At 45.6% G+C, this 288,358-nt stretch overlaps 4 protein-coding genes across 5 annotated transcripts; 2 read left to right on the top strand and 2 right to left on the bottom strand.

Moving 5' to 3' along the window:
• Window positions 1–26,799: 26,799 nt before the first annotated feature.
• On the bottom strand, window positions 26,800–55,395 carry LOC138671391 (gastrula zinc finger protein XlCGF57.1-like). The gene is made up of 7 exons (XM_069759530.1): window positions 55,271–55,395; window positions 30,172–30,301; window positions 29,897–30,064; window positions 29,692–29,815; window positions 29,476–29,573; window positions 29,156–29,231; window positions 26,800–28,659 (listed from the first exon to the last, which is right to left on the bottom strand). The coding sequence occupies exons 2-7, from the start codon at window positions 30,277–30,279 to the stop codon at window positions 27,608–27,610; spliced, it is 1,626 nt and encodes a 541-aa protein (XP_069615631.1). The 5' UTR covers window positions 30,280–30,301; window positions 55,271–55,395; the 3' UTR covers window positions 26,800–27,607.
• A 14,892-nt stretch (window positions 55,396–70,287) lies between these two features.
• On the bottom strand, window positions 70,288–100,267 carry LOC138671393 (zinc finger protein 1 homolog). Of its 2 annotated transcripts, none has more exons than XM_069759533.1 (7): window positions 100,160–100,267; window positions 74,105–74,237; window positions 73,830–73,997; window positions 73,624–73,747; window positions 73,408–73,505; window positions 72,852–72,909; window positions 70,288–71,620 (listed from the first exon to the last, which is right to left on the bottom strand). In XM_069759533.1, the coding sequence occupies exons 2-7, from the start codon at window positions 74,210–74,212 to the stop codon at window positions 70,692–70,694; spliced, it is 1,485 nt and encodes a 494-aa protein (XP_069615634.1). In that variant the 5' UTR covers window positions 74,213–74,237; window positions 100,160–100,267; the 3' UTR covers window positions 70,288–70,691. The 2 variants fall into 2 exon arrangements, with proteins under 2 accessions (XP_069615634.1, XP_069615633.1); XM_069759532.1 differs by lacking the exon at window positions 100,160–100,267 and adding an exon at window positions 82,276–82,586.
• A 122-nt stretch (window positions 100,268–100,389) lies between these two features.
• Window positions 100,390–206,203, top strand: LOC138671839 (zinc finger protein 84-like). Its single transcript, XM_069759970.1, has 18 exons — window positions 100,390–100,514; window positions 106,667–106,813; window positions 106,921–107,088; window positions 107,172–107,295; window positions 107,413–107,510; window positions 108,318–108,399; window positions 116,097–116,194; window positions 118,151–118,232; window positions 128,980–129,739; window positions 161,353–161,641; window positions 161,747–162,285; window positions 174,934–175,057; window positions 175,165–175,332; window positions 175,416–175,539; window positions 175,657–175,751; window positions 178,039–178,120; window positions 178,229–178,291; window positions 204,317–206,203. Exons 2-18 carry the CDS (start codon window positions 106,706–106,708, stop codon window positions 205,339–205,341), a joined length of 4,029 nt encoding a protein of 1,342 aa, XP_069616071.1. The 5' UTR covers window positions 100,390–100,514; window positions 106,667–106,705; the 3' UTR covers window positions 205,342–206,203.
• Window positions 206,204–223,730: 17,527 nt separating this feature from the next.
• Window positions 223,731–224,677, top strand: LOC138671837 (gastrula zinc finger protein XlCGF57.1-like). The gene is made up of 2 exons (XM_069759969.1): window positions 223,731–223,754; window positions 223,802–224,677. The coding sequence occupies exons 1-2, from the start codon at window positions 223,731–223,733 to the stop codon at window positions 224,675–224,677; spliced, it is 900 nt and encodes a 299-aa protein (XP_069616070.1).
• Window positions 224,678–288,358: the final 63,681 nt, after the last annotated feature.

Raw genomic sequence — 288,358 nt, 5'->3', positions numbered from 1 at the left:
TATTAATTTTTTTGCTTGATTTGGGTTCTAAATTCTACCTGAAAAAATCAATAAATCAATCAGTGGGAGATTAATATTGGCCTTTGGGCTTGTGTGCCAGTCCTAAGCGTGCCATCTCTCTCTCTCTCAGATAGTGGGCCATAGAAAGCCTATTTTTTTATTATTTTATTGGGTTTATAAATTTTCCCTGGAAAAAAAAAAAAGTGGGAGATTAATATTGGCCTCTGGGCTTGTGTGCCAGTCCTGAGTGTGCCATCTCTCTCACAAATAGTGGGCCATAGAAAGCCTATTTATTTTTTTGGTTGATTTGGGTTCATAATTCTACCTGAAAAAATCAATCAATCAATCAGTGGGAGATTAATATTGGCCTTTGGGCTTGTGTGCCAGTCCTGAGCGTGCCATCTCTCTCACAAATAGTGGGCCATAGAAAGCCTATTTATTTTTTGGGTTGATTTGGGTTCCTAATTCTACCTGAAAAAATCAATCAATCAATTGGGAGAAAAATATTGGCCTCAGGGCTTGTGTGCCACTCCTTACTCCTGTGTGTGCCATCTCTCACTCAGTGGGCCATAGAAAGCCTATTAATTTTTTTGCTTGATTTGGGTTCCAAAATCTACCTGAAAAAAATCACTAAATCAATCAGTGGGAGATTAATATTGGCCTCTGGGCTTGTGTGCCACTCCTGACTCCTGTGTGCGTCATCTGTCACTCAGTGGGCCCTAGAAAGCCTATTTTTTGTTTTATTTGTTTTCTAAATTCTCCCTGAAACAATCATTTTATTTTCTTTGGTTTCTAAATTATTCCTGAAAAAAATCATTTTTTTTGTATTTTTTTTCTCTCAAGTCTCCCTGAAAAAAAAAAAAAAAAAAAATCTGTGGGAGATTCATATTGCCCCTTCTGCTTGTGTGCCAGTCTTGACTCCTGGGTGTGCCATCTCTCTCTCTCTCCCCAATTGTGGGCCATAGAAAGCCTATTAATTTTTTTGCTTGATTTGGGTTCCAAAATCTACCTGAAAAAAATCACTAAATCAATCAGTGGGAGATTAATATTGGCCTCTGGGCTTGTGTGCCACTCCTGACTCCTGTGTGCGTCATCTGTCACTCAGTGGGCCCTAGAAAGCCTATTTTTTGTTTTATTTGTTTTCTAAATTCTCCCTGAAACAATCATTTTATTTTCTTTGGTTTCTAAATTATTCCTGAAAAAAATCATTTTTTTGGTATTTTTTTTTCTCTCAAGTCTCCCTGAAAAAAAAAAAAAAAAAAAAAAATCTGTGGGAGATTCATATTGCCCCTTCTGCTTGTGTGCCAGTCTTGACTCCTGGGTGTGCCATCTCTCTCTCTCTCCCCAATTGTGGGCCATAGAAAGCCTATTAATTTTTTTGCTTGATTTGGGTTCCAAAATCTACCTGAAAAAATAACTAAATCAATCGGTGGGAGATTAATATTGGCCTCTGGGCTTGTGTGCCACTCCTGACTCCTGTGTGCGTCCTCTCTCACTCAGTGGGCCCTACAAAGCCTTTTTTTTTTTTTTTTTTTCCTAAATTCTCCCTGAAACAATCATTTCATTTTATTTGTTTTATAAATTCTTCTGTAAAAAATAATTTTTTTTTAATTTTTTTTTTTCTGAAGTCTCCCTTTTAAAAAAAACAAACACAAATCAGTGGGAGATAAATATTTACATTTGCGCTTCAGTGACAGTCCTGCGTGTGTGCCATCTCATTTGTTGCCAACAACAACAGAGTGTGTAACATTGTGGCTGATTTTCGTTGTGGTCTCACCCACCTGTAAAGGGGTAGCTAAATCATACTGAAGTTATAGCTCACCGTGTAAGTTGTGTGACAGCAACAAATACCGTTCGTTTGTTAACGTTTTTAAAACAATGAGGAAGTCTGGTGGAAGAGGTCGTGGCCGGGGGCGTTCATTGTCAGCTGGTAATGAGGGTAGTGGTAGTGGTGGAGCATCAGCTGGTCGTGGGAAAAAAAATATTGCACCTAAGTCTGGAGCTGTGGAGCCAGGTTCGTCGTCTGGCTACACAAGGCCTCGAACGCTCCCTTTTCTGGGAGTAGGAAAACCGCTTTTAAAGCCGGAGCAGCAAGAGCAAGTTTTGGCTTATCTTGCTGACTCAGCCTCTAGCTCTTTTGCCTCCTCTCGTGAAACTGGTAAATGTCAAAGCAGCGCGTCGTTAGTGGATGTTCACGGTCAGGGACAAGTCGCTTCCTTGTCCTCTTCAGCAAAAACAACAACAGAGAAGAATGCAGCAGGCGACAACGGGTTACTCCATGGAGCTCTTTACACATACCGTCCCTGGCTTAGAAAGTGAAGCAGTTAACAGTCCATGCCCATTACAAGTTGAATCTGACATGGAGTGCACTGATGCACAGCCACAGCCAGACTACTATCCTGGTCCTTTGACTCAGACCACAACATTGCCATCGCAGGGTGCTGATCAAGAATCAGACCCTGATGAGACTATGTTGCCCCATCACGAACGCTATACCACCGACCGACACGGTGACACAGACGAAGTTGCACACGAGCTACAAGAAGAGGTAATAGATGACCCAGTTCTTGACCCCGATTGGCAGCCATTGGGGGAACAGGGTGCAGGCGGCAGCAGTTCTGAAGCGGAGGAGGAGGGGCCGCAGCAGGCATCAACATCGCAACAGGTTCCATCTGCCGGGCCCGTATCTTGCCCAAAACACGTGGCAAAGCTAAAACCTGTTGGAGGACAGCGTGGCCATCCGGATAAAGCTCAGTCTGCAATGCCTGAAAAGGTATCCAATGCTAGAAAGAGTGCAGTCTGGCATTTTTTTAAACAACATCCAATTGATCAGCGCAAAGTCATCTGTCAAAAATGTTCAACTACCTTAAGCAGAGGACAGAATCTGAAAAGTCTCAATACAAGTTGCATGCATAGACATTTAACCACCATGCATTTGCAAGCCTGGACTAACTACCAAACGTCCCTTAAGGTTGTAGCACCCTCGGCCAATGAAGCTAGTCAGCAACGCAACATCCCTTCCGGCAGTGTAGGGCCACCATTTTCCGCACCACCTGCAGTATCTGTGCAGGTTTCTTTGCCAGGCCAAAGCAGTCAGGGTCAGGGAATCACCAGTTTCGTAGTAGGAAACACTGCATCTAGGGCACCGGTGGCAACAATACCATCTCCCACCGTCTCTCAGTCTGCCATGTCCACCGGCACCCCCGCTAGTTCCACGATCTCCAGCTCTCCAGTCCAGCTCACCCTACATGAGACTATGGTTAGAAAAAGGAAGTACTTAGCCTTGCATCCGCGTACACAGGGTTTGAACGCACACATAGCTAGACTAATCTCGTTAGAGATGATGCCCTACCGGTTAGTTGAAAGCGAAGCTTTCAAAGCCCTGATGGACTACGCTGTACCACGCTACGAGCTACCCAGTCGACACTTTTTTTCCAGAAAAGCCATCCCAGCCCTCCACCAGCATGTTAAAGAGCGCATCGTCCATGCACTCAGGCAATCTGTGAGCACAAAGGTGCACCTGACAACAGATGCATGGACCAGTAGGCATGGCCAGGGACGTTACGTGTCCATCACGGCACACTGGTTAAATGTGGTGGATGCAGGGTCCACAGGGGACAGCAAGTTTGGGACAGTTCTGCCTAGCCCACGGTCTAGGAAACAATTGGCTGTAGCCGTTCGCACCCCCTCCTCCTCCTCTTCGTCCTCCTGCAGAAGCGAGAGCTCGTCCACAGACGGCAGTCGCACTACCACTCCATCCGCAGCTGCCACTGTTGCACACCAGGTCTCCCATTATGGGGCAGCTACTGGCAAACGTCAGCAGGCTGTATTGGCTATGAAGTGTTTGGGCGACAACAGACACACCGCGGAAGTTCTGTCCGAGTTCTTGCAGAAAGAAACGCAGTCGTGGCTGGGCACTGTAGATCTTGAGGCAGGCAAGGTAGTGAGTGATAACGGAAGGAATTTCATGGCTGCCATCTCCCTTTCCCAACTGAAACACATTCCTTGCCTGGCTCACACCTTAAACCTGGTGGTGCAGTGCTTCCTGAAAAGTTATCCGGGGTTATCCGACCTGCTCCTCAAAGTGCGTGGACTTTGCTCACATATCCGCCGTTCGCCCGTACACTCCAGCCGTATGCAGACCTATCAGCGTTCTTTGAACCTTCCCCAGCATCGCCTAATCATAGACGTTGCAACAAGGTGGAACTCAACACTGCACATGCTTCAGAGACTGTGTGAACAGAGGCGGGCTGTTATGTTTTTGTGGGAGGATACACATACACGGGCAGGCAGTAGGATGGCAGACATGGAGTTGTCAGGTGTGCAGTGGTCGAAGATTCAAGTCATGTGTCAAGTCCTTCAGTGTTTTGAGGAATGCACACGGCTGGTTAGTGCAGACAACGCCATAATAAGCATGAGCATCCCCCTAATGCGTCTGCTGATGCAAAGTTTGACGCACATAAAGGATCAGGCGTCTGCAGCTGAGGAAGAGGAAAGCCTTGATGACAGTCAGCCATTGTCTGGCCAGGGCAGTGTACAGGATGAGGTAGCGGGCGAAGAGGAGGACGAGGAGGATGATGGGGATGATTATATTTTTAATGAGGAAGCTTTTCCGGGGCCACTGGAAATTGGTGGCGCGGCAAGGCCGGGTTCTGGTTTTTTGAGGGACACAAGTGACGTGGATTTGCCTGAAACTGCCCCTCAACCAAGCACAACCGCAGATTTGAGAACTGGAACTTTGGCCCACATGGCGGATTATGCCTTACGTATCCTCAAAAGGGACACACGCATAACTAAAATGATGAATGATGACGATTACTGGTTGGCCTGCCTCCTTGATCCTCGCTATAAAGGCAAATTGCAAAATATAATGCCACATGAGAACTTGGAACTAATATTAGCAACCAAACAATCAACTCTTGTTGACCGTTTGCTTCTGGCATTCCCTGCACACAGCGCCCGTGATCGTTTTCACACGAGCTGCAGGGGCCAGCAGACCAGAGGAGTTAGAGGGGCAGAAATCAGAAGTGGCGTTGGCCAGAGGGGTTTTCTGACCAGGTTGTGGAGTGATTTTGCTATGACCGCAGACAGGACAGGTACTGCAGCATCAATTCAAAGTGACAGGAGACAACATTTGTCCAGTATGGTTACAAACTATTTTTCATCCCTTATCGATGTTCTCCCTCAACCGTCATTCCCATTTGATTACTGGGCATCAAAATTAGACACCTGGCCAGAATTGGCAGAATATGCATTGCAGGAGCTTGCTTGCCCGGCAGCTAGTGTCCTATCAGAAAGAGTATTCAGTGCTGCAGGTTCAATACTAACAGAAAAAAGGACTCGTCTGGCTACCCAAAATGTAGATGATCTAACCTTCATTAAAATGAACCACAACTGGATTTCGAAATCTTTTGCCCCACCTTGCCCGGCTGACACCTAGCTTTCCTATGAAAAGGTCTTGCCTGTGGACTATTCTGAATGCCTTTTCCAATCTCGTAATTTTCAGCACCTGATTGTCCAGCATACGACATGTTTACACCTCACTAAATGGCCAAACTCCCCACACGGGGCCGTGGTATCGACACTTGGCGACAGCACCCGTGAGAGTGCAGTTTGTCTGAAGAGGTGGGTGAGCCCGCTTTTGGTCGACGGCACTGCCACTGGGTCCCTCCTAGTACAATAAAGTGTCTCTGGCGGTGGTGGTGCGCACCCAACGTCAGACACACCGTTGTAATATGAGGGGCCCTGGGCCTGTACCGCCGGCCACAAGACAGTTTCCCCCCACCCCAGCTCAAACAGTGCTCTACCACTTGCAAAATTATCTCACAGCTCCACCAATGTTTAGTCTATGCGCTGACATCCTTCAATGCCTGCCACTGACAATACCATTGTATTGACATTTTTGTTATGTTAGGCCTTCGATGCCTGTCTGTGGTCACTCCTTCCACTAGGCCTCCACTGACCACACCACTGCTGTCCGTGTACCCCTGGAACCAATTTAAAATTGCCTACAGCCATGTGTTATTATTTTAGGCCTTCGATGCCTGTCTGCGGTCACTCCTTCCACTAGGCCTCCACTGACCACACCACTGCTGTCCGTGTACCCCTGGAACCAATTTAAAATTGCCTACAGCCATGTGTTATTATTTTAGGCCTTCGATGCCTGTCTGCGGTCCATTCTTTCAACTACTACTACACTGACCAGGTCACTGCTGCCCGTGTACCCCTGGAACCAATTTAAAATTGCCTACAGCCAGCCCAATTTTTTTATTTTAGGCCTTCGATTCCTGTCTGCGGTCCATTCTTTCAACTACTACTACACTGACCAGGTCACTGCTGCCCGTGTACCCCTGGAACCAATTTAAAATTGCCTACAGCCATGTGTTATTATTTTAGGCCTTCGATGCCTGTCTGCGGTCACTCCTTCCACTAGGCCTCCACTGACCACACCACTGCTGCCCGTGTACCCCTGGAACCAATTTAAAATTGCCTACAGCCATGTGTTATTATTTTAGGCCTTCGATGCCTGTCTGCGGTCACTCCTTCCACTAGGCCTCCACTGACCACACCACTGCTGCCCGTGTACCCCTGGAACCAATTTAAAATTGCCTACAGCCAGCCCAATTTTTTTATTTTAGGCCTTCGATGCCTGTCTGCGGTCCATTCTTTCAACTACTACTACACTGACCAGGGCACTGCTGCCCGTGTACCCCTGGAACCAATTTAAAATTGCCTACAGCCATGTGTTATTATTTTAGGCCTTCGATGCCTGTCTGCGGTCACTCCTTCCACTAGGCCTCCACTGACCACACCACTGCTGCCCGTGTACCCCTGGAACCAATTTAAAATTGCCTACAGCCATGTGTTATTATTTTAGGCCTTCGATGCCTGTCTGCGGTCACTCCTTCCACTAGGCCTCCACTGACCACACCACTGCTGTCCGTGTACCCCTGGAACCAATTTAAAATTGCCTACAGCCATGTGTTATTATTTTAGGCCTTCGATGCCTGTCTGCGGTCCATTCTTTCAACTACTACTACACTGACCAGGTCACTGCTGCCCGTGTACCCCTGGAACCATTTTAAAATTGCCTACAGCCATGTGTTATTATTTTAGGCCTTCGATGCCTGTCTGCGGTCACTCCTTCCACTAGGCCTCCACTGACCACACCACTGCTGTCCGTGTACCCCTGGAACCAATTTAAAATTGCCTACAGCCATGTGTTATTATTTTAGGCCTTCGATGCCTGTCTGCGGTCCATTCTTTCAACTACTACTACACTGACCAGGTCACTGCTGCCCGTGTACCCCTGGAACCAATTTAAAATTGCCTACAGCCATGTGTTATTATTTTAGGCCTTCGATGCCTGTCTGCGGTCACTCCTTCCACTAGGCCTCCACTGACCACACCACTGCTGCCCGTGTACCCCTGGAACCAATTTAAAATTGCCTACAGCCAGCCCAATTTTTTTATTTTAGGCCTTCGATGCCTGTCTGCGGTCCATTCTTTCAACTACTACTACACTGACCAGGTCACTGCTGCCCGTGTACCCCTGGAACCAATTTAAAATTGCCTACAGCCATGTGTTATTATTTTAGGCCTTCGATGCCTGTCTGCGGTCACTCCTTCCACTAGGCCTCCACTGACCACACCACTGCTGCCCGTGTACCCCTGGAACCAATTTAAAATTGCCTACAGCCAGCCCAATTTTTTTATTTTAGGCCTTCGATGCCTGTCTGCGGTCCATTCTTTCAACTACTACTACACTGACCAGGGCACTGCTGCCCGTGTACCCCTGGAACCAACATCAGAAAATATAAAAATAAGTATTTTGCTTACAAAAAAGAAAATACTGGAGAGATATCAAATGCAGACATTTTAACATTAAAAACAAACACACAACTAAAATCTGGTACAGTACTAAAAATGGCCACCAGCTACAATTACTTTCTCCTGCAAGTAGTTAACTGAAAGGTTTTTTAAAATGAAAACACACATATGGCATCCACCGAGTGTTGTCCTGTCGCGTCTTCTTTATATTATTGCCGAGAAGATGCAAAACAATGAAAATAATAAAATCATTAATTATATATAATCACCCTCGGACGCGCAATGCTTATTTCCAACAGCCTTCCTTCCTAAGAATCAGCCCTTCCGTGGTGTAGAGAGACGTTGTGTTACACTCCAAGGTGTTCCCCAGGTTGCCTTTCCTGAGCTTCGATCTTCCGGCTCTCGTTTAGTAGTTGTTGGAAACTACGCTGCATTAGGCCTTCAAATTGGGTATGGGGTGTAGAGAGATGGTGTGTTCCACTCCAAGGTGTTCCCCAGGTTGCCTTTCCTGAGCTTCGATCTTCCGGCTCTCGTTTAGTAGTTCTTGGAAACTACACTGCATTAGGCCTTCAAATTGGGTATGGGGTGTAGAGAGAGGGTGTGTTACACTCCAAGGTGTTCCCCAGGTTGCCTTTCCTGAGCTTCGATCTTCATGCTCTCGTTTAGTAGTTGTCGGAAACTACGCTGCATTAGGCCTACAAATTGGGTATGGGGTGTAGAGAGAGGGTTTGTTACACTCCAAGGTGTTCCCCAGGTTGCCTTTCCTGAGCTTCGATCTTCCGGCTCTCGGTTAGTAGTTGTTGGAAACTACGCTGCATTAGGCCTTCAAATTGGGTATGGGGTGTAGAGAGAGGGTGTGTTACACTCCAAGGTGTTCCCCAGGTTGCCTTTCCTGAGCTTCGATCTTCCGGCTCTCGTTTAGTAGTTCTTGGAAACTACACTGCATTAGGCCTTCAAATTGGGTATGGGGTGTAGAGAGAGGGTGTGTTACACTCCAAGGTGTTCCCCAGGTTGCCTTTCCTGAGCTTCGATCTTCATGCTCTCGTTTAGTAGTTGTCGGAAACTACGCTGCATTAGGCCTACAAATTGGGTATGGGGTGTAGAGAGAGGGTTTGTTACACTCCAAGGTGTTCCCCAGGTTGCCTTTCCTGAGCTTCGATCTTCCGGCTCTCGTTTAGTAGTTGTTGGAAACTACGCTGCATTAGGCCTTCAAATTGGGTATGGGGTGTAGCGAGAGGGTGTGTTACACTCCAAGGTGTTCCCCAGGTTGCCTTTCCTGAGCTTCGATCTTCCGGCTCTCGTTTAGTAGTTCTTGGAAACTAGACTGCATTAGGCCTTCAAATTGGGTATGGGGTGTAGAGAGAGGGTGTGTTACACTCCAAGGTGTTCCCCAGGTTGCCTTTCCTGAGCTTCGATCTTCCGGCTCTCGTTTAGTAGTTCTTGGAAACTACACTGCATTAGGCCTACAAATTGGGTATGGGGTGGAGAGAGATGGTGTGTTACACTCCAAGGTGTTCCCCAGGTTTCCTTGCCATTGCTTCGGTCTTCCGACTCTCGTTTAGTAGTTGTCGGAAACTACGCTGCATTAGGCCTACAAATTGGGTATGGGGTGTAGAGAGAGGGTTTGTTACACTCCAAGGTGTTCCCCAGGTTGCCTTTCCTGAGCTTCGATCTTCCGGCTCTCGGTTAGTAGTTGTTGGAAACTACGCTGCATTAGGCCTTCAAATTGGGTATGGGGTGTAGAGAGAGGGTGTGTTACACTCCAAGGTGTTCCCCAGGTTGCCTTTCCTGAGCTTCGATCTTCCGGCTCTCGTTTAGTAGTTCTTGGAAACTACACTGCATTAGGCCTTCAAATTGGGTATGGGGTGTAGAGAGAGGGTGTGTTACACTCCAAGGTGTTCCCCAGGTTGCCTTTCCTGAGCTTCGATCTTCATGCTCTCGTTTAGTAGTTGTCGGAAACTACGCTGCATTAGGCCTACAAATTGGGTATGGGGTGTAGAGAGAGGGTTTGTTACACTCCAAGGTGTTCCCCAGGTTGCCTTTCCTGAGCTTCGATCTTCCGGCTCTCGTTTAGTAGTTGTTGGAAACTACGCTGCATTAGGCCTTCAAATTGGGTATGGGGTGTAGCGAGAGGGTGTGTTACACTCCAAGGTGTTCCCCAGGTTGCCTTTCCTGAGCTTCGATCTTCCGGCTCTCGTTTAGTAGTTCTTGGAAACTAGACTGCATTAGGCCTTCAAATTGGGTATGGGGTGTAGAGAGAGGGTGTGTTACACTCCAAGGTGTTCCCCAGGTTGCCTTTCCTGAGCTTCGATCTTCCGGCTCTCGTTTAGTAGTTCTTGGAAACTACACTGCATTAGGCCTACAAATTGGGTATGGGGTGGAGAGAGATGGTGTGTTACACTCCAAGGTGTTCCCCAGGTTTCCTTGCCATTGCTTCGGTCTTCCGACTCTCGTTTAGTAGTTGTAGAAAAGTACACTGCATTAGGCCTACAAAATGGGTATGGGGTGGAGAGAGAGTGTGTTACACTCCAAGGTGATCCCCAGGTTGCCTTTCCTGAGCTTCGATCTTCCGGCTCTCGTTTAGTAGTTCTTGGAAACTACACTGCATTAGGCCTTCAAATTGGGTATGGGGTGTAGAGAGAGGGTGTGTTACACTCCAAGGTGTTCCCCAGGTTGCCTTTCCTGAGCTTCGATCTTCATGCTCTCGTTTAGTAGTTGTCGGAAACTACGCTGCATTAGGCCTACAAATTGGGTATGGGGTGTAGAGAGAGGGTTTGTTACACTCCAAGGTGTTCCCCAGGTTGCCTTTCCTGAGCTTCGATCTTCCGGCTCTCGTTTAGTAGTTGTTGGAAACTACGCTGCATTAGGCCTTCAAATTGGGTATGGGGTGTAGCGAGAGGGTGTGTTACACTCCAAGGTGTTCCCCAGGTTGCCTTTCCTGAGCTTCGATCTTCCGGCTCTCGTTTAGTAGTTCTTGGAAACTACACTGCATTAGGCCTTCAAATTGGGTATGGGGTGTAGAGAGATGGTGTGTTACACTCCAAGGTGTTCCCCAGGTTTCCTTGCCATTGCTTCGGTCTTCCGACTTTCGTTTAGTAGTTGTAGAAAAGTACACTGCATTAGGCCTACAAAATGGGTATGGGGTGGAGAGAGAGGGTGTGTTACACTCCAAGGTGTTCCCCAGGTTGCCTTTCCTGAGCTTCGATCTTCCAGCTCTCGTTTAGTAGTTGTTGGAAACTACGCTGCATTAGGCCTTCAAATTGGGTATGGGGTGTAGAGAGAGGGTGTGTTACACTCCAAGGTGTTCCCCAGGTTGCCTTTCCTGAGCTTCGATCTTCCGGCTCTCGTTTAGTAGTTGTTGGAAACTACGCTGCATTAGGCCTTCAAATTGGGTATGGGGTGTAGAGAGATGGTGTGTTCCACTCCAAGGTGTTCCCCAGGTTGCCTTTCCTGAGCTTCGATCTTCCGGCTCTCGTTTAGTAGTTCTTGGAAACTACACTGCATTAGGCCTTCAAATTGGGTATGGGGTGTAGAGAGAGGGTGTGTTACACTCCAAGGTGTTCCCCAGGTTGCCTTTCCTGAGCTTCGATCTTCCGGCTCTCGTTTAGTAGTTCTTGGAAACTACACTGCATTAGGCCTACAAATTGGGTATGGGGTGGAGAGAGATGGTGTGTTACACTCCAAGGTGTTCCCCAGGTTTCCTTGCCATTGCTTCGGTCTTCCGACTCTCGTTTAGTAGTTGTAGAAAAGTACACTGCATTAGGCCTACAAAATGGGTATGGGGTGGAGAGAGATGGTGTGTTACACTCCAAGATGTTCCCCAGGTTGCCTTTCCTGAGCTTCTATCTTCAGGCTCTCATTAAATTGTGGTTAAATGGAACAACTGCATTTGGCGTACTAGTTGGTTTGGGGCCTACTATCGGTGTCTGCCACTCCTTGCTGTTCTCCTGGTTTCCTGTCCTGAAATTCCATTTTCAGGCTCTCGTTAAGTAGTTGTTAATGTTAGACTGCATTTGGCCTACTAGTTGGGTTGGGGCCTACTATCGGTGTCTGCCACTCCTTGCTGTTCTCCTCCACTGAACAAAGCTGTGCCGCCTGTTTACTACGGTTGCCAATTTTGAACTGCATTTCGACTACTTACTGATTTGGCCCTACTCTCTGTGTCAGCGTCTCATTCCAGTTGTCCTCCACTGCAATGCCCCCTGGTTATTCCTGTGTTACCAATTTTGAACTGCATTTAGCCCACTTTATTCTTTGGGCCTATATCTGTGTTTCCACTTCATCATGCCCATTGCCCAGCCAGTGATAGATGAGTCTGCTGGTACATTGACCCATAACGCAACATTCCCCGTGCATGCTACACAACAACATTGTGACCCTGCTGAAAGTCAGGTTGCTCTTCCCGCATACCATACCACCTTACACGGGGACAAAGAGGAAGGTGCAGATGAAAGTGCAGGTTCCTTCATCAGGTGGGGGGAGGAATACTAGTTGGCGACGTCACTGGCACAGGGCCTCTCATAGTACGCAAAAGTGTTGCTGCCGGTGGGAGGCGCCCCCGCCGTGCAAACACACCGCTGTACTTTGAGGGGCCCTGTGCCAGTGCCAATGCCAACAAGTGGGCCCCCCTGCTTGCTCAGGATCACAGCACTTGCAAAGTTGAAATACTTACCTCTCCCTGCTCCACTGCCGTGACGTGGTCCAGATTTCCTGGGCCCACTAATTACTTGAACCAGCCCTACCCCACACAACTTTAGCCAAATGACCCCCAATTTCAAATGCCTTCCAATTATTATAAGGTAAATTACGCTTGACAAGCTTCATTAAGAAGAATGGATGGTTTTGACATTAAAATGGGCACTCTAGGTGTTTTCCTGGCCCCCACTCACTGCCGACTATGCTGCCCCATTGACTTGCATTGGGTTTCGTGTTTCGGTCGATCCCGACTTTACGTCATAATCGGCCGATTTCACTCGACCCGACTTTTGAGATAGTCGGGTTTCGCGAAACCCGGCTCGACTCTAAAAAGGTCAAGGTCGCTCAACTCTACTCAAAATGGCCCTCAGGCGTATTAAATGCGGTTTTCCACTCATCACCCTGCTTTATCCGCACAAGATTATACGCACCCCGAAGATCAATCTTAGTGAACCATTTAGCCCTCTTAATGCGAGCGAACAAATCAGTCAACAATGGCAAAGGATACTGATATTTGACTGTAAACTTATTCAAAAGACGATAATCTATACAAGGCCTCAAGGAACCATCTTTTTTGGCCACGAAAAAAAACCTGCTCCCAAAGGGGACGAAGATGGACGGATATGTCCCTTTTCCAAGTACTCCTTAACATAATCCTGCATAGCAGTATGCTCTGGCACTGACAGATTGAACAAACGTCCTTTAGGAAATTTACTGCCAGGAATCAAATCTATAGCACAATCGCAATCCCTGTGAGGAGGAAGCGAATTGAGCTTAGGCTCCTCAAAAACATCCCGATAATCAGACAAAAATACAGGAACCTCAGAAGGAGTAGATGAAGCGATAGAAATCGGAGGTGCATCATCATGAACCCCCTGACATCCCCAGCTTAACACAGACATCGTTTTCCAGTCCAAGACTGGGTTATGAGTTTGTAACCATGGCAGACCAAGCACTAAGACATCATGTAAATTATACAGTACCAGGAAGCGAATCACCTCCTGATGAACGGGAGTCATACGCATGGTCACTTGTGTCCAGTACTGAGGTTTGTTCATAGCCAAAGGTGTAGAGTCAATTCCTTTCAAAGGAATAGGGACTTCCAGAGGCTCCAGACTAAACCCACAGCGGTTGGCAAATGACCAATCCATAAGACTCAGGGCAGCGCCTGAATCCACATAGGCATCGACGGAAATGGCTGATAATGAACAAATCAGAGTCACAGACAGAATGAACTTAGACTGTAAAGTACTAATAGCAACAGACTTATCAACCTTTTTTGTGCGTTTAGAGCATGCTGATATAACATGAGCTGAATCACCACAATAAAAACACAACCCATTTTTCCGCCTATAGTTTTGCCGTTCACTTCTGGACTGAATTCTATCACATTGCATTGTCTCAGGTGCCTGTTCAGAAGACACCGCCAAATGGTGCACAGGTTTGCGCTCCCGTAAACGCCGATCAATCTGAATAGCCATAGTCATAGACTCATTCAGACCTGTAGGCGCAGGGAACCCCACCATAACATCTTTAATGGCCTCAGAAAGGCCATCTCTGAATCTTGCAGCCAGGGCGCACTCATTCCATTGAGTAAGCACCGACCATTTCTGAAATTTCTGACAATATATTTCTGCTTCATCTTGCCCTGAGAGAGAGCCAATAAAGCTTTTTCAGCCTGAAACTCTAGGTTAGGTTCCTCATAGAGCAAACCCAATGCCAGAAAAAACGCATCCACATTGAGCAACGCAGGATCCCCTGGTGCCAATGCAAATGCCCAATTCTGAGGGTCACCCCGCAGAAAAGATATAACAATTTTGACTTGCTGAGCAGGGTCTCCAGAGGAGCGAGATTTTAAAGAAAGAAACAACTTGCAATTGTTCCTAAAATTCAGAAAACTAGATCTATCTCCAGAAAAAAACTCTGGGATAGGAATTCTAGGTTCAGACATAGGAGCATGTACAACAAAATCTTGTATATTTTGAACCTTAGCAGCAAGATTATTCAGGCTGGAAGCCAAACTCTGGACGTCCATGATAAACAGCTGAGGTCAGAGCCATTCAGGGATTAAGAGGAGGTAAGACGCAGCCAGGCTGCAATTAAGGCTAGGCAGCAAACTCTGAGGGAAGGAAAAAAAAAAAAAAAAAACTTCCTCAGACTACTTTTCCTCCTACTTCAGCCAATACGATTACCACTTCTTGGCCGGCTATACTGTCATGATCCCTATGGCAGGGGATCACAAAAGGACAAGCACAAAAAACAAAACAAGCTCTAGGGTGATGGAAACTGAGCTGACCGCGATCCTGAACCTAACACACAACTAGCTGTAGCCGGGGAACGTGCCTACGATGATTCCTAGACGTCTCGCGCCAGCCGAAGGACTAACTTCCCCTATTAGAAGAAACACAGACCTCTCTTGCCTCCAGAGAAACACCCCACAGAAATAGCAGCCCCCCACATGTAATGACGGTGAAATGAGAGGAAAGCACATACGTAGTTATGAAAACAGATTCAGCAAAATGAGTCCCGCTAAAGCTAGATAGCAGAGGATACAAAAGTGAACTGCGCGGTCAGCGAAAAACCCTACAAAAAACCATCCTGAAATTACTTGAACTCATGTGCCAACTCATGGAACATGAGGAGTAATATCAGCCCACTAGAGCAACCAGCAAAAAGGAATCACATATCTGCAAGCTGGACTAAGACAAAAATCAAGCAAAACGTGGAAAAGGAAAATCAAAAACTTAGCTTGTCCTGAAGATTACAGAAGCGGGAAGCAGAGGTAACAAGACACACTGATTACATTGATAGCCGGCGAGGAAATGACAAGAAAGCCAGGTTAAATAGGAAACTCCCATATCCTGATAGAACAGGTGGACACCAGAGACCGCAGAAAACACAAGTCACCCAGTACCATCTGTAACCACCAGAGGGAGCCCAAAAACAGAATCCACAACAGCAAAGGCATCAACATAGAGATTACAGGAGAAAAAAAGAGGCATTCAAAGAAAAGAACACGGTGTCTTACCGAGTCACAAATGAAGAGGCGTTACGCCTTACTTACGGAGCGCTCACTAATATACTAATTAGGCATAGACAAGAGTCTTTTTCGGTAAAACAAGATTATAAAATGTATTAATTATGATTAAAAAGATTTATATTGACCTTTGGCACAAGATTAGTTCAAAAGTTCTGACATGCAATGATCAACATCTTTATTATACAACTATATATATATAGAGATAGTAAGCATCAATACATTACCGGATATTGTAGCATCACTTCTCCTGACAGGGGACCTCGGCAGGGGGAGGAAAAATTCCGGCGTGCATCACAGACCAAAGTGCGTCCACTTGAAGAGTCTGGAAAAGTCCCTACCCCCACCGAGGTGCGGTCCTGTTTTATACACTTAAAACTGGATCTAGTTTGATCATGCATACTCGCATTTTTCTTATATAACTTATTATTGCACAGATCACGAGTTGTTATTGTGCAAATTCCATGCTTATCTTGTTATTCGCTCTGAGAATATTTTTTCTCATACTGCAAGCATGCTGCGCGTGCGTACATAGTTGTTTATGCCACATCTCCTCATGCAATACGAATAGGTCACTCGGAGGGCACTTCCCCGCTTCCATTTTGTCTTTGTTTTACTCAGTTTATGGCAATAGATACATGAAATCACTATCTACACATACATTCAGACATTCTTGTTTCATTTGTATCACACACGGTCCCTACAGTCAAACATGGCGGAGGTTCCCTGATGTTTTGGGGTTGCTTTGCTGCCTCTGGCACTGGACTCCTTGACCGTGTGCATGGCATTATGAAGTCTGAAGACTACCAACAAATTTTGCAGCATAATGTAGGGCCCAGTGTGAGAAAGCTGGGTCTCCCTCAGAGGTCATGGGTCTTCCAGCAGGACAATGACCCAAAACACACTTCGAAAAGCACTAGAAAATGGTTTGAGAGAAAGCACTGGAGACTTCTAAGGTGGCCAGCAATGAGTCCAGACCTGAATCCCATAGAACACCTGTGGAGAGATCTAAAAATGGCAGTTTGGAGAAGGCGCCCTTCAAATATCAGGGACCTGGAGCAGTTTGCCAAAGAAGAATGGTCTAAAATTCCAGCAGAGCATTGTAAGAAACTCATTGATGGTTACCGGAAGCGGTTGGGCGCAGTTATTTTGGCTAAAGGTTGTGCAGCCAAGTATTAGGCTGAGGGTGCCAATACTTTTGTCTGGCCCATTTTTGGAGTTTTGTGTGAAATGATCAATGTTTTGCTTTTTGCTTCATTCTCTTTTGTGCTTTTTCATTTAAGACAAATTAAATGAAGATAATAATAACAAAGAATTTGTGTTTGCAATCATTTTCAGGAGGAAACTGAGTATTATCTGACAGAATTGCAGGGGTCAATACTTTTGGCCATGACTGTATATGGCACAGCTTTATATGGAGCATCTATGGGGCAATAATGAACGGTGCAGAGCATCTATTTTTATTTTTGAAATTCACCAGTAGCTGCTGCATTTTCCACCCTAGGCTTATACTCGAGTCAATAAGTTTTCCCAGTTTTTTGTGGCAAAATTAGGGGGGTCGGCTTATACGCAGGTCGGCTTATACTCGAGTATATACGGTATATACACTTTATGCTCTCAAGTTCTATCCACAATAATTAATATAATATCTCCACCAAGTGGTACCAGAAGGTATTGCTCATCAGGAAAGAAAAGAGCATATTTAATTATGTGTATATAATTATAAATAGCATATTATATAAGAAAGTAGCACACTATACAAGCAATGTAAAAAACATAACCTTGAGGTGAACAAGATATATATCACCAAGCTTGATAAGGGGTAACTATAAGAATGGCAGACCATTCGGCAAAACTGGAGCAAAAAAGAAACGGACAAACCGAACAAAAAAAGTCCAAAAGCAAAAAGATAAACACACAATAATCTATGGAAGCATCAAAATGTAAATTTTATTAATGGTACATGGGGACAAAAGAAGAAAGAAAAACCTGGTAATGCGGTACCAAAGCACAATGTGTATCAGTCCACACGGAACACACCTAATAGATATATCACAAATATAAATGGACAAAAATGTAAGAAAACATCTGTCACTAATATAGCCCATAGAGACTATGAAAACAAACATGTATACAGAGTACAAAGGGCATATACATGTATATACAAATGTCCATGTAATATGAAAATAAATGAACAGGCAACCAATCAACAGCAAATAAAGGGCAGGATAGTATCTGCTAATTCACATACGTGCATATGTACTAACGATAGAATACATATAAAAATAAATATAGAAATGTCTACAAGCGGTACCAAATGCACAATGTGCGTGCCAAAAATAAGATAATCAGTAGACATTAAGGAGTATGAGAAAAAGTACCCACTGCACTATGTGAGACACAGTAGCAGCATGACCCACAGCTAAAAGGTAACAATCGCAGCCCGTGGGTTGTATGCAAAAAAGTGCCCACTGCACTATGTGAGACTCAATAGCAGCATGACCCACAGCTGAAAAATAACATAACAGTCACAGCATGTAGATCGTAGAGGAATGGTTTACCTGAAAGGTGTGGTGAGTGTGGACAGACGCGCCCCGACGCGCGTTTCGGATCAGAAGACATAGTACAGTTTTATTAATATATCTGAGGACTGAGTCTCCCTGTCCTGCTGCGGTCCTCAGCCCTCTGGTCCTGTGCACAGTGTGTGGGTCTTCCGGTGGCGTGCCTAGTACACGCACGCTTGCTGTCTCTTAAAGAGGCAGTGCACACACTCTGAATATGTCCCCAGCCAATAGCTGGGAGGCATGTAGAACTTACGGCACACTCCCCTGTAAGGAGGTGCCTGTACAACGTCCTCCTTATTGTTAGTTGAGTAGCCAATGCCAGATGCCTTGATTCTGTAGTTATCCTGTTAGAACTCAAACGTCCTGGTCCTTGTGTGGCCAGGCCCAGAACCTGAATCCACTGGTCCTTGTATGGCCAGCGTCTGAACCTGAAGCCGCACCTGGCGGTCCCTGAACCTGAAGCAGCACCTGACAGTCCCTAAACCTGAAGCCGCATCTGCGGTACCTGGACCCGAAACTGTTGCATCTGGCCCAGGCTTTCTTGAAACCGCACCTGGCGATCACTGAACCTGAACCTAGCGGTCCCTGAACCTTCAGCTGCACCTGGCGGTCCCTGACCCTGAAGCCGCACCTGGCGGTCCCGGACCCTGGCGGCCCCTGAATCTGACGAAACAACTGTGGTTCGTGAGCCCTGACATTGCTTCCTGTATTACCTGTGCTTGAAGCTGCACCTGCAGTATCTGAAGCCTGACACTGCTCCCTGTGGTATCTGAGCCTTAAGCCACACTTGTGGCACCTGAACCCACACTGGCGGTGCCTAAACCCTGAAGCCGCACCAGCTGTACCTGAACTCTGAAGCCGCACCAGCTGTACCTGAACCTGTCGCATCTGGCTCTGGCTTTCCAGAGGCCACTAGTTCCCCAACCTCCTGAGAAAGCGGTTTTCTCTGAATATACAGTAAGGGCCAGAAATATTTGGACAGTGACACAATTTTCGCGAGTTGGGCTCTGCATGCCACCACATTGGATTTGAAATGAAACCTCTACAACAGAATTCAAGTGCAGATTGTAACGTTTAATTTGAAGGGTTGAACAAAAATATCTGATAGAAAATGTAGGAATTGTACACATTTCTTTACAAACACTCCACATTTTAGGAGGTCAAAAGTAATTGGACAAATAAACATAACCCAAACAAAATCTTTTTATTTTCAATATTTTGTTGCAAATCCTTTGGAGGCAATCACTGCCTTAAGTCTGGAACCCATGGACATCACCAAACGCTGGGTTTCCTCCTTCTTAATGCTTTGCCAGGCCTTTACAGCTGCAGCCTTCAGGTCTTGCTTGTTTGTGGGTCTTTCCGTCTTAAGTCTGGATTTGAGCAAGTGAAATGCATGCTCAATTGGGTTTAGATCTGGAGATTGACTTGGCCATTGCAGAATGTTCCACTTTTTGGCACTCATGAACTCCTGGGTAGCTTTGGCTGTATGCTTGGGGTCATTGTCCATCTGTACTATGAAGCGCCGTCCAATCAACTTTGCAGCATTTGGCTGAATCTGGGCTGAAAGTATATCCCGGTACACTTCAGAATTCATCCGGCTACTCTTGTCTGCTCTTATGTCATCAATAAACACAAGTGACCCAGTGCCATTGAAAGCCATGCATGCCCATGCCATCACGTTGCCTCCACCATGTTTTACAGAGGATGTGGTGTGCCTTGGATCATGTGCCGTTCCCTTTCTTCTCCAAACTTTTTTCTTCCCATCATTCTGGTACAGGTTGATCTTTGTCTCATCTGTCCATAGAATACTTTTCCAGAACTGAGCTGGCTTCTTGAGGTGTTTTTCTGTCTATTTTTGGTATTGATGAATGGTTTGCATCTAGATGTGAACCCTTTGTATTTACTGTCATGGAGTCTTCTCTTTACTGTTGACTCAGAGACAGATACACCTACTTCACTGAGAGTGTTCTGGACTTCAGTTGATGTTGTGAACGGGTTCTTCTTCACCAAATTAAGTATGCGGCGATCATCCACCACTGTTGTCATCCGTGGACGCCCAGGCCTTTTTGAGTTCCCAAGCTCACCAGTCAATTCCTTTTTTCTCAGAATGTACCCAACTGTTGATTTTGCTACTCCAAGCATGTCTGCTATCTCTCTGATGGATTTTTTCTTTTTTTTCAGCCTCAAGATGTTCTGCTTCACCTCAATTGAGAGTTCCTTTGACCGCATGTTGTCTGCTCACAGCAACAGCTTCCAAATGCAAAACCACACACCTGGAATCCACCCCTGACCTTTTAACTACTTCATTGATTACAGGTTAACAAGGGAGACGCCTTCAGAGTTAATTGCAGCCCTTAGAGTCCATTGTCCAATTACTTTTGGTCCCTTGAAAAAGAGGACGCTATGCATTACAGAGATATGATTCCTAAACCCTTTCTCCAATTTGGATGTGGAAACTATCATATTGCAGCTGGGAGTGTGCACTTTCAGCCCATATTATATATATAATTGTATTTCTGAACATGTTTTTGTAAACAGCTAAAATAACAAAACTTGTGTCACTGTCCAAATATTTCTGGCCCTAACTGTATGCAAGTTGACTGTATCAGGCTGGCTGAGCAGTATCCGGTACAGTATCATGCCAATGGATTGGACTACTACTGAAGTTGTGCAGAACACTTAATTCATAGTAATCCTGAGAAACTCCAAAGCCTAGCATCTGTGGGAGAGGCTACCCTAGGTGACAGTAACACCTATCAACCATTGACTAACTGTTCCCATGTCACGTGGAGGCTCCCGGTTTGTAAAGGCGGCCTACGTCGACTCCAGTTAGGCGGGAGGTTTCTTGCAGCAAACCGTGGTGGATCAGTGTCAGACCTCCATCCTTCACCTCCAGAACCCTTTGATGGTGTCATCAGTCGAAGGAAGGGTCTTATCCAAAGCCATTCAAGTAGTTAATGAGTAGCTGAAGCTTTAAATAGGAATATAACATTGTCCATGAGCCACATGCTCCACACGCGTGTGACAATTGTAAAAGGTCAACCAGAGTGTTATCTGAGAGATTGCGGATTAGATGAGGGTAAATCAAGTGTTCTAGAAGTTAGGAGATGAAGGGAAGACTAGAGACAGGTCTGTAGGTAGATAGCAGCCCAGTTCTGGCGGGAACTGTTTTTTTATGCTATGGGTGTATGCTGGTGTGCTTCAAGGAAGAGGGAAATATGAGAGAGATTAAATATTGTAGTTAGGTGAATGGTGACATCTAGGGAAATGAGCTAAGGAGATGTCAGGTAATAGGGTCACTGGTGCAGGTAGTAAGGTGAAATAAAGAAAGGAGCTGGGTAACTTCTTTTTCGGTGACTGGCTCACACAGAAAGTGAGCTAGATTAAGTGCAGGATGGAAGAGAATGCAGGATATTAGGGGATTGGGAGAAAATTTACTGTCGGATATGGACAATTTTTTCTTTGAAATAACTGGCTAGATTGTCGATTTGTTTGGGCCTGAACTCTTGGATTGAGAAGAGAATGAAAAGTGTACAAGTGTCGTTTAGGATTGTTGGATAGAGCGGTAATGAGGGTGTTGAAGTAGGTTTGTTTGGAGAGGTGATGGACGGAGTTGTATATTTTAAGCATAAACATATAACGGATTAAATCTTCAGCCAAATTAGAGATTTTCTCCGCAGACATTTGGCGCACCTGGAGCAACTCTGGCGAAAACGTGTATGCAGCGTGTGATAAGGTTGCCACCATCCGCGCCAAGTTGTTCTATGTGTAGTCAGTGTAGATTAATTCAGGGCACATTGCAGTGTTTCATCATAATGTTTCAGTGCAGAATCAGGACATGAGAGGAAGGAGGTTGGGGCCTATGAAGACTGTAAATTCTTCATAAAGGAGATAAACACACACGTACAACAGCAAACCACAGAACACTTCTATAACAACTCTAATCCAATCACTTACTGTAGATTTTGCACACGGCACAGGAAGATAAATCTTTCACCTGGAGGGACAAGAAAGTCTGACCAGTTTATATAGGAAGTGGTAAGGACCAGATCTGAAGCAGCTGAAATGGAGCTGCATGTTTCTGTCCAGCATAGAAAGGGTCATTAACCTCTTCAGCACCAGAGGAAACTAAATCCATTCAATATGAGACACAAATCACACTGTTATGATCTGGTGGTTTGGTGGTTTGATCTGTACTGACCGCAAACCCTGAACCTAGCAGCGCAACTAAAAATAGCCGTGGGGGGTACCTGACCCTCCCTAGACCCCCTCGGCACAGACTAAGATCTAACTTCCCCTAAAGATGGAAACAGGAAACCTATCTTGCCTCAGAGAAAATCCCCAAAGGAAAGATAGCCCCCCACAAATATTGACGGTGAGAGGAGGGGAAAATAACATACGCAGAAATGAAATCAGATTTTAGCATAGGAGGCCAGTCTAGCTTGATAGATAGGACAGGAAAGGATACTGTGCGGTCAGTATAAAAACTACAAAACAATCCACACAGAGTTTACAAAAATCTCCACACCTGACTAAAGGTGTGGAAGGTAAATCTGCTTCCCAGAGCTTCCAGCTAACAGAAATAATCCATACTGACAAGCTGGACAAATATAGAATGCACAGAACAATAAGTCCACAACATGTGGACTGAAATGAGCAAAACCAGAACTTATCTTTGCAGAACTGGTCAGGAAACCAGGAGAATCCAAGCAGAGATGTGAATCCAGCCAGGAAACATTGACAAGTGGCACAGGCTGAAGAAAGAGCCAGACTTAAATAGCCGAGCAGAAGAGACGATAAGTGGAGTCAGCTGATGACAGCTAACTCCAAGGAGCAGCCATACCACTAGAAACCACAAGAGGGAGCCCAAGAGCAGGACTCACAAAAGTGCCACTTACAACCACCGGAGGGAGCCCAAGAGCGGAATTCACAACATCACACCATCTCTAAAGAAGACCTGCAATTCATTACCCGACGTGACCGTCTAACTCGAGGTCTTACAGGGGATCGAATGTAAACATGAAAATTGAACTGCATTACTGCATTAGAAATATGAAAAAATGAGAGTGTTTAGCACATAAATTGGCCAATTCATGTGTACCTGGTAGCCACATTAAGGCATCTCTCATATACCAGGACCTAGACATTCCTTTCCTCACTGAGAATAAATGTCTTCATCTGACTGGGAGCCTACTGTGAATCCTCTTCTTAGACTATAATCTCTCTCCCTCTGTGTGGACGGGTAATGGTCCTGCTGTGAGTAAAACATCTGTGGCTAAAAGGTGGAGGGCTCAGTCAGTAGGTTCCCCTTCAGATGAAGATGTTTATTATTAGTGAGGAAAGGAATGTCTAGGTCCTGGTATACAAAAGATGCCTTAATGTAGCTACCAGGTACACATGAATTGGCCAATTTATGCGCTAAACACACTTATTTTTTCATATTTCTAATGCAGTAATGCAGTTCAATTTTCATGTTTGCATGTTTTAGCGCCACTGTGGCTGCCTTATTTATTTGACTGTATACAAGTTGGTGACTCTAGGTTCAGCACCTTTTCACACTTATTTTATGTTAGGATGTGACAGTTTTTTTAAATTTAGAGGGGAACGTGACACCCATGATGAGAGTGGGGATCTCAAAGGATAGAAAATGTGGAAGTCAGGTGGCAAAGTGATTCAAGAACCGACGGGAGGGGCCCAGAGGGCGATACACATCTGCCACTCAATGGGAGAGGGGCTGGTAAAGTCTGACAGTGTGGACCTCAAAAGAAGTGAAGTTAAGTGGGGTACTGGGGGATAATCTGAAAAGTACATTTTGTTGAAAGGACCAAACCAATGCCTCCACCTTGTCTGCGGCATGAGGAGACAGCAGCAGCAGAGGCAGTGTCAGACTGCTGAATCCAGGTTTCAGTAAAAGCTAGAAGGTTAAGAGAATTTGAAAGGAAAACATCATGGATGTAAGAGAGTTTGTTACATTCTGACAATGGGTTCCAGAGATCACAGTTAAAGGAAACAGAAGGCATGCAAGGATTAGTGAGATTTGTAGGGTTTGTCAGTGCAGCAGTTAAACTTGCTATTGGAAGAATGGCATGGGTTAGGAAAGATATCTCCTGCGACTTGGAGGAGGAGAATAGGGAGCGAAAGTAGATGGCTAAGTGACTTGTGAGAGCGCCTGTTGTGTTGTATTGTGGGAGTGAAGGGACATGTGTGGTTTTAGAATGTGAAAAGCATGTGAAAGCTGTACATAGCAGAGGGTAGGAGAGAGGGACTGATATGGATGGAGTGCATAGAGGGTGGGAAAGGGCAGTAGATATGAGTGACTGCAGCAATCAGAACATGTATTGTACAAATATATAGGATGAATACATTTTGCTGGACAGCCTAGATCTTTAATACATTTGTCCTCTCACCACCAATGACCAGATTTGGATCCACCTGTCGATGATCAAGCTTGTCTACCAACGTTTCTTCCTAAAACCAAACACCACACATGATGGGTTGGCAACCTGTTCTGGGCCATAGTAATAGATTCCGATCTGTCATCTGTTTTAATATTATTACAATGCAACCACATTACAATAATTTTTAATATGTTCTTTAATGAACCATGACAACGGTTGGCGTTACTGTTGTCATGACGACACGTGCGTCACATCCGGCTGGGGCCGCCACTTCTGGCCGCATGACACCGCTTCCGGAATACAATCGAATACTGCGGCATTATAAATACAATACACGCCTTTGAATGTGCAGGCCTTCTCCTGATGAAGGCAGGACCGAAACACGCTTCGGGGCTATAGACTGCGTCCTAATCAGGTAATGACTGCTCCAATATTGTTTTCTATTAAGCCGACACATGTTGATAATATTGCTTGGATGTATAGCTATGCAATTGTGGTCACGACGCAGGGTTTCTAATTTTCTAGTCATTTATTATATTTTTAATATATTTTCTATATTATTTATTGATATTTTTTGTCAATTGTGACATATACTGTACAACCCTCTCCCCCTCACCAGTTGTTAACTGACTTTTTTAACAATAAAGTTGACATTTTGATCATTACTTCTGACTAGTTTATGGTACCTTCCTTTCTTTTTTTTGCTCATTTATTTATAAACAGTAGCAAAAACTTTCCCAAAGATCAGCAGTGAACAATCCATAAAGTAATAACAATAGTAGTTGTATTGGCTTCTGGGATGAGTTCATTTCTCGGTTGCAGCTTTTATCCCTGTATATGGAGCTTCAGGGTGGGATGACTTATTTTAGCAGCGATATTGCAACCAAACACTTGATAAAAATTTTCTCATCTTCTCTGTAGAAGTGTTAAATATGCAACTTGTCTCTTCAGAGAGGAAGAAGACTATAATTCTGGCGCCACCTACTTATTGCAAGGCTCGTTAAAGAGTCAATACTGACTTTTAGGATCACTGATTGTAATAGCTGGCACCAGAGTTGTAGTCCTCTTCCTCTCTGAAGAAACAATTTGCATAATTAACTTCCCAGAGGAGCATGCATGGCATAGAAGTCTCCTCACTCTGACATGCCAGGCCTGGCTTGTCACTCTCCACAAAAAGAAACCTTACCCCTTAGACACCAGTCCAGGGCCTCTCGCCTAGCAAAATCAGATTTCATACTTTGCACTGATGAGTGGCAACTCCATGTCTGCAAATTGAGCTTCTGGTTTGGCTTTTATCCTAAGTCATATTACAAGGATCATTAAAAAGTCGATATTGACCTTTAGGATCGCTGCTTCCAATAAGTGGTGCTATAGAGTTCGAGTCCTCTTGCTGTCTGAAGAGACAATTTGCATATATAATTTCTCAAAGTAGCAGGTGTAACGGACTGGGCGGTGCAGCGGCCAGTAATGGTAGATTTGGCAAGTATTGGCTGGCATGTCTGGTATAGTGACTGGCACGATGGCACAGGCAGGCAGATACTGACTGGCACGACTGGTATCCTAGCTGACGGGTGCATGCAGGAACGGCTGGTATACAGCCAGGCAGGCGGGTACAGCTGATAGGCAGGCAAGAGAGCTGATGTACAGGACAGGTATACTGGGATATGAGCACTGGGACATGAGAACTAGCAAGCGTGTTAGAAACAAATTACAATGTTGCACAGGCACCTGCATGCAGGTGGAGGTGCCTTAAATAGTACTTGTCTCTCAGCCATTGGCTGGGGACACTTTAGGACGGTGCACGTGCGGCCCCTTTAAAAAAGAATGGAGTGTGCGCACATCCTACGCACAGTGACCCGGGATCTGTGTGCATACCCCTGGACATCAGCAGGAGGAGAGGAGGGAGGAAGTGCGGGACCGCAGCAGTGAGTGAGTCGGCATCTCTGCCGGGGAATGGAGGAAGAGAGCAGAGACGCCAGCGCTACAGCATGCATTCTGGTTTGGCTTTTATCCTAAGTCATATGACAAGACTCGTTAAAGAGTCAATATAGACTTTTAGAATCGTTGCTTCCAATAGGTGGTGCTAGAATTCTAGTCTTCTTCCTCTCTGAAGAGACAACTTGCATATTTAATTTCCCAGTGTAGCATGCATGGCTTAGAAGTCTCCTCACTCTGACATGCCAGGCTTGGCTTGTCACTCTCCCTACAAGGAAAAACATAACCCCTTAGACCACAGTAGAAGGGTTAAAATTCACACACACTGGAAAACTTTAGATTCAAAATATCAAGTGTTGGTTCAAGTTTTTAATAAAAGGTAACAAGGTCTATTTCATTCTGTGGAATCACACTCCATGACTTTACAATATGAATTTTCTAGGGAATATTTCTACCCCATCACTATTGGCAGGTCAGGGAAATACATCATTACATCTTCACACGTCAAGGTGTAACAGAGCCACGATAAAACGGCGGTGGGAAAGTTTTAAGATTTCTGTTTCTAATCTCTCAGAACTTAGTCAAACAGATCATGCAAAAAAAATTACTAAAACTTCTTCTAAGGAAAGGGATCTAAAATTGCAGAAAGGAAAAAAGTGCTAAAGTATTTCCTGTTAAACATGTGTCAGGGAAGCTGGGAATATTTTATTTCTCAAACTATTGATACGAATTAGTAGATCTAAGAACACCAAATAATATATGTTTTGCAGTAATCCGATGTGCCAGTGCTGAGAAATCAAGCTTTGTAAATGTATGTTAGCCTGGAAGAGCACTCCCTGCACATACACGCCTCCGATGCACTTCAAGGTTAATTTGCATGTGTCTTCAGAGGTCAAAATACTGAACAAATAGTGAACGTGTGAACGTGGCCTAATGTAGAAATGCTGGGGAAAATTCTTCTCATTGATCCTAAATATATTCTTGATATTTTCCATATTAGAGTTATTTGTTCCAGCGACAGTTATCGCTGATCAGACCAAATATCTCTCTTTGTGAAACAGTAATATTTTCTGAATTGAAATTTTGCGTTTATGTAATACAAAACAAAGCAACTGATCTTAAATCTGAGCTCTACCCGGCCACGATTCTTACAATGTGAACACTAAAATGTCATCATGCATTTTTTGATGTTCCACAAAATCCGATTTCTGCAAAAAAGATTCCCCACATTCTGAGCATGAAAACGGCTTCTCTCCTGTGTGAATTTTCTGATGCGTAACGAGATGTGATTTCTGAGTAAAACTTTGCCCACATTCTGAACATGAATATGGCTTCTCCCCTGTGTGACTTCTCTGATGTTCAAGGAGAGCTGATTTTCGGGTAAAAAATTTCCCACATTCTGAGCATGAAAATGGCTTCTCTCCTGTGTGAGTTCTCAAGTGTTCTACAAGAACCGAGTTATACGCAAAACATTTTCCACATTCTGAACACGAAAATGGCTTATTTCCTGTATGAGTTCTATGATGTCGATCAAGAGAATTCTTACGCAGAAACGTCTTTCCACATTCTGAACATGAAAACTTCTTCTCCCCCGTGTGAATATTTAGATGTTCCACAAGACTTGATTTCTGGGTAAAACACTTCCCACATTCTAAACATGAGAATGGCTTCTTTCCCGAGTGACTTTTTAAATGTGCCTCGAGATGATGCTTAAGCTTAAACCACTTTCCACATTCTGAGCAGGAATACGGCTTCTCCCCTGTGTGAGTCTTTAGATGCTCCATAAGGTTTGATTTATGACTAAAGCACTTTCCACATTCTGAGCACGTAAATGGCTTCTCCCCTGTGTGAATTCTTAGATGTTCAATTAGAACCGATCTATAGCCAAAGCATTTGCCACATTCTGAACAAGCGAATGGCTTCACCCCTGTGTGTCTTTTTAAATGTTCAACAAGACCAGATTTTCTACAAAAATATTTCCCACATTTTGAACATGAAAATTTACTTTTTTCATCTTTGTTAAGTCCTTCATGAAAAAGATTAGACTTCTTTTTCAAATGTTTCCCCTTTTCAGAACGTGAAGATTTTTTATCCGGTCCAGGTCCAGTGCCTTCTTTACCAGAATGTGATTGATTATCTTCTACTTCACAAGAGGGAGACAAACTGAGATTTTCTTGTGAGCCGCTCACACTTTCTTCATCTAAGAAACAACATTTTTTTCCAGAAAAAAAAAATTATATTTTAAAATTTCTCTGATAAAAATTCATACAATGAGCAAGACATGAATCAGAACACATTTGACAAATCTCAAAACAAAGTTTTAATTTTCCAAAGGTCTACTTGTACTTCAAGGTTATTGTGAAGGAGCGTTCCTAAAAATGCTTATTTCACAAAAGTCAAGCAGTCTGAACAGGCTGCTGATGGGTGGTCGAACAAGCAGACCACTTGTTCCTTGGGTGAAATCTTTTGGTTTGCGCAAAATATCAATGTTGTCTTTTACAGAACGTTCATCTGAAGCACAGTCTTAATGAAAAAACAGCTAATCTGCAGTCATTTAGTGCATCAATATACTGTATGTGCACACGGTGTCTTTAAGATGCCTGAAAAACCACTGAGATTGTGACCAGTGCAATATAGAATCAGCGTACGCATAAGAACCGGCAGAGTAAAACACGAGATTTATGAAAAACGTTTACCTTTCACCGACACAGATATGGATTTCTCGAGTCCACTCGTTGAGCCACTTTCATATCTTTCTTGCAAGGATCCAACCTAAAAAAAGGAAAACAAAAAGAAAAAAATTAATTAATCTCCTGTCCAGGTAAGGGTTAAAAAGACCTTAGAAAGCATTTCTTCAAGGAGTGATCAGACAAGATCAGCACACAACAAAACAAGAAGTGATCGGAACCCATCATGGAATATACGGCGGTGTCCATTTACACCAGTTCTTTAAGCTGATGAAGGAAAGTTTGAAATAAATATATAGAGGCTTTCCGGAAATCTCAGCTCCATTTACCTGATGATCTAGGAGGACATTCTGGTTCTCCTCTGGACAATCCTGGGAATACAGAGGACTGGGACTTCTCTCTGGTGGATTTCTCGGACTGGATCCATCTATAGGAAATATACACAGTGACTGAATACATCGTCTACATGTGATGATCAGATGATGGGAAGTCTAGGTGACCTCAGACCCGGCCTCTCCTCTATAATCAGTAAGGTCTCCTCTTACCCGGAGATGTGAGGGGCTGGTGATCCTCCATCATGACGTCCTTGTACAGATCCTTGTGTCCTTCTATATACTCCCACTCCTCCATGGAGAAATAGACGGTGACGTCCTGACATCTTAAAGGAGCCTGACACACAATGACCCGTCATTAGCAGACCCCTCCCCCGGCGTTATTATATAATGTCCCAGCATTCCCGGCAGCGCTCACCTCTCCGCTCAACAGTTCAGTGATCCTATTGGTCAGTTCTAGGATCTTCTGCTCATGTATCAGTGAATGAGGTGGAGGCTCAGTGATGTCACTCGGGGTCCTGCTCCGCCCTCCTGACACACGGGGGGTCACACACTCCCCAGATGACGTCTTCACTACTGTGTGATCCTGTGTATGAGGAGACGCCGATCACTACATCTATTCTAAGGATCCTCCACCTTTCCCGTCATTTCCCTGGTTTATTCCTAGAGATCAGAGTGATGTGAAGATCTCACCTCTCCAGTGATCCAGTAGATTATCTCCAGGGTGAGATCTAATACCCGAGCAGCCATGTGGCTTCTGTCCTGCTCCATCTTCGGAGAGTCATTCATGGAACTGACCATTGTTTTTCAAAGAAAACTTTAGCTGAATGAATAAGAAGGATGAATGAGCCCAAAATGGAAAATGAAATGCTAGGTGAAATCCCAAGAAACAATGAAAACCCTATATTAAGGGTCACCAATCTAACCCAAGAAGAGGTGCGAAACCGGCTAAATAAGATTAAAATAGATAAATCTCCGGGTCCGGATGGCATACACCCACGAGTACTAAGAGAACTAAGTAATGTAATAGATAAACCATTATTTCTTATTTTTAGTGACTCTATAGCGACAGGGTCTGTTCCGCAGGACTGGCGCATAGCAAATGTGGTGCCAATATTCAAAAAGGGCTCTAAAAGTGAACCTGGAAATTATAGGCCAGTAAGTCTAACCTCTATTGTTGGTAAAATATTTGAAGGGTTTCTGAGGGATGTTATTCTGGATTATCTCAATGAGAATAACTGTTTAACTCCATATCAGCATGGGTTTATGAGAAATCGCTCCTGTCAAACCAATCTAATCAGTTTTTATGAAGAGGTAAGCTATAGGCTGGACCACGGTGAGTCATTGGACGTGGTATATCTCGATTTTTCCAAAGCGTTTGATACCGTGCCGCACAAGAGGTTGGTACACAAAATGAGAATGCTTGGTCTGGGGGAAAATGTGTGTAAATGGGTTAGTAACTGGATTAGTGATAGAAAGCAGAGGGTGGTTATAAATGGTATAGTCTCTAACTGGGTCGCTGTGACCAGTGGGGTACCGCAGGGGTCAGTATTGGGACCTGTTCTCTTCAACATATTCATTAATGATCTGGTAGAAGGTTTACACAGTAAAATATCGATATTTGCAGATGATACAAAACTATGTAAAGCAGTTAATACAAGAGAAGATAGTATTCTGCTACAGATGGATCTGGATAAGTTGGAAACTTGGGCTGAAAGGTGGCAGATGAGGTTTAACAATGATAAATGTAAGGTTATACACATGGGAAGAAGGAATCAATATCACCATTACACACTGAACGGGAAACCACTGGGTAAATCTGACAGGGAGAAGGACTTGGGGATCCTAGTTAATGATAAACTTACCTGGAGCAGCCAGTGCCAGGCAGCAGCTGCCAAGGCAAACAGGATCATGGGGTGCATTAAAAGAGGTCTGGATACACATGATGAGAGCATTATACTGCCTCTGTACAAATCCCTAGTTAGACCGCACATGGAGTACTGTGTCCAGTTTTGGGCACCGGTGCTCAGGAAGGATATAATGGAACTAGAGAGAGTACAAAGGAGGGCAACAAAATTAATAAAGGAGATGGGAGAACTACAATACCCAGATAGATTAGCGAAATTAGGATTATTTAGTCTAGAAAAAAGACGACTGAGGGGCGATCTAATAACCATGTATAAGTATATAAGGGGACAATACAAATATCTCGCTGAGGATCTGTTTATACCAAGGAAGGTGACGGGCACAAGGGGGCATTCTTTGCGTCTGGAGGAGAGAAGGTTTTTCCACCAACATAGAAGAGGATTCTTTACTGTTAGGGCAGTGATAATCTGGAATTGCTTGCCTGAGGAGGTGGTGATGGCGAACTCAGTCGAGGGGTTCAAGAGAGGCCTGGATGTCTTCCTGCAGCAGAACAATATTGTATCATACAATTATTAGGTTCTGTAGAAGGACGTAGATCTGGGTATTTATTATAATGGAATATAGGCTGAACTGGATGGACAAATGTCTTTTTTCGGCCTTACTAACTATGTTACTATGTTATGTTAAAATCCCTCATGGAAGAAGATCCTACATGACATAAATTGTCTCATTAATTTTAAGGATTACTCAGCGTACAATGAGGTGGGACGTATTTACCAGATTGCTGACCTTAGTCCAGTGGAGGTCCAACATCTGGCACCCCTTCCGATTAATCATTTGCAGCCCGACCGACAGCTGGATTTAAACAGGTAATGGAGCCGGAGCACAGCTCCACACCCCGAGTAGTGTCCGTTTTTAGTAATGCAGCTCAGCTCCTAGTGAATAGGAGTGAATGAGATCTAAGCTGTAGTACCAAAGAACGGCCACTACGTATATAGCTTTGCCCACTTTTTCTGGATCATAAATAAAGTATATATATGTATATATATATATATACAAAGTATATATGTATATATATATATATATATATATAAATTTGGTATCTCCGTGTGCGTAACTGTACTATTAAATATTATAATATTTATCTGATACCTTAAACTCTAAAATTAAAAATAAATAATTTCTTTTTTTTTTTTTTTTATCACTTTGCTTCCCCAAAAAAGAACATAAAGTCAAAATGGTATTAAAAAAAAAAAAAAAAAGAATATACAGCTTATACCAACCAAAAATAAAAATAAATCAGTCTTGGAAGATAAAAGCAAATAGGGGCTCTCTTTCAGCTTTGTAATAGAATCGGATGCTTCCTGATAGCGGCAACACTCAAACGAATTTTCTGAGCCATTTCACCCCTTAGGCCAGTCTCACACGTCCAGATAATTCCGGTACCGGAAAAATCGGTACCGGAATTATCCGTGTCCGTGTGCCGGTGCGTTTCTGTGGCACATCAGTGTGGCACACGTGTGCTGCCCGTGTGCCCACTGGGTACCACACTCACCGTGCCGGAGACAACGCTAAAGTTTAGCGATGTCCTCTGCATCGTGCTGAAGCCCCATTCATATCTTCCCTGCAGCAGCGTTTGCTGTAGAGAAGATATGAATAATAGTGTGTAAAATCCAGATCCAGGTCCCCACCCCCTTCCCACCCCTTGTGCGCCCCCCCCCCTCGCTGTGATTATAATACTCACCCAGCTCCCGGCTCCCTCGCTGCTTCCTGTTCTGGCTGCACCTTGTACTGTATGAGCGGTCACGTGGGGCCGCCGATTACAGTAATGAATATGTGGCCCCACCCCTATGGGAGGTGGAGCTGCATATTCACTACTGTAAATGAGCGGCCCCACGTGACCGCTCATACAGTACAAGGTGCGGCCAGGACAGGAAGCAGCGAGGGAGCCGGGAGCTGGGTGAGTATTTATCAACTCCCTGCTCCAGCTAATTGCAGAGCACCGCACCCTACTAAACCCTAAGTCACACTAAACGACTTACCAACGATCACGACCAGCGATACGACCTGGCCGTGATCGTTGGTAAGTCGTTGTGTGGTCGCTGGGGAGCTGTCACACAGACAGCTCTCTCCAGAGACCAACGATCAGGGGAAAGACTTCGGCATCGTTGAAACTGTTTTCAAAGTAACCCGATGTTTACCCTGGTTACCCGGGTGCTGCAGGGGGACTTCGGCATCGTAGTGCAGGGCCGCGCTTAGTAACCCGATATTTACCCTGGTTACCATACCATTGTCACCGCTGTGCTCTGCTTTACAGCCGGCGCTGAAACAGTCAGTGCAGGGAAGCTCTCGGCAGCAGCGCGTGCATTAGCAGCGCTCCTGCCGACAGCAGTTTTAACCCTGTGGACGCCGGGGGACGTGACAGACATCAGAATGTGAGTATGTACTGTTTTTTTTTTTAACTTTTACAATGGTAACCAGGGTAAATATCGGGTTACTAAGCGCGGCCCTGCGCTTAGTAACCCGATATTTACCCTGGTTACAAGTGAACACATCGCTGGATCGGCGTCACACACGCCGATCCAGCGATGACAGCGGGTGATCAGCGACCAAAAAATGGTCCTGATCATTCCCCAACGACCAACGATCTCCCAGCAGGGGCCTGATCGTTGGTCGCTGTCACACATAACGAGATCGTTAGCGGGATTGTTGCTACGTCACCAAAAGCATGACGTTGCAACGATATCGTTAACGATATCGTTATGTGTGACTCAGCCTTAAGGCTTCCAGTTTGCTGGTACAAGTTGCCAGATATAGATTAGTGCTTCCTGGCTATGTGTGCATCTTCTGCTCCTGTTTAGGCTACAGTTTTCCTGTTTTGACCCCGGCTTGTTTCTATTTCTACAGATCCTGATTTTGTCTTTGACTTGACCTCCCAGCTCTGACCCTGCTTGGCGACCATTCCTACCTCTGGATGGCAGCCCTTCCATGGGAGCTTCCCACTGGGTCCAATTGTAAAACCAGATCCCTGTACGGGGGTAGAAGGTATTAGATTTCTCTGGAGTCGGCCAGACGGAGTGGCTTATGCCAAGTCTGTCCGAAGCAGCCTTTTGAGCCTGTGGCCTCAGGCAGATGTGACATATCTGGCCCAAAACAAGTCATGGACCCCTAAAACCGGTGTTGGATCAAATGCAAGACTTGGCCACGTAGTCCAAAGTCTTGAAGAGCGGATTCAGTAGCACAAAATTCACTCAGTCCCAAGCCCTTGCAGCACCTCCTCTGATTTTTCAAGAGCCCAAGGTAACCCTACCTGACAGATTTTCAGACGGCCATAAAGGTTTTTTTCCCTTAAAGGAAAGCTGTTGCTTGTATTTTAGGTTCCACTCACTTTTGTCTGATTCGGAGACCCAGCGTGTGGGACTCATCATAGCCCTACTGCAGGGAGACCCCCGGGCTTGGGCCTTATCCCCACTCCCTGACGTTCCAGAACTCTCCATTTTAAACTCGTTTTTTGATGCCTTAGGGCTCCTTGTATGACAACCTGGACTGAGTAGCTTTTGCTGAAAGTAAATGAATTGCACTCTGTCATGGGCGATGTCCTGCTAAGGATTGTTGTATAGAGTTTTGGCATTGGGCGTCAGGCTCACAGTGGAATGACCAGGTCCTTCGATGTTGATTTTTTTTTTTTTTTTTTGTAAATCTGTTTATTAAATTTTCAATATGTCCAACAAACAAGTGGTAATAACAAAATGGATTAGAAGTCATAAACTCAACCCATTCCCTCCCCCACCCGAAAACCCCATTCTCTGCATGCGCATAGCCGTCAAAGCATGTTATGGAATTGGTGAGTTGCCGCCTATCCGCTGTATTAAGTACCATTGTGTGTTTTCGAATTGTGCTCTAAGCTTCTCCCTACGATGTTGATTTCTTTACGGACTCTCTGACCAAGTTAAGGACTTGTTGGTTCTGTCCCCTTCTTCTGACTCTCTTGATACCGCCATGTCCCTGGCTATTTGTCTTGATAGACATTTGTGTGAAATAAAAAAGGAACGTAATGCAGACTCTGCACCTTCTAAGATTTGTGCACCTATTAACCTCACTGAGGAACCCATGAAGATTTGGGTGACCCACTCCCATCAACTTCAAGGGATCTAGCAACACAAGCCGGTTTTTGATAACCAGTGTTGAGAGTTTTGACGTCAGAGGTCTTCCTGCCCAAAGCAACTGTCACCAGAAAAATATCATCATCTGAGTGGGCCGAGGATGACCACTTTGGCGCACAGGTATTTCCTTAGTATTCTGCAAAATTATTGTTACTTGTTTGCTTATCATACCTAGAAAAATCTGTGTGGCTCCAGGCCTTTATTGATTGTGATTCTGCAACAAATTTTGTTGATGCCAAGATGGCAAAGGATCTAGGTTTACCCTTGCTAAAATTATGTTTTCCTATGAAAATCATCGCTATTGATGATACACCTCTCACGCAGGGCATGGTGAAGTGTATCACTAAGGAGGCTTCCCTGCTTGTTGGTACATTACATTTCAACCTGTGTCATTTCTTATACTTAAGAACATGTTCATAGCCGTGGTCTTTGGCATGCCTTGGTTATGTAACCATAACCCGATCATTGACTGGCACCAGGGTGGTGTTGTGCACTGGAGCCCTGAATGTCAGCAGAAATGTATGTCCTTTTCTGTGAATTTATCTAAATGCTTACCCAGTGGTTTAGCCCATATATCGAGAAATGTTGCTGATGTATTTTCTGTGTCTGAATCTGAAAACCTATTCCCACACAGAGTTTATGCTTGTCCCATAGACCTGGTACCAAACTCCTGTCTACCCAAAGGTAAAATATATACCGTATATACTCGAGTATATGCCGACTCGATTATAAGCCGAGGCACCTAATTTTGCCACTGAAAACTGGGTAAGCTTATTGACTCGAGTATAAGCCGGGTATGTATTGTCCCCTCATCCCTGTCCTGCTATGTGTGGCTCCCCCTGTTGTATGCATGGCTCCCCCAGTCCCCTCGTTGTATGCATGGCTCGGCTCAGCTCCCCCCCATCATACTCACCCTCCTCGTGCTGTCGCTGCACGTACCTGCATCTCCGTTGTCCCGATGGCAGCGCTTCCTGTGGTGAGTGGTCACGTGGTGCCGCTCATTAAGGTAATGAATATGCGCTCCACACCTATAGGAGTGGAGATGAGTGCATATTAATTACCATAATGAGCGGTACCAGGTGACCACTCAGCACAGGAAGCGCTGCCGCACCGAGACAACGGAGATACAGGTACATTCAGCGATGGCGTGAGGAGGGTGAATATGATGTCACAGCCGCCGCCTCCTGCCGCTGCTCTGCCGCTCCCCTCCCCCTGCAGCTTTCTGGACCTTGACTCGTCTAGAAGCCGAGGGGGGGGGGGCCTTTTCAGCACACAAAAAAATGTGCTGAAAATCTCGGCTTATACACAAGTATATTCTCTAATCTTTCTGGTCCAGAACATCAGACCATGAAAGATTATATAGCAGACAGCTTGCAAAAATTGTTCATGAGACCGTTCACATCACCAGTAGGCACCGATTTCTTTTTTGCTGATAAAAAAGATGGTAGTCTCAGACCTTGTATTGACTATTGCAAACTTAACTCAATTACTGTAAGGAATCAGTATCCTCTGCCACTCACGCCTGATCTCTATATCCAGCTGCTTGGAGCCCGGTGTTTCACCAAACTTGATTTCAAGAGTGCGTATAACCTGATCCGTATCAGAGAAGGAGATAAGTGGAAGACAGCATTTAATACACCAGAGGGTCACTATGAATATCTTGTCAAACCTTTTGGGCTGAGTAATGCGACAGCTGTTTTACAAAATTTGATAATGCCTTATTCAGAGATATCAGTGGTCACAATATGTGGTTGTCAATTAGGATGACATCTTGGTTTAGTCACCTGAGATTAATTCACATATCCCAATTGTACGTACGGTAATCCAAGGACTCAGAGACAATTTTGTATTTACTAAACTTGAGGATCCTCACTGAGGAAATTGGGAGACTGAGGCAATCAATGCCTTCTCTGAATTAAATGTTTTTTTGTCTGACCCGATTTTGGTTCAGCCCGATCTTGAGCGCGCTTTTATTGTGGAGGTCGATGCCTCTGAGGTTGGAGTTGTACCCCATCTCTCACCCAACTTCGTTCATGCGACTCCTTTTCATAAAAATTTTCATCTGTCGAGAGGAATTATGACATCGGTAACTGTGAATTGTTGGCAATTAAGTGGGCCCTCGAGGAATGGAACATAAAGTCACTTATCCCGGACAACTAAAATCTGATTTATTTTGAATCAGCTAAGAGACACAATCCTGGGCAAGAGAGATGGGATTAGTTATTTCCTAGATTTGATTTTGTAGTGATGTTCAGAGTTGGTACTGAGAACATAATGTACTCTCCCTAATGCACGCTCACAGAGTTTCTGTCCTTTTCAGTCCAAGGACTCTGAACCAGTTCCTTTTCTAGCTGAGGGTATAGTTGTGTAGCGTGCTTATTTAGGTCTTGTAGAACAGATCCGTAGATTCCAAGAGCAAGCCACTGACACTACTCCTACCCAAAACTATTTATTCTTCCCCAGTTTTGCCTACATATTTTTCAGGAGTCTCATGATTATACAGTATACTTGCAGGTCATTCTGTTATAAACAATATCATTCGACTGGTAACCAGGAATTTTTGGTGGCCAACCATATTTAACCCCTTACTGCCATCGGACATACTATTATGCTGATGGCAGTATCCCCCGCTTTGATGTGGGCTCCAGTGGTGAGCCCGCATCAAAGCTGACATGTGTCCGCAATAGGCGCGGGTGGAATCGCGATCCACCCGTGCCTATTAACTAGTTAAATGCTGCTGTCAAACTCTGACAGTGGCATTTAACAAGCCCTTCCAGCCATCTGGCCAGAATTGCACGCTCCAGTGACCCCCCGTCACATGATCGGGGTTCGTTGACATGACAACCAGAGGTCTTCTTGAGACCTCTATGGTTGTTTGTGAAGGATTACCCCTTCCTCCCACGTCACCAATCCGTGACGTCACTACACAGGCCCAGCTCTCCAGCGCCCCCTTTGTCTCTCAGGTCAGTAAAGGAACTGCACCTAGAGCAAATGGCCGCCGGGGAGACTGCCCTGTTACCCACACTGGGTATTCTAAGATTCGCAATCAGAGTAAAAGGATCAGCCCAAAATTAATTTATGATTTAATTGCCTTAAGGGCGCACTAGATAATTACAAGTAATATACAATCACAATATATCAAGAGTTACAGTCAGAGTACAATATAACAATAATGCTCATGTTTAATGTATTTGTCTATATTTGCCCCGTATTCACATGTAAAGCGCCATGGAATAAATGGCGCTATAAAAATGTATAATAATAATAATAATAATAATAATAATAATACAAGGCTTAAAGGTATAAAGCTGGAGGTCAATTTACCAGGTTGAAGGTCGCTTGTGGAAGCCGGGGGCGCGCAGCATTCCGCAGGTCCAAATAACTTAGTTGCCGGGCAGCCCCCGGAAAGCTTGCTCCCCTCTGGCTGGCATACCCTGTTCCTTAAGATATCAGCATGATCTTCTTCTGTGGAGTGAGTGCCTCCCAGAGACCTTACCTCTTCTTAAACCTGTCTGAGCCCCCCTGCCTGCAGCTGGGTGGGCTTAGCAATCTCCACCCCCTCTGCCTCCCTGCAAGATTTATTCCAATTTCTAATAAATGGGATAACTTCCCTCAGGATGATCGGATCAGCACACGGGCAGTACCAGCGCCTGTGGTTTGTTCTGCCGGTCGTACTGGGATCAAACCTGGACCCATTCGGTCCCTGTGGGAGGCTGATCTCTATATCTCGGGTTTCAGGCCTCCCACCGCCACGGGAGTCGCACTGTTGGATGCATAATTTCTTTAGGGCAAGGAGAATATTTTTTATGAGCCGGTACCTCGGACGATGCGTCCATAATTCACAATTCCATGTTGGAGACGATTCGACTGGGCTGCCATAATAGATGTGTATCCAGTGGCCACTTGGCATGCGTGTTTTAATTAAGCCCCCAAGCATCTCCAAGCCCACTGCTGGCGTGGTTTCCTCATTGAGCTTTGAAATACCGTCTACAGTTTACACTGAGCTCAGCCCATTAGCATACTAATAGGAACTTTATTCATTAGAAAAGGTGGGGGCCAGGAGCGCTCCTCTCTGCAGACCTGACCAGGAGACAAAATGGAGTCACGCCAATCTGTGTTAGTTTGCCCGTCCAAAGATGGCGGAGAATTGCACGCTCCAGTGACCCCCCGTCACATGATCGGGGTTCGTCGACATGACAACCAGAGGTCTTCTTGAGACCTCTATGGTTGTTGATGCCGGATTGCTGTGAGCGCTACCCTGTGGTCGGCGCTCATAGCAACTCAGTAATTCAACTACATAGAAGTGATCTGAACATTGTCTCTATGTAGCAGAGCCGATCAAGTTGTGGCAGCATCTAGTCTCCCAGGGAAGCTATTGAAGCATGCCAAAAGTAAAAAAAAATGTTTTTTAAAATATGAAAAAAATAAAAAAAACAAACATAAAAGTCCAAATCACCCTCCTTTTGCCCCATTCAAAATAAAACAAAAATAAAATAAAACCTACACGTATTTGGTATCGCCGAGTTCAGAATGACCCGATCAATGAAAAAAAAGGATTAACCTGATCACTAAACAGCGTAGCGCGAAAAAGAGTCAAAACGCCAGAATTATGTTTTTTTGGTCACCGCGACATTATATTAAAATGCAATCAAGGGCGATCAAAAGAACGTATCTGCACCAAGATGGTATCATTAAAAATGTCAGCTTGGCATGCAAAAAATAAGCCCTCACCCGACCCCAGATCCTGAAAAATGGAGATGCCATGGTTATTATTTATTTATTTATTTTCTTAGCAAAGTTTGGATTTTTTTTCACCATTTAGATAAAAAAGAACCCAGACATGTTGTGGGACCGCATTTTGTTTTGCGATTTCACCACACTTGGAATTTTTTCCCATTTTCTAGTACCTGACATGGTAAAACCAATGATGTCGTTCAAAAGTACAACTTGACCCGCAAAAAATAAGCCCTCACATGGCCATGGAGCGAAAAACAAAAATCGCTCCGGGGATTAAGGGATTAAAGACTGTAGAGAATATATGTGCTCACTTGTGCCTGAGCCAAGATGCCCCGATCTTGTCCTGCTGATTTCTCTAGCTCCTACCAACCCCTAGGATTTCTTGGACTCATGTCTCCATGGACTTCATTACTGACCTCCCACCCTCAGAAGGGATAACTTATCTGGGTGGTCATTGACAGCTTTAGTAAAGAGTGTCATTTTGTCCCTGTCTGGATTGCCTAACTCTGCAACTCATTAATCACATTGTGGGATTTCATGGTGTTCAGGAAAATAATAGTTTTGGACCGGGGGACTCGGTTCATTTCTGTAAAAAGATCAATATTGAGTTGTCTTTTTCTTCTGCCCATCACCCAGAAATCAATGGTCAGACAGAATGTACTAATCGAATAGTCGAGAAATATAGTCGTGTTATGTGTCTGATCATCAGTCTGACTGGGTGGAACATCTCCCGTTAGCTGAATTTGCTATTAATAATCAACATCAAGAATCCATTAAAACTACTCCATTTTTCTGTAATCTTGGCTTGCATCCTCGTTTCGGATACTTTTCAACTACTGTGATTGATACTGCAGAAATTTCAAAATCGCAGGATGGTCAGACCTCAGCTCCTAATATGAAAATTTATATAGGCCCAAGCTTTGGAGTTCGGGACGAGGTAAAGTTGTCCACAAAAAATATCAACCTTTAGATTCCTTCTGCCAAGCTAGGTCCCAGATTTGCTGGTCCTTATGGGATAATCAAGGCCATTAACCCTGCAGCCTTCCACCTGAAACTTCCTCCATTTTTTAAGATACCTAATGTATTTCATAATTCCCTCCTCAAGCCATATCGTTCCCCGGTTCACCCAGTCAGAAATCCTCCTCCTGTTCTAGTTAAATGAAATTTAGAGTATGAAGTGCAGAGAATCCTGGATTCTTGTGTGATAAAATGGTTTGTACATTACCTAGTGCATTGGAGTGGTTATGGCCCAGAAGAGAGATCCTGGGTCGTGATGAGCGAGTATACTTGTTATTCGAGATTTCCCGATCATGCTCAGGTGGTCTCTGAGGATTTCGGCGTGCTCGGAGATTTACAGTTATATGAAAAAGTTTGGGCACCCCTATTAATCTTAATCTTAATGTTTTATAAAAATTGTTTTTTTTTTTTGCAACAGCTATTTCAGTTTCATATATCTAATTACTGTTGGACACAGTAATGTTTCTGCCTTGAAATGAGGTTTATTGTACTAACAGAAAATGTGCAATCTGCATTCAAACAAAATTTGACAGGTGCATAAGTATGGGCACCCCACCAGAAAAGTGACATTAATATTTAGTAGATCCTCCTTTTGCAAAAATAACAGCCTCTAGTCGCTTCCTGTAGCTTTTAACCTCTTTCTGACCTCGGACGGGATAGTACGTCCGAGGTCAGATCCCCTGCTTTGATGCAGGGCTCCGCGGTGAGCCCGCATCAAAGCCGGGAAATGTCAGCTGTTTTGAACAGCTGACATGTGCCCGTAATATAAAGGCACAGATGATTGGCCTCGGGGAGACCAAAACATCCAACACCGCGGAGACACCATCACGTGTTTCTCAACGCAGTGATTCCAGAACACTGCCCCCATCCCTTATGGGAAATATGCAGATGCATGTAAAGAAGCTGCGGAGACACCATCACGTGTTTCTCGACGCAAGCAGTGAATAGCCAGGCCTTTCCCCGGGAAGGAACAACCAAGGGAAGGGCAGCATCCTATGAAGGAAAGCCACCTATGCCAAGCATGGTATCCATCCACAGACAGCTGTTTCGGGGTTTTTGCCCCTCATCAGTGTGGAGTAGGAATCTGGCTATTAGGAGCAGTGCCTAGTAAAAAGGCTATAAAGGCACAGATGATTGGCCTCGGGGAGACCAAAACATCCAACACCGCGGAGACACCCGTAATAGGCGCAGGCAGAATCGCGATCTGCCCGCACCTATTAACTAGTTAAATGCCGCTGTCAAACGCAGACAGCGGCATTTAACTACCGCTTCCGGCCAGGCGGCCGGAAATGACGTCATCGCCGACCCCCGTCACATGATCGGGGGTCGGCGATGCGTCTCCATTGTAACCATAGAGGTCCTTGAGACCTCTATGGTTACTGATCGCCGGTGGCTGTGGGCGCCACCCTGTGGTCGGCGCTCACAGCACACCTCCATTTCTGCTACATAGCAGCGATCAGCAGATCGCTGCTATGTAGCAGAGGCGATCGAGTTCTGCCTGCTTCTAGCCTCCCATGGAGGCTATTGAAGCATGGCAAAAGTAAAAAAAAAAAAGTTGAAAAAAATGTTGAAAAAAATAAAAAAAATATAAAAGTTTAAATCACCCCCCTTTCGCCCCAATCAAAATAAATCAATAAAAAAATATAAAATCTACGCATATTTGGTATCGCCGCGCTCAGAATCACCCGATCTATCAACTAAAAAAAAGCATTAACCTGATCGCTAAACAGCGTTTAAAAAATTCGAAACACCAGAATTACGTTTTTTTGGTCGCCGCGACATTGCATTAAAATGCAATAACGGGCGATCAAAAGAACGTATCTGCACTGAAATGCTATCATTAAAAACGTCATCTCGGCACGCAAAACATAAGCCCTCAACCGACCCCAGATCACGAAAAATGGAGACGCTACGGGTATCGGAATATGGCGCTTTTTTTTTTTTTTTTTTTTTTAAGAAAAGTTTGGAATTTTTTTTCACCACTTAGGTAAAAAATAACCTAGTCATGTTAGGTGTCTATGAACTCGTACTGACCTGGAGAATCATAATGGCAAGTCAGTTTTAGCATTTAGTGAACCTAGCAAAAAAGCCAAACAAAAAACAAGTGTGGGACTGCACTTTTTTTGCAATGTCACCGCACTTGGAATTTTTTTCCTGTTTTCTAGTACACGACATGCTAAAACCAATGATGTCGTTCAAAAGTACAACTCGTCCCGCAAAAAATAAGCCCTCACGTGGCCAAATTGACGGAAAAATAAATAAGTTATGGCTCTGGGAAGGAGGGGAGCGAAAAACGAACACGGAAAAACGAAAAATCCCAAGGTCATGAAAGGGTTAATGAGTCCCTGGATCCTGGATGAAAGTATTTTTGACCATTACTCTTTACAAAACAATTCCAGTTCAGTTAAGTTTGATAGTCGCCGAGCATGGACAGCCCTCTTCAAATGATCCCACAGATGTTCAATGATATTCAGGTCTGGGGACTGGGATGGCCATTCCAAAACAGTGTAATTGTTCCTCTGCATGAATGCCTGAGTAGATTTGGAGCGATGTTTTGGATCATTGTCTTGCTGAAAGATCCATCCCCTGCGTAACTTCAACTTTGTCACTGATTCATCATGAACATTATTGTCAAGAATCTGCTGATACTGAGAGGAATCCATGCGTCCCTCAACTTTAACAAGATTCCCGGTGCCGGCATTGGCCACACAGCCCCAAAGCATGATGGAACCTCCACCAAATTTTACTGTGGGTAGCAAGTGTTTTTCTTGGAATGCTGTGTTTTTTGGCCACCATGCATAACGCCTTTTTGTATGACCAAACAACTCAATCTTGGTTTCATCAGTCCACAGGACCTTCTTCCAAAAAGAAATTGGCTTCTCCAAATGTGCTTTTGCATCCCTCAGCCGACTCTGTTTGTGGCGTGCTCGCAGAAACGGCTTCTTTCGCATCACTCTCCCATACAGCTTCTCCTTGTGCAAAGTGCGTTGTATAGTTGACCGAGGCACAGTGACACCATCTGCAGCAAGTTGATGCTGCAGCTCTCTGGAGGTGGTCTGAGGATTGTCCTTGACTGATCTCACCATTCTTCTTCTCTGCCTTTCTGATGTTTTTCTTGGCCTGCCACTTCTGGCCTTAACAAGAACTGTACCTGTGTTCTTCTATTTCCTTACTATGTTCCTCACAGTGGAAATTGACAGGTTAAATCTCTGAGACAGCTTTTTGTATCCTTCCCCTGAACAACTATGTTGAATAATCTTTGTTTTCAGAACATTAGACAGTTGTTTTGAGGAGCCCATGATGCCACTCTTCAGAGGAGATTCAAACAGGAGAACAACTTGCAAGTGGCCACTTTAACCCCTTCCCGACCTTTGACGCCACGTAGGCATCATGAAAGTCGGTGCCAATCCGACCCATGACGCCTATGCGGCGTCATGGAAAGATCGCGTCCCTGCAGACCGGGTGAAAGGGTTAACTCCCATTTCACCCGATCTGCAGGGACAGGGGGAGTGGTAGTTTAGCCCAGGGGGGGTGGCTTCACCCCCTCGTGGCTACGATCGCTCTGATTGGCTGTTGAAAGTGAAACTGCCAATCAGAGCGATTTGTAATATTTCACCCATTATAACGGGTGAAATATTACAATCCAGCCATGGCCGATGCTGCAATATCATCGGCCATGGCTGGAAATACTAGTGTGCCCCCACCCCACCCCTCCGATCGCCCCCCCACCCGCCGATCTGGCCGGTACACTGCTCCGGCTCCCCTCCGTCCAGTGCTCCGCTCCCCCCCGTGCTCGTGTCCGCTCCCCCCGTGCTCCAATCACCCCCCCGTGCTCCAATCACCCCCCCTGCACTCCGATCCACCCCCCCCGTGCTCCGTTCCACCCCCCCGTGCTCCGTTCCAGCCCCCCCGTGCTCCGTTCCACGCCCCCCGCGCTCCGTTCCACCCCTCCCGCGCTCCGATTCCCCCCCCGTGCTCCGATCCCCCCCCCCCCCGTGGTCCCCCCCCCCCGTGGTCCCCCCCCACCCTATCATACTTACCGATCCAGCCGTGGTCCCATCCGTCTTCTCCCGGGCGCCGCCATCTTCCAAAATGGCGGGCGCATGCGCAGTGCGCCCGCCGAATCTGCCGGCCAGCAGATTCGTTCCAAAGTGCATTTTGATCACTGAGATATAATCTATCTCAGTGATCAAAATAAAAAAAATAATAAATGACCCCCCCCCTTTGTCACCCCCATAGGTAGGGACAATAAAAAAATAAAGAAATTTTTTTTTTCCACTAATGTTAGAATAGGGTTAGGGTTAGGGGTAGGGTTAGGGTTAGGGGTAGGGTTAGGGGTAGGGCTAGGGTTAGGGTTAGGGGTAGGGTTAGGGGTAGGGTTAGGGTTAGGGGTAGGGTTAGGGCTAGGGTTAGGGCTAGGGTTAGGGTTAGGGTTAGGAATGTGCACACGTATTCTGGTCCTCTGCGGATTTTTCCGCTGCGGATTTGATAAATCCGCAGTGCTAAACCGCTGCGGATTTATGGCGGATTTACCGCGTATTTTTCTGCGCATTTCACTGCGGTTTTACAATTGCGATTTTCTATTGGAGCAGTTGTAAAACCGCTGCGGAATCCGCACAAAGAAGTGACATGCTGTGGAATGTAAACCGCTGCGTTTCCGTGCAGTTTTTCCGCAGCATGTGTACAGCGATTTTTGTTTCCCATAGGTTTACATTGAACTGTACACTCATGGGAAACTGCTGCGGATCCGCAGCGTTTTCCGCAGCGTGTGCACATACCTTTAGAATTAGGCTATGTGCACACGGTGCTGATTTGGCTGCGGATTCGCAGCAGTGTTCCATCAGGTTTACAGTACCATGTAAACATATGAAAAACCAAATCCGCTGTGCCCATGGTGCGGAAAATACCGCGCGGGAACGCTGCGTTGTATTTTCCGCAGCATGTCAATTCTTTGTGCGGATTCCGCAGCGTTTTACACCTGTTCCTCAATAGGAATCCGCAGGTGAAATCCGCACAAAAAACACTGGAAATCCGCGGAAAATCCGCAGGTAAAACACAGTGCCTTTTACCCGCAGATTTTTCAAAAATGGTGCGGAAATATCTCACACGAATCCGCAACGTGGGCACATAGCCTTAGGGTTAGGGTTGGAATTAGGGTTGTGGTTAGGGTTAGGGGTGTGTTGGGGTTAGTGTTGTGGTTAGGGGTGTGTTGGGGTTAGGGTTGTGATTAGGATTATGGCTACAGTTGGGATTAGGGTTAGGGGTGTGTTGGGGTTAGTGTTGGAGTTAGAATTGAGGGGTTACCACTGTTTAGGCACATCAGGGGTCTCCAAACGCAACATGGCGCCACCATTGATTCCAGCCAATCTCGTATTCAAAAAGTCAAATGGTGCTCCCTCACTTCCGAGCCCTGACATGTGCCCAAACAGTGGTTTACCCCCACATATGGGGTACCAGCATACTCAGGACAAACTGCGCAACAATTACTGGGGTCCAATTTCTCCTGTTACCCTTGTGAATCTAAAAAAATGCTTGCTAAAACATAATTTTTGAGGAAAGAAAAATGATTTTTTATTTTCACGGCTCTGCGTTGTAAACGTCTGTGAAGCACTTGGGGGTTCAAAGTGCTCACCACATATCTAGATAAGTTCCTTGGGGGGTCTAGTTTCTAAAATGGGGTCACTTGTGGGGGGTTTCTACTGTTTAGGCACACCAGGGGCTCTGCAAACGCAACGTGACACCCGCAGACCATTCCATCAAAGTCTGCATTTCAAGTCACTACTTCCCTTCTGAACCCCGACGTGTGCCCAAACAGTGGTTTACCCCCACATATGGGGTATCAGCGTACTCAGGAGAAACTGGACAACAACTTTTGGGGTCCAATTTCTCCTGTAACCCTTGGGAAAATAAAAAATTCTGGGCTAAATAATTATTTTTGAGGAAAGAAAACGTATTTATTATTTTCACGGCTCTGCATTATAAACTTCTATGAAGCACTTGGGGGTTCAAAGTGCTCACCACACATCTAGATAAGTTCCTTTCAGGGTCTAGTTTCCAAAATGGGGTCACTTGTGGGGGGTTTCTACTGTTTAGGCACATCAGGGGCTCTGCAAACGCAACGTGACGCCCGCAGAGCATTCCATCAAAGTCTGCATTTCAAAACATCACTACTTCAATTCCAAGCCCCGGCATGTGCCCAAACAGTAGTTTACCCCCACATATGGGGTATCACCGTACTCAGGAGAAACTGGACAACAAATATTGGGGTCAAAATTCTCCTGTTACCCTTGGGAAAATAAAAAATTCTGGGCTAAATAATTATTTTTGAGGAAAGAAAACGTATTTATTATTTTCACGGCTCTGCATTATAAACTTCTATGAAGCACTTGGGGGTTCAAAGTGCTCACCACACATCTAGATAAGTTCCTTTGGGGGTCTAGTTTCCAAAATGGGGTCACTTGTGGGGGGTTTCTACTGTTAAGCCACATCAGGGGCTCTGCAAACGCAACGTGACGCCCACAGAGCATTCCATCAAAGTCTGCATTTCAAAACGTCACTACTTCACTTCCGAGCCCCGGCATGTGCCCAAACAGTGATTTACCCCCACATATGGGGTATCAGCGTACTCAGGAGAAACTGGACAACAACTTTTGGGGTCAAATTTCTCCTGTTACCCTTGGGAAAATAAAAAATTGCAGGCTAAAAGATCATTTTTGAGAAAATAATTTTTTTTTTTATTTTCATGGCTCTGCGTTATAAACTTCTGTGAAGCACTTGGGGGTTCAAAGTCCTCACCACACATCTAGATTAGTTCCTTTGGGGGTCTAGTTTCTAAAATGGTGTCATTTCTGGGGGATCTCCAATGTTTAGGCACACAGGGGCTCTCCAAACGTGACATGGTGTCCGCTAATGATTGGAGCTAATTTTCCATTTAAAAAGCCAAATGGCGTGCCATCCCTTCCGAGCCCTGCCGTGCGCCCAAACAGTGGTTTACCCCCACATATGGGGTATCAGCGTACTCAGGACAAACTGGACAACAATATTTGGGGTCCAATTTCTCCTATTATCCTTGGCAAAATAGGAAATTCCAGGCTAAAAAATCATTTTTGAGGAAAGAAAAATTATTTTTTATTTTCATGGCTCTGCGTTATAAACTTCTGTGAAGCACCTGGGGGTTTAAAGTGCTCAATATGCATCTAGATAAGTTCCCTGGGGGGTCTAGTTTCCAAAATGGGGTCACTTGTGCGGGAGCTCCAATGTTTAGGCACACAGGGGCTCTCCAAACGCGACATGGTGTCCGCTAACAATTGGAGCTAATTTTCCATTCAAAAAGTCAAATGGCGCGCCTTCTCTTCCGAGCCCTGCCGAGTGCCCAAACAGTGGTTTACCCCCACATATGAGGTATCGGCGTACTCGGGAGAAATTGCCCAACAAATTTTATGATCCATTTTATCCTACTGCCCATGTGAAAATGAAAAAATTGAGGCGAAAAGAATTTTTTTGTGAAAAAAAATTACTTTTTCATTTTTACAGATCAATTTGTGAAGCACCTGAGGGTTTAAAGTGCTCACTAGGCATCTAAATTAGTTCCTTGGGGGGTCTAGTTTCCAAAATGGGGTCACTTGTGGGGGAGCGCCAATGTTTAGGCACACAGGAGCTATCCAAACGCGACATGGTGTCCGCTAACGATGGAAATAATTTTTCATTCAAAAAGTCAAATGGCGCTCCTTCCCTTCCGAGCCTTACCATGTGCCCAAACAGTGGTTTACCTCCACATGTGAGGTATTGGTGTACTCAGGAGAAATTGCCCAACACATTTTAGGATCCATTTTATCCTGTTGCCCATGTGAAAATGAAAAAATTGAGGCTAAAAGAATTTTTTTGTGAAAAAAAAGTACTTTTTCATTTTTACGGATCAATTTGTGAAGCACCTGGGGGTTCAAAGTGCTCACTATGCATCTAGATAAGTTCCTTGGGGCGTCTAGTTTCCAAAATGGGGTCACTTGTGGGGGAGCTCCAATTTTTAGGCACACGGGGGCTCTCCAAACGTGACATGGTGTCCGCTAAAGAGTGGAGCCAATTTTTGATTCAAAAAGTCAAATGGCGCTCCTTCCCTTCCAAGCCCTGCCGTGCGCCAAAACAGTGGTTTACCCCCACATATGAGGTATCAGCGTACTCAGAACAAATTGGACAACAACTTTCGTGGTTCAGTTTCTCCTTTTACCATTGGGAAAATAAAAAAATTGTTGCTAAAAGATAATTTTTGTGACTAAAAAGTTAAATGTTCATTTTTTCCTTCCATGTTGCTTCTGCTGCTGTGAAGCACCTGAAGGGTTAATAAACTTCTTGAATGTGGTTTTGAGTACCTTGAGGGGTGCAGTTTTTAGAATGGTGTCACTTTTGGGTATTTTCAGCCAAATAGACCCCTCAAACTGACTTCAAATGTGAGGTGGTCCCTAAAAAAAATGGTTTTGTAAATTTCGTTGTAAAAATGACAAATCGCTGGTCGAATTTTAACCCTTATAACTTCCTAACAAAAAAAAATTTTGTTTCCAAAATTGTGCTGATGTAAAGTAAACATGTGGGAAATGTTATTTATTAACTATTTTGTGTCACATATCTCTCTGGTTTAACAGAATAAAAATTCAAAATGTGAAAATTGCGAAATTTTCAAAATTTTCGCCAAATTTCCGTGTTTATCACAAATAAATGCAGAATTTATTGACCTAAATTTACCACTAACATGAAGCCCAATATGTCACGAAAAAACAATCTCAGAACCGCTAGGATCCGTTGAAGCGTTCCTGAGTTATTACCTCATAAAGGGACACTGGTCAGAATTGCAAAAAACGGCAAGGTCTTTAAGGTCAAAATAGGCTGGGTCTTGAAGGGGTTAAGTAGCTTTTCTCATGATTGCATACACCTGGCTATGAAGTTCAAAGCTCGGTGAGGTTAGAAAACCAAAAAAAGTGCTTTAGTAAGTCAGTAAAAAGTAGGTAGGAGTATTTAAAACAAGAAAATGATAAGGGTGCCCATACTTATGCACCTGTCAAATTTTGTTTGAATGCAGATTGCACATTTTCTGTTAGTACAATAAACCTAATTTCAAGGCAGAAACATTACTGTGTCCAACAGTTATTAGATCTATGAAACTGAAATAGCTGTTGCAAAAAACCCAATTTTTATAAAACATTAAGCTTAAGATTAATAGGGGTGCCCAAACTTTTTTATATAACTGTAGTTTATGTCGACGCAGCTGCATGATTTGCGGCTACTAGCCAGCTTGATTACGGGTTGCGGGTGCTTAACAAGCAGGCAATCCTCACATGTATTCAATCTGTCTAGCAGTCATAAATCACGCAGCTGCATCAACAATCTAAATCTCAGAGCACGCCAAAATACTCGGAGACCACCCGAGCATACTCAGGAAATCTCAAGTAACGAGTATACTCACTCATCACTAATCCTGGGTCCTGGAGAGTAATTTCAACACCAAAAATCTGATCAGGAGGTTTCATGCTGGGTTTCTAAATAAACCTGGTTCTAAGGGTCCAGAGGCCCCCTCATAAAAGGAGGTGTACTGTCACATTTCCACCAGAACCTGCCCCTGCGACTTCTGTCGCCAGGTGTCACCATATTAACTCTGTGGGTGGTGCTGGTGATAGAAATGTCAGAACCAGAAGCTCTGGACGGCAGGCTCTGTCCAGCCACAAAGGTTATAGTGGCTGGGACTTGTAGTGCCATCAAGTCTGGCAGTATGGGTGTGTGTGCTTCCAGCTGAAGTTATCAGGTCTCTGCTCCAGCTAATTGGAGAGTACCACACCCTACTTAAGCTTCCTGCTGGCAGGTGCCAGCTATAGCTTAGTGTTTTCCTGGCTTGGTGTGTGGCTCCTCCTGCTGGATTCTTTAGAGCAGGGGTCCCCAACTCCAGTCCTCAAGGCCCACCAACAGGTCATGTTTTCAGGATTTCCTTTGCATTGCACAGGTGATGCAATTATTACCTGGGCAAGACTAAGGAAATCCTGAAAACATCACATGTTGGTGGGCCTTGAGGACTGGAGTTGGGGACCCCTGCTTTAGAGTATTCCTGTTTTGACCATGGTTTCTATCTGACTATTCTTGCGGATCCTGATTTTGTCCATGACGTGACATCTCAGCTCTGACCCTGCTTGGCGACCATTCCTACCTCAGGACAGCAGCCCTTCCTTGGGAGCTTTCCACTGGGTCCTATTGCAAAACCAGATCCCTGTGCAGGGGTGAGAGGGTATTGGGATTTCTCTGGAGTCTGCCAGACGGAGTGGCTGGTGCCGAATCTGTCTGATGTGGCCTCTGGCCGAAGTTACAGACTGTTATGTCAGCGGGGAACCTAATAATGGTCTTCAGTGCTACCATCTTAGTGGCCCTAAAAGTGGACACAAGCGGTAACTTGTCTTGTGCAAAAGAAAGAAAAAAGAAACTTTCCAGCCCCAGACAAAAGCAGGATCCAGAAAATATTGGGATTTTACGGGACGTCCGCACTGTAGGTGGCAAAAGCCACACACTGATGCACCCCGTCCTGCATCGCTCATCACCTTCAGGGTCGCACTATCGGTCCACCATACCTGCTCCTTGATGTCCCACACACAAACGTCAAGATTTAAGAATAATGCAATGAATACACAGGATTTTCCGGGTAAAATATATACATTATCAGTGAATGGATGTTTAAATCCCGCACCAATATCACTGATTGGTCGTGGCCGGCTGGCCACGACCAATCAACAAAGCGTGGTTCAAATCCCGCACCAATTCGCGACCGGACTGCGACGGTCGCTGATTGGTCGCGGGCAGCTGGCGAGACCAATCAGCAACGCGGGATTTCCGTTACTGACAAACAGACAGAATTAGACGATTATATAGTAGATACCCGATGCGTTAGAATCGGGCCACCACCTAGTATTCATATAAACATTGGTGCTTACATTTATGTTTTAACCCATTGGACACAATGCCATTGTTTTTCTCCTGTTTTAAGAGTCAAAACTTTTAGTCATCTATCACTGTATGACAGCTTGTTTTCTACAGGATGACTTATAGTTTTCAAAGACACCATTTATTTTACCAAACTTAAAAACGGGGAAAAATTTTATTCTCTCCCTTACACACTGTCCTCCATGTTGTTCTCTCCCTCACAGACTGTCCTCCATGTTATTCTCTCCCTCACACACTGTCCTCCATGTTATTTTCTCCCTCACACACTGTCCTCCATGTTATTCTCTCCCTCACAGACTGTCCTTCATGTTATTCTCTTCCTCACACACTGTCCTCCATGTTATTCTCTCCCTCACAGGCTGTCCTCCATGTTATTCTCTCCCTCACACACTGTCCTCCATGTTATTCTCTCCCTCACACACTGTCCTCCATGTTATTCTCTCCCTCACAGACTGTCCTTCATGTTATTCTCTCCCTCACAGACTGTCTTCCATGTTATTCTCTCCCTCACAGACTGTCCTTCATGTTATTCTCTCCCTCACAGACTGTCCTCCATGTTATTCCCTCCCTCACAGACTGTCCTTCATGTTATTCTCTCCCTCACAGACTGTCCTTCATGTTATTCTCGCCCTCACAGACTGTCCTCAATGTTATTCTCTCCCTCACACACTGTCCTTCATGTTATTCTCTCCCTCACAGATTGTCCTCCATGTTATTCTCTCCCTCACAGACTGTCCTTCATGTTATTCTCTCCCTCACAGACTGTCCTTCATGTTATTCTCTCCCTCACAGACTGTACTTCATGCTATTCTCTCCCTCACAGACTGTCCTTCATGTTATTCTCTCCCTCACAGATTGTCCTTCATGTTATTCTCTCCCTCACAGACTGTCCTTCATGTTATTCTCTCCCTCACAGACTGTCCTCCATGTTATTCTCTCCCTCACACACTGTCCTCCATGTTATTCTCTCCCTCACAGGCTGTCCTCCATGTTATTCTCTCCCTCACACACTGTCCTCCATGTTATTCTCTCCCTCACAGACTGTCCTTCATGTTATTCTCGCCCTCACAGACTGTCCTCAATGTTAGTCTCTCCCTCACACACTGTCCTTCATGTTATTCTCTCCCTCACAGATTGTCCTCCATGTTATTCTCTCCCTCACAGACTGACTTCCATGTCATTCTCTCCCTCACAGACTGTCCTCCATGTTATTCTCTCTCTCACACACTGTCCTCCATGTTATTCTCTCCCTCACAGACTGTCCTCCATGTTATTCTCACCCTCACAGACTGTCCTTCATGTTATTCTCTCCCTCAGAGTCTGTCCTCCATGTTATTCTCTCCCTCAGAGACTGTCCTCCATGTTATTCTCTCCCTCACAGACTGTCCTCCATGTTATTCTCTCCCTCACAGACTGTCTTCCATGTTATTCTCTCCCTCACAGACTGTCCTCCATGTTATTCTCTCCCACACAGACTATCCTCCATGTTATTCTCTCCCTCACAGACTGTCCTCCATGTTATTCTCTCCCACACAGACTGTCTTCCGTTATTCTATCCCTCACAGACTGTCCTCCCTGTTATTCTCTCCCTCACAGACTGTCCTCCATGTTATTCTCTCCCTCACAGACTGTCCTCCATGTTATTCTCTCCCTCACAGACTGTCCTCCATGTTATTCTCTCCCTCACAGACTGTCTTCCATGTTATTCTCTCCCTCACAGACTGTCCTCCATGTTATTCTCTCCCTCACAGACTGTCTTCCATGTTATTCTCTCCCTCACAGACTGTCCTCCCTGTTATTCTCTCCCTCACAGACTGTCCTTCATGTTATTCTCTCCCTCACAGACTGTCCTCCCTGTTATTCTCTCCCTCACAGACTGTCCTTCATGTTATTCTCTCCCTCACAGACTGTCCTCCCTGTTATTCTCTCCCTCACAGACTGTCCTTCATGTTATTCTCTCCCTCACAGACTGTCCTTCATGTTATTCTCGCCCTCACAGACTGTCCTCCATGTTATTCTCTCCCTCACAGACTGTTCTCCATGTTATTCTCTCCCTCACACACTGTCCTTCATGTTATTCTCTCCCTCACAGACTGTCCTCCCTGTTATTCTCGCCCTCACAGACTGTCCTTCATGTTATTCTCTCCCTCACAGACTGTCCTTCATGTTATTCTCTCCTTCACAGACTGTCCTCCCTGTTATTCTCTCCCTCACAGACTGTCCTCCATGTTATACTCTCCCTCACAGACTGTCCTTCATGTTATACTCTCCCTCACAGACTGTCCTCCATGTTATTCTCTCCCTCACAGACTGTCCTCCATGTTATTCTCTCCCTCACAGACTGTTCTCCATGTTATTCTCTCCCTCACAGACTGTCCTCCCTGTTATTCTCTCCCTCACAGACTGTCCTCCATGTTATTCTCTCCCTCACAGACTGTCCTCCATGTTATTCTCTCCCTCACAGACTGTTCTCCATGTTATTCTCTCCCTCACAGACTGTCCTCCATGTTATTCTCTCCCTCACAGACTGTCCTCCATGTTATTCTCTCCCTCACAGACTGTCCTCCATGTTATTCTCTCCCTCACAGACTGCCCTTCATGTTATTCTTGTTCTAGTATATGTATGTAGTTTATTTATGAACACTGATTGGTCGAGGCTGGCCGGGCGCGACCAATCAGTGATGCGGGATTTCAGTTACAGACAAACAGACCCGTAGATAATTATATATATAGATAGATACAGTTACAGCATGAGGGCACAATCAGGGTGAGGACTGTCCTCATCCTTAGGCTGCCGTCACACTATCAGTATTTGGTCAGTATTTTACATCAGTATTTGTAGCCAAAACCAGGAGTGGGTGATAAACGTAGAAGTGGTGCAGATGTTTCTATTATACTTTTCCTCTAATTGTTCCACTCCTGGTTTTGGCTTACAAATACTGATGTAAATACTGAACAAATACTGATAGTGTGACCGCAGCCTAAAACAGAGAACAGTCTAATCTAATTACCTCCAAACAGGGAGGCACCACACTCACCTGCAAATAGAGGGCTCTGCTACCTCTGAGAAATGATTTCCAGTCAAAGTATCCCAGGACGATCACCTGATGTGCTTCTAACAAGAAGCTGCCATGTGTTCCACTGACAGGAAGTGCCATGCATTCCAAATACAGGAAGTTTGTGTTCCACAGACAGGAAGTGCCATGCATTCCAAATACAGGAAGTTTGTGTTCCACTGACAGGAAGTGCCATGCATTCCAAATACAGGAAGTTTGTGTTCCACAGACAGGAAGTGCCATGCATTCCAAATACAGGAAGTTTGTGTTCCACTGACAGGAAGTGCCATGCATTCCAAATACAGGAAGTTTGTGTTCCACACACAGGAAGTGCCATGCATTCCAAATGCAGGAAGTTTGTGTTCCACTGATAGGAAGTGCCATGCATTCCAAATACAGAAAATTTTTGTTCCACTGACAGGAAGTGCCATGCATTCCAAATACAGGAAGTTTGTGTTCCACAGACAGGAAGTGCCATGCATTCCAAATACAGGAAGTTTGTATTCCACAGACAGGAAGTGCCATGCATTCCAAATACAGAAAGTTTTTGTTCCACTGACAGGAAGTGCCATGCATTCCAAATACAGGAAGTTTGTATTCCACAGACAGGAAGTGCCATGCATTCCAAATACAGGAAGTTTGAGCTCCACAGATAGGCAGCTCTTTTCCTTCTTGTTTACCTCTCTATGTAGTTGACCTAAAATAAGGGCAGGGCCGACTTCAGCACTCAACGCACCCGGGCAAGTGCCGGGGCCCTGAGCAGGCGGGGGTTGAGGGGCTGACTTGCCGTTGGGGACACTGGCACACTATGGGGGCCCGGTGTCTGTGCCAGTGCCGGTGCCCATGAATTGCACCCCTGCTTACTCAGGACCCCAGCACTTATGCGGCATCTTCCGCATCTTCTGAATGTGACGTTCAGGCAGAGAGTGCGATGTTGTCACATCTAGAGTTGAGCGAATTTGATAGGGTCCCTGCTTATTCGGCAAGCTACAGCTCTTACTGAATAACCTACAGAGGGAACCCTGATACATAGAGCGACCCGGCTGATGAGCTGTCCAGTGCCGCAGCTGCCTGTGTCACTGTTACAGCACATGCATGGATGGTATGTGTGTTGAGCTCTCCATGCATGTGCTGTGACCGTGACACAGCCGTGATACATGCAGCTGCAGCACTGGACAGCTGATCAGCCGGCGCTCCATGTATCAGGGTTCTCTCTGCAGCTTTTTTTGGCAAGAGCTCTAGCTTGCCGAATAAGCAGGGACCCGATCAAATTTGCTCAATTCCAGTCACGTCTGTGTGCCATTTCCCTGAACAGTCAGTGCAGAGAGCCGGAAGATATCAACGGTGAGGAGTCTGGAGCACAGCAGCGGCCAGCGACGAGAGTTCAGTATTTCATGTATTTTGCTTTTGATGTTTGCAGCATCTTATGAGGCCCATCATACACTGGACAATCATATTTGGGGCCCATGATACCCTGGAGAATCATATATAGGACCCATTATACAGTGGAGCATCATATATGGGGCCCATCATACATTGGTGCATCAAATATGGGGCCCATTATACATGGAGCATTATATATGTTCTTTATTATATATTCTCACCCACAAAGCTCTCCACAGTGCGGCCCCCCTTACATCTCCTCCCTCATTTCTGTCTATCGGCCTAACCGACCGCTGCGCTCTGCAAATGACTTTGGACTAACCTCTGCACTAATCCGTACCTCCAACTCCCGACTCCAAGACTTCTCCCGTGCTGCACCAATCCTCTGGAATGCTCTACCCCAAGAAATTAGGACCATCCACAATTTGCATAGTTTTAGGCGCTCGCTCAAAACACATTTGTTCAGAGCGGCCTATCACGTTCACTAATCAAAGTCATTTTATGTTTGTGTGTGTGTCGCCCATTCACTATCTCCATCTACCCCCACCCCCTGAAGATGGCCGGACCATCATTATATGGTGACTATTCTGTATGAAGCATTATATGGGGCCCATTATTCTGTATGGGTCTCATTTTACTGTATGGGTCTCATTTTACTGTATGGAGCAATATATGGGGTTCATTATACTGTATGAATCATTAGATGTGGCCAATTATATATAGAGCAATATATGTGGCCCATCATATACTGGAGCATGATATGGAGCCCATCATGTACTGTATGGAGATTATATGGGACCCATTATGTATGGAGCAATATATGGGGCTCATTGGTCTTTATGGAGAAATACATGTGGTTCATACTGTATGGAGCATTATATGGGGCCCATTATTCTGTATGAGGCATTATATAGGGCCCATTATTCTGTATGAGGCATTATATAGGGCCCATTATTCTGTATGGAGCAATGTATGGTGCCCATAATACTGTATGAGCAACATATGTGGTTCATTATATGGGGCTCATTCTGTATGGAGGACTATGTGGTGCCCATAATAATGTATGGAACACTATGTGGTGCCTATTATATTGTAGGGAGGACTATGTGGTGCCCATAATAATGTATGGAGGACTATGTGGTTGCCCATAATACTGTATGGAGGACTATGTGGTTGCCCATAATACTGTATGGAGGACTATGTGGTTGCCCATAATACTGTATGGAGGACTATGTGGTTGCCCATAATACTGTATGGAGAACTATGTGGTGCCCAGAATACTGTATGGAGGACTATGTTGCGCCCATAATACTGTATGGAGGACTATGTGGTGCACATAATACTGTATGGAGGACTATGTGGGGCCCTTAATACTGTATGGAGGACTATATGGTACCCATAATACTGTATGGAGGACTATGTGGTTGCCCCTAATACTGTATGGAGGACTATGTGGTGCCTATAATACTGTATGGAGGACTATGTGGTTGCCCATAATACTGTATGGAGGACTATGTGGTGCCCATAATACTGTATGGAGGACTATGTGGTGCCCATAATACTGTATGGAGGACTATATGGTGCCCATAATACTGTATGAAGGACTATGTTGCGCCCATAATACTGTATGGAGGACTATGTGGTGCACATAATACTGTATGGAGGACTATGTGGTGCACATAATACTGTATGGAGGACTATACTGTCTGGTTTATGACCTATTGTAGAATTTACAATAGATATCACTAATGGAATGTCAGGAGTGAATTGGCATTGTACTGTATCTATATTTCTCTGCCATATCTGCGCATCATTAATTGTGGTATGTAATCATACTGATGTGTATCCGCTAAATACTATAAACCTAAAGATATGATACACACTCCATATATTTAGAAAAGTATATAATTTATTGTTTCCCCTTTGTGCTTATTAATGTTGTAATTACCTTGTTAACAATTATATACTTTTCTAAATATATGGAGTATTAATTGTGATATGTGTTAAAGGGGCCCACTGAGACTCTTTCGCCTGGGGCCCACGAAAACCTGGAGCCGGCCCTGGATAAGGGATATAATAGATATCTAGAGAATAGACAGATAATATATAGATACATGATTGTGAAGACACGAGGTGTCGGTGGGCGCCCCTGTCCACTAGTCAAAATCGCATTGACCAGGGATCATCCCAACGAATGCCCGCTCTCCTCTCACCGTGGGTGTAATGCTACTCAGAGAGCACAGGGTGAGGATAAAACATGTGGCAATGCTTTATTGAATGACAAAACAGGCAAATATCATGTAGAGCAGTCCCAGCACAGTACACAAGATTGTGCACATTACAGAATCTTACACTTTTGCGGACTCGACGGGATAAGAGCAGCTGTGATTTCAGAGCTTCCAGGGCCGATTACCCCACCTGTGGCACGCTCACAGAGTAGGTAACGACAAGCTTAGGAAGATGACAGTCCATTGAGGTACAAGGCCAGTTGACTAGAGGGTCACAACCTGGTTTCTCCGAACATCTCCATGGACCCAGGCCACTGGCGGGTCCCAATCCTGGCTTTCTCCAAACATATCCATGGTTCAGCAATGGTCAATGGAGCAGATCTGTATTCTTCCAGCCGGGGTTGAGGTCCCCTAAGCTGGCATCTTACAGAATGACAAATCTGTGTCCCTTGTGACGGAGCCATGATGTCCTGTCTCTGATTCTTTGACTGTTTTGTATGTCTTGGCTGAATCTCTGTCTCTCTCATACAGGGGCATATAACCTCTTTTTATGACTTTATGACTTTTTATGTCCTTTATTCAGTATTCACAGGTAAAGGGGAAGAATGGTGATGAGACCTACTCACATTGATTGATTATACAATCTACTTGTATAGTTTTTCCTCCTCCGTTTTACAAGTCAAACTGGTTGGCCTGGACAATATGTAATCAACATGTCAAGCAAACACTAGTAACATAGTAACATAGTAACATAGTTAGTAAGGCCGAAAAAAGACATTTGTCCATCCAGTTCAGCCTATATTCCATCATAATAAATCCCCAGATCTACGTCCTTCTACAGAACCTAATAATTGTATGATACAATATTGTTCTGCTCCAGGAAGACATCCAGGCCTCTCTTGAACCCCTCGACTGAGTTCGCCATCACCACCTCCTCAGGCAAGCAATTCCAGATTCTCACTGCCCTAACAGTAAAGAATCCTCTTCTATGTTGGTGGAAAAACCTTCTCTCCTCCAGACGCAAAGAATGCCCCCTTGTGCCCGTCACCTTCCTTGGTATAAACAGATCCTCAGCGAGATATTTGTATTGTCCCCTTATATACTTATACATGGTTATTAGATCGCCCCTCAGGCGTCTTTTTTCTAGACTAAATAATCCTAATTTCGCTAATCTATCTGTGTATTGTAGTTCTCCCATCCCCTTTATTAATTTTGTTGCCCTCCTTTGTACTCTCTCTAGTTCCATTATATCCTTCCTGAGCACCGGTGCCCAAAACTGGACACAGTACTCCATGTGCGGTCTAACTAGGGATTTGTACAGAGGCAGTATAATGCTCTCATCATGTGTATCCAGACCTCTTTTAATGCACCCCATGATCCTGTTTGCCTTGGCAGCTGCTGCCTGGCACTGGCTGCTCCAGGTAAGTTTATCATTAACTAGGATCCCCAAGTCCTTCTCCCTGTCAGATTTACCCAGTGGTTTCCCGTTCAGTGTGTAATGGTGATATTGATTCCTTCTTCCCATGTGTATAACCTTACATTTATCATTGTTAAACCTCATCTGCCACCTTTCAGCCCAAGTTTCCAACTTATCCAGATCCATCTGTAGCAGAATACTATCTTCTCTTGTATTAACTGCTTTACATAGTTTTGTATCATCTGCAAATATCGATATTTTTCAATACTAAAAAACAAAACCTGTAGCGCTCACAACAAACCTTGTTTCGGATAGAAACAAAAGGATTCTTACCATTCAAAAGTTTTTTAATCAAACCCAGGTGGATCCAATAAATAATTCTAATAATGAAGACGCCACATTGGCAATAGAAACTTTAAAAGATCTTGAACACTATTTAATTAAAGAAATGAGGGATCTCTGGGAGATTGCTACATTAGAACGATATTTGTCTTTTAACTGTATACCTAAAGGTCTCACAGTATATAAACCTATTTCAGGAGATATAGGGGATCCGGATACGGTTAAAGAATGGGAGGCCATGTTTAAGGAATTTTCGGTTAAAACTGTCTCTTTTATAATTGCTAAAAGAAAACAACATATGGCAGGATTAAAAAAGAATATCTCTAAATTATTTGAGGAGATTAAACCGTTCGAAACACACCCAGACATTATAAGACTATCAAAAAATATTAGGATAAGAATTCTTGCAAAAGAAAAAGAAATATTGGACAAAAAACAATCCAAATTTGGGAGAGATAGGGTACCAGACTGGGCAGTACCACCTCCACGTGGATCATCCCCCCATGACGTGAATACTGATTACCCAAATGAAATGGGAGGAAATGGCACACACAACCACATGAATACAAATCAATTTATAACCATAGATGAAACAACTAATAGTATGGCAATAGAGGAACAGTTCTCTATACACCCTATAGATGAGGACTGCTTGGATCATCTAAGTATTTCAAAGGAACTGGAAGCGAGTGTAATTTCAGAAAAATCGTGGCCCTCTGCTCATGAGGTTTCAGTGTATACCCCCATATCTTCGCATGCTTTCCAAAGTAGATTCCAGGTTCTCGATAAGGGTCTAGATCCTCCATCAACCAGTAGAGGGGCTTCGCATGATATGATGAGTGACGATAACTCTCCTACTCTGCAAAGTTCCAATAAACTCCCTAAAAAACCTTCAAAGAAAACGGTTAGATCCAGTGGTTCAAATAATCTTAGTTCCCAACTAGTACAAAAGAACAAATATAAACATCATCCTTTTTTTCAGGTAGGCCCAAAAAAACCAGAAAAAGGGGCTGCAGGGGCGGGAAACTTGCCCAAAAAAAGAGGAAACAAAATGACAACAAAAAGGAACTAGATAAGGAGGAAGAACATCAACAGAAAATATTTAATCTAAGCAGCCATAAACTAGACACAAAGGAAGTTTCTATACTTAATAAAGGTCTTAGATATGCTCCAAGTGTCAAATTTGATAAGTTTCAGGCCTTTATTGGCATAAAATTATTCATGAAACAACTGGCTGTTAAAAAATATTTTATAAAAAATAAGGTCGCTACAACGAATGACCCCCACTCACAAACGGATCCCTTTATACATACTACTCTTAGGGTTAAATCCAATTTTAATCCCATTCAAGAGTACTCAGAATCCTTTGAGGCCTTCCAAAAAAATGTTATACGGGATATTAGAAAAATTCCCGATAAACGGTGTACAAGATTTAGGAACAACCTAACACATGCGGACCAACAGGCTATAAAACAAATTCAAGCCAACAAATCTATAACTATTAGACCAGCCGATAAAGGGGGAGGTATTGTTATACTGAATACGGAGGATTACACAAAAGAGTGTCTAAGACTATTAGGGGACCAACAAACCTATAGTCTTCTATCTGAAGATCCATCTGACATATATATCCAGGAAATGAAGGGTCTAATCAAGAAAGGTTATGATCAAGGGATCATTACAAAGAAAGAGTTTGATTTTATAAATATCCGTCACCCTAAGATAGCCCAGTTTTATTACCTCCCAAAAATTCATAAAGACCCAGTCAATCCCCCCGGTAGACCCATTATTTCCGGTGTAGATTGTCTAACAACAAACCTATCAAAATATATAGATTGTCATCTCCAAAAACTGGTCCCTGAACTTCCTTCACATCTAAAAGACAGTACACATATTCTAAAAAAATTAGAGAATATAGAATGGAAGGATCATTTCATTATGGGTACGTTGGATATTACTTCCCTATATACTATTATACAGCATGACAAAGGCTGTGAAGCGGCAGAATTCTTTTTAAACAAACAAGGCCTATTACCCAAGAGTCAAATTCAATTTATTTTAGACTGTATGCGCTTCATTTTATCTCACAATTATTTTAAATACAATGCGCACTACTACACCCAGCAGTGGGGTACTGCGATGGGTACCAGATTCGCACCTAGTTATGCAAATCTCTATGTGGGTAAATGGGAGTCTGATACTATCTATGGGGACTCCCATTGGGGTGCGAATCTGGTACTTTGGCAAAGATTTATTGACGACATTGTTTTTATTTGGTCTGGTGGTCCCGAATCCTTGTTTGATTTTATTAATAATTTAAATAAAAATTCATATTTTTTAAACTTTACGGGAACCACCAGTTCCACTTCTATTAACTTTTTAGATCTCAACATTTTTATCGCGGAGGGTATTATTCATACCAGGACATTCCACAAACCGACAGATGGCAATAACTATATTGCTTTGGATAGCTGCCATCTTCCGAACTGGCTATTGAACGTGCCCAAAAGTCAGATGATCAGGGCACGTAGAAACTGTTCTCGTGAGCAGGACTTCATGCAGGAATCCCAAACTTTGATTGAGAAATTCAGTAAGAAAGGTTATTCCCACAATTCTTTGTCCCTTGCTATTAATCAGGTAGAAAAACTACCAAGATCAAACCTCTTGCTAACAAAAGAAAAAAACAACAAGAAAGAATGGTTAGATCAAGTGCCTATTATAACTAGATATAATGCAAACACCCATTTGTTCAAGAAAATTGTAAATAGACACTGGGACATCCTGAGAGAGGACAAGATTATTGGAGAGAAACTCCCAGAACGTCCATGGTTCATATATAAAAAAGCCCTTAATCTAGGTAGTAAGATAGCTCCCACAGTCCCCCGTAACCTTCTCCCAACAAAACATCTATTTGGAAAGACACCGCAAGGTTTTTATCCTTGCCTAAAATGTAAACCATGTAAATTATTGGGAAGCAGGAAACAACATTTATTTGAGAAGGGGACCATCAGTTGGAAAATTAATAACTTCATTTCTTGTCACACTAAGGGGGTTATATACGCAATCACATGCCCTTGTGATAAAGTATATATAGGTAGGACCAAAAGAGCTCTCCATACAAGGATCAACGAACATGTTAGAAATATAAAGAATAAATTTGTGGGGCATCCTCTCTCCAAACACTTCCTGACACAACATAAAGGGTTAACATGTGGAACCACCTTTACTGGTCTTAAAGTGGTACAAAGATGTTGGAGAGGGGGGGATTTTATCAAGAAAATGTCCAGGGAAGAGACGGAGATGATCTTTAAACTGGATACTCTAATCCCGAGAGGTCTGAATAGCGAAATTGAGTTATTTGCTTTTAACTCATAAATGGGGGTGTGTGTCCACGGTCTGCTATATAAGAGCGTAATACCTGGAGAGGACCATCCCTGAAGAAGGAGAACGTTTTTCTCCGAAACGCGTTGGAATTGGTCCTAAGCTCTTTCCATAGCCGGTCACGTGATTACTCACGTGACTGTGACGTCACACTAGGTCCTGCTAGAGCAGTATGACCTAACGGCTCTGTCCAGCAACGTGGACACACTTCTCTGCACGCAGACGTGCGCTGCCACCGGCCGGGGCAGTGCCTGCGATCCGGATCGCTACAGGACTACTTGCGGACTATATTTTATTTCATCCGTTCCCGGTTAAAGGATTGGAAGAAATCAAGACCTCAAAATAAGTGCTGCTGACCGGATAATCCGGCATTTCATCTTTTTCGCGTTATTTGGATGTTCCGAGAGGGCTACTCTGCAGGATTCCTGTCCCTTCTGACTGTTCCCTCAGGTAGCTATATATATTCTTTTACTTTACTTGCGGTATGAGGTAGTTTGAGCACCTTGGTCCTCTGACGGGTTTTTCAGCGCAGACAGTCTGTTTTTTAAATATCGATATTTTACTGTGTAAACCTTCTACCAGATCATTAATGAATATGTTGAAGAGAACAGGTCCCAATACCGACCCCTGCGGTACCCCACTGGTCACAGCGACCCAGTTAGAGACTATACCATTTATAACCACCCTCTGCTTTCTATCACTAAGCCAGTTACTAACCCATTTACACACATTTTCCCCCAGACCAAGCATTCTCATTTTGTGTACCAACCTCTTGTGCGGCACGGTATCAAACGCTTTGGAAAAATCGAGATATACCACGTCCAATGACTCACCGTGGTCCAGTCTATAGGTTACCTCTTCATAAAAACTGATTAGATTGGTTTGACAGGAGCGATTTCTCATAAACCCATGCTGATATGGAGTTAAACAGTTATTCTCATTGAGATAATCCAGAATAACATCCCTCAGAAACCCTTCAAATATTTTACCAACAATAGAGGTTAGACTTACTGGCCTATAATTTCCAGGTTCACTTTGAGCCCTTTTTGAATATTGGCACCACATTTGCTATGCGCCAGTCCTGCGGAACAGATCCTGTCGCTATAGAGTCCCTAAAAATAAGAAATAATGGTTTATCTATTACATTACTTAGTTCTCTTAGTACTCGTGGGTGTATGCCATCCGGACCCGGAGATTTATCTATTTTAATCTTATTTAGCCGGTTTCGCACCTCTTCTTGGGTTAGATTGGTGACCCTTAATATAGGGTTTTCATTGTTTCTTGGGATTTCACCTAGCATTTCATTTTCCACCGTGAATACCGTGGAGAAGAAGGTGTTTAATATGTTAGCTTTTTCCTCGTCATCTACAACCATTCTTTCCTCACTATTTTTTAAGGGGCCTACATTTTCAGTTTTTATTCTTTTACTATTGATATAGTTGAAGAACAGTTTGGGATTAGTTTTACTCTCCTTAGCAATGTGCTTCTCTGTTTCCTTTTTGGCAGCTTTAATTAGTTTTTTAGATAAAGTATTTTTCTCCCTATAGTTTTTTAGAGCTTCAATGGTGCCATCCTGCTTTAGTAGTGCAAATGCTTTCTTTTTACTGTTAATTGCCTGTCTTACTTCTTTGTTTAGCCACATTGGGTTTTTCCTATTTCTAGTCCTTTTATTCCCACAAGGTATAAACCGCTTACACTGCCTATTTAGGATGTCCTTAAACATTTTCCATTTATTATCTGTATTCTTATTTCTGAGGATATTGTCCCAGTCTACCAGATTAAGGGCATCTCTAAGCTGGTCAAACTTTGCCTTCCTAAAGTTCAATGTTTTTGTGACTCCCTGACAAGTCCCCCTAGTGAAAGACAGGTGAAACTGCACAATATTGTGGTCGCTATTTCCTAGATGCCCGACCACCTGCAGATTTGTTATTCTGTCAGGTCTATTAGATAGTATTAGGTCTAAAAGTGCTGCTCCTCTGGTTGGATTCTGCACCAATTGTGAAAGATAATTTTTCTTGGTTATTAGCAGAAACCTGTTGCCTTTATGGGTTTCACAGGTTTCTGTTTCCCAGTTAATATCCGGGTAGTTAAAGTCCCCCATAACCAGGACCTCATTATGGGTTGCAGCTTCATCTATCTGCTTTAGAAGTAGACTTTCCATGGTTTCTGTTATATTTGGGGGCTTGTAACAGACCCCAATGAGAATTTTGTTACCATTTTTCCCTCCATGAATTTCGACCCATATGGACTCGACATCCTCATTTCCTTCGCTAATATCCTCCCTTAAAGTGGACTTTAGACAAGACTTTACATAGAGACAAACCCCTCCTCCTCTCCGATTTTTACGATCCTTTCTAAACAGACTGTAACCCTGTAAGTTAACTGCCCAGTCATAGCTTTCATCTAACCATGTCTCGGTTATTCCCACTATGTCAAAGTTACCTGTAGATATTTCTGCTTCTAGTTCTTCCATCTTGTTTGTCAGGCTTCTGGCGTTTGCGAGCATGCAGTTTAGAGGATTTTGTTTTGTTACAATCTCCTCGCTGTGGATTGTTTTAGAAATGTTCTTACCTCCCTTCTGAGTATGTTTTCCTGGGTCGTCTTTGTTCAAGTCTAATGTTTTTCTTCCCGTCCCCTCTTCTTCTAGTTTAACGCCCTCCTGATGAGTGTAGCGAGTCTTCTGGCGAATGTGTGTTTCCCAGGTTTGTTGAGGTGTAGTCCGTCTCTGGCGAGGAGTCCATCGTACAAGTAATTCACACCGTGGTCCAGGAATCCAAATCCTTGTTGTCTGCACCATCGTCTTAGCCAGTTGTTTGCATCAAGGATCCTGTTCCATCTCCTGGTGCCATGCCCGTCTACTGGAAGGATAGAAGAAAAAACTGCCTGTGCATCCAGTTCCTTTACTTTCTTCCCCAACTCTTCAAAGTCTTTGCAGATTGTCGGTAGGTCCTTCCTTGCCGTGTCATTGGTGCCAACATGTATCAGAAGAAATGGGTGGACGTCCTTGGAGCTGAAGAGCTTTGGTATCCTATCGGTCACATCCTTGATCATCGCACCTGGAAGGCAGCATACTTCTCTTGCAGTTATGTCCGGTCTGCAGATGGCTGCTTCTGTGCCTCTCAGTAGTGAGTCTCCCACCACCACCACTCTTCGTTGCTTCTTGGCTGTACTTTTTGCTGTCACTTGTTGCTTTGTGCCCTTTTCTTTTTTGCTTGCTGGTATTGCTTCATCCTTAGTAGTAATTCAGGATGAGAGCACAATGTGTCACAACAAATTGTCAACAAGTCAATATTCCAGGCTTACACAAGCAAAAAGTCTGTTTTCTTGATGAACCAGAAATAAACAGGTGCATTCAAAAGTCAACACATAGATAACAGTCTATTGTTCTTGGCTTGCTGAAAATAGACGTCTGGTTAATTAAGATACAATGCTGTGTCTCCACAATGATAGATAATAAGTAATAGATAGATAATAAATGGATAATACATACAGTGGGGAAATAAGTATTTGATCCCTTGCTGATTTTGTACGTTTTCCCACTGACAAAGACATGCACAGTCTATAATTCTAAGGGTCGGTTAATTTTAACATTGAGAGCTAGAATATCAAAAATAAAATCCAGAAAATCACATTTTATAAATTTTGTTTGCATTTTGCAGTGAGAAATAAGTATTTGATCCCTCTGGCAAACAAGACTTAATACTTGGTGGTAAAACCCTTGTTGGCAAGCACAGCAGTCAGATGTTGTTTGTAGTTGATGATGAGGTTTGCGCACATGACAGGAGGAATTTTGGTTCACTCCTCTTTGCAGATCATCTCTAAATCATTACGCTTTTGAGGCTGTCGCTTGGCAACTCGGAGCTTCAACTCCCTTCATAAGTTTTCTATGGGATTAAGGTCTGGAGACTGACTAGGCCACTCCATGACCTTAATGTGCTTCTTTTTGAGCCACTCCTTTGTTGCCTTGGCTGTATGTTTTGGGTTTATTTCCCCCACAGTAGATAGGTAAATAAAATAGATAGAAAATAGATGGATGATACATACAGTAGATAATAGATAAATATATAATAAACTAGATGGTGGCCCAATTCTAACGCATCGGGTATACTAGAATATGTATGTAGTTTATTTATGAAGCTTTCAGAATAATGCAATTAATACAAAGGATTCGGCCGGCTGGGCGCGACCAATTAGCGAAGCGTGGTTCAAATCCCGCGCCAATTCGCGGCCGGACTGCGTCTGTCACAGATTGATCGCGGCCGGGCGCGACCAATCAGTGAAGCCAGGGTCAGCTCCAGGTTTTTGAGGGCCCCGGGCGAAAGAGTCTCACAGCCCACGTAGCATCTAACACAGCCCACGTAGCATATAACACAGCCCACGTAGCATATAGCACAGCCCATGTAGTATATAACACAGCCCACGGAGTATATAGCACAGCCCACGTAGTATATAGCACAGCCCACGTAGTATATAGCAATGTGGGCACCATATCCCTGTTAAAAAAAAGAATTAAAATTAAAAAATAGTTATATACTCACCTTCCGGCGGCCCCCAGATCCAGCCCAGGCCTTTAGCGATGCTCCTCGCGACGCTCCATTCCCAGTAATGCCTTGCGGCAATAACCCGTGAACATGTAGTCTCGTGAGAACACTACGTCATCTGTGGTCATTCTTGGGACCGGAGCGTCGCGAGGAGTGGGAAAGGCTGCCGCGGACGCCGGAAGGTGAGAATATAATGACTTTTTTTTATTATTATTATTTAACATTATATGTTTTTACTATTGATGCTGCATAGGCAGCATCAATAGTAAAAAGTTGGTCACACTTATAGGGTTAATAGCAGTGTTAACGGGCTGAATTACACCGTGGTGTAATGCGGTCCGTTTAAAGGACTGCAAAAACACTATGTGGGCGCTGACTGGAGGGGAGTAGGGAGCGGCCAATTCACGGCCAGACTGTGCCTGTTGCTGATTGGTCGTGCCCAACCAGCCGCGACCAATCAGCGACGCGGGATTTCCGTTACAAACAGACGGAAGTGGACCTTAGACAATTGTATATAGAGATAATATGATGAGATTTACAGACAAGATATCCGTCGGTGAACGGGATTCGTCCCCTCCAGGGTCTCATAGCACGGGGAAGTAGCTGATGGATAAATCAATTGTCTGTAAATAATAAAAAGGGAGGAATTGTTATGATATTTATACTTTGCTTTATCATTCAGATTATTTATATGTCTTTGATAAATTAATATTTTTAATATTAGCTTTATAAGTGTTATTCATAAAAGCAATATCACAGCGCAGGGTCTCTGATATAGAGGTGCTAAGTTTTAATTGTTACAGAAGTCAAAAGGAAACTGGACAGAAGTTCCAAGGAGGTCAGACTGGAGAATCCATAATTTATGACTTGGTTATTCCCAATTAAAATACTTTCTTTCCTAGGTAATGTACATAGACATTCCCCTTTATTCCTGGGCTGTAATAAAATACTTGTTGCTTGGGATCTGAGGGCAGACAAGAATTGTGCACGGACAGACACTGGCTGGGTGTATTTTCTTGCCTCCGATGCATCCACGCATTTATTTTATTTCATTTTAATTTGAACCAATAATGGCAGATTGGAGATTGTTAGTTTGTATCTCAACCCAAATTAGCTCTCCTTGGAAGGGCCTACCATCCTCCTCCTGCTTGGGGTTTCCTGATGTCCCACATGCCCTTCCTTGCTGCACCGATGCCTGTGTACCCACCTGGACCTTGTGGGATTCACTCCCCCACCCCCTAGCGAGCCTAACAACATGTATATACCCCCAACTGTATACATACAGATATAAGGGAGAGCCGAGTCTGCAGGGATCGCTGTGTCTGCAGCAGCATGCACAGGAGCAGTATGAGCTTTGTTGTATAAAGCCCCGCCCACCCACAGCAAGCCCCACCCATGAGGTTCTAGAGCTCGGAACTCAGGGGGATTTTGAAGAGACATTACAGGAAGTCAGCGGATTCTCAGCCAGTGATCATGTGAGCAGCGCAGTTTATAGAAGGATTTGGGAAAGCAATAAAGATAGATAAAGTGTTTATCTAGGACAGTTCATTCATATGAAACTTGGACTTATAAAGTAATGACCAACCCCTGTAAGCTATTATGTGGTCATTTACTGTACGTTTTAAATACCATGTAAATTGTGAGATTACAACAAGACCATTTTTATTTTTACATTTTCGCAAAAGACAAAAAAAAAAAAAAACCCACTTAATACAAAAACTTTTTTATTTGCTGCAAACTCGACGAGTTGATTTATTTTCCTACCATTAAGAGACAGCACGATGTGATCATTTGATTGTTTTTAAAAGACCTTTCTTATACTTAGCAGATCATAAATCCAGTAGTGTGTGCCTTTGCCATAGCTTAATATACAATGGAAGGCCTGTGAGCCCCTAGCTGCTATTGCACCCTATGAGCCCCCGATACAAAAAGTTGTGTTCAGTGCGACCGCTGCATTAAATAGCAATATTTATGAGGTACAACAGTGCCATTGGACACAAAGTGCAGCTTCTGTGTATAAATGGCACTGCAGAATTGAGATTCTAAGTATGCAGTATAACTTGTTTTTCACATTGAGAACATGAGTATGGCTCCCCCCAATGTGAGCAGTCTTAGCTGACCATTAGATTTTGATTTCTGGGTATAACCTTTCCCACAATCTGACCAGAAAATGGCATCTCCTCTATGTGAATCCTCTGATGTTTGACAAAACCTGATTTGTGGGTAAAACATTTCCTACATTGTAAACAAGAAAAAGGTTTCTTTCCTGTGTGAATTCTTAGATGTTCTGCAAGACTTGATCTCTGAGTAAAACATTTTCCACATTCTGAGCATGAAAATGGCCTTTCACCTGTATGAGTTCTTAGATGTTCAATAAGAATTGAGTTTTGGTTAAAACCTTTCCCACATTCTGAACATAAATATGGCTTCTCTCCTGTGTGAATTCTCCGATGTCTCCCAAGAGAATCCTTATGCATAAAGAATTTCCCACATTCAGAACATGAATATGGCTTCTCTCCTGTGTGAATTCTATGATGTTTCAAAAGAGAATCCTTATGCATAAAGGATTTCTCACATTCAGGACATGAAAATGGCTTCTCCCCTGTGTGGCTTCTCTGATGTTTCTCAAGAGAATTTTTATGCTTAAAGCATTTCCCACATTCAGGACATGAAAATGGCTTATCTGCCGTGTGATATCGTTGATGTAGAAGAAGAGCTGATTTCTGACAAAAACATTTTCCACATTTCAAGCACGAGAACGGCTTCTCCCCAGTGTGAATTCTTAAGTGGTCCACAAAATTTGATTTACGGGTAAAACTTTTTCCACATTCTGAGCATAAAAATGACCTTTTATCCTTACGAGTGTTCTCATGAATTGAAAGATTCGATTTCTTACTAAAATGTTTTATATGATCAAATGCAAAGAGGTTTCCAGGTCTGTGTCCAGTTATATTTTTGCCACTCAATGATTGATTGTCTTCTACTTTGTAAATAGGAGACATAAGGACATTTCCATAGGAGCTCCTCATCCATTCTTCATCTGGAAAAAGAAACAACATTGTTACTACTTTACAAAATTGTTATCAAAGACAATCATTTTCAAACTGAAGTCTGATCTATGAAAATCTAAACATTTTTAAGAATAAAAACACATTTAAAGGGGGGAAAAACCAAGACAATAGATAAGCAGAATTGCTCCTTTTTCCAGCAGAAAAATGCATCAAAAGTGATTGAAATCCAATATGTATCTCAGAACTGCATCAATAAGACTATAGTTCAGCATGCAAACAAAAAAAAACTCACACGTCCTACAACAGAAAAATGAGGAAAGTTATGACTCTTGGAAGAAGGGGAGAAAAAATAAAGTCCCAAAAATTTAAAATTGGCCATAGCGAGAAAGGGTAATTCCTGCACATGGAGTCACATTACACACTGAACGGGAAACCACTGGGTAAATCTGACAGGGAGAAGGACTTGGGGATCCTAGTTAATGATAAACTTACCTGGAGCAGCCAGTGCCAGGCAGCAGCTGCCAAGGCAAACAGGATCATGGGGTGCATTAAAAGAGGTCTGGATACACATGATGAGAGCATTATACTGCCTCTGTACAAATCCCTAGTTAGACCGCACATGGAGTACTGTGTCCAGTTTTGGGCACCGGTGCTCAGGAAGGATATAATGGAACTAGAGAGAGTACAAAGGAGGGCAACAAAATTAATAAAGGGGATGGGAGAACTACAATACCCAGATAGATTAGCGAAATTAGGATTATTTAGTCTAGAAAAAAGACGACTGAGGGGCGATCTAATAACCATGTATAAGTATATAAGGGGACAATACAAATATCTCGCTGAGGATCTGTTTATACCAAGGAAGGTGACGGGCACAAGGGGGCATTCTTTGCGTCTGGAGGAGAGAAGGTTTTTCCACCAACATAGAAGAGGATTCTTTACTGTTAGGGCAGTGAGAATCTGGAATTGCTTGCCTGAGGAGGTGGTGATGGCGAACTCAGTCGAGGGGTTCAAGAGAGGCCTGGATGTCTTCCTGGAGCAGAACAATATTGTATCATACAATTATTAGGTTCTGTAGAAGGACGTAGATCTGGGTATTTATTATAATGGAATATAGGCTGAACTGGATGGACAAATGTCTTTTTTCGGCCTTACTAACTATGTTACTATGTTACATCCTCTAACCAGAGCTTTACTTGTGGATGTTTTGAGTAAACTCACTCTGCAAGAAATCCATGAAGATTTAAGAAAGGCTCTTACCATTCAATGCTGTGAATACAGGTTCTTCAAGTTCGCTCTTCATTCCACCTGGGTTTTCCTGTAAAGATCCCACGTTAAGAAAAGCAGAAAAAGTTTCTTACATCACTCTGGATAATAATTGAAAAGCATGAGCCAAGTTGAGATAAATATAAAAAGGATTTTCTCAAGGGGCGATTAGAAAGGATCAACATCCAACCAAATGTTTTATACATCATTGGTATTTTGCTACATGAAATGATCTCGGAGTCTGAATTCGCCGTACACGCCAGATTGAAATATGACAACCAACGATCATGCGTTTATCGATGGCCCCATACACACTTAAGATTACATTGGCCAGTGATCTGCACTGATGGCATCAAACAGCACTCATTCCTAATCAATGGCCAAATTGATGTCCAAATTGGGGAAAATGTGATTTTTATGAAACCATAAAATAACTGTAGCCGTAACCTCCCACAGCCAACACGGCGTCTACACTCCACTGCTGAAGGTTAGTAGTAAGCTTCATTACATCGGTCTATAGATGATTTCCTGAAAGCTCAGCTCCATCTACCTGAGGATCCAGGAGGACATTCGGCTTCTCCTCTGGACATTCCTGGGAATAAAGAGGACTGGGACTTCTCTCTTGTAGATTTCTTGGACTGGACTCATCTATAAGAAATATACACAGCGACTGAATACATCGTCTACATGTGATGAGCAGATGATGGGGAGTCTAGGGGACCTCAGACCCGGCCTCTCCTCTATATTCAGGAAGGTCTCCTCTTACCCGGAGATGTGAGGAGCTGGTGATCCTCCATCATGACGTCCTTGTACAGATCCTTGTGTCCTTCTATATACTCCCACTCCTCCATGGAGAAATAGACGGTGACGTCCTGACATCTTATAGGAACCTGACACACACAATGACCCGTCATTAGCAGACTCCTCCCCGGCGTTATTATATAATGTCCCAGCATTCCCGGCAGCGCTCACCTCTCCGCTCAGCAGCTCAGTGATCCTGTGGGTCAGTTCTAGGATCTCCTGCTCATTGATCAGTGAATGAGGTGGAGGCTCGGTGATGTCACTCGGGGTCCTGCTCCGTCCTCCTGACACACGGGGGGTCACACACTCCCCAGACGACGTCTTCACTACTGTGTGATCCTGTGTATGAGGAGACGCCGATCACTACATCTATTCTAAGGATCCTTCACCTTTCCCGTCATTTCCCGGCTTTATTTCTAGAGATCAGAGTGATGTGAAGTTCTTACATCTCCAGTGATCCAGTAGATTATCTCCAGGGTGAGGTCTAAAATCTGAGCAGCCATGTGGCTTCTGTCCTGCTCCATCCTCAGAAGTTCATCGATGGAAAGGGTCATTGTCTTTCAAGGAAAACCTACAAACCTAAGGAATAAAAAGGAGGACAGAGTTAGAAACACTACTTGCTGAGCACTCTCCAGACATGTGCAGAGCCGAGGGCCCGGCTTCATCACTGCACATGATAGAACTTTCTTCTGATAATCCCTCTTAAACTGATGCATACACAGTACATAGTGTAGATGAAGCTGTGCACAATACAGTCCAGAATTAAAGGGACGGTACTATAGGACTGGGCAGGGCAGATCTGGTGCCAGTTTTCAAAAAGTGGACAAAATCTGACCCTGGAAATTATAGACCTAACCTCTACTGCAAGCAAAATCTTTTGAGGGTTTTCTCAAAGATGCTACCCTGAAGTTTCTCAATTGGACTAGCCTCATGACCCAGTATCAATGTGGGTTTATGAGGGATCAGTCATTTTAGACTCATCTGATCGGATTCTACAAGTACATTTCAGACTGGACCACAAAAATGCAGTGGATGTTTTCTATTTGGACTTTTCAAGAGTGTTTGATACTGCAATACATAAAAGGTTGGTACATAAAGTGAGAGCAATGTGATTACAGGAAATTATGTGTATCTGGGTTAAAACCTGGCTTAGTGATAGGAAACAAAGGGTAGTTATTAGTGGCACACACGGATTAGATCACAGGTAACATTGGGTACCACAGGGGTCAGTATTGGGCCCTCTTTTTAATATATATATTAATGAGCTTGTAGGGGCATACAGAGTAGAATTTCAATATTTGCAGATGACACAAAACTCTGCAGGGTAATCAACACAGAGGAGGATAATACAATATTACAGAGGAATGTATATAAGCTGGAGGCTTGGTCTGAGAAATGGCAAAAGTTTAATGTAGATAAATTATTATTATATTATAACACCATTTATTCTATGGTGCTGTACATAAAGAAGGGGTTACATACAAAACACAAACTGCAATGAACAAATGAGTAGTGACAGACAGGTACAGAGGGGAGATGACCCTACCCTTGTGGGTTTACATTCTACAGAGCTAAATGTAAATTGATGCAGTTTGACAGAGGAAAAACAGGTTTAATTCTGCACTAAATGGTGAAACACTGGGTAAAACTATCTGAAAAGTGTCATGATTCCATCACTCACAGTGTCCCCAGAACGCTGTGACAGCTCAGCCACCCTATAGGATCAAGTGCGTCAGTATCGTGAATGACAGCCCTGCTGTACAATCTGGTAGGGCCTGTGGAGTTTCCTTCAGGTGTCACCAGTTCAAGGTGACCACTTGGCTATTTAGCTTGCTGGCAATAGTTAGACCATTGCAAGTTGTAGCCATGCACAATGTTGGGTTATCTCTGTGTTCTTATACTCTGATCTTTGTTGATGGACCTTGGATTTGCCTTTGGACTACTCGTTTGTATCACCTCTTTTGTCTTTGGCGCACTATGACCGTAGTTACCTGACCTCGGGCTTTGCCTCTGACTATCCATTTGTCTAATCCCTTTGTCTTTGATGTACCCTCCTGGCATTTGACCTTGGACAAGCCGCAAGGCAGGGAAGTCAAGGAGTACATGAGAAGTGACTCAGCGTAACATTACAACTGGCCCTGCAACTGGAGCTATGAGGGCACAAGGTCCTGATACCATTCAGCCAGATCTTGAATCATTTGAATTAGATTGTTTCTGATTTTTTCTTTTTTTTGTGTAGTACATTTTGGGGCGTGTGACCCCCTTCAGGCCCCAGCACCTTTAGCCACCCATCATTCGGACAATAAGGTCTTAATTGTGAGCCATGCCTGGTTCCCTTTTCACTCTTCATTCACATGTGGTTGATTTGGCACACAGAGCAGCAAGACATTTAGTGTTTAGGGACCATCCATATTAAAAGGTAACCTTGGTGTGGTTGGATGGCTTTTACGTTCTTTGATCAAAAACCGTTAACTAAGTATCTTTAGGCTTTTAACTTTTCCAGCAATATTGGAGGTCATGCATTCATTAGTGTGCGGAGGAATCATGTATATACAGTTAGGTCCATATATATTTGGACAGAGACAACATTTTTCTAATTTTGGTTATAGATATTACCACAATGAATTTTAAACAAAACAATTCAGATACAGTTGAAGTTCAGACTTTTAGCTTTCATTTGTGGGTATCCACATTAAAATTGGATGAAGGGTTTAGGAGTTTCAGCTCCTTAACATGTGCCACCCTGTTTTTAAAGGGACCAAAAGTAATTGGACAATTGACTCCAAGGCTATTTCACGGACAGGTGTGGGCAATACCTTCGTTATGTCACTCAATTAAGCAGATAAAAGGCCTGGAGTTGATTTGAGGTGTGGTGCTGCATTTGGAAGGTTTTGCTGTGAAGTAAACATGCAGTCAAAGGAGCTCTCCATGCAGGTGAAACAAGCCATCCTAAAGCTGAGAAAACAGAAAAAACCCATCCAAGAAATTGCTACAATATTAGGAGTGGCAAAATCTACAGTTTGGTACATCCTGAGAAAGAAAGAAAGCACTGGTGAATTTATCAATGCAAAAAGACCTGGGCGCCCACGGAAGACAACAGTGGTGGATGATCGCAGAATAATCTCCATGGTGAAGAGAAACCCCTTCACAACAGCCAACCAAGTGAACAACACTCTCCAGGAGGTCGGGGGATCAATATCCAAATCTACCATAAAGAGAAGACTGCATGAAAGTAAATACAGAGGGTTCACTGCATGGTGCAGCCACTCATAAGCATCAAGAAGAAAAAGGCTAAAAACATCTAAAAAAAACCAGCACAGTCCTGGAAGAACATTCTATGGACAGATGAAACCAACATCAACCTCTACCAGAATGATGGAAAGAGAAAAGTATGGCAAAGGCATAGTACAGCTCATGATCCAAAGCATACCACATCATCTGTAAGACCCAGCGGAGGCAGTGTGATGGCGCGGGCATGCATAAACCCGGCGGAGGCAGTGTGATGGCGCGGGCATGCATAAACCCGGCGGAGGCAGTGTGATGGCGCGGGCATGCATGGCTGCCAGTGGCACTGGGTCACTAGTGTTTATTGATGATGTGACACAGGACAGAAGCAGCCGAATGAATTCTGAGGTCTTCAGAGCCGCCATACTGTGTGCTCAGATCCAGCCAAATGCAGCCAAACTGATTGGTCGTCGTTTCATACTACAGATGGACAATGACCCAAAACATAAAGTCACAGCAACCCAGGAGTTTATTAAAGCAAAGAAGTGGAATATTCTGGAATGGCCAAGTCAGTCACCGGATCTCAACCCAATTTAGCAGCATTTCACTTGTTAAAGACTAAACTTCAGACAGAAAGGCCACAAACAAACAGCAACTGAAAACCACCGCAGTGAAGGCCGAGCATCAAAAAGGAGGAAACACAGCGTCTGGTGATGTCCATGAGTTCAAGACTTCAGGCAGTCATTGCCAGGAAAGGGTTTTCAACCAAGTACTAAAAATGAACGTTTTATTTAAAATTATTGAATCTGTCCAATTACTTTTGGTCCCTTTAAAAACAGGGTGGCACATGTTAAGGAGCTGCAACTCCTAAACCCTTCTTCCAATTTTAATGTGGCTACCCACAAATGAAAGCTGAAAGTCTGAACTTCAACTGCATCTGAATTGTTCTGTTTAAAATTCATTGTGGTAATGTCTATAACAAAAATTAGAAAAATGTTGTCTCTGTCCAAATATATATGGACCTAACTGTATATATATATATATAATATTGTTAGTATATTGGTCACATAGTGTATTTATGCACCTATGCATTAATTAAATATTAAAGGTGTGCAAGACCTATTTTTTTGTGAACCCCTTTAGAATTGTCCCCAACCAGCTGCATACAATATAAAAAATTGCCTACTTATCTCTGGGAGTGGTGTAACTTTGTGTCCTGGGTCCCCCAGAAATCTCGTGACAAAGAATTGTCACAAGTTCTCTAATTAGGGATCAATAGATGAAATTTTTGACTGTCCCTATGTATGAGGTACGTAACCCTCCATCCCTCATCCAAGAACAAGGCATAGGTTCTTGACAATGAAATATTCTCTTTTTATCTGACCTCTCTTGGCTGCAAACACTGTGTTCCATCTGGCAGTGAGAGTGTTGGGTATGGGCGAGTGGATGATGGGCTGACAGAGGAAGCACTCTCCCTCTTTCAAAGTTTTTTTGAGCTTTGGTCACTGTTGGCAATGATATCTAAGGAGTTGAACTGTCGGGGTCGGTGTCCTCATTGGTCCGGCAGTTTCAGGAGGTGCCGGTCTACTGCAACTGATTGCACGAGTACACAGGTACTTACGCAATTAACATGATGTCCACAGCCAACATGGAGAACTGACAAGTGTTGATCATGGACATATTCAGTAAATGGAGTCAGAGGGTTAATGAAATACATTTATTTATACAAACACATATAGACTGAATGGCCATATACCAGCACCAGTCTAGTGTCACAATGGTGGTCACCTTTGGCCATCAAAACTGCAGCAATTGATCGTAGCATAAATTTCACTAGGTTTTTAAGGATTCTTAGACCTGCGGACAGGAGAGCTCCTTTGCCTTTGCTGCAAGTTAAATGGCTGCATTTGCATGGTGTCATCCCAGAGATGCTCAAATGCATTAAGACCCAGGAATTGTCAGTGACGGGAAGCAAGAAAAAACAATCACTCTCCTGTTCTTTGAAGCTGTCCATGACTACACAACCCCCCCTTTGTGGGATGCCGCCCTGTCCTGATGCCATGAAGGGAGGAACTTGATCAGTCACAGTTATTAGGTAAGGCTGATTTGTCCAAACCTCCATCCACAGGTAATAGAAGAGCACCAAGAAAAATTTCCCTCACCATTACAGAATCTCCACCAACCTGACAGGAAGGGGTCATCCATCCAAAGGAGCCATGGTGTACCAAGAAATCCTTCACCCACCATTACTGAATCTCTACTAGTCTGACAAGAAGGGTCATCCATCCAAAGGAGCCAGGGTGCACCAAGAAATCTTTCACCCACCATTACTAAATCTCCACTTGCCTGACAGGAAGGGGTCATCATTCAAAGGAGCCAGGGAGCAACAAGAAAATCTTCTCTCACCATTACGGAATCTCCACCAGCCTGACAGGAAGGGGTCATCCATCCAAAGGAACCAGGGTGCACCAAGAAATCCTTCACCCACCATTACTGAATCTCTACTTGCCTGACAGGAAGGGGTCATCCATCCAAAGGAGCCATGGTGCACCAATAAAGCCTTTTCCCACCATTACTGAATCTCCACCAGCCTGACAGGAAGGGGTCATCCATCCCCAGGAGTCAGGGTGCACCAAGAAAACCTACCACCATTACAGAATCTCCACTAACCTGACAGGAAGTGTCATTATTCAAAGGAGCCAGGGAGCAACAAGAAAATCTTCTCTCACCACTACGAAATCTCCACCAGCCTGACAGGAAGGGTCTTCCATGCACAGGTATCAGAGAAATCAGGGTGCACCAAGAAAACCTTCCCCCCTACCTCCACCAGCCTGACAAAGCAGCCAGGGTGCATCACCAATCCTTCAAAATTACTAATATTTGCACTGAGAAAGAACAAATGGATCCATAAAATGTGTGGGAATAGTTCCATTAAACTATATGGGGTCAATTAATTAACACTGGTGTTGTAAAAAAAAAAAAAAATAGTGGTTTGTCGAAAGTACTTTATGTCAGAAAACTGGTGCAAACTCTTTGATGAATTGAACCCTTTGGCCACATGCACACATTGAGTATTTGGTGAGTTTTTTACCCCATTATTTGTAAGCCAAAACCAGGAGTGAGGAAAAGTCTACTAGAAACATTTGCACCCCTTCTGTATTTTTCACCCACTCCTGATTTTGGCTTACAAATACTGGGGTAAAAAAAACCTCACCAAATACTGAATGTGTGCATGTGGCCTTTGAGTCAGTGTGGTTTCAGGTCTTAAAACTGAACAGATGGACAAGAAATAATGGGGTGGATTTAGCAAAAGGGTAAAAAAAATAATAATAATAAAAATAGCTTTATTGACCAGAGCAACCAATCATAGCTTTCACTGTACTAGAGCCACCAATCGCAGCGCAGCTTTCATTTTACCAAACCAATCACAGTGGTTTTTCATTATGCCAGAACTTGTAGATTGTGAGCCCTCGCGGGCAGGGTCCTCTCTCCTCCTGTATTCTCACCCATCCCTTGTAGATTGTGAGCCCTCGCGGGCAGGGTCCTCTCGCTCCTGTATCCTCACCCATCCCTTGTAGATTGTGAGCCCTCGCGGGCAGGGTCCTCTCTCCTCCTGTATCCTCACCCATCCCTTGTAGATTGTGAGCCCTCGCGGGCAGGGTCCTCTCTCCTCCTGTATCCTCACCCATCCCTTGTAGATTGTGAGCTCTCGCCGGCAGGGTCCTCTCTCCTCCTGTATCCTCACCCATCCCTTGTAGATTGTGAGCTCTCGCCGGCAGGGTCCTCTCTCCTCCTGTATCCTCACCCATCCCTTGTAGATTGTGAGCCCTCGCGGGCAGGGTCCTCTCCCCTCCTGTATCCTCACCCATCCCTTGTAGAATGTGAGCCCTCGCGGGCAGGGACCTTTCTCCTCCTGTATTCTCATCCATCCCTTGTAGATTGTGAGCCCTCGCGGTCAGGGTCCTCTCTCCTCCTGTATCCTCACCCATCCCTTGTAGATTGTGAGCCCTCGCGGTCAGGGTCCTCTCTCCTCCTGTATCCTCACCCATCCCTTGTAGATTGTGAGCTCTCGCCAGCAGGGTCCTCTCTCCTCCTGTATTCTCACCCATCCCTTGTAGATTGTGAGCCCTCGCGGGCAGGGTCCTCTCTCCTCCTGTATCCTCACCCATCCCTTGTAGATTGTGAGCCCTCGCGGTCAGGGTCCTCTCTCCTCCTGTATCCTCACCCATCCCTTGTAGATTGTGAGCCCTCGCGGTCAGGGTCCTCTCTCCTCCTGTATCCTCACCCATCCCTTGTAGATTGTGAGCTCTCGCCAGCAGGGTCCTCTCTCCTCCTGTATCCTCACCCATCCCTTGTAGATTGTGAGCCCTCGCGGGCAGGGTCCTCTCTCCTCCTGTATCCTCACCCATCCCTTGTAGATTGTGAGCCCTCGCGGGCAGGGTCCTCTCCCCTCCTGTATCCTCACCCATCCCTTTTTAGAATGTGAGCCCTCGCGGGCAGGGACCTCTCTCCTCCTGTATCCTCACCCATCCCTTGTAGATTGTGAGCCCTCGCGGGCAGGGACCTCTCTCCTCCTGTATCCTCACCCATCCCTTGTAGATTGTGAGCCCTCGCGGGCAGGGACCTCTCTCCTCCTGTATCCTCACCCATCCCTTGTAGATTGTGAGCCCTCGCGGGCAGGGTCCTCTCCCCTCCTGTATCCTCACCCATCCCTTGTAGAATGTGAGCCCTCGCGGGCAGGGTCGTCTCCCCTCCTGTATCCTCACCCATCCCTTGTAGATTGTGAGCCCTCGCGGGCAGGGTCCTCTCTCCTCCTGTATCCTCACCCATCCCTTGTAGATCGTGAGCCTTCGCGGGCAGGGTCGTCTCCCCTCCTGTATCCTCACCCATCCCTTGTAGATTGTGAGCCCTCGCGGGCAGGGTCCTCTTTCCTCCTGTATCCTCACCCATCCCTTGTTGATTGTGAGCCCTTGCGGGCAGGGTCCTCTCTCCTCCTGTATTCTCATCCATCCCTTGTAGATTGTGAGCCCTCGCGGGCAGGGTCCTCTCTCCTGTACCAGTCGTGGCTTGTATTGTTTAAGATTATTGTACTTGTTTTTACTATGTATACCCCTCGTCACATGTAAAGCGCCATGGAATAAATGGCGCTATAATAATAAACTGTTTAAAAAACTGAGCACCGATTGCTCACTGTGGTCCACAATGACAGCCTTACCTTCTGCCCCCTGACAGCTGCGGCCGCCGTCTCCTCACAGATCACTTTGTACATTTACTCACATCGGACCCCCATACCTTTCTCTACCATACTCTCTGGGGTCACAGGTCCAGCTCCAATCATGAAGGGGCCGCTGCTTCTAATGTGGCCGTGCACATAGACGAGTCTCATACCCACCTGTGCAGAGAAGATGGAGGTTTTCACTCCAGAGAAGCAGCTGGGTGACTGGACAGAAGTGGGACGACTGACCCCGTCCTCTCCGGGCTGTGAGCGGACAGAGGAGACGCACAAATACCGGAGCTGCGGTCACTGCGTCTTCTCCGATCTCCGGGGGACGTTTCCTGGTTTTGTGATGAGATTTGTCGCCTCCATTCTCCTCAGTCCTGGAGCAGCATTTTCTGTCCCCTGTAAACTACAACTCCCAGCATCCTTTGTGCCCCTTCTCCTCCCAGTGTGTGATAATGCTGCGCTCTCCCCTCACCTCCCTCTGTGCTACTACATGGGAGGAGCGGGGTTTAGGCTGCAGACTTTCTGTCCCTGCAGTGAGCGCGGCCATCTTGTTGGTGGAGGCTCCTAGTTCCCAGGACTCGCAGTATTACACATGTGCAAATTGCCTCTTCTGAGAAAAAGAGGACTTAAACTCTATAGCGCCACCTTTTGGATGTAGCGATCCTACAAGTCACAATCAACTCTTTAACGAGTCGTGCAATATGACTTAGGATAAAAGCCAAATCAGTATCTCAATTCGCAGACACAATGTTTCGGGCTGTTGGCCCTCGTCAGTGCGAAGCATGAGAACTAATTTGGCTAGGTGAGAGGCTCTGGACTGGGGTCTAAGGGGTAACGTTTCTCCTTATGGAGAGTGACATACCAGCTCTGGCCTGTCAAGGTAAAGAGGCTTATTCGCCGTGCAATGCTCCTCTGGGAAATATAATATGCAAATTGGCTCTTCTGAGAAAAAGAGCAGCAGCAGGCGGCGGCTCCTCCTGAGCTCAGGGGCAGAGTAGATGAGGTATTAGTAGCAGAAGCCATCGTACTGACAGTATACCTCTATCCCAGCGCTATAAATACACATCGGTTACACAGCACTGGCGGCACCCAGCTTTCCGGAGACCCTGAGCAGCATTTGTGCCTATTTATTTTGGCATCATTCCACTCACTTTCATGTATTGCTGGATAATTGGGCAGATTTTTCTTTCAGAAGCTTGTAGATTGGAGAAGACGCAGTGACCGCAGCTCTGGGATATTTGTGTTTCCTCCTCGCCCTCCTGTCCGCTCACAGTCCGGAGAGGATGGTGGATCAGTTCTGCTTCTGCTCCTACGGAAGAAGGCACAGCCCACATTATCGAAGGTTCCGGAGGTTGGAACTTCCCTGTGTGGAGAAGAGAACGGAGAAGCCCAGAAAGCAGCAGAATATCCAATTAGCAAGATTTCTGGGATCCGTATAGGAGTAAGAGCTCAGGCAGAAATCGGTGCAAATCCGTCCAAGATTGGACCGCAATGCAAAGACTGGCCATGGCTCTCCTGACCCGAGCCAGACAGTGTAACAAAAGACCATGAGCCCTCTGGTTAATTAGTAATGAGGATAGACGGCCATCTGCTGGCTAGCCGAAATCAAGCAGAAGTAAAGTGTGCTAGACAGGTGCGGACTGGGGCTGAAATTCAGTCCTGGCATTTGGAATCACACAGGCCCATGCGGTTCCCATCCCCAAGCACCAGATGGGACATATTACTAATATTACCCTGGATGGAGGAAAGGAAGATTTACTACAAGACCAATATTTCTAATGTTCCCTATTGCCTGCTGGGTAAGTGACGGAGTCAGCAACTTTGTGCTTTGTCACACCTCTTTACAGTATGGGTGTCTTGAGAACACTGATTCTGTTAACAACATAACAGACAATGCAGCCCACGACCAGACAGGCCCTTCTGGCATTTGCCAGAATTGCCCTATGGCCAGTCTGGCCCTGGTGCTAGAAGATCTGCAGGGGGAAGGACTTTGCGTGCTGGACCAGATCAGTTGTCCCTCTGTAAGGACTTCCTGGATATAAAAGCCCTGCGCGCCAAACCACGAGGGCATTTGGTGCCAGGGAAGAGAGTGGCACAGACCCCCATTATACATCCCCCATATCCCAGCACAGACCCCCATTATACATCCCCCATATCCCCGCACAGACCCCCCATTATACATCCCCCATATCCCCTCACAGACCCCCATTATACATCCCCCATATCCCCTCACAGACCCCCCATTATACATCCCCCATATCCCCTCACAGACCCCCCATTATACATCCCCCATATCCCAGCACAGACCCCCATTATACATCCCCCATATCCCAGCACAGACCCCCATTATACATCCCCCATATCCCCTCACAGACCCCCATTATACATTCCCCATATCCCAGCACAGACCCCCATTATACATCCCCCATATCCCAGCACAGACCCCCATTATACATCCCCCATATCCCCTCACAGACCCCCATTATACATTCCCCATATCCCAGCACAGACCCCCATTATACATCCCCCATATCCCAGCACAGACCCCCATTATACATCCCCCATATCCCAGCACAGACCCCCATTATACATCCCCCATATCCCCTCACAGACCCCCATTATACATCCCCCATATCCCCTCACAGACCCCCCATTATACATCCCCCATATCCCCTCAGACCCCCATTATACATCCCCCATATCCCAGCACAGACGCCCATTATACATCCCCCATATCCCCTCACAGACCCCCCATTATACATCCCCCATATCCCCTCACAGACCCCCCATTATACATCCCCCATATCCCCTCACAGACCCCCCATTATACATCCCCCATATCCCCTCACAGACCCCCCATTATACATCCCCCATATCCCCTCACAGACCCCCCATTATACATCCCCCATATCCCCTCAGACCCCCATTATACATCCCCCATATCCCCTCAGACCCCCATTATACATCCCCCATATCCCAGCACAGACGCCCATTATACATCCCCCATATCCGCTCACAGACCCCCCATTATACATCCCCCATACCCCCTCAGACCCCCATTATACATCCCCCATATCCCAGCACAGACCCCATTATACATCCCCCATATCCCAGCACAGACCCCATTATACATCCCCCATATCCCAGCACAGACCCCATTATACATCCCCCATATCCCAGCACAGACCCCCCATTATACATCCCCCATATCCCCTCACAGACCCCCATTATACATCCCCCATATCCCCACACAGACCCCCATTATACATCCCCCATATCCCAGCACAGACCCCATTATACATCCCCCATATCCCAGCACAGACCCCCATTATACATCCCCCATATCTGTTATGGCCGGCAATCAGGCAACACAGCGTGCAGTAATCAGCGCACATACAGAGATCTGGCAATAACCAAAAACAATAGGACGAGCTCTGAGACGTGGAATCTCTGTAGACCGCAGTACCTGATCTATCCTCACACAACTATAAGCAGCAGTGGATTGCGCCTATCACTACCTATGCAACTCGGCACTGCCTGAGGAGCTGACTAGCCTGAAGATAGAAATACAAGCCTGACTTACCTCAGAGAAATACCCCAAAGGAATAGGCAGCCCCCCACATATAATGACTGTTAGCAAGATGAAAAGACAAACGTAGGAATGAAATAGATTCAGCAAAGTGAGGCCCGATATTCTAGACAGAGCGAGGATAGCAAAGAGAACTATGCAGTCTACAAAAAACCCTAAAACGAAAACCACGCAAAGGGGCAAAAAGACCCACCGTGCCGAACTAACAGCACGGCGGTGCACCCCTTTGCTTCTCAGAGCTTCCAGCAAAAGTTAATAGCAAGCTGGACAGAAAAAACAGAAAACAAACTAGAAGCACTTATCTAGCAGAGCAGCAGGCCCAAGGAAAGATGCAGTAGCTCAGATCCAACACTGGAACATTGACAAGGAGCAAGGAAGACAGACTCAGGTGGAGCTAAATAGCAAGGCAGCCAACGAGCTCACCAAAACACCTGAGGGAGGAAGCCCAGAGACTGCAATACCACTTGTGACCACAGAAGTGAACTCAGCCACAGAATTCACAACAGTACCCCCCCCTTGAGGAGGGGTCACCGAACCCTCACCAGAACCCCCAGGCCGACCAGGATGAGCCACATGAAAGGCACGAACAAGATCTGGGGCATGGACATCAGAGGCAAAAACCCAGGAATTATCTTCCTGAGCATAACCCTTCCATTTGACCAGATACTGGAGTTTCCGTCTAGAGACACGAGAATCCAAAATCTTCTCCACAATATACTCCAATTCCCCCTCCACCAAAACAGGGGCAGGAGGCTCCACAGATGGAACCATAGGTGCCACGTATCTCCTCAACAACGACCTATGGAATACATTATGTATGGAAAAGGAGTCTGGGAGGGTCAGACGAAAAGACACCGGATTGAGAATCTCAGAAATCCTATACGGACCAATAAAACGAGGTTTAAATTTAGGAGAGGAAACCTTCATAGGAATATGACGAGAAGATAACCAAACCAGATCCCCAACACGAAGTCGGGGTCCCACACGGCGTCTGCGATTAGCGAAAAGCTGAGCCTTCTCCTGGGACAAGGTCAAATTGTCCACTACCTGAGTCCAGATCTGCTGCAACCTGTCCACCACAGAATCCACACCAGGACAGTCCGAAGACTCAACCTGTCCTGAAGAGAAACGAGGATGGAACCCAGAATTGCAGAAAAATGGAGAGACCAAGGTAGCCGAGCTGACCCGATTATTAAGGGCGAACTCAGCCAACGGCAAAAATGACACCCAATCATCCTGGTCAGCGGAAACAAAACATCTCAGATATGTTTCCAAGGTCTGATTGGTTCGTTCGGTCTGGCCATTAGTCTGAGGATGGAAGGCCGAGGAGAAAGATAGGTCAATGCCCATCCTACCACAAAAGGCTCGCCAGAACCTCGAGACAAACTGGGAACCTCTGTCAGAAACAATATTCTCAGGAATGCCATGTAAACGAACCACATGCTGGAAGAACAAAGGCACCAAATCAGAGGAGGAAGGCAATTTAACCAAGGGCACCAGATGGACCATTTTAGAAAAGCGATCACAGACCACCCAAATGACCGACATTTTTTGAGAAACGGGAAGGTCAGAAATGAAATCCATCGAAATATGTGTCCAAGGCCTCTTCGGGACCGGCAAGGGCAAAAGCAACCCACTGGCACGTGAACAGCAGGGCTTAGCCCTAGCACAAATTCCACAGGACTGCACAAAAGCACGCACATCCCGTGACAGAGATGGCCACCAGAAGGATCTAGCAACCAACTCCCTGGTACCAAAGATTCCTGGATGACCGGCCAGCACCGAACAATGAACCTCAGAGATAACTTTACTAGTCCACCTATCAGGGACGAACAGTTTCTCGGCCGGACAACGATCAGGTTTATTAGCCTGAAATTTCTGCAACACTCTCCGCAAATCAGGGGAGATGGCAGACACAATGACTCCTTCCTTGAGGATACTCGCCGGCTCAGATAACCCCGGAGAGTCGGGCACCAAACTCCTAGACAGAGCATCCGCCTTCACATTTTTAGAGCCCGGAAGGTATGAAATCACAAAATCAAAACGAGCAAAAAATAACGACCAACGGGCCTGTCTAGGATTCAAGCGCTTGGCAGACTCAAGATAAGTAAGGTTCTTATGATCAGTCAAAACCACCACGCGATGCTTAGCACCCTCAAGCCAATGACGCCACTCCTCGAATGCCCACTTCATGGCCAGCAACTCTCGGTTGCCCACATCATAATTACGCTCAGCAGCAGAAAATTTCCTGGAAAAGAAAGCACATGGTTTGAACACTGAGCAACCAGAACCTCTCTGTGACAAAACCGCCCCTGCACCAATCTCAGAAGCATCAACCTCGACCTGGAACGGAAGAGAAACATCAGGTTGACACAACACAGGGGCAGAACAAAAATGATGCTTAAACTCCTGAAAAGCTTCCACAGCAGCAGAAGACCAATTAACCAAATCAGCACCCTTCTTGGTCAAATCGGTCAATGGTCTGGCAATGCTAGAAAAATTACAGATGAAGCGACGATAAAAATTAGCAAAGCCCAGGAATTTCTGCAGACTTTTTAGAGATGTCGGCTGAGTCCAATCCTGGATGGCCTGAACCTTAACCGGATCCATCTCGATAGTAGAAGGGGAAAAGATGAACCCCAAAAATGAAACTTTCTGCACACCGAAGAGACACTTTGATCCCTTCACGAACAAGGAATTAGCACGCAGTACCTGGAAAACCATTCTGACTTGCTTCACATGAGACTCCCAATCATCTGAGAAGATCAAAATGTCATCCAAGTATACAATCAGGAATATATCCAGATACTCACGGAAGATGTCATGCATAAAAGACTGAAAAACAGATGGAGCATTGGCAAGTCCGAACGGCATCACCAGATACTCAAAATGACCCTCGGGCGTATTAAATGCCGTTTTCCATTCATCTCCCTGCCTGATTCTCACCAGATTATACGCACCACGAAGATCAATCTTAGTAAACCAACTAGCCCCCTTAATCCGAGCAAACAAGTCAGAAATCAATGGCAAGGGATACTGAAACTTAACAGTGATCTTATTAAGAAGGCGGTAATCAATACACGGTCTTAGCGAACCATCCTTCTTGGCTACAAAAAAGAACCCTGCTCCCAGTGGTGACGACGATGGGCGAATATGTCCCTTCTCCAGGGACTCCTTCACATAACTGCGCATAGCGGTGTGTTCAGGTACGGACAAATTAAATAAACGACCCTTAGGGAATTTACTACCAGGAATCAAATCGATAGCACAATCACAATTCCTATGCGGAGGTAGGGCATCAGACTTGGACTCTTCAAATACATCCTGAAAGTCCGACAAGAACTCTGGGATGTCAGAAGGAATGGATGACGAAATAGACAAAAATGGAACATCACCATGTACTCCCTGACAACCCCAGCTGGTTACCGACATAGAGTTCCAATCCAATACTGGATTATGGGTTTGTAGCCATGGCAACCCCAACACGACCACATCATGCAAATTATGCAGTACCAGAAAGCGAATAACTTCCTGATGTGCAGGAGCCATGCACATGGTCAGCTGGGCCCAGTACTGAGGCTTATTCTTGGCCAAAGGTGTAGCATCAATTCCTCTCAACGGAATAGGACACCGCAAAGGCTCCAAGAAAAATCCACAACGTTTAGCATAATCCAAATCCATCAGATTCAGGGCAGCGCCTGAATCCACAAACGCCATGACAGAATACGATGACAAAGAGCACATTAAGGTAATGGACAAAAGGAATTTGGACTGTACAGTACCAATAACGGCAGAGATATCGAACCGCCTAGTGCGTTTAGGACAATTAGAAATAGCATGAGTAGAATCACCACAATAGAAACACAGTCTGTTCAGACGTCTGTGTTCTTGCCGTTCTACTTTAGTCATAGTCCTGTCGCACTGCATAGGCTCAGGTTTATGCTCAGATAATACCGCCAAATGGTGCACAGATTTACGCTCGCGCAAGCGTCGACCGATCTGAATGGCCAAGGACATAGACTCATTCAAACCAGCAGGCATAGGAAATCCCACCATTACATCCTTAAGAGCTTCAGAGAGACCCTTTCTGAACAAAGCCGCTAGTGCAGATTCATTCCACAGAGTGAGTACTGACCACTTCCTAAATTTCTGACAATATACTTCTACATCATCCTGACCCTGGCATAAAGCCAGCAGATTTTTCTCAGCCTGATCCACTGAATTAGGCTCATCGTAAAGCAATCCCAGCGCCTGGAAAAATGCATCAACATTACTCAATGCAGAATCTCCTGGTGCAAGAGAAAACGCCCAGTCCTGTGGGTCGCCGCGCAAAAAAGAAATAATAATCAAAACCTGTTGAATAGGATTACCAGAAGAATGAGGTTTCAAGGCCAAAAATAGCTTACAATTATTTCTGAAGCTCAGGAACTTAGTTCTGTCACCAAAAAACAAATTTCTGATCAATAGTATCTTGAATCTTTTGTACATTTACAACGAGATTATCCATTGAGGAGCACAGAGCCTGAATATCCATGTCCACAGCTGTGTCCTGAAGCACTCTAATGTCTAGGGGAAAAAAAAGACTGAAGACAGAGCTAAGAAAAAAAAATGATGTCAGGATTTCTTTTTTCCCCTCTATTGGGAATCATTGGTGTGGCTCCTTGTACTGTTATGGCTGGCAATCAGGCAACACAGCGTGCAGTAATCAGCGCACATACAGAGATCTGGCAAAAACCAAAAACAATAGGACGAGCTCTGAGACGTGGAATCTCTGTAGACTGCAGTACCTGATCTATCCTCACACAACTATAAGCAGCAGTGGATTGCGCCTATCACTACCTATGCAACTCGGCACTGCCTGAGGAGCTGACTAGCCTGAAGATAGAAATACAAGCCTGACTTACCTCAGAGAAATACCCCAAAGGAATAGGCAGCCCCCCACATATAATGACTGTTAGCAAGATGAAAAGACAAACGTAGGAATGAAATAGATTCAGCAAAGTGAGGCCCGATATTCTAGACAGAGCGAGGATAGCAAAGAGAACTATGCAGTCTACAAAAAACCCTAAAACGAAAACCACGCAAAGGGGCAAAAAGACCCACCGTGCCGAACTAACAGCACGGCGGTGCACCCCTTTGCTTCTCAGAGCTTCCAGCAAAAGTTAATAGCAAGCTGGACAGAAAAAACAGAAAACAAACTAGAAGCACTTATCTAGCAGAGCAGCAGGCCCAAGGAAAGATGCAGTAGCTCAGATCCAACACTGGAACATTGACAAGGAGCAAGGAAGACAGACTCAGGTGGAGCTAAATAGCAAGGCAGCCAACGAGCTCACCAAAACACCTGAGGGAGGAAGCCCAGAGACTGCAATACCACTTGTGACCACAGAAGTGAACTCAGCCACAGAATTCACAACACATATCCCCACACAGACCCCCATTATATATCCACCATATCCCAGCACAGACCCCCATTATATATCCACCATATCCCAGCACAGACCCCCATTATACATCCCACATATCCCCTCACAGACCCCCCATTATATATCTCCTCAGTGCCCTCACAGACCCCCCATTATACATCCCCCATATCCCAGCACAGACCCCCATTATACATCCCACATATCCCCTCACAGACCCCGCATTATATATCTCCTCAGTGCCCTCACAGACCCCCCATTATACATCCCCCATATCCCAGCACAGACCCCCATTATACATCCCCCATATCCCCTCACAGACCCCCATTATACATCCCCCATATCCCCTCACAGACCCCCATTATACATCCCCCATATCCCCACACAGACCCCATTATACATCGCCCATATCCCAGCACAGACCCCCATTATACATCCCCCATATCCCAGCACAGACCCCATTATATATCTCCTCAGTGTCCTCACAGACCCCCATTATACATCCCCCATATCCCAGCACAGACCCCCATTATACATCCCCAATATCCCCTCACAGACCCCCATTATACATCCCCTATATCCCAGCACAGACCCCCATTATACATCCCACATATCCCCTCACAGACCCCCCCATTATACATCCCCCATATCCCAGCACAGACCCCCATTATACATCCCCCATATCCCCTCAGAGACCCCCCATTATACATCCCCCATATCCCCTCACAGACCCCCATTATACATCCCCCATATCCCCACACAGACCCCCATTATACATCCCCCATATCCCCACACAGACCCCCATTATACATCCCCCATATCCCCTCAGACCCCCATTATACATCCCCCATATCCCAGCACAGACGCCCATTATACATCCCCCATATCCCCTCACAGACCCCATTATATATCCACCATATCCCCTCACAGACCCCCCATTATACATCCCCCATATCCCCTCACAGACCCCCATTATACATCCCCCATATCCCCTCACAGACCCCCCATTATACATCCCCCATATCCCAGCACAGACCCCCATTATACATCCCCCATATCCCAGCACAGACCCCCATTATACATCCCCCATATCCCAGCACAGACCCCCATTATACATCCCCCATATCCCAGCACAGACCCCCATTATACATCCCCCATATCCCCTCACAGACCCCCCATTATACATCCCCCATATCCCCTCACAGACCCCATTATACATCCCCCATATCCCCTCACAGACCCCCATTATACATCCCCCATATCCCCTCACAGACCCCCATTATACATCCCCCATATCCCCTCACAGACCCCCATTATACATCCCCCATATGCCCTCACAGACCCCCCATTATACATCCCCCATATGCCCTCACAGACCCCCCATTATACATCTCCCATATCCCCCCCATTATACATCCCCCATATCCCCTCAGACCCCCATTATACATCCCCCATATCCCAGCACAGACGCCCATTATACATCCCCCATATCCCCTCACAGACCCCCCATTATACATCCCCCATATCCCCTCACAGACCCCCCATTATACATCCCCCATATCCCCTCACAGACCCCCATTATACATCCCCCATATCCCCTCACAGACCCCCCATTATACATCCCTCATATCCCCTCACAGACCCCCCATTATACATCCCGCATATCCCCTCACAGACCCCCCATTATACATCCCCCATATCCCCTCACAGACCCCCCATTATACATCCCCCATATCCCCTCACAGACCCCCATTATACATCCCCCATATCCCCTCACAGACCCCCATTATACATCCCCCATATCCCCTCACAGACCCCCCATTATACATCCCCCATATCCCAGCACAGACCCCCATTATACATCTCCCATATCCCCTCACAGACCCCATTATACATCCCCCATATCCCCTCACAGACCCCCATTATACATCCCCCATATCCCCTCACAGACCCCCATTATACATCCCCCATATCCCCTCACAGACCCCCCATTATACATCCCCCATATCCCCTCACAGACCCCCATTATACATCCCCCATATCCCCTCACAGACCCCCATTATACATCCCCCATATCCCCTCACAGACCCCCCATTATACATCCCCCATATCCCCTCACAGACCCCCATTATACATCCCCCATATCCCCTCACAGACCCCCATTATACATCCCCCATATCCCCTCACAGACCCCCATTATACATCCCCCATATCCCCTCACAGACCCCCATTATACATCCCCCATATCCCCTCACAGACCCCCAATATACATCCCCCATATCCCAGCACAGACCCCCATTATACATCCCCCATATCCCCTCACAGACCCCCATTATACATCCCCGATATCCCCTCACAGACCCCCATTATACATCCCCCATATCCCCTCACAGACCCCCATTATACATCCCCCATATCCCCTCACAGACCCCCATTATACATCCCCCATATCCCCTCACAGACCCCCATTATACATCCCCCATATCCCCTCACAGACCCCCATTATACATCCCCCATATCCCCTCACAGACCCCCATTATACATCCCCCATATCCCCTCACAGACCCCCATTATACATCCCCCATATCCCCTCACAGACCCCCCATTATACATCCCCCATATCCCCTCACAGACCCCCATTATACATCCCCCATATCCCCTCACAGACCCCCATTATACATCCCCCATATCCCCTCACAGACCCCCATTATACATCCCCCATATCCCCTCACAGACCCCCATTATACATCCCCCATATCCGCTCACAGACCCCCATTATACATCCCCCATATCCCAGCACAGACCCCCCATTATACATCCCCCATATCCGCTCACAGACCCCCATTATACATCCCCCATATCCCAGCACAGACCCCCATTATACATCCCCCATATCCCCTCACAGACCCCCATTATACATCCCCCATATCCCCTCACAGACCCCCATTATACATCCCCCATATCCCCTCACAGACCCCCATTATACATCCCCCATATCCCCTCACAGACCCCCATTATACATCCCCCATATCCCCTCACAGACCCCCCATTATACATCCCCCATATCCCCTCAGACCCCATTATACATCCCCCATATCCCCTCACAGACCCCCATTATACATCCCCCATATCCCCTCACAGACCCCCATTATACATCCCCCATATCCCAGCACAGACCCCCATTATACATCCCCCATATCCCCTCACAGACCCCATTATACATCCCCCATATCCCCTCACAGACCCCATTATACATCCCCCATATCCCCTCACAGACCCCCATTATACATCCCCCATATCCCCACACAGACCCCCATTATACATCCCCCATATCCCCTCACAGACCCCATTATACATCCCCCATATCCCCTCACAGACCCCCATTATACATCCCCCATATCCCCTCACAGACCCCCATTATACATCCCCCATATCCCCTCACAGACCCCATTATACATCCCCCATATCCCCACACAGACCCCCATTATACATCCCCCATATCCCCTCACAGACCCCCATTATACATCCCCCATATCCCCTCACAGACCCCCCATTATACATCCCCCATATCCCAGCACAGACCCCCATTATACATCCCCCATATCCCCTCACAGACCCCATTATACATCCCCCATATCCCCTCACAGACCCCATTATACATCCCCCATATCCCCTCACAGACCCCCATTATACATCCCCCATATCCCCTCACAGACCCCCCATTATACATCCCCCATATCCCAGCACAGACCCCCATTATACATCCCCCATATCCCCACACAGACCCCCATTATACATCCCCCATATCCCCACACAGACCCCCATTATACATCCCCCATATCCCCTCACAGACCCCCATTATACATCCCCCATATCCCCTCACAGACCCCCCATTATACATCCCCCATATCCCAGCACAGACCCCCATTATACATCCCCCATATCCCCTCACAGACCCCAATATACATCCCCCATATCCCCTCACAGACCCCCATTATACATCCCCCATATCCCCTCACAGACCCCCATTATACATCCCCCATATCCCCACACAGACCCCCATTATACATCCCCCATATCCCCTCACAGACCCCATTATACATCCCCCATATCCCCTCACAGACCCCCATTATACATCCCCCATATCCCCACACAGACCCCCATTATACATCCCCCATATCCCCTCACAGACCCCATTATACATCCCCCATATCCCCTCACAGACCCCCATTATACATCCCCCATATCCCCTCACAGACCCCATTATACATCCCCCATATCCCCTCACAGACCCCCCATTATACATCCCCCATATCCCAGCACAGACCCCCATTATACATCCCCCATATCCCCACACAGACCCCCATTATACATCCCCCATATCCCCTCACAGACCCCATTATACATCCCCCATATCCCCTCACAGACCCCATTATACATCCCCCATATCCCAGCACATACCCCATTATACATCCCCCATATCCCCTCACAGACCCCCATTATACATCCCCCATATCCCCTCACAGACCCCATTATACATCCCCCATATCCCCTCACAGACCCCCCATTATACATCCCCCATATCCCAGCACAGACCCCATTATACATCCCCCATATCCCCTCACAGACCCCCATTATACATCCCCCATATCCCCTCACAGACCCCATTATACATCCCCCATATCCCAGCACAGACCCCATTATACATCCCCCATATCCCCTCACAGACCCCCATTATACATCCCCCATATCCCCTCACAGACCCCCATAATACATCCCCCATATCCCCTCACAGACCCCCCATTATACATCCCCCATATCCCAGCACAGACCCCATTATACATCCCCCATATCCCCTCACAGACCCCCATTATACATCCCCCATATCCCCTCACAGACCCCATTATACATCCCCCATATCCCAGCACAGACCCCCATTATACATCCCCCATATCCCCTCAGAGACCCCCCATTATACATCCCCCATATCCCCTCACAGACCCCCATTATACATCCCCCATATCCCCACACAGACCCCCATTATACATCCCCCATATCCCCACACAGACCCCCATTATACATCCCCCATATCCCCTCAGACCCCCATTATACATCCCCCATATCCCAGCACAGACGCCCATTATACATCCCCCATATCCCCTCACAGACCCCATTATATATCCACCATATCCCCTCACAGACCCCCCATTATACATCCCCCATATCCCCTCACAGACCCCCATTATACATCCCCCATATCCCCTCACAGACCCCCCATTATACATCCCCCATATCCCAGCACAGACCCCCATTATACATCCCCCATATCCCAGCACAGACCCCCATTATACATCCCCCATATCCCAGCACAGACCCCCATTATACATCCCCCATATCCCAGCACAGACCCCCATTATACATCCCCCATATCCCCTCACAGACCCCCCATTATACATCCCCCATATCCCCTCACAGACCCCATTATACATCCCCCATATCCCCTCACAGACCCCCATTATACATCCCCCATATCCCCTCACAGACCCCCATTATACATCCCCCATATCCCCTCACAGACCCCCATTATACATCCCCCATATGCCCTCACAGACCCCCCATTATACATCCCCCATATGCCCTCACAGACCCCCCATTATACATCTCCCATATCCCCCCCATTATACATCCCCCATATCCCCTCAGACCCCCATTATACATCCCCCATATCCCAGCACAGACGCCCATTATACATCCCCCATATCCCCTCACAGACCCCCCATTATACATCCCCCATATCCCCTCACAGACCCCCCATTATACATCCCCCATATCCCCTCACAGACCCCCATTATACATCCCCCATATCCCCTCACAGACCCCCCATTATACATCCCTCATATCCCCTCACAGACCCCCCATTATACATCCCGCATATCCCCTCACAGACCCCCCATTATACATCCCCCATATCCCCTCACAGACCCCCCATTATACATCCCCCATATCCCCTCACAGACCCCCATTATACATCCCCCATATCCCCTCACAGACCCCCATTATACATCCCCCATATCCCCTCACAGACCCCCCATTATACATCCCCCATATCCCAGCACAGACCCCCATTATACATCTCCCATATCCCCTCACAGACCCCATTATACATCCCCCATATCCCCTCACAGACCCCCATTATACATCCCCCATATCCCCTCACAGACCCCCATTATACATCCCCCATATCCCCTCACAGACCCCCCATTATACATCCCCCATATCCCCTCACAGACCCCCATTATACATCCCCCATATCCCCTCACAGACCCCCATTATACATCCCCCATATCCCCTCACAGACCCCCCATTATACATCCCCCATATCCCCTCACAGACCCCCATTATACATCCCCCATATCCCCTCACAGACCCCCATTATACATCCCCCATATCCCCTCACAGACCCCCATTATACATCCCCCATATCCCCTCACAGACCCCCAATATACATCCCCCATATCCCAGCACAGACCCCCATTATACATCCCCCATATCCCCTCACAGACCCCCATTATACATCCCCGATATCCCCTCACAGACCCCCATTATACATCCCCCATATCCCCTCACAAACCCCCATTATACATCCCCCATATCCCCTCACAGACCCCCATTATACATCCCCCATATCCCCTCACAGACCCCCATTATACATCCCCCATATCCCCTCACAGACCCCCATTATACATCCCCCATATCCCCTCACAGACCCCCATTATACATCCCCCATATCCCCTCACAGACCCCCATTATACATCCCCCATATCCCCTCACAGACCCCCCATTATACATCCCCCATATCCCCTCACAGACCCCCATTATACATCCCCCATATCCCCTCACAGACCCCCATTATACATCCCCCATATCCCCTCACAGACCCCCATTATACATCCCCCATATCCCCTCACAGACCCCCATTATACATCCCCCATATCCGCTCACAGACCCCCATTATACATCCCCCATATCCCAGCACAGACCCCCCATTATACATCCCCCATATCCGCTCACAGACCCCCATTATACATCCCCCATATCCCAGCACAGACCCCCATTATACATCCCCCATATCCCCTCACAGACCCCCATTATACATCCCCCATATCCCCTCACAGACCCCCATTATACATCCCCCATATCCCCTCACAGACCCCCATTATACATCCCCCATATCCCCTCACAGACCCCCATTATACATCCCCCATATCCCCTCACAGACCCCCCATTATACATCCCCCATATCCCCTCAGACCCCATTATACATCCCCCATATCCCCTCACAGACCCCCATTATACATCCCCCATATCCCCTCACAGACCCCCATTATACATCCCCCATATCCCAGCACAGACCCCCATTATACATCCCCCATATCCCCTCACAGACCCCATTATACATCCCCCATATCCCCTCACAGACCCCATTATACATCCCCCATATCCCCTCACAGACCCCCATTATACATCCCCCATATCCCCACACAGACCCCCATTATACATCCCCCATATCCCCTCACAGACCCCATTATACATCCCCCATATCCCCTCACAGACCCCCATTATACATCCCCCATATCCCCTCACAGACCCCCATTATACATCCCCCATATCCCCTCACAGACCCCATTATACATCCCCCATATCCCCACACAGACCCCCATTATACATCCCCCATATCCCCTCACAGACCCCCATTATACATCCCCCATATCCCCTCACAGACCCCCCATTATACATCCCCCATATCCCAGCACAGACCCCCATTATACATCCCCCATATCCCCTCACAGACCCCATTATACATCCCCCATATCCCCTCACAGACCCCATTATACATCCCCCATATCCCCTCACAGACCCCCATTATACATCCCCCATATCCCCTCACAGACCCCCCATTATACATCCCCCATATCCCAGCACAGACCCCCATTATACATCCCCCATATCCCCACACAGACCCCCATTATACATCCCCCATATCCCCACACAGACCCCCATTATACATCCCCCATATCCCCTCACAGACCCCCATTATACATCCCCCATATCCCCTCACAGACCCCCCATTATACATCCCCCATATCCCAGCACAGACCCCCATTATACATCCCCCATATCCCCTCACAGACCCCAATATACATCCCCCATATCCCCTCACAGACCCCCATTATACATCCCCCATATCCCCTCACAGACCCCCATTATACATCCCCCATATCCCCACACAGACCCCCATTATACATCCCCCATATCCCCTCACAGACCCCATTATACATCCCCCATATCCCCTCACAGACCCCCATTATACATCCCCCATATCCCCACACAGACCCCCATTATACATCCCCCATATCCCCTCACAGACCCCATTATACATCCCCCATATCCCCTCACAGACCCCCATTATACATCCCCCATATCCCCTCACAGACCCCATTATACATCCCCCATATCCCCTCACAGACCCCCCATTATACATCCCCCATATCCCAGCACAGACCCCCATTATACATCCCCCATATCCCCACACAGACCCCCATTATACATCCCCCATATCCCCTCACAGACCCCATTATACATCCCCCATATCCCCTCACAGACCCCATTATACATCCCCCATATCCCAGCACATACCCCATTATACATCCCCCATATCCCCTCACAGACCCCCATTATACATCCCCCATATCCCCTCACAGACCCCATTATACATCCCCCATATCCCCTCACAGACCCCCCATTATACATCCCCCATATCCCAGCACAGACCCCATTATACATCCCCCATATCCCCTCACAGACCCCCATTATACATCCCCCATATCCCCTCACAGACCCCATTATACATCCCCCATATCCCAGCACAGACCCCATTATACATCCCCCATATCCCCTCACAGACCCCCATTATACATCCCCCATATCCCCTCACAGACCCCCATAATACATCCCCCATATCCCCTCACAGACCCCCGCACACCTCGTCCATTACTTCTCTCCGGCCGCTTCTGCGCGATGTAATAACAAAATGCGACCAGAAGATGGAGCGCGCTGCGTGCAGGAGAAATCCGGAGGCCACCACGTGACCGCAGAGACACGCGACCCGGTGACGTCACATCTACTATCTGGCGCTGCGGTAACTCCGCCTACACTGGGTGAAGAGGGGGGGGGGGGGGGAGCCGCAAAGGATGCTGGGAGTTGTGGTTTACACTGGGCAGGAAGTGCTGCTCCAGGACTGAGGAGAAAATCGCATCACAAAACCAGAACACGAAGACGCAGTGACCGCAGCTCCGGTATTTGTGCGTCTCCTCCGTCCGCAGCCCGGAGAGGGCGGGGTCAGTCCTGACATGCGCACTGCTAATCTGCTGCTGGCGGGGCGTGTAATCTAGAGATGTAGATGTGTGGTGTGTGTGTGTATATATATATATATATATATGTTGTGTGTAATGTGCATATACGTCTGCTTTATACATGTGTATAATATATGTGTCTGTATAGATAATATTGGACATTGTAGATGAGACGCCTCCTGGTGTTTCGGTAAATATCCTGGCATTGCCGGAGGCTTTACATTGCCTGACGCCGGGATACTCCGTCATTGTGAGGAGGCCCGTTGTGCTTTCCAGGGGGTGTAGAAGGAGCGTGGACGGACCGTGGTCCAGGGGGTGTAGAAGGAGCGTGGTCGGACCGTCGTCCAGGGGGTGTAGAAGGAGCGTGGACGGACAGTGGTCCAGGGGGTGTAGAAGGAGCGTGGACGGGCCGCGATCCAGGGGGTGTAGAAGGAGCGTGGACGGACCGTGGTCGGGGGGGTGTAGAAGGAGCGTTTACAGACTGTGGTCCGGGGGGTGTAGAAGGAGCGTAGACGGACTGCGGTCCAGGGGGTGTAGAAGGAGCGTGGACGGACCGTGGTCCAGGGGTGTAGAAGGAGCGTGGACGGACCGTGGTCCAGGCGTGTAGAAGGAGTGTGGTCGGACCATGGTCCAGGGGGTGTAGAAGGAGCGTGGACGGACCGTGGTCCAGGGGTGTAATAGGAGCGTGGACGGACCGTGGTCCAGGGGGTGTAAAAGGAGCGTGGATGGACTGTGGTCCAGGGGGTGTAGAAGGAGCAGGGACGGACTGTGGTCCAGGGGGTGTAGAAGGAGCGTGGACAGACAGTGGTCCAGGGGGTGTAGAAGGAGCGTGGACAGACAGTGGTCCAGGGGGTGTAGAAGGAGCGTGGACGGACCGTGGTCCAGGGGGTGTAGAAGGAGCGTGGACGGACCGTGGTCCAGGGGGTGTAGAAGGAGCGTGGACGGACCGTGGTCCAGGGGGTGTAGAAGGAGCATGGTCGGACCGTCGTCCAGGGGGTGTAGAAGGAGCGTGGACGGATTGTGGTCCAGGGATGTAGAAGGAGCATGGACGGACCGTGGTCCAGGGGTGTAGAAGGAGCATGGACGGTCCGTTGTCCAGGGGTGTAGAAGGAGCGTGGACGGACTGCGGTCCAGGGGGTGTAGAAGGAGCGTGGACGGACCGTGGTCCAGGGGTGTAGAAGGAGCGTGGACGGACCGTGGTCCAGGCGTGTAGAAGGAGTGTGGTCGGACCATGGTCCAGGGGGTGTAGAAGGAGCGTGGACGGACCGTGGTCCAGGGGTGTAGAAGGAGCGTGGACGGACCGTGGTCCAGGGGGTGTAGAAGGAGCGTGGACGGACCGTGGTCCAGGGGGTGTAGAAGGAGCGTGGACGGACCGTGGTCCAGGGGTGTAGAAGGAGTGTGGTCGGACCGTGGTCCAGGGGGTGTAGAGGGAGCGTGGACGGACCTTGGTCCAGGGGGTGTAGAAGGAGCGTGGACAGACAGTGGTCCAGGGGGTGTAGAAGGAGCGTGGACGGGCCGCGATCCAGGGGGTGTAGAAGGAGCGTGGACGGGCCGCGGTCCAGGGGGTGTAGAAGGAGCGTGGACAGACTGTGGTCCGGGGGGTGTAGAAGGAGCGTTTACAGACTGTGGTCCGTGGGGTGTAGAAGGAGCGTGGACGGACTGCGGTCCAGGGGGTGTAGAAGGAGCGTGGACGGATCGTGGTCCAGGGGTGTAGAAGGAGCGTGGACGGACCGTGGTCCAGGCGTGTAGAAGGAGTGTGGTCGGACCGTGGTCCAGGGGGTGTAGAAGGAGCGTGGACGGACCGTGGTCCAGGGGTGTAGAAGGAGCGTGGACGGACCGTGGTCCAGGGGTGTAGAAGGAGCGTGGACGGACCGTGGTCCAGGGGGTGTAGAAGAAGCGTGGACGGACCGTGGTCCAGGGGGTGTAGAAGGAGCGTGGACGGACCGTGGTCCAGGGGTGTAGAAGGAGTGTGGTCGGACCGTGGTCCAGGGGGTGTAGAAGGAGCGTGGACAGACAGTGGTCCAGGGGGTGTAGAAGGAGGGTGGACGGGCCGCGGTCCAGGGGGTGTAGAAGGAGCGTGGACAGACTGTGGTCCGGGGAGTGTAGAAGGAGCGTTTACAGACTGTGGTCCGGGGGGTGTAGAAGGAGCGTGGACAGACTGCGGTCCGGGGGGTGTAGAAGGAGCGTGGACAGACTGCGGTCCTGGGGTGTAGAAGGAGCGTGGACGGACCGTGGTCCAGGGGGTGTAGAAGAAGTCTTGCAGACGATCTCTTATTGCCGGCTGCAGCATGTGCACAACACAACGCATGTGATGAATGGGAGAAAGTTGGGAAGCAGCATCAACAAGATCATCTAATTGTTAAGTATCATCTTCTGTAGTAATATCTGTTCCTCAGTTACAGGACTGCGTTCTCCATCTTAGACATACTGAATCTGAAGTTTTCTTCTAGCTGCTGTTCCCCTTCATTATTCTCATCCATCAGTGTAACTGTACTTATCATGTTCGAAGCATTGTCAGTGACAATAACAAGAACCTGTTTTTTTTAGCTCATAATTTTGCAGAACTTTTTCCACTACAGTCTGGAGACTTTGGCTGCAGAACGTTTTCCACTAAGGTCTGGAGAAACTGGCTGGTGTGAGGAGCTTTAGTACCTTTTACTGCCAGTGTCTTGGTAACAATTTTCTTGTTGTCACAAACAAATCGAATGTTAATAGCAAAATAGTTCACTCTGTGACATGTGCAGCATTCATTTTAAGAAATATAAAACGTCTCCTGAGTCTTTAGGAACCTCTTCTTGGTTGAGGGCTTCTGCAATCACTAACCTTCTAATACTTTCTCTTTCCAGAGAAGCACCAAGTTTGCGGCCATTTTTTCATTAAGAACTGTAAACGCTGGTGGTGCAGATAATGATGATGGTCCACCATCTTTCACAACAAGCTCTATGAGCTTTTATACATATCTGCTGTCATTAACACAGTAACTTTGTCACTTACAAAATATCTTGTAACTGATGTTTGTGACGCTCTTTCCTCCTCCTTTCCATGGCGGGAAATGCTGGGCTCTGGTTTCTTGGTGCTGCTGCGATCTTTTTCAATCACAGCTTTGAAAAATTCTGGGTGTAAGTGTTGTAAATGTCTTTTTAGATTGGAAGCTCTTGTAGGAACATTTTTATCGATGCCTGAGTATGGACTGATTTTGAGTTCACAGCCTTCTTCATCTGTCATACACTGATTCAATATATATATTTTTTTTACTTCGTGTGAAATGCTCAAATACAGCTAATTTCATAGGAATATATAACCAAAAAGGGGGAAGTACCAGCCAAATATAAAACGAAGATTATTTTATTGATAACAAAATTTTAAAATACATACAATATAAGAAAAGAAAAAATGATGAACAGATGGGGACAAGGCAGAGTAGCCCCAAAGCAATCCATATATAGGTTTAAACAATCACATGTAGGTACAAAAAAAGTTCATGCATCAGCAGGCGCAGGATGGGTAGTAGATATAAACACAATGAGGTAGTACAAATCTATGTGCAAGTGTTTATATAGCTCCTAAAGATAAAATATATAAGTGGCTAGTCCTGTAAAAAATGTGGTTAATAGAAAATTGATATGTATGCTGAAAAAACAGCTATACAAAATGGCTAGTAAAGTGACAGTGCAGAGGACGGCTAGACAAACCATATAGTAATAGGTATAATTAAAGTGTGTAGTGCACAATGGCATAGGACCACATAAATGTGCAAAAAATAGCAATTCAGAACAGCTAAAGAAGTAATAAACACACTAATACAGGAACTATCAATAATACCCTAAAATTGGGGGCTAATAGGTAAGTAATATAGTGCGGCTGGATAGCAAATACAATGCTAAGTGCATAGAAGATACCGGCGTGTATCCAAATACAGAGTCTAGACCGCACTATTGAAGGGAAAAAGGGAGAGGAGCTGTAGATAAGAAACACCATACAAGTACCTGCTGGAGGGAGGATTGCTGTGAGGAGGAAAACCCCTGGACAGTCCTCTGCACTGTCACTTTACTAGCCATTTTGTATAGCTGTTTTTTCAGCATGCATATCAATTTTCTACAAACCACATTTTTTACAGGACTAGCCACTTATATATTTTATCTTTAGGAGCTATATAAACACTTGCACATAGATTTGTACTACCTCATTGTGTTTATATCTACTACCCATCCTGCGCCTGCTGATGCATGAACTTTTTTTGCACCTACATGTGATTGTTTAAACCTATATATGGATTGCTTTGGGGCTACTCTGCCTTGTCCCCATCTGTTCATCATTTTTTCTTTTCTTATATTGTATGTATTTTAAAATTTTGTTATCAATAAAATAATCTTCGTTTTATATTTGGCTGGTACTTCCCCCTTTTTGGTTATATGATATCTTTCTGGTGGTACCCCACATGTATTTATTGGTCTATGTTTTTGGGTAAATTAATTTCATAGGAAGCTTTTTAGGGATTTTGAAATCATATAAACTCGCTCTGAAAATAATTTTGTCCTATAAAATAAAAATATAAGGCATATTGTAATTCCTGCTAGAATAGGGATTCATGTATAATTTTGGATAGGAATAAAACAAACTGCGCATAAATCAATACGGATGATGACAAGACAAATAAAAAGTTTGTAATATATGTTATTAGATAGCTTTACTCTGAACTTTCAATCTGAGGTGTTTCTCAAGGTACAGTTCAGTAAATGTTTCACATCATGATGCTTCACTGTGTATGATTAGGAGAGGACAGATGGAGGAAGTTTGTGCAGAATCATACCCCAGAAAGAAACTGAAACAGCAGAACTAATAACATGAGGAGCATCAGATCAGCTAACCTCTCCAAACATGATCTCGGAGGAAGCGCAAACTAAAACATGAAGCATACGGACAAAACATACGCTGGACTATTGATTTACGCACAGTTTATTGAAAGTTTAGATATGTTTTAAGAAGTACTTGCCTTAAACCTGTTCTCCTGTTCACGCGAGCAGTTCTTGAGATGAGTGCAGGGCTGCAGACGTTCCTTATCAGTGCCTTTTTGCTCTGATCTGTAGAGGAAGAGCTTTACTACCGAGCATGGAAATAAAGTGCAGCACAGATTCATCTCCACTAAACGCTGAGATCCTCGTATCAGGAATAGGACAGACATTTATAGGACAGTTCTTAACTTGAGCGGAGAAGCTGCTCATATGGCGACTGGTGGTTGTCGGCTCTTCTGAAGAGGAGATATGTCAGGTTGCTCTTGAAGGCAGGAAAATGTCTGATTGTGGTAACGAGTTCCAGAGTAAGAGGGAAGCACAGGAGAAACCTTCTAGATGTTCATGTGAGGAGAACTAAGAGGGAGGTATCAGGAGGTCATGGAAGGGAAAATTTGGGGACAATCTGGGATGAATTGAATTCTCTGAGTAGTGGAGGGACCTGGGAGGGGAGAGAAGTCGCAAGGGAAGAGGTGGATTAACTGGGCAGCAAAATGGACCTGAGGGGCAAAATTGTGTTCGCAGGCTACAGAGTAACCAAACTCATGGGCGAGGTGGATTCTCTAAGCTGTAGGTCAGTGTGATACAGCAGGCTAGCATGGAAGGAGCTGGCCATCAAAGAAGGGAGTAAAGCCCGGCGCTAGAGCCAGGACAGGTAACAGAAACATCATAGTGATGGGCGGAAATGATAACATTACTATTTTGCAAATCGCGCAGGTTTTCCTGGGAAATTAAATTTGTAGTGAAATTATTCTTCACATATGTAATGTCCCTTATTGTACCGTGGGGCCCCTCCAGCCCCCAGAGCAATAATGAACATTACATGAAACAAAAGAGTATACTCCCCTCACCGCTCGCCTGTCCAGCCCCTCCGCCGTCCGGTCCTCAGAGCCGCCTAGTCTTTCCCTGTCCCAAGCTGCATCTATCCGTCTTGTTTACCCGCAACCAGTGTTTGGGGGTCCCCGCATGTCATGTTTGCGGAATCTGCAAGAAATGCATTTACATAAGTCCATATTCTCAAAAAGGAAGGGTTTTTTTTTTTCGAGTAGAAGTCATTTCCACTCCGTTCTTCATGTTTTTCCATATAGAATTTTCCATTCACTTCTTGTTTTTCTGTTAATTCCTCAGATTCACGACTTTCAAGATTAAAGATTTCTTTGGAGGACGATGGTTCTTCCCATCGATGACCCTCCGAGGATGGAGCAGGACAGAAGCCACATGGCTGCTCGGATATTAGATCTCACCCTGGAGATAATCTACTGGATCACTGGAGAGGTGAGATCTTCACATCACTCTGATCGCTAGGAATAAAGCAGGGAAATGATGGGAAAGGTGAAGGATCCTTAGAATAGATGTAGTGATCGGCGTCTCCTCATACACAGGATCACACAGTGGTGAAGACGTCGTCTGGGGAGTGTGTGACCCCCCGTGTGTCAGGAGGGCGGAGCAGGACCCCGAGTGACATCACCGAGCCTCCACCTCATTCACTGATACATGAACAGAAGATCCTAGAACTGACCAATAGGATCACTGAGCTGCTGAGCGGAGAGGTGAGCGCTGCCGGGAATGCTGGGACATTATATAATAACGCCGGGGGAGGGGTCTGCTAATGACGGGTCATTGTGTGTGTCAGGTTCCTATAAGATGTCAGGACGTCACCGTCTATTTCTCCATGGAGGAGTGGGAGTATATAGAAGGACACAAGGATCTGTACAAGGACGTCATGATGGAGAATCACCAGCCACTCACATCTCCGGGTAAGAGGAGACTGTACTTATTATAGAGGAGAAGCCGGGTCTGAGGTCACCTAGACTCCCCATCATCTGATCATCACATGTAGACGATGTATTCAGTCCTGTGTATATTTCCTATAGATGGGTCCAGTCCGAGAAATCCACCAGAGAGAAGTCCCAGTCCTCTATATTCCCAGGATCGTCCAGAGGAGAAGCAGAATGTCCTCCTGGATCATCAGGTAGATGGAGCTGAGATTTCTGGAAATCCTTTGTAGACCGATGTAATGAAGCTTTCTACTGACCTTCTCCAGCAGCAGTAGAGTGTAGGAGCCGTGTCCGCTGGGGTCAGTAGCGGCTACAAATAGTTTCTGGTTTCATAAAAGATGGTGATAAATTCTCTCAGTTTAGATCCACTTGACCATTGATAGTCAGTGAGGATAAATGTTCTGCTGCATAGATGGAGATATCGGCACAATGCCGATCAGCTGCTTCTAAGGCGATCAGAATAATGTCGTGTATGTAAGAGCCAAGAGATGGTCATTGATCTCATTAAGATCCGATACTGAGGAGCGGGAGCGCTGCACGTCAGCAGTAGGGATCATTCATCCTTATATATAGTGATTATGGTCTCCAGGACTCGTGAATTCTGAAATGTCAGAATTTAATTCATATCTTTAAAAAAAAAAATCATTAAGTCGGGGAAGATGCTGAGGAGTTTAGAAGAAAATAGATGGTTCTTAATTAGTGGCTCGTTTTCATTTCCAAACATTGGTCGTGTCTGGATACTGGAAAACTCTCATGAACCTGCAAAAATAAGAAGACAGGACTCAAAATACATAAGAGGGACTTTGTAGTTATGGCTTCAAACAGATCTAAAAGTCCTCTGTAGTCTCGGCAGTGTAGAACATTTGGTTGGTTGTTGATCCCCTCTGATCCTCACCGGACGAGAGTCTTCTCCCTTTATAGTAAATTGGTTGAGAACTTTTGGGTTTTTTGACCTTTCACTAGATATGAAATGAACTAGAATTTCTTCTTTTTTCTCTTAGGTCTTTAATATTGTGACGTTGCAGGAATCTCCTGGTGGAACGACGGATGGACTTGAAGAACCTGGGTCAGAATCCACGAATGGTAAGAGCCTTTCATAGAGCCAGGTATTTAATGGATCGTTCGTCCCGCTGGCAGAGAAACCGGATGATCTGTAACTGAATTCCTCGTCTAGTGAGTTGAATCGGTTGATTTCATCCTGTTGTTTTACCACAAGGTTCAGAAAAATATTATTAAATATCTGTAGGATATTAATCATAAAAAGTATTTAATATTGATTATTCTACTGCAGGAATGAGAAGTTACATTTTAAAGCCCATGTTTCCAATCTCTGGTACCTGAACCCCCATGAACCAGTCTCTGAGCAGTATCGGTCTACATGTACTAGTCTATAGAGGTATTGGGGTTCTTGAATTAGTCCGTTCAGAGTTCGTAGGGGTGTATAAAGTCTGCAATTAAGTGTAGACCCCCCTAATATTTAGGGAATCTGTTGTGACAAGATGTGCTCCACAAGACTGACACTTACAGTGCCTTGCGAAAGTATTCGGCCCCCGGGAACTTTTCCACCTTCTCCCACATATCATGCTTCAAACACAAAGATACCAAATGTAAATTTTTGGTGAAGAATCAACAACAAGTGGAACACAATTGTGAAGTTGAAATTTATTGGTTATTTTAAATTTTTGTGGAAATTCAAAAACTGAAAAGTGGGACGTGCAATATTATTCGGCCTCTTTACTTTCAGTGCAGAAGTTCATTGTGGATCTCTGAATGATCCAATGTCGTCCTAAATGCCTAATGATGATAAATATAATCCACCTGTGTGTAATCAAGTCTCCGTATAAATTTACCTGCTCTGTGATAGTCTCAGGGGTCTGTGTGAAGCACACAGAGCATCATGAAGACCAAGGAACACAACAGGCAGCTCCGTGATACTGTTGTGGAGATGGTTAAAGCCGGATTTGGATACAAAATGATTTCCAAAACTTTAAACATCCCAAGGAGCACTGTGCAAGCGATCATATTGAAATGGAAGGAATATCATATGTTACGCCGCTTCCTCATACTTACCTGTCCGGCCAACGCGTTCCCGATGCTCCCGCCTGCTCTCCGTCTTCCAGCTTCTCCGGCGCTCGTCCATTCTGCGCTCCGCGCATGCGCAGACGCGCTCCTTTCATCGCTGGGGCTTCTGGGAGGTCGTGACCCGGCGGCTCCGCCTCCAATATGGCGGCGCCCATCGGGTACTTAGTAACATACATAGTAACATAGTAACATAGTTAGTAAGGCCGAAAAAAGACATTTGTCCATCCAGTTCAGCCTATATTCCATCATAATAAATACCCAGATCTACGTCCTTCTACAGAACCTAATAATTGTATGATACAATATTGTTCTGCTCCAGGAAGACATCCAGGCCTCTCTTGAACCCCTCGACTGAGTTCGCCATCACCACCTCCTCAGGCAAGCAATTCCAGATTCTCACTGCCCTAACAGTAAAGAATCCTCTTCTGTGTTGGTGGAAAAACCTTCTCTCCTCCAGACGCAAAGAATGCCCCCTTGTGCCCGTCACCTTCCTTGGTATAAACAGATCCTCAGCGAGATATTTGTATTGTCCCCTTATATACTTATACATGGTTATTAGATCGCCCCTCAGTCGTCTTTTTTCTAGACTAAATAATCCTAATTTCGCTAATCTATCTGGGTATTGTAGTTCTCCCATCCCCTTTATTAATTTTGTTGCCCTCCTTTGTACTCTCTCTAGTTCCATTATATCCTTCCTGAGCACCGGTGCCCAAAACTGGACACAGTACTCCATGTGCGGTCTAACTAGGGATTTGTACAGAGGCAGTATAATGCTCTCATCATGTGTATCCAGACCTCTTTTAATGCACCCCATGATCCTGTTTGCCTTGGCAGCTGCTGCCTGGCACTGGCTGCTCCAGGTAAGTTTATCATTAACTAGGATCCCCAAGTCCTTCTCCCTGTCAGATTTACCCAGTGGTTTCCCGTTCAGTGTGTAATGGTGATATTGATTCCCTCTTCCCATGTGTATAACCTTACATTTATCATTGTTAAACCTCATCTGCCACCTTTCAGCCCAAGTTTCCAACTTATCCAGATCCATCTGTAGCAGAATACTATCTTCTCTTGTATTAACTGCTTTACATAGTTTTGTATCATCTGCAAATATCGATATTTTACTGTGTAAACCTTCTACCAGATCATTAATGAATATGTTGAAGAGAACAGGTCCCAATACTGACCCCTGCGGTACCCCACTGGTCACAGCGACCCAGTTAGAGACTATACCATTTATAACCACCCTCTGCTTTCTATCACTAAGCCAGTTACTAACCCATTTACACACATTTTCCCCCAGACCAAGCATTCTCATTTTGTGTACCAACCTCTTGTGCGGCACGGTATCAAACGCTTTGGAAAAATCGAGATATACCACGTCCAATGACTCACCGTGGTCCAGCCTATAGCTTACCTCTTCATAAAAACTGATTAGATTGGTTTGACAGGAGCGATTTCTCATAAACCCATGCTGATATGGAGTTAAACAGTTATTCTCATTGAGATAATCCAGAATAACATCCCTCAGAAACCCTTCAAATATTTTACCAACAATAGAGGTTAGACTTACTGGCCTATAATTTCCAGGTTCACTTTTAGAGCCCTTTTTGAATATTGGCACCACATTTGCTATGCGCCAGTCCTGCGGAACAGACCCTGTCGCTATAGAGTCACTAAAAATAAGAAATAATGGTTTATCTATTACATTACTTAGTTCTCTTAGTACTCGTGGGTGTATGCCATCCGGACCCGGAGATTTATCTATTTTAATCTTATTTAGCCGGTTTCGCACCTCTTCTTGGGTTAGATTGGTGACCCTTAATATAGGGTTTTCATTGTTTCTTGGGATTTCACCTAGCATTTCATTTTCCACCGTGAATACCGTGGAGAAGAAGGTGTTTAATATGTTAGCTTTTTCCTCGTCATCTACAACCATTCTTTCCTCACTATTTTTTAAGGGGCCTACATTTTCAGTTTTTATTCTTTTACTATTGATATAGTTGAAGAACAGTTTGGGATTAGTTTTACTCTCCTTAGCAATGTGCTTCTCTGTTTCCTTTTTGGCAGCTTTAATTAGTTTTTTAGATAAAGTATTTTTCTCCCTATAGTTTTTTAGAGCTTCAATGGTGCCATCCTGCTTTAGTAGTGCAAATGCTTTCTTTTTACTGTTAATTGCCTGTCTTACTTCTTTGTTTAGCCACATTGGGTTTTTCCTATTTCTAGTCCTTTTATTCCCACAAGGTATAAACCGCTTACAGTGCCTATTTAGGATGTTCTTAAACATTTCCCATTTATTATCTGTATTCTCATTTCTGAGGATATTGTCCCAGTCTACCAGATTAAGGGCATCTCTAAGCTGGTCAAACTTTGCCTTCCTAAAGTTCAATGTTTTTGTGACTCCCTGACAAGTCCCCCTAGTGAAAGACAGGTGAAACTGCACAATATTGTGGTCGCTATTTCCTAAATGCCCAACCACCTGCAGATTTGTTATTCTGTCAGGTCTATTAGATAGTATTAGGTCTAAAAGTGCTGCTCCTCTGGTTGGATTCTGCACCAATTGTGAAAGATAATTTTTCTTGGTTATTAGCAGAAACCTGTTGCCTTTATGGGTTTCACAGGTTTCTGTTTCCCAGTTAATATCCGGGTAGTTAAAGTCCCCCATAACCAGGACCTCATTATGGGTTGCAGCTTCATCTATCTGCTTTAGAAGTAGACTTTCCATGCTTTCTGTTATATTTGGGGGTTTGTAACAGACCCCAATGAGAATTTTGTTACCATTTTTCCCTCCATGAATTTCAACCCATATGGACTCGACATCCTCATTCCCTTCGCTAATATCCTCCCTTAAAGTGGACTTTAGACAAGACTTTACATAGAGACAAACCCCTCCTCCTCTACGATTTTTACGATCCTTTCTAAACAGACTGTAACCCTGTACGTTAACTGCCCAGTCATAGCTTTCATCTAACCATGTCTCGGTTATTCCCACTATGTCAAAGTTACCTGTAGATATTTCTGCTTCTAGTTCTTCCATCTTGTTTGTCAGGCTTCTGGCGTTTGCGAGCATGCAGTTTAGAGGATTTTGTTTTGTTCCAATCTCCTCACTGTGGATTGTTTTAGAAATGTTCTTACCTCCCTTCTGAATATGTTTTCCTGGGTCGTCTTTGTTCGAGTCTAATGTTTTTCTTCCCGTCCCCTCTTCTTCTAGTTTAACGCCCTCCTGATGAGTGTAGCGAGTCTTCTGGCGAATGTGTGTTTCCCAGGTTTGTTGAGGTGTAGTCCGTCTCTGGCGAGGAGTCCATCGTACAAGTAATTCACACCGTGGTCCAGGAATCCGAATCCTTGTTGTCTGCACCATCGTCTTAGCCAGTTGTTTGCATCAAGGATCCTGTTCCATCTCCTGGTGCCATGCCCGTCTACTGGAAGGATAGAAGAAAAAACTACCTGTGCATCCAGTTCCTTTACTTTCTTCCCCAACTCTTCAAAGTCCTTGCAGATTGTCGGTAGGTCCTTCCTTGCCGTGTCATTGGTGCCAACATGTATCAGAAGAAATGGGTGGACGTCCTTGGAGCTGAAGAGCTTTGGTATCCTATCGGTCACATCCTTGATCATCGCACCTGGAAGGCAGCAAACTTCTCTTGCAGTTATGTCCGGTCTGCAGATGGTTGCTTCTGTGCCTCTCAGTAGTGAGTCTCCCACCACCACCACTCTTCGTTGCTTCTTGGCTGTACTTTTTGCTGTCACTTGTTGCTGTGTGCCCTTTTCTTTTTTGCTTGCTGGTATTGCTTCATTCTTAGGTGTGCCATCTTCATCCTCTACAAAGATTTGATATCGGTTCTTCAGTTGTGTGGTTGGTGATTTCTCCATGGTCTTCTTGCTTCTTTTGGTCACATGCTTCCACTCATCTGCTTTTGGAGGTTCTCTGACACTTTTTTCACCTTCTGTGACCAGTAGAGATGCTTCTGTTCTGTCTAGAAAGTCTTCATTCTCTTTGATGAGTTTCAAAGTTGCTATTCTTTCTTCCAGACCCCGCACCTTTTCTTCTAAAAGGGCCACTAGTCTACACTTCTGACAGGTGAAATTGGATTCTTCTTCTGGTCGATCTGTGAACATGTAGCACATGCTGCAGCTCACCATGTAGGTTGTCACATCTGCCATGTTGCTCCTAGATCCTGCTGACTTGCTGTGTGTTTTCCTTCTTGTGTAATCTACTCAGCCAAGCTCTCTTGCAATAATGTCCTACAGGCATCAAGGTTTGGTGATGCTTTCGAAGCAGCTGGTCCCGGCTGTACCCAACGATCTTCTAGCTTAGGGAGACGTCGCTTCTCCCAGAAGGCACCTGGAATATGCAAATTAGCCTCCTGAAGCTTGAATCCCTGGTTTGGTGATGCTTTCGAAGCAGCTGGTCCCGGCTGTACCCAACGATCTTCTAGCTTAGGGAGACTTCGCTTCTCCCAGAAGGCACCTGGAATATGCAAATTAGCCTCCTGAAGCTTGAATCCCTGGTTTGGTGATGCTTTCGAAGCAGCTGGTCCCGGCTGTACCCAACGATCTTCTAGCTTAGGGAGACTTCGCTTCTCCCAGAAGGCACCTGGAATATGCAAATTAGCCTCCTGAAGCTTGAATCCCTGGTTTGGTGATGCTTTCGAAGCAGCTGGTCCCGGCTGTACCCAACGATCTTCTAGCTTAGGGAGACTTCGCTTCTCCCAGAAGGCACCTGGAATATGCAAATTAGCCTCCTGAAGCTTGAATCCCTGGTTTGGTGATGCTTTCGAAGCAGCTGGTCCCGGCTGTACCCAACGATCTTCTAGCTTAGGGAGACTTCGCTTCTCCCAGAAGGCACCTGGAATATGCAAATTAGCCTCCTGAAGCTTGAATCCCAGTGCCTGCCCTGCTCAGACGCCTTTGCGTCTATTGCGTTCGCTGGCTTACCGCCAGCATCTCCTTAGGTTCCTAGGCTCCGTTCCTTGCATCTTTACTGTGACTATGACTGTCTCCTTTTGCTGACCCGCCAGTCCTGTGTTCCTGCTGTATCCTGCCCGTTCTGTGTTCTTGCTGGATCCTGCCGATCCTCTGTTCCTGCCGTACCTTCCAGTCCTGAGTTCCTGCCGTACCCTGCCGGTCCTGTGTTCCTGCTATTTCCTGCCCGTCCTGTGTTCCTGCCATACCTTCCAGTCCTGTGTTCCTGCCGTTCCTGCCAGTCTTGTGTCTCTGTGGTTTCCGTCTAACGTGTGCTTCCATCTTACCGGTCAGTACTTAGTTTTTGCTGCCTCTATCTGTCCTGTGCCTCCGCCATTCTTAGCTCCTTCTTCCCACCATCCTCCGTTCTCTCTTTGTTCCATCTTCAGTCGTACCTTTGGCTCCAGCAGTTGCGGCTTCACCTTCCTTGGGCCTGTCCCTAACTCCCTGTACAGGGGGTGGCATCATCTGGTTCACTCGTCCTCGGGGGCTCGGAAGCCGTGACCCAGAGGGTCCACTTCCTTAGTCCTGATATCATACCACTGCAAATCTATCAAGACCCGGCCGTCCCTCTAAACTTTCATCTCAAACAAGGAGAAGACTGATCAGAGATGCAGCCAAGAGGCCCATGATCCCTCTGGATGAACTGCAGAGATCTACAGCTGAGGTGGGACAGTCTGTCCATAGGACAACAATCAGTCGTACACTGCACAAATCTGGCCTTTATGGAAGAGTGGCAAGAAGAAAGACATTTCTCAAAGATATCCATACACAACAAGCCACCTGGGAGACACCAAACATGTGGAAGAAGGTGCTCTGGTCACATGAAACCAAAATCTAACTTTATGGCAACAATGCCAAATGATATGTTTGGCGTAAAGGCAACACAGCTCATCACCCTGAACACACCATCCCCACTGTCAAACATGGTGGTGGCAGCATCATGGTCTGGGCCTGCTTTTCTTCAGCAGAGACAGGGAAGATGGTTAAAATTGATGGGAAGATGCATGGAGCCAAATACAGGACCATTCTTGAAGAAAACCTGTTGGAGTCTGCAAAAGACCTGAGACTGGGACGGAGATTTGTCTTCCAACAAGACAATGATCCCAAACATAAAGCAAAATCTACAATGGAATGGTTCACAAATAAACGTATCCAGGTGTTAGAATGGCCAAGTCACAGTCCAGACCTCAATCCAATGGAGAATCTGTGGAAAGAGCTGAAAACTGCTGTTCACAAACGATCTCCATCAAACCTCACTGAGCTCGAGCTGTTTGCCAAGGAAGAATGGGTGAGAATTTCAGTCTCTCGATGTACGAAACTGATAGAGACAAACCCCAAGAGACTTGTAATCGCAGCAAAAGATGGAGCAACAAAGTATAAAGTTACAGGGGCCGAATAATATTGCACGCCCCACTTTACAGTTTTTGAATTTCCCAAAAAATTTTAAATAACAAATAAATTTCTTTCAACTTCACAATTGTGTTCCACTTGTTGTTGATTCTTCACCGAAAATTTACATTTGGAATCTTTATGTTTGAAGCCTGATATGTGGGGAAAGGTTGAAAAGTTTCAGGAGGCCGAATACTTTCCCAAGGCACTGTATATATGGAGACAATGTCTTTAAAGTGGTCAAAAACGGAGTCTGGAAACCTTAGTCTGTGCCTGAGGTCACCTAGACTCCCCATCATCTGATCATCACATGTAGACGATGTATTCAGTCCTGTGTATATTTCCTATAGATGAGTCCAGTCCAAGAAATCCACCAGAGAGAAGTCCCAGTTCTCTGTATTCCCAGGATCGTCCAGAGGAGAAGCAGAATGTCCTCCTGGATCATCAGGTAGATGGAGCTGAGGTTTCTGGAAATCCTCTGTAGACCGATGTCATGAAGCTTTCTACTAACCTCCAGCAGTGGAGTGTGGACGCCGTGTCTGGTGGGATCAGTAGCGGCTACAAATCGACAATCTTCATAAAAGATGGTGATAAATTCCCCTGTTTAGATCCACTTGGCCTCTGAGTGAGGATAAATGTTCTGCCATCTAGATGGAAATATCAGCACAATGCCAATCAGCTGCTTCTAGGGCGACCAGAATAATGTCGTGTATTGTACAGAGGAGCAGGGCGCGCGGCACATCCGCAGCAGGGATCAATCCTTCGTATATGTAGTGTTCAGGCTCCAGGACTCGTGCTCAATTCTGAAATGTCCAAGTTTAATTTAATGTTTAAAGTCGGGGAAGACGCTGAGAAGCTTAAAAGAATTTCAGTAAGAAAATTGTATACGACTCAAAATACATAAATAGGAGACTTTGTAATTGAGGCCACCCTCAAACAGGGCTGTGCGAAAACCCCTCAATCTAAAAGGCAGTGTAACATCCTCTGTAGTCTCAGTGATGTCCTCTGTAGTCTGTGATGTTCTCTGTAGTCTCTGTGATGTTCTCTGTAGTCTCAGTGATGGTCGCTGTGATTTCCTCTTTATTCTCTGAGAAGTCCTGTCATATATTGTTATGCTGTGAAATCCTCTGTCGCCTCGCTGTGACGTCCTCTGTCGCTTCGCTGTGACGTCCTCTGTCGCTTCGCTGTGACGTCCTCTGTCGCTTCGCTGTGACGTCCTCTGTCGCCTCGCTGTGACGTCTTCTGTCGCCTCACTGTGACATCTTCTGTCGCCTTGCTGTGACGTCCTCTGTCGCTTCGCTGTGACGTCCTCTGTCGCTTCGCTGTGACGTCCTCTGTCGCCTCGCTGTGACGTCTTCTGTCGCCTCTCTGTGACATCTTCTGTCGCCTCGCTGTGACGTCCTCTGTCGCTTCGCTGTGACGTCCTCTGTCGCTTCGCTGTGACGTCCTCTGTCGCTTCGCTGTGACGTCCTCTGTCGCCTCGCAGTGACGTCCTCTGTCGCCTCGCAGTGACGTCCTCTGTCGCCTCGCTGTGACGTCCTCTGTCGCCTCGCAGTGACGTCCTCTGTCGCCTCGCAGTGACGTCCTCTGTCGCCTCGCTGTGACGTCCTCTGTCGCCTCGCTGTGACGTCCTCTGTCGCCTTGCTGTGACGTCCTCTGTCGCCTCGCTGTGACGTCCTCTGTCGCCTCGCTGTGACGTCCTGTCGTCTCCCTGTGACGTCCTCTGTCGCCTCGCTGTGACGTCCTCTGTCGCCTCGCTGTGACGTCCTCTGTCGCCTCGCTGTGACGTCCTCTGTCGCCTCGCTGTGACGTCCTCTGTCGCCTCGCTGTGACGTCCTCTGTCGCCTCGCTGTGACGTCCTCTGTCGCCTCGCTGTGACGTCCTCTGTCGCCTCGCAGTGACGTCCTCTGTCGCCTCGCAGTGACGTCCTCTGTCGCCTCGCTGTGACGTCCTCTGTCGCCTCGCTGTGACGTCCTCTGTCGCCTCGCTGTGACGTCCTGTCGTCTCCCTGTGACGTCCTCTGTCGCCTCGCTGTGACGTCCTCTGTCGCCTCGCTGTGACGTCCTCTGTCGCCTCGCTGTGACGTCCTCTGTCGTCTCCCTGTGACGTCCTCTGTGACATCCTCTGTTGCTTCGCTGTGACGTCCTCTGTCGCATTTTTTTTAATTTTCATAGTTTTTTTTTGTTTTTTATAGTAGGCGGCTACTAGATCCTGTGATTGTCCGATTGCTTGCGCTATTTACGGCAATAGCATAGCAAAATCACTTTCTCCTATGAATGTTCGTCACCGGCTAGCTTTTATAGGAGCATTTTCATGACAGGCACACAAGTCTTCAGCAGACCCGGCCATCAATTGTGAACTTATCCTGGATATGAAATAAATGAGAATTTATTTTTTCTCTTAGGCCTTTAATATTGTGACCGTGCCGGAATCTCCTGGTGGAACGATGGATGGACTTGAAGAACCTGGATCAGAATCCACGAATGGTAAGAGCCTTGCATAGATCCATGTATTTATGGGATCGTTCTTCTTCGTCCCACTGGCTTTACCACAGAAGCGACGTCTATGGTAGAGAAGCCGGCTGATCTTTTCTGATTTCCTCGTCCAATGAGTTGGATCAGTTGATTTTTCATCTGTGCTTCTTGCTTCTCATGTTGTCATGTCGGACGCTATTCACACTAGGGCGTCCGACAGACAGCGGTAATTCTGCATTCGTCCACTAAGCGCTCAGTGGCGCCGGCTAGATTTTATCTAGGTTGTCCGGGGTTAATCTAGCTGGTACTCGGATTAGAGGCTGGGGCGCGCCCACGGCCTTTAAATAGTTCTTCTGAACTTTGGGCGTCACCGATTATAGCTTGTGTCTTGTACCTGGTGATCTCGGTTCGGAGTGGTGGTCTTGGAGTGGAAATATCATATCTGGTGGTGTATGATCCTTTGTCATATTTCTCCTTCCTATTTGTGTTTTGTTTTGCCCTGTGCACATTGTAGTGTTTTCCTGAGTGTGTTTGCGGCGTGGTGCGTTTTTTGGTTTTCCCTGTCTGTGCTTTCTGTAGGGGTTGGTGTGAGGAATTATCACTGGGTGGAGGGTGGAGGTTTCAGATTAGTACTGAAACAGGAGTCAGGGTCAGGCCTGGCGGCCCAGACAAGCACACCATCAGTGTAATCTGTGGGAGAGGGACAGACAGGGTTTCCCTAGTCTGAGGGATATCGCAGGGGCCCGGGTTATTAGCTTTAGCCTACCTAGGCTCCCCGTGACACATGTATATGTCTCTGCACAGTATTGAGGTTCATGTACCCATCTGTAGAGCTGTTGGGGTTCTTGAATTAGTCTTCAGAGGTACTGGGTCCAGTTTCCAGTGTTTAGGGTTGTTGGGTTCCATGAATATATGGGGGTTTTGGAGACCATAAACCAGTGTATAGGTGGTGTTGGGTTATATTAATCCATCTAAAAGGGATGTTCGGGCCCATGGATCAGTCTCTATGGGTATTGGGGTTGATGGATAAGTCTTGTGGGTGTTGGTCCATGGACCAGGCTATGGGATGTTCCTGCACAGTCCTCATGAATTCAGTATCCAGCTCAGTGTCTCACTATAGTTTTGAGGGCACATTCATATAATTTGTATGTGTTGGGTCAGGTTACAGGTGGTCTGTATGAAAAGGGGATGTGGATGGTTGTAGTTTTTTTCATAGGCTATAAAGCTTTTTTCGGAGAGTGTGACGAGATAAAGTAGAGGTCAAGCGGAGAACTTACATTTGGGATGTTTTTTTATTAATATAAGGAAGATCCAAGTGATGATTGTAGGTGAATATAATAAATGATAAGAATTAAGGTTGACAATCTCAACGTTGGAAAGCCATGAGACCATCGAGTGGTCGCAAATTCAAAACGGGGGAAACTTTTTCTGGAATCCATACGTAGACCTCCAGAAGAGATGATGAAGCCATGGAAAGGCAACTCTTGTCTATCAGAGGCATTCTTCCAACGTGGCATAAAGATGTTTGTCTTTGGACTCGCATCAGGACAGAGTGGACATGAAGACGATGAGAGTCTAGGTCTCTGAAGAAGAAAAGGATGTCCTGCAGATAGACCAAGACGTACTGATACATGACATCACGAAAGATCTCATCCACAAAGTGCTGGAACGCAGCAGGTGCATTGCACAATCCGAAAGGCATAAGTGGATATTCAGAGTAACCGTCGAGATGTTGAACACCGTCTTCCATTCATCGCCATCTTGGCGTGGATTGGGTTTTAGGCTCCAAACAGGTCTAATTTGATCAAGACAACAGCACCTTTAAAGTTTATTCTCATGACTAGGAGCAAAGGCTAATGGTCTTTCAGTGATTTTATTAAGACCCCGATAGTTCATGCACGGTCTTAGAAACCCATCTTTCTTTTTAACGAGGAAGCCTGCATCGGCTGGGGATGAAGATTTCCAGATGAATCCCTTTTGCTGGTTCTCTTTATCGTTGGCGGACATTGCCTCAGTTTCTAGGAGAGGTAGACGATAAACTCTGCCTCTGGGATGTTCCGTATGTGGAAGAAAGGGAATAGTGCAGTCATAGGGCCGATGAGGAGGTAGTGTCTCTGCTTGGAGAAGACATCAACGAAATCCTGAAGGGAGGCAGGCAAGCAGGAGGCACTGGATGCAGAATAGAGTTTCAGAGCATGTGGGTATTTGGGATAAAACTTTTCAGGCAATTGTGAAAACAAAATGATTCCCACTGGGTGTGCTGGTCGGCAGATCAGTCAATGACTGGATCCATAGCATTGCAAGTCCTAAAAGTATCAGAACATCAGAAAGTGGCAAGATTGAAAAAGAAATGTCCTCAATGTGCACCAATGTGAAGAGTTACCTTCTCTGTCCAGTATTGGAGACAATCACCAGGAATTGCTATCTGTTTTCGAAGAATTAGCTTCAGATGCGTCCCAAAGGAGACTAAAGAAATTTTACGCATTTCACCATAGAGAATCCATGAAATTCTCTGCTGCGGAATCAATGAATGCTTGTCATAGAATCATAGAATGTTAGAGTTGGAAGGGACCTCAAGGGTCGTCGTGTCCAACCGCCTGCTCAATGCAGGAGTCGCTAAACCCTCTCAGACAGATGTCTGTCCAGCCTCTGTTTGAAGATTTCCATTGAAGGAGAACTCACCACCTCTCGTGGCCCCCTGTTCCACTCATTGATCACCCTCACTGTCAAAAAGTGTTTTCCAATATCTAATCTATATCTTTTCCCTTTCAGTTTCATTCCATTGCTTCTCGTGTTTCCATATACAAATGATAATAATGATGATCCTTCTACAATGTGACAGCCCTTCAGATATTTGTAGACAGCTATTAAGTCTCCTCTTAGCCTTCTTTTTTGCCAGCTAAACATTCACAGATCCTTTAACTGTTCCTCGTAGGACATAGTTTACAGTCCGCTCACCATCCTGGTCGCTCTTCTCTGAACTTACTCCAGTTTTTCAAAGTCTTTTTTTAAAATGTGGCGCCCAGAACTGGACCCAGTATTCCAGATGAGGCCTGACCGAGGAGGAGTAGAGGGGGATAAATACTTCACGTGATCTACACTCTACGCTCCACTTAATGCATCTTAGAACGGTGTTTGCCTTTTTTGCTGCTGCATCACACTGTTGACTCGTGTGGTCTGGGATCTATTAGTATACCCAAGTCTTTTTCACATGTGCTGTTGCTTAGTTCTATTCCTCCCATTATGTAAATGTAATTTTTGTTTTTCTTGCCCAGATGTAGAATCTTGCATTTCTCCCTGTCAAATACCATTCATTTAGTCACTTCCCATTGTTCAATCTTATCTAGATCCTTCTAACTCCTTTCGCTGTCTTCTCTAATGTTAGGGTACCGTCACACAGTGGCACTTTGATCGTTAGGACGGCACGATCCGTGACGTTCCAGCGATATCGTTACGATCTCGCTGTGTCTGACACGCTACTGCGATCAGGGACCCCGCTGAGAATCGTACGTCGTAGCAGATCGTCTGAAACTTTATTTCGTCGCTGGATCTCCCGCTGACATCGCTGAATCGGCGTCTGTGACGCCGATTCAGCGATGTCTTCACTGGTAACCAGGGTAAACATCGGGTTACTAAGCGCAGGGCCACGCTTAGTAACCCGATGTTTACCCTGGTTACCAGCGTAAACGTAAAAAAACACAAACATTACATACTTACCTTCAGCTGTCTGTCCCCGGCGCTCTGCTTCTCTGCACTCCTCCTGCATCCTGTGTCAGCGCCGGCCAGCCAGAAAGCACAGCGGTGATGTCACCGCTCTGCTTTCCGGCTGACCGGCGCTGACAGTGCAGAGGAAAGCACAGCGCCGGAGGACAGACCCGGAATGTAAGTATGTAATGTTTGGTTTTTTTACGTTTACGCTGGTAACCAGGGTAAACATCGGGTTACTAAGCGCGGCCCTGCGCTTAGTAACCCGATGTTTACCCTGGTTACCCGGGGACTTCGGGATCGTTGGTCGCTGGAGAGCGGTCTGTGTGACAGCTCTCCAGCGACCACACAGCGACGCTGCAGCGATCGACATCGTTGTCGTATCGCTGCAGCGTCGTTTCAGTGTGACGGTACCCTTAGCTATCCCTCCTAGCTTTGCATCGTCTGCAAATTTGATTAGTTTACCTTCAGTTCCCTTATCTAGATCATTTATAAAAATGCTGAACATCACTGGGGCCAGGACAGAACCTTGTGGTCCCACTTGAAACACTTTTCCAATTGGATGTGCAACCATTTATTACCACTCTTTGAGTACTATCACTGAGCCAGTTATGAATCCACCTAACCGTAGCCTTGCCAGTCCCATACTTGGTCATTTTTTCAATAAGGATAGTATGAGATACTTTATCAAATAATTTGCTACTATATCTACTACATTTCCCTCATCCACCCAGTCAGTGATTCCATCATAGAAGGAAATTAGATTAGTCTGGCATGACTTGTTTGCTATAAACCCATGCTGGCTCTGGTTAATTACTGTATTCTTATCCAAGTACTTATATACATGCTGTTTAATAATTTGTTCAAAGATTCTTCCTGGTATAGAAGTAAGGCTCACTGGCCTGTAATTTCCTTGCTCCGTCTTCTTTCCTTTTTGAAGATAGGGACAACATTTGCCCTTCTACAATCTTCTGGGACTTCTCCTGTTTTCAGGATTTTCAAAGATTCCAGCTAGTGGTTCTGCAATTTCCTCTGCTAACTCTTTCAGTACCCTAGGATATAATTCGTCTGGACTAGATGTAAATTAGTTAAGCGTTCCCTTATCATCTCTTATGGATAGTGTGGAATTTTTTATTCCTTCGATGGCACCGTGAAGATCAGTTTATGTTGCATTTGCTTTTTAGAGAACACAGATGCAAAATAGGAATTTAAAAGTTTGGCTTCTTAACATCATTTTTCACCACTTCACCATTTTCATCCAGTAAAAATCCTATATCCTCTTTGACTTTTTTTTTTGCTTTTGACATACCCCCAAAATCTTTTTTTCCTTATTTTGGTCTCCCTTGAAAGCCTCACTTTATTACTGGCTTTAGCTCTTCCAACTTTTTCCCTTCATTCCCTGTAAACAGCATTATATTCTTCTTTAGATGTACCACCCTCTTTTCCATTTATCCCGTGAACACAGAGGAACCAAAGGAAACCAAGATAATTATTATTATTATTATTTATTTATATAGCACCATTGGTTCCATGGTGCTGTACATGAGAAGGGGTTACATACAAGTTACAGATATCACATACAGTAAACAAACTAATAATGACGGACTGATACAGAGGGGCGAGGACCCTGCCCTTGCGGGCTTATATTCTACAGGATTATGGGGAAGGAGACAGTAGGTTGAGGGTTGCAGGAGCTCCGGTGTTGGTGAGGCGGTAGCTTCGATAGTGATGAGGTGGCAGCGGGGTCAGTGCAGGCTGTAGGCTTTCCTGAAGAGATGAGTTTTCACGTTCCGTCTGAAGGATCCGACTGTGGTTGATAGTCGGACGTGTTGGGGCAGAGAGTTCCAGAGGATGGAGGATATTCGGGAGAAGTCTTGGAGGCGATTGGATGAGGAGCGAATAAGTGTGGAGGAGAGAAGGAGGTCTTGGGAAGACCAGAGATTGCGTGAGGGAAGATATCGGGAGATTAGTTCAGAGATATATGGAGGAGACAGGTTATGGATGGCTTTGTAGGTCAGTATTAGTAATTTGAACTGGATACGCTGAGGGAATGGGAGCCAGTGAAGAGATTTGCAGAGGGGGGAAGCGGAGGAGTAGCGAGGGGAGAGATGAATTAGTCGGGCAGCAGAGTTAAGGATGGACTGGAGAGGTGCAAGGGTGGCCACAGAAAAGGATGTTGCAGTAGTCAAGGCGGGAGATGATTAGAGCGTGCACAAGCATTTTAGTAGATTAGGGGTTGAGGAAAGGACGGATCCTGGAAATATTTTTGAGCTGGAGGCGGCAGGAGGTGGAAAGAGCTTGGATGTGTGGTTTGAAGGACAGGGCAGAGTCGAAGGTTACTCCGAGGCAGCAGACTTCGGGTACGGGGGAAAGCATGATGTCATTGACTGCGATAGATAGGTCAGGTAAGGAAGATTTGTGGGATGGAGGAAAGATGATGAGTTCAGATTTGTCCACATTGAGTTTGAGGAAGCGAGAGGAGGAGGAGGATATGGCTGATAGACACTCTGGGATTCTGGACAGCAGAGTGGTGACGCTTGGGCCAGAGAGGTAGATCTGAGTGTCATCAGCATAGAGGTGGTACTGGAATCCATGGGACTTTATGAGTTGCCCCAAGCCAACTGTATATATTGAGAAGAGTAGGGGTCCTAGAACAGAGCCTTGGGGGACTCCAACAGAGAGAGGGTGGGATGAGGAGGTAGTATGGGAGTGGGAGACGCTGAATGTGCGGTTGGAAAGGTACGAGGCGATCCAGGATAGGGCGAGGAGGAGAGGATCTGTAGTAGGAGGCAGTGGTCAACTGTGTCGAAAGCAGAGGACAGGTCTAGAAGGAGGAGTACAGAGTATTGTCCAGTAGCTTTGGCGGTAAGTAGGTCGTTAGTGATTTTGGTCAGGGCAGTCTCAGTTGAGTGATGGGGTGGAAACCAGATTGTAGATTGTCGAACAACAAGTTAGATGAGAGGTGGGAGGAGAGTTCAGCATGGACGTGCTGCTCCAGGAGTTTGGAAGCGAATAGGAGCAGCGATATTGGGCGATAGCTGGACATAGGAGTTGGATCGAGGGTTGGCTTTTTAAGGATAGGCGTGATTGTGGCATGTTTGAACGCAGAGGGGAAGGTGCCAGAAGTTAGTGATAGGTTGAAGAGGTGGGTTAGGGATGGGATAAGTGTGGCGGTGAGGTTGGGGAGGAGGTGGGATGGGATGGGGTCGAGCGCACAGGTGGTGAGGTGCGATTTGGAGAGGAGACAATTAAGCCCCCCTTCAGTGATGTTGGATAGGGAGGTTATGGGGTTTGGGCATTGGTCTGGTATACAAAGGGGTTGTGGTGGTTGAACAATGAAGACTTGCCTTGTCTGGTCGATCTTATTTTTAAAGTGTGTGGCAAAGTCCTCAGCAGAGATGAGGGAGGTTGGAGGGGGCAGTGGGGGGCGGAGGAGGGAGTTAAAGGTTTTGAATAACTGTTTGAGGTTGTAGGATAAGGAAGATTCGAGGGTTGTGAAGTAGGCCTGTTTAGCAGAGGTGAGTGCAGATTTAAAAGCGAGTGTTTCTTGTTTGAATGCAGTGAAGTCGTCTTGCAGGTGTGTTTTCTTCCAACGCCGCTCCGCAACCCTGGACACTTGCCGGAGCTTTTTGGTGGTGTTATTGTGCCAAGGTTGTCTATTGATACGTCGCACTCTGCCATGGACGAGAGGGGCAACCGTGTCAATAGCTGATGCGAGTGTGGCATTGTAGAAAGCAGTGGCAGTGTCTGTGTCGTGGAGTGAGGATATCGATGCCAGTGGTAGGATGGAGTCAGAGAGTGTGTGGGTGTCTAGGTGTGCAAGGTTTCTGCGTGGGTGCGTATGTTGCTGGACATGGATGACTGGTGAGGAGGACAGGGATGAGAAGGTGAGCAGATGGTGGTCGGATAGAGGGAGAGGGGAGGTGGTGAAGTTAGATAGAGAGCAGAGACGGGTGAAGACCAGGTCTAGTGTATGCCCATCCGTGTGGGTGGCTGCGGAGGACCACTGAGTAAGTCCAAGGGATGAGGTAAGGGACAGAAGTTTGGAGGCTGTTGACTGAAGGGTATCAATGGGGATGTTGAAGTCACCCATGATGATGGTGGGAATGTCAGCAGAGAGAAAGTGAAGAAGCCAGGTGGAGAATTGGTCAATAAAGGCAGTGGCCGGGCCCGGAGGTCGGTATATGACGGCCACTTGGAGGTTGAAGGGAGAGTAGATGCGGACAGAATGGACTTCAAAAGAGGGGAGGATAAGGGAGGGAAGAGGCGGGATTGGGTTAAAGGTGCAGTTTGAAGAAAGGAGAAGACCCACTCCTCCACCATGTTTGTTGCCGGGTCGAGGGGTGTGGGTGAAGTGGAGGCCTCCGTAACACAGCGCAGCAGGGGAGGCGGTGTCAGAGGGTGTTAGCCATGTTTCTGTGAGGCCAAGGAAGGCAAGATTGCGGGAGAGAAAAAGGTCGTGAATCACATGAAGCTTATTGCAGATTGAGCGGGAGTTCCAGAGTGCTCCAGAGAGAGGGAGCAGGGGGGTGGGCGTCAGGGGCACGGGTTTTATGTTGGAAAGATTGCGGAAGTTCATGTTGGATAGGGAGTGGTAGGAGTCTCCAGCAGTGAGGAGAAGCAGAGAGAGAGAGCAGGTAGGAGAAAGAGAGTGGGCGACTTATTTTATGTGTTTTTAGGACAGATTTGAGGTTGAGGAGCAGGTCAGCAGAGGAGGACAGGTGGGGAGGTAAGAGGGAGATGGAGATGATTATTTGGTTAGAGAGTGCTGGGGTTTGTGATAGCGAAGTAGAGAGAGGACTCTCTCATTCACAAGTAATCACAAGTAATTTATCTTTAGTGGAGGACAGCGTTAATCCCAGGGCAATTGCTCCCTCCTCGCCTATAGGTGAAGTTTTCCTGTTTGGCTTTCAATTTGAAACAGTCAGTGCGAGAGTGATCCTGTTCACCACATTATAAAAAGTCCTTCTGTAGATCGACAGGATCGTTCGGCCACTGACCATCTCTTCTGATCAATTTGTGTAGGGTCCAGTACAGTTGTACTGGGAGAAGTGTTTGAAGATGCTCTTGGAAGACAAACACGTGAATGCAGAGTTTTTTTCCATAGACTGTTTTCTAAAGCGTAAGTCTGCAAGAGTAGGAAGGGAAATTGAATCAGCAAGTAAGAAAGGCAAATCTCTACCCGGAAGCTCACCTCTGACAGGACTTGATAGACTGGTGAAGAAAGAAGCCAAGAGAGGATCATTGTTAGATATAGGCCAATTCAGCAGATGGGGTTCAGCACTGGATGACATAATGTTAGTTGTCTTGGCAGCAGTATGGAATAAAGCAGGCAGGAAGGATAGCAGAGAAAAAATTGCTGAGGACACAACTTAAAGTACGTGATTCATTGGTTCACAAGAAAACCAACAGGCCCAAGGAACTGCCTTAAAAAGTTCTGGACTAGGCAAAGCTGAGATGTTTCCAAAGCAGAGTGTCTCAGGTGAGTATGAGCCTTTGGCAGGTGTTGAGGAGCTGGTGGTGAAACTGCAGGACTTTTAGAGGCAATGCATCCACACATGCTGAGAGATCCTGCACGCCTGGACAAGTTCCTGTTGGATGACGTCCAGTTGCAAAACCAGTGCAGACAAATCCTCCACATCCAATGTTTATTTGGAATACATGGTGTGAGCGTTCTGTTAAAGATACGTGAAAAATGAGGACATGGATAACTGGCTGTGCTGAATGGCAGACAAAACAGGTAATACAGGACACACTGGAGCCGCATAACCAGGACAGATGGAGGAAGATGGCAGGCGTCGGTAATGCAAACAGACTTCAATAATAGGCCAAGGTGCATAAGGCAAGGAGTGAGTTAACCAGTTGGCATTGGGAGAGTTCTCAGTAGTCTGAGGAGATTACAGGAACTGAGGACTTGGATATAGTCATAGATCCTCCATCATTGAGGAAATGTGCAAGATGTTCCCAATAGTCTCTGATGATAACCTAACCAAGCGTCCGTTTGGGCTTAATAGTGATCAAAACTAATTCTGATTAGCTTGTTGGACGGGGATCAGCAACCTTTTGTACTCCTCCTGCTGTCAAACTACAACTCTCAGCTCGCCTGGACAGCTTGTAGCTGTCTTGAAATTCGGGAAGTCATCTTTTCACAATGGCTGGATTGTCAAAAGTTGCTGATCTCTCTTTTGTAAGGAGGCATGTCCCGGGATGGACCGAGATAAAACTCGGTTGTGTATCTGGATGTATAATGGGCGTTGGATAATGTACCACATAAGTCTAGGTACATAAAAAGAGAATGCAGTTTGTTTTCTCAGGAAGGTGACCCAAGTCCATGCCGCTCATAAGGGAAATTACATCGAAGATTCTGGCTGGAGCTCCTACTACTCTTTGGGAAGTCAGAACTCGGATGTGGACTGCATTGTAATCCTCGGACTGGCCGATGGCTCTCCCAACTGAGATAGCTACATGGAAATACATGCTGTCACTCTTGGGTCAGCAGAGCCGCCGTTCAGTCCAAGAATTGCGTTGCAATCCTCATCCGAGTTAAACAGCTGTCTGATCCTTCCAGTTAGCAGATTATTTTTGTACGGGCAGCACGGTGGCGCAGTGGATAGCACAGCAGCCTTGCAGCGCTGGAGTCCAGGGTTCAAGCCTCAAAGACAACATCTGCAAAGAGTTTGTATGTTCTCTCCGTGTTTGCGTCGGTTTCCTCTGGGTACTCCAGTTTCCTCCCACATTCCAAAGACATACTGATAGGGAATTTAGATTGTGAGCCCCAACGGGGACAGTGATGATAATGTGTGCAACCTGTAAAGCGCTGCGGAATATGTTAGCGCTATACAAGAAAAAATAAAGATAAGAAAAGAGATTACATTGCTTTATGTATATTATATTGTTTGCACATGACTTTTTTTTATATTTCTTGTATAACTAGGAATAAGGAAACTCATCTTGATTTATTGACTGCTCATACATGCTTTCCTCACCGTCTGGATGTTACGTATATAATTAATAAACCAACAAATAATTTGTGGATTGTTTTTTCTTTTTTCAGGTGAAGACACTAAGGGAAATTACCATGATAATCTCCTTTTACCTCTGCACGTTAAAGTTGAGGATAATGAACCTCCAATTGATGAAAAAAGAACTGAACCTAAAGTGGATAAAACTTCTACAAGTTCTAAATGTGGAAAACATTTAAAGAAAAAGTCAAACCTTTCCTCGAACAAGAGCATTAACAAAGACGTGAAGTCATTCCCATGTTCGGAATGTCGGAGACGTTTTCCCCATCCAACACTTCTCGCTGAGCATCAGAAAATTCACACAAGAGAGAAGCCGTTTCCATGCTCAGAATGTGGGAAACGTTTTCTCTATCAATCACTTCTTGCTATACATCAGAGAGTTCACACAGGAGAGAAGCCATTTTCATGCTCGGAATGTGGGAAGCGGTTTACTCGTAAATCACAATTAGACGATCATGTAAGAACGCACACAGGGGAGAAGCCGTTTGTATGCACAGAATGTGGAAAATGTTTCCGCCGTAAAACCTATTTGGTTGATCATGTAAGAACGCACACAGGAGAGAAACCTTTTTCATGCTCGCAATGTGAAAAAAGTTTTTCCCAGAGATATTCTCTTACTCAACATCAAAGACATCACACGGGGGTGAAGCCATATTCTCGTCTTGAACATTGTATAGATTTTAAACAAAACTCGGGTCTTCTTGGAAATCTGGGAACTCCCACAGGGCAGAGGCCTTTAGCTCCGAATGTAGGAACTATTTTAGTGATAAATCAGCCCCTGTGGTACGTCTAAGAGTTTACGAAGGGCAGAAGCCATTTTCCTGTTCATAATGTACGAAATGTTTTCATTATAAAGGTTTTGCCAGACATCAGAAAGCTCACACAGGGGTGAAGAATGTAGAAAATGTTTGACCCAGAAAGCCAGTCTTGCTAGACATCAGAGTAGGATTGGATTCACACTAGAGATGACTTTATTATCAAGATTCGAATCTGACAAGTTGCACAGATTTTACAATGAAAACTTATTCTCTGCGAATTGACTGATCTTTATTTTTCGCTGCCCGGTCATCCATGCCTCTTTTCTTTTTCCCAATTGACCCTTTCACTCCAGCAGATGGATTCCAGCTGGACTAAGCCTTTGCCATAACTGCAGTATTTGTCATCACTCGGACAAAGCGTGTCGTACTACATGTGATGCCACGTAGCGCAGTGACATTCGAGGCTTAATTGAGCTAAAAACCACCAGCAAAAGTGAAGACACTGAAAAAATTACGGGAGATGGAGGAAAGGGAAAAGTAAAAGCGCAGAGGACCAGATGGCAGGAGAAATGAATGGTGAAATTAATATTTTCTTTTGACCATTTATCGGTCCTCCATGAGTCAACAAAACAGCAGCCATTTGCTGATTTCAAGTGAAGCGAATTGCAAAAATAAAATAATTCGTACTCTGGAAAATACACATTTTTGTAAAATTTGAGATCAGTTTTAACTTGCAGCAGAATCTCGCTCCTCCTTGCTCCACAAAACCTTTGAGCACCAACTATCATCTTCTATCTCGGTAACGTGAAGATCTGTCTTTACTGAATACAGATTTTTTTTTAAACCACGAATTAAGAATGATTGCTCAGTCCTGAAGGAGAAAGAAGCGAATTTCTCGAATAAAATATTTATAAAGTTGTTTATTTTTACGTGGACTATTGATTTATGAAATAAACATTAAACCAACCCCTTACCGCCAAAGCCTTTTTCCCCTTCCAGACAAAGCTCTATATTTAATATGACATATGACACTTTGATTTTGAGATTGTGTTTTTAGAGATACACTGGGTACGGAAAGTATTCAGACCCCTTTACATTTTCACTCTTTGTTTCATTGCAGCTATTTGGTAAATTCAAAAAAGTTCATTTTTTTTCTCATTAATGTTCACTCTGCACCTCATCTTGACTGAAAAAAAACAAAAATGTAGAAATCTTTGCAAATTTATTAAAAAAGAAAAATTGAAATATCACATGGTCATAAGTATTCCGCCCCCTTTGCTCAGACCCTCGTATTTAAGTCCCACGTTGTCCATTTCCTTGTGATCCTCCTTGAAACTCATATATTAGATAGCGTCATGTATTTCAAGTGTTTATTTCTGTTAATGTTGATGATTATGGCTTACAGCCAATGAAAACCCAAAAGTCATGATCTCAGAAAATTAGAATACTTTATAACACCAGCTTGTAAAAAATTATTTTAAAATCGGAAATGTTGTCCTACTGAAATGTATGTTCAGTAAATGCACTCAATACTTGGTCGGGGCTCCTTTGGCATAAAATTGCTGCATCAATGCAGCGTGGCATGGAGGCGATCAGCCTGTGGCACTGCTGAGGGGTTATGGAAGCCCAGGTTGCTTTGATAGCAGCCTTCAGCTCGTCTGTATTGTGGGGTTTGGTGTCTCTCATCTTCCTCTTGACAATACTCCATAGATTCTCTGTAACGCTCGCGCCCTGACTGGTTAGCGTGAGTTTGGGGGTATGGTCCCACTGTGCCACAAACCAGACTACCCTGGAAGGGGCATGACTAAGCAGCTACTATGGTGTTCACTGGAGCCTCTGATGGCGGAGTCAGGCTTGTGCGGCAGGTAGCTGCCAGGTACCACTCCAGGGCAGTGTCTGACTGTGGCTGCTGATCCCACTGGGGGACAGAACACTGGCGGGCGGGCACGGCTGGCACTCTGGCAGGACAGGCGGACACAGCTGGTACTCTGGCAGGACAGGCGGACACAGCTGGAACTCTGGCAGGACAGGTACCGACTAGGTAGGGACCGGAATACAAGTAGGTTTATGGAAACAGGTATGGACCTGTTCAGACAGGAGGGTATATGGGAACAGATAGGAACCTGCAGAACGGAAGTAGAGCAGGACTGGAAGGAGCGGATGCAAAGCAGAACCGCAGGAGGCGGAACTAAGAGCCGAAAGGCGCAGAGCCACAGGTTGCGGCAGGCAGAGCAGAGCTGCAAAGTGCACAGCAGAGCAAAACAGCAGAGCAGCAGGTTTGCGGCAAGCAGAACAGAGAGACGCAGAGGCACAGGTTGCAGCGGGCAGAGCAGAGCCGCAATTGCACAGCAGAACCATAGGTTTTGCGGCGAGCAGAGCAGAGAGACGCAGAGCCACAGGTTGCGGCAGGCAGAGCAGAGCCGGAAAGTGCGCAGCTGAACAGAGCAGAGCCGCAGGTTTTGCTGCGAGCAGAGCAGAGCTACAGGCTGCGGCGAGCGGAGCAGGAAGGAATGGACACAAAGGTAAGCCCAGCTGAGTGGGAAAGGCAAAAACACAAGGAAACAATAGGAACAGAGAGTACAGACAGGAACGGGGAAAAGGCACAGAGACAAGGATTCACACCAGGGTACAAAGCCCCACTGGGTGGCTGAGACAGGACAGGACCTCGCAGATCAGCAGCAAGACACTGACTGAGGGAGAAAGTGTAGGGATGTAAATACATGTTGTTCCTTCTCCCTAACCCCTTTAGGAGTGTAAATAATGTGTTACTGATGTGTTCGTGCACAGTGGCACTGCTACACATAAAGTGTATTGTCACCGTGTACAAGAGTATTGCTACACACTGCATGTGTATTGCTCTTGATGTTTGCATGCTTTTACATGTTTTGCACATTTAGTGAAAGTTTGTTCCCGGGCCTAGTATAATGGGACGTAGTGTCCATAGTTGGCCATTAGAGGGGGGCACTGCAGCATGAAGTTAGAGTAGGAGAGGCACAGTGCATAAGTATAGTGCAGCTTCCTGCTTTTAGGCTACGATCACACAGAGGCGTAGCTAGAGCTTTTGCCGCCCGGGGCTGTTCCCGAGTTTGGCGCCCCCCCCCCCCCCCCCCTCCCCCGGCTCAATACACACAAAGATTACCAAAAATGGTTTTCCTGTTTTGTAGAACTTAAACTGGGCCTAATGGTGTCACCCCCACATGCCAAACCTGTGACTTAATACCACCACACCATGACCAGGCCACATAGTGACCAAATAATACTACATACAAGGGACAAATACCACCGCACCATTTCCAGACCACATATTACCACCACATAGTGACTGAATACTACAATACTGATCAGTAATAAAACAAAACAAAACACAATACTATCACCATAAGTGCCACTATTCACAGGAGATCTGTACTTAGTATGCAGTGTCTGTGTAGAGGTAATACAGAGATCACTGGTGACATTATACACAGGAACTCTGTATATAATGTATAGATAATACAGTGATCACTGGTGACATTGTACACAGGACCGCTGTATATAGTATACAGTGTATAGTGTCAGTGTATAGGTAACACTGACTCACCAGTGACGTCTCTAGGTGAAGTCCTTCACCTTTCATCCAGCACAGACCGCCATCATTCCTTCCAGCCAGGACTCGTTTCTGCAGGAAATAACACAGTTATCTCGAGCTCCGCTTGCAGAACACATTACTTAATTTTTCACAACTTCTACATTACACCACATGAAGAAAAAAAGGTGACATAGTGTCACTCTGCACAGTAACAGGACCGCCCCCTCATTTAAAACAGTGTCCTCAGAAAATAAAATAAATACATCACTGCAGTAATAATATCCCTTAATTAGCCCCTATGGTAATAATATTCCCCACCCTGGCCCCGTTTATCTCATTCCTGGCTCCAGCCATATGTTCTCGCATCCTGCCCTCATGAGTATCCATTCTACCCCATATGATCTCCTCATCCTGCCCCACCAGCCTCCATCGTATCCGTCCTGCCCCATGATCCAATCCTGCCCCATGATCCAATCCTGCCCCGTGTCTCCAATCATGCCCCGTATCTACATTCTGCCCATGCCTCAAGTCCTGCCCCCAGTGTGTCCAGCATATTACCCCCATGTTGTCCAGCATTGCCCCAGTGTGTCCAGCATATTACCCCCAGTGTGTCCAGCAATCTGCCCCAGTGTCCAGCATTGCCCCAGTGTGTCCAGAAATCTGCCACAGGGTCTCCAGCATTGCCCCAGTGTGCACAGCAATCTGCCCCAGTGTGCACAGCAATCTGCCCCAGTGTGCACAGCAATCTGCCACTGTGCACAGCAATCTGCCACAGTGTCCAGCATTGCCCCAGCGTGTCCAGCAATCTGCCCCAGTGTCCAGTATTGCCCCAGTGTCCAGAAATCTGCCCCAGGGTCTCCAGCATTGCCCCAGTATATCCAGAAATCTGCCCCAGTGTGTCCAGAAATCTGCCCCAGGGTCTCCAGTATTGCCCCAGTGTGTCCAGCATTGCCCCCAGTGTGTCCAGCAATCTGCCCCAGTGTCCAGCAATCTGCCCCAGTGTCCAGCATTGCCCCAGTGTGTCCAGAAATCTGCCCCAGGGTCTCCAGCATTGCCCCCAGTGTGTCCAGCATTGCCCCCAGTGTGCACAGCAATCTGCCCCAGTGTGCACAGCAATCTGCCCAAGAGTGCACAGCAATCTGCTCCAGAGTGCACAGCAATCTACCCCAGCGTGCACAGCAATCTGCCCCAGCGTGCACAGCAATCTGCCCCAGCGTGCACAGCAATCTGCCCCAGCGTGCACAGCATTGCCCCAGCGTGTCCAGCAATCTGCCCCAGTGTACAGAAATCTGCCCCAGGGTCTCCAGCATTGCCCCAGTATGTCCAGAAATCTGCCCCAGTGTGTCCAGAAGTCTGCCCCAGGGTCTCCAGCATTGCCTCAATGTGTCCAGAAATCTGCCCCAGGGTCTCCAGCATTGCCCCAGTGTGTCCAGCAATCTGCCCCATGGTCTCCTGTATTGCCCCAGTGTGTCCAGCATTCTGCCCCATGGTCTTCAGTATTGCCCCAGTGTGTCCAGCATTCTGCCCCATGGTCTTCAGTATTGCCCCAGTGTGTCCAGCAATCTGCCCCATGGTCTCCAGTATTGCCCCAGTGTCTCCAGCATTGCCCCCAGAGTCAGACATAAAGAAAAAAAAAAATCCTCATCTCTCCCGTTCCTAGCGCAGGTCCGGTGCAGCTAGTCAGCATCTCTCCGGCTCTGCAGCGCTCAGGACAGAGAGGCAGAGCGGCGCGCACAGTGATGACATCATCGCGCCCCCTGCCCTGAGACGTCGCAGAGTCAGAGAGCGCTGAAGACGCTGCAGCTGCCGCAGGAACCAGGAGAGGTGAGTATTAGAGCGGGGGTGGGGGGAGCCTGGTCTTGGCGGCGGACGGCGCCGCCCGAAGATTTAAAGTGCCCGCGTCTTTTTTTTTTTCTTCCACCTCCTGCAGCGCCGGCCGCCCCCCGCATTGTGCCGCCCGGGGCGGCCCGCCCCCCCCCCCCCCCGCACCCCCTTTCCTACGCCACTGCGATCACATTAGCGTCTTGCGGTTGTGCGTCGGGCGCCACCGCGGCGACGCATGCGTCATGCTCCCCTATATTTAACATGGGGGTGCATGAACATCGTTTTGCAATGCATGCGTCTTTTTTGCCGCAAGCGTTAGGCAGCAAGATGCATTTTTTTTGCGTCCAAAATCCGGCAAAAAAAGGACGCATGCGTCGCAAAACTATGCGTTTTGCATGCGTTCTTGTTTGCGTTGTGCGTTGCGTCGCCGACGCAGCAGCGCACAACGCAAATGTGAACGTAGCCTTAGTTGGAGTCAGGGCCTGAGTGCCCGTGCTGCTCACTTGGGCTGCCCAGCCAGACGCTGCTGTGCCCTGTAATGTTGAAGAAGGGGGCCCAGCATAGAACAGTTACAGATAAAGGATTCCTCTAGGAGGAAAAGAGAACAGAAGTGCTGCAGATGCAGCTGAAGGAAATCTGTCGCTATAGAGCAAGACGACAGGTCAGCACGGTCACTACACACGAGATGCGGCAGATTTTTGCCTGGGCGGCAGTACTTAGAATGGTGTTTCTTTTAGCAGTGCACGGGTTAATCTGCTCAATTGAGATCTGGAAGCTTTCCTGCATTAAAGGGAACCTGTCACCCCCAAAATCGATGGTGAGGTAAGCTCACCGTCATCAGGGGCTTATCTACAACATTCTGTAATGCATTTTGTAATGCTGTAGATAAGCCCCCGATGTAACCTGAAACAGGAGAAAAAGAGGTTATATTATACTCACCCAGGGGTGGTCCTGCTCCGATGGGTGTCTGAGGTCTGGAAAAGCGCCTCCCATGTTTGTTCCATGACGTCCTCTTCTGGTCTTCACGCCGCGGCATAGGGATTATATACATTAGTTAGGACTGCTCTATATGGGTATACCTTGACGATTGGTGGAGCAGCTTAGTATACATTTTTTTGCAAAAAAACGTATCAACTAAATACCGTTTGTTTTTTTTCCATCTTTTGACTAGCACTCGCTTATTACTGTGATGATTTTTTTTACAACAGAGTATTTTTGACCTCACTGTGCTCTTTTGTGTCTTCAAGTTTCTTGGTGGTGTGTGAACATGATCTTACAGACTTGTTCAATGTGCAAGTAGCCCATGTGTTTCTGGTTCTGCATGTCAATTTGTAGCAGGGTGCCACACGGTGCCTGAAAATACAACATGAATCATGTGTCTGGTCTTTTTTGCTTTGAATTCTGTTAGCCACTCCCATATCCTATATATTCTGTGTCCTGACTAGCACTCATTGTCAGAGTCAGCTTATGCTACATGGCTGGAGGTTGTTGGTGGTTGTTATTGGAGACGACGTTTGGTGAATTTATATGTGACTGTCGCTAGGCTTTGAGTGTGTGATAATTTGCATTCTCTGACTTTAACCCCATCTTCAACTCCCCAATACATTCATCTGTTGTTTGTGTGAGTATATAATATTTATATGTTTGGTATTTTTTGTTACCCCTGTTCATATAACCTTGTTAGTCTGTGTCACGGTTCACGGGGAGGATACCTTTATCATCCCTCCACTCACCAATTTGTCATGAACCGGGATTGTTTGCCCCTGGTTCTTTCTGAAGGGGATTTATCTATATCCCACTTCCCAGTTCCGGTTTGGAACTTGCAGCTCTCTGGCGCCCCCCCCCCCCTTCCCTCAGGTCAGACCGGGTACTGCACCTAGGACATTTAGTCACCAGAAAGGCTGCCTGCTATGTTCTGGCTATTAGGCGCGCTGCAGCGAGGGCGATATAACTACTCCCACTCAGGCAGGAACACTAATTATCAAGACCGCCAGTCTACAAAGATTCCCAAATGCACAGGACAAATCCGCTGCTACCTGCTTCGCTTTCTTAATTAATAACGGGTCCGGAGCCCACCCAGATTAGTAGCGTAATTCACCTCAGAGGACGTGACAGTTCGTTATAGAGCAAGGAGAGACAAAGCTAGTAATTTTATATTTTACTCCAAAACAGGTAGGCAGTGTTTAAAGAAGGGTAAAAAGATATTATAAAATGAGACGATTAGGTATATACAGATGATTACAAATAAAAAGGGATTAACAGAAGAAAAAAAAACTTACAGTTCCTTATATCATTTCAGCTCCTGGCAGACCATGTGGCTCGGGGGAGGAGAGATACATCAAGATGCATTACAGAGTGTCTCTTAGCTAGCTTCATGGTCAAATGCTAGTGAAAACTGCGCTCTCAGGGTCTTATACCCCTTGGTCATGACATCACTGAGTGGGCGGAGCTATGAAATGCACTCCTACTTTCTCAGAGGGACATTCATATCCCCGTAGCTCCAGGATGCAATCTTGTATAGCGATTACGGAACTACCATTCTTCCGGGCATGATGCCTTAGGCTTGGTTCCCATTGCGTTAATGGGAAAGCGCTAACGGACAGCGTTGCACGGCGAAATTAACGCCGTGCAACGCGTCCGTTAGCGCGCCCATTCACGGCAATGGGAACGCGCAGCACTAGCGCGTGCCATGTTCGGCACGCGCTATGTTATGTCTGCTAATGAAAGGTGTAATGAAGGCAATCCAGAGACACAGTGTGCCTAGCGATCAGAGCGCACACAGTGATCTGACAAATACCCAAAAACAAAAGAACGAGCTCTGAGACGTGGAAACTCTGTAGACTGCACACCTGATCCTATCCTAAACACAACTAAAAGTGGCTGTGGATTGCGCCTAACCACTACCTATGCAACTCGGCACAGCCTAAGAAACTAGCTAGCCTGAAGATAGAAAAATAGGCCTGACTTGCCCCCAGAGAAATACCCCAAAGGAAAAGGCAGCCCCCCACATATAATGACTGTGAGTAAGATGAAAAGACAAAACGTAGGGATGAAATAGATTCAGCAAAGTGGGGCCCGATATTCTTAGACAGAGCGAGGACAGTAAAGCGAACTTTGCAGTCTACAAAAAACCCTAAAGCAAAACCCACACAAAGGGGGCAAAAAAGACCCACCGTGCCGGACTAACGGCACGGCGGTACACCCTTTGCGTCTCAGAGCTTCCAGCAAAACAAAAGACAAGCTGGACAGAAAAAAGGCAACAAAATAGCAAAAAAGCACTTAGCTATACAGAGCAGCAGGTCACAGGAACAATCAGGAGAAGCTCAGATCCAACACTGGAACATTGACTAGGAGCAAGGATAGCAGCATCAGGTGGAGTTAAGTAACGAAGCAGCTAATGAGCTCACCAGAACACCTGAGGAAGGAAGCTCAGAAGCTGCAGTACCACTTGTGACCACAGGAGTGAATTCAGCCACAGAATTCACAACAGTACCCCCCCTTGAGGAGGGGTCACCGAACCCTCACCAGAGCCCCCAGGCCTACCAGGATGAGCCGCATGAAAGGCACGAACAAGATCGGGAGCATGAACATCAGAGGCAAAAACCCAGGAATTATCTTCCTGAGCATAACCCTTCCATTTAACCAGATACTGGAGTTTCCGTCTAGAAACACGAGAATCCAAAATCTTCTCCACAATATACTCCAATTCCCCCTCCACCAAAACCGGGGCAGGAGGCTCAACAGATGGAACCATAGGTGCCACGTATCTCCGCAACAATGACCTATGGAATACATTATGTATGGAAAAGGAGTCTGGGAGGGTCAGACGAAAAGACACAGGATTGAGAACCTCAGAAATCCTATACGGACCAATAAAACGAGGTTTAAATTTAGGAGAGGAAACCTTCATAGGAATATGACGAGAAGATAACCAAACCAGATCCCCAACACGAAGTCGGGGACCCACACGGCGTCTGCGATTAGCGAAAAGTTGAGCCTTCTCCTGGGACAAGGTCAAATTGTCCACTACCTGAGTCCAGATCTGCTGCAATCTGTCCACCACAGAATCCACACCAGGACAATCCGAAGACTCAACCTGTCCTGAAGAGAAACGAGGATGGAACCCAGAATTGCAGAAAAATGGAGAAACCAAGGTAGCCGAGCTGGCCCGATTATTAAGGGCGAACTCAGCCAACGGCAAAAAGGACACCCAATCATCCTGGTCTGCAGAAACAAAACATCTCAGATATGTTTCCAAGGTCTGATTGGTTCGTTCGGTCTGGCCATTAGTCTGAGGATGGAAAGCCGAGGAAAAGGATAGGTCAATGCCCATCCTACCACAAAAGGCTCGCCAGAACCTTGAAACAAACTGGGAACCTCTGTCAGAAACAATATTCTCAGGAATGCCATGCAACCGAACCACATGCTGAAAGAACAAAGGTACCAAATCAGAGGAGGAAGGCAATTTAGCCAAGGGCACCAGATGGACCATTTTAGAAAAGCGATCACAGACCACCCAAATGACTGACATCTTTTGAGAAACGGGAAGGTCAGAAATGAAATCCATCGAAATATGTGTCCAAGGCCTCTTTGGGACCGGCAAGGGCAAAAACAACCCACTGGCACGAGAACAGGAGGGCTTAGCCCTAGCACAAATCCCACAGGACTGCACAAAAGTACGTACATCCCGTGACAGAGATGGCCACCAGAAGGATCTAGCCACTAACTCTCTGGTACCAAAGATTCCTGGATGACCGGCCAGCACCGAACAATGAAGTTCAGAGATAAGTTTATTAGTCCACCTATCAGGGACGAACAGTTTCTCTGCTGGACAACGATCAGGTTTATTCGCCTGAAATTTTTGCAGCACCCGCCGCAAATCAGGGGAGATGGCAGACACAATGACTCCTTCCTTGAGGATACCCGCTGGCTCAGATAAACCCGGAGAGTCGGGCACAAAACTCCTAGACAGAGCATCCGCCTTCACATTTTTAGAGCCCGGAAGGTACGAAATCACAAAGTCGAAGCGGGCAAAAAATAACGACCAACGGGCCTGTCTAGGATTCAAGCGCTTGGCAGACTCGAGATAAGTCAAGTTCTTATGATCAGTCAATACCACCACGCGATGCTTAGCTCCTTCAAGCCAATGACGCCACTCCTCGAATGCCCACTTCATGGCCAGCAACTCTCGGTTGCCCACATCATAATTACGCTCAGCGGGCGAAAACTTCCTGGAAAAGAAAGCACATGGTTTCATCACTGAGCAATCAGAACCTCTCTGTGACAAAACCGCCCCTGCTCCAATCTCAGAAGCATCAACCTCGACCTGGAACGGAAGAGAAACATCTGGCTGACACAACACAGGGGCAGAACAAAAACGACGCTTCAACTCCTGAAAAGCTTCCACAGCAGCAGAAGACCAATTGACCAAATCAGCACCCTTCTTGGTCAAATCGGTCAATGGTTTGGCAATGCTAGAAAAATTACAGATGAAGCGACGATAAAAATTAGCAAAGCCCAGGAACTTTTGCAGACTTTTCAGAGATGTCGGCTGAATCCAATCCTGGATGGCTTGGACCTTAACTGGATCCATCTCGATAGTAGAAGGGGAAAAGATGAATCCCAAAAATGAAACTTTCTGCACACCGAAGAGACACTTTGATCCCTTCACAAACAAAGAGTTAGCACGCAGGACCTGAAAAACCATTCTGACCTGCTTCACATGAGACTCCCAATCATCTGAGAAGATCAAAATGTCATCCAAGTAAACAATCAGGAATTTATCCAGGTACTCTCGGAAGATGTCATGCATAAAGGATTGAAACACTGATGGAGCAATGGCAAGTCCGAACGGCATCACTAGATACTCAAAATGACCCTCGGGCGTATTGAATGCAGTTTTCCATTCATCTCCTTGCCTGATTCTCACCAGATTATACGCACCACGAAGATCTATCTTAGTGAACCAACTAGCCCCCTTAATCCGAGCAAACAAGTCAGATAACAATGGCAAGGGGTACTGAAATTTAACAGTGATCTTATTAAGAAGGCGGTAATCAATACACGGTCTCAGCGAACCATCCTTCTTAGCTACAAAGAAGAACCCTGCTCCCAGTGGTGATGACGATGGGCGAATATGTCCCTTCTCCAGGGATTCCTTCACATAACTGCGCATAGCGGCGTGTTCGGGCACGGATAAATTAAATAATCGACCTTTAGGGAATTTACTACCAGGAATCAAATTGATAGCACAATCACAATCCCTATGCGGAGGTAGAGCATCGGACTTGGGCTCTTCAAATACATCCTGATAATCAGACAAGAACTCTGGGACCTCAGAAGGGGTGGATAACGAAATCGACAAAAATGGAACATCACCATGTACCCCCTGACAACCCCAGCTGGATACCGACATGGAATTCCAATCCAATACTGGATTATGGGTTTGTAGCCATGGCAACCCCAACACGACCACATCATGCAGATTATGCAACACCAGAAAGCGAATAACTTCCTGATGTGCAGGAGCCATGCACATGGTCAGCTGGGCCCAGTATTGAGGTTTATTCTTGGCCAAAGGTGTAGCATCAATTCCTCTCAATGGAATAGGACACCACAAAGGCTCCAAGAAAAACCCACAACGTTTAGCATAATCCAAATCCATCAGATTTAGGGCAGCGCCTGAATCCACAAACGCCATGACAGAAAACGACGACAAAGAGCATATCAAGGTAATGGACAGAAGGAATTTGGACTGTACAGTACCAATGACGGCAGACCTAGCGGACCGCTTAGTGCGCTTAGGACAATCAGAAATAGCATGAGTGGAATCACCACAGTAGAAACATAGCCCATTCAGACGTCTGTATTCCTGCCGTTCCACTCTGGTCATAGTCCTATCGCACTGCATAGGCTCAGGTTTAACCTCAGGCAATACCGCCAAATGGTGCACAGATTTACGCTCGCGCAAGCGTCTACCGATCTGAATGGCTAAAGACAAAGACTCATTCAAACCAGCAGGCATAGGAAATCCCACCATGACATCCTTAAGAGCCTCAGAGAGACCCTTTCTGAACAAAGCTGCCAGCGCAGATTCATTCCACTGAGTGAGTACTGACCATTTCCTAAATTTCTGACAATATACTTCTATATCATCCTGACCCTGGCACAAAGCCAGCAAATTTTTCTCAGCCTGATCCACTGAATTAGGCTCATCGTACAGTAATCCGAGTGCCAGGAAAAACGCATCGACACTACTCAATGCAGGGTCTCCTGGCGCAAGAGAAAATGCCCAGTCTTGAGGGTCGCCGCGCAAAAAAGAAATAATAATCAAAACCTGTTGAATAGGATTACCAGAAGAATGAGGTTTCAAGGCCAGAAATAGCTTACAATTATTTTTGAAAGTTGGAAACTTAGTTCTATCTCCAAAAAACAAATCAGGAATAGGAATTCTTGGTTCTAACATAGATTTCTGATCAATAGTATCTTGAATCTTTTGTACATTTATAACGAGATTATCCATTGAAGAGCACAGACCCTGAAAATCCATGTCCACACCTGTGTCCAGAAACACCCAAATGTCTAGGGGAAAAAAAAAAAAAAAAAGTGAACACAGAGCAGAGAAAAAAAAAAAAAATGATGTCAGAACTTTTTCTTTCCCTCTATTGAGAATCATTAGTTGGCTCCTAGTACTGTTATGTCTGCTAATGAAAGGTGTAATGAAGGCAATCCAGAGACACAGTGTGCCTAGCGATCAGAGCGCACACAGTGATCTGACAAATACCCAAAAACAAAAGAACGAGCTCTGAGACGTGGAAACTCTGTAGACTGCACACCTGATCCTATCCTAAACACAACTAAAAGTGGCTGTGGATTGCGCCTAACCACTACCTATGCAACTCGGCACAGCCTAAGAAACTAGCTAGCCTGAAGATAGAAAAATAGGCCTGACTTGCCCCCAGAGAAATACCCCAAAGGAAAAGGCAGCCCCCCACATATAATGACTGTGAGTAAGATGAAAAGACAAAACGTAGGGATGAAATAGATTCAGCAAAGTGGGGCCCGATATTCTTAGACAGAGCGAGGACAGTAAAGCGAACTTTGCAGTCTACAAAAAACCCTAAAGCAAAACCCACGCAAAGGGGGCAAAAAAGACCCACCGTGCCGGACTAACGGCACGGCGGTACATCCTTTGCGTCTCAGAGCTTCCAGCAAAACAAAAGACAAGCTGGACAGAAAAAAGGCAACAAAATAGCAAAAAAGCACTTAGCTATACAGAGCAGCAGGTCACAGGAACAATCAGGAGAAGCTCAGATCCAACACTGGAACATTGACTAGGAGCAAGGATAGCAGCATCAGGTGGAGTTAAGTAACGAAGCAGCTAATGAGCTCACCAGAACACCTGAGGAAGGAAGCTCAGAAGCTGCAGTACCACTTGTGACCACAGGAGTGAATTCAGCCACAGAATTCACAACAGCGCTAGCGACGCGCCGGTGTTTCCTGGCGCGCCGCGGACGCTGCTTGCAGCGTCTGAGGTGCGCCCGCGGTCCATTCCCCGCTCTCGCAGATCGGGGATCTGCGAGAGCGGAGACGTTACCGCGACCCCGGGACGCGGCCCCATTAAAAACATTGCGTTAGCGCAGCCCACTAGCGCTAAACGGATTGCACTAACGCAATGTGACCCTAGCCTTACTATTAAGGTGGTACATGAGCAGGAGAGCACATGGTTTTCAGACAAAAGGATTTCTACACACTCCTTCATTCGAAAGGAAGGGGGGAAGGGACAGAGTCCCACACTGGAGTTTCAAGTTACAGCTGTAAACGGGGAGGGAGTTGCCTGCAGGCCAAGACAGAGAATGAGAGCTTTCTAGGCAGAGTGTCTGGAACCATGGCACCTTCTGAAAAAATCCCTCAGACCATGGTATTTTTACATTATCATGACAGTCTGGTTGGTATATTACAGTACACTACTACTCCGCTCCTCCCTGGGTGGGGGAAGGATACAGACTGAGGGTGGATTCAGGAGCTTAGGCAAGGTACATGGCCTCGGCTTCTTCACCATCAGAAAGAAGTAATACAGGGATATCGAACTCCTGTGATCATTAGGAGTGAAGATTTTGTGAATGTTGGGAATATAATTTTTGGAAACTGAAGCCACATGCCATGACCAGCCCTGTTGTTAGCCAATTTGGTTCCCTTATTAAGGAGAGGTGACAGTAAACTAATCCTTCTTAAGTGGGGCAGAAGACCTGAGGTGTGTGAACAGAACCAGGGAATCCCAGTCTCCAATGCTGGTTCTTGCCGGGTCTGACACTGTATGGAGTTGGTGATCTGACGAGGGCAGGCACTTTCAGCTTAGGATGGCTAATGACTTTGACAGAGAGTGTCAGGGATACAATATTTGTCAGGACTTTCTTAATCTCACAAATCCCTGATATCACAGGCCGGGAAGGTCACGAGTACCACCAGCTATGATCCTTGAGGCTAACCGCTCTCTGCTGCCCCCTAACGTCCGGACAATTACACGATTGGCTGATGATCAACAGAGAAGGGCGCAGCCTGTTCGCACCACTAGGCCGGCTATCAGAAAATTAACGGTGAGGGTACGGCATATACACCTCCGGATTCCAACACATAGAATATGTGTACACACTCCGGTACGGTCACGGCTAACTCTCTGATAACCCGAGACTACTGACCACCGCCACCACCACTCTGTTTCAGTCGAATGGATACCATTTACGGTGGCTTAAGGCTTTGAGGCATAGTTTACAGAACAGAAATATTAAATTTTATATTTAATCCAAAAGGGATACATTTCAAAAACCTGACCGGCACATCCAAACATAGACTGAGTGTGAACAGGTGCTGAACCTAGAGTTGCCAACTCGTATATAGTTAAGTAAATAAGGCAGCACACTGCAGCGCTAAAACATGCAAACTTGAAAACACGAAATTTGAACTGCATTACTGCACTAGAAATATGAAAAATGAGAGCTTTTAGCGCATAAAAATGGCCAATTTTATGTGTACCTGGTAGCCCCTTTACGGCATCTCTCTTATACCAGGTCCTACGCTTGCCTTACCTCGCTGAGAATAAACGTCTCCATCTGAACGGGTACATGTGAAACCTCTTCTTAGACTAAAATTCTCTCTCTCTATGGAGGGGTATTGGACCTGCTGCAATTAAAACACCTGAAGCTAGGAGGCGGAGTGCACGATCAGAAGGCTAAAGAATACATTTCAAAAACCTGATCGGCACATCCACACATAGACATCAGGTCCAATACCCCTCCATAGAGAGAGAGAATTTTAGTCTAAGAAGAGGTTTCACATGTACCCGTTCAGATGGAGACGTTTATTCTCAGCGAGGTAAGGCAAGTTTAGGACCTGGTATAAGAGAGATGCCGTAAAGGGGCTACCAGGTACACATAAAATTGGCCATTTTTATGCGCTAAAAGCTCTCATTTTTCATATTTCTAGTGCAGTAATGCAGTTCAAATTTCGTGTTTTCAAGTTTGCATGTTTTAGCGCTGCAGTGTGCTGCCTTATTTACTTAACTATATACGAGTTGGCAACTCTAGGTTCAGCACCTGTTCACACTCAGTCTATGTTTGGATGTGCCGGTCAGGTTTTTGAAATGTATTCTTTAGCCTTCTGATCGTGCACTCCGCCTCCTAGCTTCAGGTGTTTTAATTGCAGCAGGTCCAATACCCCCCCATAGAGAGAGAGAAATTTAGTCTAAGAAGAGGTTTCACATGTACCCGTTCAGATGGAGACGTTTATTCTCAGCGAGGTAAGGCAAGCGTAGGACCTGGTATAAGAGAGATGCCGTAAAGGGGCTACCAGGTACACATAAAATTGGCCATTTTTATGCGCTAAAAGCTCTCATTTTTCATATTTCTAGTGCAGTAATGCAGTTCAAATTTCGTGTTTTCAAGTTTGCATGTTTTAGCACTGCAGTGTGCTGCCTTATTTACTTAACTAATCCAAAAGGGAGACAGTTTATGAGAGATATACAAAAGATTTTACAAGGGGACAAATAAATGCAGCATAATCCCTTTTATTTTATGTAACTGTTAAACAGGAGAACTTGCTACACCACATAGACGAGTCAGTTTAGCCGAAGGAGAGCGCTTCGATTTGGCTGTCAATAAACAGGGCACCTGCACACATACATACACGATATGTAACTCTCTGCACAAATGCTGACGATAATTGGGATTGATCTTTTATCAGACCCGGAGTCTCATCCACAAACCCCTCTGTGATGACCTCACAAGGGCCAGGTTGTGTGCCGTACTCAGCCCTTCGTGATCATAAGGAAACCCAATTTATGTAATAACTCCTCATAGTGTGATCACAGAAGGTTGAGACTGATGTCATCGTTTGTATCAGGATTTTATCTACGCGTGGAGACCAAACACAGCCTGGTTATATGGCCCCTATGGATGACAAATGGTAGATGAAAGTAAAAAGGGAGGGGGGATATGAGGGACCTCAAGGATTTTTAATATTTTCCATGATGGGGAGGAATTCTAGTTTCAACCATTTCTAATTATATCTACGGTTCAGGGATTTCACCAGTTTTGATCAAGTGAATCCGTCTCCTACCTCCAATCGTCCAGAGATTCCAAAACATTCCAAAACAATAGGGCACCTCTTTGCCCTGTCTGTTGAAAAAACTGAAAGTGTTAGGGATTTTTTTTTTAAAAGCTAAAAGAAACTTAAAGAAATGTTTTTGTAATTATTGTTATTTTAGAGTTTGCCGTAAATGCAATTAATGGTACCCAACATTGATAGACTTGGCTACACCCTGCATAACTATAAGGTGCAGACAACCTGATGCACCGGTTGAACTGCCATGTTCAGTTGCACATTGAGCGTGTCCTTCCTCAGGCGTTTACACTGAGCTCGATGCCATGGACTTTTGGGTCACAAATTGTACGAGTATCAAGTGCTGGCCTAGTACTGCCTCCAGTGTAATCTCAGCGATGGTTTTCAGCAGTGCCTTCTTCCTCCCCTGTGCTTATACAGTGGCTTGCGAAAGTATCCCCCTCCTTGGCCTTTTTTCCATATTTTGTTACCTTAAAACCTGGAATTTCACTGTATTTTTGATGGTTTGCATCAGTTTATGTAAAAACATGCCTACAACTGTGAACATTTGGTTTTCTTTTTATTCTGAAGCAAACATAGGACAAAAAAACTGAAAACTTCAGTGTGCCTAACTATTCACCCCCTAAAGTCAGTACTTTGTAGAGCCTCCTCTTGCGACAATTAAAGCTGCACATCGCGTTGGATGAGTCTTTATGAGCTTTCCACATTTTGCCACTCAGATTTTTTGAACATTCCTTAAGGCAAAACTGCTTCAGGTCCCTGTTGGGGGCAGAGCAAAGTACTGCAGTGCGCAGGTGCTGGGGATTTTAGACCTTTTCCAGAACCTGCGCACTGAAGTACTTTGTGGATGATGCTGGGTTGCGTCATCCAAAAGAAGCAAGCAGGAGGGCGGTGATCATAAGATGGGAGGCGCCGGACCAAGATCAGCATCAACCATCGGATCGCCCCACAGGTGAGTATAATAAAACTTATTTTTCGGTTCTACCAGGTCGGGGGCTTATATACAGCATTATAGAATGCTGTATATAAACCGTGAAAGTTGATGGCCGTATCTTATAATCGGCCAAAACTGCTCACAGGTTCACTTTAAGGTCTGGGATTTTACTTGGCCACTCCGAAATATTTACGTTTCCTATTAACCCCTTAGCGACCGCCGATACGCCTTTTAACGGCGGCCGCTAAGGGTACTTAAACCACAGCGCCGTTAATTAACGGCGCTGTGGAAAAAGTCAATAGCGCCCCCCAGAGGCCGATTTTCTCTGGGGTCTCGGCTGCCGGGGGTAGCCGAGACCCCAGAGAACATGATTCGGGGGTTTTTTAACCCACCCCGCATTTGCGATCGCCGGTAATTAACCGTTTACCGGCGATCGCAAAAAAAACCAAAAAAAAACAAAAACGCGATCTCTTTTTAATTTCTCTGTCCTCCGATGTGATCGCACATCGGAGGACAGAGAAAAGGGGTCCCAGATGGCCCCCCAATACTCACCTAGCTCCCCCGATGCTCCTCGTGTCTCCTGGTGGGCGCCGCCATCTTCAAAATGGCGGGCGCATGCGCAGTGCGCCCGCCGGCCGGCACCGGGAGAATCTTTGGGGTCTCGGCTGCCGGGGGTAGCCGAGACCCCCAAAGAGCATGATCGGGGTCGGTATTACCGACCCCTGTTTTGCGATCGCCGGTAATTAACTGTTTACCGGCGACCGCAAAAAAAAAAAAAAGTAAAGTGTAATTCTCTGTCCTCTGATGTGATCGCACATCAGAGGACAGAGAAAAAGGGGGAATCGGGGACCCTAGCATACTCACCTAGGTCCCTGGATCCTCTTGCTGCTCCTCCTGGCTGCCGGCAGAAGAAAATGGCGGGCGCATGCCCAGTGTGCCCGCCATCTGTCTCCATCTGCCGGCCGGCAGGAGAACAGCAGTTGGGGCTAAAATTAGGGTTAGGGGTAGGGTTAAGGGTAGGGTTAGGGGTAGGGTTAGGGGTAGGGTTAGGGGTAGGGTTAGGGCTAGGGTTGGGGCTAAATTTAGGGTTAGGGTTGGGGCTAAATTTAGGGTTAGGGTTGGGGCTAAATTTAGGGTTAGGCTTCTTTCACACTTACGTCGGTACGGGGCCGTCGCAATGCGTCGGCCCGACATACCGACGCACGTTGTGAAAATTGTGCACAACGTGGGCAGCAGCTGTAGTTTTTCAACGCATCCGCTGCCCAATCTATGTCCTGGGGAGGAGGGGGTGGAGTTACGGCCACGCATGCGCGGTCAGAAATGGCGGATGCGACGTACAAAAAAAACGTTTCATTGAACTTTTTTTGTGCCGACGCTCCGCCAAAACACAACTGATCCAGTGCACGACGGACGCGACGTGTGGCCATCCGTCACGATCCGTCGGCAATACAAGTCTATGGGCAAAAAACGCATCCTGCGGGCACATTTGCAGGATCCGTTTCTTGTCCAAAACTACGGATTGCGACGGAATGCCAAACGACGCAAGTGTGAAAGTAGCCTTAGGGCTAGGGTTAGGGTTGGGGCTAAAGTTAGGGCTAGGGTTGGGGCTAAAGTTAGGGTTAGAGCTGGGATTAGGGTTAGGGTTTGGATTAGGGTTGGTATTAGGGTTAGGGTTGGCATTAGGGTTACGCTTGGGATTAGGGTTAGGTTTGGGATTAGGGTTAAGGTTAGGGTTGTGATTAGGGGTGTATTGGGATTAGGGTTAGGTTTGAGGTTAGGGTTGAGATTAGGATTAGGGGTGTGTTGGATTTAGGGTTTTGATTAGGGTTATGGTTAGGGTTGACATTAGGGTTGTTTTGGGGTAAGGGTTGTGATTATGGTTAGTGATTAGGATTATGGAACAGGTTGGGATTAGGGTTAGGGGTGTGTTGGGGTTAGGGTTGGAGCTAGAATTGGGGGGTTTCCACTGTTTAGGTACATCAGGGGGTATCCAAACACGACAGCCAATTTTGCGCTCAAAAAGTCAAATGGTGCTCCCTCCCTTCTGAGCTCTGCCGTGCGCCCAAACAGTGGGTTACCCCCACATATGGGGCATCAGCGTACTCGGGATAAATTGGACAACAACGTCTGGGGTCCAATTTCTCTTGTTACCCTTGTGAAAATAAAAACTTGGGGGCTACAATATCTTTTTTTGTGAAAAATATTTTCACGACTCTGCATTCTAAACTTCTGTGAAGCACTTGGGCATTCAAAGTTCTCACCACACATCTAGATAAGTTCCTTGGGGGGTCTAGTTTCCAAAATGGGGTCACTTGTGGGGGGTTACTACAGTTTAGGTACATCAGGGGCTCTGCAATCGCAACATAATGCCCACAGACCATTCTATCAAAGTCTGCATTCCAAAAAGGCGCTCCTTCCCTTCCGAGCTCTGCCGTGCGCCCAAACAGTGGTTTACCCCCACATATGGCGCATCAGCGTACTCGGGATAAATTGGACAACAACTATTGCAGTCCAATTTCTCCTGTTACCCTTGTGAAAATAAAAACTTGGGGGCTACAATATCTTTTTTGTGGAAAAAAAAATATTTTTTATTTTCACGACTCTGCATTCTAAAGTTCTGTGAAGCACTTGGGCATTCAAAGTTCTCACCACACATCTAGATAAGTTCCTTGTGGGGTCTAGTTTCCAAAATGGGGTCACTTGTGGAGGGTTTCTACTGGTTAGGTACATCAGGGGCTCTGCAAACGCAACATAATACCCGCAGACCATTCTATCAAAGTCTGCATTCCAAAACGGCGCTCCTTGCTTCCGAGCTCTGCCGTGCGCCCAAACAGTGGTTTACCCCCACATATGGGGTACCAGCATACTCAGGACAAATTGGACAACAACTTTTGGTGTCCAATTTCTCTTGTTACCCTTGTGAAAATAAAAACTTGGGGGCTAAAAAAATTTTTGTGGAAAAAAAAAATATTTTCTATTTTCACGGCTCTGCAGTATAAACTTCTGTGAAGCACTTGGGCATTCAAGGTTCTCACCACACATCTAGATAAGTTCCATAGGGGGTCTAGTTTCCAAAATGGGGTCACTTGTGGGGGATTTCTACTGTTTAGGCACATCAGGGGCTCTCCAAACGCGACATGGCGTCCGATCTCAATTCCAGCCAATTCTACATTGAAAAAGTTAAACGGCACTCTTTCTCTTCAAAGCTCTTCGGTGCGCCCAAACAGTGGTTTACCCCCACATATTGGGTATCGACGTACTCAGGAGAAATTGCACACCAACTTTAGTGGTCTAATTTCTCCTGTTACCCTTGTGAAAATAAAAATTTGTGGGCAAAAAGATCATTTTTGTAGAAAAAATGCAATTTTTTTTTTCACGGCTCTACGTTATAAACTTCTGTGAAGCACATGGGGGTTCAAAGTGCTCGCCACACATCTAGATAAGTTCCTTAAGGGGTCTAGTTTCCAAAATGGTGTCACTTGTGGGGGGTTTCCACTGTTTAGGCACATCAGGGGCTCTCCAAACGCGACATGGCGTCCAATCTCAATTCCAGCCAATTCTACATTGAAAAAGTAAAATGGCACTCCTTCTCTTCCAAGCTCTGCGGTGCGCCCTAACAGTGGTTTACCCCAACATATTGGGTATCAGCGTACTCAGGAGAAATTGCACAACAACTTTTGTGGTCTAATTTCTCCTGTTACCCTTGTGAAAATAAGAATTTGTGGGCGAAAAGATCATTTTTGTGTAAACAAAAGCGATTTTTTATTTTCACGGCTCTACGTTATAAACTTATGTGAAGCACTTGGGGGTTCAAAGTGCTCACCACACATCTAGATAAGTTCCTTAAGGGGTCTAGTTTCCAAAATGGTGTCACTTGTGGGGAGTTTCCACTGTTGAGGCACATCAGGGGCTCTCTAAACGTGACATGGCGTCCGATCTCAATTCCAGCTAATTCTGCATTGAAAAAGTCAAACGGCGCTCCTTCACTTCTAAGTTCTGCAGTGCGCCCAAAAAGTGGTTTACCCCCACATATGGGGTATTGGTGTATTCAGGAGAAATTGCATAACAAAATTTATGGTTACATTTCTGTTGTTACACTTGTGAAAATAAAAAAAATGGTTCTGAATTAAGATGTTTGCAAAAAAAAGTTAAATGTTCATTTTTTCCTTCCACATTGTTTCAGTTCCTGTGAAGCACGTAAAGGGTTAATAAACTTCTTGAATGTGGTTTTGAGAACCTTGAGGGGTGTAGTTTTTAGAATTGTGTCACACTTCATTATTTTCTATCATATAGACCCCTCAAAATGACTTCAAATGTGATGTGGTCCCTAAAAAAAAATGGTGTTGTAAAAATTAGAAATTGCTGGTCAACTTTTAACCCTTTCCAAAATTGTGCTGATGTAAAGTAGACATGTGGGAAATGTTATTTATTAACTATTTTTCGTGACATATCTCTCTGATTTAAGGGCATAAAAATACAAAGTTTGAAAATTGCAAAATTTTAAAAATTTTCGCCATATTTCCGTTTTTTTCATAAATAATCGCAAGTAATATCGAAGAAATGTTACCACTAACATGAAGTACAATATGTCACGAAAAAACAATCTCAGAATCAGCGGGATCCGTTGAAGCGTTCCAGAGTTATAACCTCATAAAGTGACAGTGGTCAGAATTGCAAAAATTGGCCTGGTCATTAAGTACCAAATTGGCTCTGTCACTAAGGGGTTAAACCACTTGACTGTTGCTTTAGCAGTATGCTTTGGGTCATTGTCTTGTTAGAAGGTGAACCTCTGTCCCAATCTCTAATTACTGACAGACTGAAATAGGTTTTGCGCAATAACTTCCCTGTATTTCACACCATCCATCTCGACCATTTTCCCTGTTCCTGCTGCCGAAAAACATCCTCAGAGAATGATGCTGCCACCAAAATGTTTCACTGTGGGGAGGGTGTTCTTGAGGTGATGAGCTATGTTGGTTTGGTGCTAGACATAGCGTTTACTTGGTGGCCAAAAAGTTCAAGTTTTAGTCTCATCTGATAACAGCACCTTCCTCCATACATTTGGGGAGTCTCCATTATGTCTTTTGGCAAACTGAAAACAAGGCTTACCATTTTTGTGGTGTGTAAGTAAAGGCTTTTTCTGGCTACTCTTCCATAAAAGCCACCTCTATAGAGTGTACGGATTATTGTGGTCGTATGGAGCGATACTCCTGTCTCTGCTTGGGAACTCTGCAGCTCCTTCAGGGATACCTATGGTCTATGTGCTGCTTCTATGATTAATGCCCTCCTTGCCCGGGCTGAGAGTTTGGTGGCCGCCCTCTCTTGACAGGTTTGTTGTGGCACCATGTTCTTTCCATTTGATGGTAATGGATTTAATGGTGCTCCGCGGGATCATCAGAGATTGGGAGATTTTTTTTTATAACCCAACACTGACTTGTACTTCTCAATAACTTTGTCCCTGAATGTTTAGATATCTCCCTGCTCTTCATGTTGTTGTTTGGAGATCTCCTTGGTCTTCATGTTGTTGTTTGGAGATCTCCTTGGTCTTCATGGTGTTGTTTGGAGATCTCCTTGGTCTTCATGGTGTTGTTTGGAGATCTCCTTGTTCCTCATATAGTGTTGTATGGGGAGCTCCTTGGTCTTCATGGTGTTGTTTGGAGAACTCCTTGGTCTTCATGTTGTTGTTTGGAGATCTCCTTGGTCTTCATGGTGTTGTTTGGAGATCTCCTGGGTCTTCATGTTGTTGTTTGAAGATCTCCTTGGTCTTCATGGTGTTTGGAGATCTCCTTGGTCTTCATGTTGTTGTTTGGAGATCTCCTTGTTCCTCATATAGTGTTGTATGGGGAGCTCCTTGGTCTTCATGGTGTTGTTTGGAGAACTCCTTGGTCTTCATGGTGTTTGGAGATCTCCTTGGTCTTCATGGTGTTGTTTGGAGATCTCCTTGTTCCTCATATAGTGTTGTATGGGGAGCTCCTTGGTCTTCATGGTGTTGTTTGGAGATCTCATTGGTCTTCATAGTGTTTGGAGAGCTCCATGGTCTTCATAGTGTTGTTTGGAGATCTCCTTGGTCTTCATGTTGTTGTTTGGAGATCTCCTTGGTCTTCATGGTGTTGTTTGGAGATCTCCTTGGTCTTCATGTTGTTGTTTGGAGATCTCCTTGGTCTTCATGGTGTTGTTTGGAGATCTCCTTGGTCTTCATGGTGTTGTTTGGAGATCTCCTTGTTCCTCATATAGTGTTGTATGGGGAGCTCCTTGGTCTTCATGGTGTTGTTTGGAGATCTCCTTGGTCTTCATAGTGTTTGGAGAGCTCCTTGGTCTTCATAGTGTTTGGAGATCTACATGGTGGTGATGGTTAGTTGTGCCTCTTGTTAATGGTGTTCCAGCCTTTGTGGCCTTTCAGAAAAGGTAAATCATATATACTGGCAGACGTGACAGATTGCACACAGAGGGATGTCCTGTCACTAAGCATAGGGCTTATGAAGGGAATTGCTTGTGCTATAAATTTTTAGAGGCTTAAGCAAAAGGGGTGAATAAATAGCCACATGCCTATTTTAATTTATTTCAGCCCATACATTTATGCCTAGATTTTTCTCACTTCACCAACTTAGACTATTTAGCGCTGATGCATCACGCACAAACATATTTCAATACAGGTTGTAATGTAAAAAAAATAGGTAGAAAGCCAAGGGGGTGAATACTTTTGAAAGCCACTGTATGTATACAGTTCTGCTCAGTCAGCCTGACAGTGGGAGATGGAGACTGAGCAGCAGGACTGAGGCTGGAGGGAAATATAGTGTTGTGCTCAGTCAGCAGGGAGATGTCACCGCCCGGATCCATGGCTCAGTGAGGTATGTGCGTTCATGATGCGGCTCATCTGTCAGCGGAGACGTCTGCAGCTGTTTCTCCAGACTTGTCCTGACGTGTGACAAGGACGGGTGCAGCGTGAAATATGTGACGAGGGACATTGTTTAACACATTCATGGTGAATCCCTCCACAAGACACCCCCAAATCCCACCAGTGACCCCCTCATTATACCCACAAGACACCCCCAAATCCCACCAGTGACCCCATTATAGCCACAATACACCCCCAAATCCCACCAGTGACCCCATTATAGCCACAATACACCCCCAAATCCCACCAGTGACCCCTCATTATATTCACAATACACCCCCAAATCCCACCAGTGACCCCATTATAGCCACAATACACCCCCAAATCCCACCAGTGACCCCATTATAGCCACAATACACCCCTAAATCCCACCAGTGACCCCTCATTATACCCCACAGTACACCCCCAAATCCCACCAGTGACCATTCATTATACCCCACAATACACCCACAAATCCCACCAGTGACCCATTATACCCACAAGACACCCCCAAATCTCACCAGTGACCCCCTCATTATACCCACAAGACACCCCCCCAAATCTCACCAGTGACCCCCTCATTATACCCCACAGGACACCCCAAAATTCCACCAGTGACCCCTCACTATACCCCACAATACACCCCCAAATCCCACCAGTGACCCCTCATTATACCCCACAATACACCCCCAAATCCCACCAGTGACCCCTCATTATACCCCACAAGACACCCCCAAATCCCACCAGTGGCCCCTCATTATACCCACAATACACCCCCAAATCCCACCAGTGACCCCTCATTATACCCCACAATACACCCCCAAATCCCACCAGTGACCCTTCATTATACCCACAAGACACCCCCAAATCCCACCAGTGACCCCTCATTATACCCCACAATACACCCCCAAATCCCACCAGTGACCCCTCATTATACCCCACAATACACCCCCAAATCCCACCAGTGACCTCTCATTATACCCACAATACACCCCTAAATCCCACCAGTGACCCCTCATTATACCCCAAGACACCCCCAAATCCCACCGGTGACCACTCATTATACCCACAAGACACCCCCAAATCCCACCAGTGACCCCTCATTATACCTACAAGACACCCCCAAATACCACCAGTGACCCCTCATTATACCAAGACACCCCCAAATCCCAACAGTGACCCCTCATTATACCCACAATACACCCCCAAATCCCACCAGTGACCCCTCATTATACCCACAATACACCCCCAAATCCCACCAGTGACCTCTCATTATACCCACAATACACCCCTAAATCCCACCAGTGACCCCTCATTATACCCCACAATACACTCCCAAATCCCAACAGTGACCCCTCATTATACCCACAAGACAGCCCCAAATCCCACCAGTGACCCCTCATTATACCCACAAGACACCCCCAAATCCCACCAGTGACCCCTCATTATACCCCACAATACACCCCCAAATCCCAACAGCGACCCCCCATTATACCCCACAATACACCCCCAAATCCCACCAGTGACCCCTCATTATACCCACAATACACCCCCAAATCCCACCAGTGACCCCTCATTATACCCACAAGACAGCCCCAAATCCCACCAGTGACCCCTCATTATACCCCACAATACACCCCCAAATCCCACCAGTGACCCCTCATTATACCCCACAATACACCCACAAATCCCACCAGTGACCCCTCATTATACCCACAAGACACCCCCAAATCCCACCAGTGACCCATCATTATACCCCACAATACACCCCCAAATCCCACCAGTGACCCCTCATTATACCCATAAGACACCCCCAAATCCCACCAGTGACCCATTATACCCACAAGACACCCCCAAATCTCACCAGTGACCCCTCATTATACCCACAAGACACCCCCCAAATCCCAACAGTGACCCTATTATACCCACAAGACACCCCAAAATTCCACCAGTGACCCCTTATTATACCCCACAATACACCCCCAAATCCCACCAGTGACCCATTATACCCCACAATACACCCCCAAATCCCAACAGTGACCCCATTATACCCACAAGACACCCCCAAATCCCAACAGTGACCCCTCATTATACCCACAATACACCCCCAAATCCCACCATTGACCCCCATTATACCCACAAGACACCCCCAAATCCCAACAGTGACCCCTCATTATACCCACAATACACCCCCAAATCCCACCATTGACCCCTCATTATACCCACAAGACACCCCCAAATCCCACCATTGACCCCTCATTATACCCACAAGACACCCCCAAATCCCACCATTGACCCCTCATTATACCCACAAAACACCCCCAAATCCCACCAGTGACCCCTCATTATACACACAATACACCCCCAAATCCCACCAGTGACCCCTCATTATATCCCACAATACACCCCCAAATCCCACCAGTGACCCCTCATTATACCCCACAATACACCCCCAAATCCCACCAGTGACCCCTCATTATACCCACAAGACACCCCCAAATCCCAACAATGACCCCTCATTATACCCACAAGACACCCCCAAATCCCACCAGTGACCCCTCATTATACCCACAAAACACCCCCAAATCCCACCAGTGACCCCTCATTATACCCACAAGACACCCCCAAATCCCACCAGTGACCCCTCATTATACCCACAAGACACCCCCAAATCCCACCAGTGACCCCTCATTATACCCACAAGACAGCCCCAAATCCCACCAGTGACCCCTCATTATACCCACAAGACACCCCCAAATCCCAACAGTGACCCCTCATTATATTCCACAATACACCCCCAAATCCCACCAGTGACCCCTCATTACACCCACAAGACACTCCCAAATCCCAACAGTGACCCCCTCATTATACCCACAAGACAGCCCCAAATCCCACCACACTGAGGACTCTTTCTGTGGGCGGGGTCCCGGTGGTGCTGACTCTCTTCCTGTGGGTGGGGTCCCGGTGGTGCAGACGCTCTTCCTGTGGGCGGGGTCCCGGTGGTGCAGACTCTCTTCCTGTGGGTGGGGTCCCGGTGGTGCAGATGCTCTTCCTGTGGGCGGGGTCCCGGTGGTGCAGCCTCTTCCTGTGGGTGGGGTCCCGGTGGTGCAGTCTCTTTTCCTGTGAGCGGGGTCCCGGTGATGCAGACTCTCTTCCTGTTGGCGGGGTCCCGGTGGTGTAGACTCTCTTCCTGTGGGCGGAGTCCCGGTGGTGCAGACTCTCTTCATGTGGGCGGGGTCCCGGTGGAGCAGACGCTCTTCCTGTGGGCGAGGTCCAGGTGGTGCAGACTCTCTTCCTGTGGGCGGGGTCCCGGTGGTGCAAACTCTTCCTGTGGGCGGGGTCCCGGTGGTGCTGACTCTCTTCCTGTGGGCGGGGTCCCGGTGGTGCAGACGCTCTTCCTGTGGGCGGGGTCCCGGTGGTGCAGACGCTCTTCCTGTGGGCGGGGTCCCGGTGGTGCAGACTCTCTTCCTGTGTGCGGGGTCCCAATGGTGCAGACTCTTCCTGTGGGCGGGGTCCCGGTGGTGCAGACTCTTCCTGTGGGCGGGGTCCCGGTGGTGCAGACTCTCTTCCTGTGGGCGGGGTCCCGGTGGTGCAGACGCTCTTCCTGTGGGCGGGGTCCCGGTGGTGCAGACGCTCTTCCTGTGGGCGGGGTCCCAGTGGTGCAGATGCTCTTCCTGTGGGCGGGGTCCCGGTGGTGCAGACGCTCTTCCTGTGGGCGGGGTCCCGGTGGTGCAGACTGTTCCTGTGGGCGAGTCTATGTGGTGCGGACTCTCTTCCTGTGGGCGGGGTCCCAGTGGTGCAGACTCTTCCTGTGGGCAAAGTCCCGGTGGTGCAGACTCTCTTCCTGTGGGCGGGGTCCCAGTGGTGCTGACTCTCTTCCTGTGGGCGGGGTCCCGGAGGTGCAGACTCTTCCTGTGGGCGGGGTCCCGGTGGTGTAGACGCTCTTCCTGTGGGCGGGGTCCCGGTGGTGCTGACTCTCTTCCTGTGGGTGGGGCCCCGGAGGTGCAGACTCTTCCTGTGGGCGGGGTCCCGGTGGTGTAGACGCTCTTCCTGTGGGCGGGGTCCCGGTGGTGCAGACTCTTCCTGTGGGCGGGGTCCCAGTGATACAGACTCTTCCTGTGGGCGAGGTCCAGGTGGTGCAGACTCTCTTCCTGTGGGCGGGGTCCCGGTGGTGCAAACTCTTCCTGTGGGCGGGGTCCCGGTGGTGCAGACGCTCTTCCTGTGGGCGAGGTCCGGGTGGTGCAGACTCTCTTCCTGTGGGCGGGGTCCCGGTGGTGCAAACTCTTCCTGTGGGCGGGGTCCCGGTGGTGCTGACTCTCTTCCTGTGGGCGGGGTCCCGGTGGTGCAGACGCTCTTCCTGTGGGCGGGGTCCCGGTGGTGCAGACGCTCTTCCTGTGGGCGGGGTCCCGGTGGTGCAGACTCTCTTCCTGTGTGCGGGGTCCCAATGGTGCAGACTCTTCCTGTGGGCGGGGTCCCGGTGGTGCAGACTCTTCCTGTGGGCGGGGTCCCGGTGGTGCAGACTCTCTTCCTGTGGGCGGGGTCCCGTTGGTGCAGACGCTCTTCCTGTGGGCGGGGTCCCGGTGGTGCAGACGCTCTTCCTGTGGGCGGGGTCCCAGTGGTGCAGATGCTCTTCCTGTGGGCGGGGTCCCGGTGGTGCAGACGCTCTTCCTGTGGGCGGGGTCCCGGTGGTGCAGACTGTTCCTGTGGGCGAGTCTATGTGGTGCGGACTCTCTTCCTGTGGGCGGGGTCCCAGTGGTGCAGACTCTTCCTGTGGGCAAAGTCCCGGTGGTGCAGACTCTCTTCCTGTGGGCGGGGTCCCAGTGGTGCTGACTCTCTTCCTGTGGGCGGGGTCCCGGAGGTGCAGACTCTTCCTGTGGGCGGGGTCCCGGTGGTGTAGACGCTCTTCCTGTGGGCAGGATCCCGGTGGTGCTGACTCTCTTCCTGTGGGTGGGGTCCCGGAGGTGCAGACTCTTCCTGTGGGCGGGGTCCCGGAGGTGCTGACTCTCTTCCTGTGGGTGTGGTCCCGGAGGTGCAGACTCTTCCTGTGGGCGGGGTCCCGGTGGTGTAGACGCTCTTCCTGTGGGCGGGGTCCCGGTGGTGCTGACTCTCTTCCTGTGGGTGGGGTCCCGGAGGTGCAGACTCTTCCTGTGGGCGGGGTCCCGGTGGTGTAGACGCTCTTCCTGTGGGCGGGGTCCCGGTGGTGCAGACTCTTCCTGTGGGCGGGGTCCCAGTGATACAGACTCTTCCTGTGGGCGAGGTCCAGGTGGTGCAGACTCTCTTCCTGTGGGCGGGGTCCCGGTGGTGCAAACTCTTCCTGTGGGCGGGGTCCCGGTGGTGCAGACGCTCTTCCTGTGGGCGAGGTCCGGGTGGTGCAGACTCTCTTCCTGTGGGCGGGGTCCCGGTGGTGCAAACTCTTCCTGTGGGTGGGGTCCCGGTGGTGCTGACTCTCTTCCTGTGGGCGGGGTCCCGGTGGTGCAGACGCTCTTCCTGTGGGCGGGGTCCCGGTGGTGCAGACGCTCTTCCTGTGGGCGGGGTCCCGGTGGTGCAGACTCTCTTCCTGTGTGCGGGGTCCCAATGGTGCAGACTCTTCCTGTGGGCGGGGTCCCGGTGGTGCAGACTCTTCCTGTGGGCGGGGTCCCGGTGGTGCAGACTCTCTTCCTGTGGGCGGGGTCCCGGTGGTGCAGACGCTCTTCCTGTGGGCGGGGTCCCGGTGGTGCAGACGCTCTTCCTGTGGGCGGGGTCCCAGTGGTGCAGATGCTCTTCCTGTGGGCGGGGTCCCGGTGGTGCAGACGCTCTTCCTGTGGGCGGGGTCCCGGTGGTGCAGACTGTTCCTGTGGGCGAGTCTATGTGGTGCGGACTCTCTTCCTGTGGGCGGGGTCCCAGTGGTGCAGACTCTTCCTGTGGGCAAAGTCCCGGTGGTGCAGACTCTCTTCCTGTGGGCGGGGTCCCAGTGGTGCTGACTCTCTTCCTGTGGGCGGGGTCCCGGAGGTGCAGACTCTTCCTGTGGGCGGGGTCCCGGTGGTGTAGACGCTCTTCCTGTGGGCAGGATCCCGGTGGTGCTGACTCTCTTCCTGTGGGCGGGGTCCCGGAGGTGCAGACTCTTCCTGTGGGCGGGGTCCCGGTGGTGCAGACTCTCTTCCTGTGGGCAGGATCCCGGTGGTGCTGACTCTCTTCCTGTGGGTGGGGTCCCGGAGGTGCAGACTCTTCCTGTGGGCGGGGTCCCGGAGGTGCTGACTCTCTTCCTGTGGGTGTGGTCCCGGAGGTGCAGACTCTTCCTGTGGGCGGGGTCCCGGTGGTGTAGACGCTCTTCCTGTGGGCGGGGTCCCGGTGGTGCTGACTCTCTTCCTGTGGGTGGGGTCCCGGAGGTGCAGACTCTTCCTGTGGGCGGGGTCCCGGTGGTGTAGACGCTCTTCCTGTGGGCGGGGTCCCGGTGGTGCAGACTCTTCCTGTGGGCGGGGTCCCAGTGATACAGACTCTTCCTGTGGGCGGGGTCCCGGTGGTGCAGACTCTTCCTGTGGGCGGGGTCCCGGTGGTGCAGACTCTTCCTGTGGGCGGGGTCCCGGTGATGCAGACTCTTCCTGTGCGTGGGGTCTCTGTGGTGCAGACTTCCTGTGGGCGGGGTCTCAGTGGTGGAGACGCTCTTCCTGTGGGCGGGGTCCCAGTGATGCAGACTCTTCTGTGGGCGGGGTTCCGGTGGTGCAGACTCTTCCTGTGGGCGGGGTCCCAGTGATGCAGACTCTTTCTGTGGGCGGGGTCCCGGTGGTGCAGAGTCTTCCTGTGGGCGGGGTCTGGGTGGTTTAGACTCTTCCTGTGGGCGGGGTGCCGCTGGTGCAGTCTTCCTGTGGGCGGGATCCCGGTGGTGCAGACTCTTCCTGTGGGCGTGGTCTCGGTGGTGCAGACTCTTCCTGTGGGCGGGGTCCCGGTGGTGCAGACTCTTCCTGTGGGCGGGGTCCCGGTGGTGCAGACTCTTCCTGTGGGCGGGGTCCCGGTGGTGCAGACTCTTCCTGTGGGCGGGGTCCCGGTGGTGCAGACTCTTACTGTGGGCGGGGTCTCGGTGGTGCAGACTCTTCCTGTGGGCGGGGTCTCGGTGGTGCAGACTCTTCCTGTGGGCGGGGTCCCGGTGGTGCAGACTCTTCCTGTGGGCGGGGTCCCGGTGGTGCAGACTCTTCCTGTGGGCGGGGTCCCGGTGGTGCAGAGTCTTCCTGTGGGCGGGGTCCCGGTGGTGCAGACTCTTCCTGTGGGCGGGGTCTCGGTGGTGCAGACTCTTCCTGTGGGCGGGGTCCCGGTGGTGCAGACTCTTCCTGTGGGCGGGTTACTGGTGATGCAGACTCTTCCTGTGGGCGGGGTCCCGGTGGTGCAGAGTCTTCCTGTGGGCGGGGTCCCGGTGGTGCAGACTCTTCCTGTGGGCGGGGTCTCGGTGGTGCAGACTCTTCCTGTGGGCGGGGTCCCGGTGGTGCAGACTCTTCCTGTGGGCGGGTTACTGGTGATGCAGACTCTTCCTGTGGGCGGGGTCCCGGTGGTGCAGAGTCTTCCTGTGGGCGGGGTCTCGGTGGTGCAGACTCTTCCTGTGGGCGGGGTGCCGATGGTGCAGACTCTTCCTGTGGGTGGGGTCTCGGTGGTGCAGACTCTTCCTGTGGGCGGGGTGCCGATGGTGCAGAGTCTTCCTGTGGGCGGGGTCCCGGTGGTGCAGACTCTTCCTGTGGGCGGGATCCCGGTGGTGCAGACTCTTCCTGTGGGCGGGGTCTCGGTGGTGCAGACTCTCTTCCTGTGGGCGGGGTCCCGGTGGTGCAGACTCTTCCTGTGGGCGGGGTCCCGGTGGTGCAGACTCTTCCTGTGGGCGGGGTCCCGGTGGTGCAGAGCCTTCCTGTGGGCGGGGTCCCAGTGGTGCAGACTCTTCCTGTGGGCGGGGTCGCAGTGGTGCAGACTCTTCCTGTGGGCGGGGTCCCGGTGATGCAGACTCTTCCTGTGGGCGGGGTCCCGGTGGTGCAGAGCCTTCCTGTGGGCGGGGTCCCAGTGGTGCAGACTCTTCCTGTGGGCGGGGTCGCAGTGGTGCAGACACACATACAGTGCGCGCTAGCCTAAACGCGCCTGCGGTACACGTGACTAATGACGTCACACACGGCAGGACTCGGCGCTCAGCCAACACAGTCCAGCCTCTGCCAGCGCGGCGGTGACTGCTGCACGGAGGGAGGCAGGGAGGGAACCCACACTGGGAGGACTGGAGCCGCAAAGCATGCTGGGAGTTGTAGTTTACAGGAGACAGGAAATGCTGCTCCAGGACTGAGGAGAATGGAGGCGACAAGTCTCATCACAAAACCAGGAAACGTCCCCCGGAGATCGGAGAAGACGCAGTGACCGCAGCTCCGGTATTTGTGCGTCTTTTCTCTCAGAGCCCGGAGAGGGCGGGGTCAGTCTTGACATGCGCTCTGCTCCTCTGCTGCTGGCGCTATGGAGCTGCCGAGCACTGAACGGAGAGGGCGGAGGGCTGCGTGTAATGTAGATATGTGTCTAATCTATATATGACAGTGTGTAATATGTGTCTGTACTATATGTATGTCTGTGATGTGTGAAATGTAGATATGTATATATGTGGTGTGTATATAATATATATGTATGTATATATGTGACGTTCTCATTCTATGGAGGTTTGTAGCGCTTTCCAGGGGTGTAGAAGGAGCGTGGACGGACTGCGGTCCAGGGGGTGTAGAAGGAGCGTGGACGGACCGTGGTCCAGGGGGTGTAGAAGGAGCGTGGACGGGCCGTGGTCCAGGGGTGTAGAAGGAGCGTGGACGGGCCGCGGTCCAGGGGGTGTAGAAGGAGCGTGGACGGACCGTGGTCCAGGGGTGTAGAAGGAGCGTGGACGGGCCGCGGTCCAGGGGGTGTAGAAGGAGCGTGGACGGACCGTGGTCCAGGGGTGTAGAAGGAGCGTGGACGGGCCGCGGTCCAGGGGGTGTAGAAGGAGCGTGGACGGACCGTGGTCCAGGGGGTGTAGAAGGAGCGTGGACGGGCCGTGGTCCAGGGGATGTAGAAGGAGCGTGGACGGACTGCGGTCCAGGGGGTGTAGAAGGAGCGTGGACGGACCGTGGTCCAGGGGTGTAGAAGGAGCGTGGATGGACCGTGGTCCAGGGGGTGTAGAAGGAGCGGGGACGGACTGTGGTCCAGGGGGTGTAGAAGGAGCGTGGACGGGCCGCGGTCCAGGGGGTGTAGAAGGAGCGTGGACGGACCGTGGTCCAGGGGTGTAGAAGGAGCGTGGATGGACCGTGGTCCAGGGGGTGTAGAAGGAGCGGGGACGGACTGTGGTCCAGGGGGTGTAGAAGGAGCGTGGACGGGCCGCGGTCCAGGGGGTGTAGAAGGAGCGTGGACGGACTGCGGTCCAGGGGGTGTAGAAGGAGCGTGGACGGACCGTGGTCCAGGGGGTGTAGAAGGAGCGTGGACGGACCGTGGTCCAGGGGGTGTAGAAGGAGCGTGGACGGACCGTGGTCCAGGGGGTGTAGAAGGAGCGTGGACGGACCGTGGTCCAGGGGGTGTAGAAGGAGCGGGGACGGACTGTGGTCCAGGGGGTGTAGAAGGAGCGTGGACGGACCGTGGTCCAGGGGTGTAGAAGGAGCGTGGACGGGCCGCGGTCCAGGGGGTGTAGAAGGAGCGTGGACGGACAGTGGTCCAGGGGGTGTAGAAGGAGCGTGGACGGACTGTGGTCCAGGGGGTGTAGAAGGAGCGTGGACGGACCGTGGTCCAGGGGGTGTAGAAGGAGCGTGGACGGACCGTGGTCCAGGGGGTGTAGAAGGAGCGTGGACGGGCCGCGCTCCAGGGGGTGTAGAAGGAGCGTGGACGGACCGTGGTCCAGGGGTGTAGAAGGAGCGTGGACGGACTGCGGTCCAGGGGGTGTAGAAGGAGCGTGGACGGACTGCGGTCCAGGGGGTGTAGAAGGAGCGTGGACGGGCCGTGGTCCAGGGGATGTAGAAGGAGCGTGGACGGACTGCGGTCCAGGGGGTGTAGAAGGAGCGTGGACGGACCGTGGTCCAGGGGTGTAGAAGGAGCGTGGATGGACCGTGGTCCAGGGGGTGTAGAAGGAGCGGGGACGGACTGTGGTCCAGGGGGTGTAGAAGGAGCGTGGACGGGCCGCGGTCCAGGGGGTGTAGAAGGAGCGTGGACGGACTGCGGTCCAGGGGGTGTAGAAGGAGCGTGGACGGACCGTGGTCCAGGGGGTGTAGAAGGAGCGTGGACGGACCGTGGTCCAGGGGGTGTAGAAGGAGCGTGGACGGACCGTGGTCCAGGGGGTGTAGAAGGAGCGTGGACGGACTGTGGTCCAGGGGGTGTAGAAGGAGCGGGGACGGACTGTGGTCCAGGGGGTGTAGAAGGAGCGTGGACGGACTGCGGTCCAGGGGGTGTAGAAGGAGCGTGGACGGACTGTGGTCCAGGGGGTGTAGAAGGAGCGTGGACGGACTGTGGTCCAGGGGGTGTAGAAGGAGCCGGGACGGACTGTGGTCCAGGGGGTGTAGAAGGAGCGTGGACTTGCCGTGGTCCAGGGGGTGTAGAAGGAGCGTGGACGGGCCGTGGTCCAGGGGGTGTAGAAGGAGCGTGGACGGACCGTGGTCCAGGGGGTGTAGAAGGAGCGTGGACGGACCGTGGTCCAGGGGGTGTAGAAGGAGCGGGGACGGACTGCGGTCCAGGGGTGTTATGAAAGGCAATTCAGTATCACAATGGACATGGAGGTCAGAGCACATACAGTGATCTGACAATAACCCAAAATAATAGAACGAGCTCTGAGACGTGGGAACTCTGTTGACCGCAATCCCTAATCCTCTCCAAACAACACTAGAGGCAGCCGTGGATTGCGCCTAACTCTGCCTATGCAACTCGACACAGCCTGAGAAACTAACTAGCCTGAAGATAGAAAATAAGCCTACCTTGCCTCAGAGAAATACCCCAAAGGAAAAGGCAGCCCCCCACATATAATGACTGTGAGTTAAGATGAAAAGACAAACGTAGGGATGAAATAGATTCAGCAAAGTGAGGCCCGACTTTCTTAACAGAGCGAGGATAGGAAAGATAACTTTGCGGTCTACACAAAACCCTAAAGAAAACCACGCAAAGGGGGCAAAAAGACCCTCCGTACCGAACTAACGGCACGGAGGTACACCCTTTGCGTCCCAGAGCTTCCAGCAAAACAATTAGACAAGCTGGACAGAAAAAATAGCAAACAAATAGCAAAGAAGAACTTAGCTATGCAGAGCAGCAGGCCACAGGAATGATCCAGGGAAAAACAAGTCCAACACTGGAACATTGACAGGAAGCATGAATCAAAGCATTAGGTGGGGTTAAGTAGAGAAGCACCTAACGACTTCACCAGATCACCTGAGGGAGGAAACTCAGAAGCCGCAGTACCACTTTCCTCCACAAACGGAAGCTCCCAGAGAGAATCAGCCGAAGTACCACTTGTGACCACAGGAGGGAGCTCTGCCACAGAATTCACAACAGTACCCCCCCCTTGAGGAGGGGTCACCGAACCCTCACCAGAGCCCCCAGGCCGACCAGGATGAGCCACATGAAAGGCACGAACAAGATCGGGAGCATGGACATCAGAGGCAAAGACCCAGGAATTATCTTCCTGAGCATAACCCTTCCACTTAACCAGATACTGGAGTTTCCGTCTTGAAACACGAGAATCCAAAATCTTCTCCACAATATACTCCAATTCCCCCTCCACCAAAACCGGGGCAGGAGGGTCAACAGATGGAACCATAGGTGCCACGTATCTCCGCAACAATGACCTATGGAATATGTTATGTATGGAAAAAGAATCTGGGAGGGTCAGACGAAAAGACACAGGATTAAGAACCTCAGAAATCCTATACGGACCAATGAAACGAGGTTTAAACTTAGGAGAGGAAACCTTCATAGGAATATGACGAGAAGATAACCAAACCAGATCCCCAACACGAAGTCGGGGACCCACACGGCGTCTGCGATTAGCGAAACGTTGAGCCTTCTCCTGGGACAAGGTCAAATTGTCCACTACATGAGTCCAAATCTGCTGCAACCTGTCCACCACAGTATCCACACCAGGACAGTCCGAAGACTCAACCTGTCCTGAAGAGAAACGAGGATGGAACCCAGAATTGCAGAAAAATGGCGAAACCAAGGTAGCCGAGCTGGCCCGATTATTAAGGGCGAACTCAGCCAAAGGCAAAAAGGACACCCAGTCATCCTGATCGGCAGAAACAAAGCATCTCAGATAGGTTTCCAAGGTCTGATTGGTTTGTTCGGTCTGGCCATTAGTCTGAGGATGAAAAGCCGAGGAAAAAGACAAGTCAATGCCCATCCTACCACAAAAGGCTCGCCAAAACCTCGAAACAAACTGGGAACCTCTGTCAGAAACGATATTCTCTGGAATGCCATGCAAACGAACCACATGCTGGAAGAACAATGGCACCAAATCAGAGGAGGAAGGCAATTTAGACAAGGGTACCAGATGGACCATCTTAGAAAAGCGATCACAGACCACCCAAATGACTGACATCTTTTGAGAAACGGGAAGATCTGAAATAAAATCCATAGAGATATGTGTCCAAGGCCTCTTCGGGACCGGCAAGGGCAAAAGCAACCCACTGGCACGAGAACAGCAGGGCTTAGCCCGAGCACAAATCCCACAGGACTGCACAAAAGTACGCACATCCCGCAACAGAGATGGCCACCAAAAGGATCTAGCCACTAACTCTCTGGTACCAAAGATTCCAGGATGACCAGCCAACACCGAACAATGAACCTCAGAGATAACTTTATTCGTCCACCTATCCGGAACAAACAGTTTCTCCGCTGGACAACGATCAGGTTTATTAGCCTGAAATTTTTGCAGCACCCGCCGCAAATCAGGGGAGATGGCAGACACAATTACTCCTTCCTTGAGGATACCCGCCGGCTCAGATAAACCCGGAGAGTCGGGCACAAAACTCCTAGACAGAGCATCCCCCTTACACATTTTTAGAGCCCGGAAGGTACGAAATCACAAAGTCAAAACGGGCGAAAAACAGCGACCAACGAGCCTGTCTAGGATTCAAACGCTTAGCAGACTCGAGATAAGTCAAGTTCTTATGATCAGTCAATACCACCACGCGATGCTTAGCTCCTTCAAGCCAATGACGCCACTCCTCGAATGCCCACTTCATGGCCAGCAACTCTCGGTTGCCCACATCATAATTTCGCTCAGCAGGCGAAAACTTCCTGGAAAAAAAAGCGCATGGTTTCATCACTGAGCAATCAGAACCTCTCTGTGACAAAACAGCCCCTGCTCCAATCTCAGAAGCATCAACCTCGACCTGGAACGGAAGAGAAACATCTGGTTGACACAACACAGGGGCAGAAGAAAAACGACGCTTCAACTCTTGAAAAGCTTCCACAGCAGCAGAAGACCAATTGACCAAATCAGCACCCTTCTTGGTCAAATCGGTCAATGGTTTGGCAATACTAGAAAAATTGCAGATAAACCGACGATAAAAATTAGCAAAGCCCAGGAACTTTTGCAGACTTTTCAGAGATGTCGGCTGAGTCCAATCATGGATGGCTTGGACCTTAACAGGATCCATCTCGATAGTAGAAGGGGAAAAGATGAACCCCAAAAATGAAACCTTCTGCACACCAAAGAGACAATTTGATCCCTTCACAAACAAAGAATTAGCACGCAGGACCTGAAAAACCGTTCTGACCTGCTTCACATGAGACTCCGAATCATCCGAGAAGATCAAAATGTCATCCAAGTACACAATCAGGAATTTATCCAGGTACTCTCGGAAGATGTCATGCATAAAGGACTGAAACACTGATGGAGCATTGGCAAGTCCGAATGGCATCACTAGATACTCAAAATGACCCTCGGGCGTATTAAATGCAGTTTTCCATTCATCGCCTCGCCTGATTCGCACCAGATTATACGCACCACGAAGATCTATCTTGGTGAACCAACTAGCCCCCTTAATCCGAGCAAACAAATCAGATAACAATGGCAAGGGGTACTGAAATTTAACAGTGATCTTATTAAGAAGGCGGTAATCTATACAAGGTCTCAGCGAACCATCCTTCTTGGCTACAAAAAAGAACCCTGCTCCTAATGGTGACAATGACGGGCGAATATGCCCCTTCTCCAGGGATTCCTTCACATAACTGCACATAACGGCGTGCTCAGGCACAGATAAATTAAACAGTCGACCTTTTGGGAATTTACTACCAGGAATCAAATTGATAGCACAATCACAATCCCTATGCAGAGGTAGGGCATCGGACTTGGGCTCATCAAATACATCCCGGTAATCAGACAAGAACTCTGGAACCTCAGAAGGGGTGGATGACGAAATTGACAGAAATGGAACATCACCATGTACCCCCTGACAACCCCAGCTGGACACCGACATGGATTTCCAATCCAATACTGGATTATGGGCTTGTAGCCATGGCAACCCCAACACGACCACATCATGCAGATTATGCAACACCAGAAAGCGAATAACCTCCTGATGTGCAGGAGCCATGCACATGGTCAGCTGGGTCCAGTATTGAGGTTTATTCTTGGCCAAAGGTGTAGCATCAATTCCTCTCAATGGAATAGGACACTGCAAGGGCTCCAAGAAAAACCCACAACGCCTAGCATACTCCAAGTCCATCAAATTCAGGGCAGCGCCTGAATCCACAAATGCCATGACAGAATACGATGACAAAGAGCAGATCAAGGTAACGGACAGAAGAAATTTTGACTGTACCGTACCAATGGTGGCAGACCTAGCGAACCGCTTAGTGCGCTTAGGACAATCGGAGATAGCATGAGTGGAATCACCACAGTAGAAACACAGCCCATTCAGACGTCTGTGTTCTTGCCGTTTAACTCTGGTCAAAGTCCTATCGCACTGCATAGGCTCAGGTTCAAGCTCAGGTAATACCGCCAAATGGTGCACAGATTTACGCTCACGCAAGCGTCGACCAATCTGAATAGCCAAAGACATAGACTCATTCAAACCAGCAGGCATAGGAAATCCCACCATGACATCCTTAAGGGCTTCAGAGAGACCCTTTCTGAACATAGCTGCCAGCGCAGATTCATTCCATTGAGTGAGCACTGACCACTTTCTAAATTTCTGACAATATACCTCTATCTCATCCTGACCCTGACCAAGAGCCAGCAAATTCTTTTCTGCCTGATCCACTGAATTAGGCTCATCGTACAGCAATCCGAGCGCCAGGAAAAACGCATCGATATTACTTAATGCAGGATCTCCTGGCGCAAGAGAAAATGCCCAGTCCTGAGGGTCGCCGCGCAAAAAAGAAATAATAATCAAAACCTGTTGAACTGGATCACCAGAGGAACGAGGTTTCAAGGCCACAAATAGCTTACAATTATTTTTGAAACTCAGAAACTTAGTTCTATCTCCAAAAAACAAATCAGGAATAGGAATTCTTGGTTCTAACATAGATTTCTGATCAATAGTGTCTTGAATCTTTTGTACTCTTGCCGTGAGCTGATCCACACATGAAGACAGACTTCTAATGTCCATCGCTACACCTGTGTCCTGAACCACCCAAATGTCTAGGGGTAAAAAAAGGCAAAACACAGTGCAAAGAAAAAAAAATGGTCTCAGAACTTCTTTTTTCCCTCTATTGAGAATCATTAGTACTTTTGGCTTCCTGTACTGTTATGAAAGGCAATTCAGTATCACAATGGACATGGAGGTCAGAGCACATACAGTGATCTGACAATAACCCAAAATAATAGAACGAGCTCTGAGACGTGGGAACTCTGCAGACCGCAATCCCTAATCCTCTCCAAACAACACTAGAGGCAGCCGTGGATTGCGCCTAACTCTACCTATGCAACTCGACACAGCCTGAGAAACTAACTAGCCTGAAGATAGAAAATAAGCCTACCTTGCCTCAGAGAAATACCCCAAAGGAAAAGGCAGCCCCCCACATATAATGACTGTGAGTTAAGATGAAAAGACAAACGTAGGGATGAAATAGATTCAGCAAAGTGAGGCCCGACTTTCTTAACAGAGCGAGGATAGGAAAGATAACTTTGCGGTCTACACAAAACCCTAAAGAAAACTACGCAAAGGGGGCAAAAAGACCCTCCGTACCGAACTAACGGCACGGAGGTACACCCTTTGCGTCCCAGAGCTTCCAGCAAAACAATTAGACAAGCTGGACAGAAAAAATAGCAAACAAATAGCAAAGAAGAACTTAGCTATGCAGAGCAGCAGGCCACAGGAATGATCCAGGGAAAAACAAGTCCAACACTGGAACATTGACAGGAAGCATGAATCAAAGCATTAGGTGGGGTTAAGTAGAGAAGCACCTAACGACCTCACCAGATCACCTGAGGGAGGAAACTCAGAAGCCGCAGTACCACTTTCCTCCACAAACGGAAGCTCCCAGAGAGAATCAGCCGAAGTACCACTTGTGACCACAGGAGGGAGCTCTGCCACAGAATTCACAACAAGGGGGTGTAGAAGGAGCGTGGATGGACTGTGGTCCAGTGGGTGTAGAAGGAGCGTGGACGGACTGTGGTCCAGGGGGTGTAGAAGGAGCGGGGACGGACTGTGGTCCAGGGGGTGTAGAAGGAGCGTGGACGGACCGTGGTCCAGGGGGTGTAGAAGGAGCGTGGACGGACTGTGGTCCAGGGGGTGTAGAAGGAGCGGGGACGGACTGTGGTCCAGGGGGTGTAGGAGCGGGGACGGACTGTGGTCCAGGGGGTGTAGCAGGAGCGCGGACGCTCCGTGGTCCAGGGGGTGTAGAAGGAGCGTGGACGCTCCGTGGTCTTAGGCATTGATGTAAGAAGTGGATCAACAGAATCTCTGACACATATATGAGATAAGAAACAATTGCACTAACATTGAGCTGTGTCAGAGACATCCAGGAGAGCGACACCGGCCACACAGGGGCTGACAATCTACCAGGGAAGGTGAGAGGGAGAAGCTGCGTCTGGTGGTTGTCAGCTTTTCTGAAGAGGAGAGATGTCAGGTCACCTTCTGAAGGTGTTTTCCCCTCAAGCTTTAAAGGGCCACTGTCACCCCCTCCAGCCGTTATGAACTAAAAGAGCCACCTTGTGCAGCAGTAATGCTGCATTCTAACAAGGTGGCTCTTTTAGTTTTTGTTGCAGTTATTGCCAAAATAAAGCTATTTATAATTTTGCCAAAATACCTTTCTTTAGACAGGGAGGCAGGTCTTAACCCCCCTGTTAGAAACGCCACACTGCCGTCACTCATATCTTCTGGGGCACCGGGCGCTGCCCCCTCCGCGCTGTTTTGCTATGAAATCCGGCAATAACTGCAACAAAAACTAAAAGAGCCACCTTGTTAGAATGCAGCATTACTGCTGCACAAGGTGGCTCTTTTAGTTTATAACGGCTGGACGGGGTGACAGTGGCCCTTTAAACATGCCTCAATCACACCTATCCTCAAAAAACCCTCTCTTGACTCATCCTCTGTATTTATCTATCGCCCTATATCATTTCTCCCCTATGCCTCCAAACTACTGGAAAAAACACGTCCATCTTGAACTTTCCTCCCATCTCTGTTCCTGCTCCCTCTTTGACCGCTTACAATCTGGCCTCCGGTCACACCACTCCACTGAAACTGCCCTAACTAAGGTCACCAATGACCTATTAACCACCAAGAGCAAGCGACACTACTCTGTCCTCCTCCTCCTGGACCTGTCGGCTGCCTTTGACACAGTGGACCATTCCCTATTATTACAGACCCTCTCATCCCTTGGCATCACAGACTTGGCCCTATCCTGGATCTCATCATACCTAACAGACCGGACATTCAGCGTCTCCCACTCACACACCACCTCCTCACCTCGCCCCCTATCTGTCGGAGTCCTGCAAGGTTCAGTCCTTGGGCCCCTGCTCTTCTCCATTTACACCTTTGGCCTGGGACAGCTCATATAATCTCATGGCTTTCAGTATCACCTCTATGCTGATGACATGCAGATCTCCATCTCTGGACCAGATATCACCACCCTACTAACCAGAATCCCTCAATGTCCGTCCGCTATTTCATCCTTCTTCTCCACTAGATTTCTGAAACTTAACATGGACAAAACAGAATTCATCATCTTTCCGCCATCTCATGTTACCCCCCCCCACGAACCTCTCCATTACAGTAAATGGCTGCCCACTCTCCCCAGTCCCACAAGCTCGCTGCCTCGGGGTAATCCTTGACACTGATCTCTCCTTCAAATCTCATATCCAAGCCCTTTCCACTTCCTGACAACTTCAACTCAAAAATATTTCACGGATCCGTACATTCCTAAACCAAGAATCTGCAAAAACGCTAGTCTATGCCCTCATCATCTCTCGCTTCGACTACTGTAACCTCCTGCTCTGTGGCCTCCCCTCTTAACACTCTCGCACCCCTCCAATCTATTCTAAACTCTGCTGCCCGACTAATCCACCTGCCCCCCCGCTATTCCCCGGCCTCTCCCCTCTGTCAATCCCTTCACTGGCTCCCCATTGCCCAGAGACTCCACTACAAAACCCTAACCATGATGTGCAAAGCCATCCACAACCTGTCTCCTCCATACATCTGTGACCTCGTCTCCCGGTACTTACCTACATGCAACCTCCGATCCTCACAAGATCTCCTTCTCTATTCCCCTCTTATCTCCTCTTCCCACAATCGTATACAAGATTTCTCTCGCATATCACCCCTACTCTGGAACTCTCTACCCCAACACACCAGACTCTCGCCTACCATCGAAACCTTCAAAAAGAGCCTGAAGACCCACCTCTTCCGACAAGCCTACAACCTGCAGTAACCACCGATCGACTAAACCGCTGCATGACCAGCTTTATCCTCACCTACTGTATCCTCACCCATCCCTTGTAGATTGTGAGCCCTCGCGGGCAGGGTCCTCTCTCCTCCTGTATCTTCACCCATCCCTTGTAGACTGTGAGCCTTCGCGGGCAGGGTCCTCTCTCCTCCTGGACCATTGTGACTTGTATTGTACTTGTTTTTATTATGTATACCCCTCCTCACATGTAAAGCGTCATGGAATGGTGCTATAATAATAAATAATAAAGTTGGGGGAAAGTCTCATGAGACGAGTAAGATCCTGAAAGGGAAGCATGGGATAAACCCTGTAGATGTTCGTGAGGAGAGCAAAGAGGCAGATCTTATGATCAGGTGTGTGGGGAGGTATCAGATCATGGGTGGATGATGTTGAGGGTTATCTGGTATGAATTGAATTCTCTGAGTAGTGGAGGGACCTGTGGAAGAGGTGGATTAACTGGGCAGCAGGATGGATCTGAGGGGCACTAAAGTTTGCAAGGTACAGAGTAACCAAACAAATGGGCGAGGTGGATTCTCTAAGCCGTGGGTCAGGGTGAGCATAACAGACCGGGAACGATGATACAGCAGAGCTGGACTATTGGGAGGCAGGTGGAGAACGAGGACAGCTGGATATGTAGGAAGCTCCAGATGTAGCAGCCCCAAATGCGCAGGCTGCAGAGTAGAAGATGCGGCGGCACCAGAGTAACTGAAACAAGTTTGTTATTAGGTAACTAGACACTGCAGAGTTGTAGGCGCAGCAGGAAAGCAGAGAAGAGTTCACCTACAGGTGCCTGAGGTGGAGGTGTGACACTAGAAGTAGCAGGACTGAGCTTGGTAATAGTAGATGGTTGCAGGATATCAATCTGGAGCAGCTGAGCCAATAATCAGGAACTCGTCTGGAGCTGAACATGGTGGAGTAAAGCCCGGCGCTAGAGCCTGGACAGGTGAGTAACCGAAACATCGTAGTGATGAGCGGATCTACCCAAAGTAAAATTTGCCAAATCGCACAGATTTTCCTGTGAAAGTTGATTTGCCGCACAGTTATTCTGGAGAGACCCCAGAGCATAAGTGTAAGATGTGAAAACACAACAACTAATACTCGCTTGTCTAGCCCCTCTGCCGTTGGGTCCTCAGAGCCGCCTCATCCTTCCCCAGTCACAGTCCGCATCTCCCGGCCCGTTCACCCTAAGGTTGGTGCTTCCGGGCCTTGGTGGTCACTGCACATCACACTTTGGGATGTCGTGGACTAGTGACTCACAGTAACCTCTAACACCTGCTCACGGCCGCAAGTAAAAACTTCGTAGCTACGACGGCAGAAAAAAAGAGGCCCTGAGGACCGGACGGTGAGCAGTGAGCTGAATATAAGCTTTTATTTTTTAACACTTTTGCTGGTCGTCTATGGTTTAGCAAAAATTTTGCTAAATCTGTACAAAGCGAATTTTACAAAAGTCCATATTGGCAAAAAAGCAGACTTTTTTGCATTCGAGTAGAATTCATTTCCACTTGTCTCTAATCGTTCTTCATGTTTTTCCATATAGAATTTTCCATTCACTTCTTGTTTTTCTCTACTTCTTCAGTTTCACGACTTTCAAGGTTAAAGATTTCTTTGGAGGACGATGGTTCTTCCCATCGATGACCCTCTGAGGATGGAGCAGGACAGAAGCCACACGGCTGCTCGGATATTAGACCTCACCCTGGAGATAATCTACTGGATCACTGGAGAGGTGAGATCTTCACATCACTCTGATCGCTAGGAATAAAGCAGGGAAATGACGGGAAAGGTGAAGGATCCTTAGAATAGATGTAGTGATCGGCGTCTCCTCATACACAGGATCACACAGTAGTGAAGACGTCGTCTGGGGAGTGTGTGACCCCCCGTGTGTCAGGAGGGCGGAGCAGGACCCCGAGTGACATCACCGAGCCTCCACCTCATTCACTGATACATGAGCAGAAGATCCTAGAACTGACCAATAGGATCACTGAGCTGCTGAACGGAGAGGTGAGCGCTGCCGGGAATGCTGGGACATTATATAATAACGCCGGGGGAGGGGTCTGCTAATGACGGGTCATTGTGTGTGTCAGGTTCCTATAAGGTGTCAGGACGTCACCGTCTATTTCTCCATGGAGGAGTGGGAGTATATAGAAGGACACAAGGATCTATACAAGGACGTCATGATGGAGGATCACCAGCCACTCACATCTCCGGGTAAGAGGAGACCATGCTGATTATAGAGGAGAGGCCGGGTCTGAGGTCACCTAGACTCCCCATCATCTGATCATCACATGTAGACGATGTATTCAGTCCTGTGTATATTTCCTATAGATGGGTCCAGTCCGAGAAATCCTCCAGAGAGAAGTCCCAGTCCTCTGTATTACCAGGATAGTCCAGAGGAGAAGCCGAACGTCCTAGATTATCAGGTAGATGGAGCTGAGGTTTAAGGAAATCCTCTATATATCGATGTAATGAAGTTTTCTACTAACCTCCAGCAGCAGTAGAGTGTAGACGCCGTGTTCGCTGGGGTCAGTAGCGGCTGCAAATAGTTTCTGGTTTAAGAGATGGTGATAAATTCCCCCAGTTTGGATCCACTTGACCATTGATGATAATCAGTGAGGTTAAATGTTGAGTTGTGCCTTGTAGATTGAGATATCAGCACAATGCCAATCAGCTGCTGCCAAGGCGATCAGAATAATGTCGTGCATTGTAAGAGCCAAGTGATGATCATTGATCTCCGTAATTCCCGGTACAGAGGAGTGGGAGCGCTGCACGTCAGCAGTAGGGATCCATCATCCATATTCAGTAATTGTAATCTACTCTCTGGAGGAATGCTGAAATCTCCATGATAAATCCATATGTTTAAATGAAAAATATTTGGAATTGATACCTTTTTAATGGTTAACTGAAAAGTTGGTAACAAATTGCAGCTTTCGAGACTACTCAGGCCTCTTCATCAGCCACATACTATAGTCTATACCTGATGAAGAGACCTGAGTAGTCTCGAAAGTTTGCAATTTGTTACCATCTTTTCAGTTAGCCATTAAAAGGTATCAACCACTGAGGACTCTCAATTCTAAATATTTTTCTATCCACTGGCTAATACGGTACCAAGATATATATCTTTCCTGTATGTTTAAAAGAACATTCACAATGTCGTAAAGTCGGAGAAGGTGCTGCGGCGTTTTGACCAAAACAGATTGTCGTGGTAAAAAGAACTCGTCTTTCAAATTGCAAAGTATAGTTGTTCTGCTTATTGTTCAGCGATCCAAAACCCTGACGACGTTTCGCTCCAATTATGACCTTTCCCAAATATCGGATGGCCGGAGCTGATAACAATGCAGGAAAAAAGCGCAGTGAGTGGCGGTGTAATATAGGATTATTAACCTTCCATATTCCAGTATCAAAACATTTTCTAAGTCTTTTGATTAGGGAAAATCTGTGTCGGCGACTTCCTGAAATGTTTTTTTTTTTCTGTTCTGTAAAAGATCATTTCATGCTGCAAAACTCTTATGATGGTGTGTAAGATATTTGTTTGGTTTTTGATCCCGTCTGATCCCCACATGATGCGATTCCTCTTCTTTTAGGGTAGATTGATTGTTGACTCCTGGGGAATTTTGACCTAATCCTGAGTCTAATATATAAAGCTGAATGTGTGTATGTATGTGTGTGTATGTCCGGGATTGGCATCTGCACCGTCGCAGCTACAGCCACAAAATTTTGCACAGTCACACGTCTGGACACCGAGAGCGTCATAGGCTATGTTGTAAGGCGAAATTTTAACCCCGCGCGTTCCAATTCACCAAACAATTTTGCCCCTATCTACATAATGGGGGAAAAAGTGAAAGGAAAAGTGTTGGAGGCGTTGCAGCTACAGCCATAAAATTTTGCACAGTCACACGTCTGGACCCTGAGAGCGTCATAGGCTATGTTGTGAGGTGAAATTTTAACCCCGCGCGTTCCAGTTCACCAAGCAATTTTGCCCCTATCTACATAATGGGGGAAAAAGTGAAAGGAAAAGTGTTGGAGGCAAATTGACAGCTGCCAGATGTGAACAAGGGGGACTTAAAGAATGAGAGCGATGGCGCCAAAGAGTATATACCGTACAGTTGCTAAGGTGGGGCCCCGACGCAACAAAGGACATTCTCAGTATAACAAAGGTTGTGTGAGGTAATAGCATGTCGGTTAAGGTGTGTTGGTGGAAAGGCTGATGTCAGTCACGTTACCTCTATGTGAGAGGATATAGAAACTGCCAGTTACAGTCCATCAACAAGGCTCAGGGACAGTCCTTGAAAGTAGTTGGAATCGATTTATAATCTCCATACTTTTCTCATGGTCAACTTTATGTGGCCTGTTCAAGAGTTGGAACAGCCAAAAATCTGTTCGTCTTTGCACCTGAAGGAAAAACTAAAAATGTCGTTTATCAAAAGGCTCTCGAATAAGTAGTAGAAGATTACTTCACATTACTTGGCCAATTTAGTTAAATCTGTGTGGAATATCTCTGGTGTTGAAATATATGCCGTGAAATGCTTCTATTAGCTTAGTTTTTGTCTTTTAATAATTACATTTCTATCTATTTGTTTTGTGGTTTTTGTGTGCAGAATATATTTTTGTTAGCACATTCTATTTTGCTAACAGCAGTTATTAACCCGGACGAAGCCGGGTAGTACAGCTAGTATTAAATAAAGGAGAATTTCTTCTTTTGTCTCTTAGATCTTTAATATTGTGACCGTGCCGGAATCTCCTGATGGAACGACGGATGGATTTGAAGAACCTGGATCAGAATCCACGAATGGTAAGAGCCTTTCATAGATCCATGTAAAGCGTCATGGAATAAATGGCGCTATAATAATAAGTGACAATAATTCATTTATTCTTCTTCGTTCTGCTGGTTTTCCTACAGATCAGATGTCTATGGCAGAGAAACCGGCTGATCTTATCCTGAATTCCTTGTTCAGTGAGTTGGGTCAGTTTTTCATTTTGTTGTTTTACTACAAAGTTAAGAGAAATAGTTATTAAATACAAAAATGTTTTTATTATACTGTTACCTGCACAAAATTATATTATACTCAGGTTTCCAAGCTGTGGTACTTAAACCTCTATCTACCAGTCTCTAAGCAGTATTGGCCTAAGTAGACTTGTCTTTTAGGTTGTTGGCTCAGTGGTCCAATGTGTAGAGGCGTCGGGGTCCATGGACCGGTCTGTAGAGGTATCGGGGTCCATGGACCGGTCTGTAGAGGTATCAAGTGGCAAAATGTGGAAACCTCAAATCAGCCTGCAGTTGTAATTGCTGCAAAAGGAGGCTCCACAAAGTGCTGACTTTTTATGGGGGTGAATAGTTATGCTAACTGAAGACTTCAGTTATTTTGTGGTGTTTGTTGTTCGCTTCACAATAAAAAGAGAAACAAATGTTCACAGTTGCCGGCATGTTCTTTGCATGAACTGATGCAAAACCTCCCCAAAGAAACACAAAATGCCAAGGGGGGAGCGGGGGAAGAATATATATATATATATATATATTCTCTAAGGGGTACTTCCGTCTGTCTGTCCTTCTGTCACGGTTATTCGTTCGCTGATTGGTCTCGGCAGCTGCCTGTCATGGCTGCCGCGACCAATCAGCGACGGCCACAGTCCGATTAGTCCCTCCCCTACTCCCCTGCACTCACTGCCCGGCGCCCGCACCGTAATCCCCACCGTTCACACAGGGTTAATGGCAGCGGTAACGGCCCGCGGTGTAACGTGCTCTGTTACCGCTGCTATTAACCCTGTGTGTCCCCAACTATTTACTATTGATGCTGTGTGTATATATATATATATATATATATATAGATAGATATATGTATATATTATACTCGAGTATAAGCCGACCCCCCTAATTTTGCCACAAAAAGCTGGGAAAACTTAATGACTCGAGTATAAGCCTAGGGTGGAAAATGCAGCAGCTACCGGTGAATGTCAAAAATACAAATAGATACTAATAAAAGTAAAATTAATTGAGACATCAGTAGGTTAAGTGTTTTTGAATATCCATATTGAATCAGGAGCCCCATATAATGCTCCATAAAGTTTATGATGGGCCCCATAAGATGCTCCATGTAGACATTTGCCCCATATAATGCTGCACAAATGTGGATTATGGCCCCACAAAATGCTCCACGTAGACATTTGCCCCATATGCTGTTGGTGCGATTTAAAAAAAATTACTCGCCTCTCGTCGCTCAGGCCCCCGGCACTTGCTATATTCACCTGCTCCCCGTTCCACCGCTGGGCGCTGTTGTGTCTTCCCCTTCCTCTGCACTGACTGTTCAGGCAGAGGGCGACGCGCACACTAATCGCATCATTGCTCCCACTGACCAGAGCGTCAGTGCAGAGGACGCGGAAGACGGAGCGGCGGCCGGCGGCGGTGGAATGGGGAGCAGGTGAATATCGTGCACTGCATTATACTCACCTGCTCCTGGCGCAGTCCCTGGTTCCCCGGCGCCGGCAGCTTCCTGTAGTGAGCGGTCACATGGTACCGCTCATTACAGTAATGAATATGCGGCTCCACCCCTATGGAAGTGGAGTGGGGTCATTACTGTAATGAGCGGTACCATGTGACCGCTCACTACAGGAAGAAGCTGCCGGGGAACCAGGGACTGCGCCAGGAGCAGGTGAGTATGATTACACAGCTGCTGCTCCACCTCCCCTGCCGACCCCTGGGTATGACTCGAGTATAAGCCGAGAGGGGCAATTTCAGCCTAAAAAAAAAAGGCTGAAATTCTCGGCTTATGCTCGAGTATATACGGTGTATATAGAGTTAGGTCCATATATATATTTGGACAGAGACAACATTTTTCTAGTTTTGGTTATAGAGATTACCACAATTAATTTTAAATGCAACAATTCAGATGCAGTTGAAGTTCAGACTTTCAGCTTTCATTTGAGGGTATCCACATTATAATTGGATGAAGGGTTTAGGAGTTTCAGCTCCTTAACATGTGCCACCCTGTTTTAAAGGGACCAAAAGTAATTGGACAATTGACTCCAAGGCTATTTCATGGACAGGTGTGGCAATCCCTTCATTATGTCATTCTCAATTAAGCAGATAAAAGGCCTGGAGTTGATTTGAGGAACAAGCCATCCTTAATCTGCGAAAACAGAAAAAACCCATCCGAGAAATTGCTACGATATTAGGAGTGGCAAAATCTACAGTTTGGTCCATCCTGAGAAAGAAGGATCCAAAGACCCATGGTTGCTGGGGGTAAAAAAGAGAATAAGCACCATGTATTTGGACCCTCATACAACCCCTGGCAAAAATTATGGCATCACCGGCCTTGGAGGATGTTCATTCAGTTGTATAATTTTGTAGTAAAAAAGCCGATCACAGACACGGCACAAAACTAGAGTCATTTCAAATGGCAACTTTCTGGCTTTAAGAAACACTAAAAGAAATCCAAGAACAAAAAATGTGGTAGTCAGTAATGGTTACTTTTTTAAACCAAGCTTAGGGAAAAAATTATGGAATCGCCCTGTAAATTTTCATTCCCAAAAACTATCACCTGCATCATATTAGATCTGCTCATTAGTCTGCATCTAAAAAGGAGTGATCACACCTTGGAGAGATGTTGCACCAAGTGGGCTGACATGAATCATGGCTCCAATTTTGCCAAAGATGTTGGTTGTTCACAGTCAGCTGTGTCTAAAATCTGGACCAAATGCAGACCACATGGGAAGGTTGTTAAAGGCAAACATACTGGTAGACCAAGGAAGACATCAAAGTGTCAACACCGGAAACTTAAAGCACTATGTCTCCAAAACAGGAAATGCACAACAAAACAAGGAACGAGTGGGAGGAAACTGGAGTCAACGTCTGTGACCGAACTGTAAGAAGCCGCCTAAATGAAATGGGATTTACATACAGAAAAGCTAAACGAAAGCCATCATTAACACCTAAACAGAAAAAAACAAGGTTACACTGGGCTAAAGAAAAGCAATGGTGGACTGTGGATGACTGGATGAAAGTCATATTCAGTGATGAATCGCGCATCTTCATTGGGCAAGGTGATGATGCTGGAACTTCTGTTTGGTGCCGTTCCAATGAGATTTATAAAGATGACCGCCTGAAGAGAACATGCAGATTTCCACAGATATTGATGATTTGGGGCTGCATGTCAGGTAAAGGCACTGGGGAGATGGCGTCAGTACATCTTCAATAAATGCACAAGTTTATGTTGATATTTTGGACACTTTTCTTATCCCATCAATTGAAAGGATGTTTGGGGATGATGAAATCATTTTTCAAGATGGTAATGCATCCTGCCATAGAGCAAAAATTGTGCAAACATTCCTGGAAAATAGACACATAAGGTTAATGTCATGGGCTGCAAATAGTCCGGATCTTAATCCAATTGAGAATCTTTGCTGGAAGTTGCAGAAAATGGTTCATGAGAAGAATCCAACCTGCAAAACTGATCTGGCAACAGCAACCAGAGAAAGTTGGAGCCAGATTGATGAAGACTCCTGTGTGACCCTCAGTGAGTCCAGGCCTCAGAGACTGCAAGCTGTTAGAAAAGCCAGAGGTGGTGCAACAAAATATGAGTGATGTGTTGGAGGGTTTGTTTTTGTTTTTTTTCATGATTCCATAATTTTTTCCTCAGAATTGATTCCATAATTTTTCCGCCTATGCTTGGTTAAAAAAAGTAACCATTACTGACTACCACATTTTTTTGTTCTTGATTTTCTTTTACTGTTTCTTAAAGCCAGAAAGTTGCCATTTGAAATGACTTTAGTTTTGTGCCATGTCTGTGATCGGCTTTTTTTTTTTTTTCTACAAAATTAAACAACTGAATGAACATCCTCCAAAGCCGGTGATTACATAATTTTTGCCAGGGGTTGTACTTCTAGATGTCTAGCTAAAGGAAATCGACGTAAAGAATTATCACCGCAGGAGTGCGTCGGCAGAATGACGTGTCGTCTTGTAGTAAATCGCCCCAGCTGAAGCTGCCGAGTGTCAGCACTGAAGGGGTTAAAGGAGGGGGATACACGGCAGCAGCGAGCGGAGGGTGGTGGCTACTAGATAAGGTTGTAGGTGGCCATTAGCACCCTTTGGAAAACATCTTGTCTGAGAACAGCTCCGTATGACTGGATGTGTTATTTCCTGGAACAATGGGCAGCGGTACGCAGAATATTCACCATCAGTCCCAGCATAGCGGCAGGTTTTGGTGCTTGGGTATGATGAAGGTGTGAATACATCCGTGCACGGGACAGATTCTGTGCACAGTTAACTAATCACAAGCGTGAGAATTGTAAGCCTCTGCTTTTTTTCCTAAGTCTAGGTCAGTCATGTAGACGGGGCTTGGCAGTGAATAGAGCTAGGGAAGCAGAGGCTTGAGAAGTGCTTCGGCACCCCTATAGCACTTAAGCGTAATTGTGTATTTTATTTTTCAGTCAAGGAGCAATGTGTGCATGACATGATATTTCAGAGATCTACATGACCATGTACATGTTTGGGGAGGTAGATCGTGCTGAAGGATTCTCTCTAAGCAGAAACGTGGTGTTGATTGAGCATGGGTAGGGTAGGACTCGCTTTCAAAGACCCTTTTTTGAGATTCTCATGAAAATAAGCTTTAGTCATATGGTTTTTCATGGACAAAGATATCTTACATTGGAGTCGTTGCTTGGGCCCCTGTCTATCAGCTTGAACATTAAAGACTTTCGCCCAGTGGAAAAAAGAAAGTATGCGTTTTTTCTTAATCGCATCATCGAAGAAAGAAGACCTCCCCAAAAAGGAGTATTTCCCGAAGCAGTTTCGCCTTGAAAAACCTGTGGTTTAGTAAAACTCTTATGTGAACACGGCCTTAGACTTTGTGCACACAACGTCTTTTAAACTCTCGAAATCACCGCTGTTTGGCGCGAGTGCTCGGCACAGCCTAAGGCTTTGTTTTCAGAGTTTTTCTAAGGCTAAGTTCACACTTTGCGGAACATATCTGCTGCTGATTTGGTTAGAAATCCGCAACAAAATCCCCAAGTAACACATGCAGATTTCCTTGCGGATTTGGCTGCAAATTTCCCCCTGCTCCATTTACTGAGCATTGTATAGGATGAAAACCGCAATGAAAATCCGCATAATTGGGAAAGATTTTTTTTTCGTTATGTGAATAAGATTTAAAAAAAAAAAAAAACCCGAAGCCTAGATTGTATCTACTGTCCAAACATGGCCGTTAAGCAATCGGCGTAGCTGATCACCAGTCGTTTAGACCAGGGCTGTGGAGTCGGTAAGCCACAGTTGCGACTCCGACTCCGACTTCTGGATTTTATCAGGTTCCGACTCCGACTCCTTCATAAATTGCCAATTTGTAACAATAAATTTACTGTTGTAAAATATTAACATCGTGCTTATTCAGTTTCTCGCCATCATATAAGTAATCAGATCACTTAGAGCAAAAACTATATTTATTAGAATACAATTAGAATACATCAAATAACTTTTATAAACTTTTCTAAACTCTTGTAAGTAAATATGCAATAAACACTGTTATGCAGTTAATAAGAAGAAATCTATAAATTTGTCCTCAGAAAAAGTATTGCCTCTGTCAGATCCTCCTTCATGGATGCCCTCAAATCTAATCTAATTATTCTGAGAGCAGAGAACGACCTCTCTACACTAACTTGGGTTGGTGGCAAAGCAGTAACCACTCGGGCAACATCTCTGACAATGTCAGGATACAGAGGAATCGCTCGTTATTTTTGATGAACGGTCAAATTTCTCAATTTCTTTTAGTGCACATGAAACATTCTGCTGAAATGTCCTGGCTGTGTTCTTTGATGGGGATGACTCTTCTATGCGGGAACGCTTTGCACGGTCCTTGTGATACAAATATTTTTCGAAATTAAATTCTTCATCAGTTGATGAGGGTGAAGATGTGGCAGGACGACCAAATTCTTCTTGTTCCTCCTGACTGTTCTGCAACCCTTTCATCCTTACTGCTATTCTTTTCCTTTAGTTAGCTGTTGATCATCTAGAAGAATCCGATGCATTGAGTCTACATAAACAGCTGCCAAAAGAATGTTATTTTGTAATAGTAGCTCCTCTCTCCGTTTCATTGATGTAGCAATGCCACTTGTAATTAACCCTCCTCTTTGGGACAGGCGAAACATCAGGTTCTTCCGCTCCTGTAAGAAAATACCTGGAGTTACGTCCTCTGCTTGTCATTTTTTAGTCACTGTAAATGGGTGCGCTAGCAATTTTTCCAGCTCAGTCACCTGATTCCACTGACTTTCATTTAGCGTCAGTTGAGGGTTAGCCATGTCTACAAGAAAGGTTTTCAGTTCACCCAAGCGCTGAATCATTAAGTACTACCCCATCTTGTGGCTTGATCAATAATTGCCCCTTTTCCAGCACGTCTCTTCAAAATTGAGTTGGGTTCTGGCAACCGTAGCCAATTTTCTCACCTTGCCAATCAGTGCAGCAGCATGTCCTTCTTGCAGACTGTCTCTTATAGCTGGCTGTAGCGTATGCACAACACAGCGCATGTGATGAATGAAAGAACGTATTGACACAGTTTCAACAAGATCATCTAAACTATCATGTTGCTGTTCATCTGAAGCAACTTCAGTTTGCTCCTCAGTTACAATACTGTGTTCCTCTATTTCAAACATTTCTGTGTCTGTGGACCCAGAATGTTCTTCTAGCTGCTTGTCACCATCATTACTCTCATTCATTAGCTTAATAGTACTTATATTTGAAGCATTGTCAGTTACGACAGAAAGAACTTGCTCTTTTTTAAGTTCATAGTCTTGCAGAACCTTTTCCACCAAGACCTGGAGAAACTCACTGGTGTGATGAGCTTTGGTGTCTTTACTGCCAATGTCTTGGTAACTATTTAGTAACATAGTAAGGCCAAAAAAAGACATTTGTCCATCCAGTTCAGCCTATATTCCATCATAATAAATGCCCAGATCTACGTCCTTCTACAGAACCTAATAATTGTATGATACAATATTGTTCTGCTCCAGGAAGACATCCAGGCCTCTCTTGAACCCCTCGACTGAGTTCTCCATCACCACCTCCTCAGGCAAGCAATTCCAGATTCTCACTGCCCTAACAGTAAAGAATCCTCTTCTATGTTGGTGGAAAAACCTTCTCTCCTCCAGGCGCAAAGAATGCCCCCTTGTGCCCGTCACCTTCCTTGGTATAAACAGATCCTCAGCGAGATATTTGTATTGTCCCCTTATATACTTATACATGGTTATTAGATCGCCCCTCAGTCGTCTTTTTTCTAGACTAAATAATCCTAATTTCGCTAATCTATCTGGGTATTGTAGTTCTCCCATCCCCTTTATTAATTTTGTTGCCCTCCTTTGTACTCTCTCTAGTTCCATTATATCCTTCCTGAGCACCGGTGCCCAAAACTGGACACAGTCCTCCATGTGCGGTCTAACTAGGGATTTGTACAGAGGCAGTATAATGCTCTCATCATGTGTATCCAGACCTCTTTTAATGCACCCCATGATCCTGTTTGCCTTGGCAGCTGCTGCCTGGCACTGGCTGCTCCAGGTAAGTTTATCATTAACTAGGATCCCCAAGTCCTTCTCCCTGTCAGATTTACCCAGTGGTTTCCCGTTCAGTGTGTATTGGTGATATTGATTCCTTCTTCCCATGTGTATAACCTTACATTTATCATTGTTAAACCTCATCTGCCACCTTTCAGCCCAAGTTTCCAACTTATCCAGATCCATCTGTAGCAGAATACTATCTTCTCTTGTATTAACTGCTTTACATAGTTTTGTATCATCTGCAAATATCGATATTTTACTGTGTAAATCTTCAACCAGATCATTAATGAATATGTTGAAGAGAACAGGTCCCAATACTGACCCCTGCGGTACCCCACTGGTCACAGCGACCCAGTTAGAGACTATACCATGTATAACCACCCTCTGCTTTCTATCACTAAGCCAGTTACTAACCCATTTACACACATTTTTGTCACAAACAAATCAGACATTGATGGCAAAATAGTTCACTCTGTGACGTGTGCAGGCATCCATTTTAAGAAACCGAAAGCGTCCCTTGAGAGTTTTTTTAAGTTCTTCCTTTTGTTTAAAAGCTTCTTCGATTACTAATTTTCTAATACTCTCTCTCTCCAGAGAAACACCAAGCTTGCGGGTCATTTCCCTATTCAGACACATAAAAGCTGGTCGTGAAAATAATGAAATAGGCACACTATCCTTTACAACAAGCTCTATGATCTGTTTTTTAAATGTATCTACTGTCATTGTCACAGTAACTTTGTCACTGACAAAATATCTTGCAACTGATGGCTGCAAAGTTCTCTGCTCCTTTCTTTGGCTGGAAGAGCTGGGCACTGGTTCATTGGTTTGGATGCAGTCTTTATCATCCACTGCTTTCAGTACGTCTGGATGAAAGCGCTGTAAATGTCTCTTTAGATTAGAAGCTCTGGTTGGAGCATTTTTATCTTTGCCTAAATATGCACTGATCTTGGCTTCACAGCATTTGTTTTCGTCTGGATCATTTGTCATACACTGACAGACATAATGTTTTCTATCTTGAGTGATGGAGAAATGTTCAAATACAGCTGATTTAATGTGACGCTTCTTTGACATTCTCAGGTTTTTAATTCTGCATTCACAATCCAAATGACAATTGTTTTTCCTAAAAGCAATTGTACAAAATTATTGCCAGGTCGTACAACTGATATAGTGGTCAGTAATACTATTATTCTTCATGTACTCACAGTTAACTGATGCAAAGTTTGTTGAAAGGATAATACTTCTTACAGTCTTCCCTTTCTGAGTAGCAGCTGTGAGATGCTTGGAAGACGCACACCAAACATCTAGTCTAGAGGAGGAGCTTTACTACTAAGAATTTGCAACACATTTTCACTTTCAGTTTCATACATTGTAAGTAGGGGGGTTGGGGCAGCATGAGGTTAACCAAGTATAAGATTAGATAAGGGCAGTGGAGAACAGTGACACAAGAAGTAAGAAATGTCTATCTCCAGCAGAACTGCTTATCACTGTTGTTCATAGTTTGATAGAACATATATATTTGAGTAAAATTCATATGAAAGTTCAGTTATGAAATATTAATACATTTTTTTTTAAAAGCTGGTGTTAGAAGTCGAGTTCCCGCCTCTGCACAGGGGGAATCTCGAACCATGTCTGCTGTGGTCTCCCATTCTGCATCAGCCGCAGTGGAGCCTGCTCAGCGGAGACGTCGGTCTCAGCGTCTCACTCAGCCTGATACTGTGCAAAGGGTTACTGCTGCATTTCCAGGCTCTGCTGTTGTAGCCTGCACTGGTCAGCGGCGAGCAGGCTTTCCCGGGACTAAGTCCTGCTTTGCACACACTGAGCATGCCCAAGGTAAGACCTCTCATTGGAGGTCAGGGGTCACATGCTCAGGTACTGCAGCAGCTATCATTGGTCCTCTAGGAAGGTCCTGAAGTTGCTCAGTTACTGTAGCAAACTTCCATTGGTCCTTTTAGGAAGGTCCTGTACGTGCTGCATCTATATAAGGTTTGCATGGCCGCACGGCCATGCGCTAGTATCACCTCATGTCATGAGCTTGTTAATTGTAGTTGCGCCTGTATGTGTGTGTTCAGGGACCCGGCTGAAATAATAGCCCCTAGAATACCGGCTCCTCCGGTGAGGAGTGTTTGTATGCTTTTCTGGGTGCGTGACCACTGACTGCCTCCAGCTCAGCAGTTAGCTGTGTTCCCCTGTGACGCTAACAGGGCACAGCATCTTATTTCTAGTGACTCTGTGGAGTTAAGAGTTCGCTTATACCGCCATATAGCGCAGTCATTTGCCAGCAGCAGGTTCCTCTCCTTCACGGTGGACCCCGGGTTGCGAACGCACCTATTTATACACATATACATATATATATATATACTCGGTGCGTTCCGCCAACCCTAACAGCTGGAGTCGGTACATTTCTACCGACTCCAACCAAAACTAACTCCGACTCCACAGCCCTGGTTTAGACAGGCTGACTGCACTTTCATGCCCACAAAATGATAGTTATTGTGTGCTCATATAAAATATAATTGTTCTTGGCAGCACGTCTTCTTTACACCGGATAATGTGCTGCCGAGAATGAGCATTTTAATTCTCACTTTTCACCTTCATGACCAAGCCAAATTTTCAATTCTGACCAGTGTCACTTTATGGTAATAACTCTGGAATGCTTCATCAGATTCCACTGATTCTGGGAATAGTTTTTTCGTGACATATTGTACTTCATTGTAGTGGTATATTTTGATCAATATGTTTATTTGCAAAAACATCGGAAAGTTGGTAAAAATGTTGAACATTTTGCAATTTTCAAACTTTTAATTTTTATGCCCTTAAACCAGAGAGTGGTGTCACACAAAATACTTAATAAATCACATTTCCCACATGGCTGTTTTGCTATTTTCCCACAGTTTTCGAAGCATAATTTTTTTTTCTGCTAGGAAGTTAAAAGGGTTATAATTTGATCAGCAATTTCTCATTTTTGCAAAAAAAATTTGCCAAACCAATTTTTTAGGGACCACCTCACATTTGAAGTGACTTTGACGTCCCTATTTGATAGAAAATGCCCAAAATTGACCCCATTCTATAAACTGTACCCCTCAAAGTGCTCAAAACCACATTCAAGAAGTTAACCCTTCAGGTGCTTCACAGGAACTAAAGCTACGTGGAAGTAAAAAATTAAAATTGTACTTTTCTCTAGTCATCTTCCACGACGGCATACGGAGGTTGCCTCTTTGCCCTAATGGGGAACAGGAAATGGAGAGGTTAAAAGGCCCTCCCACCTCCCTCTCACCAGTGTCTTTCCTGTTCCCCATGGGACAGGAGAGGTTTACTTCGTATGCAGTGGTGGCCGGTAACTACTGCTACACAGGCTCTGCCTAAATTATAAACCGGGCAGCATGGGGTCGCTTCTTACCTCCCCCTTCCGCTTATGCTGCTCCCGTCGCGCCGCGGTGTCCTCGGGACCTGGTCCTAGCCTTCCCGCGCCCCCGTGAGGGCAAAGCAGGCTAGCGTTCCTATCCGGAGTCCTCCTGGAGCTCTCCGGTGTCCTCTCCTCCACATGCCGCTGGCGACCCGGAAGTGATCGCGCGCGTCACTTCCGGTCTTTTTCTGGGCGCCCTGGAGGCACTTCCGCCGGCAGTATCTCGTGCAGGACGGCGTCCTCCACCCTGGACCATGGAGGGGAGGAGGAATTTTACAATCGCTGGGGGCTGGGACATGCCACAGAGCATAAAACCTGCCAGAAGACGTCGCAGGTAAGACTGTCCTATCATGGAGAGCAGTACCTGCCCTGCACTTGCAGAGCCCAGTGCTGCCCCTGCCACAGTAAGTGCCGCAGGGACAAGGGGTCCTTAGATAGTATTTGGGGGTATTACTTTAGCATGACTCTCTCTCCCCTCTCATTGCAGGGAGAAAAGTCTACCCCCAAAACTACTACAAAAAAGAAGTGTGCCATCTGTAACATTAAGCTGCCACCATCTTGGGAGAAAAAAACTCTGCAAGACCTGTACTGACAAGATTGTCAGGGCAGAGCAACCTTCTTTACTAGAAGAAATACGCTCCTTGGTCAAACAAGAGGTGCAATCCTCCCTAGCGGCCTTTACCTTCCCACCCCCCACCCCCTCAGCCACCCTCCCCAGCTAAAAAAAGGAAAATCCAGGAGGAGGATTCTGAATCTGAATCAGACCTCTCCTATGCCTCATCCTCGGGTAGACGGGAGGAACCTACGTCCCCTATAACCTCTGAAGTTCGGAAGTATCTTTTCTCTTCAGAATGGGTTGAGGATTTAGTAGCTGCTGTACGCAGTACTATGGGGCTGGAGGAAGAGCCAGAGCCACAGTCCATACAGGACCAGATGTTTGGCGGTATATCCAAGGGTAAACGGGTGGGGTTCCTGATCCACTCAAATATATCTGATATGATCGATCAAGAGTGGGAACTTCCTGAAAAACGTCTCAGTACTCCATCCGAGATAAAGCATAGATTCCCCTTAGAAGGAGATTTGACCAAATGGGATGTTCCGAAAGTTGATTCACAGGTGGCAAGAGTGTCTAAGAGAACGGCTCTTCCATTCGAAGACTCGTCTCAATTGAAAGACCCGATGGACAGAAAAATTGAAAGTCTGTTAAAAAAATCGTGGGAAACCTCCTCGGTAGCCCTCAAAGCCAACATTGCTTCAACCTGCGTGGCTAGAGCACTTTTCCGTTGGTTAGGTGAACTAGAATCCCACATATCTCAGGGTACATCTAGAGCTGAATTGTTGGAATCGCTACCCAGTCTCCTTAGAGCCACGGGTTTCCTAGCAGACTCTTCTATGGAAACCATCAGAATTGCTGCCAGGTCATTAGTACAGACCAATTCGGCTAGAAGGGCGCTTTGGTTAAAAATGTGGTCTGGTGATATCACCTCAAAGGCCAAATTATGCGCCATACCTTTTAAAGGTAACTATGTCTTCGGGCCTTCCCTGGATGACATCTTGGAGAAGGCAACCGATAAAAAGAAAGCCCTCCCAGAGCAAAAAACTCCCAAAAAGAAGTTTTTTCGTCCCTTTCAGGGCCAAACCTCTCAGAGAGGGAAAGGCAAGTCTGGGAGGTGGAGTTACCCAAAGGGAGGGGGGAGAAACATCCTTATCCCTCAGCAACAGCAGCAGCCGTCTCAACAAGAGAAGCGGTGACTTCAACCCGGTGGGGGGGAGACTCGCAGAATTTATACTCCAGTGGCAAAAAATCACCAATTGCTCCTGGGTCCTCAAAGTCATCGAAGAGGGTCTTCTAATAGAACTCATTTCCTCTCCCCCACGGGGTCTAAAAGTCACCTCCCTTCCCTCCGTGAAAGACCAGTCCACTCTAGAGTCGGGTCTCAAGACCTTAACCCCTTAATCCCATATGACGTACTATCCCGTCCAGGTGACCTGGGACTTAATTCCCATGGACGGGATAGTACGTCATATGCGATCGGCCGCGCTCACGGGGGGAGCGCGGCCGATCGCGGCCGGGTGTCAGCTGCCTATCGCAGCTGACATCCGGCACTATGTGCCAGGAGCGGTCACGGACCGCTCCCGGCACATTAACCCCCGGCACACCGCGATCAAAGATGATCGCGGTGTGCCGGCGGTGCAGGGAAGCATCGCGCAGGGAGGGGGCTCCCTGCGGGCTTCCCTGAGACGATCGGTACACGGTGATGTGCTCACCGTGTACCGAGCGTCTTCTCCCTGCAGTCCCCGGATCCAAAATGGCCGCCGGGCTGCATCCGGGTCCTGCAGGGAGCACTTCCGGGTCAGGATCAGGCTGCAGCTGCAGCTCTAATCCTGCCCGGCTGTATGTCAGATCACCGATCTAACAGAGTGCTGTGCACACTGTCAGATCGGTGATCTGTGATGTCCCCCCCTGGGACAAAGTGAAAAAGTAAAAAAAAAAATTTCCACACTTGTAAAAAAAAATAAAAAAAAAATTCCTAAATAAAGCAGAAAAAAAAAAATATTATTCCCATAAATACATTTCTTTACATAAAAAAAAAACAAAAAAAACAATAAAAGTACACATATTTAGTATCGCCGCGTCCGTAACGACCCGACCTATAAAACTGGCCCACTAGTTAACCCCTTCAGTGAACACCGTAAGAAAAAAAAAAAAAAAACGAGCCAAAAAACAACGCTTTATTATCATAACGCTGAACAAAAAGTGGAATAACACGCGATCAAAAAGACGGATATAAATAACCATGGTACCTCTGAAAACGTCATCTTGTCCCGCAAAAAACGAGCCGCCATATAGCATCATAACCAAAAAAATAAAAAAGTTATAGTCCTGAGAATAAAGCGATGCCAAAATAATTATTTTTTCTATACAATAGCTTTTATCGTATAAAAGCGCCAAAACATAAAAAAAATGATATAAATGAGGTATCGCTGTAATCGTACTGACCCGAAGAATAAAACTGCTTCATCAATTTTACCAAACGCGGAACGGTATAAACGCCTCCCCCAAAAGAAATTCATGAATAGCTGGTTTTTGGTCATTCTGCCTCACAAAAAATCGGAATAAAAAGCGATCAAAAACTGTCACATGTCCGAAAATGTAACCGATAAAAACGTCAACTCGTCCCGCAAAAAACAAGACCTCACATGACTCTGTGGACCAAAATATGGAAAAATTATAGGTCTCAAAATGTGGAGACGCAAAAACTTTTTTGCTATAAAAAGCGTCTTTTAGTGTGTGACGGCTGCCAATCATAAAAATCCGATATAAAAAACTCGCTATAAAAGTAAATCAAACCCCCCTTCATCACCCCCTTAGTTAGGCTAGGTTCACATTGCGTTAATGGGTTAACGCTAACGGACAGCGTTGCACGGCGAAAATGTCACAATTAACGCCGTGCAACGGGTCCGTTAGCACAACCATTGACAGCAATGTGATTTTCGGGTGTAGCGCATCGCTAGAGCGTGCCATTTTCGGCTCGCGCTAGCAAGGTGCCGTTCTTTTGTGGCGCGCCTCAGACGCTGCTTGCAGCGTCCGCGGCGCGCCCGAGGTCCGATCCCCGATCTTCCAGAGCGGGGACGTTAACGCGACCACTAAACACGACACCTAAAAAGACATTGCGTTAGCGCAATCCGCTAGTGCTAAACGGATTTCCCTAATGCAATGTGAACCTAGCCTTAGGGAAAAATAATAAAATTAAAAAAAATGTATTTATTTCCATTTTCCCGTTAGGGTTAGGGCTAGGGTTAGGGCTAGGGTTAGGGTTAGGGTTTGTATTACATTTACGGTTGGGATTAGGGTTGGGATTAGAATTAGGGGTGTGTCAGGGTTAGGTGTGTGGTTAGGGTTACAGTTGGGATTAGGGTTAGGGGTGCGTTTGGATTAGGGTTTCAGTTATAATTGGGGGTTTCCACTGTTTAGACACATCAGGGGCTCTCCAAACGCGACATGGCGTCCGATCTCAATTCCAGCCAATTCTGCATTGAAAAAGTAAAACAGTGCTCCTTCACTTCCGAGCTCTCCCGTGCGCCCAAACAGGGGTTTACCCCAACATATGGGGTATCATCGTACTCGAGACAAATTGGACAACAACTTTTTGGGTCCAAGTTCTCTTGTTATCCTTGGGAAAATAAAAATTTGGGGGGCTAAAAATCATTTTTGTGGGAAAAAAAAGGATTTTTTATTTTCACGGCTCTGCGTTGTAAACTGTAGTGAAACACTTGGGGGTTCAAAGTTTTCACAACACATCTAGATAAGTTCCATGGGAGGTCTAGTTTCAATATGGGGTCACTTGTGGGTGGTTTCTACTGTTTGGGTACATCAGGGGCTCTGCAAATGCAACGTGACGCCTACAGACCAATCCATCTAAGTCTGCATTCCAAATGGCGCTCCTTCCCTTCCGAGCTCTGCCATGCGCCCAAACAGTGGTTCCCCCCCACATACGGGGTATCAGCGTACTCAGGACAAATTGAACAACAACTTTTGGGGTCCAATTTATTCTGTTACCCTTGTAAAAATACAAAGCTGGGGGCTAAAAAATCATTTTTGTGAAAAAAAAAAAGAATTTTTATTTTCACGGCTCTGCGTTATAAACTGTAGTGAAACACTTAGGGGTTCAAAGTTCTCACAACACATCTAGATAAGTTCCTTGGGAGGTCTAGTTTCTAATATGGGGTCACTTGTGGGGGGTTTGTACTGTTTGGGTACATCAGGGGCTCTGCAAATGCAACGTGACTCCTGCAGACCAATCCATCTAAGTCTGCATTCCAAATGGCGCTCCTTCCCTTCCGAGCTCTGCCATGCGCCCAAACAGTGGTTCCCCCCCACATATGGGGTATCAGCGTACTCAGGACAAATTGGACAACAACTTTTGGGGTCCAATTTATTATGTTACCCTTGTGAAAATACAAAACTGGGGGCTAAAAAATAATTTTTGCGAAAAAAAAAAAAAAATTTATTTTAACGGCTCTGCGTTATAAACTGTAGTGAAACATTTGGGGGTTCAAAGCTCTCAAAACACATCTAGATAAGTTCCTTATGGGGTCTAGTTTCCAAAATGGTGTCACTTGTGGGGGGTTTTAATGTTTAGGCACATCAGGGGCTCTCCAAACCAACATGGCGTCCCAACTTAATTCCAGTCAATTTTGCATTGAAAAGTCAAATGGCGCTCCTTCCCTTCCGAGCTCTGCTATGCACCCAAAAAGTGGTTTACCCCCACATATGGGGTATCGTCGCACTCAGGACAAATTGCACAACAACTTTTGTGGTCTAATTTCTTCTCTTACCCTTGGGAAAATAAAAAATTGGGGGCGAAAAGATCATTTTTGTGAAAAAATAAGATTTTTTATTTTTACGGCTCTGCATTATAAACTTCTGTGAAGCACTTGTTGGGTCAAAGTGCTCACCACACATCTAGATAAGTTCCTTAAGGGGTCTACTTTTCAAAATGGTGTCACTTGTGAGGGGTTCCAATGTTTAGGCACATCAGGGGCTCTCCAAACGCAACATGGCGTCCCATCTCAATTCCAGTCAATTTTGCATTGAAAAGTCAAATGGCGCTCCTTCCCTTCCGAGCTCTGCCATACGCCCAAACAATGGTTTACACCCATATATGGGGTATCAGCGTACTCAGGACAAATTGGCCAACAATTTTTGAGGTCCAATTTCTTCTCTTACTCTTGGGAAAATAAAAAATTGGGGGCGAAAAGATCATTTTTGTGAAAAAATATGATTTTTTATTTTTACGGCTCTGCATTATAAACTTCTGTGAAGCAATTGGTGGGTCAAAGTGGTCACCACACATCTAGATAAGTTCCTTAGGGTGTCTACTTTCCAAAATGGTGTCACTTGTGGGGGGGTTTCAATGTTTAGGCACATCAGTGGCTCTCCAAACGCAACATGGTGTCCCATCTCAATTCCTGTCAATTTTGCATTTAAAAGTCAAATGGCGCTCCTTCCCTTCCGAGCTCTGCCATGCGCCCAAACAGTGGTTTACTCCCACATATGGGCTATCAGCGTACTCAGTACAGATTGTACAACAATGTTTGGCATCCATTTTATCCTGTTACCCTTGGTAAAATAAAACAAATTGGAGCTGAAATAAATTTTGTGTGAAAAAAAGTTAAATATTCATTCTTATTTAAACATTCCAAAAATTCCTGTGAAACCCCTGAAGGGTTAATAAACTTCTTGAATGTGGTTTTGAGCACCTTGAGGGGTGCAGTTTTTAGAATGGTCTCACACTTGGGTATTTTCTATCATATAGACCCCTCAAAATGACATCAAATGAGATGTGGTCCCTAAAAAAAAATGGTGTTGTAAAAATGAGAAATTGCTGGTCAACTTTTAACCCTTATAACTCCCTAACAAAAAAAAATTTTGGTTCCAAAATTGTGCTGATGTAAAGTAGACATGTGGGAAATGTTACTTATTAAGTATTTTGCGTGAGATATCTCTGTGATTTAAGGGCATAAAAATTTAAAGTTGGAAAATTGCGAAACTTTCTAAATTTTCGCCAAATTTCCGTTTTTTTCACAAATAAACGCAAGTTATATCGAATAAATGTTACTACTAAAATGAAGTACAATATGTCACGAGAAAACAATGTCAGAATCGCCAAGATCCGTTGAAGCGTTCCAGAGTTATAACCTCATAAAGGGACAGTGGTCAGAATTGTAAAAATTGGCCCGGTCATTAACGTGCAAACCACCCTCGGGGCTTAAGGGGTTAAAGAGGTCAAATGTGATATCCCAGGTTCCGGAATCAGAGAGGGATCGGGGACACTACTCTCGTCTATTTCTGGTTCCCAAACCATCGGGCGAGTCCCGTATTATAAATCTGAAGGGCCTCAACCGGCAAGTCAAATACCGAAAATTCAAGATGGAATCAGTGAAAAATGCGATTCCCTTGATAAGCCCGCACTCCTACATGGCCACTATCGATTTGAAAGATGCATACTTTCACATCCCCATTCATCAGAGACATCGCCAGTACCTCAAGTGTGCAGTGCAGAAGGGACGTCTGATAGAGCACTATCAGTTCAACGTCCTTCCGTTTGGGATCTCCTCTGCTCCAAGAGTTTTTTCCAAAGTAATGGGGGAAGTAGTCTCCTTCATCCGGAGGCAAGGCGTCTGTGTAGTGCCATACCTAGACGACCTTTTGTTAGTGGCTCCCACCAAACAATCTCTGGAGTCTCATGTATCAAAGACACTCGATATTCTGACATCTCTGGGATGGGTGCCAAATTTAGAAAAATCTCACCTACGACCCTCCAAATGCAGGAAATTCCTGGGAGTTCTTCTGGACTCTGCAAGACAAATGTCCTTCCTCCCATTGGAACATCGTCTGACTCTACTATCAAAAGTCAAGATGTTCAGAGACACCAGATCCCCTACAATCAGAGAAGGCATGTCTCTGCTAGGATCGATGACAGCTTGCATCCAATCGGTACCCTGGGCCCAAGCCCATTCCAGGATTCTTCAGGCACATATCCTACAGAATTGGAATGGTCAGCCCAGTTCTTTGAACAGGAGACTGTACACACCGGGCTGTGTCAAGGCCTCTCTGGCGTGGTTGATGACTCCGAAAAATTTACAAAAAGGAGTCAGTTGGACTCAGGTTCCTCTGACTACGGTCACAACAGATGCCAGCAAAAGAGGCTGGGGGGCCATGATAAATTGCACCCCTTTCCAAGGCTCTGGGACCAATCGACGAGCAAGAAATCATCCAACTACAGAGAGCTAAAAGCTGTAGAGGAAGCCCTTCTGATGGGGGGTCATCTTATCAAGGGACATCATGTCCGAATATATTCAGACAATGTGACCACGGTGGCTCACATCAGACATCAGGGCAGTTCAAAAAACAACAACCTGAAGAACATATCTGCCAGAATATGTTCCTGGGCAGAAAGACATCTGTTATCCCTGACGGCAGTCCACCTGAAAGGCTCATCCAACACTCAGGCGGATTATCTAAGCCATCAAGACATACATCCTGGAGAATGGTGTTTGAGCAACCAAAGTTTCGAGATGCTGGTGAACAAATGGGGTCTTCCAGAAATCGACCTCTTTGCATCCCGGCAAAATGCGAAAGTCGAAGCCTTCTTCTCCCTAAACCCCAGAGACTGCTCCAGAGGAGTGGATGCATTGGCCCAGGGATGGAATTTTCGACTGGCCTATGCGTTTCCACCAATTCTGATATTGGCAAAGGTCTTGCAGAAGGTTCGGGAAGAACGAACACTAACTATATTGGTAGCCCCATTGTGGCCAAAGAGGAGTTGGTACAACCTGATTGTGGATTTACAGGTGGATGGGCCATTCCAGGTTCCGATGGAAGAAAACCTTCTTTCTCAAGGACCAATACGTCTCCTAGACGTCCACAAATGGAATCTGGCGGCATGGCTACTGAAGCCCAGGTGTTGAGAGCCAAAGGACTATCAGAAGCAGTGGTTTCCACACTTCAAAAATCAAGGAAACCGGTGACCATTGCTATATATAATAAAATCTGGAAGAAATTCTCATTCTTTTGTCTTCCCGAAGTACCAGATCCCCTTAATCCGAATCTGTCGCAAATTCTAGATTTTTTGCAAAAAGGCCTAGAAATAGGCCTCAGGCCGAGCACCCTAAAAGTCCAAGTTTCCGCACTCAGTTCAATATTTGACCAGGATCTGGCAAATCATCGCTGGATTAAGAGGTTCATGATATCGGCCTCTAGGATGAATCCTAAAAAACAAATAACAGTACCCTTATGGGACCTGAATCTGGTATTACAAGGACTTACAGGTCCACCCTTTGAACCATTATCCTCCTGCTCGCAGAAAAATCTGATTTATAAAACAATTTTTCTAGTGGCCATTACCTCAGCAAGGAGGGTAGGAGAACTACAGGCTCTCTCAATAAGAGAACCATACTTGTCTATCCGAGATGACTCTATAATACTGCGCCTTGACCCCTCCTTTCTTCCAAAGGTCGTATCAGATTTCCACCGCTCTCAGGAAATCATTTTACCTTCTTTTTGCCAGAATCCAACAAATCCAAAAGAAGAGAAATTTCATACTCTGGATGTCAGACGCATTGTATTATTTTACCTAGAGCAAACCAGCTCTTACAGAATTGACCAAAATCTGTTTGTCCATCCATCAGGACAAAATAAAGGAAAGAAAGTAGCAAAAAGCACTATTGCCAACTGGATAAAGAAAGCGATAGCAGAAGCATATCTCGCTCAAGATAAAACTCCTCCAGTGGGAATCAAGGCTCATTCGACTAGATCAACCTCAGTCTCTTGGGCAGAAAGAGCAGGTGCATCAACGGAGCAAATCTGCAGGGCAGCCACGTGGTCTTCGTTGCATACTTTCTCCAGACATTACAGACTAGACGTAATGTCCAACAAGGATTTAGTCTTCGGCCGGAAAGTACTCCAGGCCGTTGTCCCTCCCTAGCGCCAAAATTAGTTGGTATTCCTCCGTATGCCGTCGTGGAAGGTGACTAGAGAAAATAGAATTATTCTTAGCGTTAATTCGGTTTCTAGGAACCTTCCACGACGGCGCTAGTTCCCTCCCTATATACTCCTGGATTAAAATCTGGGATTCAAGGTAAACCGATGCTATGGTTTTCAGTTATAAGTCAGTGGTGAGAGGGAGGTGGGAGGGCCTTTTAACCTCTCCATTTCCTGTTCCCCATTAGGGCAAAGAGGCAACCTCCGTATGCCGTCGTGGAAGGTTCCTAGAAACCGAATTAACGGTAAGAATAATTCTATTTTTCCCACAAAATTGTTCATTTAGCCCCCATATGTGGAGGAAAACTAGCAGGGCTCGGAAGCGAAGGAGCGCCGTTCGACTTTTGGAGCGCAAAATTGTCTGGGATCATTAGCAGACGCCATGTGGTGTTAGGAGGACCCCTGATGTACCTAAATAGTGGAAACCACCCACAAGTGACCCCATTTTGGAAACTAGACTCTTCAAGGAATTTATGTAGACTTGTGGTGAGCACCTTGAATCCACAGCTGTTTCAGAGAATTTTACAACGTGAAAATTATTATTATTTTTTTTTCCACAAAAATGTTGTTAGCCGTTTGATCTTTGGAAGGCAGGGTGAACAAATCAACAGCAGGTAAAGAAATGGTTTTATTTATTTTTTGCGGCATTCCTCGTGTGGTATAAGTGATTAGACGACTTTATTCTTCGGGTCTGTGCGCTTACAGCAAGCTATACCAGATTTATATCGGGTTTCTATGTTTGGCAGCTTTCACACAGTAAGACGCATTTTATTGCAAATAGCTTTTGCAACACCATATTTCGGGAGCTATAATTTTTTTCCATATTTCTGCCGACAGCCATGTAAGGGCTTGTTTTCTGCGGGACGAGTTGTTTATATTGGTACCATTTTTGGTCACTTTCTATTCCAATTTTTGAAAGGCAGTTCAGCCTCATCAAATTCCTCATTTAAATTGCTTAATAAACGGATATCCTCAGTTTCTCTAATATCAGATGGAGGAAATGCCATAAAGCCCAGATTTCCTATGACCGCCGGATTTTCAGTTGTGGGTACAGCTATCACGTGTGGTCTTGTTTCATTGTTGGCAAATTGTTTATGCAAATGCAGTTTCCTTACGCTTTTAAACAGATCTGTTTAAAAGTTGGTTAAATTAAAACGCTCTGGTAAACAAAAATTTAATCCTAATGACAGGACTCGCTCTTGGTCTGCTGACAAAATTTTATTGGACAGATTGATAATTCGAAGTTTATCATCAGTGGCGTTTATTTTCTCCACGACACTTGCTTGCGTTTCTTTTGTCCTGTTACGCTTGCGGCCCCCTCGCCGGACTCTCTTCCTAAAGGGATAGTTGCACCTGATGTACTTGCAATTATACGATCCTCTCCCTGTTCCTCCTGGCCACTAGAATCGGAGTCCGTGATCCACTCGTCTTTTATTGATTTTTTTCTTATTAAAGTTTTTTCCGGGACGATTTTTCGAAAAAAAATCTTTTTATTTTTGTTCCACGAGAACACCTGCCCCATATCGAAATCATTTTTGTCCCTTAGGAATTTTTCCTTTATCTTTTGTTTCGTATCTATTTGAATTATTACCAGTTTTTTCTCTAATTTCTTCAAAAATAATTTATATTGAGGTTCTGCTAATCTCGTAGATAATTCCTTTTTCGCTTTGTCTAGCTGTTCACACAAAGCAGCATATTCTTTTTCATTTTGCGATATAACCAGTAATAATAATTTCTGAGAGCATTCAAGATGGATCTGCTCCCATGCCTCCTTGAAAAACGCATCCTCCATAAATTGTGAAATGTCCTTATAAACCCGTAGTCCTCTTGGGACGCGGTGACACTCTACATAGGACTTAAGTGATTTAATGGTCCAGTATAATCTAATTTCTTTTTCGGCCAAGGTGTAGATTTTTAACTCCAAAGTCTTTGTACTGATCATTTCTAATTCTTCTTTATGGTTACAATCCATAAAGAATTCCACCGCACCCTCTCTGTCCGCCATTAAACCAAGCTCAGCTGGTGTGTTCAAGTCCGATTCCATTTGGACCTCATCAGAGGATTCCATAATATCAAGTCACGCTTGTATTCACCTGACTCACTTTCTACCTGTGCTCAGAACACAAAGTACAAATCCAATATGAAACAAGCCAAGATGCAGAGACTGTGCGGCACCAGGTAAGTAAATCTTCACAGGCAATTCAGCAAGCTGAGGCATACAGACTTTTAACACTTAGCCAGATGAAAGCATTCAGGGGTGGTGCACACCAAACAGTGGATCAGAGACTTCACTTGCAGTAATATATGTAAAAAGCAATGCGGCACTCACCCCAACGATGCTGTTGCAGAAAAATCCTTTATTCGCTGAAATCAGCGCTCAGGTACACATGGAGAGGCGGCAGGGAATGAACAGGAGAGGGTGCGGGGAAACAGGTGAGGACAACGGCCGTTTCGCGCTGTGCGCTTCAACGGGTCCAAGTGCAAACAACACACATGTCACTTCCTTTTGAGGGGATGGACAATCACGTGACTAAACGTGCTAGATTACAGGGAAGATTAAAACGTTCAATTTGCAATAGAAATGTTATACAAAGACAAAATATGACTATTTTAATACTATCAAAGAACTATATAGATAATATTTAAATTCAACAGAACACCATTTATAAAAATGCCGCCATATCGAGCTTATCGTTAAGACCAATAGGGCCTTGAGCATTGGTATCTAGGATCCACCTAGCTTCATGTTGAAGCAGAATTTTATTGCGATCGCCTCCATATTGTGGAGTTTTCACAGTTTCTAGTCCGGCGAAACGCAAAACGTCATTATATATATATATATATATATATATATATATATATAATTTTTTTTTTTTTTTTGGGGGGGGGGGGAGCGTTTATGCTGCTCCATGTGTGTTAAAATTGATAAGGCAGCTTTATTCTTCGGGTCAGTACGATTACAGCGATACCACATTTATATTGATCTTTTTATGCATTGGCACTTTTACGCAATAAAAACTTTTATACAAAAAATATTTTTGCACCGCTTTATTCTGAGAGCTATAACTTTTTAATTTTTCCGTTGACAGCTGTATGGTGGGACAAGATAAAGTATTCAGCGATAATATTATAATTAACATTAGTCTTTTTGAACGCGTTTTATTCCACTTTTTGTTCAATGGCATGATGAAAAAGCATTGATTTTTGGCCCTTTTTACATTTTTTTTTTTTTTTTTGTTAATATTTTTACCATTTTTTTTTTTTTACATTAGTCCCTTTTATGGGACTTTCACTTTCATGGCTCTGATCGTTGTTTACAAAACATCGCTGTCTATATACATAATTGTCTAAGGGGTACTTCCGTCTGTCTGTCCTTCTGTCACGGATATTCATTGGTCGTGGCCTCTGTCTATCATGGAAATCCAAGTCGCTGATTGGTCGCCGCAAAACAGCCACAACCAATCAGCGACGGGCACAGTCCGGAAGAAAATGGCCGCTCTATATTCCCCGCAGTCAGTGTCCCCGGCGCTCCGCTCCCCGCAGTCAGTGTCCCCAGCGCCCGCTCCATACTCTCCTCCGGTCACCGCTAACACAGGTTTAATGCCGGCGGTAACGCATTCCGTTACCGCAGCTATTAACCCTGTGTGTCCCCAACCTTTTACTATTGATGCTGCCTATGAAAGTAATGTTAAAAATAGTACAAAAACAAAAAACCTGCTATACTCACCCTCCGTTGTCCGCTGAGCCGCTCGCGCCTGCCGCCATCTTCCTTTCCCAGCGATGCTTTGAGAAATTACCCATAAGACCTAGCGGTCTCGCGAGACCGCTAAGTCATATGGGTAATTTCGCAAAGCATCCTGGGAACGCAAGATGGCGGCAGCCGCGCGCCCATCTGCACAGTGCCGTTGGATCCCACGAAGCGGATCAACTACAAGGGGCCCTCGGATCGTTAGGTGAGTATGTTTATTTTTTATTTTTTTAACCTGTGACATACGTGGCTCGGTAATATAGTACGTCACTGGGCAATATACTACGTGGCTCTGTGCTGTATACTACAAGGCTGGGCAATATACTACGTCGCTGGGCAATATACTACGTCGCTGTGCAATATACTACGTCGCTGTGCAATATACTACGTCGCTGTGCAATATACTACGTGGCTGGTCAATATACTACGTCGCTGGGCAATATACTACGTGGCTCTGTGCTGTATACAACGTGGCTGGGCAATATACTACGTGGCTGGGCAATATACTACGTGGCTCTGTGCTGTATACTACGTGGCTGGGCAATATACTACGTGGCTGGGCAATATACTACGCCGCTGTGCAATATACTACGTGGCTGGGCAATATACTACGTGGCTCTGTGCTGTATGCTACGTGGCTGGCCAATATACTACGTCGCTGTGCAATATACTACGTGGCTATATACTACGTGGGAAATATACTACGTGGCTCTGTGCTGTATACTACGTGACTGGGCAATATACTATGTGACTGGCCAATATACTACGTCGCTGTGCAATATACTATGTAGCTCTGTGCTGTATACTACAGTACGTGGCTGGGCAATATACTACGTGGCTCTGTACTGTATACTACGTCACTGGGCAATATACTATGTGGCTGGGCAATATACTACGTGACTGGGCAATATACTACGTGGCTGGACAATATACTACGTGGACATGCATATTCTAGAATACCCGATGCGTTAGAATCGGGACACCATCTAGTGCTTTATAATTGTCAGTGCCTCACTGACACAAGCTTCTTAGTTAGACCATGTGCAGTGCATAATCTATCTTGCTAGTGCCTGGTGACCCGGATGTTGTCTTGACGACCTCGGGTCACCATGGCAACGATTGGGCCCTCGTGATGACGTTGTGGGGGCTCCGATTGGAGGGGGGAGAGAGCCCCCCCTCATACTCCATGCTTCTAAATGCTGCTATTGATATCGATTGCAGCATTTAGGGGGTTAAACTGCCGGGAGCGGTGCGGGAACCACTCCTGGGAATGAGTGCTAGGTGTTAGCTGTTATGTTCTCTGAACACCTGGCGGTGATCGCGCACGTACAGCTCCTGTGCACTCAAAATAGCCATGACATATCCATACGTCCAAGAAAGGGAAGTCCTTCCTGACCAGGATGTACAAATGTGTCCAAGTCGAGAAGGGGTTAAAGCAAATTTTAAAATAGTTACACCCTATGAATGCGCGTTCTACTAGTTTATTGGGTGATTGGCGACCTGTTTAGACAGGCCAATATTTGGGGAAATAAGTGATTATCAGCAAGTCGCCAATTTTTAAGGACTTGGGGCTCCATAATTGACACTGATGGTTTAATCAATGTTTTTGGTCATTTTTATTAGTTTGAAAAAAAGTAATTCTAGTGTGATTTCTTGACTACTGATACATCTTGCTCATTATATAAATTTAATTTTATGGAATAAAGAAATAAAATACTGAAAATATTTTGTTTGGGCAAAATGTTATTTCTTTTTCCAGGTACCGACAAGATTAGTGATGAGAGTCCAAGGTTTTATGAATATGATCAATCACGGATCAGCAATAAAAGTTCTAAACATGGAAAACAATGTCAAAAGGAGTCCAAAGATGACGGCCCATTTTCATGCTTAGAATGTGGGAAATGCTTTACCCATAAATCAAATTTTGTTAATCATTTAAGATATCACACAGGAGAGACGCGGTTTTCATGCTCAGAATGTGGAAAAAGTTTCACCCGTATATCCTATTTGGTTGATCATGTAAGAATTCATACAGGGGAGAAGCCATTTTCATGTTTGGAATGTGGAAAATGTTTCAGCCAGAAAAGGTCTCTTACTGTACACCAAAGAAGTCACACTGGGGAGAAGCCATATTCATGTCCTGAATGTGGGAAACACTTTATGCATAAAGATTCTGTTGGAAGACATCGGCGACTTCACACAGGAGAGAAGCCTTTTTCATGTCCTGAATGTGGCAAAAGTTTTATCCAGTACTCTGCTCTTGTTGACCATCTGAGAATTCACACAGGGGAGAAGCCATTTTTATGCTCAGAATGTGGAAAATGTTTTAGCCAAAGCTCAGGACTTTTGGAACATCGAAGAATTCACACAGGGGAGAAGCCATATTCATGCTCAGAATGTGGGAAATGTTTTTCTCATAAAAATGGTTATATTAGACATAAGAGAAACCACACAGGGGAGAAGCCATTTTTATGCTCAGAATGTGGGAAATGTTTTACCCTGAAATCAGATCTGGTTATACATCAAAAAACTCACACAGGTCAGCAGCCATTTCCATGTTCAGAATGTGGAAAATATTTTACCAATAAAACAAGTGTTATTAGACATCAGAGAAAACATCACAGAGGGGAGAAGCCATTTTCATGCTCTGAATGTGGCAAATGTTTTGCTTTGAAATCAGATTTTGTCACACATAAGAGAACTCACACAGGAGAGAAACCATATTCACACTCAGATTCTGGGAAAGAGGAAAACCCTGTAGATCAAAACTTGTTGATCATGTAACTACTCAGTAGGGAGAAATAAATTTGGAAAATGTTTTACAACCCAAACGCATTTTAGGTATCAGAGATGTAATTGGGCAGAATTAATTTTTATGCTTAGAATGTGAGAAATTTTTTACCAATAAAACGAGTTTTATTAGACATCAAAGAAATCACAGGCGGGAGAAGCAGTATTCATGCTCTGATTGCGGCAAATATTTTACTTTGAAATCAGATCTGGTCACAGATCCGAGAACTCACACAGGAGAGAAACTATATTCACGTTCAGATTCTGGAAAAGGGGAAAACCCTATAGATCAGAAGTTGTTGATCACCTAAGAAGTCGAACACATTTTAGATATCAGAGAATCCACACAGGGAAAAAGCCGTTTTCATGCTCATTCAGAATTTTTATTCACTGTTTATAAAATATCACTGCGTTTATTTAACCACTTGTGTTCCGTTCAAGGACAGCAGCTGAAGGTTGTTTGCAGTGGTACTGCTGAGCCCTGGGATGGGCTTTGTACTATACAGCAGTGGTCACAGGGAGCACACGACAGCACCACAATGTTGTTCACATCCTAGGTCAATAGCAACCACACAATATTTAGGTGGTCATAGTCCCTCAGGCCTTCCATGGCTGTATGCCTTAATAGCCCATGCTAATGATATGAATTATCTGCCTTTTTTTTATTCCTGATATAGAATAATGGTTTGGTATAAACTTTATTATAAAATGACATTATTTTCCATCATAAGTGCTTTCATTTTGCAAAAATGTAAAAAAAAATAAAAAAGATACCGGTATATATGGTGTTCATGCAACTGTAATAATGTGTAATTTAATCCACATAGTGAATGACTTTAGGCCCCTTTCACGCATCAGTTTTTTGCTATAAGTCGCAATCTGTCGAATTTGGAAAAAAACGAATCCGGCGACTGAATGCGACGAATAGCCTCACATTTTGTCCTTCGTTCGCCGGATCCGTCAAAACCTGTCCGGCGGCCAGAGACAACGGACAAAGTAACTTTTTTGTCTATGTAGAAAGATCGGACAGCGACGGATCCGTCGCCATCCATCGTTTGCTCGAATGGAAGCCTATGGGCGCCAAATCTGTCAAATGACGGAATCCTGTGATGGATTGCGTTCTTTTTTTTTTTACTGAGCATGCTCCTATTTATTTAGGATCCGATTAGCCAGATCCGCTAGTCGGATCCGTCAAAAAAACAAATCCATCGCATCAGTTTTTCACAATCTTCGACAGATTCATCGATCCGTCTAGCCAACGGATTGTGACTGACGGCAAAAAACTGATGTCTGAAAGGGGCCTTAAATGTAGAATTGTTGCTGATCAATTCACACGTCCCATTTCATCAGCCATAACAAAAGTGGTTTGTGGCCCCTGCTCGTTAGAGGAAGTAGCGCCTCTTACCTGCTGACGTTCGCAATTCTTCTTTTGATTAGGTGGCCCTTGGTTGTAAGTGACCTACATGTGACACCGTGGCAGGCCAGCCTGAAGAGTCTCGGATGCCAGCAGGTAGGAGGCCCTACTTCCTCTAACTAGCGTTGGCTACAGACCACTGTCATCGTAGATGGAATGTGATGTACGAATACGCACCAACTCACACAAAACAGAAAATAATGGCGGGCTTGGCCTTTTTTCCCTCTATTCTCTAACCCACCTCCCCCAAAAAATAATGAAAATAATACAAAACTATGGCCATAAGAGGTAATGTATGACACTAGATGGACTATTTTTTCAGTTAAAAGGAACTTTTATTTTGTAAAAGTAGTAAAGTATTAAAAGCAATGCAAACATTTGACATCAACATTACCTAATATGTGCAAACCAATCGGTAATGGAGTCTGGTATGTCCCAAGAAAACATTTCAGACCGTTAATCAAGCACCAAATGACTATATTAGTCTTTCTGTGCTTGTTTCCTGGACTCTTCATAGAGACTGATGAGGACAGAACAATTACTAAGATCCTTCCGTCTCCATACATATCATGTTATCAGCAGCCCAACTGGTAACAATAGGCGATGTGCTGCCGAAAACGATGAATTTTGTTCCCGATGATTGAGCATCATTTTTCTCGTTCTTTGGGTGATTGCTGACATGTTTACATCTACGAACTCTCGTCTGCACTGCCGGGAATTATAAACGTGAATTCCACAAATACACATCTATTCTATAACCAGTATATACAGTGGAATGTAAAGGTTTGGGCACCCCTGGTCAGAATTATTTCTATTGTGAACTTTTTTTTTCCTTTTAGGCCAACAAAAAAGATAATCATATTTTACATTTTAAAAATTACAAAAAGCAAAATGGACTGATGGAAACGTTTTGGCACACTGCATGGTTAGTACCTAGCAGCCCCCCCTTTTGCAAGTATCACAGCCTGTAAACAATTTTTACAGCCAGACAAGAGTCTTTCATTTGTTGTTTGAGGGATTTTCCTCCATTCTTCCTTGGAGAATTCCTCCAGTTTTGTGGGATTCCTGGGTCGTCTTACATCTTCTGCTATTTTGAGATCTCGCCACAGATTTTCAATGATGCTGAGATCAGCGGACTGTGAGGGCCATTGTAAAACCTTCATCTTGTGCCTTTTGAGGTCGTCTGTTGTGGATTGTGATGTGTGTAGGATCATTCTCCATTTGTAGAAGACATACTCTTCCTCTTCTCACCTTCACCTTTTTTTACAGATGGGGTTATGTTTGCATCAAGAATTTGTTGAAATCTCATTAAATCCATTCTTCCCTTTTAACCATAAAATTTTCCCCGTGCAATTGGCTGCAGCACAACCGCAAAGCATGAATGTTCCATCCCTATGCTTAACCCCTTAATGACCGCCAATACGTCTTTTTACAGACCTGAGATATAAGAGACTATCATCCCCATACAGGTGACAATCCAGCAGCTGTCGGCTGTACACTATAGGTGACAACTTGCTGCATTGGCCACGATCAGTGTTGGCACCGTTGATATCTGTTTAACCCCTTAGATGCTGCTGTCAATAGTGACTGCATCATATAAATGGTTAACAGTGTGAGGGCTTCCTATTTAACCCCATCGGCACCCAGAGATCATGGTTGTGTGATCCTGATATTTGCCTTGGCAGTTCGCGGCCTTAGTCTGCCAGGTACAGCGGCCAGCTTCAGAAGTTACTGACACTTCTGTGGTAAAAATGCAAATTTTCACTCCTCTTATGCCACTTTGCATTAATTCCTGAAAAGCATCTGAAGGGTTAATAAACTACCTGACAGAAGTATTCAATATGTAGTGGAGGGGCGCTGTTTTTAAAATGGTAGTATCACTTTTGAGGGTTTCCAATGTATAGGACCCCCAAAGTCACTTCAAACCTGGATAGGTGCCTTTTTTTCTCCACCTTTGATCATTGTTTCCACAGAGTTCTATTTTAACCCCATCAGTCCACAGGATTTGTTTCCAAAAATGCATCAGGCTTCTTAAGATGTTCTTTTGCATACATCTGCCGCTGAATTTCATGGTGAGTACGCATTAGGCCCCTTTCACACATCAGTTTTTTGCTATCAGTCGCAATCCATCGAATTTTGAAAAAAACGAATCCGGCAACTGATGCCACCGGATCTGTTTTTTTTTCTCCTCGACTTGTATTAGGGACGGATTGCAATAGATGGCCTCACGTTTTATCCGTCGTTCGCCGGATCCGTCGAAAATTGTTTGTCCGGTGGCCGGAGACAACAAAGTAACGTTTTTTGTGTACGTCGAAAAATCGGACAGCGATGGATCCATTGCCGTCCGTCATTTGCTCGAGTGGAAACCTATGGGCGCCGGATCCGTCAAATGATGGATTCCGTTTTTTTTTTTTTAACTGAGCACGCTCCGATTTATTTAGGATCCAATGAGCCAGCCCCTAAAGTTTTCCGCTTTTATCCAGACATGGTTAAAAAACTTCTGGGGGTTTCCTCTCAACTCCCATATATAACGTAGAATACACCCCATGTGTTATTCTCAGTGCAGTGATTGGGTGAATCCAAAAACGGCGCAGACGCATGATGCGCTGTCTATCTCCCGCCTCTTCAAGAATGATCGCTTCCAAACGATTCGCCTCAAAAGTAAAATCCACATAGATCTTCACAATGTTCGCAATCACACCTTCCATTTTTGCCACTTGCTCTACGACCTGTCAAAGATGGGGTGTAGAAACACTGTATTTATAGGTTTTCAGTAGCCAATAACGTTCGGAGCCTCCCATTGCGCGTTTTTTTTCTCTTTGTCCCTGCTAATGTCCTTGAATTTTCAGCAGCAAAAACACAGAAAATAAGGATACCTGTGTTTTTGCTGCATTTTTTTTTTCAACACCCATTCAAGTCAATGGGTGAAAAACGCAGCAAAAAAGCTGAAAGAAGTGACATGCTCTATGTCCAAAAAACGCAGCAAAGCACAAAATACTGATCACACAAAAAAACAATATGTCTGTGCATGAGATTTCTGAAACCTCATAGGCTTTGCTGGTACTGTAAAAAGCAGCTGAAAATTAGCATAGAAAAAGCAGCAAAAAAAAAAAGCCCGGTGTGAACTTACCCTTAGAGGAGACTGGGTTTTTATTAAGCTGGGAAACTCTAACAGGCTAATTAAGGTCTAAAACCTTGTTCAAAGTTATCTGAGCACACAAATCTCCAAGGGTGCCCAAACTTTTGCCCAGGCCCATTTCTCTTTTTGTAATTTTTAAAATGAAAAAATGACAGTTTTTTGCCTAAAATACAAAGTAAATGTGCCTTCTATAACTTTAGGCCTTTTAGAAATCCTTTCATCTTCAACTCGCTTAACTGCTTACAATAACATTCATTTCGACCAGGGGTGCCCAAACTTTTACATGCAACTGTAACACACACACCCAGCATACTGCTGTAACAGATGAGTGGAAAAACCAAAGTGCGACTCCCGATAAGAATGATCTGCTCCATGATAGGGCGGTGAATGAGAATTATAAAGAAGTGCGATGTAGAGCGTGCTTATAGGAGTGTGTGTATAATGAGGGGGCCGATTGATCAAAAGGGATAGCTGGAAACAACGATCATGTAGGCGGACCCCTATTTAGGAAAACCGTGGCAGTTAATAAGTCACTCTGAATGTTGGGCTTAGATGGGTCACCATAGAAATTCTTGGATGGAATGAATGTCTTTCTCATGTGGAATATTGGAATAGAAGGATGCCGCATCAATGGTGACACTTTTATTTCAATATAATGTCCAAAACTTCTTAGTAGGCGCCATTCTGTTCACATACAATCATTAAACGGGTTGTCCACTACTTGGACAACCCCTTCTTGATCAAAATGTTGGCCCCCATAAAATAATAACACTTATACTCCCCTCCAATGCCGGCTCCGTTCCCATGGTGTCTGCACTCGCTCTCTGCGGGACTCTCGTGCGGTGTGGTGACGCATGACGCCGGCGCCCAATCAGCACACGCACACTGCTCCCGTCTTTGGACAAACCGAACATGAGAGGAAGCCTGGGCTGCAACTGATCTCAGACTTCCTCTTCATGTTCAAACATTGAACTAATCTTAAAAATGACCCCATTCTGTATCTTACCGTAAATGTAAAATTATTTTTATTATTATAGCGCCATTTATTCCATGGCGCTTTACATGTGAGGAGGGGTATACATAATACAAACAGGTACAATAATCTTAAACAATACAAGTCATAACTGGTACAGGAGGAGAGAGGACCCTGCCCGCGAGGGCTCACAATCTACAAGGGATGGGTGAGGATACAGGAGGAGAGAGGACCCTGCCTGCGAAGGCTCACAATGTACAAGGGATGGGTGAGGATACAGGAGGAGAGAGGACCCTGCCCGCGAGGGCTCACAGTCTACAAGGGATGGGTGAGGATACAGGAGGAGAGAGGACCCTGCCCGCGAGGGCTCACAATCTACAAGGGATGGGTGAGGATACAGGAGGAGAGAGGACCCTGCCTGCGAAGGCTCACAATGTACAAGGGATGGGTGAGGATACAGGAGGAGAGAGGACCCTGCCCGCGAGGGCTCACAATCTACAAGGGATGGGTGAGGATACAGGAGGAGAGAGGACCCTGCCCGCGAGGGCTCACAATCTACAAGGGATGGGTGAGGATACAGGAGGAGAGAGGACCCTGCCCGCGAGGGCTCACAATCTACAAGGGATGGGTGAGGATACAGGAGGAGAGAGGACCCTGCCTGCGAGGGCTCACAATCGACAAGGGAAGGGTGAGGATACAGTAGGTGAGAGTAGAGCTGGTCATGCAGCGGTTTGGTCGATCGGTGGTTACTGCAGGTTGTAAAATGATCAATAATATAGTCACATTCAATAAGATCAAATCTAGGAGTAAACCATACATTATGAAGACTCCATCCTTGTTGCCATCTCTTAGGGGTAGTTACAGGGGTAGGCAGCGTTGGACTGAGGTGCAAGGGTCCACCATTAACCAACTCCAGGGTCCAACTTTTCAGCTAAATGCAAATATGACATCCTCAATCACAAATGTATATAGCAATGAGCGGGGTATATTGGCAGGGCCGGCGTCAGCACTTGGTGTACCCGGGCAAGTGCCGGGGCCCTGGCGAGACGGGGACCCATACAAGGCCAGCGTTAAGGGCAGGCACCTGCCAGTGCCTAGGACCACCGCTCCCCCAGGGGCCCTCAGCTAGCGGCACATCAAGGAGCTGACTCGGCAGGGGAGGGGGAGCAGCCGGGGGCTGTCTAATTATACTCACCTACTGCTGGCGGGGTCCCTGCAGGTCCCCGACTCCCCAGCTTCTTCCTGTACTGAGCGGTCACATGGTACCTCTCATTACAGTAATGAATATGCGGCTCCACCTCCCATAAGGGTGGAGCCGCATATTCATTACTGTAATGAGCGGTAACGGTGACCGCTCAATACAGGAAGAAGCTACCGGCGCCGGGAAGCGGGGACTGCACAGCGCCAGGAGCAGGTGAGTATAACGGGGAGGGGAGCACAGCGCTACGCGATATTCACCTGCTCCTCGTTCCAGCCGCTGCTCCGTCTTCTGCAGTGACGCTGAGGTCAGAGGGTGCGGTGACGTGGTTAGTGCACGCCCTCTGCCTGAGCGTTAGTGCAGAAGATGCTGAAGAAGATGGAGTGGCGGCTGGAACGAGGACAGGTGAATATTGAAAGTGTCGGGGGCCTGAGCGACGGAGAAGTGAGTGTGATTTTTTTTTTTTTAATCGCAGCAACAGCAAATGGGGCAAGTGTCTGTATGGAGCATCTTATGGGGCCATAATGTTTGTGCAGCACTATATGGGGCAAGTGTCTGTATGGGGCCATAACGTTTGTGCAGCACTATATGGGGCAAGTGTCTGTATGGGGCCATAACGTTTGTGCAGCACTATTTGGGGCAAGTGTCTGTATGGGGCCATAACGTTTGTGCAGCACCATATGGGGCAAGTGTCTGTATGGGGCCATAACGTTTGTGCAGCACTTTATGGGGCAAGTGTCTATATACTACATTGCTGTTCTATATACTAAGTGGGCCGTGTTATATACTACGTGGGCTGTTATATGCTACATGGGCTGTGCTATATACTAGATGGCTGTTCTATAAACTACGTGGGCCGTGTTGTATACTATGTGGCTGTGCTATATACTATATGGGCTGTGCTATATACTACGTGGCTGTGTTAAATGCTACGCGGGCTGTTATATACTACATGGCTGTGTTATATGCTACGTGGCTGTGCTATATACTATGTAGGCTGTGTTTATATGCGATCATGAATCGTGGTGTGTGTTAAAGGGGGGGTCCACTGAGACTCTTTCGCCCGAGGCCCTCAAAAACCTGGAGCCGGCCCTGTATATTGGTAAATGAATAAGATGCTGCCTTTGCCTGTACTTAGTGATTCAAGTATATTGTGCCAAGTACTGCTCATATAAGAGGGTGGGGCCCACCAGAGGGTTCTCCTATGGGCCTGTCCAAGCCTGGGTGTAGGTTAAAAACTATAAGTGCCAGTGACAATATAGCCAACCGCATAGGTACTTCCAGCTCTACTACTGGTGAGCTCCTCCAAGTCAAACCTTTCCTCCACCGCTCTACTGCTTATGTTATATACCTTATAGAGTGCATATGTGGGTCTCTCCATTCAACACCTATGTACTAAAATACTGTTTTAACGATTGCATTAAGCATATAGTCTCTAGGCACTCTCTACAGACACATAAAAGCGACTTCTCTGTGTTTACTATCATGCCAATAAAACACAGCCACATGGCCACCATTAATTGTTAATAAAATAAAAAACAAAATATCACCTGGTCATAAGTATTCAGATGGTTTGCTCAGACCCTCAATGGGGAGGGTGCAGCTGTGTTGGGGAGAAAATGGCTAGAAGGTTGGAGGAGTATTTAAACTAGGGATTGGGGGGGAGGGTATTAATTTTATAGGAGGGGAAGATAGTGCAGATAGAGACCTGGGCACAAATAAGGAAGATGGGGGTGGCGGTGGCATGGGGGGTGGGGTTAGAACAGTTAATAATTTAAGAAAGAATAGAGGTACAGAGAGGAACATCAAGTGCATGTATATTAATGCCAGAAGCCTCGCCAACAAAATGGACGAATTAGAACTAATGTTGTTGGAGCATAATTATGACATGGTGGGGATATCTGAGACGTGGCTGGATGAGAGCCATGACTGGGCTGTTAACTTGCAGGGCTATAGTCTGTTCAGAAATGACCGTACAGATAAGCGAGGGGGAGGGGTGTGTCTTTATGTAAAATCGTCCTTAAAACCCATCCTGCGTGATAATATAGGTGAATCTAATGAAAATGTAGAGTCCCTATGGGTAGAGATAAGGGGAGGGGGAAAAAATAATAAATTACTGATAGGGGTTTGTTATAAATCTCCAAAAATAATGGAAGCAATGGAGAATATCCTCGTAAAGCAAATAGATGAAGCTGCGACTCAAGGAGAAGTCATTATTATGGGGGACTTCAACTACCCTGAAATAGATTGGGGAACGGACATCTGCAGTTCCAGCAAAGGTAATCGGTTTTTGACAACTATGAGAGACTATTACCTTTCACAACTGGTTCAGGACCCAACAAGAAGGGGGGCACTGCTAGACCTAATATTAACCAACAGGCCAGACCGCATAGCAAATATAAGGGTTGGGGGTCACTTGGGAAACAGCGATCACAAAATAATAAGTTTTCATGTATCCTTTAATAAGATGTGTAGTAGAGGGGTTACAAGGACACTAAACTTCAGGAGGGCAAATTTCCAACGGATGAGAGAGGATCTTGGTGCAATTAACTGAGACGATATCCTGAGACACAAAAATACACAAAGAAAATGGGAGACATTTATTAGCATCCTGGATATGACCTGTGCCCAGTATATACCGTATGGGAATAAACATACTAGAAATAGGAGGAAACCAATATGGCTAAATAGAGCTGAAAGGGGCGCAATAAGTGACAAAAAGAAAGAATATAGAGAAGTAAAGGAAGTAGGTAGTGAGGAGGCATTGAATAAATACAAAAAATTAAATAAATTCTGTAAAAAGCAAATCAAGGCAGCAAAGATTGAGACAGAGAGACTCATTGCCAGAGAGAGTAAAAATAATCCCAAAATTATTCTTTAACTACGTAAATAGTAAGAAACTAAAAAATGATAGTGTTGGCCGCTTAAAAATAGTCTGGGTGAAATGGTGGATGAGGATGAGGAAAAAGCCAATATGCTAAATGACTTTTTTTCATCAGTATTTACACAAGAAAATCCCATGGCGGACAAAATGACTAGTGATAAAAATTCCCAATTAAATGTCACCTGCTTAACCCAGCAGGAAGTGCGGCGGCGTCTAAAAATCACGTACATCATTGTACATCAAGTATCATCAAGTACAGTCATTGATAGACCATTATTTTTAATCTTTAAAGACTCCATAATAACAGGGTCTGTACCACAGGACTGGCGTATAGCAAATGTGCCAATATTCAAAAAGGGGACAAAAACTGAACTCGGAAATTATAGGCCAGTAAGCTTAACCTCTACTGTGGGTAAAATCCTGGAGAGAATTCTAAGGCTATGTGCAAACGTTCAGGATTTCTCGCAGAAAATTCCTGAGAATTCCGGACATTTTCTGCAAGAAATCCGCAAGAAAACCGCATGCGTTTTTGCCGCGATTTTGACGCGGTTTTGACGCGTTTTTTCAGCGTTTTTTTCCGGACACTTCCCAACGCATTTTGGAGTGGGAAATCCGCAAAAAAAAAACGAAAATTAATGAACATGCAGCGGTTTTTACCGCGATGCGTTTTATTCGCGGAAAAAAACGCATCATGTGCACAAAACATGCAGAATTCATTCTAAATGATGGGATGCTTATTGTATGCATTTTTTTTTGCGGTTTTATAGCGTTTTTATCGGGAAAAACCGCGAAAAAACCGCAACGTGTGCACACAGCCTTAGGGATGCTATACTGGAGTATCTGAAGAGGAATAACCTCATGACCCAGTATCAGCACGGGTTTACTAGGGACCGTTCATGTCAGACTAATCTGATCTGATCAGCTTCTATGAAGAGGTAAGTTCCGGACTGGACCAAGGGAACCCAGTGGACGTAGTGTATATGGACTTTTCAAAAGCTTTTGATACGGTGCCACACAAAAGGTTGATACATAAAATTATAATAATGATAGGAGAAAATATGTGTAAGTGGGTTGAGAGCTGGCTCAGGGATAGGAAACAAAGGGTGGTTATTAATGGAACACACTCGGACTGGGTAGCGGTTAGCAGTGGGGTACCACCGGGGTCATTATTGGGCCCTCTTCTTTTTAATATATTAATGACCTTGTAGGGGGCATTCAGAGTAGAATTTCAATATTTGCAGATGACACTAAACTCTGCAGGGTAATCAATACAGAGGAGGACAATTTTATATTACAGGATGATTTATGTAAACTAGAAGCATGGGCTGATAAATGGCAAATGAGCTTTAATGGGAATAAATGTAAGGTCATGCACTTGGGTAGAAGTAATAAAATGTATAACTATGCGCTTAATTCTAAAACTCTGGGCAAAACCGTCAATGAAAAAGACCTGGGAGTATGGGTGGATGACAAACTCGCATTTAGGCTGGTTTCACACTTGCGTTTTCATCTGCAGCGTTTTTACCTCAAAAAAACGCATACGTTTTTTTCCCTATCTTTAACATTAAAAACGCAAGCGTTTTTTTGTATATGCGTTTGGTCGCGTTTATGAACGCATGCGTTTTTTTCTGCATGCGTTCATTTGCAGAAATGCAACATGTAGTAATTTTTGCGGCATTTTTTTTGCTGCAAAAAAAACCGCATGCGTTTTTTCACGGCAAAAAAACCTATTGATGTCTATGTAAATGCATTTTTAAGCACATGCGTTTGTTTGCATTAAAAACGCATGCATTTTTATTTAAAAAAAACAAAAAACACTGATATGCCACCCCCTACCATAAAGGTGATAAAGGGATCCTAACCCTAAAGGGATCCTAACCCTAACGGGATCCTAACCCTAATCCCTTTAGGGTTAGGATCAATTTAGGCTTAAGGTTAGGGGTAGGGTTAGGGTTAGGATCCCTTTAGGGTTATGATCCCTAACCCTAACTATTTCTGTTTATAGTGGGTTTTTTACTTTATTTTGATGATTGGCAGCTGTCACACATTTCTAAGCATGCGTTTAAAAAAACGCAAACGCATGAAAAAACGCATGTAAACGCGTCAAAACACCGCGTTTTTTTCACCACATGCAAAAACGCATGCGTAAAAAAAAACGCAGCGTTTGCACGCGTTTACATGCGTTTTTTCACCATGCGTTTTTTTTTAAACGCATGCGTTTTGAAACGCAAGTGTGAAACCAGCCTTAGTGGCCAGTGTCAGGCAGCTGCTACAAAGGCAAATAAAATAATGGGATGCATTAAAAGAGGCATAGATGCTCATGAGGAGAACATAATTTTACCTCTATACAAGTCACTAGTTCGACCACACTTAGAATACTGTGCACAGTTCTGGTCTCCGGTGTATAAGAAAGACATAGCTGAACTGGAGCGGGTGCAGATAAGAGCGACCAAGGTTATTAGAGGACTGGGGGTCTGCAATACCAAGATAGGTTATTACACTTGGGGCTATTTAGTTTGGAAAAACAAAGGCTAAGGGGTGATCTTATGTTAATGTATAAATATATGAGGGGACAGTACAAAGACCTTTCTGATGATCTTTTTAATCATAGACCTGAGACAGGGACAAGGTGGCATCCTCTGCGTCTGGAGGAAAGAAGGTTTAGGCATAATAACAGACGCGGATTCTTTACTGTAAGAGCAGTGAGACTATGGAACTCTCTGCCGCATGATGTTGTAATGAGTGATTCATTACTTAAATTTAAGAGGGGACTGGATACCTTTCTTGAAAAGTATAATGTTACAGGTTATGTATACTAGATTCCCTGATAGGGTGTTGATCCAGGGAACTAGTCTGATTGCCGTATGTGGAGTCGGGAGGGAATTTTTTTCCCCAAAGTGGAGCTTATTATTTGCCACATGGTTTTTTTTTGCCTTCCTCTGGATCAACATGTTAGGGCATGTTAGGTTAGGCTATGGGTTGAACTAGATGGACTTAAAGTCTTCCTTCAACCTTAATAACTATGTTACTATGTTACTCATATGCAAGTCACATGTAGTGATGAGCGAATATACTCGGTACTCAAGATTTCCCGAGCACGCTCGGGTGTCCTCGGAGATTTAGTTTTCAGCACCACAGCTGAATGATTTACTTCTGTTAGCCAGCTTGATTACATGTGGGGATTCCCTAGCAACCAAGCAACCCCCACATGTGCTTATGCTGGCTAACAGATATAAATCATTCAGCGGCGGCGCTGAGAACTAAATCTCCGAGCCCTTACAAATACTCGGAGGGCACCCGAGCGTGCTTAGGAAATCTCGAGTACCGAGTATATTCGCTCATCACTAGTCACATTCTGTCCATTTCCTTGTGATCCTCCTTGAGATGGTTCTACTCCTACATTGGAGTCCAGCTGTGTTTAATTAAACTGATAGGACTTGATTTGGAAAGGAGCACACCTGTCTATATAAGACTTCACAGTGCATGTCAGACCAAATGAGAATCGTAAGGTCAAAGGAACTGGCCAAGGAGCTCTGAGACAGAGTTGTGGCAAGGTGCAGATCTGGCCAAGGTTACAACAGAATTTCTGCAGGACTCAAGGTTCCTAAGAGCACAGTGGCCTCCATAATCCTTAAATGGAAGAAGTTTGGGACCACCATAAGTCTTCCTAGACCCGGCCGTCCAGCCAGACTGAGCAATCATGGGAGAAGAGTTTTGGTGAGAAAGGTAAAGATGAACCCCAAGATCACTGTGGCTGAGCTCCAGCGATGCAGTAGGGAGATGGGAGAAAGTTCCAGAAAGTCAACTATCACTGCAGCCTCCATCAGTCAGGCCTTTATGGCTAAAAAAACACATGAAGGACTTCCAGACTGCGAGAAATAAGATTCTCTGGACTGATGAGATGAAGATAGACCTTTTTGGTAATAATTCTAAGCGGTATGTGTGGAGAAAACCAGACACTGCTCATCACCTGCCCAATACAATCCCATCAGTGAAGCATGGTGGTGGCAGCATCATGCTATGGGGGTGTTTTTCAGCTGCAAGGGCAGGACGACTGGTTGTCATTGAAGGAAACATGAATGCAGCCAAGTACAGAGATAACCTGGATGAAAACCTCTTCCAGAAGTGCTCTGGACCTCAGACTTGGCCGAAGGTTCGCCTTCCAACAAGACAATGACCCTAAGCACACAGCTAAAATAACAAAGGAGCAGCTTCAGAACAACTCTGTGACCATTCCTGACCGGCCCAACCAGAGCCCTGACCTAAACCCAATGGAGCATCTCTGGAGAGACCTGAAAATGGCGTCCACCAACGTTCACCATCCAACCTGATGGAACTGGAGAGGATCTGCAAGGAAGAATGGCCGAGGATTCCCAAATCCAGGGGTGAAAAACTTGTTGCATCATTCCTAAGAAGACTCATGGCTGTACTATCTCAAAAGGGGCTTCTCCTTAATACTGAGCAAAGGATATGAATACTTATTCTTATAACCATGTGATATTTTGATTTTTTATTTTTTTTTTTTATAAATTTGCAAAAATTTCTACATTTCTGTTTTTTTTTTTTGTCAAGATGGGGTGCAGAGTGAACATTAATGAGAAAAAAATAACTTTTTAGAATTTACCAAATGGTTGCAATGAAACATAGAGTGAGAAATTTAAATGGGTTTGAATAATTTCTGTACCCACTGTATATACATCCTCTCCATCTCAAGCACTCCTCTACGATCCACAGTCATATACAGCTTGACCAAGGAGCTGGTCATTCATATTAATCGCACTTAGTTTTTTCTCTCATCTGTTACAGCTGCACATTGTCATTCATTCCTACACATATCGTTCCCGTCACATGGCAGGATGGGCTCCACGTATGCACAGAGTAGCCTCTCATTGTCTAATCCCTTATTACACATATTGCAGGTGTCGTGTCGCCTAGGATAACGAGTCTCTCGTGTTTCTTCCTATCGTTCCCTTCACCACTGGTCTTCAGTTTAGTTCTGTGCAGACGGGAGCTGGGTTGGCGACTCGCCCTTAAAATCAGTTAATGCACAAGACTGCCTCTTTATAGGAAACCTCATGTCTCCTAAGCTGGGTCATTGAATCATCCTGGTTAGTGTTCCACCTCCATGGTGACACGTTTCACACATTTAAGCACTTTACAATGTTTTTTTGATCTATAATTATATAGTTTTATTGTATATCTTGGTATATATGTTATTCGGATATTTTGGTCGATACCGATGCCCTTTTGTAAGTATTTAAAGTCAAATACTGTGATGATAGAAGTGTCTTGATACAGGGGTCCAAGAGCCTCAAAATGCATTGTATTCATTGATATCTTGTTGTCAGTAAAGGAGAAAGAGACAGCGTCCAATTCAGGTGGAAAAAAACTTCAAGGTTCCATTTACTCTGCCCTAGATGTGATGTTTCGACATAAAATAGACATAAGGCTGGTCAAAATGTTGCATTTATGGCAGAATAAATGTGACCTTGAAGTTTTTTTTCACCTGAATTGGATGCTGTCTCGTTCTGCTTTTGAATTTTTTCCAAGTGGACTCCTTGGAACTTTTTTTGATGGTGCGTCCTTTCAGTGCCTATGTGCCCTTTGTAATTGTCCAATATTTGAATGCTGCCAGCTACCTTCCTTTTTATTCTTGCCAATAAATAAATCTTCCCCAACTTTTTGCATTGTTATATAGTCAACTATTCTGATTATAGTTGTGAGGGTATTCCTTGTTGTGGGGTTTTCATCTATATACTTCCTACTTTGAAGAAGACAATCCCGACATCATTACTGCAACTTCATCAGGCTGGCAGGAAGGGCTCATCCATCCACAGGTATCAGAGGAGCCAGGGTGTGCCAAGAAAACATTCCCAACACCATCAGGCTAGCAGGAAGAGCTTATCCATCTGCACGTATCAGAGGAGCCAGGGTGTGCCAAGAAAACATTCCCGACACCATCAGCCTGCGAGAAAGGGTTCAACTTTCCACAAGTATCAGAGGAGCCAAGGTGTGCTAAGTACACATTTCCAACACCATCCAGCTGGTAGAAAGGGCTTATCCACAGGTATCGGAGGAGCCAGGGAGTGCCAAGAAAACATTCCATACACTCAAACTCCAACTTTACCAGCTTGCACTGTTGTTACCTGAAGAAGGGTTCATAGCTTTACGCTGCTTGCTACTGATGTTTTACCATCAGAGCGCATCAGAACTCTGGATTCATCTGACCAGGTGATGTTTTTCCATTGCTCGGTAATACGGTGTTTTAAGTCCTTTTCCCTCTGAAGTGCTGTGTTTCTGTTTTGCTTGACTTCACTGAGAGTTTGTGCTAAGAAAGGACATGTTGTGCGTTCAAACAAGTTGGAGCACGAGCAGTATTTAGCTGCAATTTTCTCTGCTGTTCACTAGTTGTTAGATTCTTGACATCTTCCTCCAACCTCTTTCTTGACTGGTTGTTTATGTCCACAAGATCGTTTTGTGCTGGATGTGTTTCTTGAACAAGTTATTCTCATTACAGTCTTGACGGAAATTTGACTGTATATGTTCAACACCATTGCAGGAGGAAACCACACAAGGTCGACAGGTTTTGAGGTATTGACCCCACTAGTCTATCATCGATGACTTTTGCAAGAATGAATGCATGCATAAATCTTTACAGCTACATTTTTCACTAATGCAACTAAAAAACACAGCATGGAAGCAGTAGATACAAAATATGATTTTTTTTTTTTAAGCCAGTTTTCAAAATTGCTTTATTTATTCCGTATAGATGTATTATAGCAATAAATATTGGTTTAGGAGGTGAATAGAGCCTTTAATTAGAATAACAGTGTGATATGTTATGTGGGTATCATTTTGTGTATATTTATATTTTACTGAGTTTCATAGTGTTCTCTTGTTGCCCTGCATCATTCTGTGTATTCCCCATATTGTCTAGCATCTCAATTACCTTCCAAAAGGCTGATAATTGAATTGGCTCACTTACTGTCTGCAGCCTGACTGTATCTATGTCTCTTGATGACCCCCTTTAGTGCCTTAATCCCCGAGGTACCTTTGTCAGGTCTGGGAGGCCTGAAAACCACCCCAACCTATCTGACTACCCCTAGACATAAGGAGGGGGCTGGGGAGGACTGGAGCTTGGAAGTCAGTTCCTATGTGGTGAGGATGGTGTGAACACAGCACGTCAGAGAGAAAGGGAAGCATATGGATTTTTTATCCTCTGCTGGATTATTGGACTCTCATCTCCTTGGACATTTTATCCTGTTACTGAACTGCATTCATGTTCTGGACTATTGTATCCTCAGTGTGGTGGATTGTTTATGGACCTTTTAGTTTTGGCTATAATAAAGGTCTTGGGATTGTTCCCACTTCCCTCGCTCTGTTGATTGTGTGGTATCGGAGAAGGACCCTGTGACAAACAGATTCTGTAATATTTAAGCATTATATTATAACAAGATCTGTTCAACAAGACTGACCCATAATAAATATGGAGACAAAAAGTGAGATGAATAAACTACAGGCCCTGGAACCTTCCATACATCATTGGGGAAATGTGTGGTGTGCAAGACGTTCTCCTTGATAGTCGCTGATGATAACCTTCTCACCCAGTGTCTGCTTAGGCTCAACAGTGATCAAAACTAATCTGGTTAGCTTCTATGATCAGCAACTTTCTGCACTACAGCTGCTTTCAAACTACAACTCCCAACTTGCCTGGACAGGTGCGTGACAGCCAGAAAATGCAGGGAGTCATCGTTTTACAATAGCTAACGTGTCAAAAGTTTCAGATTTCTTTTCAGGGACGAGGTATGTCCCAGATTAGCCTGGGGTAAAACTGTCAATGTTGTGTAGCTGGATTTATCATGGGCATTGGATACTGTGTCACATAAAATGAGCATGCCGCTCATTTTCTCATGAAGATGGCCTAAATCCATGCGGTTCTTAAGGGTAATTACATCATAGACTTTTGCTCGGGCTCCACATCTTGGCAGATGTTTTTGTTAGAAAATAAAGAGGTTATGCACTACCAGGACAACCCGCTTCTTGATCAAAATGTTTGGCCACCATAAAATAAGGCTTGTACTCGCCTATTGTGTCGGCAATGTTCCCGAAGTGTCAGCACTCTCTCCCCTGGACTCTCGTGCGGTGTTGTAACGTGATGCTGGCGCCAAATCAGCGCTGGCATTACTGAACCCGCCTTTGGACAAATTCAAACGTGAAGAGGAAGTCTGGGCTGCAGCTGATCTCGGACTTCCTTTTCCTGCTCAATTCGACAGGAGGCGGGGACAGTGACACCAGCACTGATTGGATGCCAGCGTCACATGTCACAACAACAGCATGGGAGAGTGAGTGCTGGCACCATTGGAGCAGCGCCAGCGCAGGAGGTGAGTATAAGCATTATTTTAGGGGGGCCAAGCGTGGGGTATGAGAAGAAGTTGTCCAAGTAGTGGACAACTTCTTAGAGGCAAATAAAATTGATTTGAGTATGTTTATGTATGTATAGATACAAATTTGATTAGATTTTATTGACTACTGGTTTGATACTTTTGTGTGTAATTAAAAAAAAGAAAAGCATCTTGATTTGTTGATCACTGATACATGCTTTGTTCCCTTTCTGGATGTTTCATACAGAAATTAGTAAAGTGTGAAATAATTTATGGAATTGTTTTCTATTTTCAGATGAAGACAGTAGGAAAGATTCACAAATAAATGTCCTTTTACCTCTCCGCGATGAAGTGGAAGATAAGGAATCACCGATTGACAAAAAAGGAACTGAACATGGACTGGATAAATCTTTTGCATGTTCTGAATGTGGACAACATTTTAAAAAGAAATCTCATCTTTCCAAGCACAAGTGCATTTACAAAGATATAAAGACATTCTCATGTTCAGAATGTGGGAAATGTTTTGCTTATCAATCTCTTCTTGCTGTACACGAGAGAGTTCACACAGGAGAGAGGCCATTTTCATGCTTGGAATGTGGGAAACGTTTTACGCAGAAGGCAAGTCTCAGTATGCATCAGAGAACTCATGCAGGGGTGAAGCAGTTTTCTTGCTTACAGTGTGGAAAACTATTTACTCGTAAATCAAAATTAGTTGATCATTTAAGAACGCACACAGGGGAGAAGCCATTTTCATGCTCAGAATGTGAAAAAAGTTTCACCCGGAAATCCTATTTGGTTGATCATGTAAGAACTCACACAGGGGAGAAGCCATTTTCATGTTCAGTATGTGGAAAATGTTTTAGCCAGAAAACGTCTCTTACCCTACATCAAAGACTTCACACTGGGGAGAAGCCATATTTATGTCCTGAACGCGGCAAAGATTTTAGACATAACTCCGGTTTAGTGGAACATCTGATAAATGAAATACCGGAGAGGCCATTTCCGTGCTCAGAATGTGAGAAAAAGTTTACTCAGAAATCAAGTCTTTTGGAACATGTAAAAATTCACACAGGGGAGAAACCATATACATGTACAGAATGTGATAAAAGTTTTAGGCACAAATCAAGTCTTGTAGAGCATCGAAGAACTCACACAGGGGAGAAGCCATTCTCATGTCTACAATGTAAGAAATCTTTCGCTTATAGAAAAGGTTTAGTCTTACATCAGAGAACTCACACAGGAGTGAAGCCATTTTCTTGCTCAGAATGTGGAAAACGTTTTACCTACAAGTGCAATCTCATTAGACATCAGAGAAGGCACATAGAAGAGAAACACCTTTAATGTTTGTTAGAGATAGGGCAAATGCTTGGCTAAAATATAGAAAACCATCACTGCTTAACATCAAGAGATTTTTGTGGTGATTTCACTTGCCATGTGATTTCACTTGCCATGGCTGGCTATCAGTCTAAGGCCAGTCTCACACGTCCAGATAATTCCGGTACCGGAAAAATCGGTACCGGAATTGTCCGTGTGCTCACGTAGCACATCAGTGTGGCACACGTGCGGCATCCGTGTGCCGACTGGGTACCACACGCACCGTGCAGGAGACAGCGCTACAGTTAAGCGCTGTCCCCTGCATCTGGTGCTGAAGCCGCTATTCATTTCTTCTCTCCAGCAGCGTTCGCTGGAGAGAAGATATGAAAAATCTTTTTTTTTTTTTTTTTTTTGGGTGTTTAAAAAAAAAAGATCCTTGTCCCCAACCCCCTCCCACCTCCTGTGCGCCCCCCCGCTGTTAGTAAAATACTTACCCGGCTCCCTCGCTGCTTCCTGTCCTCGCCGCAGCTTCTCCTGTATGAGCGGTCACGTGGTGCCGCCCATTACAGTGATGAATATGCGGCTCCACCCCTATGGGAGGTGGAGCCGCATATTCATCACTGTAATGGGCGGCACCACGTGACCGCTCATACAGGACAAGCAGCGACGCTGAGAGGATGCAAGCACCGAGGGAGCTGGGTAAGTATTTTAATGCCAGCGGGTGGGCACACAGGGGGTGGGAGGGGGCAGATTACCGGCAACTTTATTTTAAAAACAAAAATAAATTTAAAAAAAGATTCATTCCTTCTTTCCAGCGAACGCTGCTGGAGAGAAGAAATGAATGGGGCTTCAGCACCACACGCGGGGGGAACAGCGCTTACAGTAGCGTTGTCTCCTGCACAGCACACGGACTGCACACGGACAACATCCGTGTGCGGTACGTGTTTTAAACGGACCCATTGACTTTAATGGGTTTTGTAATACGTGCACTCCCACGAACACTGACATGTCAACGTGTTTTCCAAACAGACACATGGTCCGTGAAAACACGCTGACATGTGCAGAGACGCATTGATTTTAATGTGTCTACGTGAGTCAGTGTCTCTGGTATGTGAGGAAACTGTCACCTCACGTACCGGAGCCACTGATGTGTGAAACCGTCCTAAGAGAGGCAAAGAGTAAGGCCGTTTTCACGCATCCATGAAACTAACTGTTCTTTCATCTGAAGACCTCGTCTCACCCCTCAATCTGAGTGAACTGTTTTATATAGATCTATGACTCAATTAGCTCAGGTCAGGAAACCTGGATTTGGGTGAAATCTTTTGGGTCGAATGTTTCACAGATGTGCGAAACTGAACCAAAATATTGCTTGTCAGTTTATTAGTGACTGACAATAATACTTTCTCGTATCAAAGCATTTTAGAAGTGATCAAATGATCACACTGTGTGCTGCCTTAGAGGGAAATAAAGAACTTAAAAAAAATTAACTGTAAATAAAAAATAAAATAAAAATATATATTTATCATAGGTAATTTTATATTTCAAGAATACAAAAATGTTTATAGTATCGCTGCACGTGTTATTTAAATTGCACAATAAACAACTAAAAAACCCGCCTTTTGTAGTTGATTCTGGTTTTTTGTCACGTATATGTCTCTCGCAACCCTTTCCTGAAAAAAAAAAAATAATGTACCCAAATATGTGTGTAATAAAATATTATAAGTTCGAAAAAATTGAAACAATGTAGCAAATAGACGAGGACAAAATTGTTGCCACCTTTTTTTAAAGATATGAAAACTTCCGATGGTCACTGAAATCATTTGAAACTGACAACAGTAATTTTATATTTTTTATATTTAATTTTAGTAAATAATAATAATTATAATCAGATTTCGTGGCAGAATTCTGGTCCTTCAGGAAAATTTTAAAGAGGGCTGTTCACAAAATTTTTCATGTTGAACTGGACTCTCCATGTACTAGTGGCTGCAGAGTTGAAAAAAACAGGGTTTTTTTTGCCTCTGTTGTAAAGATATTAGCAATCAAATATTTGGCAACTAATGAGTTAGTTAAACCAAATGGTTTTTTAAGATAGTTTTCAGTGGGGGAGTGTACGTCTTTTCCCAGTATGACGCTGACCAATCATATGCAGGCATCATCACGCATCCTGCAGTTCTATGTTACTAACTGCATATGATTGGTCAGCGGTACACAGGGAGAAGAAGTAACGGCACCCAGTGAAAACTGTCTGATAACACTCACTTAGATTTAACTAAAGTTAACTCATTAGGTGTTAAATATTTGATTGCTAGTATCTACACAACAGAGAGACTAAATAAAAATTATAAAGAAATATGCTCTGCAGCCCATATTACATGCTTTGTCTAATTCAGCATGAAAAAAACTGATGAAAGGTCCTCTTTAAAAGAAAACAAAACTATTAAAAATGCCCTGGAATAAAATGATGGGTTACCCTAGAAAAGATTTAAATTAATTTTACCATGTAGAGAAGTGAAACTACAGAGCGTCCTGTAGTTATCACAAGTGTCTGCAGACTTGTAATCAGTCAGTCGCCTATTTACAGGGTACAAAGTAGTCACTGTGCTGTTTGTTGTCATGGTGTTTACCACACAGAACATGGGGCAAAGAAAGCCGAGGAGAGAGTGGTCTCAGGAGATTAGGAAGAATATTATAGACAAACATGTTCCAGATAAAGGCTATAAGAATAAGATGTCTCCTACAGCCGGATGTTCATGTTATTAGTGCTGCACATATCCAGAAGTGTAAGGTCTATGGGGCTGTAGTGGTCTTCCCTGGAGGCAGCCACATGAGGAAATAGGTCACAAATTGAAGAGATGGATAATACAAAGGGGAACCACAAACGAGATTAGAGGAGAACTCCAAATCCAACAGTGTGAGGTCTCACCAAGTGGCGAGAAAATTCAACTCAGACGCAGTCACCATAACATTTTGGTGACTATATTTTGTTTAGGTTTAGCATACGTTTTTTGCGAAAGTATAAGGTTATATTTGTTTCTAAGCTTTTCGCAATTTTCAAGTTTTACAATCTTATTCCCTTAAGCCAGAGAGAGATGTCACACAAAATAGTTAATAACTACCATTTCCCACACGTCTATTTTACATCTGCATCATTTATGAAACATATATTTTTTTGCTAGGAAGTTAGAAGGGGTTGATCAGCGATTTCTTATTTTTCCAACAAAATTTACAAAAACACTTTTTCTTGGACCACATCACATTTGAAGTGACTTTGAGGGGCCTATATGACAGAAAATACCCAAAAGTGACACCATTCAATATAACTGTACCACTCAAAGTGCTCAAAACCACCTTCAAGAAGTGTATTAACCCTGCAGGTGCTTTACAGGAATGTAGAAGGAAAAAAATGAACATTTTATTTTTTTTTTTTTTCATAAAATTGTTGGTTTTGACCCAAATTATTTATTTTTACAATTGTAACAGGAGAAAATGGACCCCACAATTTGTTGCATGATTTCTCCTGAGTACGCCAATACCCCATATGTAGTGGAAAACTGCTGTTTGGGTGCACGGCAAGGCTCGGAAGGGAAGGAACACTGTTTAACTTTTTGAGAAGAAAATTGGCTGGAATCGAGAGTGTTTGCAGAGCCCCTTATATGAGCAAACAGTGGAAACTCCCCATGAGTCACCCATTTTGTAAACTACACCCCTCAGGGAATGTAATTAGAGGTGTGAGAACCTTGAACCCAGAGGTGCTTCATAGAATTTTCTAATGTTGAGGCTTGAAGTTGAAAGAAAATAAACTTATGCCACAAAAACGTTGGTTTTGTCCCAAATTTTTCATTTTCACAAAGGTAATATGATAAAATGGACCATACAATTTGTTGTGCAGTTTATTTTGAGCACACTGATACCCAGTATGTGTTGGAAAACTACTGTTTGGGTGCACGCCAGGTCTCGGAAGGAAGGAGCACCAACTGAATTCTGGAGCTCAATTTAGGCATCGTCATGTCATATTTGACGAGCCCCTGACATGCCAAAACAGCATAAACCCCACAAGTGACCCCATTTTGGAAACTACAACTCTTGAGGAATTCATTTAGGGGTGTAGTGAGCATTATTATCCTTCAGCTGATTCACAGAATTGTATTGGTTGGATTAGGCTGAGTAAATGGAAAGTTAACATTTTTTTCTACTAAAATTTTGCTTTGGGCCCAAATTTTTAATTTTCAAAAGGAATAATAGGAGAAAATGAATGGGGGAATTTGTTACGTAATTAGTCCTGAGTACGCCGAAACCCCATATGTGGTCGAAAAGTACTTTTCCGGCACCGTGCAAAGCTCAGAAGGGAAGAAGCGCCATATTGGAGTTTAGATCTAGAATGGTTTGATGGTGCCATGTCACATTGGCAGAGCCCCTGAGGTGCCAGAACAGCAGAAACCCCAATGAAGTGATTATATTTTCCAAACTACACACTTGATGAATTCATCTAGGGGCGCAGTAATTATATTGACACCACGTGTGCTTCACAGAATTTTATAACATTGGGCAGTGAAGAAAGAATACCGTAATTAAATTTTTATCACTAAAATGTTTCATCCCCAAGTTTTTAATTTTTATAAGGGCTAATAGAAAAAAATGGAACTGACAGTTTGTTGTGCAATTTCTCCTGAGTGCGCCAATACCCTACATGTAATCAGGAACTATTTTACAGGCACAGTGCCTGAGAAGTAGTTTTTGACCACATGTGGGGTATCTGTGTACTCAGGAGAAATTGCACTACAAAATTTGGTGTCTATTTATTCCTGCTATCCTTGTGAAAATAACAAAATTATGGGCTAAAACATTTCTGTGGGAAAAATGTGATTTTTTTATTTTCACAGCTAAACACTATAAAGTTCTGTGAATCACTTTGAAATTCAAGGTGCTCCCCACACATCTAGATAAATTCCTTGAGGGGGGTCTAGTGTTTAAAATGGGGTAATTTGTGGGTGGTTTCCACTGTTTATGCACATCAGGGCTCTCCAAACACGACATATCATCGAGTCTCGATTACAGCCATTTTTTTGTGTTCAAAAAGTCAAACGATGGTCCTTCCCTTCCGAGCCCTGCAATGCTCAAAATTAGTAGTTTTTCCCTACATATGGGATATCAGCATTCTCAGAAAAACTTGCACAGCAAATTTTGGGGTCCATTTTTTCCTGTTACTCAACGTGTGAACATACTATAATGTGACACTTTTCAGAATCATAAAATTTGGCCTGGTCATGAAGGTGAAAACAGGCTTTGAGGGGGTAAGAGGTAAGGATGCTTGTTTACATTTGAAACTAGTTGGATTTTCTACTATTATTCCTGGTGAATTATAACGTTTTAATTATATTAATAAAAAGCATTATTTTAACACTTTGGAGTTGCAACAATTTTTATGAAATAATATTACCCAGTTGAATGTTTTGCCAAGAAGCACCAAGAGTTATTGCTGCTGTATGGAGGACGTGCGCTGGTTGCCATTTTTCTTTTTGTGTCTTTCAAAAGTACCACTCATCCCACAAAAAAAAAACCAAAGCTCTCACAAGGCAATGAGGAAGGAAAATAAAAAGTTATGGCTCTTGGAATAAGGGGAGGAAAAAAAAAATTAAAAACTGAAAATATCCCTGGGGGATTAGAGGTAAAAGACCTATCAGAAACAACAGTGCAGCCATAAAATCTTTTCGGAGTAATGATAAAGAGTTACTGCAGGCAGGAATAAAATACAAATGGAGACAATGTGCAACACTCCAAGTAATCCATGGAAACAGAAGCTTTACCATCTCCTCCCCAGACGGAGGATAGGGTCTTCTACAATATCTAACACAACAACTCCCTCAATAAACCAGGATCTTCTCCTGATCTGAACAGCTTACATGGATTACAACTAACATTCCAAGTCATAAAACCAAGAATGTCCTCTACAATAACCGTTATATAGAATTATCTCTTTTATTCCTGGATCTTCTGGGCCAAACAACAAATGTTTATCGCTCTTACTGGTTTCCCTATTAATTATGTTACCTGAGGGATCACAATATCTACAGAAACGGATCACAATGATATAATCTCATTCTACATGAATAAAAGGCATCTTCTGCAACAACTTATGAATAGAGATGGGCAGACACCTGGATGTTCGGGTCTGGTCAGTTCGGCAGAACAGTTACAAAAGTTCCCAAACTAGAACCCAAACCTGAGTAGCCATGAGTGTGGACCGTATATTCCTCACCCTGATCCTCCTTTCTCCCACAATGCCAAGTTCTCTGAGGCAACTGATCTCACACTTGGACACGTCGAAGAGTTCACATTTTCCATTTAGAGCTTCTGGCCTCTCTCCCTGTCCACTTGAAGTGGGGTAAGAGGAGATAGCATGTAGTGATGCCCAAATATTTGAACAGCCACAAAGGTGACAGTGGAAATGTGTCACAAGAGGTGGATGATGATGAGTCACAATTGCCAGAAAGTCAGGAGGAGGAGCAGGGTGCGGATGTGGAAGACGAGGTGGTGGATGACATAGTGACTGAACCAACCTGGCAGGAGGACATGCAGAGCGAGGACAGCAGCACACAGGGGGAGGGAGGCGTAGCAGCCCAACAGGCAGGAAGAAGCAATGTGGTGGCCACAGACAGAAGGCGGGCAACTGTTACTTGTAACACCAACACTACAGAAGATGGAAGTACAACTGTTAGGTCTTTCTTGAGTCTGGTTGTTTTTTAAATACTCTGCCAATAACCCCAAACAGGCCATTTGCACCACCTGCCATGCCCGTGTAACACCCCTGGTAACCGGTTGTTACAATGATGTTGCCTTCCTTTCGGGGAGGGCGATATGCTTGGAGGCAAGAAGAATTCTCTTTATCAGTTAAGCACCTACACACAGCATATTCTGAATCCAGGCCAGAAGGGGGAGCTCAGGACCAGTACTCAGGGGAGATTCCCTAAGCTTTAAGTGTTCTGGCCTGGAGGAGGAGTTAGTTAGTTGGTCCAGGGAGACCAAGGAGTCAGTTGGAGAGAGACACTGAGGAGAAAGGAAGTCTAAAGCAGAGAGCAGACTACGGAGCCGTGCAGCCAGGACTGAGCTGCGGCTCCAGGGAAGGACGAAAACCCGAGGGGTTGTTGTATGTAATGGAGCAATTAAGGGAAGAAGCACAGGAGTGGAAAAGGGCTCAGAGGGGAACTGTGACCGGGCACCCTCTGCCGAAGCACAGAAACCGGGCACCGTGAGCCCGAGGCTTTAGTAGGACACTTAGCAGAACCGGAGGGCTTAGAACTGTATGTGATTTGCCCACACCACACCTGGAGGTGAAGCAGCACCTGAAGAGCCCGGGTCATGATAGACACCCTGTAAAATGGTTCAAGCTGCCCATCATATGGGTACCTGTTCTAGGACAGGAGTAAGAGGACTTGCCGGCAAGCTACAGGCAGCATGGACCTCGCATGTTAGTGTAAGTAGGAAGTCTTACGGACCTCGCCTGGGAGAGGGATCACCTTTGCCTCCATGCCGGTCGGACCACATCACCACCCGTGCGTGGTATCCTGGACTGTGGACTGCTTCTACCAGTAAACCAGTGAAAAAGTGTACAGTACCAACCCACCAATACCTAAAAAAAGAGGATATATATATATATACCTCATAGAATAATAATAATATGTATAAGTGGAATATGGCCCATACACAAGGGAATGAGGGCAAACCACTCGGGATAGATAATGACCAACAACAAAAAAGAACCAGGGATAAAGGAAAGAAAAAATAATAATAAATAAATAATGATAATGATAATCTAGTATTGAGGACAAAATAATATATAGAAAATGCCTTTATTTAGATATTTATGACAATGGCACTAACACTGTGCCTGTACTTGGAGACAAGAGATATATAAAAGAATAAAAATTTTTAAAATAATATATATATTTTTAAGGACGGACTGTATAAAATTGGAGTTAAGCCTTAGGATGAGACATACACCAGCCCAATAAAAATGTAGCTATCCAAACATTCACCAGTATACATACAAAATGGGAAAAATAATTACAAAAAAGGTAATAATTAAGTATGTGCAACCACGCAAAGAAAAAAGTGCATAGTGCTAAGCAAGATACGTGCACATCCTCCTGACGAAGGATTAGCGTCCGAAACGCGCGTCGGGGTGCTCTGTATCTTGGAGGGACGGACGATTACAGGTACTGTCAAGGTAAAAATATATGTCTTTATACACTTTTGTACTTTTATATATTCTTATGCTGTGAAACAATAAGTTTTTTCCCTTCGCTTGCTAATGCAAATTTAACTGTATTTAAGATGGCTGCCAGTATTCACCTTTGCCCCACTTTCATTCGGCTGAAGAAACAAGTTACACATTCCAGAACCCAAGTATCATTTCTCTGGAATTCGAAACTTAACAAGATGTGGACAAAGGAAGATTCATCAGATGACGTCAGAGCCAACCAGAAGGACTGAATACTAGATACATTGCTTAAACCCCGCCTAACCCCGCCCTCTGCACACCTTCCCCCAATAGATCATGTAATATTGTGTATCAGGAAATAAAGTTCAGTAGTTGCTGTGAGGTTACCACTACGTGTGGAAGCATAAGCAGGCAATGAGTTTGAACCAGCATTTTGTCTGACTCATTCTTCACTCCGGTACCACTGCTTTAAATCTGATTTGGAATGACTGGTGGATGAAGGGTATTGTCGTGACGACCCCGACAATTTGGCGCCCAACGTGGGGCTAGAGAGCGAGTGAGGATCGCTGCAGCTGCTGATACAGAATAGGTTAAATTCTTCTGGACTCAGCGCGTACTGAACCAAGGACAGAATATACACAACTCCATATTCTTCAGCGCAGCTGGCCCCCCTTTCTCTGGCCCGCAGCACAAAGAGAAGAAGTCACAAACAATTCGCGCAGGGGTTCACCCCTCCCATCAGCCTCAAACACACAGATAAGAATTTACAGCATTCCTCAACACAAAAGAAGAAAAACAACAACGCAGCTATTTGACTCCCCCCTCCCATGGGGTGTTTTGGAAAACCACAGTAACGGAATACAGCAATTCTCAGACTCAATTAATTTCTACAAAACCTTCACACAATTCCTATGCCAGAACACCTCAGAAAAACCAATGATTGAGATATTTTATAACCAAACACGGGCTCTGCATCCTTTCATCTTTCCTCTCCATCAACCTTTTTCCTCGTTCTTTAAACCTCGCGCAACTCGCAGATGAGCTTGCACTTGTTCTAACAGTCCTTCATCTTTCAACATTCTTGACTGCCTTCTTGCCCTCCCGTGACTCTACTATTGTCTTGACTTCCACAGCATCCTCATCTAACTCGTGGGGCACGGACTTCTTCTGCCATAAGAGACGCAACATGACTCACAGAATACTATGCCCTGCTGCAGCCCAGGATCACTGACAGCGGTAACAACACAGGTTTCCCATAAAAAAAAAACAACACGGAGCCTCGCGTTCGACGTGTTATGAATAAAGAGCCTCGCGCTCGATATCCTGTCCCTAACCCCTGAACACCCGTGATTAACAGTCTACCCTGTCACGATATTCTAACCAGTCGGGAGGCGGTCTCCTAGTGAGAGCCCTCCACAGAAAAACAGGTGGTCCCCTCTCGGGACGTCTTAATTACCTAGTTGGTACAATATCACAGAGGCTGCGTCTCCTATCCCTTCTCAAAGCCGCCCCCAATCCACAAACTTCCTCAATCTTTCACTCTATCACTACTAGGCAACAGTCACGGGTAGGGTGGTTGAATGGAGTACAATGACCGGTGGAGGAGGTGTGGTGTACACGAGGACGCGCAGAGTGCGACGTCTCTCAGTTGCTGGTTCGAAGCGTGGCACGGGATCGCGCTCGGTCTCACCACTCGACCGGTCACTCCCCAGACCCAAGGAGACCACAGACTAACCAATAACGGCTGAAACACTAGCAAGTGTGACACATACATAGTATGCGTTCTCCACTTACCGTGTTTAGAGGGTGATCAGTCCTCGAGGTCAGCCACTACGGGTGTCGTCCACGGACGTCCAGGCATGGGTCCAGGGGGTCTCGGATCGCGGGCCACGCCCCACGTTGGTTGCGCCAAATTGGGGGGCCAGCTGCGCTGAAGAATATGGAGTTGTGTATATTCTGTCCTTGGTTCAGTACGCGCTGAGTCCAGAAGAATTTAACCTATTCTGTATCAGCAGCTGCAGCGATCTTTACTCGCTCTCTAGTCCCCCTTCCCCCGCAGCTTCAAGGACAAAACTCCCAGCTCGCTTCCTTATCAGTGGCCCAAGAAACAGATTTCAGCTCCAGCCCCCTCCCTTACACGAATCCAGTCTCATACTCCAATATTTATTTTAACCCTGTGTCTGGAAATCTCTCTCGCCATGTTAATTCTCAGACCAAGACAAGACAGATGGACTTGTAAATATTGCGGTCAGACAAACCCAGACTGGAGAAATACTTGTATAATCTGTGTTGCAACCCAACCTAAGTGAATTACACTGATTCCTGTCCAGATAAGATCACATGTAGTGATATAAGAAGCTGACACAGGATAGTGGGTAGTGGGGGACATTAATTTTGGGAGTAGGCTGACAGTAATCCTTTTGGGAAGGAGCTGTAGACCAGCATGTCATGTCACCCCCAACCGGTCATCTAGTCACCCCCACCACCAGAGAACCAACCACATCAGGTAGTGTAGGACAGATACAGGAGTATTATCCCTGGAAGCCCTCTGACTAGCTAGCTACGCTAAAATAATTGGCTGACCCTGAGAACAAACCTTTCCCATTTTACAGACAAAGACAATATGATGGATGTATAAGTGCACCTGAGCAGACCTAGAGAGTTGGTGAGCCAAGATGATGGTCAGATGGTATTTATGTTATATAACCCCTATGTAGATGAGTATAATGAGATGTGTACAGTTAGGGTCAGAAATATTTGGACAGTGACACAATTTTCGCGAGTTGGGCTCTGCATGCCACCACATTGGATTTGAAATGAAACCTCTACAACAGAATTCAAGTGCAGATTGTAACGTTTAATTTAAAGGGTTGAACAAAAATATCTGATAGAAAATGTAGGAATTGTACACATTTCTTTACAAACACTCCACATTTTAGGAGGTCAAAAGTAATTGGACAAAAAGATTGTAAAGCAGTTAATACAAGAGAAGATAGTATTCTGCTACAGATGGATCTGGATAAGTTGGAAACTTGGGCTGAAAGGTGGCAGATGAGGTTTAACAATGATAAATGTAAGGTTATACACATGGGAAGAAGGAATCAATGTCACCATTACACACTGAATGGGAAACCACTGGGTAAATCTGACAGGGAGAAGGACTTGGGGATCCTTGTTAATGATAAACTTACCTGGAGCAGCCAGTGCCAGGCAGCAGCTGCCAAGGCAAACAGGATCATGGGGTGCATTAAAAGAGGTCTGGATACACATGATGAGAGCATTATACTGCCTCTGTACAAATCCCTAGTTAGACCGCACATGGAGTACTGTGTCCAGTTTTGGGCACCGGTGCTCAGGAAGGATATAATGGAACTAGAGAGAGTACAAAGGAGGGCAACAAAATTAATAAAGGGGATGGGAGAACTACAATACCCAGATAGATTAGCGAAATTAGGATTATTTATTCTAGAAAAAAGACGACTGAGGGGCGATCTAATAACCATGTATAAGTATATAAGGGGACAATACAAATATCTCGCTGAGGATCTGTTTATACCAAGGAAGGTGACGGGCACAAGGGGGCATTCTTTGCGTCTGGAGGAGAGAAGGTTTTTCCACCAACATAGAAGAGGATTCTTTACTGTTAGGGCAGTGAGAATCTGGAATTGCTTGCCTGAGGAGGTGGTGATGGCGAACTCAGTTGAGGGGTTCAAGAGAGGCCTGGATGTCTTCCTGGAGCAGAACAATATTGTATCATACAATTAGGTTCTGTAGAAGGACGTAGATCTGGGGATTTATTATGATGGAATATAGGCTGAACTGGATGGACAAATGTCTTTTTTCGGCCTTACTAACTATGTTACTATGTTACTATGTTAAATAAACATAACCCAAACAAAATATTTTTATTTTCAATATTTTGTTGCAAATCCTTTGGAGGCAATCACTGCCTTAAGTCTGGAACCCATGGACATCACCAAACGCTGGGTTTCCTCCTTCTTAATGCTTTGCCAGGCCTTTACAGCCGCAGCCTTCAGGTCTTGCTTGTTTGTGGGTCTTTCCGTCTTAAGTCTGGATTTCAGCAAGTGAAATGCATGCTCAATTGGGTTTAGATCTGGAGATTGACTTGGCCATTGCAGAATGTTCCACTTTTTGGCACTCATGAACTCCTGGGTAGCTTTGGCTGTATGCTTGGGGTCATTGTCCATCTGTACTATGAAGCGCCGTCCAATCAACTTTGCAGCATTTGGCTGAATCTGGGCTGAAAGTATATCCCGGTACACTTCAGAATTCATCCAGCTACTCTTGTCTGCTCTTATGTCATCAATAAACACAAGTGACCCAATGCCATTGAAAGCCATGCATGCCCATGCCATCACGTTGCCTCCACCATGTTTTACAGAGGATGTGGTGTGCCTTGGATCATGTGCCATTCCCTTTCTTCTCCAAACTTTTTTCTCCCCATCATTCTGGTACAGGTTGATCTTTGTCTCATCTGTCCATAGAATACTTTTCCAGAACTGAGCTGGCTTCTCGAGGTGTTTTTCTGCAAATTTAACTCTGGCCTGTCTATTTTTGGTATTGATGAATGGTTTGCATCTAGATGTGAACCCTTTGTATTTACTGTCATGGAGCCTTCTCTTTACTGTTGACTTAGAGACAGATACACCTACTTCACTGAGAGTGTTCTGGACTTCAGTTGATGTTGTGAACGGGTTCTTCTTAAATTAAGTATGCGGCGATCATCCACCACTGTTGTCATCCGTGGACGCCCAGGCCTTTTTGAGTTCCCAAGCTCACCAGTCAATTCCTTTTTTCTCAGAATGTACCCAACTGTTGATTTTGCTACTCCAAGCATGTCTGCTATCTCTCTGATGGATTTTTTCTTTTTTTTCAGCCTCAGGATGTTCTGCTTCACCTCAATTGAGAGTTCCTTTGACTGCATGTTGTCTGCTCACAGCAACAGCTTCCAAATGCAAAACCACACACCTGGAATCCACCCCTGACCTTTTAACTACTTCATTGATTGCAGGTTAACGAGGGAGACGCCTTCAGAGTTAATTGCAGCCCTTAGAGTCCATTGTCCAATTACTTTTGGTCCCTTGAAAAGAGGACGCTATGCATTACAGAGCTATGATTCCTAAACCCTTTCTCCGATTTGGATGTGGAAACTATCATATTGCAGCTGGGAGTGTGCACTTTCAGCCCATATTATATATATAATTGTATTTCTGAACATATTTTTGTAAACAGCTAAAATAACAAAACTTGTGTCACTGTCCAAATATTTCTGGCCCTAACTGTATCTCACATGTCCTTTCCCAATCAGTTTAAAAAAAAAAAAATATATAGGGGGGATAGTGTCTCTAACCCTGGCAGTTAGAATATCCCTATGTCACGTTGCTTCAGTATGTGGGTAATTTTTTTTGTTTTGTTGTGTGCACGGACAGAGCAGGAAGCCATTGTTGCCACTGTTAGTTTTCACAAGTATCTGGCAGATCTGAACTGTCGGGTTTCGGCCTTGAAACTTCGGTTCTGCCTTGGTCAATTGATATTTTTGGGTCACTGTCTCCTTCAGGGTGCCAGACACCTCACAGAAGAAAGAAAAGAAATAGCCGTCAGCTCCCTTCCATTCCCAAAAGATGAGACTGAACTCCAACGTTTCCTTGGACTATGTACTTATTGTTGTCAGTGGATACCGGACGCATCCCGCATAATGTTACCTCTCTACAAGGCCCTGAAAGACTGTTCAAGATATGCTGATGATTTTGGCAGATTTCACACTGGATACGCTGTTACTACAGAAGATACTGTAGTGCACGCAGCTGCACTCCCTCCCTCCCTCATTGTCAGCACAAGAAGCAGAACGTCAGGATCTGTCTGCTGCATGTGTTCTGGCCAAAGACAGGCGGGCTGATAAATACACGGACTCACAGTATGCATTTGGTATTGCTCATGATTTCGGAGCCTATGAGCCAATCGAGGGTTTGTTACTACTGCCGGGACTCCAGTGAAGAATGTTGAAGCTGTTAAAGCCCTCATGGACTCAATCGAATTACCTACTCAGGTGGCCATTATCAAAGTTAAGGAGCACGGTACTATGGAACAGGCCACAGACTGTTGGTAACGCCTCTGCGGATATGCAAGCAAAAGCTGCTGCTCTCCTAACTGGTGACCACACGCTCTCAGCGTAAACAGTTACAAGAAACACTGACTCTACAGGAACCTGATGATCTATGACAGACTGAGGTTTTCTACCGGACCCCGCAAGACCGCTTAATGACGATGCAGAGAATGTCTCCAAAGGAAGAAGTGAAGCAGTGGAAAGCTGATGGAGCACGTATGGACATGGTCGCTGGAAAAAGGACCAACTTGTGTGTCTCCCTAAGCGGATGTACCCTGCTATTGTCACGTGGGCGCATGGGCCCACACATCGAGGTATCTGTCAGACCTGCAAACCCGGTCAACTTCAACGTGTAACCCCGAAGCACCTTGCTAAGCCCGACTATCCTTTCCAAAGGCTCCAGGTGGACCACATCACGTTGCCTAAGTCTGAAGGTATGAATATTGTCTGGTGGTTGTCGATATGTTCTCCAGTTGGCCAGAAGCATTCCCCGTTACCAACGTGACTGCAAAGACCACAGCAAAGAAACTGATGATAGAAGTTATATGCAGATATGGTGTTCCAGAAGTTGCTGAAAGTGACCAAGGCCCTGCCTTTTCTTCTCATGTATCAGGAGGTTCTGACAATGCTTGGATCCACTGTAGCCCTCCATACTCTCCGCAATCCAGTGGGAAAGTTAAGAGGCTGAACGGTACACTGAAGGGACAATTGACCAAAATGATGCAGGAGACTACGGCTCCATGGCCAGGGCTCTTACACATTCGTACTACCCCTATTTCAAAACATAGCCTGTCCCCATATGAGATATTGTTTGGTGCTAGGTTCTCAGTTGTAAATTTTCAGTCTCAGTAGTTGTCAGAAGAAACTTACCGTGCTGTTCAATATGTTATTCAGCTTAGTAAAAAATGTTGCTAACACCCATGTTTTAGTTTCTTTTTCCCTTCCAGATTCAGCAGAAACCGATATTGGTCACAATTTGAAGCCTGGTGGTCTTATGGTCGTGAAAAGCTATGTCAGTAAAACTTGAAGGAAAGAGCACCTGAATCCACGCTTCACACTGTAAAAGAGACCGGACCAGCGCCTAGTCGCAGCAGTGATTAAAGAAAAATGTTGTTGTTGTTTTTGGTCCTAGGGCCAGGGGTCATCCTCGCCCCTACCTTTCCGGCCCCTATTGTAAATAAGAATTCCTGTGCCACTATTCTCTGGGTAAACCTAACGGCCCCGGTAAATATCTGGTGATTTGATTTCTGCGATGTAGTCAAGTGCCCCGAGACTCAGCGGGTGGTAGAGGGAATTATCCAGTATTATATATGTGTTACCAGAGATAACAATTGTACTGAGAAGATATTTTCATAATGTGTTTAATAGTGGATACTATGGGAATTTAGGCCATATACAGCTCCAGGATATTAGCTTCAGACTAACCAAGGCCCCCGTTACCAGTACAGCTAAAACAGGCCCAGGTGAACGTTTGCAAAATATAGTTAACGAAGCAATCCCCATTCCAGGTTTTAGTTGGCAAGAAGTCTTCTCCATAGAAACACAAACAGTCCCAAGGAAAAATTTATGGTTAGAATGGGTAAGATACAATGTAAGAGTCCAGAATATCTCTGTAGGATGTATTGCTTGTGCTGCAGCGAATACACATCTATACACACATGCATTGTTTTTTCCTGATGACAATACCACTACCTGTGTTATGAATCTGTTGAAGGGTCTAAAGTCCACTGATTGCTCAGATTATGTCCCACTAATTCATGAAGCACCTAAACTAAAGGTCCCAGGAGGGATAACTGTATTAGCTGATAATTATACCTGCTATAATTCCCACGACACTACAGGTACACCAGTAGGGGTCTTCGAGACAGGTTTCTGCAAAGAGAACAGTTCCCTAGATACTGATTTACTAGCTAATCATACACAGTATATGTACGACATTTATTGGTTATGTGGAGATGGTAAGCTCCGTCCTAGGTTGCCTAATGCCTGGACAGGTCAATGCACCCTTGTTAAACTAGCTGTGCAGTTCAAGATTTTACCTTGGGATCCGGAGACATCTGATGAATATACCAGAAAGAGGAGAAGTGTTGATCAGCTCCACATGAGTTATGAAGAAGATCCATTGGTATATGTCGATGGCATTGGAGTGCCAAGGGGGGTGCCTGACCAATTTAAGGCCCAGAATCAGATTTATGCTGGCTTTGCTTCCATAATCCCACAGGTGCAAATCAATAAAAATGTTGATTGGATCAATTACATATATTACAGTGAACAAAGGTTTGTCAATTTTACCCGTGATGCTTTCCAGGGTATAGTTGAGGAATTGAGCCCTAACACTAGAATGACCCTCCAAAACCGACTAGCCCTTGATATGATCTTAGCTGAGAAAGGAGGAGTCTGTGGGATGGTGGGAGAGGAATGTTGTACCTATATCCCTCAGAACTCTGGGGTAAATGGAAAGACCATGATAGCCCTTAAAAAGTTAAATGGGTTAGCAGCAGAATTAAAATCTAATGCTGGAGTAGACACATCTTTCTTTTCCGGTTGGTTGGGTGGGCTCAAAGGATTCCTTCAACAAGCTTGTCTAATACTGATTGCTTTTCTTGTAGTTGGATCGATAATTCTCTGTTGTGTTATTCCCCTGTATAAAAAGGTTATCACTAAGGCAACTCTGACTGGCACCTTCCTTAACCAAGAAGTACACTCACCAGAGTACGATAGTACTGATCCAGGGGAGATCCCCAAGTATGTCCCCCTCAAGAAGATAGACAAAACCCCTTACTCTCAGATGATGCAAAGAGATTTAGTTTAGGGACAGCGGGAGAACTCCATGTGAAGCTAGTGAAGGGTTCAGCTGCCTGGAGGCCTCTCTCAAGGGGAGAGCTTCTGAGGTGTCTGGATGAAGAAATCCACCTCCCCTTTCCCCATCACATGGACAGTCTCGAAGGATCTTTCTTCTTAGGGAAAAACTTAGTGTTTAGGGGGGATTGTCAAGGTAAAAATATATGTCTTTATACACTTTTGTACTTTTATATATTCTTATGCTGTGAAACAATAAGTTTTTTTCCCTTCGCTTGCTAATGCAAATGTAACTGTATTTAAGATGGCTGCCAGTATTCACCTTTGCCCCACTTTCATTCGGCTGAAGAAACAAGTTACACATTCCAGAACCCAAGTATCATTTCTCTGGAATTCGAAACTTAACAAGATGTGGACAAAGGAAGATTCATCAGATGATGTCAGAGCCAACCAGAAGGACTGAATACTAGATACATTGCTTAAACCCCGCCTAACCCCACACTCTGCACACCTTCCCCCAATAGATCATGTAATATTGTGTATCAGGAAATAAAGTTCAGTTGTTGCTGTGAGGTTACCACTACGTGTGGAAGCATAAGCAGGCAATGAGTTTGAACCAGCATTTTGTCTGACTCATTCTTCACTCCGGTACCACTGCTTTAAATCTGATTTGGAATGACTGGTGGATGAAGGGTATTGTCGTGACGACCCCGACAGTACTATTATTGATTTCCTGCATACCCTTTTACATTGGGTTTACCTCCCTTTGACACATCAGCCCTATAGATTGATGCACTTCGTATTAGTCCTTCTGTGGTGTTCAATGAACCTAGGCATATCCAACTACACTGTGTATTTTACATGTCATAACCTCCCACTATTTCTTTGGCCACTTTATCACTTTACTATTGTGGATCCTGTCACGATTCCCCTGACCGCTGTCACCAATGGGTCAGGATTCACACCGTGACCGTCACCCCTACGTCACGGATTGAGGTGACTTTAGGCCAACAGACGGCTATCACATGTGCAGGGGGGCTTATCTTAGTTATCCCTCCACTCCACGATGTGATGAAAAACCACACACAAGGCTATTGACCTCTTGCTTACAGCAGGGGCTTATTCTAGGTATCCCACTGCTTTCAATATACCACAAACTGCAGGGATTTATGTATATCCCGCTTACAGTTCCACTTAACACTTGCAGCCCTCTGGCGCCCCCTTACTCTCAGGTCAGATTAGGTACTGCACCCTGGGTAATTAGTCGCCAGGAAGGCTGCCTGCTATGTACTGGCTATTGGGCACGCTGCAGCGACGCGATAACTACTCCCACTCAGGCAGGAACGATAATTATCAAACCCGCAGTTGCTTCAGCATAATCCAACAGTCAGCGCACTTTCGCTGCCACCAGCTTCGATTAAACGGGTCCGAAGCTAACCCAACACAACAGTAAGAGTAGCGTATTTCCCTTCAGAAGACAGGGTAAGTTTAGAGCATGGATGAACGAACTAATATATAATAGTATATTCCATTGAAATTAATTAGGCAGTGCTTTAGCAAAAATATTTTATAAAGAAGTTACAAATGAGACAATTGCAAATATGTACAAGGGTAATTATGAAATAAACAGGGTTTAAATGAGAAAAGTAACACTCACATGTTCAACACATTGCAGGCAACCAGGCTAGGGCAGTTTTTCCCATACGTCCCAGCTCATTTGGACGTGAGCAGGGCTCTTCCAGGACAAGACAAGAAATCAAGCAGCAAGTGACTCCTCAGAGCCTGCCAGACACTTAAAACATTAAGGCTGTGACATCACAGAAAGGCTGGCTTATCCAGACCCTCCTCTCTCTACATTCTGCCTGAACTTTAAACTATTCTCTCTAATTTCTATAACTTCACTACAAAACACGTCATAGTTCTAACAAACCCATCAATCATCTCGGGTTAACGTGAGCATTCTAATGAGATCAAATATGTCCTATCTGGGATACATATTTATAGAGAAAACCCTACTTCTTTACCAGACGGAGTTAGAAGCCCGAGTCTCAAGGGATGGGTACCTACACCGAGTGGGAATACGAATATATATTTTCGTGTTCTTACCGTAAACATGGTGCATAATATCGTACCAAAACCAAACAAAGGATCTTTCATGAATTTTGGAGCCACTTTACCAGTTCTGACTAGTGAAGGTGGGAGGGGTGAGGGACTTTCCTCTGAGCCTGGAATTTACGACCCCAGGGCAATAAAACCCCCTTCTAGCATACAGTCCGTAGCCCAGAGAGAAACAAGTAGAGTCAGCTAGTGAAGGGGGGGTTTAGCCCACCTCATGAGCTGACGAGCAACTAAACTTATATGATATTTCATACCATATCGTGACACCTCCCCCTTTTGGTGTGCGCTAGGGAGGCAGTACCTCACGGTATGCCTCCATGGGCACCTCAGTAGGTTCACCCTGGCGGGAGAGTCCATTTGCATTCCCATGCTCTTTGCCCGTTTTATGTTCAATGGTGAAGTCAAACTGCTGAAGGGCAAGGCTCCAGCGTAGCAACCTGCCGTTGGTTCCACACATGGCATTTAGCCAGCGCAGAGGGTTGTGGTCGGTCACCACAGTGAAGGTGTGACCGTACAAGTAGGGCTGCAAGCGCTGCAGGGCCCAGACTATGGCCAGGCACTCCTTCTCGATGGTGGAGTAGGCCACTTCCCTCGGCAAAAGTTTCCGGCTCAGGTATAACACGGGGTTCTCTTGGTCCTCCGAGTCAACCTGGCTGAGTACAGCACCAAGGCCAAACTCGCTGGCGTCGGTCTGCACCAAGAACGGTCGACTGCTGTCGACTGCTTTCAACACAGGGGCGTTGCACAGTGCAGTTTTCAACGCCTGGAAGGCCCCCTCACAGCCATCTGTCCAGTTGACAATGTGAGGTAGCTTCTTCCTGGTGAGGTCCGTCAAAGGTTTTGCCAGGCTACTATAGTGCTTTACGAAGCGCCTATAGTACCCTGCAGTGCCCAAGAAGGACATCACCTGTTTCTTGGTCACGGGAGTGGGCCAGTTCACGATCACTCCCACTTTGTCAGGCTCTGGCTTCAGGGTGTTCCCGCCTACCCGGTGCCCCAGGTAGTGAACCTCCCTCATGCCCATCTGACACTTTCCCGGCTTGATAGGCAGTCCTGCTTGGTGAATTCGCCTGAGCACCTCCTCGAGATGCTGCAGGTGTTCCTCCCAGGAGGAACTGAAGATGGCAATGTCATCCAAGTACGCCACGGCGTACGTCTCCAGTCCCTGAAGCAGGAGGTTGACCATCCGCTGGAAAGTGGCAGGGGCATTCTTCATGCCGAAGGGCATGACCGTGGACTCGTACAGTCCAAAGGGTGTGATAAAGGCGGACTTCTCCTGTGCCTCAGGGCTCAGAGGAATCTGCCAGTATCCTCGACTCAGATCCATTATTGTTAGGTAATTTGCACCAGCTAACTTCTCAAGCAGCTCCTCGATGCGTGGCATGGGGTGCGCGTCAGAGGCTATAATGGCGTTGAGCCCCCTGTAGTCCACGCAGAACCGTGTGGTCCGGTCCTTCTTTGGCACGAGAACTACAGGTGATGCCCACGCGCTCTTTGACCGTCGAATCACCCCCAGCTGTAACATCTCATTGATCTCTTGGCGCATAATCTGCTGCACCTGGTCAGAGATTCGATAGGGTGTTCGCCGTAGTGGGGCGTGATTCCCGGTGTCCACCTCGTGGACGGCTAACTCAGTCCTCCCAGGTCGGTTGGAGAACACGACCCGGAAGGGTTCCAGTGTGGTTTGCAACTGCAACCGCTGTGGTTCAGTTAACGAGGCGCTTACCTCCACGTCCTCAATGGACCCATTGGCCTTGGCTTGGGCCAGCATGTCCAGGAGGGTGTCTTCCTCACCGTCTTCGGGCAAGCTGCAGACCGGTAGGACGAAAGGTTCACGTTCGTGATGAGCCTTCATCATGTTGACGTGAAAGGCCTTTCGCCTACCCCGAGCGTGGTCAAGCGTGACCACGTAAGTGACCCTCCCAGGCTGCCTGAAGCTTATCCGTTGGTACGGGGACCAGCACCCACACCTTTTGACCCACGTGGTAGGTCTGCTCCCGGGCGTTCTGGTCGTACCAGTGCTTCTGATCAGCCTGAGCCTGCGTCATGTTGTCATGCACCAACTACGTCAAGGTCTGCATCTTGTCACGGAAGCGCATGACATACTCCACTATGGACACTTCAGAAGGGTCCGGCTCCTCTTCCCAGGATTCTCTTACCAACCCAAGGGGTCCCCGGACTCGCCTGCCGTACAGGAGCTCGAAGGGGGAGAACCCCGTCGAGGCCTGCGGAACTTCTCGGTAAGCGAACAGCAGGTGTGGGAGGTACCGCTCCCAGTCGCGCCCTTGAGTCTCAACCAGCATGCGTAGCATCTGTTTGAGGGTACCATTGAAGCGTTCACACAAGCCATTGGTCTGTGGGTGATACGCACTCGATACCAGGTGCTTCACCTGCATTCTCTTACAGAGAGCCTCCATTAGGCGAGACATAAATTGGGTCCCTTGATCAGTAAGCATTTCCCTGGGAAATCCTGCACGTAAAAAGATGGCCAACAGGGCATCCGCCACCTTATCTGCCCTAGTTGACGACAGAGCTACTGCCTCTGGGTACCGGGTAGCATAGTCTACCACAGTAAGGATGTATTGCTTTCCAGAGCTGCTGGGGACGGCCAGCGGGCCCACAATGTCCACCGCGATCCTCTGGAAAGGCTCCTCTATCACTGGCAAAGGGATCAGGGGAGCCTTAAGAGCAGGCCCCGCTTTCCCCACCCTTTGACAGGTGACACAGGAGCGGCAGTAGTTTGACACATCTGTCCCCATCTTAGGCCAATAGAAGTGTTGAGACAGCCGGGCCTTAGTTTTGCTGATCCCCAAGTGTCCAGCTAGCGGGATCTCATGGGCAATCCGCAACAACTCACCCCGGAATTGCTGTGGGACGACCAGCTGTCTTTCCCTCAACCACTCCTTTTGTGATTCTCCGGGTACTGTCTCCCGGTACAACCTACCTTGTTCCCAGAACACCTTCTCCTTATCGGTCTCGGAGAAGCGCGTCCCGGCGAGTTGTCTCAAACTCTCTAGGCTCGCATCTGTGTGCAGAGCGGCCTGAAACTCCTGGCTAGGGGAAGCCAAAAGCGACGTCAGGGTCCCTTCCCCACGGGAACCCTCTTGGACCTGCTCTGGGTCCACCTCTGGTTCAGTCACAGTGATGACTGAGGAGGGTCCGGAAGGCAGACAGTTATCTGCGTTCCGGGCACTCTGACTGCGGGTGACAGCAGCTACGTAGGCTGTCTCCCCGGGGGTTTCTACAGTCCCATCAGCCGGCGCTGCTATGGGCTCTACCTCCCCATCCACCCCCAACACTCTAGGGGCAGTGCTACTTATGGGCCAGTTACCTTCCTCGGTGGCACTGGTCACTTTCATGGCGTCACCTTCCTCGCGGTTCCCATGCATCTCCCCATTTCCTGTAGCACCGACACTTGCCCCTGTTAGGGGTTCCTCAGCCGTCTCACTCCGCAGAGCGACGTGGCTGGGCACGTCTGTACCTATGGACACATTAACCTTCACAGAAAAAGCATTATCAGGTTCAGCTGGCACAGGTACAACATTTTCACCATCAATCCTAGGGAAAAAATGGTCATTAGATGCATCATTACAAGATAAAGCATGGTCAGGTAACACATGCGATTTCCCATCATCATCATCATCAGGGTTAACTTTACCCTTATTAGAAGTTTGGGGAGGGGTGTCAGGGACGTAGTATGCAACCATCCTCCCCAAATCAGTCCCCAACAAAACATCAGTGGGCAAATTATCAGACAGCCCCACTTCCTTCACCCCGCTCCCGGCACCCCAATCAATAAAAACCCGGGCCATCGGTAAGGGACAGCTGATGCCCCCAATCCCAGTGACAGTTAGGGTTTTCCCCGGAATGATTTCTTCAGGGGCCGCCAGTTCGGGTCGGATGAGGGTTCGTTCAGCCCCGGTGTCCTTGAGGCCTGTAGCAACATGGCCTCCCACAGTGACGTGCTGTACGTTGTCACACACCCTCCCAACCACACCACCCACCAAAAGAACTGCTGCATTAGGCCCTGGGGCCTTGGCTTGGGTGTTCTTCTGCTTGGTTGGGCAGGAGAGACTGATATGACCAGTCTGATGGCAGGTGTAACACGTGCGAGGTTCAGTGGTAGGTCTGGTGCTGTTGGCCACGGGGCCAGGACCTCTGGTGTGTTGGCTGGCAGGGGTACTGGCGTTGGTTGCAGGCTTACCCCCTCTCCAGCTGGTGGTGACTGGCTTCCGCCCTTCCGATCTACGGTTGGCCTCATAGGCATCGGCAATCTGGGCTGCTTTCGTCACGTCTTTGGGTTCTCTGTCCATCACGAACTGTCGCACCTCAGCTGGGCAAAGATGAAAGAACTGGTCTTTGATCATCAGGTCTCGCAGCTGTGCAAAGGTGGTCACTGACAGTCCTTGGGTCCACTGGTCAAAGTGGGTCCCCAGTCCATGCACCACATCACTGTAACTGTCGTGTGGGCCACGTTGGAGGGTCCGGAACTTTCTACGGTACACCTCGGGTGTAAGCTGGTACTTGGCTATCAGAGCCTTTTTGATGGCCTCATAGTCACCATCTTGTTCTTGAGGGAGGGCAGCAAACGCCTCCAGAGCTTTACCTCTCAGCCCTGGTGTCAGGTATCGGGCCCATTCATCTGTAGGCAGCTGGTACTGCCTGCAGGCTTTCTCAAAGGCCCACAGAAAAGTGTCCAAGTCCCCATCCTTCTCCATAACAGGAAAGTGATCGGGCCGGGGCTTAGGTATCTGAGCACTGCTGGGCTCACGTCTCTGGGCGGTGGAGGGCATCCCCCCTGCCGGAGCATCTCCAGTTCATGTTCTCGCTGGGCTTGGCGCTCGGCTCTCTCAGCCTCCCGCTCGGCTCGCTGGGCCTGGGCCTCTCGCTCAGCTCGGGCCTCTCTCTCGGCTCGCTGGGCCTCTCACTCGGCTCTCTCCTGGTATTGCTGGATCAGCTGCAGACGTCTCTCTAGGTCATCTGCGGAACATTGTTGCAGAGCCAGCTGCAGGAGGAGGTCTGCACCCCCCTGGTTGCCAGTAGGGCCCGTATTCAGTGGTTGGACCTCTGCTGCAGCACCATATTCACTTGTGCTGGCTTCTGCGGCCTCTGGGCTCTGTGACCTGGCTTGGTCTGCTTCAAATTGCACCAGTTCAGCGACCATTTGAATCTTGGTCTTACCCTGGGGGTTCAGGCCATGGTACGTGCATATCCCAGCAAGAATGTCCTTCTTCTGCTGGTTGTACCAGGCTTCCCCTTTCGCAACCATGGTTGCCAAATAAAAGATAGGATAGAAAAACGAAGAGAAAGGGAAGGGATAATTACCAGTACGCAATTGTCTCACAGCTAAAAAGCACTGAGTTCGTTCTCCAAACTTATTTGCGCAGAGTCCTCGCAAGAACTTTCTGCAAGTTTTTAGTGAGAGGAATGATTACTCAAACCAAATCACTAATGCTCTAAGATATCCCACCGCCTAGCCACCAATTGTCACGATTCCCCTGACCGCTGTCACCAATGGGTCAGGATTCACACCGTGACCGTCACCCCTACGTCACGGATTGAGGTGACTTTAGGCCAACAGACGGCTATCACATGTGCAGGGGGGCTTATCTTAGTTATCCCTCCACTCCACGATGTGATGAAAAACCACACACAAGGCTATTGACCTCTTGCTTACAGCAGGGGCTTATTCTAGGTATGCCACTGCTTTCAATATACCACAAACTGCAGGGATTTATGTATATCCCGCTTACAGTTCCACTTAACACTTGCAGCCCTCTGGCGCCCCCTTACTCTCAGGTCAGATTAGGTACTGCACCCTGGGTAATTAGTCGCCAGGAAGGCTGCCTGCTATGTACTGGCTATTGGGCACGCTGCAGCGACGCGATAACTACTCCCACTCAGGCAGGAACGATAATTATCAAACCCGCAGTTGCTTCAGCATAATCCAACAGTCAGCGCACTTTCGCTGCCACCAGCTTCGATTAAACGGGTCCGAAGCTAACCCAACACAACAGTAACAGTAGCGTATTTCCCTTCAGAAGACAGGGTAAGTTTAGAGCATGGATGAACGAACTAATATATAATAGTATATTCCATTGAAATTAATTAGGCAGTGCGTTATCAAAAATATTTTATAAAGAAGTTACAAATGAGACAATTGCAAATATGTACAAGGGTAATTATGAAATAAACAGGGTTTAAATGAGAAAAGTAACACTCACATGTTCAACGCATTGCAGGCAACCAGGCTAGGGCAGTTTTTCCCATACGTCGCAGCTCATTTGGACGTGAGCATGAGCAGGGCTCTTCCAGGACAAGACAAGAAATCAAGCAGCAAGTGACTCCTCAGAGCCTGCCAGACACTTAAAACATTAAGGCTGTGACATCACAGAAAGGCTGGCTTATCCAGACCCTCATAGTAACATAGTAACATAGTAACATAGTTAGTAAGTCCGAAAAAAGACATTTGTCCATCCAGTTCAGCCTATATTCCATCATAATAAATCCCCAGATCTACGTCCTTCTACAGAACCTAATTGTATGATACAATATTGTTCTGCTCCAGGAAGACATCCAGGCCTCTCTTGAACCCCTCGACTGAGTTCGCCATCACCACCTCCTCAGGCAACCAATTCCAGATTCTCACTGCCCTAACAGTAAAGAATCCTCTTCTATGTTGGTGGAAAAACCTTCTCTCCTCCAGATGCAAAGAATGCCCCCTTGTGCCCGTCACCTTCCTTGGTATAAACAGATCCTCAGCGAGATATTTGTATTGTCCCCTTATATACTTACACATGGTTATTAGATCGCCCCTCAGTCGTCTTTTTTCTAGACTAAATAATCCTAATTTCGCTAAGCTATCTGGGTATTGTAGTTCTCCCATCCCCTTTATTAATTTTGTTGCCCTCCTTTGTACTCTCTCTAGTTCCATTATATCCTTCCTGAGCACCGGTGCCCAAAACTGGACACAGTACTCCATGTGCGGTCTAACTAGGGATTTGTACAGAGGCAGTATAATGCTCTCATCATGTGTATCCAGACCTCTTTTAATGCACCCCATGATCCTGTTTGCCTTGGCAGCTGCTGCCTGGCACTGGCTGCTCCAGGTAAGTTTATCATTAACTAGGATCCCCAAGTCCTTCTCCCTGTCAGATTTACCCAGTGGTTTCCCGTTCAGTGTGTAATGGTGACATTGATTCCTTCTTCCCATGTGTATAACCTTACATTTATCATTGTTAAACCTCATCTGCCACCTTTCAGCCCAAGTTTCCAACTTATCCAGATCCATCTGTAGCAGAATACTATCTTCTCTTGTATTAACTGCTTTACATAGTTTTGTATCATCTGCAAATATCGATATTTTACTGTGTAAACCTTCTACCAGATCATTAATGAATATGTTGAAGAGAACATGTCCCAATACTGACCCCTGCGGTACCCCACTGGTCACAGCGACCCAGTTAGAGACTATACCATTTATAACCACCCTCTGCTTTCTATCACTAAGCCAGTTACTAACCCATTTACACACATTTTCCCCCAGACCAAGCATTCTCATTTTGTGTACCAACCTCTTGTGCGGCACGGTATCAAACGCTTTGGAAAAATCGAGATATACCACGTCCAATGACTCACTGTGGTCCAGTCTATAGCTTACCTCTTCATAAAAACTGATTAGATTGGTTTGACAGGAGCGATTTCTCATAAACCCATGCTGATATGGAGTTAAACAGTTATTATCATTGAGATAATCCAGAATAACATCCCTCAGAAACCCTTCAAATATTTTACCAACAATAGAGGTTAGACTTACTGGCCTATAATTTCCAGGTTCACTTTTAGAGCCCTTTTTGAATATTGGCACCACATTTGCTATGCGCCAATCCTGCGGAACAGACCCTGTCGCTATAGAGTCCCTAAAAATAAGAAATAATGGTTTATCTATTACATTACTTAGTTCCCTTAGTACTCGTGGGTGTATGCCATCCGGACCCGGAGATTTATCTATTTTAATCTTATTTAGCCGGTTTCGCACCTCTTCTTGGGTTAGATTGGTGACCCTTAATATAGGGTTTTCATTGTTTCTTGGGATTTCACCTAGCATTTCATTTTCCACCGTGAATACCATGGAGAAGAAGGTGTTTAATATGTTAGCTTTTTCCTCGTCATCTACAACCATTCTTTCCTCACTATTTTTTAAGGGGCCTACATTTTCAGTTTTTATTCTTTTACTATTGATATAGTTGAAGAACAGTTTGGGATTAGTTTTACTCTCCTTAGCAATGTGCTTCTCTGTTTCCTTTTTGGCAGCTTTAATTAGTTTTTTAGATAAAGTATTTTTCTCCCTATAGTTTTTTAGAGCTTCAATGGTGCCATCCTGCTTTAGTAGTGCAAATGCTTTCTTTTTACTGTTAATTGCCTGTCTTACTTCTTTGTTTAGCCACATTGGGTTTTTCCTATTTCTAGTCCTTTTATTCCCACAAGGTATAAACCGCTTACACTGCCTATTTAGGATGTTCTTAAACATTTCCCATTTATTATCTGTATTCTTATTTCTGAGGATATTGTCCCAGTCTACCAGATTAAGGGCATCTCTAAGCTGGTCAAACTTTGCCTTCCTAAAGTTCAGTGTTTTTGTGACTCCCTGACAAGTCCCCCTAGTGAAAGACAGGTGAAACTGTACAATATTGTGGTCGCTATTTCCTAGATGCCCGACCACCTGCAGATTTGTTATTCTGTCAGGTCTATTAGATAGTATTAGGTCTAAAAGTGCTGCTCCTCTGGTTGGATTCTGCACCAATTGTGAAAGATAATTTTTCTTGGTTATTAGCAGAAACCTGTTGCCTTTATGGGTTTCACAGGTTTCTGTTTCCCAGTTAATATCCGGGTAGTTAAAGTCCCCCATAACCAGGACCTCATTATGGGTTGCAGCTTCATCTATCTGCTTTAGAAGTAGACTTTCCATGGTTTCTGTTATATTTGGGGGTTTGTAACAGACCCCAATGAGAATTTTGTTACCATTTTTCCCTCCATGAATTTCGACCCATATGGACTCGACATCCTCATTTCCTTCGCTAATATCCTCCCTTAAAGTGGACTTTAGACAAGACTTTACATAGAGACCCTCCTCTCTCTACATTCTGCCTAAACTTTAAACTATTCTCTCTAATTTCTATAACTTCACTACAAAACACATCATAGTTCTAACAAACCCATCAATCATCTCGGGTTAACGTGAGCATTCAAATGAGATCAAATATGTCCTATCTGGGATACATATTTACAGAGAAAACCCTACTTCTTTACCAGACGGAGTTAGAAGCCCGAGTCTCAAGGGATGGGTACCTACACCGAGTGGGAATACGAATATATATTTTCGTGTTCTTACCGTAAACATGGTGCATAATATCGTACCAAAACCAAACAAAGGATCTTTCATGAATTTTGGAGCCACTTTACCAGTTCTGACTAGTGAAGGTGGGACAGGTGAGGGACTTTCCTCTGAGCCTGGAATTTACGACCCCAGGGCAATAAAACCCCCTTCTAGCATACAGTCCGTAGCCCAGAGAGAAACAAGTAGAGTCAGCTAGTGAAGGGGGGGTTTAGCCCACCTCATGAGCTGACGAGCAACTAAACTTATATGATATTTCATACCATATCATGACAGATCCCATCATATTGCTGATTATTATCCTGCCCCTACATATATATATTTTTTTCACGCATCACATTTTTTTGTTTTCGGTTTGTATAGTGTTACTTTTCATATCCACCCTCTTTTGTATTGCTGTATATTTACATATATTTGGTATATGTTTTTTGGGGAATTTTTGCAAAAGTTTGCACATCTTTTTTTTCTATCTGATTGCAGGATTTATATATATTTACATATATTTAGTATATGTTTTTTGGGAATTTTTGCAAAACTTTACACACCTTTTTCTCTATCTGATTGCAGGATTTATTATTATGGAGATGTGGTTATTTTTGTGTACGTATCTTACTTAGCACTATGCACTTTTTTCTTTGCGTGGTTGCACATACTTAATTATTACCTTTTTTGTAATTATTTTTCCCTTTTTGTATGTATACTGGTGAATGTTTGGATAGCTACATTTTTATTGGGCTGGTGTATGTCTCATCCTAAGGCTTAACTCCAATTTTATACAGTCCGTCCTTAAAAATATATATATTATTTTAAACATTTTTTATTCTTTTATATATCTCTTGTCTCCAAGTACAGGCACAGTGTTAGTGCCATTGCCATATTTATCTAAATAAAGGCATTTTCTATATATTATTTGGTCCTCATTACTAGATTATCATTATTTTATTTATTTATTTATTTATTATTATTTTTTCTTTCCTTTATCCCTGGTTCTTTTTTGTTGTTGGTCATTACCAGTAAACCAGGTAAAGACTTAACAACTCTATGTCCTCCACTTATTTGCCAGCATACATCATCCTTGCCATACACCTTGGGAGTCCTGGGGACCTGTTGTGTGCAAGCCAATCCCCTGTCCATGGTGCATGTGAAAATGCCTCCTGCCCTGCACCTTTCATTGCACATGCTCAATTAGCACCATCATCAAGCACGCCCTCATCCTTGTCCCAGTGCAGTGTTCAGTTGTCCATACCCCAGTCCTTGGAACACAAGCACAAATACGCTGTCAATGCCTCACAGGCCACACTATTAAATTCACACATTTTTTGCTTGCGCTCGAAATGTTGCCTTTTAGGCTTGTGGAGACAGAACCTTATGGTGGGGGCCGTCCCAAGGTACTCGTTCCCCAGCTGCCACTATTTTTCCAGGTGTGCTGTCCCCGCTTTACACAACCACATGTCCCAGAACATTCGCTGTGTCCTCAACAATGCTGTTACTGGGAAAGTACACCTAACCACGGACACGTGGACATGTGCCTCTGGGCATGGTCGATACATCTTGCTGATGGCACACTGGGTTAACATACTGGAAGCCGGGACCCAGTCAGACCTTGGGATGGAACACATCCCCACGACGCCGAGGATTGAGGGCTCTACATCAATCAGGGTTGCCCTCACAGTGTACAGCTCCTGCACCTTCTCCTCTTCACCCGCTCTGAAAAAGCAGGCAGATCTGTGGCTGACACCGCTGAACCTCCAGCCAGGCATGGTCATGTGTGACAATGGCTGTAATCTGATGGCGACTCTGAGGTGAGGCGAGCTAACATACGTACCATGCCTGGCCCATGTGCTTAACCTCGTTTTTCAATGGCTTCTCAAAAGCTACCCAGAGCTGCCGTATCTCCTTGTCAAGGTACACCGGCTGTGTGCCCATTTCATAAAGTCAGCTTCAAATTCCTCCGCACTTGCTCTGCTTCAGCAGCGTTTGCAGCTTCCAGCTCACCGACTGTTGTGTGATGTCCCCACGCGTTGGAACTCTACCCTGCAGATGTTAGAAAGATTTGTTAGCTGAAGAGGGCAGTTGTTGACTATCAGAATCAACAAGGCCATTGGTATTCAGTTCAGACTCCACACATAAGACCTCAGGAGTGGACATGGATGTTAGACATATGTACCATCCTCCAATACTTTGATCACTCCACCAAGATGGTGAGCGGCAATGACACCATAATTAGCATCACCATCCCACTTCTTTGTGTTCTGAAATGTTCTTTGCTCACTATCAAAGAGGATGCATTGCAGGGGGAGATTGATGAGATTGATCAAGGAACCATACATGGTGAATACGCACAGCCCACCCACATCTCATCCCAACGTGGATTGGGTGACAATGAGAAAGAGGAGGAGAAAGAACAGGAGCTATTTTCATGCGCTATAGACTACAAACACAACTGTTATACCGTCTGTTCAGCGTGGATGACATGAGGACAGGGAAGAGGAGGAGGAGGACAGCATGGTCAGTAGTCCTCTTGTTGAGAACACGGAAGTCTTGCCTGTTAGCAGCATGGCTGAGTTTATGTTATGCTGCCTTTTCCGTGACCCTCGCGTTCTCAAAAGTTTGCGTGACAGTCATTACTGGTTGGTGACACTTCTAGACCCACGCTACAAGGAGAACTTTCTGTCTCTTATTCCAGAGTCAGACAGGTGTACTAAAATGGTGCAGGACCAGAGGGCAGAATTATTAAAAAAATTCCCATCTGAAAACGCTGGCGGCAGAGGTCACAGTTCGTTGGACAACCAAGGAGTACAGGCAAGAGAGTCAGAACTCCAATCCAGCAAATGCAGGGAAAGACTGTAAAAGTTCTGGGAGAGTTTTCTCAGAGCCCCCATCACACAGGTCCTGAGGCGCGGGGTACTCTCACAAGGAGTGCAAAGTTTTGGAAGATGCGGAGGGAGTACCTTGATGACTATACCAACATCCTCCTTGATTCCTCAGTGCCTTATAATTATTGGGCATCCAAGCTGGACACGTGGCATGAACTGGCTCTGTACGCCTTGTAGGTCCTCGCCTGCCCTATGGCTAACATTTTGTCAGAGTGGGTATTTAGTGCCGCTGGGGGAATTATAACAGATAACCGCATCCGCCTGTCAACTGAAAATGCTGACAGGTTGACTCTTATAAAAATGAACAAGGGCTGGATTGGGCCAGACTTCTGTACACCACCGAATGTTAACAGCGAAAGAACTCTAATCCAGTGTCTTTTTTTGTTAACTCTATTACCATGCACCTCTTTACACCCACACATGGGTATACGCTTCGTGATTTCGACATTTTTTCTGTTGTCGTCCTCCTCCTTTTACTCATCCTCATCATCCACCACCACTAAATCTCCATGGTGACCGTGGTCCATGATGCAACAGCCATTTTATTGTGTCAAAGGGTGTTTTTTATGCCCGTAAAAAAAAATGTTTACATATTATGTTAATGTGTATCCCCCAGGGGCAATTGATTGTCAGCCCATACACTTAGTGTATGGGCATTACAAGTACAGGAGACCCACTCCTTTAAATTGGGAAAATAATTTTTAGGAGGCCATCCTCCACATCTCTTCAGACACTACCGATAGATCACCAGGCTGAACGTGTTCCGTGATGCAACAGTCAAGTTATTGTGTTAAAGGGTGTTTATGATGCCTGTAAAAAATATGTTTACACAGTATGTTGATGTGAACCCCCCAAGGGCATATTTGTTTTATGAAGCCCTCCTCCATGTTTCTTCCAAGGGGGATTGGCGTGCATGCAAATTTGGGGCAGGCCTTGCATTCACTGCATAGCCAAACAGTATGAGAGACCCAGTTCCTAATAATGGGAACTGTAGGGGTTCGTTACGCTGCTTCAGCAATGCAATTCTCCATTTTTGGGTCTTCATCCTCAACACTGCAATTCTCCAATGCAGGTTCTTCAGCCTCAACACTGCAATTCACTTCATAGGCAAACAGCATGGGCGTACCAACTTCCTAATAATGGGAACTTTGGTTTCATGGGGCCTTCCAGGACGTCTGTTTTTTGGGTTATTGGGGTGCATCCAAATTTGGAGCAGGCCTTGCATTCGCTTCATGGCCAAACTGTAGGAAAGTTAAAAAAAATCTAATAATAGGAACTTTGGTTTCATGTGGCCATCCACCATGTCTCTTCAAACTGTTTTTTGGGATGCGATAAACTTTGGGGCAGACCAGGCCTTGCATTCAACGCATGGGCAAACAGTATGGCAGTACCAAATAAATAAGAATGGGAACTTTGGTTTCATGTGGCCATCCAGGACGTCTATTCAATGGTTTATTGGGGTGCATCTAAATTTGGGTCATGCCTTGCATTCAATGCATAGGCAATACCAGTACAGGAGACACACTGTTTAATAACGGGAACAACAAAGTATAGCCGGCTAATGGCTCTCTAAGAATAGGGAGGACCAACTGCTGTCCCTTTAAGAAGATTAAAGTCCGCCTGATGGCCCTCCTCCTTTAACAGTCCCTCCTTCATAAATGAAACAGGATGTGTCTGATGATGTGTCACACCCCACATGGCCAGCTAAGGTTGTTCAATGTTACAATGACATTTCCCAGTGAATGCATTTGTCTTGGTTGAAAACAATGCTAAAGATGAAAAACTCATCAAAAACGCTGCATGTGAACATAGCCCAAGTGGTGGGGGAACATTTTTGTTTTGGGTTATTTATTTTACCTTATATACAAGTCATTACCCTGGAAAGGATATACCTCAACATATTTCCCAGGAAAATCCATTTTGGTTTCATTTTTGTATGTTTTAATGTGCGCCTGTAAAAGTGACATAAAATGGTACCAGATATGTCAGTGACATATACAATTATTACAGTGTATGTGCATCTTACTGTACATGTATTTAATTATTAAAAAGATTATTTAAAAGAAAAAATGGTGTGAGACCCCGTGTAATTTTCTTAACCAGCAGAGGGAAAGCCGATGGCTGGGGGCAGATGTTTATAGCCTGGGAAGGGGGTAATACCCATTGAGCTTCCCAGGCTATTAATATTAGCTGAAAACTGTATACTTAGCTTTTACAGGTATACCATGTCAACTCACTCAAACCTTAGCGGGACCATGACTTGCTGTAAGCCACTTGCTTGGGGGCCCGTCCTGAAGCCAAGCTCAAGGAGGTTAAGATTGCTGAGATGCTAACGCTGGCCCAGAAGCAACAATTTAGTGAACTGCAGCAGAACCGGGACTTGCTCTCGGAGTTGCCAGGACGCACTCAGGACATTGAACATGACGTGCTAACAGAGCCGCATGTAAGGGTAAACCTCAAGGCCTACAGAATCCCCGAACCACACCGGGAGATAATCTGCAAGGAGGTGAAGAGAATGCTGGACCTCGGGGTGATAAAGGAATCAAGAAGTGGCTAGTCAAGTCCCATCGTCCTCGTATCGAAGCCCAATGGCGAGTGGCGATTTTGTAATGACTACTGCAGGCTCAATGAGGTGTCCAGTGTTGATGCGTACCCAGTGTCCGGCATGGATGAACTCACATGGGATGTTAAATACCTGGTGATGAGAATCAGGCAGTGTCTCTTGGGAGAGCAGGCACTCCAACTGTGCGGGTTAACTGCAGGGGAATCCTGCAGGGAAAGGACTCATATGGACTGTGTTTTCTTTGTTTTACCTTTATACCAGCAAGGCTTGGTTTATTTTGCTGAACCCACCAAGGTTGATAATATCCACAATAAACCAGCAGGTGATCATCTACCAGAATGTTTCCTCTGTCTACCAGAGAAAGCAGCGGAGTGTGTCAACCCCTCACAACATGTACAGAAAGCTGCACACACACTCTACTAATTGTATATGTCACTGACATCTATATATCTATCTATTCTATGTGTATAACCCATATATCTGTATCTATGTGTGTAATCCATCTCTTCTATACTTTCGGGCCACAATGTCATTTTAGAGTACGTGGCTGCTGAATTACCGGCTTTTCTTCTATCTATATATTATATATACACATATATGTGTGACACTGACATCTATAAATCTATATATTCAATGGGTATATATCTATTCTATCTATTCTAACCTGTCACTCTGTGGTTTTACTGTATGCGGTACATGAATTGCCGGCTTTTTATCTATAATAATAATAATAATCTTTATTTTTATATAGCGCTAACATATTCCGCAGTGCTTTACAGGTTGCACACATTATCATCACTGTCCCCGATGGGGCTCACAATCTAAATTCCCTATCAGTATGTCTTTGGAATGTGGGAGGAAACCGGAGAACCCTGAGGAAACCCACGTAAAACATGAGAACATACAAACTCTTTGCAGATGTTGTCCTTGGTGGGGCTTGAACACAGGACTCCAGCGCTGCAAGGCCACCATGCCGCCTCTATCTATCTATCTATCTATCTATCTATCTATCTATCTATCTATCTATCTATCTATTATCTATCTGGGATTTGGATGTTTTGCCCCCAGCAGTTCGCCCCCGGGTACATTTTGCCCTGTTTGTACCCTGTTTTGCCACGAGAATTTTGTGTTTGGATGTTTCGCCAGTTTGTCCTTGTGGTTCTTGTATTCCCATCCGTCATCAGTCCACGTCAAAAAAGTACTGTACAGGGTGCTTCACTTTTGTGACATGTTAAATCAACTGTTTCCATCTGACGTCACGGGGAACCTCTAGACTGCACTCCGTGACCCAAGGTAAGTATCATCCTGGGGGCCAAATGCAGGGGACGAAATGTGCGCAGGCAAAATGTACCCGGGGCGAACTGCTGGGGGCGAAACATCATATAACCTATCTATCTATTATCTATCTATCTATCTATCTATCTATCTATCTATCTATCTATCTATCTATCCATCATCTATTTATTATATATCTATTATCTATCTATTATCTATCTATCTATTATCTATCTATTATCTGTCTATCTATCTATTATCTATCTATCTTCTATCCATCATCTATTTATTATATATCTATTATTTATCTATCTACAGTATATATTATCTATCTATTATCTATCTATCTTCTACCTATCATCGATTTATTATATATCTATTATTTATCTATCTACAGTATATATTATCTATCTATTATTAATCTATCTTCTATCTATCATCTATTTATTATCTATCTATCTACAGTATATATTATCTATCTATCTATCTATCTATCTATCTACAGTATATATTATCTATCTATCTATCTATCTATCTATCTATCTATCTATCTATCTATCTTTTAGCTATCATCTATTTATTATATATCTATTATCTATCTACAGTATATATTATCTATCTATCTATCTTCTATCCATCATCTATTTATTATATATCTATTATTTATCTATCTACAGTATATATTAGATAGTGAGAGAAAAAGTATTGGTTATTCCGCTGCATTGTTGCATTGTGACATCATCACTTACCTTATATGGAAGCGGGCAGTGATGTCACACAGGTGAGTGATGATGTCACAATGTCACAATAGGACGGAACCTAAAAAACCCTCCGTTCCATCTCACTAGCTCGGACTTCGTATCTGTCTGTCTCCTGACAACACATACCTAGTCCTTCTCCTTGTGAGATTAGCGATTTACTTGCGATTTACTTGTGGAATAGCGAAATACTTCTGTATTAGCGAATTACATCTTATTAGTGGATTATTTCTGCATTAGCGGAACTTTTCTGCATTAGTGGATTACATCTGTATTAGTGGATTACTTCTGGATTTTCCTGAAGATCACTGACTGAGGACTTCATTTGGAGGTAAATCTATTTTATGTTGTTATTTATGAAACTAGAAGCTTTTATCTCATTATTTTTTCATGTATTCATGAAATTTGTATGTAAGATTTTGCGTTTGTTGCCTTTTTCTGACACCCGTAACGGTTTCATTTTCCGTGATTTGGGGCTGGGTGATGGATTATTTTTTGCACCCTGAGCTGTCGTTTTTACTGATACCATAATGGAGAACATACGATGTTTTGATCGCCTCTTAATGAACTTTATTGCAATGTTGCGGTGGCCAAAAAATTTAAATTTTGCATTTAGATATATTTTTTTTGTTACGCCGTTAGAGGAGATTAACGATGACAGGTGTGGGGGTCTGTCTTACCGAGTCACAAATGAAGAGGCGTTACGCCTTACTTACGGAGCGCTCAATAATATACTAATTAGGCATAGACAAGAGTCTTTTTCGGTAAAACAAGATTATAAAATTTATTAATTATGATCAAAAAAGATTTATATTGACCTTTGGCACAAGATTAGTTCAAAAGTTCTGACATGCAATGATCAACATCTTTATTATACAACTATATATACAGTCATGGCCAAAAGTATTGACACCCCTGCAATTCTGTCATATAATACTCAGTTTCTTCCTGAAAATGATTGCAAACACAAATTCTTTGGTATTATCTTTATTTAATTTGTCTTAAATGAAAAAACACAAAAGAAAATGAAGCAAAAAGCAAAACATTGATCATTTCACACAAAACTCCAAAAATGGGCCAGACAAAAGTATTGGCACCCTCAGCCTAATACTTGGTTGCACAACCTTTAGCCAAAATAATTGCGACCAACCGCTTCCGGTAACCATCAATGAGTTTCTTACAATGCTCTGCTGGAATTTTAGACCATTCTTCTTTGGCAAACTGCTCCAGGTCCCTGATATTTGAAGGGTGCCTTCTCCAAACTGCCATTTTTAGATCTCTCCACGGGTGTTCTATAGGATTCAGGTCTGGAGTCATTGCTGGCCGCCTTAGAAGTCTCCAGTGCTTTCTCTCAAACCATTTTCTAGTGCTTTTTGAAGTGTGTTTTGGGTCATTGTCCTGCTGGAAGACCCATGACCTCTGAGGGAGACCCAGCTTTCTCACACTGGGCCCTACATTATGCTGCAAAATTTGTTGGTAGTCTTCAGACTTCATAATGCCATGCACATGGTCAAGCAGTCCAGTGCCAGAGGCAGCAAAGCAACCCCAAAACATCAGGGAACCTCCGCCATGTTTGACTGTAGGGACCGTGTTCTTTTCTTTGAATGCCTCTTTTTTTCTCCTGTAAACTCAATGTTGATGCCTTTGTCCAAAAAGCTCTACTTTTGTCTCATCTGACCAGAGAACATTCTTCCAAAATGTTTTAGGCTTTTTCAGGTAAGTTTTGGCAAATTCCAGCCTGGCTTTTTTATGTCTCGGGGTAAGATTGAGTTTACAGGAGAAAAAAAAGAGGCATTCAAAGAAAAGAACACGGTCCCTACAGTCAAACATGGCGGAGGTTCCCTGATGTTTTGGGGTTGCTCGGCAGGGGGAGGAAAAATTCCGGTGTGCATCACAGACCAAAGTGCGTCCACTTGAAGAGTCTGGAAAAGTCCCTACCCCCACCGAGGTGCGGTCCTGTTTTATACACTTAAACCTGGATCTAGTTTGATCATGCATACTGGCATTTTTCTTATATAACTTATTATTGTACAAATCACGAGTTGTTATTGTGCAAATTCCATGCTTATCTTGTTATTCGCTCTGAGAATACTTTTTCTCATACTGCAAGCATGCTGCGCGTGCGTACATAGTTGTTGATGCCACATCTCCTCATGCACTACGAATAGGTCCCTCGGAGGGCACTTCCCCGCTTCCATTTTGTCTTTGTTTTACTCAGTTTATGGCAATAGATACATGAAATCGCTATCTACACATACATTCAGACATTCTTGTCTCATTTGTATCACAAACGGTCCTTGATATCATGTAACTATTTGCCATTACCATAGGTGACCATTAGGACCTTAGGTCTCCTACAGAACACTTTGTAAGCCATATAACAGCTCCATATTGACAACATGATAACTATTACCATGACCACTAGGAGTGGGTGGATTACCCAGTCCAACATTTTCTTAGCGGATGGCGAGTACCCAAGAAAAATATCATACCAATGATGAGAAGTGGCATCTGCTATTACTGAACCCATTTTAACCATTTTATTACTTATAATTGTAGTAGTGATTATATGATTTTGCAAACTTTGATTTAATTGCCTAATCATTTCTTTTCCCTCTGCGGATTGCTCAATTATTTGCTTTAGCCTAGTTAAATTCACATCCCAAGTCTGTATTTCTAAACGTTTTGGTTTCCATATAACATTACTACTTGTTTGTTGATTTGGAGTCAGTAGAAATGTGTCATTGTCCCAGATAAGGGTGGTTACATTTTGCAAACATCCTACAGAAGGGACTGTCATTTTAGGAATTATAGCTTCATTTGTAACTACACATACTTCTTGCGGAGCTATTTCTACTAACATTTTATAAGATATGGGCAAAATAGTAAATTCACATATATTTATACTATTTTGTAGCAGACATGGTTCATAAACTGCTGAGTGTAATCTACAAATTTTGCCTTCCAGATAGATAAATCATGAGTTTTGTTATTGTTATCAACATAAGGTCCATTGAATTTTGGCATCCAGAAAAATATATTCCCCGGAAGCCCCAACATCAATGGCAATACTATATACCTACACATTACCTGTATATCGTCAACATTATACATTTGAATTATTCCTGAACAAGTTGTATCACTGCAGACCATTTTAGGAGCTTCAATTTTAATCCAACTAGATATAGGAATAGTTTTGTTAAAAACAGTTCTCCAAATTTGTTCATTTCCTGTCATTAGCTGTGTTTGCATATTATTCTTTTGCTGTATTTGATATATAGTCTGCATAGTACAAATCGTCCATTTTACAATCCTAGTTATATTATTATTAGCTTCCCAAGCAAAATGATTTGATTTATTTTGCATATTTAACAAAAATGTATCAGCTTTCAGTTGTTGCTTCCAAGGGTGCCATATAGTAGGCATCCATTGTCCCTGGATAGTTAAAGCATCTTGTATGTTTTTACCAGCATTATGCATTCTATTAGCTAATGTCTCTATGTCAAAACCATTTAATGTTCCTGTTACTGCTCCATAACCCCCTAATAGGGCGTCAGACCATGCTCTTCTTATTCTTGAAGGACAAACAGGAGTGGGAGGAAACCGAATATTGGCAATTATTATAGTCTTTTCAGCCTGACGGCCTACTTTGACACATGATGATGGTAATCTTTTGATATGTCCAAGATCAATTTTTGATGCATTAACCTGTATTATTCTAAGATAATCTCTCCAATTTGGATAATACCTCTAAAGATCAGTGAAATATACTTTATCTGTCATATTGGAACACACTATAAATTTTGTTTGATTTAAACAAGATATAAAGCTGGTATCATTTAACCTTCTAGAAGTATAATTAGCGTATACTCGAGATTCGATTAGTCCAGTCGTTAAATTTAATTCCGTCATTTCAGCTTCCCAACATGCTATATTTTCTTCATGTGTTATCTTTACAGTTCCAGTTCCGTTGGTCAAATACTTGGCCAATACTTCCTTCCTGGATAATTATATGGAGCCGGTTCTTCAATTACAGGTCCATACATCCATACAGCACTGGTGTTAGATAAAGTTATATTTACAGTAGCCAGTATATCACTAAAGTTTTTTCTTTTTCCATCTTTCGTGTAATTGTAGACATTCCAATCACCGGGTGACCTCAAAGGTGGCACTCGCTCACTTGTTAATTGAACACCTGGAGTCCATGCTTTAACGATGTCCAAAAATACGCCTCCAAGGGTTCCACATACGATTAGGAAGGAAATCTGCAGAAATCAGAACATAACACTTTTATTCCCGCAAATAACATTTTTCCTGTGGGATATACTCCCATTTTTCTACACCTGGCCTCATGATCAGCAAGGTGCGGTCCCTGCCTACTGCAATTACCTCAGCTTCTGAAGGCGGTCCTTGAGCATTTTGTACCCAAATTTTAGCTCCAACATTAGTTACGTCAGAGGAGCCAAAACCTTCTGAGCCATTTTCTGTTTCTTCTCAATGATCAATGGCTCTGTTCCCAAATTTAACATCAATACTTTAATCTCTCCTTGATAATCTGCATCAATAATTCCTCCCACCACTATGGCCCCTTTTAATGCAAAACTGGAACGAGTAGCAATCTGACCATAGTGACCTTTAGGGATCTGACAACCCAATCCAGTGGAAATTGGAACCACCTTACCTGAAGGAATTACTGTTACATCTAGTGCACTCAAATCCAGTCCAGCTGACAGGGATCCTGGCCTCTTCATGAATTTTCCAGTAGATAATAGTCTCTACTACGTGTCCTTCATGTATTGTGAGATTGGGTGTCAGCATCCTCATCAGAGGAGTCATGGAATCAGTTATGGGCCTATTGTTTATTATCTGGAGGGCATCACTCAGATTATCCCTCCATTGCCAAAATGAAGTATCAGATTGGTTCAACTTTTTTAGGGTGACCTTTAGTAACCCATTCATTCTCTCTACTAACCCTGCTGCTTGAGGGTAATAAGGCATGTGATATACCCATTGAATGTTATGTTCCATAGCATGGTCTTTGACTTGTCCAGTAAAATGTGACCCATTATCTGTCTGTACTTGTAGTGGGACCCCATAATACTGTGTTATGATTTCTAAAGTTCTCAGTGTACTCCATTGTGTGGCTGCCTTGCATGGGAAACCGACCATCAGACCTGAGTATGTATCTACTGTGGTACAGATAAATTTGCACCCTCTGCTTTCTGATAATGGCCCCATAAAATCCATTTGCCAAATTTGTGCAGGTAATTGTCCCCTCCCTATGTGCCCCGTTACTGTGTGTGGCACCTCTCTCCTTTGGGAATGTTGACAAACAGGACACTGTGCAATAATTTGTTTTATTATGTCCATGGTGAGGGGAACTCCTCTTTCCTGGGCCCACCTGTAAGTGGCTTTTTCTCCCAGGTGTCCACTTTTCTGATGTGCCCAAACGGCTGTACCGTGAAGCCATGTTTCTTTTGCTTTATCGGTTTCCGCTGTTGTTTGTCGAATGGCAGCTGCTCTATCTGCTTCGGAATTAAACAAATGTTCAAGTGAATCAGCAGGTACATGTGCATCAACATGAAAAACAGTGGTAGGCGTGGTTTGTATTATTTCTTCAATACTCTCCCACACCTCTTTCCCCCAAACTTCTTTTCCATGGATAAGCCACCCATATATTTTCCACCCCATCATCCAGGTGGCTAGCCCATTTGCTACTGACCAAGAGTCTGTATACAAGTGACATTCACGTCCCTGCTCAAAACTCAGAGCTAAGAAAATTGCATATAATTCCGCATATTGACTGCTCTTACCATGACCTTCCATTTTTATATGTTTTTCCAATTTGGGATTATATGCCACACTTTTCCATTGTCTTTTGCCATTGACATATCTGGCAGAACCATCCGTAAACCAGGCATGCTGTTGTTGTTCAGCAGTAAGATCTTCATATGATTTTCCCCATTTCACTGGGGATTCCTCCAGAATAGTGGGTTTTATGGGAGACGATTCATTTTCCCCCACATCAGCTATTTTCTCATGGAGAACAGCGATCCCGCTTTCTCCTTTCTTAGCTCTCTCTGAAATGTACCATTTCCACTTAATAATACTTTGTTCTTGAGCATGTCCTACTCTGTTGGTTTTTGGGTTGGACAAAACCCATTGCATTATAGGTATTGCCGGTCTTAATAACACTTCATGGCCTAGTGTTAGCTGTTCTGTTCCCACTAGTGCCCAGTAGCAGGCTAGCAATTGTTGTTCAAAGGGAGTGTATTTCTCCCCTGCATCAGGTAACTTGCGATTCCAGAATCCCAAAGGGACTCTCTTCCCTTGTTGTTTCTGCCACAAAGACCAATTTGCATACATATTTTGTACTGACACGTGTAGTTCCACCCCTCCGGGTGTCATTGGCCATAACTCTACAGCCTGTTGAATAGCTTCTTTTACCATCTCAAAAGCAACTTGTTGCTCCTCTCCTCAATGGAACTCACATTTTTTCCAAGTTACCTTGTACAATGGGGACAACATTTGTCCCAAATGGGGAATGTGCTGCCTCCAGAATCCAAATAATCCAATATATGATTGAGTTTCCTGTTTAGATTTAGGAACTGGGAAATTGATTGTTTTCTGTCTAGCTTTAGGCAAGATTTCCCTATGTCCTTTGTTCCATTGAATTCCTAAAAATTTCACCACTTGGGCCGGTCCTTGGACCTTTGCTTCGTTAATCTCCCATCCTCAAGCTCTCATGTGAGATAATAATTGATGTAATTGTGCTTTGACAGATTCTTCATCTTGTCCTTGTATCATTATATCATCGATATAATGTGAAATTTGCATATCGGGTGGTAATTGGAACTGATCCAAATGCTCTGCCACCGTCCGATGACAGATAGTTGGACTATGCAACCATCCTTGTGGTAACCTAGTAAATGTGTACTGCCTTCCCAACCAGGTGAAGGCAAATTGGTCCTGCGCCTTTTCTTCGATGGGGATTGTGAAGAACGCATTTGCTAGATCGATAACGGCATACCGTGTGCCATTATGACTTTGAATATTCTCTACTATAGTAATAGTATCTGGTACTGCAGTGGTCAAAGGTGGAGTATTCTTATTTAATTCTCGATAATCCACTGTCATACGCCAGAAGCCATCGCTCTTTTTCACTGGCCACACGGGATTGTTCCATGCAGTGGTAGTGGGACGCATTACCCCTACATCCACCAATTCTTTAATTGTTTCAGTTATTTCTTTGTGTCCTCCTGGTATACAATATTGTTTCATCGCCACCATTTTGGTAGCCGGAGGCACATGTACTGGCGGCATTTTGACTTTTCCTACTACTACCGGCCTCATCTGTATTGCATTTGATTTTATTCCGAAGGAGAATTTTCCTTCGTGCAAGTTCAACGTCATACCTTTAAGGATATCAATCACCAAGATATATTCTGGAATGGGTACCACCAGCACCCTATATTTTCTAATAGGTAAATTACCTATTTTTAGAGCTACATGTGTCTGTACCCCTGTAATAACTTGACCTCCTAATCCAGCTATTTTTATTTTAGGGCCCTTGAATTTGTTGGGATTTCCATATATTAAGGTAGCCTCTGCCCCCGTATCTATTAGAGCGGGGACTCTTTGCACATTTCCCCCCCTTCCAATGAATACTCAAATTTACATAGGGACGTGCGTCCCTTCGGGCCCATACGGAGGTTTGGCTGGCTACCTATGCTGAATCTTCCTCATCCGAGTAACTCCTTCTGCCATGAAAATCTCTGGGACTGTCATCCTTATTTATTCTGGTGGTGACTGCTGCCGCCAGTTCTTCCCATGGGTAGATATTTTGAAAATCTTCCCATGACTTTCTTTGGAGGTTCAGACCTTTTAGTCTTCTCCTCCTTCTTCTCGGTTTCTACTGCCGGGGCTGTTGGGGCAGTGCTTACTTTCTTAGCTGACAACACCTTTTGTTTGTACAGCTTCCATAGTTCACCTGTCTGCTTACCATCAATAGATTCCTTACTCACTCCTGCTTTCAACAATGCTTGAAACATTTCTCTTCGGGACACCCGCTCCGTTGAATTTGACGGAGTCCCTTTTTTTTTCCATTCCGGATTATAAGGTTTGCTGTTACCGGGATGCTTTTGGGAGGTATTTTGAGGAGAGGATGTCTGGGCTGCAGCTTTCCAGTCACCCATATCCTGCAATTCCCTCATTCGAGAAATTACTCTACTCACTGGCTCTCCAGTCATAGCTACTGTTAGGGTTAATATCACAGCCTTGTATGCGGGAGGGGCGGTCTTCACCAACCTACTCCTCATACTAGCCGTCATTGAATAGTCAATATATTCTTCTTCCACAGCAAGCACTGAAAGTGCACTCCGCATAGCTTCCTCTTTTAACCTTTCAATGCCATCACGGAGAGTATACCATGGTTTATCATTAACTGGAATATCAGTCTCCGTAGGATAATTATCCAGTACAGCCCGTGCTACAATCATTACAATATTTTGTAGTTGGTCGTGTTCATTTTCTCTAAAATAATTTTTAAAATATCTTTGAATCACAGGATCTCGAGATAAAGTAACAAATTTAGAGACATCCTGAGAATCCAATCTTATTCCTGTTCCTCCATAATCATGCATCCTAACCAACCATGCAATTTCTGTTTCTCCGGGTTTTTGTTTAAACTGGGTTAAGATGCTATCTACTTCATTTTGAGTATAATCCTCAGTCGAGATCCTGGTTCGAGTATGGGGAACACCTCGTTCCACCATAATGGGCTGTCTGTCATCTCCAAATTGAAGGTGACCAGCTGCATCACGGGCTTGCTCCCGGATTATTTCATTTTCTGTACATTCCATACGCCTTTGAATAGGATTAGCTTTTAATTTTGATGAACCTTTTGGAGGATCAATAACAGGAGCTGGTGGGTCCTCCCAATCGTCTGATGATGAGGTATCCCACACATCCCCGTCCCATTTATCCAGGTCCCAATTTACAGATGCAGCGGCTATACTTTTATATACTTTTTCCTTATTGATTTTTCCTTTTTGTTTACGGTATTTATTTTGAGCAACTTTGATGGCAGCTTTTTCTGCTACACCCTGATAGTGTTCCAACTTATCTTTGAGAAGGCGGGTATTGCAATCCAACACCACTTTCTGCCCTCCTAATTCTACCACCTTTTGTTCCAACTGAGAACACTTTTTCTGCATTTGCAAATTCCTCTCATGCATAATACGATATGCACTGAGTAGGATCCACATACGTCGCCCAAGCGACACTGCATCACCCGCCTTTGCGGGGACCCCCCTGAGTACTTCAACAACATCAGTGGGTTCACTTCCCTTGAGCTTACTTGACCATTGCTCCGCCAGACCCGAATTTACCAACTCCTGTGCCAAAATGTTGTACGGGGCTGCGATCCAGCCGGGAACCTCGACAACTTCTTCAGCTTTTTCCTTACGCTTTTTAAACACTTCTTTTTTTTTTTCTTTTGCACACAGAATGTGTATACTATAATCACTATATGGTATACATTTTTTTTTTTAAATATACCTTACAGAAAAAGAAATATAACAAAACTTCAAAACTACAAAATGATCCTGCCGACTACGCCACAAGATTATAAAATTTATTAATTATGATCCAAAAAGATTTATATTGACCTTTGGCACAAGATTAGTTCAAAAGTTCTGACATGCAATGATCAACATCTTTATTATACAACTATATATATATATATAGAGATAGTAAGCATCAATACATTACCGGATATTGTAGCATCGCTCCTGACGGGGGACCTTGGCAGGGGGAGGAAAAATTCCGGCGTGCATCACAGACCAAAGTGCGTCCACTTGAAGAGTCTGGAAAAGTCCCTACCCCCACCGAGGTGCGGTCTTGTTTTATACACTTAAAGGGACACTGTCACATGAATTTGGAGGGAACAATCTTCAGCCATGGAGGCGGGGTTTTTGGGTGTTTGATTCACTCTTTCCTTACCCGCTGGCTGCATGCTGGCTGCAATATTGGATTGAAGTTCATTCTATGTCCTCCATAGTACATACCTGCGCAATGCAAGATTATCTTGTGCAGGCGTGTACTACGGAGGACAGAGAATGAACTTCAATCCAATATTGCAGCCAGCATGCAGCCAGCGGGTAAGGAAAGGGTGAATCAAAAACCCCAAAACCCCGCCTCCATGGCTGAAGATTGTTCCCTCCAAATTCAGGTGACAGTGTCCCTTTAAAACTGGATCTAGTTTGATCATGCATACTGGCATTTTTCTTATATAACTTATTATTGTACAAATCACAAGTTGTTGAGGGGATATTTCCTTTATTAATAAATAGTAGTAATAATAATGGCAGCCAGCGCTCTACCTGTATGGGGCAGGGCGGGCTGCACCAGGGATATGGCAAACATGTAATATGGCTCCAATGTTTTCTCCTCCCCTTCAGATCTCCCTCCTGACTGTCTGGTCCAGGACCACAGAAGGACCTCAGTTCCTGACTGTCTGGTCCAGGACTACAGAGGGACATCAGTCAACACCTACATAAGCTGAGAAGAGAACATCAGCGTGTACAGGACCCCGCAGAGCCGGACATCTATATTAGAGTGAGTAAAATGGCGGAGGAGCCGCCGCCGGGGTCCATCTTCTTACACTAATTAGATAAGTGGAGGACGCTGGACCACGGCTGTCGGCACCAACCACTGAGTTAGGCCATGATTGCACCTGACAACCTGCCATATTTAACCATTATCAATCGGCTACTTGTTGGCTGATTGTCGGGTGTCTGATGGCCATTAAGGCATTTCTTACTGCTGTAAAATACTGACCCAATACTGAGCATGTGAACGTGGCCTAAAGCTGAAAATTATTTGGTTTAGATCTGAAATAAAACTTGTGTAAATTAATAGGTTTGTGGTGACCGAGTATACGATAGCTGCACACAGCGTCGGACCAGAGCACCTTGGGCCCACCAGAGAAAATCATTCTTGGACCCACTATATCACTACATAGAAATAAATACAAGAACACACTAATATCAGGGTATAATATAAGGTAGTAGATGTGTTAATGATATAGCAGGGGTTGGGGTATCCCTCTCATAGAATCTAATGTAGCCCCCCTCATAGAATTTAATGCAGCCCCCTCATAGAGTATAATGCATCCCCTCTCAAAGAGTATAATGTAGCCCCCTCATATAATATAATGTAGCCCCCTTGTAGAATATAATGCAGCCCTCATCTATATATATAATTGTCTAAGGGTTTTTCCGTCTGTCTGTCTGTCTGTCCTGGAAATCCCGCGTTTCTGATTGGTCGAGGCCGCCAGGCCTCGACCAATCAGCGACTGGCACAGCATCGACGTAGAAATCCCACGTCTCTGATTGGTCGAGGCCACCAGGCCTCGACCAATCAGTGACGGGCACAGCGACGATGATGTCATAAAGGACGTAGACATCCCGCGTCTCTGATCCGGCGATGGGCACAGTATCGACGTAGATGTCATAATGGTTGCCATGGCGATGATGATGTCATAAAGGTTGCCTCAACCAATCAGCGACGGGCACAGTCTGGAATCATCATTGTCCATACACTACGGGGACATGCATATTCTAGAATACCCGATGCGTTAGAATCGGGCCACAATCTAGTCTATATATATAAGTGTCTAAGGGTTTTTCCGTCTGTCTGTCTGTCCTGGAAATCCCGCGTCTCTGATTGGTCGAGGCCTGGCGGCCTCAACCAATCAGCGACGGGCACAGCATGGCGACGATGATGTCATAATGGAAATCCCGTGTCTCTGATTGGTCTAGGCCGCAAGGCCTCGACCAATCAGCGACGAGCACAGTATCGACGTAGATGTCATAAAGGTTGCCTCGACCAATCAGCGACGGGCACAGTCTGCCACGAATTCTGGAATCATCATTGTCCATATACTACGGGGACATGCATATTCTAGAATACCCGATGCGTTAGAATTGGGCCACAATCTAGTCTATATATATAATTGTCTAAGGGTTTTTCCTTCTGTCTGCCTGTCTGTCTGTCTTTCTGTCTGTCTGTCCTGGAAATCCCGCGTCTCTGATTGGTCGAGGCCGCCGGGCCTCGACCAATCAGCGACGGGCACAGCGACGATGATGTCATAATGGTTGCCATGGCGACGATGATGTCATAAAGGTTGCCTCGACCAATCAGCGACGGGCACAGTCTGCCGCGAATTCTGGAATCATCATTGTCCATATACTACGGGGACATGCATATTCTAGAATACACGATGCGTTAGAATCGGGCCACAATCTAGTATAGTATAATGCAGCCCCTCATAGAGTATAATGCATCCCACTCATAGAGTAAAATGCAGCTCCTTCATAGGGTATAATGCAGTCCCCTCATGTAATATAATGTAGCTCCCTCATAGGGTATAATGCAGCCCCCTCATAGGGTATAATGTAGCTCCCTCATAGGGTACAATGCAGCCCCCTCAGAGTGTAATGTATTCCCCTCATAGGGTATAATGAAGAGCATAATCCATCTTCCTCATAGGGTACAATGAAGCCCCCATATAATATAATGTAGATCCCTCAAACAGTATAATGCAACCCCCATAGAATATAATGTAGCCCTCTCATAGGGTACAATGCAGCACCCTCATAGGGTATAATGTAGCTCTCTCATAGGGTATAATGCAGCCCCCATATGGTATAATGCAGTCCCCTCAGAGGATATAATTTAGCATCCACATAGGGTATAATGCAGCCCCCCATAGGATATAATGCAGCCCCCTCATAGTGTATAATGTAGCCCCTTCATAGGGTTAAATGCAACCCTCTCAGAGTATAATGTAGCCACCTCATACGGTATAATGCAGCCCCCTCATACGGGACAATGCAGCCCCCTCAGAATATAATGTAGCCCTCTGATAGGGTTTAATGCAGCCCCCTCATAGGGAATAATTCAGCCCCCTCATATGGTATAATGTAGCCCCCTCATAGAGTATAATGCAGCCCCCTCATAGGGTATAATGCAGCCCCCTCAGAGCATAATGCAGCCCCCTCATAGGGTATAATGTAGCTCCCTCATGGGGTATAATGCAGCCCCCTCAGAGTATAATGTAGCTCTCTCATAGGGTATAATCCAGCTGCCTCAAAGTATAAAGCAGCCCCCTCATAGAGTATAATGGAGCCCCCTCATAGGGTATACAGCAGCCCTCTCATAGGGTATAATGCAGCCCCCATAGAATATAATGTAGCCCCCTCATAGGGTATAATGCAGCCCCTCATAGGGTGTAATGCAGCTCCTTCAGAGTAAATCAGCCATCTCACAGGATATAATGCAGCCCCCTCATAGGGTATAAAGCAGCCATCTCATAAGGTATAATGCAGTCCTCCGTAGAATGTAATGTAGCCCCCTCATACGGTATAATGCAGCCCCACAGCCTACAGTCTTATGGCCACCAGTACTGATATATATATATATATATATATATATATATAAAACCCACAATCCTCACCTTTCCTCCTCATTCCCCCGCGGTTCCAGACTCTGCTCCAGTCTCAGCAGCTGCACTGCTGTCTGCCCAGGACACAGTATGAAGTGACGTCATCGCGCATCGGCTGTGTCAGAGGCAGAGGGCAATGATGGGGCAGGGAACGTCATCTGATGCCCTCTCCTCTATTATTGCATCGATGATGCCGATACAGTTGAATTCGGTGCATGCTGGGGGGCAGCAGAGGTGGAGCAGCAGGTGACAGGAGGAAGGAGCCGACTGCTGCGGCTAAAGAGAAATGAATATTCACTGCTCCCTACGCCCATGGCCAGTCCGACCCGGGCTCTACACACAGAACTGGGAAATAAAATGGTAAAAACTCATCTGTTCCTTATATTACAGGTGGAATAACGCTCTACTGCTGGAAGGTTCTCAAAGTTTTACTTGTGGAGCGTTGAAAGCTCAAGTGTAAACTTTGTTCTGGATTAGAAATCTCCTTTCCATCGGGAATTCACCAGATATTACTGTAAGTATTCTGAGCTTATAACAAACATTTCCTGCCTAAAAATAAAAGAATAAAATCTGACCGATCTATTGCTCATTTTAGGGTTGATAAACGACTACAGAGCTAAAGTCTTGACAAGAAGATCCCTGTCGATTACTAAGATCCCAGCTGAATTCTGTAGCACTACTAGTGACATCACATTTCTTGGATTTACAAGCAGAGTAAAGTAGTTAGAGGGTAACAATACTTTTATGTAACATTTAAGTCTAAGTTGCATTGTGTGAACATGATGTGAGGAATAGCGCCATTTCTGGCCATTATATAGCTTGCATGGTATTTTGTATTGTTCTCCAGGTTTCACCCTACAGTCACTATCTCTAAATTGCATTTCTCTTTGAATCAGTGTCTCCCGCACAAAAAGTATTTTACCTCTTTCCTTAGGCAGCACAGAGCCATGGAGGAAATTATATATCAGTACCGAGCATTGTAGCTGTGAATCCAGCTCTGATATAAGCTAATATACCTGCTAGAATCCTGCAGGACAATGATTCTGTGCTTCCTCCTGGCTGTGCTCCTCCTCTGCCTCCTAACTTATTACATTGCTGTGCTGGGCAAGATGGATTACAGCCGTTTATTCAGAGTTAATGAACTCAGGAGACGGGGGAGGGAAGAACTGACTGATAAGAGTAGAATGAAGCTAATTTCTCTGATAAGATATATCACACAGTGTCTTATACTCACTTATACTATTGATTTATACAATGTGTTGATGGTTCAGTTCCTATGTAAAGTGAATACTTTCTATGTGTTTTGCTGTCTCAGGTTGTCCTCCGGCTTTACCTTCCCATCTTGCCGTACTACTTATCTGACGGTTACAAGGAACATATCTTGGATGTAAGTGTTTTATTTTACTCAAATGAGAAGAAAAATCCAAGCCTCGCTATGAAATGTACATTGTCTTGTATTTCCGGACAATCTCTTACGTATACAATGTTTGGCCTATAACTAATACATGCACGCCTGGATGTAACAGCTGCGGTCAATTGTTTTGGGATTTTTTTTTGAGGGTGATAAAAGTGCCTATTCAGGCTTTTTCTATGGGGCCCCATGATTTCTATGTGGGCCCCTGCACATGTCTACTTTACATCTGCATCATGTCATTATTTGACCTCTGGCTGCCATGAGTATCATCGGCTCCCCGCGATCGTGTCATGGGAGTGCCGATGGGGTGAGAGAGGGAGCGCCTTTCCCTTTCACACAGCTTGTTCTTTCCATATAATTAGGGCCAGTAAGTTCTGCGGAGTCCTCCCATGAGGAGGTGAACGGCCCTCTGTACCGGCATTAGTGTCCTTGTAGGGATCCTGCCGAAAACAAAGATTACAGAAGGCGTCTGCTCTGAGCTCCGACTTCAGAAATGCCACAAAGTGACCTTTAATGGCATAAAAAGGCTGAGGGCTTATGTCCACGCGAGGGAGAGACCTGTCAATCACCAGCTGCAGAGCTGGAAGCAGACGGCCGCTGCGGTGCTGGACTAGTCCTGTGTCCGGCAATGGCTCCCGTCTCGCTCTTCATAATACATAATGTACCTTGCTGTAATTCATGGTCCTGGGGCTCGGGCTGCAGGAATCAGGAGTCAGGTTCCATTTATTAAAAAATAGTAGTAATAATAATGGCAGCCAGCGCTCTACCTGTATGGGGCAGGGCGGGCTGCACCAGGGATATGGCAAACATGTAATATGGCTCCAATGTTTTCTCCTCCCCTTCAGATCTCCCTCCTGGCTGTCTAGTCCAGGACCACAGAGGGACCTCAGTTCCTGACTTTCCAGTCCAGGACCACAGAGGGACCTCAGTTCTTGACTGTCTGGTCCAGGACCACAGAGGGACGTCGGTCACCACCTACATAAGCTGAGAAGAGAACGTCAGCGTGTACAGGTCCCCGCAGAGCCGGACATCTTTATTAGAGTGAGTATAATGGCGGAGGAGCCGATGCCGGGGTCCATCTTCTTACACTGATTACATAAGTGGAGTCGGCCGGACCACGGCTGTCGGCACCACGTAATATGTCACATGGTATGATGTATTATGGCACAATGGTTTTGCTGCCAAGTACTGATATAAAATACTGATCGTGTGAACATGGCCTAAAGCCAGAGATGATTAGTGTTAGATCTGTAATAATCCCTGAGTCCATGATGAGGGTTGTGGTGATCGGGTACACCATCCTGTACACACAGAACTGGGGGAAAGAAAATGGAGAAAACTCATCTGTTACTTCTATTGTAGGTTTGACTCTACTGGTTGAACGTTATCAAAGTTTTGCTTGTGGAGGTTGAAAAACTCACAGTTCAACTTTGGTTTCAGATAAGAAATCTTTTTCTATTGGGGAATTCACCAGATATTACTGTAAGTATTCGGGGGTTAATATAACAAACATTTCCTGTATAAGAATGAAAGAGTAAAATCTGACCGATCTATTGTTCCTTTTAGGGTTGATAAACGATCACAGCGCTGAGATCCTGACAAGAAGATCCCTGTCGATTACTAAGATCCCAGCAGAATTCTGTAGCACTACTAGTGTCATCACATTTCTTGGATTTACAAGAAGAGTAAAGTAGTTAGAGGGTAACGATACTTTTATGTAACATTGAAGAATAAGTTGCAATGTGTGAACATGATGAGAGGAATAGCGCTATTTCCTGCTATTATATGGCTTGCATGGTATTTTGTATTGTTCTCCAGGTTTCACCCTACAGTCACTATCTCTAATTTGCATTTGTCTTTGAATCAGTGTCTCCCATACAAAATGTATTTTACACCTTTCCTCAGGTAGTACAGAGGCATGGAGGAAATTATATAGCAGTACTGAGCATTGTAGCTGTGAATCCAGCTCTGGTATAAGCTAATACACCTGCTAGAATCCTGCAGGACAATGATTCTGTGCTTCCTCCTGGCCGTGCTCCTCCTCTCTCTCCTAACTTGTGAAACCTCTGTTCTGAGCAAGACGGATTACAGCAGTTTATTCAGAGTTAATAAGATCAGGAGACGGGGGAGGGGAGGAATTGACCCATAAGAATAGATTAAAGCCGATTTCTCTGATATAATATGTTACACGGTTTCTTATAATCACTTATACTATTGATTTATACAATTTGTTGCCGGGGCAGTTCCCATGTAAAAACTTTTTCGATGTTTTGCGGCTTCATCTTCTCGACCTTCCATACTATTTATGGTCACTACTTTTTGGCTTTTGCTGTTTATTGTCCTATAACTTTTTTTTTCATTTGTGGATTATTTTGCAGGGCTTCTCGCCTACTGAGTGAGTTCTGCGTGTTGCGCTGCGCTGTGAGATCCGCGACTATTGTGCGCCGGAAGAGAACTTTATTGAACACTTTTGAGGAGTGAGAAACCATGAGTTCTCGGGAATTAAGGCAGCTGATCATGGACAACACTGCATGGATGAACCGGCCAGAAAACCGAAGTAAGTGAACCTTTACAATGTAAGGGGTGTGTGGGGGGATTACACCGGGGTCTTTGTGTCGTTATCCCAGAAACAACAGTTTCCACTCTCTAGTTCTTTTCATAAGAGGAGTTAGAAATATTTCTGCCCGTATACTGGGGACAATATTAAACGGGGAACTAAACTATTAACTCTGTGTATTGTAGTGGTGACGATCGGTGGGGTCCGGGCCCTCAGACCAGCACACATCGCTCACAACAGGGGTCAAAGTGCTTAGATTATTCTTGGCTGTGTGCAGAGCGGTGTACCGGACCAATAGAAAGTTATAGACAAATAATAGATAGATAGATAGATAGATAGATAGATTATAGAAGGATAATAGATAATTAGATACATTTGTATCTGTCATTTATGACATTTTCTGAAATTATAATACATGGTTTTTCTCTTCAGATCAGAGCCCCGTGGTCGGAAGACTCAGGTCTTCTCAGAGTGGAGAAGGAAGGAGAGAAATGGCGAGGAGGCGGCTTACAGAAGATTACAGAGATTCTGTACCTCCTCCAGAGGGAAGAAGAAGAAGAGCTAGAGACCCATCCAGGAGCCGTTCGCCACATAGGCCGCTCCCTGACCATCCCAGCTATCCTGAGGTTTTACCACCGAGCATGCTCCCTTACCATCCCAGCTCTGCTGAGGCTTCTTCACTGAGCATGCTCTCTGACCATCCCAGCTTTATTGAGGCTTTACCACTGAGCACGCTCCCCGACTATCCCATATCTATTGAGGCTTCATCACCGAGCATGCTCCCCGACTATCCCATATCTATTGAGGCTTCATCACCGAGCATGCTCCCCGACTATCCCAGCTCTATTGAGGCTTCATCACCGAGCATGCTCCCCGACTATCCCAGCTCTATTGAGGCTTCATCACCGAGCATGCTCCCCGACTATCCCAGCTCTATTGAGGCTTCATCACCGAGCATGCTCCCCGACTATCCCAGCTCTATTGAGGCTTCATCACCGAGCATGCTCCCCGACTATCCCAGCTCTATTGAGGCTTCATCACCGAGCAGCAGCAATAACAGGAGTGGTGGAAATGAAACAGCAACCACCTCCCGTGCGGATCCTCAGCCAAGTTTTATTCCACCATCTGCCGGCATAGATGCCGAGAATCAGGACGGATCCGAATTTGTTGAGGATACAACACCACTGCAGGTTGCACCCCTGCGGAGGAGAGGACGGCGGAGAGGAATGAGAAGGATACGGCAAATAGAACGCCTTCCTACCAGGAGCGCCACAGGCCAGGAGGAGATTCCTTCTTGTGTCATCTGCCAATGTGATTATGAAGTAGGTGAGCAGCTTATTGTGCTGCCCTGCGGACATCTTTATCATCAGAGCTGCATTACAACATGGCTACGCGAAAACCGCACCTGTCCTGTCTGCCGCCAAAATTGTTTCCAACAGAACAGACAGAGAAGAGCCTAAATCCCAACATGTGCTCATGTGTCCATCCCCAGCCCCTATAAATAGTCATGGCCAAAAGTATTGACACCCCTGCAATTCTGTCAGATAATACTCAGTTTATTCCTGAAAATGATTGCAAACACAAATTCTTTGGTATTATTATCTTCATTTAATTTGTCTTAAATGAAAAAACACAAAAGAGAATGAAGCAAAACATTGATCATTTCACACAAAACTCCAAAAATGGGCCAGACAAAAGTATTGGCACCCTCAGCCTAATACTTGGTAGCACAACCTTTAGCCAAAATAACTACGACCAACCACTTCCGGTAACCATCAATGAGTTTCTTCCAATGCTCTGCTGGAATTTTAGACCATTCTTCTTTGGCAAACTGCTCCAGGTCCCTGATATTTGAAGGGCGCCTTCTCCAAACTGCCATTTTTAGATCTCTCCACAGGTGTCTATGGGATTCAGGTCTGGACTCATTGCTGGCCACCTTAGAAGTCTCCAGTGCTTTCTCTCAAACCATTTTCTAGTGCTTTTTGAAGTGTGTTTTGGGTCATTGTCCTGCTGGAAGACCCATGACCTCTGAGCAGGGCCGCCATCAGGGTATTACAGCCGTGACTGGCGTATGGGGCCCGGTGAGCAGAGGGGGCCCACATCGAGCTGTTTAACGCTATTGACGTGCGGGCCCGCGCCCGCACGTCAATAGCTAACAGCCGCAGCGTGCAGGTCGCCGGCGTCTGACGTCATTGTCAGTCGCCGGCGAGTGCACGGTGCAGCTGCGTGGAGAGAGGAGCGCGGCAGCTAAGCAGAACTTTTTTTTTTTTGAGAGCGGCGATGCGGGGGGGGGGGGAGGGTGTGGTGGCCCAGGGCAGTAAAGCTGGACACAGGGGGGGGGGGTTGCAGTAAAGCTGGACACAGGGAGGGGGGGGCAGTAAAGCTGGACACAGGGAGGGGGGGCAGTAAAGCTGGACACAGGGAGGGGGGGGCAGTAAAGCTGGACACAGGGGGGGGCAGTAAAGCTGGACACAGGGAGGGGGGGCAGTAAAGCTGGACACAGGGAGGGGGGGCAGTAAAGCTGGACACAGGGGGGGGCAGTAAAGCTGGACACGGGGGGGCAGTAAAGCTGGACACAGGGGGGGCAGTAAAGCTGGACACAGGGGGTGCAGTAAAGCTGGACCAAGGGGGGGCAGTAAAGCTGGACACAGGGGGGGCAGTAAAGCTGGACACGGGGGGGCAGTAAAGCTGGACACAGGGGGGCAGTAAAGCTGGACACAGGGGGGGCAGTAAAGCTGGACACAGGGGGGGCAGTAAAGCTGGACACAGGGGGGGGCAGTAAAGCTGGACACAGGGGGGGGCAGTAAAGCTGGACACAGGGGGGGGCAGTAAAGCTGGATACGGGGGGGGCAGTAAAGCTGGACACGGGGGGGCAGTAAAGCTGGACACAGGGGGGGGCAGTAAAGCTGGACACAGGGGGGGCAGTAAAGCTGGACACAGGGGGGGGCAGTAAAGCTGGACACAGGGAGGGGGGGCAGTAAAGCTGGACACAGGGGGGGCAGTAAAGCTGGACACGGGGGGGGCAGTAAAGCTGGACACAGGGGGGGCAGTAAAGCTGGACACAGGGGGGGCAGTAAAGCTGGACACAGGGGGTGCAGTAAAGCTGGACCAAGGGGGGGCAGTAAAGCTGGACACAGGGGGGGCAGTAAAGCTGGACACGGGGGGGCAGTAAAGCTGGACACAGGGGGGCAGTAAAGCTGGACACAGGGGGGGCAGTAAAGCTGGACACAGGGGGGGGGCAGTAAAGCTGGACACAGGGGGGGGCAGTAAAGCTGGACACAGGGGGGGCAGTAAAGCTGGACACAGGGGGGGGGGCAGTAAAGCTGGACACAGGGGGGGCAGTAAAGCTGGACACAGTGGGGGAGCAGTAAAGCTGGACACAGGGGGGGCAGAAAGCTGGACGCAGGGGGGGCAGAAAGCTGGACACAGGGGGGGCAGAAAGCTGGACGCGGGGGGGCAGAGTGCTGGACAGAGATGGGGCAGAGTGGCACTGATGGCGATAGTATTGTGGGTTTTTTTTTTTTATTACTGATCAGTATTGTAGTATTCAGTCATTGGTGGTAATATGCGGTCTGGTCATGGTGTAGCGGTATTTGTTCCTTGTATTTTATATTATTCGATCACTGTGGTGGTAATATGTCATCTGGTCATAGTGCTGTGGTATTTGTTCCTTTTATGTAGTATTGTAGGTCATTTTAAAAATTGAAAAATAAATAAAACAAATACCTAAATTGTATTGCATATTTTAACAAATATTTAATAGGTTACAGTAGAGTAGGGCCCGGCCAAAAGTGTCTACCGTGTTATGGTGGCGGCTTAAAAAATCTTTTGGCCAAAAAAAAAGCTGCCGGCTTTATGTGTGATCTGGTGATGGGAACTGTCAATGTGTGATAGGTGAGAAGTGGAGATTTTCCAAGAGAGAGCGGTGGGACTGTGGACAGTTCGTGGGGTGGAGCCTGGAGGCGGGGCTGGGGTGGAGCCTGGGGGGGAGTTTCAAGGGGGCCCCGAAAATTTTGCCAGTATGGGGCCCCAAAATTTCTAGTGGCAGCCCTGCCTCTGAGGGAGACCCAGCTTTCTCACTCTGGGCCCTACATTAGGCTGCAAAATTTGTTTGTGTCAGACTTCATAATGCCATGCACACGGTCAAGCAGTCCAGTGCCAGAGGCAGCATAGCAACCGCAAAGCATCAGGGAACCTCCGCCATGTTTGACTTTAGGGACCGTGTTCTTTTCTTTGAATGCTTCTTTTTTTCTCCTGTAAACTCTATGTTGATGCCTTTGCCCAAAAAGCTCTACTTTTGTCTCATCTGACCAGAGAACATTCTTCCAAAACGTTTTAGGCATTTTCAGGTAAGTTTTAGCAAACTCCAGCCTGGCTTTTTTATGTCTCTGGGTAAGAAGTGGGGTCTTCCTGGGTCTCCTACCATACAGTCCCTTTTCATTCAGATAGTACGGGTTGAACACGGTCCCTACAGTCAAACATGGCGGAGGTTCCCTGAAAAATTTTGCAGCCGAATGTAGGGCCCAGTGTGAGAAAGCTGGGTCTCCCTCAGAGGTCATGCGTCTTCCAGCAGAACAATGACCCAAAACACACTTCAAAAAGCACTGGAAAATGGTTTGAGAGAAAGCACTGGAGACTTCTAAGGTGGCCAGCAATGAGTCCAGACCTGAATCCCATAGAACACCTGTGAAGAGATCTAAAAATGGCAGTTTGGAGAAGGCGCCCTTCACATATCAGGGACCTGGAGCAGTTTGCCAAAGAAGAATGGTCTAAAATTCCAGCAGAGCTTTGTAAGAAACTCATTGATGGTTACCGGAAGCTGTTGGTCGCAGTTATTTTGGCTAAAGGTTGTGCAACCAAGTATTAGGCTGAGGGTGCCAATACTTTTGTCTGGCCCATTTTTGGAGTTTTGAGTGAAATGATCAATGTTTTGCTTTTGCTTCATTCTCTTTTGTGTTTTTTTCATTTAAGACAAATTAAATGAAGATAATAATATCAAAGTATTTGTGTTTGCAATCATTTTCAGGAAGAAAATGAGTATTATATGACATAATTGCAGGGTGTCAATACTTTTGTCCATGACTGTATTTATTTCCTTTATTAAGGATTTTGACAAAATAAAATGTATATATTTTTTATACTTATGAAGTCAGCACTCCATTTTTTCAGTTTTCTATGTTACCAGGAGTTTCTTCGTGTACTGCCATATTGATACATTTACATGGGAACAGTCACATGATGCAACTATTTTTTACCTATTTATCATTTCTGGAATTTTCCTAACTACACCGGTGATATGTCTGCCATTGCATTACAGAATCCATTTAGCTCTAGTGGTCCACATACTTGCCATTATCAGTTCTGCAATTTCTGAGGCAACACCTCTGTCACAGATCTCTTCTCTGTGGTGTCACTAATTCGTCACGTGCCTGCTCTGACATGTGACTTGGGGTTGTGCCTGCAAGGGTTAATCTATCTCTCCACTCTCAGTCCAGCATTCAACCTCTGTCCTATTTTGTAATGGGAGCATAAATCACACACCGACCCAGGCCACATACCTGCTCATACACGCTGCCACCACTCAATGAACACACGGGCGATGAGTCCCGGAAATAAGAATACTAATAAAAATATGCCTATCACTCATAAGGCTCACACACCTTAGGTTATGGATTCTTTTAGAACATTCAAGGCTCAACTTGTTAAAGTTTTATACTTTAATAACAAAAGGTTAAATGCTTACAATAAGAAAAAGGTATAAAATATGATAATAAAAAGACATACAACTTATGCAAAACAGTATGAAAATTAATAGAAATTTACAGAAATTATTTAACTGGTAGTGGCTTCTGCTCCCTGAGGGTAGGACGAATGTAGATTGGATCACACCAGCTTCTCAGGCTGCCATCATGTGAACACAATTCTCTGTCTGCAGCCTAAATTTATAACTTTGGTCTGAAGGTCAGGTTTCTAGACCGGTCCCTCAGGTTAATATCATAATTGCTGGCTTTCTGATTGGCCACCGCTGCGCTACTAATGAATATATTATTTTTCTCTTGAGACACTTGTCAAAAGGTTCTCAGGAATAGGTACCCTCAGGCTGCAATTAACATCTCCCCTCCAAGCACTAGGAGGTGCCAAATGTTGCCTTCTTCGTGGCCCTAGCTAGACCTCCTGGTGAGATATGGAGACACAATTTCTACTAGTCCCAAGGAAGTACCTATTAACACCTAGGTGCGACTTACCTTCAGGACAGATGTTACATTATCACTAGTTACACATATAACCCTAGACATATGTCACTACACACATTTAGATATATATATACACATATTTCACCACACCTCCCTCCTTATGAACGTGCATGGGGGTTGACTTACAGGTCAGCTCCCGAGCACGTATCTGGTTCCGTCCCATCTTGGCAAGAAAGGCCATCAGCATTGCCATGATCAACTCCCTTCTTGTGTTGAATCGTGAAATCATATTGCTGAAGTATCAAACTCCAAGCAATTTCTGTTGTGAATTCTGTGGCTGAATTCACTCCTGTGGTCACAAGTGTTACTGCAGCTTCTGAGCTTCCTTCCTCAGGTGTTCTGGTGAGCTCGTTAACTGCTTCGTTACTTAACTCCGCCTGATGCTGCTATCCCTGCTCCTTGTCAATGTTCCAGTGTTGGATCTGAGCTTCTCCTGATTGTTCCTGTGACCTGCTGCTCTGTATAGCTAAGTGCTTTTTTGCTATTTTGTTGCTTTTTTTCTGTCCAGCTTGTCTTTTGTTTTGCTGGTAGCTCTGAGAAGCAAAGGGTGTACCGCCGTGCCGTTAGTTCGGCACGGTGGGTATTTTTTTGCCCCCTTTGCGTGGTTTTTGCTTTAGGGTTTTTTGTAGACTGCAAAGTTCGCTTTACTATCCTCGCTCTGTCTAAGATTATCGGGCCCCACTTTGCTGAATCTATTTCATCCCTACGTTTTGTCTTTTCATCTTACTCACAGTCATTATATGTGGGGGGCTGCCTTTTCCTTTGGGGTATTTCTCTGGGGGCAAGTCAGGCCTATTTTTCTATCTTCAGGCTAGCTAGTTTCTTAGGCTGTGCCGAGTTGCATAGGTAGTTGCTAGGCGCAATCCACAGCCGCTATTAGTTGTGTTTAGGATAGGATCAGGTGTGCAGTCTACAGAGTTTCCTCGTCTCAGAGCTCGTTCTTTTGTTTTTTGGTATTTGTCAGATCACTGTGTGCGCTCGGATCGCTAGGCACACTGTGTCTCTGGATTGCCTTCATTACACCTTTCATTAGCAAACATAACAGTACAAGGAGCCTAACTAATGATTCTCAATAGAGGGAAAGAAAAAGTTCTGACATCATTTTTTTTTTTCCTGCTCTGTGTTCACTTTTTTTTTTTTCCCCTAGACATTTGGGTGATTCTGGACACAGGTGTGGACATGGATATTCAGAGTCTGTGCTCTTCAATGGATAATCTCGTTATAAATGTACAAAAGATTCAAGATACTATTGATCAGAAATCTATGTTAGAACCAAGAATTCCTATTCCTGATTTGTTTTTTGGAGATAGAACTAAGTTTCTAAGTTTCAAAAATAATTGTAAGCTATTTCTGGCCTTGAAACCTCATTCTTCTGGTAATCCTATTCAACAGGTTTTGATTATTATTTCTTTTTTGCGCGGCGACCCTCAAGACTGGGCATTTTCTCTTGCGCCAGGAGACCCTGCATTGAGTAGTGTCGATGCGTTTTTCCTGGCGCTCGGATTACTGTACGATGAGCCTAATTCAGTGGATCAGGCTGAGAAAAATTTGCTGGCTTTGTGCCAGGGTCAGGATGATATAGAAGTATATTGTCAGAAATTTAGGAAATGGTCAGTACTCACTCAGTGGAATGAATCTGCGCTGGCAGCTTTGTTCAGAAAGGGTCTCTCTGAGGCTCTTAAGGATGTCATGGTGGGATTTCCTATGCCTGCTGGTTTGAATGAGTCTTTGTCTTTGGCCATTCAGATCGGTCGACGCTTGCGCGAGCGTAAATCTGTGCACCATTTGGCGGTATTGCCTGAGATTAAACCTGAGCCTATGCAGTGCAATAGGACTATGACCAGAGTTGAACGGCAAGAATACAGACGTCTGAATGGGCTGTGTTTCTACTGTGGTGATTCCACTCATGCTATTTCTGATTGTCCTAAGCGCACTAAGCGGTCCGCTAGGTCTGCCGTCATTGGTACTGTACAGTCCAAATTCCTTCTGTCCATTACCCTGATATGCTCTTTGTCGTCGTTTTCTGTCATGGCGTTTGTGGATTCAGGCGCTGCCCTGAATCTGATGGATTTGGATTATGCTAAACGTTGTGGGTTTTTCTTGGAGCCTTTGCGGTGTCCTATTCCATTGAGAGGAATTGATGCTACACCTTTGGCCAAGAATAAACCTCAGTACTGGGCCCAGCTGACCATGTGCATGGCTCCTGCACATCAGGAAGTTATTCGCTTTCTGGTGTTGCATAATCTGCATGATGTGGTCGTGTTGGGGTTGCCATGGCTACAAACCCATAATCCAGTATTGGATTGGAATTCCATGTCGGTATCCAGCTGGGGTTGTCAGGGGGTACATGGTGATGTTCCATTTTTGTCGATTTCGTCATCCACCCCTTCTGAGGTCCCAGAGTTCTTGTCTGATTATCAGGATGTATTTGAAGAGCCCAAGTCCGATGCTCTACCTCCGCATAGGGATTGTGATTGTGCTATCAATTTGATTCCTGGTAGTAAATTCCCTAAAGGTCGATTATTTAATTTATCCGTGCCCGAACACGCCGCTATGCGCAGTTATGTGAAGGAATCCCTGGAGAAGGGACATATTCGCCCATCATCATCACCACTGGGAGCAGGGTTCTTCTTTGTAGCCAAGAAGGATGGTTCGCTGAGACCGTGTATTGATTACCGCCTTCTTAATAAGATCACTGTTAAATTTCAGTATCCCTTGCCATTGTTATCTGACTTGTTTGCTCGGATTAAGGGGGCTAGTTGGTTCACTAAGATAGATCTTCGTGGTGCGTATAATCTGGTGAGAATCAGGCAAGGAGATGAATGGAAAACTGCATTCAATACGCCCGAGGGTCATTTTGAGTATCTAGTGATGCCGTTCGGACTTGCCAATGCTCCATCTGTGTTTCAGTCTTTTATGCATGACATCTTTCGTGAGTATCTGGATAAATTCCTGATTGTTTACTTGGATGACATTTTGATCTTCTCAGATGATTGGGAGTCTCATGTGAAGCAGGTCAGAATGGTTTTTCAGGTCCTGCGTGCTAATTCTTTGTTTGTGAAGGGATCAAAGTGTCTCTTCGGTGTGCAGAAAGTTTCATTTTTGGGGTTCATCTTTACCCCTTCTACTATCGAGATGGATCCAGTTAAGGTCCAAGCCATCCAGGATTGGATTCAGCCAACATCTCTGAAAAGTCTGCAAAAGTTCCTGGGCTTTGCTAATTTTTATCGTCGCTTCATCTGTAATTTTTCTAGCATTGCCAAACCATTGACCGATTTGACCAAGAAGGGTGCTGATTTGGTTAATTGGTCTTCTGCTGCTGTGGAAGCTTTTCAGGAGTTGAAGCGTCGTTTTTGTTCTGCCCCTGTGTTGTGTCAGCCAGATGTTTCTCTTCCGTTCCAGGTCGAGGTTGATGCTTCTGAGATTGGAGCAGGGGCGGTTTTGTCACAGAGAGGTTCTGATTGCTCAGTGATGAAACCATGTGCTTTCTTTTCCAGGAAGTTTTCGCCCGCTGAGCGTAATTATGATGTGGGCAACCGAGAGTTGCTGGAAAAAAGAAGTGGGCATTCGAGGAATGGCGCCATTGGCTTGAAGGAGCCAAGCATCGCGTGGTGGTATTGACTGATCATAAGAACTTGACTTATCTCGAGTCTGCCAAGCGCTTGAATCCTAGACAGGCCCGTTGGTCGTTATTTTTTGCCCGCTTCGACTTTGTGATTTCGTACCTTCCGGGCTCTAAAAATGTGAAGGCGGATGCTCTGTCTAGGAGTTTTGTGCCCGACTCTCCGGGTTTATCTGAGACAGCGGGTATCCTCAAGGAAGGAGTCATTGTGTCTGCCATCTCCCCTGAT

This window comes from Ranitomeya imitator, chromosome 3, assembly GCF_032444005.1.
Source record: "Ranitomeya imitator isolate aRanImi1 chromosome 3, aRanImi1.pri, whole genome shotgun sequence".
In the NCBI taxonomy this organism is placed as follows: Eukaryota; Metazoa; Chordata; class Amphibia; order Anura; family Dendrobatidae; genus Ranitomeya; species Ranitomeya imitator.
The sequence above is the reverse complement of the archived record's forward strand: the minus strand, read 5'-3'. Positions and strand labels throughout refer to the sequence as shown.

What these genes read in the sequence shown, in the direction of transcription:
- LOC138671839 (XM_069759970.1), top strand. Translation starts at nt 106,706, where the DNA reads ATGGTTCTTCCCATCGATGACCCTCCGAGGATGGAGCAGGACAGAAGC. An exon ending in CTGAGCTGCTGAGCGGAGAG is followed by an intron (nt 107,089 to 107,171) that starts GTGAGCGCTGCC and finishes TGTGTGTGTCAG; the next exon opens with GTTCCTATAAGATGTCAGGA. An exon ending in ATGTCCTCCTGGATCATCAG is followed by an intron (nt 116,195 to 118,150) that starts GTAGATGGAGCT and finishes TTTTTCTCTTAG; the next exon opens with GCCTTTAATATTGTGACCGT.
- LOC138671837 (XM_069759969.1), top strand. Translation starts at nt 223,731, where the DNA reads ATGGACTGGATAAATCTTTTGCAT. An exon ending in ACTGGATAAATCTTTTGCAT is followed by an intron (nt 223,755 to 223,801) that starts GTTCTGAATGTG and finishes CATCTTTCCAAG; the next exon opens with CACAAGTGCATTTACAAAGA.
- LOC138671393 (XM_069759533.1), bottom strand. Translation starts at nt 74,212, where the DNA reads ATGACCCTTTCCATCGATGAACTTCTGAGGATGGAGCAGGACAGAAGC. An exon ending in CTGAGCTGCTGAGCGGAGAG is followed by an intron (nt 73,748 to 73,829) that starts GTGAGCGCTGCC and finishes TGTGTGTGTCAG; the next exon opens with GTTCCTATAAGATGTCAGGA. An exon ending in CCAGCTCCTCACATCTCCGG is followed by an intron (nt 73,506 to 73,623) that starts GTAAGAGGAGAC and finishes TATTTCTTATAG; the next exon opens with ATGAGTCCAGTCCAAGAAAT.
- LOC138671391 (XM_069759530.1), bottom strand. Translation starts at nt 30,279, where the DNA reads ATGGTCAGTTCCATGAATGACTCTCCGAAGATGGAGCAGGACAGAAGC. An exon ending in ATGTCCTCCTAGATCATCAG is followed by an intron (nt 29,232 to 29,475) that starts GTAAATGGAGCT and finishes TCCTTTTTTTAG; the next exon opens with GTTGGATCCTTGCAAGAAAG. An exon ending in CATATCTGTGTCGGTGAAAG is followed by an intron (nt 28,660 to 29,155) that starts GTAAACGTTTTT and finishes GTTGTTTCTTAG; the next exon opens with ATGAAGAAAGTGTGAGCGGC.